The sequence below is a fragment of the Schistocerca americana genome, chromosome X, assembly GCF_021461395.2.
Source record: "Schistocerca americana isolate TAMUIC-IGC-003095 chromosome X, iqSchAmer2.1, whole genome shotgun sequence".
Lineage (NCBI taxonomy): Eukaryota > Metazoa > Arthropoda > Insecta > Orthoptera > Acrididae > Schistocerca > Schistocerca americana.
Window position 1 is genome coordinate 708,946,352 of NC_060130.1, and position 278,769 is coordinate 709,225,120.

Here is a 278,769-nt window from a genome sequence, read left to right on the forward strand (position 1 = left end):
TTTTAGTATCTCCAGGGTTCTTCCATGTACACAACCCTCTTTCATGATTCTTGAACCAAGTGTTAGCTATGATTAATTTATGCTCTATGCAAAATTCTACCAGACGGCTTCCTCTTTCATTTCTTACCCCCAATCCGTATTCACCTACTATGTTTCCTTCTCTCCCTTTTCCTACTCTCTAATTCCAGTCACCCATGACTATTAAATTTTTGTCTCCCTTCACTACCTGAATAATTTCTTTTATCCCATCATACATTTCATCAATTTCTTCATCATCTGCAGAGCTAGTTGGCATATAAACTTGTACTACTGTAGTAGGTGTGGGCTTCGTGTCTATCTTGGCTACAATAATGCATTCACTATGCTGTTTGTAGTAGTTTACCAGCACTCCTATTTTTTTTATTCATTATTAAACCTACTCTGGCATTACCCCTTTTTGATTTTGTATTTATAACCCTGTATTCACCTGACCAAAAGTCTTGTTCTTGCTGCCACCGAACTTCACTAATTCCCCCTATATCTATCTTTAACCTATCCATTTTCCTTTTTAAATTTTCTAATCTACCTGCCTGATTGAGGGATCTGACATTCCACGCTCCGATCCGTAGAACGCCAGTTTTCTTTCTCCTGATAATGTTGTCCTCCTGAGTAGTCCCCACCCAGAGATCCGAATGGGGGACTATTTTACCTCCGGAATATTTTACCCAAGAGGACGCCATCATCATTTAATCATACAGTAAAGCTGCATGCCCTTGGGAAAAATTACGGCTGTAGTTTCCCCTTGCTTTCAGCCGTTCGCAGTACCAGCACAGCAAGGCCGTTTTGGTTAGTGTTACAAGGCCAGATAAGTCAATCATCCAGACTGTTGCCCCTGCAACTACTGAAAAGGCTGCTGCCCCTCTTCAGGAACCACACGTTTGTCTGGCCGCTCAACAGATACTCCTCCGTTGTGGTTGCACCTACGGTACGGCCATCTGTATCGCTGAGGCACCCAAGCCTCCCCACCAACGGCAAGGTCCATGGTTCATGGGGGGAGGCAGCCTCTTGTATCAGAACCTTATTTTTCTCATCACTTTGTCCCAGTTCGTAAGTGTGCTCATTTATCTCTCTGAGCCTATCTGTGAATTTCTCCACCATTTCTCCTTACCTTTTTACCACTGTACTCAACCTCTCCCAAAAGTACCATGTGCTATTCTGTTTCTTATATCTCTGCAATGAACCTTCCTTCAACTTAACAAATTCCTTCACCTTTCTCAAGGCCTCAGAACACTTCACATACATTTTAGCTTCTCCCATTAATCGTAACGTAGCCACATACAACAACTGATTATCAGTCCCACCATTCATCACAGCCAACATCTCTAGATCTCCTACAAAAGAATGCACATCCTCAGGTGCTCTAACCAAAAATGGCACAATCTACCCTATAGCAGCCAAAGCTGCCTCCTGCTGTGTCACTTGAGGCAACAACAGCTCACCTCTGGCTGCTAACTGATTACTTAAATGCGTATTATCCACTGTTAATGGAGATATATTTTCCTATAAAATCCACATTGCCTCAGATTCTAGTATGCCTTGTGTCCCTGACTCTGCCATTGTGCTGCTTTCACTCTGCAATATCCCAAATCACAAACCACACAACCACAAACAGAAAAACTCCTCTGCCTGGTCATGCCAGTACTCCTCACTTTTACTGTAGTAAACCACTTTCACACAACATAGATCAAAACAAGCTTAATTCCTACATCTTACCACTTACAAGGGAACCTCCCCATCGCACCCCCCTCAGATTTAGTTGTAAGTTGGCGCAGTGGATAGGCCTTGAAAAACTGAACACAGATCAATCGAGAAAACAGGAAGAAGTTGTGTGGAACTATGAAAAAAATAAGCAAAATATACAAACTGAGTAGTCCATGCGCAAGATAGGCAAAATCAAGGAGAGCGTGGGTTCAGGAGCGCCGTGGCCCCGTGGTTAGCATGAGCAGTTGCGGATTGAGAGGTCCTTGGTTCAAGTCTTCCTTCGTGTGAAAAGTTTACTTTTTTTATTTTCGCGAAGTCATGATCTGTCCATTCATTCATTGACATCTCTGTTCACTGTAATAAGTTCAGTGTCTCTGTTTTGCGACCGCACCGCAAAACCGTGCGATTCGTAGACGAAAGGACGTGCCTTTCGAATGGGAATCGAAAACATTTGATCGCAAGGTCATAGGTCAACCGATTCCTTCACAGGAAAACACGTCTGATATATTCTATATGACACTGGTGACGGCATGTGCGTCACATGACAGGAATATGTTGTGGACCCACCTAACTTGTACACTTGGCGAATGGGTAAAAAGATTCTTCTACCATGCCCGATTTAGGTTTTCTTGTGGATGTGATAATCACTCCCAAAAAGCAATGAAAACTTAAGAGTTTGTCAGATAATAACCATCTGGAAATAAAAAATTAATATTTTTGGTCGAGGGAAGACTTGAACCAAGGACCTGCAGTTCCACAGTTGCTCACGCAAACCATAAGACCATGTCGTTCCTGAGCTCACATTATCATTGATGTTGCATATCTTGTGCATGGACTACTCAGTTTGTATATTTTCTTATTTTTTTTCATAGTTCCACACAACTTCTTCCTGTTTCCTCGACTGATCTGTGTTCAGTTTTTCAAGGCCTATCCACTGTGCCAACTTGTAACTAAATCTGAGGGGGGTGCAATGGGGAGGTTCCCTTGTTAGACTCAATATGTTGATTCATGTTATTGCCCAAACAATTGCAAATATAACACAAACTCAGTACAAGACACAGAATGGTACACAAATTACACTGTCTGCACCTTACAGATACCAACGAATCATGATTCCTACCCCTGTGAGACAACGAAACAACCAGTTCCTCATACTACAAATCTCACTAAGGTTCACAACAAAACAATACTTAAATGCTTCTTGACACCCTTCCCTAAAAATAATAATAATAATAATAATAATAATAATAATAATTTAACTGTGCACCTCCCATACCTCCTACATATTCTAAGACAAAACTGTTTATCACTCACCACACCTTGCAACTGCTGTATCCAAATGGCTCTTCCAGATTATGTAGGCAGTGGGTCTAAGTGCTGTACTGCAAAAATGACACCTACTACTCCAACATCAGATGAAGTTGCCAGAGGTATAGGGATGCTAGAGTGGAGACTGTGGGTTAGGCACAGGGCACCTCACGGCTGCAGAGAAATGATGAGGTGATCTGTACAAATTCTAATTTTCCTTGCCTCAGACAGTACAGGTGTCCATTGCCCTGCTCACATTGACTTCTGCTCACTTGGCAGCTTGGTCTGTCTGCTTTGCTGAGGTCCAGTTGTGACAGCCATGGCAAGGCACACTACCCCAGCAGTGAACCCTACAATGATGTCCACGCTAGTCTCCAGTGGCAAGTGGCATTCGTTCCATGCTGACATGCTCCCCGTGATGGTGGAAGGCGGATGCTAGTGGGAGGAAGTCTTCTGTAATAGCCGGGATGCAAGCCCCTGCCTATGGGCAGGAGTTGACCGTGCTGCTGGAAGGCCTGTTCTGGCCTGCTGATGACTGACTCCAAGTCCCTTGCAAACTCAAGGCCCCGCCTTAGACTGAGCTGTGACTCTCCATTGGAAGATTCATATGGCACAGTACAGTTCACAGTTGTCCAAAAGAGCTGTGGCATAAAAAGATACTGGTATTACTTGACTGCCCCTGTTTATACTTGGCAGTGCACATATATTTTGCTAATGTGCCTCTTCAAGTCATGTACTAACATGCACTAGCTTAGTGCCAGTGCACTGGTTTCAGTGGCAGCTTGTGGCAAGTTACTTGCAGTCCCACTGAGCCCGCCATTTTGGCAACTCTTGTGCCCATACTGGGCCAACGTATTTTCCTACTTCACATTGCAGAAGGTTATTATCAACAAGCCAGTACCTGACTTACAGTTGCGACTGCAATCCCCTGCTTCAGATTCACACTAAAAGTGACTTATGCAGTGATGCTGCTACAATATATAACTTGTTTGGTTTTCTTATCTGTTTGCACATTGCATGTAGTGAAAATAAAATGTCTTTTTGTTGTTTCATTTTAAATTTAAGAGCAGACTCAACTAAAAAATCCATAATGTCACATAAATACGTAAACCCAGTAAACACACTGCACGCGCGCGCATGTGTGTGTCTTTCACTGACAAAGGCTGTGGCCAAAAGCTGTATGTGAGTGTCTTTTAATTGTGCCTGTCTGCAACTTGACATGTCTTCTTTGCGGTAAGTAGCAACCTGTCTTTTCCTACATTGTTGATATTTCTACCTGGTGTTTACATTGTTTGAAATGTAATATTTGCCAGCCATAAACACCATATTACTTCATTATTGGTGATAACCTACCACCATTATTTTGGTATGAAGTTAGATGATAAAGACAAAATGTGGGCACCTGATGTATGCTACGATTCCTGGTGCAAATTTACATGGATGGATCAATGAATGCCTGTTACGATCTCTATGATTTAATCTGTATGATCTCTATGAGATTCTAACATACCATCTGCAATCCTCTCACATCCCCATGAGAATCATCCCACAGGGATTGTGTCTGGGTGCAGATGCTGATAAAGCCAAAATGGAGGCCACACAATACCCTTTGCTTCAACATCACAGGATACTAATTTTGCCACTGAATCTATTAGTTAGTAACATAAACTCAAGGTGATTCAAGTGACTTAATTCAGGACTTGAAACTGCTACAAAAAAAACTGAGCTTGTGTGTTCTAGACTAAAACAGTGGAATCATCTAGAACCACAATTAACAGGAGACAGATTTCATTTATTATTTTTTAAAAAAGGGTAACCGAAATGCCTGCTGGTGAATGATTTCATGAAAGCTTTGAATGTGGTGCAGGGCCCATGGACTCTGTTCATAAACACATATAAGCTGTGTTGCTACATAATGGGAATTGTATGGCTTCTATTTCTGTGGGCTATACAATTCATATGAAGGAAACATATGTTACTATGAAATTGCTTCTGTAAACAATTAAGTTCAAAGACCACAACTAACAGATCTGTGGCATGCCATTGGGATACACAAAATGCTGCTGTTTTATACATGTGTGGGACAGTGGGGACAGGTGCACATACCGCAACAGAAAACACTGGCCTCCAAGGGAAACTCTGTGGCCCAGGTGTGAGAATGTCCAGCATATTCCTCTGGATGATTGAAATTAAATTATTCTGCTATGTTGGCATGTGAAACTCAGCCTCATAAAGAATTTTTTAAAAGAATGAACAAAGATGGGGATGCCATTATGCTCCTGAGAGACAAATTTCTGAAGCTGACTGAGGCAAAATTGAAGACAGGAATCTTCATTGATCATGAAATCTGTAAGGTTCTTGTGGATCCCGACATTGGCTTATTCCTCCAGGGCAATGAGGAACAAGATTGGGAAACCTTTAAAAGTGTTTTACATTACTTCTTGGGTTCAGAAGAGATTCAAATTATGTTTGTGTGGTGAATGACCTGCTGGACAAGTATCTTCACTTAGACTGTACCATGTTGCTCAAAATGCACTTTCTCCATTTGCATTTAAATTTTTTTCCAGAAAACTGCAGCATAGTGAGTGATAAGCATGGTGAATGGTTCCACTAAGACAATGGAACAAAGATATCAGGGTCAATGGAATTGTTCTGTGCCTACAGACCGCTGTTGGACATTTCTCCGAGATGCCCCAGAACAGGATTACAGTAGACAAGCAAAGAGAAGGCACCTACATCTGTAGGAGCCCATTTGTTTAATGTATTATTCTGCATTGATCTATGTTTTTGTTGTTAACTTAAATGCAGTTTGTCTAAAATCGCAATTTTCATTTGAAAACAAATAGTGCTATCGTATTATGGTTTTGCTAATAGCAGCATAAATATGATTAAATCCTTCCTTGAGAACCGCCAACAAGTTGTATGCATTAACAGGGAGAAGTCAGATCTGATTAATGTTAGGTATGGCGTGCCACAGGGCTCAGTACTTGGACCTCTATTGTTTTTACTTATGATTAATGACCTGCCATCTTTTGTAAACTCTCACACAATAATGTATGCTGATGACACAACTTTTTTAAATAAAAGCTCAGATTTAAACACACTAAAAAATATAGTTAAAGATACCCTTGCTCAGAGTTCATTATGGTTTAGAGCGAACGGTTTTCTACTAAATGAAAATAAGACCCAGGCACTTTCCTTTAGCTTAAGAGAGAATCATGACTTAGAAAGTATAAAATTTTTAGGTGTTATAGTAGACAACAAGTTGACATGGGAACCACACGTCAAACATTTATCTGCCAGACTCTCAAGAGTTATCTATTTAATTAGAAACTTAAAAAGACATGTCCCTAATAGTTATATAAGATCAGCATATTTTGCTTTCTTTCAAAGTATCATATCATATGGAATCTTATTGTGGGGCAATAGCAGTCACATGAAGGGCATTCTACTTTGAAAGAATAATAACTGACTCAGATGAGTTAGAACACTGTAAACCCTTGTTTGTTAAATTGCAATGTCTGACGGTAATAAACTTGTACATCTATAATGTTCTATTGTATGTTAGGAACAATATTTCAAATATATCATTAAGAAGGGATGTACATAGCCATAACACCAGGAACAAATCATGTTTAGATGTACCATATGAAAGACTATCCAAGTCACAGAATTCATATTTAGTTCTTGGACTTAAGTTGTACAATAAGTTAAGTATAGATTTAAAAGAGTTACCTGTCAATATCTTCAAAGCTAAGTTGTACAGAATACTAGTAAATAATCCTTTCTACACAGTAGACGAATTTTTTGAAACTGAAAATACTGTCTTTCAACACTGTATCTAGCGGATGGCCTTATGTAATCCAAACTAAATTGTATTTAGTAATTAATGTTCAAAATGTAAGTTATCTTGATGTTGTCTATTGCTTTATGAGCTGAACGACAATAAAATTTGATTGATTGAGTGTTCAGAGAATTTGTAATGGTTTCATATAACACAGGTAAAATTGCATTTTGCTGGTATTGTATTATTGTATATCTCTGACACTATAGCAAATAAAAAAAGTTAATATCAGATTGTTTTTCTGCAGCCTCAAACTAATAGAATTCCACATCTTTCATTTTGGTCACAAAAATAAAGTTTTCTTTTTCTACCTGTGTATTTATAATGGTCTTAGGCATTGCAACATTCACTTCTACTCCTTTTTTCTACAGCTCATCTGACTCTGATGATGTGTTATAGATTGTATTCAGCAGAGGCAAATATGAAACTGATTATCTGAGTTGATAATACGCCATGTAGTTTACAATAGTCAAGTTTTGCACTTTGTTTTTATATGCTTTTATTACACGGCCAAGGTATACTATGAACTTGCCAGACCTCTTGACTCATAACGAATGCAGTGCATTTATATTTCCCATCAATATGCAGCGCCTGAAATTTTTCTACAGACTTTTAATGGAACACTATGTAACCCACCTGATGTTATCTTCCTGACGGTATTAGTGTTCAGCTTTTGGAACCCTACTGAATGTCTGCTACACATTCAGAAAGGCAGCACAATAGGTATTGTTTCTCTCCAGAAGTTTTTTGTTAGTCATACTGCCCTTTATCTGAATTGTCTCAATTGCGCATTTCTACTCTAGCATCTGTTAATCACTTTTAGTGTTATAGCATAATGCCCTACAGCCTTCCCATTTTAAATACAGAGGCTATTCAGAAAGTAATTTCCACTTAAAAAAAAAAACCCTTTTGAGTTAAGTTACAGAATTTGTTTTAGAATACTTTGAAAGGACACACACTAATTTATTTTTCCATATTATCTCAGCCACATAGAGACATTTGTTGTAGCTTCTGATGAGCTTTGAAACTCTGCAGTCATAGAATTCTGCCTACTGAACCCACCTCGCATTAATTCCAGTAGCCCAAATCTTTGGTAATGAGTGAAGGTGGCATAAGACAATGATGCCATATGTTCAAAAATGGTTGGCCCAGTGTCCATGATGATGAGAAAAATGGTTGACTAAGTATCATGGATGCAGATCTGATTCATTTGGTTAACAAAAGAGTTAGAGAAAACCACAGATTCACTATCTTGGAGCTTCTTATTCATTTTCTACAGATTAGTCGTACTCTTCTGCACAAAGTGATTACTAGGGATATGTGCTGCTGGAAATTTAATGCTAGATGGATGTAGGTGTCATAATTCTGTGATTGCTTATTTTCAAGGTTCATCAAACACAATGACAAATGTCTCAACGTGGCTGGAAACTATGTGGAAAAATAAATTAGAGTGTATACTTTCATAGTATTGTAAAATAATCCTTCATCCACATTTTTCAAATACATAAATGGAGATTACTTTATGAATAGCCCTCGTATTTTTAGTAGCTATCTACATCTACTTGTGTAATCCAAAAACCATTGTGCAATGCATGGTTGAGGGTACTTAGTACAAATATTAGCAACTTTTTACCCCATTACACTAATGCATAGTATGAGTAAAATTATGCCTTGGTACATGCCCTATTCTTTTGTATCTCATTCTTATGGTTCCTGTACAAGGTATACAATGGAAGAAATATAACTATTAAACAGTCTTCTTAAAATACCAGTTCTGTAAAACTTTTCAAGAGAATATCATCACTTTTCTTCCAATGATTCCCATATGTTCACCAGGCATCTCTGTGACTCTTCCACATGGACTGCACCAGCTTTTTGAGATCCTAGAAGCTCTCCTTTGAACTCTTTCAATGTCTACTGTCATACCTGCTCAATAAAGACTACAAACCTAATGCCGTGTATGTAGTTTCTTTTACAGATGTGCAGCGGGTTCCCAGAACTTCTCAACACAGCTAAGTCTTCCACTTGCCTTCCCTACTACTAATTTCATGTGTTTGTCCCATTTCATATAACTTTGTATTATTACTCTAAATATTTAAAATGTGTGAATCTCCATAAAATTACAACTGCTTTTGTAATTAAGTTCTTTCTCTTCATTATGGGCATGGCCTTGCGTTTAAAGAGAATGGTCATTCAGTGCACCAAATGAAGATTCTGTCTAGATCTTCCAGTAATTCTTTACAGTTGCACAGTGACAATACTTTCCTGTATGTAACAGCACCATCAGTGAACAATCTGCGAGTTCTACCAACTCTGTCTGATAGTTTCACTTCTATTGGACATTTGCTATCCATTATAATAGAGATCAATAAGAACATCATCAAGTCAGGTGGGAAACTGTGAATATTCTCCATATGATCATATTTTGGTTATAAGTGAACAGTGCAGTATGGTGTTGACAACCTTTCAAAAATCTAAGAATGCAAAATCTGTTAGTTCAGCTGAATTTACACTATGTGATCAAAAGTATTTGGACACCCCCAAAAACATACGTTTTTCACATTAGGTACATTGTGCTGCCACCTACTGCCAGGTACTCCATATCAATGACCTCAGTAGTCATTAGACATCATGAGAGAGCAGAATGGTGTGCTCCACGGAACTCACGGACTTCGAACATGGTCAGGTGATTGGGTGTCACTTGTGTCATATGTCTGTATGTGAGATTTCCACACTCCTAAACATCCCTAGGTCCATTGCTTCCAATGGGAAAGTGAAGTGGAAATGTGAAGGGACATGTACAGCACAAAAGCGTACAGGCTGACCTCGTCTGTTGACTGACAGGGACTGCCAACAGGTACATTGTGCTGCCACCTACTGCCAGGTACTCCATATCAATGACCTCAGTAGTCATTAGACATCATGAGAGAGCAGAATGGTGTGCTCCACAGAACTCACGGACTTCGAACATGGTCAGGTGATTGGGTGTCACTTGTGTCATATGTCTGTATGTGAGATTTCCACACTCCTAAACATCCCTAGGTCCATTGCTTCCAATGGGATAGTGAAGTGGAAATGTGAAGGGACATGTACAGCACAAAAGCGTACAGGCTGACCTCGTCTGTTGACTGACAGGGACTGCCAACAGGTGAAGAGGGTCATAACGTGTAATAGTCAGACATCTATCCAGACCATGACACAGGAATTCCAAACTGCATCAGGATCCACTGTAAGTACTATGACAGTTAGGCGGGAGGTGAGAAAACTTGGATTTCATGGTGGAGTGGTTGCTCATAAGCCACAAATCATGCCGGTAAATGCCAAACGACACCTCACTTGATGTAAGGAGCATAAACATTGGACGACTGAACAGTGGGAAAACATTGTGTGGAGTGACGAATCATGGTACACAATGTGGCAATCTTCTTGCTTCCCACGGTTGAAGAGCAATTCGGGGAAGGCACATGCATCTTTCAACACAATCGAGCACCTGTTCACAATGCACGGCCTGTGGCAGAGTGGTTACATATCAGTAACATCCCTGTAATGGACTGGCCATCAAAGAGTCCTGACCTGAATCCTATAGAACACCTTTGGGATGTTTTGGAACACCAATTTGGTGCCAGGCCTCACCAATCATCATCGATACCTCTCCTCAAAGCAGCACTCCATGAAGAATGGACTACTATTCCCCAAGAAACCTTCCAGCACTTAATTTAATGCATGCCTGCAAGAGTGGAAGCTGTCATCAAGGCTAAGGGTGGGCCAACACCATACTGAATTCCAGCATTGCCGATGGAGGGTGCCATGAACTTGTAAGTCATTTCCAGTCAGGTTTCCAGATACTTTTGATCACATAGTGTATTTGCAACATATCAGGAGTGAACAAAGAAACAGATGATTCATATTTCTTTTTCTTAAATTATGCTGGTTCTTCAGAAATTTGTTCCCCCATAGGAATGTCAGAATGTGTGGACTTGAGAACATGCTGTAGAATGCTGCAACAAACAGATGTTAGAAACATTGGCCTTTTACCTTTTTATAGACAGGAGTGACCTGTATTCCTTTCCACTCTTGCAGGAGTATTCACTGCACAAGATATTGTCTATAAATATGATCTTCAAAAGGAACTATTGCTACAGCAAATATGCTATAGAACCTAACAGGAATTCTATCAAGACCAGGAGCTTTATTTGCTTTGAGTAGTCTTAATTCTTTTTAAACAATGGGTGTGCTAATTTCAATAACACTCATTTGGAGTGACAGAAATTTCTCTCATTTGAGGAAAATAATTAAGTTCTCAGTAATCTCATTAACCATTTTAAGAGAAAGTGAGTAGTGCTGTATTCTCTTTATAATGTATGCAATTCACAATTGGTGTTGGAAGTGCTCTCTAGGACTGCAGTGACTGGATTGTTTTGGCAGATAGACTATTTTGAATGACCACCTTTTCAACTAATCTACTGTAGTAACATATGCAACATCTACTTTGAGTTAATCTGAGCAAAACTGTGGAATGACATACAATAGACCCCGGTTAATCTTCAGATATAAACACAATGTGTTTTTTTCATTGAATAAAGTTGTGTGCTACTTTCCCTTGAATTATCTTAGGTTTATCTCCTATTATTCTAAATCTTTTGTTCCTAATTATAACTACTCAGTTGATAAAAAGAGAAACAGTATGTAGATTATACTTCAAGCTATGTTCTTAATGAAAATAACATGTCTTCATTACCATCTGGAACTTATTTCTTTTTTCTGTAATAAGGGGAATCAATTATTTTCTGTACAGCCAATGAATGCCTTCTTTTAGCTATCAACATGCACTTAAGGTACAGTATCCATGAAATTAAATAAATGTGTAGCTCCAAGGCTGGTGCTAAGTTTTTGATTTGACACCTCTTTGTGGCAGCCTGCACAATCTTCTGGCAAGTTTTTCATGTAGCTTCTCATTTCGGTTCATGAGGCTGGGTGGACCACATTGTAGACCTTGCCATGGCATAAAAATGTATGGCATTCAGCAGGAATTGAGTTGTAGACTTCCACTACAGCAACCAGTGATATTAACTTATACAATCCAGTTACCCTCCTTTGATTCTATGCTTATCTACTATATTCAGTCCAGTCAAATTATCATTCTCAAATGAAACAACTGTATGGTGATGCAGAGCCAACTGCTTGAGCACTACTATTCACTGCAAATATATGCCAAAACTCCTGTTTGTTGGTTGGTTGGTTGATTTGGGGAAGGGGACCAAACAGTGAGATCATCAGAGGAGGAAAGGATGGGGAAGGAAATCGGATGTGCCCTTTCAAAGGAATCATCCCAGCATTTGCCTGAAGCAGCTTAGGGAAATCACAGGAAACCTATATCAGGATGGCTGACTGTTGAACCATTGTCCTCCCAGATGTGAGTCCTCGCTTTGTATTTCTATTTGTGACTCACCGTTCGGCCACTTTGGACAAGGGGTTGAAGCCTTCCATCATTCTCAGTGTACTACATAACGTTGTCATAAAAAAGCACTCCGTCTTCAGGCCACAAGTGGCCATCAGGACCATCCGACTGCCGTGTCATCCTCAGTGAGGAGGCGAATAGGAGGGGCGTGTGGTCAGCACACCGCTCTCCCGGTCGTTATGATGGTTTTCTTTGACTGGAGCCGCTACTATTTGGTCGAGTAGCTCCTCAAGTGGCATCACGAGACTGAGTGCACCCCAAAAAATGGCAACAGCACATGGCGGCTGAATGGTCACCCATCCAAGTGCCGGCCACGCCCGACAGCGCTTAACTTCGGTGATCTGACAGGAACCGGTGTATCCACCGCGGCGAGGCCGTTGCCTAATGTTGTCATAAGAAAGTTATTTATCTTCTTGAAAGTTGCACAGTATGTGCTTTCTGAGAAAGACATTGAGAATTTCATGAGATGTGTGTTTTCATTTGCCTTCTGTACTCATGTGTGAGAGTCTGCAAAGTGAAACATCAGTACAATAGTAAGATCCTCACGTATGCAAGAATTTTTAAATGTGGAATTTAATGCTTCAACTTTCTATCTCTTGGCTTCAGTCACAAAACTAGAAAACCAAAAGAGACTGGATGGAAGGTTTGAAGTTTCTCGGTGACTTTATATGTTTTCCTACGGTTTTATAATAGAATCCGTCACCACTTTGATTGAAAGATGTTGCAGGCTTTGTGAATGGTCCTCCTTACAGGTGCATGAGTTGCCGTGATGTTATAAGTTTCCCTGTATTTTGTTTTGTAATGAGGTTGTAAAATTCTTGACATCCTTAACATTCTCCAAACAATGCCATTAGCCCAAGGTGAGTCTATGCAGTATTTTGCTAACTTCCTGATATTATATTTATCTACAGTGTAATTTATGATGCATTTAAGTTGTAATAACAACTACATTTGCTATAATTCAAATAAATATTCTCTATATATTTTAAGGATGTTAGTGATACCCTATCAGTCCTGCTAGCAACAAAGATTTTCCTAGTTTTCTTGGCAAACTTTTTGCCTTCAGTGACCTGTCATTATAATACCATCCTGGCTGCCATCCTATCTCTTTGATGATATTCTTGAAAAGATCAAGTTTGTTTGTACCAATGTGGTCTAAAATATTTCTCTTGTTCACAGGCTGCTGGACTAGTTGTTCAAGGCACTTTCTATTGAAATGTTCAGTATTATTTTGCATGAATATAGCTCACTTGTCAAAATTTAACAGCTAATAGAAATATTGAATTATTAATTTAACAGCACCACTGCCAGTTACTCTCACCCATATGAGTTCATGGTTGGATTCGGTTTGGGCCTTGTTAGACCAAATGTTTCAGCTTGTTGCTTTTGGATAGTCTGATCTAGCTTTCCATTGCAGTTCCACACTATATTGAAAATTTCCCTCACATTTCAAGTAGTTCTCACAAGTTACAAGTATTGTATAAGATGGTTCAAATGGTTCAAATGGCTCTGAGCACTATGGGACTTAACATCTGTGGTTATCAGTCCCCTAGAACTTAGAACTACTTAAACCTAACTAACCTAAGGACATCACACACATCCATGCCCGAGGCAGGATTCGAACCTGCGACCGTAGCATATTGTATAAGAGTAATTGCTTTCTTGGGGGGATGAGTTATGGTAATTTATAGCACATATTACAGCAGTTAATAATAACAACAACAACAATAATAATAATAATAATAATAGTAGTAATGTTTTAATATTCTCACCCTCCATAAAAAATATAGCTAATATGTAGTACCCACCTGGTGATGCAATGCTACTTACAATACTACATTACAGGCCGAGGATCTACAGTTGGAACTTAAACTAGCCACAAAATAGATGAAGTATATGGTTTGGATCACCCACTTGGCTCCAGACAAGAATTTGTCATCGTCATATCTAATACTGTAATGCAACATTTGGTTTACAGTTCAGTACAGGCGCACAAGAACACAGAGGATTTTGTATGAAAATTCAGCACTTTAATCCTGCTTTTGAAGGTCTTACGCACTGTCAACACTACAGCCAGTGGTCTCTATATGCTATGAACTTCACTGCACACGAGTGTGTTGTCACTGTTTAGATTCTCCTTTCTTTTTTGCCTCTGCCACACCTTAAACTGTTAGCCTTACTTTCTCAATTTCTGTTACAAATTTAATTTCCTTTACTGATACTGCTCATATCTTCCCTGTTCTATCATCACTCATTCAGGTATATTGGGACACACAATATGCTAGAACAATGAGGCAGATGTCCCCCAGGTTTTTCATGATGGTTCTTCTCCACCTTGCATATAGAGATCCTCCTTGACTACGTTGGGAGTGGTTTGACTCCTCTGCTGAGGCCTGTTGACATAGCCCTTGACTTCTTCAAAGCAGAAATTCAGGTGTTTTTGATAAAATGGATCTTTCAGTTACCATGATCTTCCTAGAGTCTGCAATCCCATCAGTTATGCAGATTACACAAAATTAGCTGCAAAACTTTTCAAAATATCACCCTGCTAGATAGTGAGTTTTCTCATACCTACTGTCAATTTATTGGTCTTCCCCAGTAAGATATTACCAACTACAGTGTAAAATTCTCTATCACATTCAAAAGGTATTATTCTCTTTTTAATTAAATTTCCAACCTCATATGAAGACTTCCATTCATTGGTGTTTAAGTCCAGGATAAGTAAGCAGTATCACATCTGTATTGTTATTTTTTGCCTTTACTGTCTTCATTTGTTCTCTTTATGCTACCAATACTGAGCATATCCACCAGTTTTCCATTACTAATATTTTTTTGTACAATTATCATTTCTTTCTTCACGTGATTGAAATCCTTCAGTCTTGAAGAGATAATAATAATAATAATAATAATATTTATTCAACATTGAATAATCAAATACAATCCCTAGAAATAATACAGTTTCAGGACATCATACAGATTATTCTTCTGAATACGTCAGTTTATAAATTACAAACTAAAGATTTATTTGTATTAATAAAGTTTACATTTTGATGGATTTTACATTTGGTAGTATACAATCACGATATTACAAATACTGTTTTTATCAACATTATATTAGTTGTAGGTTACTTAAAACTATGAGCTTGGCATACTTGTGAAGCACTTTTCATATGGATATAATACTCGTCTAGGGAATAAAAAGGGTTTTCAATTAGAATTCTTTTTAGCTGATCTTTTAATTTGTTAGTAGGAAGGGCTGTGAGACTTTTTGGTAGGGCATTGGCTAGCTTCAGCCCAGCATGAAGTGCATTTTTTTCATATAAATCTGTTCTGTGGCTATTTACATGGTATCTGAACTTTTGCCTAGTATTATACTGGTGCAGGTCACTGTTGAAATTTGGATTTATTGTTTTCACAAGCAATATAACTTTCAATATGTATACACCTATAATGGTAAGCACACCTAATTTTGGGAACAGATTCCGACATGATTCTCGAGGTTTGGCACCACAAATAATTCTGATAACATTTTTCTGTAGTATTAATAATGTACTTAGGTTGGCTTGAGTTGTTGCACCCCATATTTCTACAGCATAGTTTAAGTTTGATGAGAATAGGGCATGATAAGCAGTTTTTACTACACACATGTCCTTACAATATTTGCTAATCATATTTATAACAAACACATTCTTCGACAGCTTACATGCTAAGGAATCAATATGCATGTCCCATTTGAGGCTGTCCTGGATTAGATTGTAATTCCCAAGAACTTTGTCCATTTTTCCTTTTTTACAATGTCATTTCCTATGGATAATTTCATGTCAAATTCTATTTGTCTCCTTGTGTTAAATTCCATCATTGCAGTCTTTGAAGCACTTACATTTAGATGGCTTTCATTAAAATACTTGACTATTTCATTAGTTACACTGTTGCACTGTACCTCCAGACTCTCATAGTCTTTGTGTTTACACACTATTGATGTGTCATCTGCATACAATATTTTTGTACAGTTAGGAGAACAATACTGTATATCATTAACATAAATCAAGAAAAGAAGGGGTCCCAAGACAGAACCTTGAGGCACTCCATATTTGATATCAGTATTTTAGATTTGTAAGACCCACTGTTTGGTTTAAGCAAGACAAATTGTTTTCTATTGCTCATATACAATTTTATTAGCTCATAGCCAGTTCCTCTGGTACCCAGGTTCCACAGCTTGTCAAGTAATATGGTGATGTTGACACAATCAAAAGCTTTTTCTAGATCAAGGAACACTCCAGTTACATACTCCTTGTTCTCTATGGCCATTATTATTTTGTCTATTAATTGTGCTGCTGCTACTGATGTTGACTTGTTTTTCATAAAGCCATTCTGATTTTCAAATATTAAATTGTGTTGACTCAGGAATGTCATTAGTCTAGTATAAATAACTTTCTCAACTACCTTAGAAAATGCAGGTAAGATTGAAATGGGGCGGTAGTTTTCAATTTTAGATTTATCACCTTTCTTGTGAATTGGGGTTACTTGTGCTGTCTTTAGACTATCTGGGAAACAACCTGATGCAATTACATCATTTACTGCTGTGGCCATGGCATCAGATATGTTGTCTATGCATCTTTTCAGTGTTCTGATAGACAATCCATCATAGCCTGCTAATTTTGTATTTTTTAATGACATTACTATGTTTTTGACTTCCTTGTTATTGGTTGGGCCAAGTATATGGTTGGTTTGATTGGAATGCCCCTATACCTATGCTGAAGATTCTTAAAATGGTCATTGACAGATTTTCCAACAGAAGAAAAGTACTCATTAAAAACATTTGCAATCTGACATTGACATTTCATGATATGCCCTTTATGGTTTATAGTAAAATCACTTGTTGATCTATCCTTACAATCCCTAAAGCTATTTATTACTTTCCAAACAGCTAAACCTGTGTTAGTAAAGTTTCTTAACATTGTGGCTACATATTTACTTTTAGTTTCTAGCAGAAGATCTTTATAGTAATCCTGATAGTTCTTAAATTCTACCTTTAGTCTATTATTATTGTTATTATTTATCATTGCATAGTGGAAAAGTCTAAGTTTCTCTCTTGCTGTTTTTACTTCTTGATTTATCCAGTTATTTTTTTGTATCTTTTTGCAGTCATTTACTGTAAAGGTCATTTCTGGACATGAGACATTGAAGCAATAATAAAAATCTGATGAAAACTCATTGAAAGCAATGCTGTTTTTTTCACCCCATTGTAGGCTTTTTAGCAAACTGTTGAAATCTTTAACATTGTCATCATTGGTCATTCTTTTTGTCATATATTGTTTCTCTTTTCTATTGACATGAAGATTTTCAGCTTCTATCAATACCTGTACTGCGTGGTGGTCAGAAATGGCAAGCTTCAGAACTGATGCACTGCATGTAAAGTGGGACATGTTAGTTATAATGTTGTCAATGCATGATTTTACACTATTGACCTCTCTAGTGGGCTCATTTATCAGAAATGCTAAGTTAAATTGAGCTAGTATTAGCATTAGTTTTTTAGACACAGAGTCATTGGACAGCAAGTCAATGTTTATATCTCCAGTTAGTATTATGTTAACCCAGCCATTTTTATTGCAGTGTTTACTGTCAATGTCAACAATCAGGTCATTAAGAACATCAAAGAAACTATCTAGGCTACCAGATGGAGGTCTGTATAGGCCTATAATAATTAAGTTCTCTTTCCCCCACTTATAATTAATTGCTGCTAGTTCTATTACACCCTCAATGCTGAAAGCACTTACATCTATTACACTATAATTACTACCACTGGCACCACCACGTTTCTCTTTTCTACTGAAGGCAGAGCAAAAGATCATGGAAAGTGGCTTACATACACTAATTAGCTCATCTGTGTACCAGTGTTCGCTTATAACTAAAACATCAGGGTTATCAATTGCTGCAATGGTATCCAACTCGTTGTCCTTATTGCCAAGACTTTGAAAGTTCTGCTGAATTAATTTGAAAGTGAGTTTGGTTTGTTGAACGCTTGATGGACGTATCACCCTACCAGAACCACTTATACATTTACCCCTAAAAAAGAAATATCAGTTGACAGAGTGGGTTTGGTATTTTTCACTATCCATTGATTCAAGTTGGTCTGTTTCCATGTACTGGGAGCCTGGGAAGAATCAGCTTTACCTGGTGTTTTCAGCAGCCATTTGTCCAATGTCGTCTGTCTATACCCATTGCTGCAGTCTTCTTGTGTTGTGGAGCACTCATTCTTCGAATGTGTGTGTTTTGAGTATACGTTGTTCCTAGCATTTACGACAATTTCACAAATAATGGACGCTAAGTGACTTTTTCCGTGCCGATTGAGGTGAAGGCCGTGAGTGGTGTAAAGATCTCTACTAAAATGTTGCACGTTAACCATTTGTATGTTTGCGTAATGGTTGCAAATTTCTGCATATTGACTGTTTGTATATGCTACTGCCCTGTTTACACACGAGAATTGAGGCAAGTCATACCTGTGTGGAATATTGAGAACAATGACGTTTGAGTCATTTAGATGGTTTAGAGCAGATTTTAGGGCATTAACAGCATGCAAACCATTGTTGTGTGCGACCACATATTACAATGAAGTCTTCCTTCATTGTCTTTCGAGAGATATAGATGATCAGCAGATGTGGTTAATAGGTCAGCAGTTCAGAGTTCTGAGTAATGCACTCCCACAGGTTGTCTCCAGTACTACCACAGGAGCTTATGTGCAATCGGAGCCTGGCTGTAACAACCAGAAAGGGCAATTATTTGATTGGAATAGAACCCATTAGCAAATCCAGGTGATGTGTAAATAAATCCAAGCTCCTGCCTAGTGTGCTCCCTCCACTTATTTACAATGCAGTCATAGATTGCAATGAGGGAAGAATGAGGTTCTCATTTGGCAAAAGAGAGGGGAAAGACATTCCACAATACTTTGCGTTTTATATGGAGAATCAGATGGACTGATTTTTTAAAAAAATAGGTGGACAATCATCTTATCTACACAATCATTTGAAATGATGTAATAATGGCATCCAGTCAGTGCAGTGAGTAGTTTTGCATTATAGTACCAGAGATGGAGAGAGTGATTCCAGGTCTAGTACTATTTTTTATTTGCTAATTTTTTTCTGCCCAATAATATTTCAGTATTCATTGTTAAACCACATACACACTGATGTGACAAAAGTCATGGGATACCTCCTAATACCATGCTGGACTTCATTTTGCCTGGCGTAGCATAGCAACTCAGTACGGCATGGACTCAACAAGCCATTGGATGTCTGCTTCTGTAGCCATCCATAACATTGAAAGTATTGCCGGTGCAGGATTTTATGCACTAGTTGAGCTCTCGATTATGTCCCATAAATGTTTGATGGGATTCATGTTGGTCAATTTACGAGGCCAAATTATTTGCTCAAATTGTCCAGAATGTTCTTCAAGCCAGTTGTGAACAATTGTGGCCAGGTGACAGGGTGCATTGTCGTCATAAAAATTCCATTATTGTTTGAGAACACAAAGTCCATGAAGGATGCAAATGGTCTCCAAATAGCCAAACATAACCATTTCCAGTCAATGATCAGTTCAGTTGGACCAGAGGACCCTGTCTATTCCATGGAAACAAAGCCCACACCATTATGGAGCCACCACCAGCTGGCACAGTGCCTTGTTGACAACTTGGGTTCATGGCTTTGAGGGGTCTGCACCACACCCAAACCGTACCATCAGCCCTTACCAATTGAAATCAAAATGTATCTAATCAGGGCATGGTTTTCCAGTCATCTACGGTCCAGCCAATATAGCCAGTAGCCCAGGAGAGGTAATGATGTGCTATTACCAAAGGCATTCATGTTGGTTGTCTTCTGCCATAGCCCATTAATGCCAAATTTTGCCACACTGTCTTAATGGATACATTCGTTGTATGTTCCACATTGATTTCTGTGGTTATTTCACACAGTACTGCTTGTCTGTGAGCACAGATAACTCTACACAAATGCTGCTGTTCTTGGTCATTAAATGAAGGCTGTCAGCCACTGAACTGACCATGGTGCAAGGTAATGCCTGAAATTTGGTATTCTTGGCTTATTCTTGACAGTATGGATCCCAGAACATTGAATTCCCTAATGATTTCTGAAATGGGATGTCCCATCTGTATAGCTCCAACTACCATTCTGTGTTCAGTCTGTTAACTCCCATCGTGTGGTCATAATCACGTCAGAAACCTTTTTGACATGAATCACCTGAGTACAAATGATAGCTCTGCTAATACATTGCCCCTTTATACCTCGTATAAGCGATACTGCCATCATCTTTATATGTGCTTATCGCTATCCCATGACTTCGACACCTCAGTGTATCCTACAATGAAAGTAGTTTTTGTGTACAGTGAACTTCACAATCATTGTTCAGAGGTGTGAGAAATATTCATGAAGAGAAACAATCAGTTAAAGAAAACTTTCCTGTCATAGTACAGAAATAACTACAGAACTTATAAATGTGATGCTACAGTTACAAACTACATTCAGTAGAAGTGGCCAGATGACCTTCCTCAAATGAAGGTGACCTTTGAAAATACTCAATAATGCCTGTTTCATTGGGCAGCCAGAAGACAATTTTTACACTGTGCTTTTTCATGATGCATTTGGTTTCTCCCCAACAGCACACCAGTGTATTGTATAGAAGCTCAGTAACTTCAGCCATCTCCACAAATTGTACAGTAGTGGTAAGGAGCAGAGCACTTCTAATCTGTCATTCTGAGTAACCATTTGTGCAGAATACCATTCTGGTGTACCAGTTCTCAGGAGAGACACACTACATCCAGAGATGGTGCATCCCATGCATACTAAAATTCTGAGCATCCCACTACTCTGTGCACAGTGATGGCAGCTGTCTGGTGCTGGTACAGGTCAGGGTACACTTTCTTCTGAGTGTTCTTGCATTTCTGATGAGACAACATGCTGAGGATGTGATGTCAAACTTCACTAAGGTCCCACATAATGGTGATTAGCAGGCACCAAGTGAATCAAGAAGTGGGTGTTGGTATATGAGAGGGTACACTTTACCCACCTAAGCCTGGAGAACAACACTCAGGAACTATTTAAAATACATTTATATCTGGCCAACCATATTGATTCCTGGGTCTGGGAATGAATTGATGGTGTTACCTGGTAGCAGCTGATTCCACATACAGAAAAGCCATGGGAGGTCAAACATCAAAATTTGTATGCCTCTCAAATAAACTAGCAATCACTGAAGGCTCCTTGCAAAACTCATCAATTTGATTCACATGAAGCTGACTGGTGATGCACTCCTAAGTTCACACTAGCCATAGCCATCATCAGAACAGTTGAGCAGGTCCCAATGCGACTCCTGCCTGAAGTAGCTAAAGAAGTACATCACTAAATTTGTTACACTTTGACAAGAGCTGAACCTACATAGTCGAATGCCAGCAGGAGAGAGAGAGAGAGAGAGAGAGAGAGAGAGAGAGAGAGAGAGAGAGAGAGAGTGCCCAGACAACACTGTCTTACCTGCTTACAAAGGCAATGCAGTGGTTGTGCTAGCCCATCAGGAATACACTGAGAAGATGCGAGGCCTGCTAGATGAATCACACAGGAAGGCAAAGCTGATCACACTAAGATGGTAGAAGCATTTCTCAAGGGCTTGAATTCACCTGAAGAGGTTAGCAAGAAAATATTACCACAAGGTCTGGTACTGCGAAGAATTTATGGACTCCACATAGAGATTACATCATTATGTCCTATTTTCAGCAACACTAGAGCTCCTATTTATTTGCTGGCCAAATTCTTAAGATGTACACTGCCAACATGTGAGTAAGCACCTGGATCACATCCATAATTCTGTGGATTTTGTCAAATATATCAACAGCTTCAGGTCGAAGGACTCTGACATCCCAGTGGGTTTTGGTGTTTCTCTGTTCAGTAGGGTGCCTCTAAAAGAGTCACTAGAACTCAGAAATTTGACCCTGAGACTACTGATACTTTCAGACATGTTCTGACTTACACATCTTTTCTCTCTAAAGGAGAATACTGTGGACAGACAGAGGGAGTCACAATTGGCATCCCATTCTCACCTGTGAATGCCAGTCTGTACATGGAGCACTTCGAGGAAGGAGCCCTGAAGTCATTCAAATGAAAACCTATTTGTGCCTTTTCTGTTATCTGGATGATACATTCATTATCAAGCCCCACTGATGAGAGAGAGAGAGTAGGACTTCTTCACGCACACACACATACCAACATCAGATTCACTAGACATCATGATCAGAAGAGTAGGTGGCACCCTGTGCCACTGTGCATATCTGAAAAAACCACATGTTGACCTGTATCTGCACATGGACAGATGCCGTGACCCTGTGCAGTGGAGTAGGATACTCAAAACACTACTACACAAGTGATTCCCCCCCCCAGGAACTGGAATGGTATTCTGGAAAAAAAACTGGTTACTCAGAATGGCACATTAGGCACGGTCTGCGTCCTACCACTATGCTACACGTACTGAGATGAAAGAAGTTACAGCAAAAGAGGCAGCCATGGCCTCTATAGCATACAATGGCACACTTCAGGAAAAGGTCTAACAAGCAGCCAGCAGTGCTTATTAATGAAGCTATACATACAATATCAGTTGTTTCAGTTCAGAATGTTGTGCTCAGTAATGTTTTTACCAATAATCTATTTAGCATTTACACTCCTCTGCCTCCAAGGATGTCACTCACATCCCTTCGATTCTAATTAAGATTAGGTTTGGAATTATCCACAACAATGTAGTACAATATTTTGTCACCTTTCCACATATTAAATTAATCAACAACCACTTTTTTTGAGGGAAATGCCTATTCCAAATCCCAAATAGCATTACTGGGAGGCACCACATCATTCACAGATTGTGCACTTGGCCCTCCACTTGCTGGTGATCTTTGAAAACTGGTGTTTTAGACTTATGCTCAAGATCTGTATAGAGATGATGACCTGGAGCCAAGAATGGAAGTAACTGCTGCAGATTCTGATATTTCTCTATTATAGCAGGTGGTTACAGTACATTCAACTTTATTGTCACTGAACTTCAGTGTCCTAGGTTTCATTGTCTTACATCAATGGAATCATAATTCATGTTGTCATTGAGGGCAGTCTTATAAAACATTCCATACAGGAATCAGGAACTTGGGGTCAGTGGTCTTAAGTGAAATGACCTTTATGAGATAAATCCAAAATGACAATGTTGTTTTTGTTCTTTTTCTGACTCCTGCATTGTCACTGAAGGCAGTGAGGTCTTTATAGACTGAAAGTTTGACATACCTCAGCAAACCATCACTATTAACATTTTCGCTGCGTGCCTATTCATTACCTCATTTCTTCTTAATGTTTTCACCTTCTTCCATTCTTCTATTTTAATGTTTTGAATACAAAAAGAGCCTCTAATCTGACAAATTATAATGCATCAAATCATGTGATTGGAACAGTTTAAAAAATCATTTGGGACCATAGATATGCATCAAAGACAAAACAGTTTTTAAGCAGTTTCCCAAATAACTTCCAGGAAGCTGTTCAAATCGCCCTGTAAACCTATATCCTTCGCCACCACAATATGATGCACATTCCTCCAAATATTTGGTTTTGTCTCTTAAACCCCTTTGCTTCTTACCGCCTCAATTTACCTTGGATGTAGTATGTCACCTCACCACCAGTCTCCTTTTCAGAACCGTTAGGGTGATGGTTTCACCAACTCTTCGGTATAGGTTATATTCACTAAATATGACTGAAGGTGGTGAATGGTGTCCTTTCATTAGAAATATCACTTAATATGCTACAAATTTCTGTTTCCTGAAGCGCAGTCAGAACTGTACTTAGATGATACTACACCACTGGTAGAGCTGCCCCCCTCATGTAAAATTTTTAGCTCTATTTTTGCAACAAATTTCATGAAAAGTAGTTTGTACTGTAATCACACAACAGCAGCATTGAAGTTTTGGTGCTACTGCGACGATCCTTCCCCTCATTACCTTGCTTATAGGACTGACATCAGCATTTTACAGGTTTGAGAAAAATTGTGTGTTATTTTGTGTCAGATTTGAATTCATGTAGGGCTGAAGTGCCTCTGTAGATGAAGTCTAAATTTATTAATTCTCTGAATTATTAAACTGAAGAGATAAACTGTACTATGCACTCAAAGCGATTCTGCTTCGGAATTGAACAAGGCATGAACATGAAGATTACATCAAAATTATTAACTCCAGCCTATTGCACAGGCCTAGACCTGTTTTCCAGAGTACAATGTTTAATCAATTCAATATTTTTTCTATCATAAACAGTACACCAAGTAAACTGCTTAAAAGTCACACCAACTATGATAATGCTTATCACAATATATCCCGCCACAAACCAAAAACAATATGTTGCCTCCTGGAGTAGCGTACAATTGAGAGAGCGAAGCAGTAAGAATACTTTATTTCTCACTTTACAAATATTTGATAAACTTGAACGTGCATTACACAACAATTACACTGACATGAATTCAAACTTCAATTTTTATCAGATTGAAGAACAAATTTACTTTTCTAACATGAGCAATTCAAATATGTTCCTATAGGAATCTGACAGGTAAAAATTATTAACTCGGGTCTAAAATTTTCAATATTTTTATTAACAAAATATATATAAAGTATCTAAATCACAATACTCTGTAACAATGTAAACTGTTAAAAACATTAAAAATTAACAAGAGTATAAAATGCACAAAATTTTTCACAATTTTTTAAAAAGTGCCTTCAGATCTAAGCAACTAGCAAAGCATTAAATAGAGAGCTGTTTTCAGTGTCTCTGGTTTCAATCTACATAAATATGAATTCAGTAGAAAATGAAGACAATGGCATGTTAACCTCAAATACCACTATGTGCATTCTACCACAGTATAAAATTCTGTAAGAGACATTTACAAGCCATCTGTATAAAAAGATAATGTGCTATCACAGATTATTCAGAAATCACATGAGTGCTGAAGTGGCAATTGTGTTTACACATTATTTGCAGAAATCCTGGGCTCTGGTGATAGCATACACTTATATGAGAGAAAAAATGGGCATTGTTATTCAATATAACACACTCCACTCTTGTTACAAAAATAAAATTACACAGACCAATGCAAATGATTTTATTAATGAAGAAACTTTTCTTGAGCTTGGTCGAGAAAAAAGATGAATATTTCATTTATCATAAACCAAATGAAGTATTTACATGACAATAAGAGATTTTTTTAAAATACACACAAAGATTAACAACCGATATAAATAAAATATATTGCATTAATCCAACAAATAATGAAGAACTGGTTAAATAATCTCAGTCCATAAAAAAGGTATTAGAGAGTCACTAATGGAAATTTAACTTAATTTCCTACAAATGTGGCTCACAAAGAACATCTTGAATGCATAAACTCTTATTACTTGAACAAGATGAAAGTCAAAGAAAAATCAGATTTTTAAAAAGGGCCTATAAATAATAGACTTAATGAATATGTCTGAATGAAATTACCACTGTGTAATACCTATTACATTATGAAGATGGGTGCTTTTTTGCAGAAGTCAGTACCAACTCATCTGAAAATAATGGCTACCACCAAACATTTTAATGGAAGTTTAAAAAGATAATGATTCAATGTGTTTATGTTAAAGGTATTTTAAAGTACAAATGGAAGAACATTTTTATTCAAACCATGAAAAAACATGTTAATGCATTAATAAGATGTTAAGGGTTAATAATACACACACAGTGGTCGTTTATGTTATTGACAAATGACATAGGGGCACTAGGAAGTGGCAGCTAAAAATTGTTAAATGATGTGACCTGTCATTGGGCACCTCTAAGAGCAAGTAATAGAGAAACAAAGATAAATTAAGTTCTATGTAAGATGCCATCATTTAACATATTGACTGGCATGAGGCCACAAGTGGCCATAGCACAGCCCCACACTTGACACCATGGTGTAATCTGGTGTGTGGCAGTAACATGTTATAACTGACTGGATATATTATGAAACTAGTAACAAAAGTGGGTGGTGGACAGGATCACCAATTTAAAGGTGTGTAACAAAGCCAGAAATATGGGAGAATAAATGCAGTTTGTAATGATAACCATCTATGCATTATTTCTTTGATAATAATTTTCCCATAATACTAATTTCTCATGTAGCTTTAAGGTTCTATAACTACATAACTTTCCAGCTGGTAGCTAAGGTTTTGTTGTGTCACTTTTACAGAAATAAAACATTATTCACGCTTCAACTATAAGATACTATTAAAAGTAATTTCTTTGCAATTTTCTGCATTTATAAAATGCAAAGAAACCTCCACAAATCACAATTTTAATTAAAAAAATTAATGTTTTATTAGCTAATGCTTCCCAATTTAGAAGTTACAGAGGTAGTTGAGCAAGGCTGTATTTGCTTTTAATTTTATTTGTAACTTAATATTTCTGAGCAAAATGTAATTAGTCCCAATTACGGGTAACCCTTAAAATTCTTGCTTTTAAAATGCTGCACCAGAAATGAGTACAACAAATACATGATTTTGGCACAAGTAGTAGCTTAATTCTTAAAACACTGACACAGCTGCACATTGCTCCCAGAATTGAATAACTGTTGATAACCACCCTTCCTACCATAACAGCAAGCAGCAATACGCTATGCAAAAAATGCTAACCGCCAATGATGACAGGTAGCTATATTTCTCAAAATATACTGTTCACACAACCAAAAATGTTCACATTAACGAAAGCTAATGTTTCAGCTGTGGAAATATTATGTAATGTGGAGTATGGAATTGGATTTCATCGACTGAATGGGCATTTTATGCTCCAAAGCACAAGCATGCGCGTGCCCACACACACAATACAACTGCTGTTCAGCATTTATTAACTAGCTCCTGCTAGATTAAATGCTTTGGGAACAACAGTGGCCATGGTCATGTACACTAAGGTATCATGACTACATGGCCCACCAAAATGCAGAAAGTTCTCAGCTGTTATGAACACCACGACAGTTTGAAGTAGACACCATCAGCTGCATCTGCTTCTTATGAATGGCGATTTTAAAAATTTGTTTTCTTAAATACCTTGACCAAACTGGCCTCCTGTAAAGTAAAATGATATTACACTAATTAAACAGTCAAATATTTGTGTTGTTTAAATAATTTAATTGGATGTTGTTGTAAGCTTTACTTACTTACTAACATGAACAACTTTTTGGTGGTTGTGGTACAGGTCCTGTCAACCGCAAACTTTCTGAAAGCACCGATGCAGCACTACCTGGCATTTCTTCTTGTCTCATAATGACATCAACCAAAAACCTAAAATTTAAAATACTAATAATGATAATAATAATAACAGCAGATTTACTACAGCAATGTTCATAGATACAGTTTTGAATATCAAATGCCCTGTCATTTTAAGTTTATTTAGTACGAGGTCATACACCAACAAACTTTTTCATTTTTTTGGGTGTTGTGTGGGTGGGAGGATGCTGTACAATAATGTGAGACAAATATTGATTTGTGGAATAATTTTGTTTATAAAACATTTTAAAGTATCTGTATTAAGAGAGTTTCATTTAATAATAATAATATACCAATTATACTATCAAACTACAGGAGTCATACCACACAATAATATCCACCAGTACATCAACGCAATACAGCTACATCCAAACATATATATACAACTACAGAAATCCGTAATTATTGATACATGTTCAATTACCCGAAAGTTCCTAAATGCAATATAACACATACCGTACAGTTAAAAGGAAGTGACGCTTGATCAAGGTCCGCGTCACTCCATTTTTAACCGGACTTAACGTCTGAGAAAGTGAAGGAAATAATAATAGGGTCCAGTTTCATAGGGAGTCTACTGTTCTCACTGACTAAAAAATAAGAAGCTAAATTCAAACCTTACTGTACTGAACTTGAAGGTGATTCAAATTTACAAACACGTGTATAATTAACCCCTCAATGCAAGTATGGCTACATTTGAATTCTGCTGCCCATTTCTTAATTGTTGAAATTGCAACCAAAGATGACAACACAAAAATGTGTGAATGTGAGATTGCATAATGGGCAGTTAGAGGTGTATAAAATGGCTGATCCCAAATGCATATCAGCACTTTTTACAAGAAAGTAACTGTAAAAAAACACTGTGATAGTCCGAGTGCCAAACTGGATCAATGCAAACCAAAATCAAACAAAAAATGAATTTCTCAGCATGTTTGGAGCATGTGGATGAAATTCACATCCACCACATAACACCAGAAAGAAAACCACAACCAAAGGAGGGGGTGGGAGGCAGTTGCTCGAATCACAAAGGCGAAGTCAATGTTTTCAGCTGGAACAGCTATGGTCAGATCTTTTTTAAAAAAATTTTTTTACAACCTTCCAGGACTGCATTTCAGTGAAAACCACTCATTATGAAATTATTAGAAAATTTGTGTTGTCCTGAAAGGGACTATACCAAAATGAATGTGCACTTATTTTACCTTAAAACCACTGCTTTTTTGTAATAATTTCCCTCCTTCCTCTTCAGTCAGGATTCCTAACACCACATTCTTTTCAAAAATGATGTAATTAGAAACATCATGTGAATAACTTACGAATCAAATGTGACATACTGAAAGTATCCTATCACAACTACTTCAAACTAACTTGACCACAAACAGGTGAGTGAATCACACCACAGGACAATATTCTGGTACAAGCTGGATTAACTTACCATTGTAAGAGGATTTAAATGAAGACCCACACTGGCTGGTTGGTAAATTTCATTGACTACACCAACCTCTCAATCATTTGCTCAAGAAATGCACCTCAATAGCAAGTGCACAGCATACAGTAGAATAACATCCTGTGCCAAATGGTATGAACAGCAGCAAAGAGAGAGAGCTAGAATTTAACCCAGAGAGAAACCATTATCTTGCTCCTAACAGTATGAAAGTACATCACTTTTAATATTTTAAAATTATCTTGCTCCTAACAGTATGAAAGTACATCACTTTTAATATTTTAAAATTTGCCGTGCAAGGAAAGGCACTACTGAGATATTCCTGGAAACCACACTTGTCGAATTGTACAAGAGAAATATTTTCATCACCACCAATTGGAGGTGTAATAACAAGTCCTCAACAGATTGTTGATTAACACCTTTGAATGAGCTTTTAGTGAATTCAACAAAGAACCTTTCCTCACAAGCTATATCAGTGTGACTATAACTTATGAGTGTACACCCTTCCATCCTCTTCCATCACTAATATCTGGAAATGCCACCTGCAAATAGAACAAGGACAAACTGAACCTATATGTTAAAACTTGAAGGGAGAGCTGACCCCCTTTCCACTATCACAAATGTCAATGTCAACTGTTTCTATTGTTTTCCGAGGTTGGGGTAGTTCCTCCACAGCATTCTCTCTCAATGTTGGGACACTAAGAGTCGCAGAACAATTATGATATGTGAAATTTCTCTCCTGTTTTACCTTTCGGAATGAAACTACTGTGTATGTGCCTCGCATAAAAATTCTTGGCCTCTTCAGGTTTGCCACTGAATTCTAAAATCAACACAACTCAATATTTTGGCACATCACCTGTCCCTAATCATTTATAGGTCCCTCTACCTTACACAAGGCATGTGCTGCCCACCCCAGGTGCCACCCTCAAGACCGAGCTTGTGGTGCGACCCATAGCAGAATACCAGCACCGGAAACCCTTTGTCTCTACTAATTAAGTTGCCTGCCAACCTGATTGTAAATGCTTCCTCAAAAGCACTAGTGAAAAAAAAATATACTGGCGAGTATTAAGGTCTCATCAAATTTCATCCCGTGTCCTTCATTTAAAAAATGTTGTGTTATCACCAGTTTTTCAAGCTGTTGTAGCTTCGTGTGATGGTGACATTCCAGTTGCCTGTCCTGAACTGTGCGAATCACCCAGCTGATGTAAGCCTTTCCATACTGACATGGAATTTTGTATATGCCAGGCTTCCTAAGTCCCAAATCATCCTTGATATAACCAAATAGTGCCTTAATCTTGGCACAAGAATGGAATGCACGCAATGTCAAATCTCCTTAAAATCATCCCAATCTTAGAGAACATGCTCATCAATTTATTATAGAGATTGAAAGTGACAGGGAACATCAATTTTTGGACACAATGGTTAACAAAACACGTAGTAGTACTCTGGGACAGTATTCATCGAAAACCAGCCCAAAGTGACATATCTGCAAGAATTGAGTTGTCAAAGCAGTGACATCCTTAGGACTCTGTTACACAGAGCATATGCTATTTTGATGCAGATAGTCTAAGGCAGGAACTTGCACACTCAGCAACAACGTTTAACGAAAACAGTAACTCAGAGATGCAGATTCGTCAGACTATGAGTAGGACCACCCCTGATGGTTCATAGCTCTGCATCCTTTATTCCTTACAGTGGTAGCATATCCTTTAAGATTGGAAGAATTTGAAGGTGAATTGACATAAAGAGTGTGTTTCATCCACCCGAAAAATTAGAGCACTACTCAGCTCTATCAAGGACTGTTTGGGACTTGGGAAGACTGGCATATACAAATTTCCATGTCAATGTGGAAAGGCTTAGATCGACCAATCAAGAAGCACAGTCCAGGACAGGTGTGTGGAACAGCACTGTCACATGAGGCTACAATGGCCTGAAATATTTGCAGCAGTGGAACATGGTTTTAACAAGGGAGACGGGATGAAATTGACGATATTCTGATAGTTGCTAGTATAGCTGGTATTTTTGAAACACTGTTCATAAGGAGATAGTTTAAATTAAACTGATAGACCATTCAATTAGCAGAGACAATGGTTTCCCTCTTACCTGGACATGCACTATTTTACATTGAAACACAACATCAGTTTCAGTGGACACAGAATCTTTCCTGAAGGTGACAGACAGATAGATTGCTAAAATATTGAGTCGTGATGATTTTAGAATCCTGCAGAAAACCTAGAGGACGCTACTTGCATGTGACTCCTCACTGCATAAGAATGAGATTGAACAACCAACATGCAACACATTGACATGTTGATTAATCGGGTTTCTGCCGGTTATTCGCGTCTTTCCTGCACGACATTTCAACTACATGACACTCAGTCTTCTTCAGGTGCTGATTCCATGACAATGCCTCGCTGGGGAAGCTTGAAGAAATGCAACACATTAATTTTTTCAGTAGTGTAGTAGTAGTAGTAGTAGCAGTCATCATCGTCATCAGTTCAAAACTCGTTCAATTCGGGTTTGCAAACGAACATGCACCTGCGTGCGCTTTTAATCAATTTTGTAACAGTGCTTTGAAGCACGATGGACACACCCAATGCATGAATTGTTCAGAATCAATTCTGTATGGTTGTTTTCTCAGCAATAGAGATGAAGAAATCTATACTATAATTTTTGTTCCATTATTGAGCAAAAGGACAGTTGATAGAGATGGAAAAGCACACTGAATTTATCAATGAAGAGTGGAATGGGAAACTTTCCAAGTGTAATTTTCCCACAAAATGCATTTTCAGTGCTATTTTGTTCTTGGTACTCTATTGCATGTCCCTAGACTTCATCTAGGTGCCAAACATGTAGAAAGTTTTTCAAACATGCATTAGTAGATGGTGCAAGGCCTCTATGCCAAATTCTGCTTCCCTCTGGAGTCCCAAGATCTAACCCTTTGCCTGATGCAGCTGCATGTGCAGATGGCTGTGTCGAACACGCGCTTGAGATTGCCTAATCCGTTTACCTGCGAAAACAACCATCTCCGCGGACTGCTGTCTGTGCCTCAGCTCTTCACTTGGCCAACTTCGCCCTGTGCTGAAGTATTTCTGGAGCCAGGGCGTTCTTTAATGTCTGGCAGTCTGAGTGTGATCACCGATGTTACAAATAAACACAATGTATCTGGATACTTATTCCACAACTTTGAATCTGGAGATGAATGGCTCGACAGACAAAGTTATTGGACATACTGATAACTAACTATCAACTTTTTATACATAACTTATGACGAAATGCTAGAGGATCCGTAATGATCAAATGTTGACATTCATCTGAGCGCAATAATTCGCTTGCAAACAATTGTCGAGGGAAGCATGTGCATGCCGAGATACACTTTCGAAACTAATCACTATATTTTGAGACATTAACCCATTAACCCAATAAATTATTCCCAGGGAAACTTCAAAATCAAAAAGTCAACGTTTCCGAATTCTTTTTATATGGGACGCAACTGTTATTTTACAGTAGAAATAAACAATGATGTACAGCTTTATTTGAAGAATTCGATAAGGGATAATTAAAGTTTCTACACTACCTATTGAAATGTCAGAAACTTTACTAAAAACATGGCTTAACCAATTTGGATGTTTTTTTTTTTTTTTTGCATTCTTAATTGTTAAGGCAAGGTTTTAATGATAGAAAAGATTGGAAAAGTTGCCTAGAAAATTGGAAAATTCTAGAAATACTGAAAGAGCTTTTTTCTATTTGATTTTCATGATTTTTGTTATTCACAATTGAAATGATCAATATGAATAATTCTTTTCTTGTTTTGTTCATTATAGTCTTGTGCTTCAGGCATTAAATCTGTGTTTATCAGCCCATCCTTCTTCGTCATTTGGACAGACAAGGCAAAGTTAAAAATATTCTTTTATTTTTGTACTTAATTTTCATTTTTTTAAAATTTTTAAATAATTTTTCCATCTTCCAGGTATTGCTCCTTGAATAAAATTAGTTCTTTGTTTGGTATGTTTTGAAACATGGTACAACATACAAGGGTATGTTGCATGTTTTGCATTCATATTTCGTTTGTTGATGCACATTCTGTTTCGAGCACCCTGCACATCTATGCCATAGTCCACATTTCTTGGACTGGTCACTTGGAACAACATTTGGAAAGTGTCTTCCAGTAAAGCACAGAGGATCTTCCTTTTACATCTGTTCTCTGTTCTGTAGCAAATTTTTCCACAAGTTCTCATACCAGACTAAATGAAAATCTGCTAATGGTATTTTCCTCCCTGTCACCAATCTGTGAAGAGTGCGAGCATTCAAAACACAAAAGTCCACAAGATGGAGAGAAAAAAAAAAACAACTTTTGCACCGTTTAACAGATTTACACACGGATCAAACTGAGCTTAATAGCATGTCAGAGTGGTCCAATGCACCCATATTTTCATTTTAGCCGACAACACATTGCAGTTTCATTAATTTCTCGCCAGTCTTCCTGCTTGACTTTCCCATGTCATGCATTTCTGTAGTGTTACAGGCAGTCAGCATCAACACTCCTCTCTTGTCGCACCACTTGATGGCAAGCATTGTCTCAGTTGACATAAATTCAACTTTTCCTCATTTCAATTTCTTCTGCAGCTTCACCAAATTGTGGCTGTTGCTAAATACAGTACTGCATGCTGCTGTTCTGTGGCTGTGAAGTCAGAGGAACAAGTCTGGACTTTTATACAAATTGTCAACATACAGGCTATGTCCATATTCACAGTATGCCTTCATTAATGTTGCCACTATATCCCAGATTTCTCTAAACTGTGGACTTAATTTCTGTTGTTTGTGTGTGTATACAATGAAATCCAAGATGTATCCAGTTTTACAGTTGCACAACACAAATGTCTTGATTCCAAATCTACTTCTTTTCAAAGCAAGGAATTGTTTAAAAGATAAGCGACCTTTGAGCAATAATAGGCTTTTATCAAAAATACACTGTCATCTCCACAATTGGCAGAGTTGTCAAAACATGCAACATTCTCAAAAGTAACATAAAACGGTCATGGGACATAATGTTGCCAAAAACTGGAATACTCAAAAGTACACTTCTGTACCAATATCCCCTTATTCTCAACTATTTAACACGGGCCATGAGAAGCCAAGAACCAATGAAGCAGTACAGTTCCTCAAGACCATTATCTTCCCAGGTGGACAGGTGAACTGATTCAGATGTATCTGCCATGCTGAAAGTGTAAAATCAGTTCGTTTCAAGTGCTATAAATTTCCATCAGATTTTCTGATTGAAATAGCACAAAGAAGGATAGAATGCTTGAATCAGGCACTAGTTGGCAACTATGTCCTGAAGATGAGTCATCAAATGCATGCAGTGCTGGACTGAAATCATGGTTTTCCCATTCAAATTTGTTACTAAGGCTTGGACTTTTACAGACTGATTCGTCTTCACTTTAATAATCTGAAGAGCAACTATCTTGGCGAGCTCTATTAGGTGTAGTATGTGGATGCATAGTATTACGAGATTCTTAATAATAATAATAATAATAATAATAATAATAATAATAATAATAATAATATGAATGCAATTATTATTATTATTATTATTATTATTACCACCACCACCACCACCAAAGATGCCTCGCTCACTGCCACTGTCACTGTCACTCCTTGTGAGTATCTCCAGTATCTCTTCATCAGTGGAACTACACCGATGCGCCATTTGTTTGTGGAACTCAAAGGTGATATATAGCACTCTAAAAATCCTGATGAATAGGAAGAAAGCTAAATGACACCACAGAAACAGAATGCAGATAATGACACGAACCATCTAGCATGAATGCCTAACAGCAACTGTTAAGTCTGTCAGAAATACTGCTGACACGCTATAGATGTCCGCAGGAGCATAAGTAGTGGAACCGGCCGATGGTAAAATCCGTAATTAGGACTCAGCTACAGTCCAGGCCGAAACGGTGAATGCTGGCTGCAGCGCCCATGGGAAATACCAGAGCAGCAGCTAACGAGGTCCGCAGCCCCTGAAGAAAGGTGATGCAATTTATTTACACAAACAGTGCCGTTACCAGTTTTCAACCAACAGGTTCACTCTCAGACAGCTATTCATGTTTATGTTAAATTTGCTATTGGTTACATTTGTTGTTAGTTGTTTTTGTCTAACAACTAATGTGGACAACAAATTTATTATAAACATGTACAACAATCCAAAGACAAACCTGTCAGTTTGAAACCAGTAATAGTGCTACTGTGTAAATAAATAGCATTAACAGTGGCTGGTTACTGCTTTCTTCTTTGTAAGCATCAACTTATGAAAATTTCTAACCATCATTACAATCAGTCAGTTTCCAAGTATGGCAACAGATAAAAACAAATACTTAATAAGAAAATTTTCTTTTGTCTCATTTTTTGCAGTGACATGGTGAGTAGCACAATTCTGTGGTATGAGAACACCTTCCCAATTGTTTGGATACAAATGAATTATGTATCAACAGAGAAACATTATCTCTTCCTTCTCCAGACAAGTGTCAGATTTGACACTTTGAACGTTCTCCATTTTCACTCTTCATATGTTCAGTAAGCCATACTAACAGACCTAGAAGTGTGAATCAGATAACTGTGATACTGGAACAGAGTGAAAGTTGTGGAGGGTGAGAAAGGGGAAAACAATAACCACCACATTTACACGGCCTGTACTTTGCCACCTAGTATCCACACAGTCTCTGGCTTTGTCAGAGAATGGGAACAGAATCAACAACACATTACTCCAGTCAACATTTACAGTATCGCAGGGAAAATTCCAAGAGGGACCTAAGCAGGACGCAACCTGGTGCAGTGACTGGACCACACACATCACACAATTCACTAGTATTTCGGAGCCCTTCAGGATCACAACAAAACCTCTGCACGGACGACATGGCATTCACTCCTAAAGCTGCCTGGAAACCACTGAATTTCACAACGGGTAAAGGTCAAATGATAGCACACATATGCAGCACACATAATAGTGTCCTTGGCTGTGACTCAAATACATGGAGAGAGTGTTAAAAAAAAGCTAACTGGATCCTTATAGTTAGTATGCCTAGTTATGCTTACTTCATAGAATCATTCACCATGAGGCCCTCTTTGGCAGAAGTTTCTGTCCAACCAATGAAATTGTGCTCCTTGTAAAATGATTCTATTTCCATTTGCTCAACTTGGCGATGTGGTAAATCACACTGTAAAAAAAGAAAGAAATGTGAAATATATAATATGGTTTTCATAAATGCTAGAGACCAGACCACAAATAGGTCAATAGTTGCATCTACCACACACAGAATCTTGGCAGACATTTGTGGGCAGCAAATTGGACACATTTAAGGACAACAGAACAGAAAAATAAAGTTTCACAATTTTCAAATTACAAGATTAAGATCTTATGATCTGTCTGAAACACTGCTTTTCAAATTTTGTGAAATTTAAACCAATTGTTTGCCTTGTCTGGAAAACAAGGTGAAGGAATGGCTCTACCCCACATGCTAGGCATTAACATCTAACACACTCATTCTACAAGACAGACCCTTGCACAAATTCGAAATTGTCTAATTATTTTGACCTTATTAAAAAGTATTTGATGATGGGAAACAATCTTACAGAAAGCAGTTGCATGAGAAACTACCAAAATCTTCAACATATGTAACAATTTATTCAAGAACTGATGGAACACCACACCAAACAATAATTAACACATCTCTAGCAAGGATAATTTCCTTACTTAACTTATTGTCTTACAGAACTACATGCCATGTGTTCATTAAAATATGTTCAATTTAATGCAGGAAGCTTCATATGTAGGTATGTTTGTGCAGTACTGATGATATGAAAGTAGCAGCAGAATTCACATCTCCTGCATCTGCTCCTCTTAAAGACACCCTTGGCCTTTCAAACAGGAGTTTTGCATCTATCCATGCAATGTTTGCAGTCTGCTGTGTGTGCCTCTTATTTAGTGCTCTCGAGCAAATTCTGGAGTGAATCATTTAGCATTCTGGTCTTTCCAGCAGGTACTCTTGACAAGTTTTAATTTCTTGGCTTGTTAATGCAGTTGCATCTAAAGGACCGCAGTGTTCACTTGCGCTGCAGCTGATGAAGGGACAGCTGTTGTGTCAGTAATAATGTACAAGTCCTGTTACTGCTGGAGGGTGGAATCTATTTCCCACCATGTTTCGAGTGTTCATTGTCCACTAAAAATGTATGCTGGTTTTGAATGTTCGCTGTTTACAGGGTGTCCAGAAAAGGGCTCCCCGATTTCAAAATTAAGTATCTCGAAAACAAAGATCGATACAGGAATGCAGTAAACTGTATGTTTATTGTGAAAGCTGTAAGAGGTTTATACAGCAGTTTGAAATAATAGTTACAAAAGCTGCTAACAGATGGCGCTGTACGCTGTACAGCTCATAACAGCATACAGAAGTAAAATAATCGTACGAAAACAATCGTTGCAAACAATCACATCACAATGTTTTCAAAATGTTCACCATTGGCACTATACAGGTGGCGCAAATGAAAAATGAAATTCGCCATCACATTTCGTAGTGTCTCAACCGAAATGGATTCACATGGCACAGAGATCGCCGATTCAAGCTCGTCCAGCGTGGCGGAATGCTTCGGGTAGACCATGTCTTTCACTGTGCCCCACAAAAAAAAAAGTCACAGGGAGTCAAACCCGGCGAATATGGAGGCCAATCCCTGCCTGCACCAGTAAATTTGGGATATTCCAAAGCGATGACTATTTCCGAAGTATTCCTCATGAAAGCGAAACACTTGTTCGGTCCGATGTGGTCGGGCTCCATCTTGCATAAACCATTCAGTACCTAATCGATCCTCTAACGTTTGCTGTGTGGCAACAAATTGTTCCAAAATTGCAACGTAACTTGCACCAGTGACAGTTTCTCGAATGAAAAAAGGGCCACTAATGCCTCTGCTGCATACTGCAGCCCACACAGTAACTTTAGGAGAATACAGGGGGTTTCGCTTCACACCAATATGGCTTTTCGGAACCCCAAAATCGCCAGTTCTGCTTATTCACGTATCCATTCAGGTGGAAGTGTGTTTCATCTGTAAACCAGATGCAGTCAACATCAAATCCTTCACTATCAATCATTGTGAGCATCTGATTAGCAAAGGCAACCCTTTGTTGCACAGCTCATACGGGTATGGCCTGGTGAGTTTGAATTTTGAATGGAAACACGTGTAGGCTCTTTCTCAGTATTTTCTGCGTGCTGGAACGCTTCAAACCAGTCTCAGATGCAATTCTATGGACGGATGACATTGGATTTCGCTGAATAATTCCAGAAACTGTGGCGATATTTTCAGGCGTAACTGCGGTTTGCTTGCGACCAACATGCCCCACTAGATCATCAGTTATGCTGCCTGTTCGTTAAAATTTTGCGAAGAGCGTACGAATGGTTTTCGCATCGGGTCCTTTTGGAACATTAAATCGTGCTTGAAAACTTCGCCTTGTTGCCGTAGGGCTCTCTTCTAACCTGTGGTACTCTAGCACCAGAAAAATGCGTTGTTCAATGGAGTACATGGTTTTAATCTCTTCCTTCGGAACGCTAACCTCCTTTCACGTTTCAATAGTGAAACTGATCGCTCTGGGCTTCGTATCACTATTTATACTAGGCATTACGTATGGCGATTACAGCGCCATCTGTTAGCAGCTTTTGTAACTATTATTTCAAACTGCTGTATGAACTTCTTACAGCTTTCACAATAAACATACCGTTTACTGCATTCCTCTATCGATCTTTGTTTTCGAGATATTTAATTTTGAAATCAGGGAGTCATTTTCTGGACACCCTGTATGTGCATCCAAAATGGAGTTACAAATTCCTTCAATCACCAAACAAAACACAGATGTTTATAGCACAGTATTGCACTGCCATTAAATGAATGCAACAGGTAGTAGTTATACATAAATCAGAAATCTGACAATTTCATGCGAGTACAGCAGAGTCAAGTTGCAACTTGTGTTCTTGGACTGAGCAAGACAGTATTTCAAGATTTAAGCTGATCAAATTCTGTGAAATTCTCTTGAATGTGATGCTGCACTAAAGATCTTTATAAATCCGCACTTTTTGTTTTGTTTTCATGTTAATGATTAATGCAAAAGAATAGAAATTTAGCAGAATACTCTAAACATAACTGTGACAAACTTATTACATACACACATTTGCTATAGTTCAATTCTTTTATCTTGGCGGCTCGCGCATGCCCGCCCAGACGCGGGAGACTGCTGCGTTGCCAGTTGCACACGACGCACGCGCCAATAGAAGCAGCGCCATAGTGTAGCTAGTTTGCAAGCTTATGTTTAGGGGGGAGCGCGCAGTTCATGAAGTAAAGCTACCACGGCCGCATTAACCCTTTTGCTGTTACAAAGACGTGCTCCCTGCATTCCGCGCTGTGCGCGATTTTGTCACTGCACTGCTCGCCTGTGCAGACACATGGTGTTCCCACTGCTTTGACACACTTATCATTCAATTCCACAAAAACTATTTGGCCCAAAAATTTGATTTTTACATGTCTTCTTGGCTGATACCTTCCCCCCCTAAATGACTTAATTTTGTTTCGATGTTCAACGCAGTTATTATGCAGCATTAAATGTAGTAAACCACTGCACGAAATTTTGAAGAGTTTGCAGAGGTAGAAGTCCATAGCGTATACTTTCCGTATGGTCGATTTTAGTTGCCACAATCTTGAGAATGAAATGTGGACAAGATACCTAAATTTCATATAAAATTTACTGTATAACAATATCTCCATTTAATTTAAGTACCACATAGGTGTCGTATGTAATATTGAGAAATATTCCGTCTTTTGCGACTGTAATAAAAGTTTTATTTACACTGAGAACATTTGGCTTTATTTTAAAGCACTTCAATGAATCAAAAGGAAGTAGACAAAATACATTAAACAAAACTGTGGACTTACAAAAACATTAGGACTTGAATATACCGTCTATCAGTGAAGTGCTCTCAGCTATGTCAAATATAATTTTTGTGTGTGGCACACACAAACATCATTTATTTGCTAAAACACTGATCAGCCAACACAAACATTGAATATGGTGTTACCGCAGCACAAAACTACGAAAGGTGACTTGGCAATGGAGGAGACAAAATACTGTCCACTGAAGATGCTTCAAAAGAGAGAAACGCGTCTGGTCTAAATAAGTCGCTTATTACAGTTGCGGAAGAGGAATATATTTCAATACCATTGGTAAAACTGTGACTGTGGAACAAAAACAAGAAAGAGAACATGAGTATCATTGTGTATGTGGCATACTTTTCATTGATCGAAGTGCTTTAAAATAAAGCCAAACGCATCCGGTGTAAATAAAACTTTTATTACAGTCGCGAAAGACGGAATATTTCTCAATATTACATACGACACCTATGTGGTACTTAAATTAAATGAGATATTGTTATACAGTAAATTTTATATGAAATTTAGGTATCTTGTCCACATTTCATTCTCAACATTTTGGCAACTAAAATCGACCATACGGAAAGTATACGCTATGGACTTCTACCTCTGCAAACTCTTCAAAATTTCGTGCAATGGTTTACTACATTTAATGCTGCATAATAACTGCGTTGAACATCGAAACAAAATTAAGTCATTTAGGGGGGGAAGGTATCAGCCAAGAAGACATGTAAAAATCAAATTTTTGGGCCAAATAGTTTTTGTGAAATCGAATGATAAGTGTGTCAAAGCAGTGGGAACACCATGTGTCTGCACAGGCGAGCAGTGCAGTGATGACAAAATTGCGCACAGTGCGGAATGCGGGGAGCACGTGTCTGCAGCAGCGAAAGGGTTAATGAAGAGACAACGCACTAGAAGTTTCAAAAAATTGCATTCAAACGAATATAATTCAAGAAGTAAGGCATTTCGATATTGTTTTTAAATAATTAAAATATTAAGCACCACACAAGGTTTGAACTCGTAACCTTTCCCGTAGAAGTCCAACACCTTAACCATTACACTAACGCAGATGGTCTGCCTATGAAACACCGTGAGGAGTCTAACACGTCACGCAAAATACTGACAAACTCTTCTGGTATGACTATGAATTACTCACGCTTCGTCGAAGTACAATAGGAGATAAACAATTACCACTCTTCTTTAGCGCGAAAAAGCGGTTCGTGAGATTGATACAAACACCTTTCCTTGCTATCGCCTGAATTAGGAGGCTTATTGCTGGCTTGGTTTAATTAATTAATAGAATATGAAGCAATTGGTATAAAGAACGCTTTTTCAAAACTTTCTATAAAAGAAAGTCTGCTATCAAGACATTGCTTTTGTTCTATTACTTTATTTATGACTGAACGTTTCTAAAACTGAAGACACTCGTCCATGCTATGCACTGCAGCCGAGGTCTGGCAACGTTGTTTACTGTTCATTGGCTGACTGTGTTTTGTGATGTCAGATGCGCAGAACGAACCTAAACTCGGCCGCCAACATAAATGACGCGCACTTTAGTATGTATGCACACTATTGTTCATTAGAACTTTCTATCTGAAGATGACAGGGATTAACTGAAGTGTTCAATACTGCTTAGCCAATTCACAGCCAAACTGTCACCTGCCAACTTAATGTGGACCCCGGGCTATGTTGAAGATCAGTGTCACCACAACCTACATTTCAAAAAGTTAAAGAGACATGAAATTGCATAATCATTCAGTTCTCTTTTTGTTTGCATATGTATGATGTCACACCCCACATTACTGTACAGGGTGTATCAAAAAGAATCATCCAATAAAAATAAAATAAAAATCACTCTAAGATGTGTGCGATGAACATACTGTTGGGAAGAGCAAACTCTCGAGTTTTACGTGGTTCCTGCTAGGTAGGAGCAGTGTGTACCCACTTCACTTCAAGTAAAAATGGTGTTGAGACAATAGAAAGGGTTTTGTGCTCCACATGTTGCGCAGCGCAGATCAGTAATAACTGTTCAGCATGACATTCGTACTAGATATGGTGTGGATCCTCCTACAGCACAGAGCATTAGACGATGGCGTGAAAAATTTCGAGAAACACATTGTTTATGTAAAGGAAAATCACCGGGCCGTCCCCGAGTGGCTGACACAGATGTTGAACCATTCGCCACAGTTTCACAAGGAGTCCATAAAAATCCATTCACCGTGCAGCTCGACAGCTCAACAAGCCCCTGATGTCCCTGTCGCACATGTTGTGTCGACGTTTACATGTGAAACCATACAAAATCCAGTTACTGCAAGCTCCTCGTTAAGGTGACCACAACATGCAGAGTTCTGGAATTTTGTTCTTGGCAAAATGGAGGATGACAGTTTTCTTCCACACTTAGTGTTTAGGGACAGGGCAACAATCCATTGAAATAGAAAGGTGAACTGTCAATGTGAGAATATCGGGTACGGAACAACCACATGGAGTTTTACAACATGAGAGGGACTCTCCAAAATTTAATATGTTTCATGCAGTTTTATGGGAAAAGGTGTATGGTCCATTTTTCTTTGCTGAGAACACTGTTACAGGAAGCACATATCTCGATATGCTTGAGAACTTTCTTTTCCCACAGTTGGGGTGATTCAAACTATTTTGTTTACTAACAGGATGGGGTATCGCACCACTGGCATCTGGAAGAGTGGGAATTTTTAAAGCAAAGGATTATTGAATGATGGATCAGTCGCACTGGACAAAATGATTCAGCCTTACATTACTGGTCTCCAAGGTCACCGGACCTGACTGTATGTGATTACTTCTTGTAGGGATTTATAAAAGACTGTTTATATGCCTCTGTTACCAACAACAATGAAAGACCTGAGACACTGCATAACAGCAGCTGTGGAAGGTGTAACTCAAGACATGCTCGCTGCAGCATGGGAATAATCTGAATACAGCACTGACATATGCCATGCATCTTGAGGGGAGCCTACTGAACACCAATGAAAATGTATGAGAAAAAACTTTTTTAGTTTCCCGTTCATCGTAAAACAAAATTCATTGTATATGTTTATTAGTTTCAGAAATATAGACTTGGGTCAATCCATACCAAGTGGTCCAGCACTGGTTGCTTGACCATCTCAGAAAAATTTTATATTTGCTAGGTGAATTCCCCAATGTTTAGTAGTCCCAAAACTATTTTTTTTAAACATTTATTGTTTATTATTTTGAAATGGTGGCCATATTTGTTCCAGGCCGCATGCGTTTCTTTGTATTTGCAAGCATCTACATTTTTTACGATTATTCAGTAGTGGATTGTCCTAAGCATTTCAGATAAAATGCATTTAGTTCAACACACTCTGGGCTACAAATTAACATCATTATCACTTAGCTGAATGTGTTCTTTATTATATTTTTAATAGTTCAAAGTTATCAGCCATGAATTAAAAATACTCACTTTTTGAACAGTAGTTTTCCAAAGAAAGATTAATTTCTCAGCTTCAATATTTTTTCTGCTGTTACACTGTATAGTACAGTTACTTTTTATAGAGTATCAAAGGTGAGAGCTTACACTTAAAAAAAATACATTTTAAAAAATTGTTTTTTTTTTTAATTTTTCCATTTTGTGGCCTGCAATATCTTTGTTGGGGGACCAAATAAAAATCTGCAAATTTCACAGTTAATAGACCTTTATGATATCAGAAGTCAGTATAAATTTCAACTTTGAGATTCAACTGGAAGTTATGGGAAAAAGATAAACACGAGTCAAAAATACAATTTTTAACACCTGCAATATCTGGTAGGCTAATCAAATGAAGTATACCAATTGCATAATATAACACCACATTACACTAGCTAATGCTTATTTGTCAAAACAATGCTGTGGTAATTGTTTCAGCAGGCTAACAATTGCATCTGCAATCCTATACAAGTCTGGTTCTTGTTGTCCCCCTTACACCAACAATTGTCTACTCACACTTATTTAGCTAGAAGTTCTTGCAAGTGTGCAGTTGAAAAGTGGTGTCTCAGTGTTCTGTTGGTGTTGTTATTAATGAAGCATGTCATAAAAGTGTGTATGAAATGCATCATAAAGACATTACTTGAATCAAAGATTACAGTGAGGAAGAAAAAGTGTTGTTTTACTTACAAATGGCTCTGAGCACTATGGGACTTAACATCTATGGTCATCAGTCCCCTAGAACTTAGAACTACTTAAACCTAACTAACCTAAGGACAACACACAACACCCAGTCATCACGAGGCAGAGAAAATCCCTGACCCCGCCGGGAATCGAACCCGGGAACTTTACTTACAAGTCAGCCCAAATATCAAATCAACATGCAAGTACCATGAAATGAAATACTTAAAAAAATTTCATCACCTTTTTGGTCAGTCTTGCATGGACTCTTTTGAGAAACATAAGAAACCTATAAGAAAAGGTCTGTGAGAAATAACATTTGATCATCATTCTAAAAATAAAAGCCCTCTTGTCAATCTCATACCAGGAAAATCATTGTGTCCAACACGTTATTCTAAGATATTTGTAATTCACAAGAGAAAGAATAGTGAAACCTCAGATACAGAATTTTGTGACTTATCAGCAACCATTAAAAAAGTACATGCTGCTTGTGAAATCCTGGGTATATCGCCTGCAACTAAAATTAGAAAACTAAGTCAAGATAAAAGACCACGTGCCTTGATTACAAAAATTGAGAAAGTGGCAGTTACATTCAAAAAGAATTTGGAAGTTTCATTTCAAAACACAAATTGTACTAAAACAGATGGAAGTTCTGAAACTTCACCAACCGAATATGATGATTAGATAGAAAAACTAAAAACTAAGTGCAGTACTTCAAACAAAGAGGATAAAATTATCAGTTTACCGTTGAATTCTTGGAGTCAAACAAAAGTTAGTGACGAATTTAATGTGTCACAATGTCTTGTTAAGTTGACAAGGCAATTAGTAAAAGAACAGAGAATTTTACCAGCATTACAAAAAGAAAAGTGCATCTACTTTGGTAGATGAAAACACAATCAATAAAGTTATTAAGTATTATGACGGATGACAATAACAGTCATTTGATGTCTGGAAAAAAAAGACTGTGTTTCTGTGAAAGAAAATGGTTCTAAGATTCAAAGACAAAAAAGGTTAATATTGTGTAATTTAAGTGCACTATTCACCGAATTTAAAAAAGAAAATCCTGACATTAAAATTGGAAGATCAAAATTTTGCGAGTTGAGACCAAGATGGTGTATTGTTGCAGGAGCATCTGGCACCCATAATGTTTGTGTTTTTATTATCAGAATGTAAAGTTTATGATAGATGGAGCCAATCTTAGAGTGGACTATAAAGATCTTCTGGAAGTTATGGTATGCAATATTGACAGTTACAATTGTATGATCACGGGAAAATGTGAAGATTGTCCAGGCAAACAAGCCTTACTTCACATGTTTGAAGAATCCAAAGAAGACGATTTGATGCCTGACAATATGAAATACAAACAATGGCTCACACAAGACAGAACTGAAATGGTGACAGTCATTTTTGAATCGTGTTTGTAATTTTTCCCATAACTTCCAATTGAACCTCAAAGTTGAAATTTATACTGAAGTTTGATATCATAAAGGTCTATTAACTGTGAAATTTTCAAATTTTTATCTGGTCCCCCAACAAAGGTAATTGCAGGCCACAAAATGGAAAAATTAAAAATCCATTTTTTAAAATAGTGTATTTTTTAAGTGTAAGCTGCACACCATTGATACTCTATAAAAAGTAACTATACTATACAGTGTAATAGCAGAAAAAAAATATTAAAGCTGAGAAATTAATCTCTCCTTGGAAAACTACTGTTCAAAAATTGAGTTTTTTTAAATTTGTGGCTGATAACTTTGAACTATTAAAAATATACTAAATAATACATTCAGCTAAGTGATAATGATGTTAATTTGTAGCCCAGAGTGTGTTGAACTAAATGCATTTTATCTGAAAGGCTTAGGACAATCCACTACAGAATAATTGTAAAAAATGTAGATGCTTGCAAATACAAAGAAACGCATACGGCCTCGAACAAATATGGCCGCCATTTCAAAATAATAAACAATAAATATTTTTAAAAAAATGTTTTTGTGACTACTAAACATTGGGGAATTTACTCAGAAAATATAAAATTTTTCTGAGATGGTCAAGCAACCAATTATTTTTTTCCTGGACCACTTGGTATGGATTTACCCACATGCCAAATCAGATGATTTTTCTTGATACAACCTGTATTATGGGACAAAGCCAACATCTTATGTCCATAGGTTCAGTTGACCCAATGGCAGCATAGTCTACTACAGCTATTTGATTTGTCACCAACTGTATAGGATGCCTACTCATCATCCAAGATTCCAGAAAATGGTCCATTCTCACAACTATTGAACTGCCATGGAATGTCTTTCTGTTTATCAAGCAATTCTTTTACACTTATGCTTCAATTCTAACACAATGTTGTCATGCCCACTGACCATAACCAGATGGTGCTGCTTCAACATGAACACCATTTGCAATAATTTTTGCGATCTGCATTCTCAAACATCTATGCCTTCCTAGTAATGTATTCTTCACAACTGCACGATACACTGTTGTTTTCAGGAATATGCAAGACCCCAGTGTAGTTTTATTTATTTATATTTAGAATGAGACGCTTTACACTCTAATCTCAGATTCTGGGAGGTATGTATTGTATTGTAAAATTGAAATGTGTGGTGCTAACATTATAAAGGCAAAAGAATACACCAAATGCCTCTTACAATTTGCATAGGTGCCTAAACCGACCTATCTAAGACAAACACCAGAAAGCTACTTCCCACATCCCAACATTCTAGCACATAAGCTATTAAAGTAAATTACAACTGTTGTAGGGTTAAAAGTTTTTCAGCACATGCTCTAAAGTTCTGATCTTGCCACAGGTTACCGATTTCTTATAACAATTGCAGACTTACTGAAAATATGGGAATTTTCTACGAGCAAAAACTTTTAACCGAGTACACTTTATAGAAGTAGTGTGGCAAGTTTCTTTGAAATACAGGATATGATTAATTTAACATTTAAAAATGGCAAAATGAGGCTGAATTTTACATTCTGCCTAGCGTCCTTTGGAATACTTCAAAAGCTGCAGCCACTAGTAGTTGACATGAAGCCTTTTGCCATCAAAGTCATCACTGGTAGAAGCATTATGGACTTCCAGTCTCTCACTAATGCTTAAAACTGTCCCTTGTGTGTCATAATACAAACCAGTGCAACCTATCTCATAGCAGCCATAGGACAATGGGAGAGGGGGGGGGGGGGAAGGGGGGGGGGGGGAAGAGAGAGAGAGAGAGAGAGAGAGAGAGAGGGGGGGGGGGTTAAGAAGGCCTTGTTGGCCGAAAGCTCACTTTCCGACAGCTTTTTGTTGTCCCTCCCTGCGACTCAGCATCTCTGCTATACGATGAGTAGCAACTATCCTTTTCATAATATTGTGATACTCAAGATAGCTATCATGCAGTAGCAACCTAAAGCCAACACATCTTTTGGATTCAACTCTTCGTCTGGTACTTCATTTTATAATCCATAATGAAGACAGTGCACTCACCGCTGCAGAGAGAAAGTTTCATGTTTACAAACAGTGGTTAAAACATGAAGGCAGTTTTACTGCAGTGTGCCAGGGAACTATTCAGGTAATCATGGCAAATGGAAAACTGAGAATTCTCTGGTTCTTCCAACAGATGAAAGATCGTTGTGTAAGAGATGAGGAGGTCTTGTGAATATTGATATTTTTATATTAATTTCTCATTTCTTTACCACAGAACTGACAGCCAGTTTGGATCCAGAATGAAATATTCATTCTGCAGCAAAGTGTGCATTGGTATGACCTTCCTGGCAAATTAAAACTGTGTACCAGACCATGACTTGAACTCAGGACCTTTGTCTTTCACTGGCAAGTGCTCTACTGACTGAGCTACCAAGGCATGACTCAACACGTCCTCACAGCTTTACTTCCACCAGTACCTCATCTCATACCTTCTGGACTTCACACAAATTCACCCGTGAAACTTGCAGGACTCGCACATCTGGAAGAAAGGATATATTGGACACATGGTTTAGCCACAGCCTGGGAGATGTTTCCAGAATAAAATTTTCCCTCTGCAGTGAAGTGTGTGCCGATATGAAACTTACTGGTAAATTAAAACTGTGTGGCAGACCCAGACACGAACTGCGACCTGTGCATTTCACGGGCAAGTGTCTTCGCAATATCCTTTCTTCCAGGACTGCTAGCTCTGAAAGTATTGCAGAATAACTTCTGTGAAGTTTGGAAGGTAGGAAACTAGGTAGTGGCAGAAGTAAAGCTGTGAAGATGGGTTGTGAATCATCCCTTGATAGCTCAGTCAGAAGAGCACTTGCCTGCAAAAGGCGAATGTCCTGAGTTTGAGTCTCAGTCCGACACACAGTTTTAATCGGCCAGGAAGTCTCAGCTAATTTGGATTTCATTATAATGTGACCAATCTATGCAGCAACCTCAAATTAGTGTGTAGCATAATTATGTAGGAAATTTATCAATGATTGCAGCAAAATGAAAAGGGTGTTTCCTGAGGTGACAAATTACAGCTGCAGTGCTGAGTAGACTCCACAGTCCTGTCTCATAGTTGAGCCAAACGAAACTGCCTTCAATCAGCATAGCACAGGAGTCATAATGTTACTGTTCAAACATTTATTAGTCTTTGTATTTTGCTGCCACCCTCAAACAATGATAAAAATATCAAATTACACCAGTATTTTTAATTGTCTTTATAATGAAACAGAGAGGGGTCATATCTACACTTTTATTTTCTGTTTGTCCATATTCCATCGTTGACAGTGCAAGCTGATTATGAAACATAAAATTCACAGAATAAGGAAGATAATGTATTGAGCATGAATAAATACGGTGTCTAAGTTCAGTAGTTAACATTTTAGTAATGGCAATTTCACCACAGACAGGATCAAAATCTTGTTTGAAGAGCTAACAAGGTAGTGCATTGGCTTGTATCCAACTGAACTAAAAATTTCAATGACTGATAAAGAATATTGGTGCAGTTTGTACAAAAGACAACACAGTCCTTTAAACACCTAAGCTGTAATGGTAGCACCAATTTAACATTAAAAACATTTGAACTATTCATCAACAAAATACAGCACTGTAATGTACCTTGTTGGCTAGCAGCATGCACGGAATAGGGCTACCATCTGGAAGACTACACTTTGAGTCAACATCTCTCTTCCATTTGAGTGTATTTACAAAAGAATTTTTGTTTGTTAAATCAAACATTATAACACAGCCATCAGCATCTTTATAGTAAACTCTGGTCATCCATGTAAATCGCTCTTGCCCTGCAAAGCGAAAGAAAACATTCTCAGCTTTGACTGACTGACACACACACACACACACACACACACACACACACACACACACACACACAGGTAATACAATAAAATAAAGTTAATGAAATATAGTCCATGTTTAACTTAAAATGAGACAATGAATTAATTTACTTATACACAGACCAGAATAACAATGTTGTTTGCAGTTTAACTCAGTGAGCATGGAAGGAGCTGAATGGTGGTTGTTCACTGTGCTCTGGTTGTGGCAGCAACAACTGTGCTGTTTCATATTGAATAGGGTTCCAAGCTGCCATTATTACCCAGAAATAAGCTAGCTTTCGAGGATTGTAGTAGGCTTACCTACATTCTGCACACTTTTGCAGAAAGTTTCAGACATTCTGTTTAAAATAATCATGCCACACACAGAAATGAACTACACAATAAAGGTTACATGTTCCTTTGCCATTACTTTGCCAGCCATGAGAATCACTTTTAATTAATTGTGGTAACCTGCACCAGACCCATTGGAATGATATTACAACAGCAATAAGAACAGAAGCTGCAAATAAGATCATTCACTGGCTGGCTGTTGGCATAGTAACTGTCCCGCAAACATGGTATTGATCACTTTGATATTCTGAATCCAGTAATAAGACATGAAATATTGGGTGATTATAATTAAAGTGCAGCTACTAACTTATTATCATATGGAAGCAAAACTTGGTACATATTTTAATGTGTTAATGTATAACTGATTTATGCCAGAAAAAAATTAGTTCCAATTTTGGCCACCTGGAGTAAATCTGTCACTGAATGAAAGAAAGATACACAGGAATATTTCCATACGTCATGTATTAGGAAGGGATGTGCGAAGGAAAGTCAAACAAGTGAGAAATGCATAATGTTGATTTTATTATTAACCTTCACTTAACAGTTTGTTCAGTATGAGTACCAGAGATGACAACGAGATGCTGCACCTGGTGGCCAAAACTGAAGCTATTCCCCCCCCCCCCCCCCCAGCATAAGTTGGTTCTGTATTAATGCATTGCAATAACTATTATGTTTCGCTGCCATGTCATAATCACATTCCACACTAGACCTCCACAAGTACTTGCACTTTAATTACAACCATCTGGGACTATGGAAACATCAGTAGTATTTGGATATCAATTACATCCTGAAATAAGAATCTCTTCAAATGATGGCATAAATTAAACAAGATTTGAATGTGTTTTGGATATCATTCCAGATGGATTCTCAGAGCCCCGATTTTAACTGTATTGGTTATTACACAAGTTTCTCTGAACTGTAACTAGATGATGAAATTTAAGATACGTCGTGAATACTGCTGGTCACAGAGACAATCATTACAAAGCATCACTTGTGTATAAGCATTGCCCTTCTTAATTATAGCCCCAGGAATATAAGTATATGTACCACTTGAAGACTTCACAGCTTCCCTGCTTATCACAGTTTAGTGCAAACTGGTCCTCATGACCAAATGATACCAACCCACTTCCCCTTTTGACAACCCTACAGATGCATTTCTTATATGATGCTGGACTATTCACTATCAACAGTATGATTCAATTACTAGCATCTTCCACACACTGCCATCCCCATGGCTTGCTTACAATATATATTTGCTTCAACTGTTCAAAACATATCTACAGGTCTTTTAGTGATGCTGCACAGCAGTTCCACATTAACAAAATGCTAGACCCCTAAGTAAACTGCTCATCTAATGTCTCAAAGTTTATGAATTTTTATGAAACTTTGCAGTGTAAGAACACATTTAAGGACACAAAGTAGTCTAGACAAATAGTTCCTTAGTAATGTGAGCACTCATTTGTTCCTTCACACAATAAATGCCTGTATACACATGTAAAACCCCACTGGCTCTGCACTGTTCAATGCAGTCTCATGCGCACTCACTGACTAATCATTTTCATGTTATGCTCTCCTTAGAATGTGATGAAAGTAATTTAAACATTTTGTTTTCTTCTAATGCGGTATTGTGATTTCCACAAACCATAGCATGTGATGGCTTCATGGCATTTGTGTTGATTTGTACAATATACTAGTCTTTTCATGTGACTGTATTAGCTGTTAAGATTTGATTACACATATATAGGAAAGAACCAGGGGGAATAACAAAAGTCAAGGCAAATAGTGTGTAAGGTAAAACCAAAGTTATATGATGAAACTCTGATGCAGGTATTTGCAACCGAAAACTCATTTACGACCTGGAAACCATTTGTGAATACTGCAGTGAATTTCCTGATACTACATAGATTCTATCACTTGTTAATACTGATTCTTACCAGCTATATCCCAAAGCTGAAGTTTTATTGTCTGTGTCTCAGACCACTTCAGAATTTTCAAAGCAAAGTCCACACCTACAGTCCCCTTGTAGTCTTTCTTATACGTATTTTGCACATAACGCTGCACAAATGATGTTTTCCCAACAGTTGGATCACCAATGATGATTACTTTGAACAGCTTCTCTGGCATATTAGGTAGTTCTGCAAACAAAAGATGGCCAGCTTTGGTGTTAATTATTACAGATATAGCAGAAAAATACATTTATTGTACTTTTACAAATGGAAAATATTACACTGGAAGGAATCTAAGAAAATACAGAGAAAGTAAAGAGTGACTATCGAGACACCACCAAGCAACTTTAATAAGGAAATATGACGTCACCTTTGAGGGATACTAATAACAAAGTTCTGCTCTGGGCATGCAGATTCCGGCTGTGGAGAAGTTTACATTAAAAACCAACTGAACTATCAACTTACCTTTCTCAGATTCTCATATCATATAATACCATACTTTCACCCCCTTTGTTTCCTTCCTTAAGCATCACTGCTCAATTTGCCTTGCTCTGTTGTTCTTAGTAAAAAATTATCCTTCCACTAGAGCATTATATTTGTCAAACACCAAAAGTAAAAACTTTGGTAGGGCAGGGCATAATTCAGTTCAAATTTCTAAAAGCCACTTTAATTTGTATTGCAATTTTGTCTTAAGAACACCTTTTTCTTTAATACTCTACTACCCTAAGTAACACACCAGCACTGCAACTGACTTTTCCTTCCCACCCTATTCCAGCATGAAACATCATTAGGAATGGATTAACACACTTCACACAGCGAGAGAGAGAGGAGGAGGAGGAGGAGGAGGAGGAGAGAGAGTGAGTGTTTTAACTTGACTTTAAAAAATATAATAAAATAAAAATTGACTGAAAAAAAATATTTCAGATGAAAAGTTAATATTTTTAATGGTGACATCTGTCTGTTCTAAGACTGGTCTCACCCACAGCTGCCACAACCTTTTTATTTTCAAATGGGAACCCCCATTTTTATTGCAGAATCAGGTGCAGCGAGGGAAAAAAAAAAAAAAACCCTATGGTTTACTCAAAATATTTTTCTCCATTCGTAGTAGATTGTGCTGTAATCAACAAAATTCAATTTTTCTGGTTTTTGTAATTAAGAACCAACACATTTAACTCTAAATTACATTTTCAATAAAAAATGTACAGTTTTTCATTCTAAATAGTTGATATCATTGTTAAAAATTTAATTTAGTTTTGCAAATTTGATTGCACAGTAAAGCTTTTATGCTTTGCTCCTCCTCAATGTAACATAGTTTTCTGTTTCGTTCGTGGTTGATTTCGATAAGCCTCCACACCACCAGGATGCTCGCTTTTGTTGACTCTCCTTGAATCTCACCATGGGGGTGATTGGTTTTATTGTGGTTTCCTATCCATCTGCCTTAATTCTCATGTCTATTACAGTGCCATCTGCTACCAATGGAAAAATTGTTTTGGATAAACCCTAGGTATTTTTTGGTGTATAATCTTGAATCTTCCAATTAAAAAGGAAGGGCACCCATTTGAAAATAAAAAGTTGACCCCCATGGGGGGGGGGGGGGGGGGGGCATTTTTAACGTAGACAAATGTCCACTTTGAAAATATTAACTTTTCATCTTGAACTTTTTTTCATATTATGTGTATTTTTTTTTTTTTTTTTTTTTTTTTAGTTGTTCCACATTAAAACAAATGCCCTCTATGCACACCATATTACACACAAAACTGTACTGATTAGCTTTCCATCATTAACACCTCTATGTCCAGTTGGATCAAACCCTTAACATTTATGTATTTCTACCTTTTTAGCACAGTAGAACAAACATTTCACCTTAACACTTGGGAAAGATTACCTCCAATAAAAGATCTGAATTAAGCTGACTATAACCTCTTGTTTTCCATTTCTTGCTAGTGAGTAGTAAGGCTGGAGGCGGGGAGCACTATATTAGAAAAAGTCCATTCTGAGGTTTTCTAAGCACCAGTATTATTTCACTTACATCAGTAACTAGAAGGTAATACTTTTTGTTGTATTAATGGGACAAGGGAATTTTAGCCCATGATTTTTCTTCCATTAACCCTTCTTGCCTATTTCAGTGTCTTCAAGAACAGATACAAACACACCTAACAGAGTGGTGAAATGTTCATGTGTAAAAGCACAACTGCCACATATTTCCTCTACTCATAACAGCAAGTAAAATCAGCATAAGAGATCTGCTCAGAGAGATCTGGCTTATTTTCTCCTGTAACAACATTGTGTAGATCCAGCTCTTTGACAATGTTACCTAGCAGATTACACAGACATGATAATAACAAAATATTGCCCACACTTTGCAGAAACATTTAACTATTCAAAGTGGCCTTACCTGAAAGAGCTGGTTTTATAATACATGATCATATATTTAAGCGAGTAAATATGGTTGCTCAAGCAGCAATCATTAACTATGTATTTAATTACGGCTTCAATTCTATCAAACTCACAGTTGATCAATTCCGTAACTTTTGCTGTATATCCCTAAATACTTACTCTGACCTTACCTTCACCACTGCACTTCATTATATCCAAACAGCTTATACTACCCTTCTTGATTCACATAAAATGTCAGATCTCAAAGAAATCCTTCTTTATGAGAAACTATCATGGAACTAGTGTCCTTGAAGACTTTTTTATAATTTCATGTGAAAATTGTGAATGTAAAACATCAATATCTCAATGACTGGTCTTGATGCAAGCTGTGCATGGAGATTATACTATTTGTTCAAGTGTGTAAAATCATCATGGCAATACACTTTTATATCTTTTTGCCTTTCTGACTGAAGGTTAATGGGAATGCTTCCACTGCTTCCTTATTTCTGCATTCTACATCTATACTCTGCAAATCACTTAAGTGCATGGCAGATAGTTCATACCACTGGCCGGCCGCGGTGGTCTAGCGGTTCTAGGCGCTCAGTCCGGAGCCGCGCGACTGCTACGGTCGCAGGTTCGAATCCTGCCTCGGGCATGGATGTGTGTGATGTCCTTCGGTTAGTTAGGTTTAAGTAGTTCTAAGTTCTAGGGGACTGATGACCGTAGATGTTAAGTCCCATAGTGCTCAGAGCCATTTGAACCATTTTTTCATACCACTGTACCAGTTATGATTTTTTCCCATTCCCTTCACATATGGAGCATGGGAAAAATGAGTGTTTAAATGCCTGTGTGTGCACTTTAATTAATCAATCTTGTCTTCACGATTCCTATGTGAGTAATAAGTAGGGGTTGTAGAATATTCCTAAAGTCATCATTCAAAGCTGGTACTTGAAACTTTGTCAGCAGGCTACTTCGGGAAAATTTATGCCCATCTTCAAGAGTTAGCCAGTTCAGTTTCTTCTCTCTGTGACACTCTCCCACAGATCAAACAAAACTGTTAACATTTGTGCTGCCATTCTTTGGATACATTTAGTATTCCATTAATCCTAATTGGCATGGGCCCCACACACTTGAGCAATATTCCAGTGATTTGTAAGCAATCTCATTTGTAGTCAGATTGCATTTTCATGGTATTCAACCAATAAACTGACGTCTACCACTTGCTTTGCCTCTGAGTCTATGTGACCACTCCATTTCATATCCCTTACGAAGTGTTACACACAAGTATTTACAAGAGTTGGCCAATTCCAACCATGACTCACTGATATAGTCATAGGGTACTATGTTGTTGTTGTTGTTGTTCTTCTTCTTCTTCTTCTTCTTCTTCTTCTTCATGAAATGCAGAGTTTTACAATTCTGAACATTTAAACCAAGTTGCCAAACTTTGCACCACTTTGAAATATTATCTAGATCTGACTGAATATTTATACAGGTTCATTCAGACAGTACTCCACTATAGATAACTGTGTCATCTGCATAAAGTCTGAAGTTACGATTAATATTATCACAAGATCATTGATATAAAATACGAACAAGGGTCCAAATAACTTGTATGGAGCACAGCTGAAGTTACTTCTATCTGATCATCATCCAAGATAATGTGCTGTGTCCTTCCTACCAAAAAATCATAATCCAGTCACAAATGTTGCTTGATACCCCATATTATCATACTTTTGACAATAAGCATAGATGTACTACTTAGTCAAATGCTTTTCGGAAATCAAGAAATACAACATCCACCTTACTGCCTTGATCCAAAGCTTTCAGTATGTCACGTGAGAAAAGTGCAATTTGGGTTTCACATGATTGGTGTTTGTGGAATCCCATCTTGTTGGCATGGAGGAGGTCATTCTGTTCAAGACAAATCATTATGGTTGAGCTCAGAATGTTTTCTAATATTCTAAAACAAAATTGATGTCAAGGATGCTGTATGGCAGTTTTGTGAATCACTTCTACTATCCTTCTTGTAAATGGTGGTGATGTGTGCTTGCTTGCTTCCAACTACTGGACCTGGTTTTTTGTTTGACAGCTCTGCTATAGAATATAGTTACAAGACAGGCTAACTCAGCCACAAATTCAATACAGAATTTGATAAGGATTCTATTGGGACCCAGAACTTTTTTCAATTTTAACACCACTGACATTAAAACTTTTCAATGGTACAATGATTAAATTGAGGCCATCCTCCTGGATTTTCCTTTTTGAAGGAACATTTGAAAATGGAGTTAAGCATTTCAGCTTTTGCTTTTCTACCATCAATTCCAATTTGTCTCATTCGTGAGTGACTGGACACCAACTTTGGTGCCACTAACAGCCTTTACATATGACCAGAATTTCTTTGTTTTGTTAAAGATCATTTGGCAGTATTTTGCTATGGTAATCACTGAAGGCTTTGTGCATTGCTCTCTTGACAGCCAAATGCATTTCATCTCACAATCTATAGCCCTAGGCTTTGTTTTACACCCACTATGCAGTAACATTTGTTTCTTTAGAAGTATCTTTACAGTGACTGTATTCCTTGGAGGTTCCCTCCCATTATGAACTGTTCTACTAGGTATGTATCTATCCAGTGCATGGTCAACTGTTCTTTTAAACTTGAGTCACAGTTCATCTACATGTTCCTGTCCTGTGTCGAGTTTCAAGTTCCTGATCAACATGGGACACTACTGCTTTTTTTTTTTATCTCATTTACTGACCATGTGTATCTTTCCACTAGTTTTCAGTTGTCCTTTGTACTTTGGTAATCATTGTTGCCACAACTGCATTGTGGACCTCTGCAAAGAGGTCAGATCTATTTGTTGCCATTAGATTTCAAATATTGCCACATGAGAGGGCTTCAGAACTGTCTGCTATAGGTACTTTTCTGAGAAGCATTTAGTAATTTTCACAGAATGTCTTGTCAGACCCACAACTGAAAAAACTAATATTCCCCAACGGATTGTTGGATGATTAATGTATCCACTGATTATTACTGTATGACTCCAGAACTTATATACAACTGACCTGTGGTTTTCTCTAAAGTTTTCAATTACATCACGAGGTAAGTCTGGTGGGTGATAGAAGGATCCAGTTACCATTTTATGCCAACCCCTGATAATGAGTTTTCCACAGTTAATCTCACCTGCAGCTTCAATTTCTATCTTGGCAGACCGGTTTTTTGTTTCCCCTTTTCTTTTTTTTCTGTCTACTGCAACAAATAAAACATCTCCATTTCCCATAAGCCTAGCCTTTCAATAAACACTTAAATTTCCTCCCTAAATTTCACAGCTATCCATTTCAGGTTTCAACCACTTCTCTTGCCTAGTATTATGTGAACTACACTGCTTTCCAGGAGCACTGCAAACACTTTACATTAGACCAGAATATCAAATCCAGCAGATTACTTACCAGAAATGTATAGCAATAATGGAAATTCCTGGATGGAAAAATACGTAAAGTGAGGAAAAGGCAACCACTTACCTAGAGATGACTGATACTTGCCGCACAGAAATGTGTAATAGAAAGCACTTCACACTAACTTTTGAGCTCTTGCTCTTTTTCTAGGTACAGTACACAGATCACACAACAAGCAGTATATGCAAATTTGTGTACTCTTCGCTAGGAAAAGGGCAAGAGCTCAAAAGCTAGTGTAACTGCTTTCTATTACCTGTTTCTGTGCACCACACACCAGTCCCGTATAGGTAAATGGTTGCCTTGCCCTCATTTTACACATATTTTCATTTATTGGAACTATATAGTTTAAAACAATTTACTGAATAGCTCTGAGAAACATCTCTCCATTTATTCCTCATAACCTATAAATATACTGAAATATTGTTATACAACCAGTAAATTTCACTTGAGGGAAGAGTGTAAACATTACCAAACAATCATTACATTTGGCTTCATTTCTAAGAAAATTTCAAAGTGGAATATCATTCTTAAACACCCTTATGCAATACTAGCAACTTCTACTGATGGATTCTTTATTAATTGCTTAAGCCATACCAGTACAGAATTGCACAGCTAATGAGGTTACTATTTTTTATTACAACAACATTAGTACTATTCATTAAAATAAATTAAACATATAAATTACAACAGAAGTGAAAATATATAGCCCTGTTGATTACACCATTCATACCCTTAATGGTTACACATTAATACATACAGACAAACAAAAGACATGCATTTCAAACATTATAGATATGTTTCTAGAACTTCTTTACAGTGTAAAACTGATGTCATTCTTTTTTAGCTTTGATTTCATTTTCATTGCCAAGGGATGCTGCAAGGTAATTGTATATTTCGACCCCAATGTACATTACCAACCAAGGCAAAATAGGTTTTTGAATAGGGACACACAAAGAGCTATTAGTCTTTAATTTTGAGTGTGCTAGTGTGCCATCCTCCCTCCCCCTCCTCCCAAATACTGGTGGTAGTGACACACGTATGTAGCGTAGCTCAAGATTAATGTTCATTCCTCATTTACCATGCTATCCACAATAATGCACTGCAACCTAACTTCATAAAAGCTGTAAACCAACAACAGAAACTTTTTAACGATGGGTGGCAGGGCAGACGGATGCGCACTGGCACTATGTATTTCTCAGAAACTTTTTTCTTTTGACCTTATATTTGAAGTCACTCTGAACTGTAAAGCTATGCCCAAAAACAAATATAATGAATTATTTACATTTAGTATCAAATTTAAATCTGTAATGAAATGGTAATTGTGTGTGAAAGAGAGAGAGAGAGAGAGAGAGAGAGAGAGAGAGAGAGAGAGAGAGAGAGAGAGAGAGAGATAGAACACAATGCGATGTCCTTACAGTTGAGAAAGACTGAAAGAGAGATGAAACTACTGTAAATATTAGAAATTGTTAACTATATGGCAGATAAATCTATCTCAGTTCTTTGCATAGAAGTTCCACATGTAAATAAACTTTCCATTTATGAATTTTTAACTTCTGCATTACATACTAGTTTGGTCTGTGTTGTGGCTCAATTATTTGCAGTTGGGACAATCAGTTGTCACCAAACATGCTAAAAACTGATTCACAATTTAAAAGTTGCTGAAGAAATCCATGAAAGTTTCTAGTTTTCAATCATCAGTATGTTTCTGCTTAATATCAACACACAATTTAATGTAACCACAATATCATTTAACATTTGTGTGCAGTAACTGACTTGCACCATTACCTACAACTCTCTAAATCTTTTTGGGTTAAGAATCCATTATAAAAGCTCATTATGCAAGTGTTCAGCCTATGTTCTACTGTATAATGGATTTCAGATAGGCATTGAGACTCTCTCTTCTCTTCATGCAATTTCACCACATATTTTGTTTCAACAGCTTTAATACTTTTACTTTAACCAGACAAGCCTGTCACGTCTTATCTTTATTAAGAGTAATATTCTGCTCCAATATGTTTGCACATTAACACACAGATTTAGAAATAAAAGCTGAACACTGTTTACCATAAGGAACCTTCAATCCCTATGTCTTCGTGATCTCTTACCATTATCAAACACACATGTAAATAATGCAGATTTTCCTCTCAAAAAAGTACAGCGGAAGAAAATCTAACAGGGAACATTACAGTCAGTCAAGTGGGATTAACATCAAATTCTTACCAGCATGAACAATTACACCAAAATATGATACTTCATTTGATTCTGAATACTGCATAAGAGTTGAAAAGGCAAGGGTACAGTATGTTACTAATTACTTTTAACATTTATCGTCAAAATAGAATTTACAATGGTGGGGGGTATTTATCTCTTTACAGAGCATTCACATACAATCAATTTTAGTGGAGATTCTAGAAAACTAATTATCAATAAGGAACACCTGTTCGAAACTTATGGAATTTCCTACATGTGAGGGCATCTTGGCGACATGAAAAACACACAAATAACTCCAAGTTCTGAGAAATGTAACTCGTTATTAGTATGAATAGGGACCAAATCAAAATGCCATCAGTGGTGGTGTTATCAATGTACTACACATATATTAAAAAATAAAAATCAATGTAAGTTCTCATGGTAGGAGAATTTGGGGGTTGAAAGTGCAAGACATGAAGAAGTAGCATTCTGAATACTTTCAAACCACATATGACGCTAAAGTGTAATCTGCAATAAACAATATCGCCTGACAGTCTCTAAAGAAAATTTGAGGCCAGAGGCAAAGTTAGATACAGTTTGCTGTAAGAGAAAATTAACCCTCGAGATTATTGAGCTACTACATGAGCTTTCTAAATGCATATAATATAAGCTTCTTAATATTTTATAGGTAGACAACAAAACTGCAAGATATTATTTACAAGCTCATGGGTCTGACTGCCTCTAGAACCAGCCGGATAATTTGGGGAGTAAACATCACTTCTCTTGTCGGTCCAAAATCATAAGTGTCGCTGCAATTGTTTCCTTTTACGTCAGTTCAAATGACAGCACTAAATAACGTACATAGCGAACCGGACCTACTTTACTTCAAACGCAGTTGAAAAAATGTTAACATTAACGTTAATTGAAAAACGTATATTCTTTTCTGTCACCTTATACAGATTTACTGGATAAAAATTAACTATTCTAAATTCCCTGGTTTTCACCACGGATATCAATTTACAAACTACTACGTTCAAGTTTCTTCAATTTGATTCTTAAGAAGACATTCATTATAAAAATGTACAGCAATTGCTTCACACACGCAACAGACGATTCTAAACTGTTTAGTACCAAACATCTTTTAAATGACAAGCGTCTCACGTAGCTGTCAAATATGCTTCTCCAGGAGGCATTGTGACAAATGAGAAACGAACAGCACAAAGTCTACACATTAACTTCTCACCCATGTATCCCTTCATATTGGAATCCTCGAGTCTGAACCGCAATCACCTAATATTAACTTCGTTTAAAAGAGTATCTCTCATCAATTATCACGTTCGATTCACAGCTCCCACTACATAACTTCCCCGCCATAATTTATATGTGAAGATATTCTCTTTGATCCACAAGTACCAACATAGTGTAGGAAATGTGTAAATAAGGTATATGTGTGTTTTTTTTTGTGATGTGGTAATTCTGTTTCCTTTCACTAGATCTCTTGTGCGTTACTCTGCAGATGTCAGAAAAGTAAAAGTTAGATGGACGTCATTAATACGCAGACATACTTGGTCCGTACAGACCTTACATAAGCTAAAGCAAGAGATGCGAAAACCGTGGAAAATTATGGGTCACATTTACTAGTACTGTTCTCAACAGAAATAGTACAAACCATTATGAAAATCAGATCAAGCGATATCTGGCAATCAACTGCACGCGTGTTTTGGAAAAATGAGATTCAAATTCCCGTCCGGCTATAATGATATAAATTTTGCAAAGTTTCTCAAAACTAGTTTAGGTGAACGCTAGGTTGGTTCCTGTAAAAATGGCATGACAGTAAAATGTATCCTGTTCCACATATTCTTGCATACCTGCTCAAACACCATGATGTCGACATTTAATCTACTTGTCTCAGGTGCCGTATAATTAATTAATGTAGGATGTAGGTAGATAAATACTGATTTCTTCGTAGTGTTCAGATTGATTTCAGGCTTGAAAAAGCATACAATCTGCGATGAAACATTATGTAACAGATATATTTCGCCAGACTGTATTGCAGCAGCTAAAAGTATGGAGATTTTAAAATACCGATACCGTACCGGTAATTATATGATTTCTAAGTAAAGGACACTTAATTCAATTGATGAGCCGCGCGTGGTAGCCGCGAGGTCATGGGGCGCCTTGTCACGGTTCGCGCGGCTCCCCCCCCGTCGGAGGTTCGAGTCCTGCCTTAGGCATGGGTGTGTGTGTTGTCCTTAGCGTAAATTAGTTTAAGTTAGATTAAGTAGTTTGTAAGCCTAGGAACCGATGACCTCAGCAGTTTGGTCCCATAGTACTTACTACAAATTTCCAATTTTTTCAATTGATGTGTGATTCTCGTTACTGTACTTATTAATTCACTCATTTGCGTAACGATTCCCTGCATGTTCCTGAGACTGATAATATTACTGTTTAGGAAGTCTGTCTGGACGATGTCAATGTCAGTAAGCCAGGCCACCACTGCTGGAAGATACTTGGGAATTTGGAGCATTCAGTTAATGGCAACCTAACAGGCCTCTGGAGTTCCCTCACAACTCGCTCGTTAAAATGTCCTAGTGTTTAGTAGGTGCATCCACTTGTGGTGGCAATAAATAGTGCCGTCTACGACTGAACGCTGTTTTCTTCTAGCGACCGAATCTTTAAACAGAACCAGCAGGACCACTCAGTGTCAGCCTGCCATGCTATCCGTGACTAGGCCCTGGTGATCTCACATTGATGCCACAGTGCAGCTCATAGTTGTGCACCTGCTCCACAAACCTACCCCCCTGGCCCCTCCTCCCGCCACATAACCCGTAAGTCCACATTGTGCCCTTAGCTCGGCGAGACGTACCACACACTGTTGCGGCCAGTATTGGCGTACGCCGCTGTAGAGTGGAGAAATGCAGTCACGCACATACAGGCATCCGCTTGGTTCAGAACAGACGAAAGAAGCGTACCCTACACCTGCCCAAGGGGTTCCCTCACAAACGCGCTTCACGAGTGCACTTTCTTTGTCACTTTCGCCACACAATCAGATCATTCTACAATAAGGCCTGACATCCTTACGATCCAAACATTTGTGTCCTACAGACCGTACTGCAAAAGAAGGACACTGACAGCTGTAGTGGGATCGGGGCAGCGCGCCTCAGTGTTGCCACAGTTCTACAGACAACTGATGTTTTCATTAACGTAGCTTCGGTACAGCCAGCAGCTTTTCGCACATCGCATTTGAACATTAGCAACAAAGTTGCCAGCAATCGGAGCCCTTAGGAGGCATAGCTAATAGTATGCAAGGAAATGTGGCCACTAGATGGCCAGTCGTGTAATGTCTAAGTACTCTTAGGTTTCGATTTGCGTTTTTAGTGCAGTGTATGGCTGGACTGGACTTGCCCCAAATTCAACACTCACAGGTTTACGTACACTGAAGAGCCAAAGAAACTGGTACACCTGCCCAATATCGTGTAGGGCCCCGGCGAGCATGCAGAAGTGCAGCAACACGACGGGGCATGGACTCGACTAATGTCTGACGTAGTGCTGGACGGAACTGACATCAAGAATCTTGCAGGGCTGTCCATAAATCCGAAGAGTACGAGGGGCTGGAGATCTCTTCAGAACAGCACATTGCAAGACATCCCAGATATACTCAATAATGTTCATGTCTGGGGAGTCTGGTGGCCATGCGGAAGTGTTTAAACTCAGAAGAGTGTTCCTGGAGCTACTCTGTTGCAATTATGGACGTGTGGGGTGTCGCATTGTCCTGCTGGAATTGCCCAAGTCCGTCGTAAGGCACAGTGGACATGAATGGATGCAGGTGATCAGACAGGATGGTTACGTACGTGTCACCTGTCGCAGTCGTATATGGACGTATCAGGGGTCCCATATGACTCCAAATGGACGCACCCCACACATTTATAGAGTCTCCACCAACTTGAACAATCCCCTGCTGACATGCAGGGTCCATGGATTCATGAGGTTGTCTCCATACCTACACACGCCCATGTGCTCAATACAATTTGAAACGAGACTCGTCCGACCAGGCAACATGTTTCTAGTCATCAACAGTCTAATGTCGGTGTTGACGGGCCGAGGCGAGGCGTGAAGCTCCGTGTCGTGAGGTCATCAAGGGTACATGAGTGGGCCTTCGGGTCAGAAAGCCCATATCGATGATATTTCGTTGAATGGTTCGCACGCTGTCATTTGTTGATAGCCCAGTATTGAAATCTGTAGCAATTTGTGGAAGGGTTGCACTTCTGTCACGTTGAACGATTCTCTTCCGCCGTCGTTGATCCCGTTCTTACAGGATCTTTTTCGGGCCGCAGCGATGTCGGAGATTTGATGTTTTAGCGGACTGCTGATATTTACGGCTCACTCGTGAAATGGTCATACGGGAAAATCCCCACTTCATCGCTACCTCGGAGATGCTGTGTCCCACCGCTCGTGTGTCGACTATTACATTACGTTCAGACTCACTTAAAACTTGATGACCTGCCACTGTAGTGGCAGTAAACGATCTAACAACTACGCCAGACACTTTTGTCTTATATAGACGTATATTATCTCTGTATTTGGGTACACATGCCTATACCAGTTTCTTTGCCGCTTCAGTCAATCATGATTTATACTAGTGTTAAGTGTATAGCTAGATTTGCTCCATGTGGGAGGATACTTAGGTTTGGTTATTGTGTTTTTCTAGCGTGGCATCAGTGAGAACAATTGGAGACTGCCAGGACTGTGAAGAGAGAGGTTTGTTATGTACTTTCTTCACTTCTACTACGACAAAATTCCGTGGCGAGAGCGAAAAGTCTACTCGCCTGCAACATAGGTGAATTTTATGTTTACAGACACAACTGAAAGGTTGATTAAAGTAATTATATTTAATGGTAATTGCATTATGTCTGTATTTTGGAAAAAGAATTTTAATATTTAAGGTCAAAAAGTGAGCTTACAAATTGGGAGAATGCACCACAATCATGAATTTGTAAGAGTACCATTGTCGATGCCCTTACTAATATACACCTACTTCCAGTGGCTATCACATAGCTGGTCTTCTGGAAGATTGCAGTACGTAACGGTTCGCACCAACAGGCGGGGAGTTCATCTGTTAAGATCACGCAGAAGCGGGAGAAGTTCAGTCTGCGATGAGCGACCGCTGATGGCGGTTAGTTAGCGACACCGGCGTCGGAACGGTTCATGCTAATTTGAAGAAATCTACGCATGATTAAAATTTGGAGGAGTTCAGCGAATAGAGGAAGTAATTCCACAACTGAGAAATAAGTTTTGTAACTATGTTTGCAAGGCATGGAAGTTACAAGTGGAAGTGAGGTCTCCGAATATTACGTGTGTTGCCGCCATTAATGCCACGTGGGTGTTTCAACATTAACAAAGTGACCGTTGATATTATCCGATCTTCGGAGAAGTTATATTGTGAGTCAATAAGTCAATTTAATCCTTCAGAACGTACTTTTCAAGTTAAATTTTACGTTGCTGCTAGACAGAGTGAAAGGCGTGAACTTGCATACGAGAGATTAGGGACCATTTTCTTGTTGGGTTGGGTTGTTTGGGGGAAGATACCAAACAGCGAGGTCATCGGTCTCATCGGATTAGGGAAGGACGGGGAAGGAAATCGGCCGTGCCCTTTCAGAGGAACCATCCCGGCATCTGCCTGGAGAGATTTAGGGAAATCACGGAAAACCTAAATCAGGATGGCCAGACGCGGGATTGAACCGTCGTCCTCCCGAATGCGAGTCCAGTGTGCTAGCCACTGCGCCACCTCGCTCGGTTCATTTTCTTGTCTTAAGAGTTAACAGACTTTGTTTCTCAGGTTACCCTCCATTCAGAGGCTGCCGCACGTAGCGACCGTTACTTTGATTTGTAAATAATATATAACCAATAATATATAACCAACCGATGTGTTCTCCACAGAGCCCGCCTTCCTCAAACATTAGTATTGAATCAACTGTGTAAAGAGCCAGACCAACAGGCATTACATGCATTGACCAAAAAAAGGATAGCGGTATGTAATATATAAACCATATGAGTTAAGCCATTAATAGCAAGTTTTTTATGACATCATCTAACTATGTACCTGTTGTTGCCGGAGAATGGCTAGTTTCTAGCTAAAATCTAGATCTGCCAATAAAAATTCCAAAGGACGGCAGATAGCTGAAATCTATTATTTACAAAGACTTTGTGTCCATAGAGTGACTTTTATCATTTCATCAATATCGTTAAATATAGATCCCTATAATCTTAGAAAGCAGTGCATCAGGTATGTTACAGGTACACGATAGAATTCAATAAACGCCTCTGTGTATCTGGATGTAATAGCCACTCGTCTTATCTCTTTTGTCCGGCAGCCAAGAGAACTATTACATGTGTGCACAGACAACACGAGACGTATGTTATGGCTGCTAAAGAAAACTGACAAAAGTGAAACCCAGTGTTGTCGTCACTGCATTTTGTAAACGCCCTCTTTGTTAAGTAATAGTTCTCTTGGCTGCCGGACAAAAGAGAGAAGACGAGTGGCTATTACATCCAGATACATACATGTAAGCATTTACTGAAACCTACAACGGACCACGTGTTGGGCGCCATATTGGAGAAAGTCTTGTACTGAGAATTCACACACTTATAAGAGTAGTGGCAGCCTCTAATATACACTGATAGAAAAAAATCGCAACACCAAAAAATAATTAAGGTAGAGTAATGAAATTTCGAAAACACATTTGTCTAAGTAACATATTTAAGTGATTAACTTTGCAAGATCACAATTTAATGGCCACATGAGCCGCCAGAATGTTGACTGAAAGCATGCAAACGTGCATGCATGGTGTTATACAGGTGCTCTGTGTCAGTTTGAGGGATGGAGTTCCACGCCTGTTGCACTTGGTCGAGCAATACAGGGACGGTTAATACTGTTTGTGGATGACGCTGGACTTGTCATCTGATGATGTCCCGTACGTGCTCGATCGGAGACAGATCTGGTGACCGAGCAGGCTGAGACAAGATGTCGATACTCTGTAGAGTATGTCGGGTTACAACAGCAGTATGTGGGCCAACGTTATCCTGTTCGACAACACTCCCTAGAAAGCAGTTCACGAAAGACGTACAAACGTGCAGTAAGGGTGCATGGGACAACCACGGCAGTGCTCCTGCTGTCATATGAAATCGCACCTCAGACGGTAATTCCAGGTGTGGATCCAGTGTGTCTAGCATGCAGACCGGTTGACTCCAGGCCCTCAACTGGCCACCTCCTAACCAATACACGGCTATTACAGGTACCGAGACAGAATGATCTTTCATCAGAAAACGTAGCAGACCTCCACCCTTCCCCCAGATGAACTCTCGCTTGACACCAACGAAGTCGCAAATGGCGGTGGTTTGGGAAACCACATCTACATGGATACTATGCAAATCACATTTAAGTGCCTGGCAGAGGGTTCATCGAACCACCTCCACAGTTCTCCATTATTCCAATCTCGTATAGCGCGCGGAAAGAACGAACACCTATATCTTTCCGTACGAGCTCTGATTTCCCTTATTTTATCTTAGTGATCGTTCCTCCCTATGTAGGTCGGTGTCAACAAAATATTTTCGCATTCGGAGGAGAAAGTTGGTGATTGGAATTTCGTGAGAAGATTCCGTCGCAACGAAAAACGCCTTTCATTCAATGATGTCCAGCCCAAATCGTGTATCATTTCTGTGACACTCTCTCCCATATTTCGCAATAATACAAACCTTGCTGTCTCTCTTCGAACTTTTTCAATGTACTCCGTCAGTCCTATCTGGTAACGATCCCACACCGCGCAGCAGCATTCTAAAAGAGGACGGACAAGCATAGTGTAGGCAGTCTTCTTAGTACGTCCGTTACATTTTCTAAGTGTCCTGCCAATAAAATGCACTCTTTGATTAGCCTTCCTAACAACATTTTCTGTGTGTTCCTTCCAATTGAAGTTATTCGTAATTGTAATACCTAGGTATTATAATACCTAGGTATTATAACTTATGGCTTTTAGATTAGACTGATTTATCGTTTAACCGAAGTTTAACGCGTTCCTTTTCGCACTCATGTGGAAGACCTCACACTTTTCGTGATTTAGGGTAAACTGCCACTTTTCACACCATTTAGATATTTTTTTCTAAATCGTTTTGCAGTTTGTTTTGATATTCTGATGACTTTATTAGTCGATAAACGACAGCGTCATCTGCAAACAACCGAAGACGGCTGCTGAGATTGTCTCCAAAATCGTTTATATAGATAAGGAACAACAAAGGGCCTATAACACTACCTTGGGGAACGCCAGAAATCACTTCTGTTTTACTCGATGACTTTCCGCCAGTTACTACGAACTGTGACCTCTCTGACAGGAAATCGCAAATCCAGTCACATAACTGAGACGATATTCCATAAGCACGCAATTTCACTACAAGCCGCCTGTGTAGTACAGTGTCAAAAGCCTTCCGTAAATCCAGAAATACGGAATCGATCTGAAATCCCTTGTAATAGCACTCAACACTTCATGTGAATAAAGAGCTAGTTGTGTTTCACAGGAACGATGTTTTCTAAACCCACGTTGACTGTGTGTCAATAGATAGTTTCCTTCGAGGTAATTAATTATGTTCGAACACAATATATGTTCTAAAATCCTGCTGCATATCGACGTTAACGATATGGGTCTGTAATTTAGTGGATTACTCCTACTACGTTTCTTGAATATTGGTGTGACCTGTGCAACTTACCAGTCTTTGGGTACGGATCTTTCGTCGAGCGAACGGTAGTATATGATTGTTAAGTAGGGATCAGTGGAGTACATGTTACAGGGAGTCTTGCTCGGATCTGTCCTCGCAGTAACCAATTTGTAACCCATTCTTTGTGTCACTGTTGTGCCATCTGCTGCACATATTGCTACTGCAGATGCAGTACGTTGCGCCATAGCCATACGCTGTACACGGTGTTCTTTCCTCCCAGTAGGGCCTTGTGACTGTCTAAAGTCCGGTCTTCTTGTGACTGTACATTCACGTGACCAACGCTACCAGCAATCATGAGCAGTGGCTACATTCCTGCCAAGTCTTTCCGCAATATCGCAGAAGGAACATACAGCTTCTTGTAGTTCTATTACACGACCTCGTTCAAACTGAGTGAGGCGTTCTTTACTAACATCAGCTCACTACCTCGGGTCTCAAAGGTAACTAACTAAAGCTCACGGCCGTTATAGCGTGTTTTTAAAGCTAATATGATTTGCATCTTCATAGTGGCGCTACTAGCGCCACTCTTATGCGACTCGCGCCAAATTTGAATGCACATTATCTTTCAAATGTACAAACACGCCTACCAACTTTCGTTTATGTCGCACAACTTCTTCTTGGTGCTGCGATTTTTTTTTCCGTCAGTGTACACCATACTGTTTACCGTTCATGAGATGAAAATTACCTTCCCTATTTATGTGATTGGGTGATGAAACGCCGACTCACGGTTTGCATCTATACGTTGTGGTGCTACCGCCAACAGCCTGAGTATTAACTGTTCACCCTAAGAAGACTCTCGGAGCAGTGGCTGACGGGAATAGCCGCTTCGATAGAAGTCAGAATATGAATTGTAACTTCAGACCGATATTCACTTGTTTCCAGTCGCTACCAACCTTAGCTTTTAGTGCTGTTTGCAAAGAGTACCTTCATCGAACATTTTAACAAATTTGAAGCAAATAAAATTCAATTACACGCTACATTTCTGTTGTCTTTAAATAGGCATGTTACCTATGGTTTCATTCACGAGTTCATAGACGCAAGGCCGGTTTAAATCCCAAGCGACACAAGCCACAGTTTGAGGCCCCAAGCTGAGAGGGGCGGTGAGACGCAGCAATTGTAGGGTTTCTGTAGAGAACGTGTCACAATTAGTAAAGATTCTTGGGGTGCCGAGCTGAGAGCGGCGCTCAAGTGCAAGATTTGTGTGCAGTGTGTATCACAATTAGTAGCGAAAACTGACACAGTTAAAGTGTATAAGGGAAAAGAGGGGTGGGTGGGAAGGGGAGCGCTAAATGTTAAGCCGCTTGTGTGGCAAGAAGTTCTCGAACCGGCTCTTTATATACACTGAATACAGTGTTGTGTGCTAGCTACCGTTGATCACTGTGCCATATAGCAGCGACTCTGACTGTGTACACAGCGACTGTGGATTTGGACTACCTGGTAAACACTACCCCGTTTGATAGGTGCTCTGATGTCATCATTGGCGTGGTCGTTCGTTGACTGGAATGCTATCTTCCGTGCAAAACACGATCGTACAAACATCTGTTGACAGTTTGTACGATTATATCGTGAATTACACAGACGGGGAAATAGTGGTTTCTTGCTTTAATTGTGAACACTAGTGTATGAATTTTGTACCTTGACGCGGTTCATCACAAATATGAAAGAATTGTTATGTCAACTGTTACACCAACAGATGAAAAAATATCTTCATTACTTCTCACTAAAGCTATCGATACCACAGAAAGGTAAACAATATGTAGCTACAAAAGTCCTTCATCATTCACCCAAAACATTTTTTATTATACTGCCTGACAAAGCAAGTGAAGTGCCCAGAAGGGAACGGGAAATCGAAATGAAACTTGGGTGACCTGAAGTTGTGCCCGACGGCTCTCCACGGAGGATATCCATGACATAGCATTGTGCCATGAGAATTCCTTCAATTACTACCATTTGGGGAACTTGGTGGCCTTGGCAGTACCTCAAAATCACACAGACAATTTGTAGAAACATGTGCCATGTGTGGACGAACATTGTCCTGTTGAAAAATGGCACCACAATACCGTTGCGAGAGAGGTGACGGAGGATATGCATGACATACCATTGTGCTGTCAGAGTTCCTTCAATTACTGCCAGGCTGGGAAGGTATGTGATATTGCAGTGATTACAAAATCGAATCAAATTTACAAAGAAATTGGCAGTATGAGTCTACCCTCCTCTGGTCTCGATGCTTGTACTGATCTGGTTGGGAAAAGTATTGTAAAGCTGATGTGTCCTCTCCTGATGCAAGATGACCCACAAGTGTTGCAACTGTTCTTCGATATGCTGGACACCGGCAGTGGGATGAAGTTGATATTCAAGCTGGTATCACTATCACATATATTGTATCAGGGATACATTTGGGGATCTTGGTGGCCTTGGTAGTATCTCAAGATCACACAGACAATTTGTAGAGATGCGTGGCATGTGTGGACGAACATTGCCCTATTGGAAAATGACACCACAATGCCGTTGTATGAGAGGTAACACATGAGAACGGAGGATATCTATGACAGACCATTGTGCCATCAGAGTTCCTTCAATTACTACCAGCCATGTCCTGAAGTTATACCTGATGGCTCTCCATACCATGATGTCAGGAGTAACACTACTGTGCCTCTCCAAAAGATTGGAAGAATGGGATCACATCCCAGGTCGCTGCCATACACACCGACGATGGTCACGGTGAGTAGTGCAGGACTGTGATTAATCGCTGAAAACAATGTGACACCTTTTACACCTTTCATTGGCCCTCCATACATTCCAGTCCCAGCACCACAACCAACACAGCTGTCTCTCTTGCGGTGTTAATGGGAGCCTACGCAGGGGACAGTAATTTCCTTGTCCGGCTGCTGCTATTCGCTGACCAATGGCGTCGGATGACATAGAATGTTGTAGGGAGTCCATTACTTGTTCTGGGATGGAAGGCGCAGATGTGAAGGGGTTACAATGTGCTAGGTGCACCATACAGCGATCCTCCCTTCTGATGATCAGACGTAGTGGATCGGAACTTTGAAAACACATAGCCCAGGCATCTCCTCAGGTCCCCATGCAAACCAACACTGGGCCACTGTCACACCCAAATGTCCTACAAATCTGGATATTGCACGATTCGACCAGCTGGCGAAATGGAGATTCACAACGAGGTCCCTTTCAAACTCTGCCAGGTGCTGATAACACTGTCTCATATACGTACACGGCATCTCCGTGTCCTTCACAGATATCATTCAACATCTGACGCTGTTCACGCCCATTATACACCCTATCAGGCCCAGTTACAGCACTTAACACGAACAACACTAACGGGCTCTGATGGGCATCCTACTTGTCACAGAAAATTGCAAATTTAACCATTTACATGAACGCCGATGGTGTGTATGTGTACGAAATTATATTGACATCTGACCACGTCTTCTGAGTACTTCATTTCTTTGCAAGGCATTGTAAAAATTAGTGACATGTGTAGGACAGAAAACACACATGTTTACTTTTGTTGTTAAGTTTACATCTATGTCTGTATTCCACAAGCCATAAAATTGCGTGTGGAGCAGAGGGTCCAAACTGCTCCCCCTCTGCCCCATTGCTACTGCATTCAGCGATGAAATGCGGTAAGAAATATTGTAGGTGACCGTCTGAGTAAGCTGGAATATCTCAAATTTTATTATCGTGGTGATCATGGAGATGTTATAAAAATAATGTGGAGGTGGAGATGGCGATGGCAAACAGCGCCCTCTGGTGGTGATGTTGTGAACTAAGTCAGTTGGTCTCCATACCTCAAGGTGAACACACAAAATTTGATATTTCCACCAATAAATTAGAATTTCCCGCCAAAATTTCAATTTCTCGCCATTTCGAGGGATGGGGTGGGGAGGGGAGGTGGTTGAGAGTTCCCTGAGGGGGTCTAGTTGCTGGTTGGGAAAACCCATGACATCATCAGGGGATGACGGTAATTAATTGATCAATTAATTAATTTGAACAATTAATTCTATATCATAAGAGATGCAGAAGCCCCCTTATCCCATTTCTCACTGTTTCCAACTTCTGGCTGAGTTTAGGTCCCAAGAGTGAAACATGGTGGGGGTTTAGTGATGAGTTTGGCAGCCACATCGTGGTAGTCCATGGGCCGCAAGGTTACTCTGCAAGATTGCATTACTGCCAGGGATAATGTGACCATTTTGGCCGATCGGATCAATTCCATGGTCCAATGTTTGTTCCCCAATTGTGATGCCCTGTTCCAAGACGACGGAGCACCTGTTTATAGAGCTCACATTGTCCAGGACTGGTTTTGTGAGTATGAAGATGAATTGTCGCAGCCTCCCCAGGCCACCAAAGTCGCCAGATCTCAATATTATTGAGCCTTTGTGATCTACTTTGGAAAGAATGGTGCGTGATTGCTATCCACCTACGCCAGCTTGTCACTATTTTGCAGGAAGAATGGTATGAGATTCCCTCGAAAGCCTTACAGGACCTGTATTTATCCATTCTAAGACGACTGGAGGCTCTTTTGAATGCAAACAGTTTTCCTACTCTGTACCGGATATGATAAAGCGCTGCATTTGTAGTGTCTCCATATTTTTGTCTACCCTAAAAACTTAACACTTTCTTCTTTTTGTATTTCATTGTTTGAGACACTTATTTCTATATCTTGTGGAATTCTGTGAGAAGTCCAGCAGAGTGTGTACTGAGTCTTCTCAAAATTCAGTGATAAATTATTTGTCGTGAACTGTCTATTTTGCAGCGTTTACGAATATTTCATTTGTCACCTTTTCAGTAAGGGAAATAGTACTACTTTTTATTAATATACTTGAGTCATCTGCAAAAAGGGCCAAAATTTGCATCTCCTGAAACTGCAAGTGGAAGATCATTTATCTATATCAGAAACAACAGAGGACCCACAAACAGACCTTGTGGTACATCATGTGTGATTGCTTCAAATTCTGAATATTTATTGTTATGTAGTTGACATGGAACTGATAGACATTGCTTTCTGTCAACGAAGTAGGTTAAAACCATGATCCTGTTCTGCCTACTATTTCAAAATATTTTAACTTTTTCACTAGACTCTGGGTAACAGAGGCAACACCCCTACACGTGCACATTTTTTTCACTTTTCGTCACATGGCACAGAGATAGTCATGGACACAAGAACACTGTCAGTGGACGCATTGGAAGCATGGAAGAAAGTCGCTTGGACTAGTGTGATACCCGGTGGTAAACTCTGATGACAGGATATGAGAACTTCGAACACAGCTTGAAGTGATGCTTCCTGCTTGCGAACAAGACATTGTTGAGGCAGGTAGCGAAGTTAGTATGGCATGACAGATGTTTACCAGGGATAAAATTAAGTCCTTGATGCGTCTACCATCATTACTCATCAGTTAGTGATACAAGTATCTACTTTTCAACAGTGTGCATCCGCTTATTTGCCTACAGTACCCTACGCTAGGTAGACATATCTAATTAATTTGTTTGTGAGTGTATTGGTGAACGGTATTTATGAAAGTTATGAGCGTCCCATCAACAAATCTCATTTATGGAAGTATAGGGAGTACCAGCTTCGAAGAACTGAAACTCCTTGCATGTAGGACAAATTGACACTTATTTAGATGCAGTCTTTTTTACCCGAAACCGTACGTATAGTTCTTGAAACAGCCATCGTTCGTCCAGAAACATCCAACGTACGGGAAGTTATCAATGTAAGTCTCTTTTGCTGGCCATTTTCGCAGCGGCTGTATATAAGTTGCAGAAGGTTACAAAAAGACGCCTTTTGTACGCTGCACATTAATTTTTTATTTTGTTTGTGCACCCAGACCGGTTTCGCCTTTTAAACAAGGTACCTTCAGTGGGTGTCCTAGAATATTATATGATTTTTTTTTCTTTGTCACATATTGGTTACAGATTTAAAACAGTTCACAGAAGATTTTCATAATAAAATGGAAAGGTAGTTGTAGACCAGCGTCTAATTCATTATTTGAAAACCATGCAGCTTTCCCTGGTGTGGAAAACCAGCCTCCAATTTTTCATGTAGGCAACTGAACCCACCAGCCGGCCGCGGTAGCCGAGCGGTTCTAGGCGCTACAGTTTGGAACCGCGCGACCGCTACGGTCGCAGGATCGAATCCTGCCTCGGGCATGGATGTGTGTGATGTCCTTAGGTTTAAGTAGTTTTAAGTTCTAGAGGACTGATGACCTCAGAAGTTAAGTCCCATAGTGCTCAGTGCCATGTGAACCAACTGAACCCACCCCACGGGATTGCCCAGCCAACAATGCCATACGACATTTACATTTCCACATAGTGCAGATAAAGTTCAGCAAATAATGGAATGACATAATACAGCACGTATGAGAGTAGACTTGAAAATTATTTACAGTGAGACAAAAATAACGTATAAGCAACATACCGAAAAGATAATACTACAAATTAAGAATAAAATCTTAGAACCAGTTGATGAGTTTCTGTACTGAGGGCTGTTGGAAACAATAACTAGATAGCCAAAGAAATAAATTATCAAACAAGTGAATTTTAAGATGTGTCTGCCACATGTGTATTACCACATTTGACTTGTGACAGTGAAGCATAAATTTCTACTGTGAAAATCATTCCAAAACTAAGAGTTGCTCACTGAGCAAGAGCTTCCTTGGTCCATCTGCCGTCCATGTTCTGCTCACCTCCGCTTCATTCTGATTAAAACTCGCATCACAGTATGTTTCTTCATCTATTTGCCTGTCTCTGCATATCATGCATCTCGATAATTACTAAGTACGACAGGCACGCAGATGAGGAAATAGACTAGTGTTTCTTTCGTTCTTTCTCGGGCCTTTGTTCTGCTCCACCGCAGGGTCGGCTCTGTTATGACGGATTTGGCAGTGTTAATTACAGAGCGTGGCTGGATGCCCTTCCTGCCACCACCCCGAACCCCCCGGGACAGAAGCAGTGTACCCCAGCTGTCTGCGTCCAGTATAAGTCATGAAATAGTGCGAACGTTTTTCAAATGTCTGTGAGTCGTGTAACTGAGGCGGAACTTGGGGACCAGCCCGGTATTCACCTAGCGGGATGTGCAAAACCGCATAAAATCCACATCCAGGCTGGCCGGCACACCGGCCCTCGTCGTTAATCCGCCGGGCGGATTCGATCCGGGGCCGTCGCGCCTACCCGAGTCCAGGAAGCAGCGCATTAGCGCTCTCGGCTACCCTGGCGGGTAGGAAATAGACTGGTGTATGAGACATAATTATGATGGACCAAGGAAGCTCCTGTTCAAGGAGCAACCCATAGTTTTAGAGCGCAAATTTATGCCTGACTGCCGCCAGTCAAATTTCGCAAAGCACATTGATTGTTAACTACGAGTCCACTGTCTTAATTAGTGCGCCAAAAGCTGCAAGAATGGGAATACTGACACAACTGACCTCCAAATTAACGAATGAGTAGTATTACCTTTGTTATTGTTTTCGTGAGAAATTTCCCATAAATGATACTATTATTTAGTAAGAGTAGCCCGAAAATTGGTATGGAACCCTTCGGGCAAGAGCACTAGCTTGTCCCCTGCGGAGATTTTTGTGTTGACTCGCAGTTCCATATCACAACCAACAGCTATTAAGAAGCCAGTTTCTCAGCCATAGCATTCCACCATCAACAGCCGTTAAGTATTTTGTTTATCAACCATAGTATTTATTTCACCGTGTTGACGCACTTGCCTGATTTTCCTCTTCACTGTGGGCTTTACTTAAAATGCCTCTGAGCACTAAGGGACTTAACAACTGAGGTCATCAGTCTCTAGAACTTAGAACTACTTAAACCTAACTAACCTAAGGACATCACACACATCCATGCCCGAGGCAGGATTCGAACCTGCGACCGTATAGGTCGCGCGGTTCCAGACTGCAGCGCCTAGAACCGCTCGGCCTCCCCGGCCGGCGTGGGCTTTACTCTTGCATTCTTTTGGTACACCCGGGTAAAAATAAGCCAACAAACCTGTAGAGGAAGTTACTAAAGTCAAGAACCCTATTCTTTGGTATCATATCTCCAGCGCCTCTACATGTTGTACTTGAGAACGAAGTAACAGAATAGATGCGTCTGTGGAGGGAAATTGTCCCCTCTGGAATGCTTCGTTAATATAGTGCTGTCGTGTACATTACTACAGTGATTAAGATCCTATTTCTTGTGAATGCGCTGCCTTAATACTTCCCAAAGCCCGAAAAAGATTCAGTTAAAACACAAAGTAACACGAACTAAACAATTTTTTTGTTCAGTTGAGATAAAAATAGCAGTTGAGGTGTCATTAGCCGTACATGATGCAAAGTAAAGCTGTCGTTATAGATCTCTGTAGACCCTACTCATCTGAACGAGCTATTTAAATTAAGCTCTTGGATAAGATGTAGAGAGCCTATCAGTCAAAGAACATAAAACTCAACAGCGTCTCTCTGTGAAAACCACAGTCTCATAAACAAAAGTAATAAGCAGTGACGGTCTGTCCTTAAGATGACCTTACAACTAACAAAAACTGACTAACTGGAAAGCTACGGAGGCGGAATCGGTAAAGGTTCGACGGGCTGTTACATTTCGCTTCTAATTATAAACATCAAAGAGCAAATCATGAGGACAAGTGAATAATGTTTTGTGGTTACTTAGTTAATTAGTTCTTTCCTTAATTCCATGTTCCCTTGGTCATTTGGCCAATTTCTATCGAAATGATATAGGACGAATCAGTTTGTAGTCTACTCGCTGAGAAACCAGGCGTTGCCTGGGTGTTTTTTTATTCCATACTTCAATTATTCCATCTTCTCTTTCCCCTCTCTCTGTCCATCTCCTCCTCATCCTCTCTCTGTCCATCTTCACACCCTCTCTCTCTGTTAACCTCCTGCTCTCCCTTCTGTCTGGCTATTACCCTGTTATCACCTCCACCCCCATCCTAATGTGAGACTGGTGTTTTTTTACCCCTGCAGTAGTTCTTTCCATACAGTAAGTAATATGTGTACCACGTTTCGTTGAGATCGGTCCAGAGGCTTAGGAGGAGATGTTGAACATGTACATATGTGATATATATTCCACACAAATAGGTATGAGTCTCTGCTGTTTTACACCATAAGATTCCAGATAAGGAGTTAATGCCGTATGGCCTGATCACAGATCAAAATATTGATTCGCTGCAGTACTCATTCTCGAAATTGGATTGACACGAAGTATAGCACAAATGAGAGATAAATTGCACTTCATACTTTTTAAAAGTATTTCGGGTCAACTAAATATCAACAGGTCGGTTACGAACATTTTACGTCGCCCCTTCTCTTCCACATCCCCAGGGCAATGGGGATTCTTACTTACGGTATTTTTATGCAAATAATAAATCCTGTACCTAAGAAATTTGGTTGAAATTGCTCCAGGTGTTTCTGAGCTATATTTCAACGCCACCCCCTTTTTTCCCCATCCCCTATGGGATGCAGGTGGTTCTTACCCCACAGTGCTTCTTTCCAAGCCAATAAGTAACGAGTACACTCCTGATTCTTTAAGGAATCGAACTCCCCTGCATAAAACAACTTCAAACTTCTGATTACTTTCCAAATGAATTAATGAGTCAATTGCAGTATGAAAAGTTACAAAATGTTTTATATTATGTTTAAAGATTGTTAGAAGTCGCTAAGTGCTCACATTTTGAAACACTAGATGAGTATAATATGGGTAATTTACGTTCCGTTTTAAGAAAACCTAGTTTTTCGCGCATAGTGCTTATAACGCCATGCCTCCTGACCTGTGTTGTGCAATTATATAATTTTGCAGGTACGTTCAGTGGTATATTTGGATACTGTCTGTGAAATATATCACGAATAGAGTTAGCAGTAAAGAAGTAATAAATTAAAACGTCATGCATGATGCGACAGTTTTTCACGCATATCGTTGTTTATGACGTCATTTTCCCTGAACCGGGGCCTACGAGAAAGACAGGCCGCGGCGCTTACATCACGAAGATAGGCCTAAGCTCGCCCGCTTGCTCCCTCGCTCCACTCAGCAAACTACGTTTCTACACCTGTTAACACGTAGCTAGGTGTGTACGTACAAACGAAAATTGCATCTTCTACTGAAATCTGCTATCATGGAGTCTTACTGTTATTAGTCCTACAATGATTGTAAATCCATAGGCCCACTAATAATTTGTAACGGCTATACTGGGATACAATAAAATTAAAATCATGCCAAAATGATTATCAGTTGCATTAGGCACCACTTCTTGTATTAAATGAGGACTGTTGAGCAGTAGACACTAAATGCAACAAACAAGCCGTTATACCATTTATATCGAGTATTGATCTTAAACTAAATTTTGCTGTGCTACTTTTAATCGGTAAGAGTTCATTATAGCAGATTCCAGTAGAAGATGCAATTCTCGTTAGTACGCACACGCCCAGCTGCGAGTTAACAGGTTTACATAAGCTTTTTGTTTGGTCAGCTGAGCGAGCGAGAGAGTTCAGACATACCTTCGTGACGTACGCGAAGCGGTCTGTCTTTCTCATGGGCCTCGCCCTGAAAGATATGTCGTACAGCGATACAATTTTGCAGGCACATTTAGTGGTATATGTGAATACCAGCTGAAAAGTGTGTTGCGAGTGGAGTTAGTAATAAAGAAGTAATAAATTAAACGTCACTCCTGATGTGGCAGTTTTACCCGGAGTGGCCGAGCGAACCGCTAGGCGCTTCAGTCTGAAGCTGCGTGACCTCGGGCATGGATGTCTGTGATGTCCTTAGGTTAGTTAGGTTTAAGTAGTTCCAAGTTCTAGGGGACTAATGACCTCAGATGTTAAGTCCCATAGTGCTCAGTGCCATTTTTTTTTACTGCATTCTCAGCGAAAATGTAAGCGATAAACTTGTTTCCTTTGATCACTTTGTGTGGGGTGTTCGTGAGAAAAAGTATTTTTTTAAGGGTTTGATATTATTTGTAAAATTTGTTGCAATTCGCTAAGTGTTCTCAGTCCCAAATGTTGGTGGATATAGTCTGGGTAGTTGCGTGCGGGGCGTTATGCTTCTGTCTCACCCCCACCTATTCGCGAAGTAAGTGGTTCTTAACACCACAGTACTTCTTTCCAGACAGTCAGCGATAAGTCTGTCAATTTGGCTAAAATCATCCGGTATTTTATGGGGAGATGTTGATACACAAATACATGTACATACATTTTTATAATACACAGGGCGATTCCGTGGTGATGTTACAAACTTTCAGGGCTGACGGAAAAAGGTAAATGTACCAATATGCGTCAAATGGACCCTGGTCCGGAAACGACCGAGTCGAAAATTATAAGTGAAAATCGTTCAAATAGCTTTGACAGTGGAATACATGTGGCGGTACTGTTATCGCTAAGACTGTACGGTAGGCATCTTTCAGAGGTAGTAATATGGGCCAAAACACGAACAAATGTGAAATAAACATGGGTACTAAAATCTATTCCTTAAGAACCATGTGCAGCTGTTCATCTTCATTACTGTGAAACACATCTATTTTTCTACAATCTCTTGGCTTTCCACATATTTAGAGGATGTAGTGCGGATAAAAACATTAAAAAATGTCTTAAATATGGGTTTTAAAACGCATACATTAAAAGCTATGAGCACTTGTTCATCTCAGCCACTGTGTTGCATATTTCTTCTACTGAACGAGTGCCTATAGCTCTTAAGGTATGCTTATTAGAGCCCATGAAACGAGACATGTTTTTCTTGTTTTGGTCCATACTACCATCTTTGAAAGTTTCCTACCCTACAACTTTAGCAACAACAGTACCGGTACATGCATTCCACTGTCAGTGGTTTCAGAATGATTTTCGCTTATGAGTTTCGGCACGGTCGATTTCGGACCAGGGTCCCTTACCTCAAATTCATACACTACTGGCCATTAAAATTGCTACACCAAGAAGAAATACAGATGATAAACGGGTACTCATTGGATAAATATATTATACTAGAACTGACATATGATTACATTTTCACGTAATTTGGGTGCATAGATCCTGAGAAATCAGTACCCAGAACAACCACCTCTTTCCGTAATAACGGCCTTGATACGCCTGAGCATTGAGTCAAGCAGAGCTTGGATGGAGTGTACAGGTACAGCTGCCCATGCAGCTTCAACACGATACCACAGTTCATCGAGAGTAGTGACTGCCGTATTGTGACGAGCCAGTTGCTCGGCCACCATTGACCAGACGTTTTCAATTGGTGAGAGATCTGGAGAATGTGCTGGCCACGGCAGCAGTCGAACATTTCCTGTATCCAGAAAAGCCCGTACAGGACCTGCAACATGCGGTCGTGCATTATCCTGCTGAAATGTAGGGTTGCGCAAGGATTGAATGAAGGGTAGAGCCACGGGTCGTAACACATCTGAAATGTAACGTCCACTGTTCAAAGTGCCGTCAATGCGAATAAGAGGTGACCGAGACGTGTAACCAATGGTACCCCATACCGTCTAGCCGGGTGATATGCCAGTATGGCGATGACGAATACACGATTCCAATGTTCGTTCACTGCGATGTCGCCAAACACGGATGCGATCATCATGATGCTGTAAACGAACCTGCATTCATCCGAAAAAATGACGTTTTGCCATTCGTGCACCCAAGTTCGTCGTTGAGTACACCATCACAGGCGCTCCTGTCTGTGATGCATCGTCAAGGGCAACCGCAGCCATGGTCTCCGAGCTGATAGCCCATGCTACTGTCGACCTGTTCGTGCAGATGGTTGTTGTCTTGCAAACGTCCCCATCTGTTGACTCAGGGATCGAGACGTGGCTCCACGATCCGTTACAGCCATGCGGATACGATGCCTGTCATCTCGACTGCTAGTGATACGAGTCCGTTGGGATCCAGCACGGCGTTCCGTATTACCCTCCTGAACCCACCGATTCCATATTCTGCTAACAGTCATTGGATCTCGACCAACGCGAGCAGCAATGTCGCGATACGATAAACCGCAATCGCGATTGGCTACAGTCCGACCTTTGTCAAAGTCGGAAACGTGATGGTACGCATTTCTCCTCCTTAAACGAGGTTCAAAAATGGTTCAAATGGCTCTGAGCACTATGGGACTCAACTGCTGAGGTCATCAGTCCCCTAGAACTTAGAACTAGTTAAACCTAACTAACCTAAGGACAGCACAAACATCCATGCCCGAGGCAGGATTCGAACCTGCGACCGTAGAGGTCTTGCGGTTCCAGACTGCAGCGCCTTTAACCGCACGGCCCTTAAACGAGGCATCAGAACAACGTTTCACCAGGCAACGCCGGTCAACTGCTGTTTGTGTTTGAGAAATCGGTTGGAAACGTTCCTAATGTCAGCACGTGTAGGTGTCGCCACCAGCGCCAACCTTGTGTGAATGCTCTGAAAAACTAATCATTTGATCATTTGCATATCACAACATCTTCTTCCTGTCGGTTAAATTTCACGTCTGTAGCACGTTATCTTCGTGGTGTAGCAATTTTAATGGCCAGTAGTGTACATTTACCCTTCTTTCCTTGAAAGTTTGTAACATTTTCACGGGAGCTCCTTATATAGGGACGTATTATGTATACAGGGTAATTCAAGAAGTTGTGCACAAATCGAAGGAACTGATAGGAGAGTCCAAACGTAAGGGCTTTGGAATAGTAACTTATGGTCTTCGATGTAATGGTTAGCCAGTGAGAGCTTTGGGATGACAGGAACAACAAGGGCATCTGATGCACACACGTCGTAATTTCAGCAGATATACTCGATAATCAAGTACACTGCAGAAGGTGTTCATAATGCTGACCACTACATTGAGTACTCTTCGAAGAAAATTCTGGCGTACTCTAGCAAGTACAGCGGGTAGCTCACAAGCCTCTTCAGACGCTTTAAGTATCTGGGCGAGAAATGTTTCATCTTCAGGTACTGGTGCGAGATTGCAATGCAACCTCCCAATTCAACGCCTGGGATATGTGGCACTAAGTAAGCGACGTGCTTGCATAGAAAAGTGTGCAGGCGTACCGTTTAGTTGTGTAGAGCCGTGCGTACACATAAACAGTACATTATCTTTGCTGAAATCAAGGCTCGTACGCACTAATTGTCCTTGTTGTTCTTGACATTCCAAAGCTTTCACTGGTTTGGATTACTACCAAAACCATAAGGTCCAGTTCCAGAATTGTTGCATTTCGACTCCTCTCTCAGCTTCTTCAATCTTTTGAATCATCCTGTACTATATGACTTAATCGTAAGTATGGCTACATGCTGACTATTTGCAGATTACTGAATCGTACAGTGGCTTAGGTTTAATAAAAATCAGGTATATAAATTCGTAACACTACTTCTTTTTACTGATAAAACATACTTAAATTTAACAACAGAAGTAAACGGGTTTGTTGTCGAGACTGAAGATGCAACTAGTTTTTAATTTAATATTCTTCAGTCGAATAGAAGGAAATATTCGGAAGAAGCTAATTTAGGACCAGATTTAATATTTAGTTTGCTGCCTGTTACACATTTTATGTTTTTTGGCAACTGAAAGAAATATTATCGTGTGCATATTGTACATCTTTCTGAACCACTGTCAGTTTTAATAACGACTAAAGGTCATTTCCTCATCTCATATTGAATATATCCACAGTACCATTCTTTTCAAATTACAGTGATTACTTACATTAGTGAAGGTGTTGTTACAACGCCTAAAACCTTGAAGAGACTCCTAGAAGATGACAAGAGGCCTGAGTAAACAAAAAACGTCAGCTCACTCGCAAAACTCTAGTCACGTTGTGTAGAAAATGACAGACAGGAGGTCTGTATGAACAACAAACCTCAGCTCACTCCCTAAACTCTAATCATGTTCCGTTTCACAGAAATAGCATTTGGTCTTGCTGCCAGTATCTTTGATTAATAGCGTACCTGTGTTTTAGCATGTGTGGAATGCGGCGGCGGCGGTGGCGGTGGCGTTTGCGAGGCAGGGTTGCCAACTGACGCACTGCAACTGCGCAACCCAAGCCGAGGCCGACCGCGGTCTGCGTCCCGCCACACGTCTCAGATTTCGGCCATAGTCGACCTCCATCGGTGCCGCTTTCGTTTTGACATCGCACACCTACTGCTTTCGTTTCCTGCCCGTTTCACATCTGACCAAATAGTCCGCATCTTCATTTCAAGAGTTATTTTCTTTCCCATGACGACTGATTGCTCACATCTAAGGAAAGCGCAGATGCAAGGAACAAAAGCTTAACAAACTATTAAATAAAGCGTAAGTTTGGAAATAGCTACTGCAAAATCTTCCTCAAAAATACTTCAGCATAGATTTCATAGCGATGTGTTGACATGAACACTATTCAGGAGCCGCGCGGGGTAGCCGCATGGTCTGGGGCGTCACGTTCCGCGCGGCTCCCCCCGTCGAAGGTTCGAGTCCTCCGTCTGTCATAGGTGTGCGTGTCGTTCTTAGCGTAAGTTTGTCTAAGTTAGATTAAGTAGTGCGTAAGCTTAGGGACCGATGACCTCAGCAGTTTGGTCCCATAAGACCTTACCACAAATTTCCAAAACTATCCAGGAAGGCCGTATGTTTCATTTGATGGAATTACAGTATTACGGTACTCAGGCTGTGCTCACTGGAGAGATTCGTGCTTCATCTGCATGTACATCTAATTACGTACTCCACAAGCTAGTGTACAATGCATGAAGTGGTTAAACACTGGACTCGCATTCGGAAGGACGACGGTTCAATCCCGCGTCCGGCCATCCTGATTTGGGTTTTCCGTGATTTCCCTATATCGCTCCAGGCAAATGCCGAGATGGTTCCTTTGAAAGGGCACGGCCGACTTCCTTCCCCGTCCTTCCCTAATCCGATGAGACCGATGACCTCGCTGTCTGGTCTCCTTCCCCAAACCAACCAACCAACCAACCAATGCATGAAGATAGGTGCTTTGCCCCAACATTAGACACGCCCTGTCCATTCCCTCGTGGAGTGGAGAAGAAGGGTTGTATGTGTATCTCAATATGCGCCACAGTCTCTCTTATCCCACTTTCACGATCCCCAAACGAGGTACACGATACCATACTTTTAATTTACCCAATAGCTTTTCACGATAGAAACGTCACTTTTCCTCCAACAACTCGCACGTGAGGTTCTTGAGCCTCTCAGATACACTTCTGTACGTGCTATACCGACCGATTATCAGCCTAGAAGCACGTCCCTGAATTCCCTCGACATCTGCAGTGATTTCCATTTCATAATGAGCGTTACTCTAGAACTTGTCGCTATGGAGGCTTCTATGCAGTACCTTTAAACAGACGCAGTGCACTTTTTCTAGAATCCTTCCAATATAATTTTTTCAATTGCCTTTGCCACTTAAGATTTCACCGGTTCGTTCCGTTTCGTAATATACTGTTGGCCATTAAAATTGCAGCACCAGAAAGGATAACAAATAATGAAAATTTACTTATTGTGCTTAAACAGCATAGTAGGAAGAATGTATGATTGAATGTATAGATGATATGAGGGATAAAAGATGATAAAATCAGCACACAAGGCTGCCATCTCTGGCAGCAATAATGTTTCCAACGCAACTGGACACCGACTCATGCTGAACTTTGGATGACGGATACGGGTAGATCGTTCCATGTTGCTTCGACACTGTGCCAGAATTTATCAGTCGTTGTGGCTAGTGAGCAAGGGGGTGCCAGTCTTTCAGTCGGTAAGACATCTGGAGAACGTGCTGGCCGTGGCAACGGTCGAACACCATCTGCACCGAGGTAGCTCACGACAACCTGGGCAATATGCGGTCTTGTATTATCTTGTTGAAAGGTAACGTCACAGAGACGTCGAATATAGGGTACAGCCTCAGGTCTGAACAGTCAGAAATGTGACCGCTGCTGTCCAAATTACCGCTTATGCGGTTTTGCATTCAGCGGCACCTCATATCCTCACGACTGATGATGGGCCCGCATGAAGATGACAAATGTAAACTCGCAACATTTGTCGTCATCAAAGCCTCCACAGACTAACACATCCATCGTGAGACTGTATGCAGAATCTAGACTGGAATGAAAGGATTTAATGGTGCCACTCTTGTGTCGAGTGTGCACCTGCCAGTGCCGCGTCGGGGGAAACCGCCACAATGCTCGGCGTGCTGACGGTCCGTGGCGTTACAGACGTCGCCGCACTGTCCATATGTATATGCGTCTTGTTGGAAACAAGCCCACTTCCTTCACGGCTGAGCGAAAAATTTGTTTTTCTTCTCGGGCGCTAGCCGCGTGGATCCGTTGAGATCCTGCGTGGCGTTGCGTATTGCAATCCTGAGCCCAGGAGTGCCATATTCGTATGAAAGTGTTGGGATGGCGACCGATGCGAGCAGCAATATCACGGAACGATAAACAACAGACTCGATAAACAACGATTCTGTTGCTGTCCAGTGCCGACAAGTGCTGGTAGACGTTTCTCCTTCTTCCACAAGGTATAATACTGCTGGCACTTTTTTTCTGAAAGCAGGTTGGTTTTATTCAGGATTACAGTACACTATATTACTCCCCACTCTTTCGACTACAAACCCCAATTTTTCAAAATAATCTCCGCTCAATGCGCTTGCCTTACGCCACCTTACTGGGAGGACTTGTTTGCCCACTCTACTGATCGACCTCGGAGCCAACGCCTTGCTGCATCAATGACCTCCCCATCATCCACGTACTGTTTACCACGGAGTGCATCCTTCATTGGACTAAACAGATGCCTTCATTGGACTAAACAGATGGAAGTCGGATGGTGCGAAATCAGGGCTGTAGGATGGATGAGGAAGAACAGTCCAATGAAGTTTTGTGAGCTCCTCTCGGTTGCACAGGCCTATGTGAAGCCTTGTGTTGTCATGGTGAAGGAGAAGTTCATTTGCATTTTTATGGCAACGAACACGCTGAAGTCGTTTCTTTAATTTCCCGAGGGTAGCGCAATTCACTTGAAAGTCGATCGTTGCACCATGAGGGAAGAAATCAAACAGAATAACCCCTTCAGAGTCCGCCCCCGGTAGCTGAGTGGTCAGCGCGGCAGAATGTAAATCCTCAGGGTCCGGATTCGATTCCCGGCTTTGTCGGAGATTTACTCCTATCAGGGACTGGGTGTTGTGTTGTCCTAATCATCACCATTTCATCCCCATTGACGCGCAAGTCGCCGAAGTGCCGTCAAATCGAAAGACCTGCACCCAGCGAACGGTCTACCCGACGGAAGGCCCTAGTCACATGAGATTTATTTTACCCCTTCAGAGTCCCAGAAGACCGTCACCATGACTTGACCGGCTGAGGGTGTGACTTTTAACTTTTCCTTCAGAGGAGAGGTAATGTGTCGTTACTCCATGGATTGCCATTCCGAGGTGATAAACCAGTGTTTCATTGCGTGTAACGATTCTCGACAAAGAATTTTGACGGTTAGCCCCGTAACACTCAAGCAATTCTGCTCATAGTCCTTCGTCGCTCTTTATGGTCTTCTGTTAGGTGGCGTGGAACGAAGTGGGCACATACACTACCGGCCATTAAAATTGCTACACCACGAAGATAACGTGCTGCAAACGAGAAATTTAACCGACAGGAAGAAGATGCTGTGATATTCAAATGATTAGCTTTTCAGAGCATTCACACAAGGTTGGCGCCGGTGACGACGCCTACACCGTGCTGACATGAGGAAAGTTTCCAGCCGATTTCTCATACACAAACAGCAGTTGACCGGCGTTGCCTGGTGAAACGTTGTTGTGATGCCTCGTGTAAGGAGGAGAAATGCGTACCATCACGTTTCCGACTTTGATAAAGATCGGATTGTAGCCTATCACGATTGTGGTTTATCGTATCGCGACTTTGCTGCTCGTTTTGGTCGATATCCAATGACTGTTAGCAGAATATGGAATCGGTGGTTTCAGGGGGGTAATACGGAACGCCGTGCTGGATCCCAACGGCCTCGTATCACTAGCAGTCGAGATGACAGGCATCTTATCCGCATGGCTGTAACGGATCGTAGAGCCACGTCTCGATCCCTGAGTCAACAGATGGGGACGTTTGCAAGACAACAACCATCTGTACGAACGGGTCGACGACGTTTGCAGCAGCATAGACTATCAGCTCGGTGACCATGGCTGCGGTTACCCTTGACGATGCATTACAGACAGGAGCGCCTGTGATGGTGTACTCAACGACGAACCTGGGTGCACGAATGGCAAAACGTCATTTTTTCGGATGAATGCAGGTTCGTTTACAGCATCATGATGATCGCATCCGTGTTTGGCGACATCGCGGTGAACGCACATTGGTAGCGTGTATTCGTCATCGCCATACTGGCATATCACCCGCCGTGATGGTATGGGGTGCCGTTGGTTACACGCCTCGGTCACGTCTTGTTCCCATTGATGGCATTTTGAACAGTGGACGTTACATTTCAGATGTGTTACGACGCGTGGCTCTACCCTTCATTCGATCCTTGCGCAACCCTACATTTCAGCAGGATAATGCACGACCGCATCTTGCAGGTCCTGTACGGGCCTTTATGGACACAGAGAATGTTGGACTGCTGCCCTGGCCAGCACATTCTCCAGATCTCTCACCAATTAAAAACGTCTTGTCAATGGTGGCCGAGCAACTGGCTCGTCACAATACGGCAGTCACTACTCTCGATGAACTGTGGTATTGTGTTGAAGCTGCATGGGCAGCTGTACCTATACACGCCATCCAAGCTGTGTTTGACTCAATGCCCAGGCGTATCAAGGCCGTTATTACGGAAAGAGGTGGTTGTTCTGGGTACTGATTTCTCAGTATCTATGCACCCAAATTGCATGAAAATGTAATCATATGTCAGTTCTAGTATAATATATTAGTCCAATGAATACCCGCTTATCATCTGCATTTCTTCTTGGTGTAGCAGTTTTAATGGCCAGTAGTGTACCCTTGAGTACAATAACTGGTGGACGAGTGTGTCAGCACTACCAAAAGAGAGGTCCAGTTGAGCAGCGACGTGTTTGATTGTGATCTGTCGATCACCTCGAATGAGTATCCGCACGTTCCAGACGTCACAGCTGTGTGCCTCCGGTCGGCACGCGGGAGGTCGGACAGGTTTCCGCGACCTTGTTGCCTCGCCCAGTGACTGACCGTGCATTTGTTCACTACCGGGTTTCCGTAGACTTCCCGCAAGCGCCTATGGATATCAGCGATGCTCTGGTTTTCCGCCAAAAGAAATTCAATGACAACGCTCTGATAGGAACACACCTGCGTTACGGGAGCTACGTATAGCGTCGCCATATGTCGGAATTTCGTGAAGCTATAATGGCTGAAACGAGAATATTCCGATGTCTCACAACAAATTGCGCATTTTCCAACCGAAACTAGTCGAGGAAAGGAATGTGTAGCATTACTTATTGAACGCCACTCGTAATTAAAGCACAGCTATTCACAGAGATCCAGGATCCAGTGTGGACCCTAATCATCATATAACAACGATTCTTGGTTGATATTCTAATGCGTTAATGAGAAACCTATTTATGATGTAAAAAATCAGTTACAGTTTTGGTCACCAAGAGCAAATTTGGCGATGTGAATGCAAGAAAGACGTATGTAATGGATGAGGAACGGGACGCGGGCAGAAAAGGTCAAACAACTGAGAAAGGCATGATGTTAGTTTTATCATTTTCAGTCACACAATTATCTCAGTATGAGCACTGGAGACGTCAACGGGATGCTGTACAGAGCCGGTTCTGCACCTGGTATCAAAAATTGGAACTATTTTTTCCAGCATAAATCGGTTCCGCATTAACGCAATTGCATATATACCAAGTTTCACTGCCATACTGTAGCTACAGCTCATACTGGACCTCCCGTGAGTAGCTACACTTTAATTATAACCACCCCGTGTCTTCTCAGACATAACCAACATTCAAATGCGGTTTCTAAATGGAAACCCCACCTTATAATATTTCCTTATACAGTATAATGAATGTAAATGGCGGTACTCCTACCTAATTTGTGCGGTTGTGCTGAAATGCTACTCATTTGCGTACCCAAGCGTGAAGTTGCCTTCATGCCAGTTTGATGTTTGTTGCATGCCGCCTCTTTCCTAGATGCGTTAGTGGCCAACAGTGTTTAACTTCTGTAGTAGGCTCCCGAAGTTAATCACTAATATTGTACCAGGGTACTATGGAATTCTTCCTTTTGTTAGGGGCATTAGCTTGCATTTGTAGAGAGTGGCCATTCAGTTCAGTAAGTGAAGATACGGTGCCGTCTAACTCGTTCTGCATTTCCTTACAATCATCCAATGAGGATACTTGCCTCGTCGCAACTATAATGTCAGTGATTAAACTCAAAGTAATGGTGACCGTGCTAGTAAATCGTTTACTTATATTGAGAATGGTAATGGCCCTTTCTTTATGCACGCATAGTGTTACTTTCGTTTCTGTAAAGCGTTCGCGAGTTGTTACAGTTATACCGTACACAGTTCTACCGGTCAAAACTTGTATGAGATTACAACATACGTGAGAAGTTAAGATCATGCCATTGTTTTACATTCTCGAACTCTGTACGATCACTGGCTGCCTAGATGCATAGAATCTACCTATTCGGCTGGGTTTACTATTTACAGGATGTCATAAATGAAACATGCACGCTGTGATTCATGCTAATGATATTTCCTGCACACGTGCTTTGTTACCTTAAAGAATTTAGCTCTGTTCGAGTTTAGAAAATATTCTAGGATTTTGAAACACTTCTCTAATCTTAAGTTTATTGCTCTTTAGTACTGTGCATCTATTATTTTACACTTCTGACCTTCGCTCTTTACCAGCCATACGCAACGGTCCCTTCTTAAGACAGTGTCGATAAACATCAGCAAAGAAAGAAACTAGTCCCGTAGCGCATTCGATGAATAAATCGTAGGAATTCCAGTTGGACCTAGCGCTTTGCTCATTTATTTTTCAGTACCGCGAGTGAATATTTCAGAATAACCCTTTTGTGAGTTCGTGCGGTACTGAAACTGTTATACACTAGTAAGATCTTCACGCGTAAATGCGTTTTTAAATTTGCTTCCTTGAGGTGAGGTTAATTCAGGTGTGTTGTTACGAACGCTTCGGCAGCCTGCTATGGTCTTTTAATATTCTCGTTCTTCAGATTTGCTCACTCATACGTTTTGATAATTCATTTCTAAGATAGCGGATTTTGATATGGAGAACTCAGTGTTTCACGTAAACGAAAGAAATTTTTTTAAAAAAGGCATTGCGAAGACAGTTTGCCGTCCAAGCGATCGCTTCCGGTGTGTACTGCACATTTTCCTTTCCAGGACTCTTCAACTGTTCACTACGCAGCGCACGTTGAGATATCTGCTGGTAATAGGCGTGACGAAGCCTCTTGTCTAGGAGTTGTAATGAATGACGTGTTTTTTTTATTTTCATTGGAACGTGGGCTCTCGGACTGTGTAGATTAGCCACTTTGCGACGTGCAGCGCACTTACATTGGAATTTGTTGAGCATTTATGCGACGTTCTCGTGCTGACTAAGCAAACCGCTCCCGAACATCCCATCTCTTCTTTGAATACGGTATGTTCTGTGGTTTCTGTTAACCCACCTTTGTAAGGGTTCCATACCGACAAACAATACTGCATAACTGGTCGAAAGAAAGTTTTGTAGGTGAAATAGTTCATGGGCTAGCTACACTTCCCTTGGGATTCTTCTGATGGTTTTCATTCCGGCATAAGCTTTCCTATGGCTAGATTTATACGGTCGCCTATTTATTTATCAGGTTACGAGAGACCATGCGAGCTGAAGGTAGTTGCTCATGGAACAAGAAAATATATCGTTTACACAACAACGCAAAGAAAATTTGTAAACGAAACAATAAATAAAACATGAATAAAATCGTGAGAGAGTATACGTCTCACAGAGAAGAGCTCTCAACCACTGTGAGGAATTCCTGTACAGAGCAGAATGACTTAACGAGAAAGAAACTATTGAACTTGGATTTGAAGACACGAGATTTATCTTTCAATTTTTTTAAATTCTGCTGGGATCCTATTGGAAAAGAAACCTACGGAACAGTATACATCTTTCTGCACAACGCATAAGGATGCGTTATTCAAATACAAATAGTATTATCGTCTAGTGTTCTCTGAATGAATGTTACAGTTTCCCCGAATGAGTTCATATTGTCAATAACAAATCCCCTGACGAAGTATGTGTGCAGGGGTGGATACAGTTAGAATTCCGAGACACCTTAACAACGACTTGCACCAAGTTCCCAAATGAGAACACATGTCTGCGAGACCGCACTTTTCTGGTTCTTGGTGGCTGCACGGAATTGTCCCAAAATCTGATAACATAGACGAAAATAGAGGAAAAACAAACAAAGTAAACAAGCCTTTGCGTTTCATGGACAGAGGCAGTGGATTTTTTTCCTATAGTGAAGATATCAACATCCAGTTTCTGCACAAGATCTTGAATGTGATACTTTCAAGAAAGGTTTTCATCTAGCCTTAAGACCTCAGTTTAATACGGTAGGATTCGCTGATTGTTTGACCACATCGGGAGGGCAAAATTTAGCTTTTACGAGAGGTTCTTATAAGAAACTGGCTACATTGCGTTTTGCTGAAGATAATCTGTACACTGGAAGCCACGTGCTGGTGTTCCCGACTACCCTATCAGGTAAATTATTTACATTACATTTCACGTCTTTCACAGTAACACTTTTGTTATCTGCCAAGAGAATTTTTTGGTATCATCTGTCATGTTTGGAGGCATATCATTGTTGTAGGTTCAGGACTCTGAACAGAATCGTATGACGCTCCCACTTTACACGACTCCAGTCAGATTCTAATCCCTTCTCTGTTTGTTGACACTGGAGGGCAACCTTCTGCTTCCTCCTTTTCAGATATGAAGTAAACCATTGTTGACATTTTTCCTAATCACATAAAGCTCCAGCTTCTGAATAAGTATTGGATATATTCACACATTCAATTACTCCGCCTTTACTCTCTCCAGACGGATATTAAGGGATAACGGCTGATTATTACTGATTCCAGTGACTGACCACCAATCGTGTAACCAACTGGTATCTTGTCCTTTCATCTACATTGTACAAAACAATGAAATGATCAGTTTCTCGAAACTCCGTAATTGTCTTTCATTGTGACGCAGGCGCCCAAGGGTGCCTACAGCCTTCCTCTGTAAAGATACAAAAGCGTGGCACTCTGCAAAGACACTCTTGAGTTCGGTGACGCTTCGAACAGCAAGTGTCGACGCTGCGAAGAAAAGGCCAGAGCCCGTGCTGATCACTTTAGAAACGTCCCTGGACGGAGACAGCCTGTCACTGATTACTAGGCGCCGGCCGAGATGGCCGAGCGGCTCTAGGCGCTACAGTCTGGAACCGCGCGACCGCTACGGTCGCAGGTTCAAATCCTGCCTCGGGCATGGATGTGTGTGATGTCCTTAGGTTAGTTAGGTTTAAGTAGTTCTAAGTTCTAGGGGACTGATGACCTCAGAAGTTAAGTTCCATAGTGCTCAGAGCCATTTGAACCATTTGATTACTAGGCGCCTGTGTGACAGGCAACTATTTCGACATACAGTCAGTTCCACAAGAAAGTGTACGCCGTAGTCTGTACGAAATAAAAGACACTATTACAAATATATGTTTGCATGAAAATACATGTTATCACTAAGTGCTAAACTGCCTAATAGTTAATCTAATCGCCGCCGCCTTTCTGGCATGTTTTCTACGAGATTTTCAGCATATTCTCTCGGTAACGATCTCCATGTCGTCCTGGTTTTATATGACAGCTGCTTCAAAGTATATACTGGCTTTTCTTTAAGCTTCGTCTTAATATACGACAAAATATATCGATCGGATTTGCATCCGGAGACATCGCAGGGGAATCCACCGTGGTCACCTCATTGTCTTGTTTCCACGCAGTTACAGAGGCGACTACGATGTTTTCGATCATTATCGTCTTGAAGCATCCAGTTTGCTTCATTCGAATCAAATAGTTTCTTAACGGACCCCAGAAGGCATTTTTGATAAATATTGCACATTTTTGCAGTGATTAAATTGGCTGTAAGTAAGTGCCGCTCGCTCTTTACCTAATTGGATAGTGCCTGACTATCTGAAGGTTACACTATTCCTGCACTTCCTAATGTGTATTTTAATGGTTCAAATGGCTCTGAGCACTATGGGACTTAACATATCAGGTCATCAGTCCCCTAGAACTTAGAACTATTTAAACATAACTAACCTAAGGACATCACACACGTCCATGCCCGAGGCAAGGTGTATTTTAGGTGGTCCTGTTGTTTGTGTTGGTCCCATTGTGTGTTGAGCATTTTAAAGTGGTTAGTATACATCACTGTGGCAGTTTTTCACTGCCTTAGCAGGTCGGGCCATCTCGTTGTGCCCCTTCTGTGTGGTTTCAAATAATGGTTCAAATCACTCTGAGCACTATGGGACTCAACTTTTGAGGTCATTAGTCCCCTAGAACTTGGAACTACTTAAACCTAACTAACCTAAGGACATCACACACATCCATGCCCGAGACAGGATTCGAACCTGCGACCGTAGCGGTCTCGCGGTTCCAGACTTCAGCGCCTAGAACCGCACGGCCACTTCGGCCGGCTCTGTGTGGTTTGTTCCCGAGATTCGAGACAAGCCTATTTTCGGACTGCTGTGACTTTTCGTAGAATAGTCGAGCGGTCTGTCTGATTCTATCCTTAATTGTCTGTACTCCTGTGATATTATGTAGCTCCCTAGTTGGGAAGTCGCGCGGGAGTTTCATGATCATCCTAAGGATTCTACCCTGGAGGCCCTGCAATCTTCGGATGTGGCAATCTGCCGCATTGCCCCACACGACTGCCGCATACTCCATTACCGGCGAGAAACAGCGTAATACCGCAGCGTGTGGGTAGGGTTGTCCTCGGGTTCAAGATCGGGTAAAGTGTTCTCAATCTTCCATAGGCTTTACCCCTAATATCCCTTATGTGTGGCCCCCACGTGAGGCGTCTGTCGAGGGTCACCCCGAGGCGCTTCACAGTGCGTGTCCATGGGATGGGGCCTCCCACGATCCACACCGGCTGTAGGTCGATGGGGATCTTTTTCCTCGTGAAGATGATTGCCTCACTTTCGCCGGCATTGTATTTAAGGCGCCACTTTGTGGCCCATATTCCTAGAGCGTCAGATGCCGTCTGCAGGCGGCGGCGCATGAGGTTCGCATTCGCGCTTATGGTAATACAACGCGGTGTCGTCCGCGTATAATGTGAGCGAGACTCTGTTGGCCTTTGGCGTATCCGAAGTGTACAGGGAGTACAGCAGGGGTCCGAGAACAGAACCCTGTGGTACAGCCGCCTGTATGGGCCTTGCTGTGGATATGCCCGCTCCCGCACGGACATTGAACGGTCGTCCACTGAGGTAGGACTCGATAACACGGGCGTGTGGAGTCGGTACCCCCAGTGTGAACAATTTGTGTAGGAGGCCCTTGTGCCATATACAGTCTAAAACCCTAGAGACATCAAGCAGCACGGCCCCTGCGTACTGTCTGTCGATTCTCCAGGGCACTCATCGCGTCCTCTGCCAGACGTGGCAGCTGTTGCTCGGTGCTGTGTCCGCGTCGGAAGCCGAATTGTTCCGGCGGGATCAGCTCCTCCGCGTTTACATGCAGCATTAGCCTTTTAGAGTACAGGCGTTCGAATATCTTAGAGATTGCCGGTAGAAGGCCTGTAATTCTGTGGGAGCCTGATGTCTTTGCCTCGTTTTGTAAGTGCAGATAGCCAAAACTGCAACCGACAAAACAAAACATTCAGGTCTTACACTATTTATCTGTACGCTGTGCAAAAGCGCATTGAGTGCAGATTCGAGACCACTGCCAGAGATCTCGCTGCGGACGTTACAATTAACATTATGGCGTACACTTTTTTGTGGAACTGACTGTACCTGAGCTGAGAGACACTCTGACGCTGAACTAGCGACTGCTGGTCGCGTGCGAAGTCCAAGAAGTGTTGAAAGGGATCCCTGTCACGCCTGCGCCTAGTAATCAGTGACTGGTTGTCTCTGTATAGGTTCATTTTTAAAGTGCTCAGTATAGGTGCGTGGGTGGTACCGAGGGTGTTGCCAAACTGGGTGGAGGGTGGGGAGTGTCTTCCTGTGATCACGCCACAGAAAGGCGCCAAACAGTAGGGCGCGAAACAGAAGGGCTGACAAAACATAAACACCATTTGCTGTTTTGGCTCACTTTCAGACTTCGTCGAATGATTCTGAACTGTCACTAATGGTTCCCCCCTGTATATCAGAGCAAAAACTACGGTGGTGCTAAGATTTATAGGGGTGCCATCACTCTCAATGGGCTTGCAGGTCGACGATGTCGTTACAGAAGGGCTGAATCGAATGAGGGGTGTCAACAGTGTCAATTGTGAATAACGTAATCCTGTTGCTCATCGAGCTGCGAACTGTCATTTTCGATGGCGAAATGTGCGGGAATCAACGATCCAAGGGAAAGGTGTTTTCGTTGACTCACTTTTCCTGTCGATACTGAGCGGCAGTGTGCCTGGATTGTTTTCCTTGGCCGCACAAGAAAATCATGTGATTTCGACGGTTGGCATCAAGATTGTGACCTCCATCGCAGAGGTCTCAAAAGAAGAGGTGAAATGTGGATGAGAGGTCGTGTGACGACCTCTGCATCGTGCGACACGTCCAAGGTGCCACTTGGCAGGAATGTGGTGAAATTTGGCGCCAATGTGACATAATCAACATACGTTACAAATTGCATGAACTTCTGAGCTCTGGCCTTTTTTTCGCATGTGTCGACACCTTGCTGTTTGAAGTGTCGTCGAGCCCGAGTTTGACGTCGCAGGGCGCCATGCTTTTGCACCATTACAGAAGAAGAATGTAGGCACCTTTGAGCCAAATTTCAATATCCTGCGTCGCAATTAGAGACAATTACGAAGTATCGGAAAACTGAGCCATTAATAACGTTTCGCAGTGTACTTACGCGAATTACATCAAATTTATTTATTTTGTGGCCATCTTCGAGTCCTTGCATCAATCCCCGATTTCCGTAGTCATAGACCCGTAGCGGCGATGTATCTGCATAAAGTTATTGTTACAGCGTGACAAGCGGCCTGTCCTACAGAACCTGTATTTTCCATGTAGGCTCTAGCTCTCTAGTCCATCTTCGTTCCAGGGGTACACAAAGCAGCGCTGCCGGAACTAAATTACGAAGAAAAATCTGTTTTAGCCATTTCGTATTACATCGCACCAGGAGGGCATCGAATACGGGAGCAATCCGTTTTAATGCGATATTATCGCATATAGTAGGTGATGATTCAGACTGGTCAAAGTGCCACCACCGTTGCGATAGAATGGGAGTGACAAAAACTGTGATGTGATGACTGAAGAGATATGACGCTTCAGGCATCCGCCATTCCCCAGTTTCCCAAGAGTCGTTTCTCGATGACTTCACTGAGTTGGTCCCTGTGCTCAGAATTGTGTGAGATATGTCCCACTGATTCCTGCAAACCTCCGTGCTAGGCTGTAGTGCTATATTTAACATCGTGATTGACACCAGACTTCAATGGTGCAAGGTTCTCCAATTACTCTTAGTTCAGTGTAATGTACTATTTTGGACAGTAGGAAGCATGAAAGAACGATGGACGTGTTACAGTGGTCAAAGCATACTCAAAGCTTATTGCAATATGTCAGTTACGTTGGACGTAGCCATGTCGGGGTGTGAATAATAATTCTGTTGATCGAAGAACATTATTAGATATCTTCGCAGCAACATCAGCCAAAGGGCAACAGTACTGTACCGAGACAGAAAAAAAGGGAGAAGTTCGACTTCTCCGTCGTGGAAAATTTCCTGTTGATTTGGAAAAGAGACTAAACATCGTCGCCACACAATCTTTCGTGTTTGATAGCGGTTTGAAGTGTGGGGATATTGCACGTTTAAAATAGCCTGCATGATATGAATACCTGAATTCCACAGAATATCTATGGGCTGCTCTCATAGATGTGCTGTATGTTACCATTTCTGTTCCGTTGGGATCTGAATCGCATTCAGAAAAATATGGAGCAATATACCCACAGAACGTCCGTACAACTTCCCAAATGGATGTTTATCGCGCGTTGCTGTTCACGATGTGCATATACTATTTATTGATATTGCTACCTTTTTGATTCTTTACGTTTTCACTTTTCCTGGAGACGGAGAATGAAGTGTGGTCATTCCTACCTAAAAGTATAAATAAGACGACATACCGTCTAAGTATCCATACGGTCTTTTGATATTTCAGTACAGCTGTTAGCAATTGTCAAGTGATGTGCTTGCTGGTGACATGGCTGTCAGTAACAATAGGAAAAAAATATGTCTCGACGGTGTCGGTAAAACAATTGCATTTCCGTAAGTCAAATTTTCTGAGTTTTATTGTACACGTTAAAAGTTTCAGAACCCGATTTCTGTGGCACCAAAAGTTCTGTTGACTTCACAATACTTGGCCGCAGAACGATACGATAATAAATGTTTTTGTGCAAAAAGTGGGCGAAAGCGTATTGGAATACCAAGAAAATAATATATAGAAACGAATGGGGTCTACAAATTATTGGAAGACACCAAAATTAAAAAAAAAAAACAGAAAACAAATACCATTCACCGATGCTTATACATCACCACTGAAAATATTTCAAATATCGCACACAACATGAGAAACTTGTAGGTCAGTTGGACCTGCCGCTCTGCCTGTAGACGCTTGGAACTGGTACAGCAGAGTTAAACTCGTCCGTGACAACTTTCTCCCGTTTCACTGTATTCCCTAACTGATCACAAGATTCATCCACCACGACATTGTACATCTCCATAAATAAGATGATATAACAAATTGTTTCGATTATTGGCTGTTTAGAATATTGGCCAGTACTGCTCCTCTATCATATTAAAGATTTTTTACTCTTTCTTGAACACCGACTGTAAAATGCGAACTTTTTGCCAGGCAATGCCTATTTGTCACAAGATGAGGGATCACAACTGCAATTTGCGCCGTCCACCATCTAGGGAAGGAAAAGGCTAGTATATTGTTTTCGTACCTCTGACAAAATTATTTTTTGATCTTGTGCTTCAGGGGAGCGATAAACACGTAGTTGACTCTCTGTGACTACGGTGTTCATGTGACAGGACGAGGTTGAAGTGCGTGTTCCGAATATATGGTTTACTTTCTGGAAGTTTTGCTGTACTACCGAACTCCTTTAGCAACAGATAGGGTTGCTACCTTTACAACAATGATATAAGGGACTTAAACGTATAAATAAGGGACATGCACCGAATTGTTATGGAATCGTCAACAGTATGTCAGAAAATATACAGCTTAGATATTTAAGAATTGAGTTAAAAGTTTTACATCATTAATTAGAATAATGGAAGAAAATAATAATGGAAAATTAACATTAAAATGTCTCTTTTGTTCCTTGAATTGACAGCCTTCAGTTTATGAATGTTACCAAGAGTATTTCGTGCCGGACTTAGCTGCACATTGTAGAATTCTCTGAAGGACATAATATTGTTAATGCTAATCACAAGCACACCCTTACTCCCGGAAGTTGAGGATCTGTTTCTTGTGTTTGTACACTTATTCATCATGAGAGAAAATACACGTTCAACAATAGCGTTGGAACCCGGAAAACTCGAAATAAAAGACATTAACTTCTTGAAGTGTTTTAGGTTAGAGGCACCATGTTTCTTTAAAATAACAGTCCATTTTTCTATCTAACTTCGTTCAAACCCACAAACATAATGTAAATCAGCCTTACAGATGTAAAACTCTTCATATCAGTGTTCTATATTGGGGTCATTTGTCAGATGTAGCAGCTCCACTACTTGTGCCATCTCATGGAATTGTATTTTATTCTCTAGGTTGATTATTTGTTAGGTTTTGGCGGCAATATTTTCAGAAAAATCATAAGCATGTGAGAGGTACTGAATGACCTTAGCATAGACCCGCAAGAAACATTTCTCGATTTTATTCCTGGCAGAATCTATGAAGTGTTTCGAATTATTTCTAACTTAGAAACCAAACAAATTGTCTTCTCTTCTCTGTTCTAATTTATTTTTAATACTTATATACCCTTACAGGCTTCAACAACAGAGGTGAAATCTTTTTCCAAGGTCTTGACACAATCTACAAATATTTTTGCAGCATTGCTGAAGAACAAAAAATACACCTGAAGTCTTTTATCTTTTGTATACCTTCAGATAAAAATATATCTGTAACATTACAGGGCAAACCTTCCCGAGTGACTTGAAATAACTTTTAATGGCAGACTAGTTATGAAGTATACGAAAACACGGTTTCGTGGCGATATGTACTGATAACATTCTCTCCAGCTTCGAGCCGGGTCAGTTGGTTTAAAATCCACCAACTTTCAGCTGAGTACTCCTCCGCCATTGTCAAGCGGTAACAATAAATTATCTCGAGCTTTCTGCCTCGTCAAGTGGTTTAAAATCTACGAGATTTCGGCTGAGCGCTCCTCGGCCATTGTCAAATGGTTGTCACCACTTAATAATTGCCGACGAGTGCTCGGCCGAGAGCTCGTGGATTTTAAACCACTTGACGCTGTTGGAAGTGCGAGAGAATTTTTTTCAGTTATGATTTAGTCTTTCAACTGCAGCATCCAAAGAAAGGCAGCGAGTTGCTACATGCTTCCATTCATCCACAAATTTGAAATACCCTTTCAACTCTTCTGTCCTCTTAGGTGATACAGAGAAATTGCCATTAATTTTCATAACAAGAGATTTCACGTTAGAGCGATTCATTGTGTTATGCACAATATGCGCACAAGAGTCAGATGCCAAGGTTTTTCCATTCGTAGATGAAATGAAAAGTGGCCGGAAGTCCCATCTGAGCTGTTCAACCGCCTGGTGCAAGTCTTCTTGGTTGACAACATTTCGGCAAATTGCGCAGCTATGATGAAGGAATGATAGCGAGGACAATACACACATCCAGTCCCGAATGGAGAAAATCCCCAACGCTGCCGGGATCGTACCCGGAACCCCGTGATGCACAGGCAGCAACGTTAACTGCAAGAACACCAGCTGCTGATCTCCATTTGCAGAGTTAAGTAGCTTAAAAACAGATGTATAACTGCCATCATTTACGTTAGTATTTCCGGCAGAATAAGAAGATATCTTAGGTGTATTTAAACCACACTGATAAATTATATTAGCGATACTTTCATGAACAGAATTAGCAGATTCATTTGCACTTTCATAAAAATGAAATAACATTGTTTTCTATTATATTTTCTACTGAAAAATATCTTAAACCTAACAGGAACATTTTACGATTAACTTATTTGCTGGCATCACTTGTAATCGAAAACTACAAATCTTCACTGTTGAGTACTTTCACAATATCTTCAGTACATCTGGGGGCTAGCTGTATTTATAATCAGGCTTTCTGCTTTCTGCTTTGGTTCTGCCACATGAAACTCGTTTGGCAATTTTCTAATCGTCAAACATATCAGCTATTATCTTATTGTTACAATCCGTACTCGAATAGCTCAGACTATGTTTGACAGCGTGAAACGCAAGGGCTAATTCTGCGGCAGTAACAACGCTTCTTTCAGGCGATTCAGTTTGTGGAAAAAATGGCCTATTTCTTTAAACTGAAGCTGTGAACTATGTTGATAGCTGATGGAGAGACAACATCGCTGTTACAGGAAGTCTGCGAAAACCAGTTGTAGATGTTGGCCAGTGATGCATCGTTTATACGAGTGGTGTTTTCCCCCTCAGCAAGGGCGTCACATTGTGTTCAGAGATGAATCGTTGAATGGCCAGGTCGAGTCTCGGTCGGGCACACAGTGTTAATCTGTCAGGAAATTTCATATCAGCGCACACTCAGTTGTGAAAATTTCATTCTGGAAACATTCCCCAGGCTGTGGCTAAGTAATGTCTTCGCAGTATTCTTTCTTCCAGAAGTGCTATACTCAGTTCATCACAAGAATAAACCTGATGTAAACAAACGCAAACGCCATGATTGGTCAGCAGCCGTAACTTTCGTACATTGGTGGTGTTCCACTCTTGGAAGTAGGTCCAACGTATATGTTAGATATATCATTACTGTTCACTCTAAATGAAACTTTAAGACATTCTGATGTATTAAGAGCCATCAACATTTTTCTTAATCATACTTAAGCTACGTAATTTGTATTTCAAAAATCGTGTACAGTCACAGTCTCTGTAAGGACTACTTGTGCCCTGATGGCCCCCCTGTTCATATGTAACGCGCAAATAGATGACACTGTCTTCTGCATCACAGTGAAACACGCGCGTGGAACACCGTTCATGGCTAGAAATAAAGTGTTCTTAATGTTTTTCACAACAGTAAAATAAAAATCAGCTTTGACGTTTTTCGAGAACCAGGATGTAATAAACATGCGATGTAAGAATTGTATTCGTAGCGAAATCGGTAGTGTCGGAGGTTGATAACCAAGTGGCCCCATGCGCGGCGGTTTGAAACTCATTGTCATTGATCATTCATTTTTGTTCGGTTTGGATACCTAAATCATTTAAATATGAAATTTATCAAATATGTGGTAATTAACTAATATTTAACCATCATTGCCGGCCGGTGTGGCCGTGCGGTTCTAAGCGCGTCAGTTTGGAACCGCGTGACCGCTACGGTCGCAGGTTCGAATCCTGCCTCGGGCATGGATGTGTGTGATGTCCTTAGGTTCGTTAGGTTTAAGTAGTTCTAAGTTCTAGGGGACTGATGACCTCAGTAGTTAAGTCCCATAGTGCTCAGAGCCATTTTTGAACCATCATTATTTCAAGAAAAATACACGTTCTCTAGTTTCTAATTACATATCACACGCAGAATTATGGTTTTCGTTGCAAATACACATTCTTAATTATCGATATATTATAAATGATTGTTAAATATTGTGAAGTTAAGCAAACAATACACAATTAAATTTTTTGGAGAAAAATGAGAAATCAAATACTCTTTGCCTCAATATGTCCATTGTTTTATAGGGCAGATGTGGTCTCTCACGAACTAGAGTGATTAGCGTCGTAAAAACATGGAAAACACTTTTCACAAAGTCGAGCACACTGCACAAATGCTGCATTTCGCAGTTGTCGCCTTAACACTGCAATCTGAATCCAATAGAATTTACCTGGAGCCAAGGCGAACGACATGCCATGAGAAGTAACAAGACATTTAAGCTGCCAAACTTTCTGAAACTAATGCACGAAGCTTTGTGACATGTCACTGCCGAGCGACGGCGAAGTGCAGTACAGCCCGTCATTAAAGAGGAGGAGGAAGTGAGGATTTTTCGGTGGCTTGAGATTGTACTGCTGATCGCCTCGTTATCAGCGAGCCCTCGCATTCGGGAGGACAGTGGTTCAATCCCGCGTCCGGCCATCCTGATTCAGGTTTTCCGTGATTTCCCTAAATCGCTCCAGGCAAATGCCGGAATGGTTCCTTTCAAAGGGCACGGCCGACTTCCTTCCCCGTCCTTCCCTAATCCGATGAGACCGATGACCTAGCTGTCTGGTCTCCTTCCCCAAACAACCAACCAACCGTTATCAGCGTAGCAGCACCGAAATGTAACGCATTCCTCGGAGTCCGAGATGGAAGAAGTTCGGAGGTTACCAGACGACTGGCAGTAATACCTTCAGTGGCTTCAATATTCAACTGCATGGTGAAATCCCAGCAGTGCGCTTTTGCGCCGCACATAGCTCATGCAGAAAAATTGCCCTTGTTAAATTCAGAAATGTTCATCATTCTAGTTTTTAATCACAGTACTATGTTAGTTAAGATCGAGAGTATGTTATGTTTTCCAGCAGATCACCTGAGAAGCGTATGGCCTGAGTTTTAGCATTATTTCCTTCTGTTCAAAAATTAAGTGGCATTCAGTGATACATTATTCTCTGCTCGTATCTTTTTGCGTCTTTATTACAGCTGTTCACATCACTGCAGGTTAGGTGGACCAAGTGGCTGGCAGTGCTTTCCAAGTTAAATGCGCCGGTAAAACTGTTGTCTCGTATTATCGCTGAGTCGATGTACACGTAACGCACAGCATAAAACGTATCCTCATTATCGTACTTGACTGTACTCGGGACAGCTTGGCTTCTACTCCACGTGAAACGAAATCCAATGAGGTTCCAGCAAACGCGGAAGAATACATAGTGTGATGTTTACATGAGGTTCATTCTTATGATGAATGGAGCATAGTCTTGCAAGTTTCACAGGAGAGCTTTTGTGAAGTCTGGAAGTTATGAGACGAGTTACTGGCGGAAGCTATGCTGTGAGAACGGCTGTCATCCGTGTTTGGGTAGCTCACTCGGCGACGTGGTCAGCGTGTTCGGTCACAGGATGGGTTGCCCTCTGTAATATAAAAACTGAGTGAAATCTTCAACGATTAACTTGAATGGTTCAAATGGCTCTGAGCACTATGGGACTCAACTGCTGAGGTCATTAGTCCCCTAGAACTTAGAACTAGTTAAACCTAACTAACCTAAGGACATCACAAACATCCATGCCCGAGGCAGGATTCGAACCTGCGACCGTAGCGGTCTTGCGGTTCCAGATTGCAGCGCCTTTAACCGCACGGTCACTTAGGCCGGCGATTAACTTGAACAAGGGTCATATGATGTCCGCCCACGCCAAATGCTATAGAACAATAACGATGAAAATGGGGGGGGGGGGGGGGGGGAAAGTCGGTAGAGCTTTTCTGGAGTTCGAGTCTCGCTCCGTTACACAGTTTTAATCTGTCAGAAGTTTAATATCAGCGCATACTCCACTGCAGAGTGAAAATTTGAGCCAGGTTCTTAAAAGTTTTTCTTTTCTCCTTTCTGTTAAGAGACAAGAACTTCACGTGGAGACTTACAAACGAGAATATTATCGTGGCCACAGAATATTTCTTGTCGGCCTTGAACGTTGTAAACCTGATACGAATGCGATGAGTTACGCCCGCTGCACACAGTGGGCGACAAGGAAGCAGGCTACACGCTAGCCGTTCGCTATAGCCACCTTTCCATTGATGTGGGTGCAATATGCAGGACTAATTAAACATAGCGAGGGACATGGACACGGTTTTTGTTAGTCTTTTCGTTTTACGTTCGACTAGATACGCAGTGTGGCACTTTGCATTTCGCATAATTACGACTTTTTGCTTATAATTGTCTATTATACTGATTATACTGAGCATTTTAGCACAGACTACGGCCAATTAACCTCTAATGTTAATGTGGTTCGGACAGTGCTGACACTTTAAAAACTGACTTCGCATTTGTAAACCATAAACGTCATTACTAGAAGGACGAATGAATTTCTAATTAACTCGTCCTCAGGTCGGTCAAAAGTTACACGTAACGTGGTTGGTCAGGATTTCAGAACCAGCGCCGATGCTTTCTTTTGGCGTGTAGCTTGCCTACCAATGATTATAAAATCATCCACTAATCTTCTTCCAGAAAGGCTGCAAAATCTTGTTCCTTCAGCCACCTTACATTGTCAACAGCTCGAACTGAAATGTCACGAACGATTTTCAGGGGTGTTAATGGCATACAGCTTAGTGTTTTCGAATGTGTCTCTTTATCTTTTGAACAAAAAAGAAGAAAGGAAGATTGGGTTTGACGTCCCGTCGACATCGAGGTCATTAGAGACGGCGCGCAAGCGCGGATTGTGTCAAGGATGGGGAAGGAAATCACCCGTGTCCCTTTTCAAAGGAACCATCCCGCCATTTGCCTGGAGCGATTTAGGGGAATCACAGAAAACCTAAATCTTGATGGCCGGACGAGGGTTTCAACCGTCGTCCTCCCGAATGCTAACCACTGCGCCACCTCGCACGGTCTTTTTTTTTTTTTAACTTTGAGTGGTCATGTAGTGTTGTTATAGACGAGAATGGAATGAAATGAAGGCCTATTGTGAGGGCACGTCCGAGCATTTGACATAACCCTGTGTACAGAACGATCAGCATCGGTTGGACTGGCCGATTGTCAGTTCGCTCCCCATGGGCTCACGTGCATTTAATGAGCAACATACAAGTAGCAAGAGAGGAGACACGGATGCTGTATTTCATAAAAGATAACGAACAGGGCGTCCATCTAATTATGAAATGAGAGGCCCACATTAATCCCTGTTTATTACACATACATTTCAACAACTTATTGCAGGATCAGTTTGATCACAAGCAATACAGGGAATGAGAAAACTATCGATTGTTAATATGGGTCAGTAAAAATCTAACACATGAATACCTTGGCATAGTTTGGATAATGCAGATGGATGGGACAAGACTGTGATCTACACATGATTTTGGAGACGTAAATCCTGCGTTCGACGGAAGAAGGAAAGAACTACACATGCAACTCTCATTTCCGATTGATTCGTAATGAGCCTGCAGGCACTCATAAAAGCACTGGATTCTGAAGTGTGGCTAGTCCTAACAGCATGTAGATAAACGCACTTGAATTCTCGCGCCCTGCTCGCCAACGCTGCGATCTCTCGCCGTATTCAGTACTCAGATGCACGAAGCGAAGTGGGCACCGTGATCTGCTGCATACTGCGAGATATCAGCTGAAGTCTCTAAGTCAAGTGTTGCCTTCCGACTCCCGAATTCAAGTCTCCTTCTCAGTATCTCGCAACGAAGTTTCCTCTACCACGCTTCGAACAGAAGTGTCCTCTGTATCTTGCCCCAAGTGTTCTTTACCATGCCTTGTCCCAAAGCGTCCTCCTCCGCATCTCGTCCCAAGCTGTTCCCTACTGAGCCTCGAACCGAAGTGATCTCTATATACAGAAAATGAGTTCGTTGTGCACTCTGCAAGTCCCCACAATTCTAGTGTGCCTCTGGAAATGGCTCTGCAAAGAGCAGGCCAGTGATATATTTAGTATCAGGCCAACAGTCTCTCCTCCATGTAAAAGTTTTGCAACATTGACCAACCGTTGCAGCTCTTAAACAATTCTGAATTTCTCTCCCACCCTTCGGCGAGTTCGATGTTTCAGCCAATGTGATCACCTCCACATACGCATTTCTCAAAAATCGTCGTCTTGATTTCCCCTATTCTGCTATTTGTTTAGTTCAACCAATGAGAAGGTCTCTTACTACTTTTTAGGCCAGAAGTCATCCACTTCGAGTAAAGTGATGACAGAGAGCCGGCTCTGTACTGTACAAGGAGAATCGCAAAGCAAGGCAATCTCTTCTCAGGAAGCGTCAAGATGTTTATCTGCCACTGACTGCCCGCCGTGTAACATTCCTGGAAGGCGAGTTCTCGGTGCAAAACGAAGTTCCTTAGAAGTTTTGCCCATATGCCTCCACTTGTAAAACTGCGACGGTCTCCTGAGAGCAGGTGTTCGTCACGCCTCTTTAAATATTTCTTTGAATGCAGTCCTGGACCCAAGTGGCACAGACTGCAAAAGCATTATGCGAAAACGGCAGAAAGGTGTCTGATCGTCGCCAGCCCTAGAAATAGGGGGTCGGTGCCCAGTACGTGTTTCTAGCAGGCACTGTAGCTTGCTCAGTCCTCTGAAAAGGTGACATGCAGCTACCAGGAGGATCGTTCCTAACTCTGAGTCACTGGTATGGCCCATCCAGCTTGGCTCATCATGTACTCAATTGAGCTAACAAGAAAATTGCATGCAAAACCTACACCAGTAAAGGGAAGGTATATAGAGGCAAACGGTTTCCTTCACTGACATTATTCTATCCAATTGTTAACTATTTTATTAAGCGATGTGAATTAAGTTCGGATATTAACGATTATAAATTCAATTGTAATTAGTACATGAGACGCGCCAATCCCTCAATAGACTGCCGTGTCAAACTTCTCAGTGACATAGGTTAGTGAACTCGGCTACAGAGACATGTCGTTTTCTGGTTAAATTAATGGATGGAAGAATGTCTTCATACACTGATTAAGTATGGCTGCCTTGGTGAAATACCCCCATCCATAGCCGAGGTCGGCGACTCGGAGGTAGCTATTACGATTTCTGTTGGTGGAACAAATTTTTACGCCAATGTACCGGATTAATTCCAAACCGTTCTGCAGTATTTGATGCGGCGAAGACATGAGACACTGTTGGTTGCGATTCTCTGTCAGATGGGTACATTAAAGCTAGCAGTTCATTTTGTGCTGTTCGAGAATTTTTCGCTAACCTGCCAGATAAAGAGGTTTCGAGACTGGATTAATAAAAATCAAGTCGAGGCGATGGTTTTAACGCTGTGGCCGAGCGGTTCTAGGCGCTTCAGTCTGGATCCGCGCGACCGCTACGGTCGCAGGTTCGAATCCTGCCTCGGGCATGGATGTGTGTGATGTCCTTGAGTTAGTTAGGCTTAAGTAGTTCTAAGTCTAGGGGACTAATGACCTCAGACGTTAAGTCCCATAGTGCTTAGAGTCATTTGAACAATTTTTTGATGGTTGTAATGCTCGTATATGCTCCCCTCACATGAGTACAACTCTCATAATGTTTATATAACCATGTGAAACTGTCAGAAAAGTCCTTGTTTGGGATGTTGGTGAACTCGCGCTTCACTCTGGCTTGATTGTCGGTTATGTCGTCAAGGCCTTCATGTGAAATTTTGCACTTTGTAGTTTTGTGGTAGGTTTATACTGATAACAGCAAGTCTCTTCAGCAAGTCAACATGCCTGGGACAAACTTTTACATACACTTTTCTCTGATTCAAAACATTTTGGAGAATGTCCTGGAGACTTGATTTAGAGCCGTTGCTCCATTGCGATTTGTGACACAACAACGTTGACACAGTACGGCCGCACGTCCACTACTTAACACAGTCCCAACTACTGCTCACAGCTGACTGGTCGAATGCACATATGCTCTTTACAGTTTTTAGTTGAAGCTATCGCTGCAGTTACTGCCCTGACATAGCCAGCCCCGTGTTTCGTCTTCTTCCTTCTCTCATCATAACATCATCGAACATGACGCCACACTGTACACACAATCATCACTGTCACCTACACTTAAGACACAATTCCCGTACACTGAGTGGAAATGGGTCACTATGCGCAGATGAAAAACCCCCTTTCCTATTAGATGTTTGATCGGTGTCCTGTAAACTGCTTCCAGTGAAATATGCACTCACTGAAATTTGCGCCCAGAAACGGTCGAGGAAGGATCCACTAATCCCCCCCATCCCAACACCGCGACTTGCCCGCCAGGTGGAAGAGCCGAGGGCACGCGCCGACCCGCACTTACGTAGTGTACTGGTGGAGATGACAGAAGCTGTTCGAACAAGTGCCATAATGCCTTCATTTTTACCTTTGGAAGTGATTAAAATTATGTTCATTTTCTATTTGACCTAGCAATAATTCTTTTTCTAGCGACTTCATCTTCAAAAAATATAGTGGAAAGCATGAAAATCGAATTACAAGCACAGATTGTTAAAAACATATCTCATCTACTTGACAAGGCTTACTTTAAAATAAAATATAGTCCATACCCGTGGTTCAGCTTATGGCAAATATAATATCCATAAGATGCGTTGTCATTCTAACGAAAAGCCCATTATGCATGTACACAGGGTAAAGTGGAACCACGCCGACAAATCTTCTGAAGTTTTCGAGGACTTTTCCGAGTAGTTTGGTATGAGAGACGCTGCTCTCCTGTGGCTCATTACAGAGTAATTGGATTTGTTTTGATTTCTTACCCCTTGTATCGTTATTGCACTTAAAACATGTACACAGGAGTGAAATTGTCGACGGCATGCGCCGTGTGTCTTGTTTGGAAACAAACTTGTTCCGTTCATTCACAGTACTTGCTGTTCACAACAGTAAGGCCTACTTTACTCTTGCTCATCAAGCTTGGGTTCAATACTGTTCGATCCAGTCTCTGGTTTGTTTTTCCGACAGTGTTAGTGGTTCCTTAAAAGTGATACACAACAGTATAGATTGGTTTACTGATGAATAATCGGCCGATATGGATCTCGTCCGCCGGTCCGTGTGGTCGAGCGGTTCTAGGCGCTTCAGTCCGGAACCGCGCTACTGTTACGGTCGCAGGTTCGAATCCTGCCTCGGGCTTGGATGTGTGTGATGTCCTTAGATTAGTTATGTTTAAGTAGTTCTAAGTTCTAGGGTACTGATGACCTCAGCAGTTAAGTCCCATAGTGCTTAGTGCCATTTGAACCATTTTTTGGATCTCGTCCTTGGGTTCGCTGAATGTAATTAGAAAAACGGCACGACGACGGTATATTCCCCTGTTTCCGCAGCGATGGCAACCACATAACAGTAGTTTTGAATCTCTACATAGGCGCCCATGAATAGCCGGATCCTTTCGTCTTACTACCGTTTAGTGACTGCGTATTACAGGCTTTTTCACTGTTGTGAAAGTGTTTTCACAGAAACAAAGATAATTCTCATAACAAAACCAAATAAATCAAAATTACATTATTGCTCTGGAACTAACCTCCGGAGACTATGGTCCCTTATACCAAAATACTCAGAACATATCCTGAACAACCTTCAAAATTTTGTCGGTGGAGTTCTGGTTCACCCTGTATAGGTGATAAGAGCTGTACATAGCTTCTTCTCACGCTCCTAACGCTACCTGTGCTCGTCCTGTACAGGGTGGGGCAAATAAAAATGGCCCAGAGAATGGAGTTCCAGGGTACAAAGAAACACAGCAGACGAAAGGAAATACAGTACTAACCTGACTATAGCAGATGTTAAAAGTGACCACCTTTCATCTCTAGGCACTTTTGGGCCCTGGTCAGCAAGTTGCTGAAGGCGGATCGAAGCTGGTTTGCTGGAATTTTTCCTATCTCATCCGAAATGTTCTGCTGCAATTCTTGAAGGCTATGAGGGTTATTGCGATATACCTTAGACCTGAGGGTTCCCCACACAACAGACACTCGGTAGGGATGCACGTGCAGGTCCAGGTCCGAGCCACTTTTATTTGCCCTACCATGTATATGTGACTTAAATACACGAAAATAATTTTCTTCATAACAATAATTCTACATCTACATCCATACTACGCAAAGCACTATGAAGTACATGGTACAGTTTACATTGAACCAGTTATTAAGAATTCTTAACGTTCCATTCACGTATGAACTGAAGCGCGCTAAGAATGAGTGCTTAAACACCTCAGTGGGCACTGTAAACATTGTAAACATGTCCTCGCGATCGCCAATGGGCTGATAGGTAGACAGTTATAGTATACTTATAGATTTATCAGTTAAAGCTGGTTCTTGAAACTTAAGTAGGCTTTCTCGGTATATTTTGCCTTCGACCTTCAAGCGTCTGCCAGTTTAGTTTCGGCAGCATCTGCGTGACGCTCCCATGGGTCAAATAAACATGTGACCATTAGTGGTACCTTTATCTATATACGTTGAATATCACCTGGTAGCTGTATTTGGTACGAGTTCCACACACTTGAGTAACTCTCTACCATGGGTCGCACCAGTATTTTGCAAGCGATCTCCTTTGTAACCTGACTGTATTTCCCTAGTATTCTACCAATCAACTGAAGCCTACCGCCTGCTTTACCTACGACTCAGCTCATTTGATTGTTCCACTTTACATCCTACAATTTGTTGCGTCTACGTATTTGTATGAGTTGATCGATTCCAGTTATAAATCGTTGATATTGTAGTTAAACGGTACCACATTGTTTACGTTTTCTGTAGTGCACAGTTCTACATTTCTGAACATTGAAAGCAAGTTGTCAACCTTTTCATCACTTTTAAACCTTGTTAAAACTAAATGAATATTTGTACAGCTTCTTCAGATAGTATCTCATTATAGGTAACTTCATATTCTGCTAAAAGTCTGAGGCTATTAAAATGCTGTTTTCAAGATCAATAATATACAAGATTAACAAAAAGGATCCCAACACACTTCTCTGGGGCGAGCTGGAAGTTACTTCTCTATCTGTTGCTAACTCTCCGCTGTTTACCAGCGGCTTTGGCCGGTTTGATATATGTTACATATATTTCACTTACATTTAACATATTGCAAACATTTTTGGGTAAATGTTTCACCTTTACATCTAGCGAATTTCGCCCTGCAGTTTCGTTTTCATGCTACTCAATCTATATGACATCATGCTTCCTGAACTACTTGTCGTATCATAATATACTTTTGCAACTACATTCAGTGGTATAAGTCGATACTGCTTGCGAACTGTGCTACGAATAAATGTAGTAGTAAAGAACTAATAAATTAAAACGTCATGCATGATACGGCAGATTTTCTCACATCTTAGTGTTTATGACGTCACATCACATGAACTATGCACCGAACAAGGATAAATTTTTGCAGGTACCTTAAGTGATGCTGGTGAATACTTTCTGCAAAATGTTTCATGAATAGAGTTAGTAATGGAGAAACAACAAATTAAAACGTCTTACCTGATGAGACAATTTTACTGAAAGAACAGCGAAAATGTAGTAAAGATAAACTTTTTTATTTCATCATTTTTTGTGGGATTTCAGCAAGAAGAAATCTCGTAGAGGTTTGAAATTATGTGTAAAGTTTGTTGCAAGTAACTAAATGCTCTCGTTCTCAAGTACTGCATGAATATAGTCTGGATATTTGTGCGTCGTGAGTTATGATTGTTTTTCACCCACCACCCCATCCCTTTTGAGAGGTACGTGGTACTTACCAAGTCAGTGGTTCTTTCCACACGGTAAGTGATATATGTACCGAGTTTGGCTGAATTCCATTTAGTGGTTTAGGAGAAGATGTGGAATGTACACACATACATACATACATATCCTTTTAGAGCATGTATGGATATTAAGTAAGATTCATTATTAAAGAACGGAGTGTTCATCATAACTTACATAACATCATAACCTACGTAACAAAAAACAAAATTTTTTTAGGTGACAATCCATATCGATTTTTCATATTAGGATAGAGGATGCATCATAAAATAACGAAAAGCAGGATATAAACTTTGAAACAAGTGGAACCAGTGTCATATACGTATGTTAGTGGAAAGGTCGTAGAAATGTGGACAATTGGTGGTGCTCTTTTTCTTCTTCCGACAGTTGGATATTTCGTTTACGTTGGTCATTTGCATGGCACCGTCGACAGAGCTCGAACAGGGCCACAAAGCACCCCACTGCGGGCGAAGCGAAGGGGTTAGAGAGGGTTCGAGGTGCACGTAGGCTGTGACGTAGTGAGGAAGTAGTTTCCAGGTAGTCTGAAGGCAAATTTTACAGATTTCTGGTTGGTTGCAAATTTCACTGGGTGCAGTTTTCGTATGTGCTGTTTCGTCAACCAACAGTGTCATATAAGTCTTTCTTTCTTTGTTTGGTAAAATGCAAGTTGCTGCCAAGTCGACAATGTGAGATCAAGATGCTGTTCACCGAAGTAAATGTAACGTTAGAGTTTAACCTCTCACTGGCATCGAGGCCATAATGGAATGACGTTAAGAACTAGCTCTGATTGCATGGGGACGAGAGAAAGATTCCGCTGTGATCTTGTTGAAAGCCTGAAGTGATTTAGGCAAATTACGGGAAACGTAGAGTCGTAACACTGCACCGACCCACTCGGATATAAACGTTACATTTGAACTGACAGGCTACAACAAAGCTACTCTCTTGAGATGTGCGAAGTCACTCCTACCAAAAATACATACAGTACTGAATCTGAAAGGCTATACGTAACTGTTATGTTGTTATGACATTAATCGGCCAATGGTCTCGCTGTGTTGTGAGGCACAATGGTGTCCCATTAGCAGCGTACATTGATTCCAGAATGTGACATAGGAAACAAAATCGATGAACTAGTTGGGAGCTGCAACGTGACGCTCTCATCGACGTACAGCGACTAGGGCAGCCCGTCTTTATCGGTGGATGCAACGTCATTTCATAAGACACGACGAACAGCAAGACAGTTGTCGAGATAAACGTAGCGCGTCCTAGAAACATAACACCTTTCTCTGGTGCACGAATTACATGTTTTGTTAAAATGGCTTTACAGCAAACTAAACTTTCTTTTCAACGAGATCAGTATTATCAATGCCGCAGTAGAGAAGTAAAATTGGACCGAGCGGGAAGGCGCTGTCATAAAGGCTTTGAGTCGTAATTATTGAGGAGTTCTTCAATGCTCGGATTTCTTAATTACATTAGGAGAATACCGGTATTAGTTCATTAAAAAAGGCAGCTGCCGTGGCCCTTACGTTTTTGACACAAGCTAGTGTTACAAACCATCTGTGGTTGAAAATGTAAAAAATAAGACGATTATATGAAATGTGAAAAGTTTCTACTGATGCCATTGTTTCTTTCCGCTTCCAAAACAGAAAGTGTAAAAAATAAGACGATTATATGAAATGTGAAAAGTTTCTACTGATGCCATTGTTTCTTTCCGCATCCAAAACAGAATATTTGGTGTTTGGATTCAAAGGGCAGTTACGTTCTGTATTCGTGGAGAAGTGTAGAGGAACTTCATTAATCACGGAGAAGACTATCCGTACTTACAGATCAGAATAAGAAATTTTAATTAGATATTGATAAACTACAAGGGTGTTAATGCTAAGGTCGCAGAATAAATCTGATTCAGTGCGGTAGTAAATGCCATATAGTGCGAGGAGGCTTTAAAAAATTAAGTTACACACATCGTCCCACTCTAGGATCATTGCTCAACAGGCGTGGCGCACTGTCAGAAGCGAGTACGTGCTCTGGGTTTCCTGCAGACGCAATTCTGCTGCGGTATTGATAACAGGTGCATCACAGTATGTAAGTGAAGTGGTGTGGCAACTGGAAACGTACTCCAAAATTGAATTATGCGGGACAGTACGATTTTTGTGGGCAAAACGTGTAAATTGCACATCGGTTCACCGTGAAATTCTGGCGGTATATGGACCAAATGCAACGATCAAGGCCGCGTAGTCGTGGGTGATGTTGATCGGGAAAGATGGGCACCGATATCGACCACAGATGGCAGATGAACTGATTCGCAAAAATCGCAGATTTTCCAACGACTAGGATATTCACACAGCCCTTCTCGAATAGCATCGTGACCAAGGAGCGGATTTCTATCGTCGAGGAGCTGAACGGGTGGTAAAACGTTCCAGCCATTGTTTACGAAGATTTGTTGACTATGTTCAAAAACAGTGTCATGTATCTGTGTCATTGTGAAGTGTAGTGCAGCATTCGATAAATGTTACTTGGCCTGCCATAATGATGTGTAACTTACTTTTTAGACGTCCACGCATATCTAATGAGGTTATTACACACTCCTTGTGCGAAATAATATGAGTGAAGGCAAGCGTCAAAAGAAGAGGAAACACTGTAACCGAATGCTTTTATAGACAGCCTCCTTAAAAGTCTGTAGTGGCAGAAGGCTTTAGAGAAAACAAGGGCAACATCATGCGTGAATTTCCTGCTCATTTTCTGGTAACAGGAGATGTCAACTTACCAGTTATAAACCGGAGACTCCTATGATTAAAACAGATGTCATAGATAAGGACGTGTGTGAGATTTTTTAAAACTTTTTTCTGAAAATTACCTTGGGCAGTTGGGTACGTTGTAAAAAGTCTTAAATAGGAGTGTGCATTGTCTTGTTGGGGACACAGGTCGCCTACACGGTGCACGTGGTTGGACATTAGGCTCCTGTACCGTTCGTTATTGAAAGTAATTTGCACTATCGTGTCATGTTTATCCGATATTATTATCCACAACAGTCGAACACTCCCCACCGTAGCAGAGGTCGCTAATGCACGCCTGTGCGGTTGCGCTCGACTTGGAGGTATGCTGGTTCGAATCGTGGTGGTGGAAAATTTTCCCTTCCTGTATTTGGCCGGCAAGGAGAGGAGAGGCTGTGGTGTAAAGTTCCTGATTACCAGCCTTTGCACCAATGTCCTGGATTAAATTCCAAACCTCTCCACAGTGTCTCATGATGGTACGTTAAGCTCAGCGGTCTCGAGAGGAATAGGCTTTGTTCCGAACCGGCTTTCACCATCACCCTTCCCTTCATACATAACAACAGGAAACCAACCTTATACTGTGCACACACTCATCACTGTCATCCACACGACAAAGATACACACTTGACACTTCGGAACAGAACGGAGGAAGGCAACAGTATTAACCACCCACTAGGACCTTGCCAATAGCGACGGAGCAGGATTTCTGCAATTGCTCCCCTGTGCACATTTCCTGAGTTTGGAAGTTGGTGGTAAGTTCCTATGGTACCAAATTGCTGAGGTCATCGGTGCCTAGGCTTACACCCTACTTAATCTAACTTAAACTAGCCTACGCTCAGGACAACACACACTCACGCCCGAGGGAGGACTCGAACCTCTCACGGGGGTAGCCACGCGAACCGTGGCAAGGTGCCCTAGACCCCACGGCGGGGTTCTCATCAACACGTGTTGTCTACAGTAGTTTACGCTGGCACGGGTAGTTTATCTTGAATCGAGGTGCCCACTGTACACGGTTTGCAGTGTAGCACATGAATGGCCACTTACGTCTGCCCCTGTAGCTGCGCGGTCAGCGCAACAGATTGCTAACCGAAGGGGTCCAGGTTCGATTCCCGACCGGGTCGGGAATCTCCGCTCGGGGACTGGGTGTTGTGCTCTCGTTCGTATAGTCATAACTGACATTTCACTGTTGAGATGGGAACGTCTCGAAAGCCAATGAATTAAAAAACAAAAAATGCCCAATGGCTGCACGACCTCGGTGATGAGGTGGCCTTTATGTGGTCTGACTACGATCAAATGCACTGACTACTCGCGCCTTGCCTATACCGTCGGACAGTCATGCCGATGGCCAGTACAAGCTTTGACGACATCTCATTCACGTGATACGCCGAACTGTTCTATTCACTGTCGTGACAAGAGAGCAGTAACTCCAAGACAGCAACTTTTTGGATTTCAGTGTTTTCTCAGAGCATGTCTTAGCAAAATACAATGACAACGAAAGGGTGTAACAGGTAATACTTAACTAAACGTTCGTGGTAGAGTTGGTCTTGTCGAATCTCTTTCAAAGCAAGTGAATGTAAAGAAGAGATGTCAAAAGTACATGATGGACAAAATGTGGACTACCGCCAAATGGAAACAGGTAGTGTGGTCCGAAAATCTACCTTTAAGCCTGTACCGTGTTCACAATTCTATCCGTACCTTCTTCATTCTTTTGATGTTTTTCCTTTCATATATTTTATAATCGAAAGCTGATTTAGAAAGCCGCTTTTGTCAATCCTTTGTATGTGTTCATAGCAGTTGTTGTGTTAATTGTTTATTTTTTCCTGAACTGCATTCATCTCTAGTTCTTGCAGTATTGTTTCATATCTTATTTGTTATGTTCTAGAGTATCCTCTTGTATGCCTCTGATTTGACGGATTTTTTTTCTTTTTGTGGTATCCAGCTTGCTTCGTATGTGTTTTGGATAGTGTCACATTTACAATCAAATCTGGCCACCTGTGAATGAATAACTTTGTTAGTATCATTTCGAACTTGACAACCCCGAATACCAAAACGATGATAGTTGCTCTAATATCATGCCATCTAAAACAATTTTACTTTTTACTGGGTAGTAGACAGAGCATCATTACCTTTGATTTAAGTTTCGCAAATTTCTCATCATACTCCTTACATAAGTTATTAAAATGATGGAGTGCACGCTGTAAATCGTTTTCCCATTTTTATTTTTCGATGGTATATTTTGCATATAGTCAAATGTTTAGAAATTTATTTTGATATTTCAGTAACTATAAATATAAACTGCATCTAGCTGACGTCATTTATATAAAATTAATGTTGAACAGAATAGGTGAGACTGGGTACCCTTGTCCTACACCTTAAAAAAAAAAAAAAAAAAAAAAAAAAACGCTCCTTCTACAGGCCACAAGTGGCCCATCGGGACCATCCGACCGCCATGTCATCCTCAGGGGAGGATGCAGAGAGGAGGGGCGTGGGGTCAGCACACCGCTCTGCCGGTCGTAATGAGGGTATTCTTGACCGAAGCCGCTACTATTCGGTCGAGTAGCTCCTCAATTGGCATCACGAGGCTGAGTGCATCCCGAAAAATGGCAAGGCGGCCCGGATGGTCACCCATCCAAGTGCCGGCCCCACCCGACAGCGCTTAACTTCGGCGATCTGACGGGAACCGGTGTATCCACTGCGGTAAGGTCGTTGCCGTCCTCCACCTTTACTTATTAAAATTTCGTCTGTCTTGGCCTTATTGTGTTTATAATAAACTTTTAACCTTTGTACAACTTTTTATGACTTATTAATTTATCACGATATCCATTATTCCCATTATTGACACATGGCCGTTTACTAACATCATTATCGAAGTCCATAAATGCTATGTACGCTTCGAAATTAAATTCATTTCTTTTCTCTAATATCTGCTGTAATACATATTGTATGTAGTTGATATTTCTTTTCTAAATCGATTTTGTTTTTTATTAATAACATCTTCCGAAATTGGTTTATCTTCTTCCAAAAATTACAGAACTACTTCAGCGGAAATATCATGATTTTTCAGTGAGACAAAGAGAAAGACATGGCAGGTGATATGTCATAGCAGGTGACAGTTCATTCACTAGGGTATCCAATATCCGTAGCAGGCGATCTCATCCTCCAAGACGATGGTGCCTCCACTCTCACAGCTGGAAGTATCCAAGACTGGATTGGTGAACAGCAAAATGAAACAGCATGTCTTCAATGCTCTATACAATGATCCATTATATTCTGTATCTGAAAAACAACCGTGACCCCAATACCAAATTCTACCCTTTTTCAAGGAACTGAATTAGCTTCATTGCCCGCAAAATAAGTTAGGTTAACATTCACCGTTCAAATGCTTCGATCAGCTGGAGGACTGGGAATGTTTTGGTCTCTACATCACATTCGATGGATGTTTTCGTTTCTTTCAACCTATGTACATCATCAGCACTTCATATAGTGCCGAGCAACATCTCGGTAAAAATGGTGGTGAATGACATGCAAACATAGCAGCCACATCTGTTAAAGGGGCAAGGGAAAGTGGAAAGTTTATGGTATAGGGTATCTATATTTTGAAAATTTCATTCTTTGTACTAATGTGGGAAGAGCATTATATTAAACGTTTTCGTGCGCGCTGCAATAAATCTAGCACTGAAAAAGTCTATGTATCGAATGAAATGTCCCCAAGTTGCAATTCATTCGGGACCAAACTGCATACGTGAATCTAGTCACCATATTTCAGCGGTGATAAATTCCATCTGTGCAAACTGTCTGAGATTATAGATGATGTTGTTTTCGAAGTCCTGTATAGTTATTCTTGAGCGATGAAACATCGTTTACGAGAACTGAGAAGAATAAAGAAAGCTGAGAAATAAATTTGAAGCGAAACTCGAAAAGTGTAAATACACTGAATAGAAGCTGAATATGCACTGGCTATGTGACACAAGACTAAATTACCTATTGGAATTCGAGTGAGTCATGTATCCATATTGTATATTTCGCGCGTTTTACTCACCTGAACGCTCAACGAGGACTGGTAATTTCCAGGCAGGCCTGTCACACGTCTATCAAGCAGGTTTACCGTATGCAAGCTATGCAGTGTCTTTCGTAAGACGTTAGACGTAAAAAGGTGTCTTGACACTAGCTCTAGTTGGAATGGGGTAATCTATATTCTGTTCACGTCTTGTTCGAAGAAGCAGTAAATTTCCACGGCACTTTTCATGACGTCACATTGATTAACGAGACAAAATAATTGCGGTACGATGTGCTCGAAACTACCTGATTATGCGGGAACACTTCCTGTTCCTCGTTTTACTTAATGAGGCAATGTAAGCAATGAATGTTTCGAAAAGTGTCTCTGACGTTCCCTCGAAACTTTGGCCTCTCCCGCTGCTCATTTCGGAACATAATATTTTTTTTAAAACTGGTAACATCAATTGATGATTATCAATATCTTAGCAGTAACACATCTATCGTTATTTCTTGGTTATTTAATTCTAGAAATTCTTGTACAGTGACGAGTGTTATGGGTAGAACAAAACCTCTATTTCTACACTCTACAAGCCATGTTACGGCGAGTGACAGAGGGACTTAATACGTGGCGAGACTATTTGAGGCTGTTTACTTATATAACGCTTTCCACTAACTTGAAGTGTCATTAAACTAAAGAAGACTTTTACAGTTGCACAAGGTTCACTGTGAGTTAATAAATCGTGTGAGGGAACCTTAAAAATCCTACTGGATAGCGTAACGCGAAAACATTCTTTATGATCGCTACGTCTTAAATTACGTGTGACTACAGAAAAGCATGGATATTGTAGCTACTTCCTTATACAGACGTGTAGAACGTATTTCATAGACAAAATATATCGTTCTCAAAGTGTTTCCATAGACTTCTGTGCTATCTCGGTTTCAGGATTTTACTGGTATAACCCAACCGCCGAAACGTATAATGGGTGACGAACTTCAGACGTTGTGTTATTTTCTCGATCATTCATAACGTTAACGCTATTTATTGCGATTTAGCTCTTGTAGTACACCTATGGCAGTATCAGTAAACGCTATACCACCCACTGTGCGTGCTTGTTACAGAAATTAGTATATTGAAATTGCAACCAATAAAATTTGTTGCAAACAATAAGCAGAAATGAATATGTTCAAAAGGATTAAACAAGACAACTTAGAATTTCAAACTAATTTCAGATCTGCTTTGTTCATCAAAATGTAATAAAGAAATTCAATATTCAGTCTACAATTTTTTTGTTTCTCCACTCTTCCTCTTGCGTGTTAGTTCACGTTCTCTTCTCATTTTCCAAACGTAATTACAAAGCATCCGTTCGTCTTATTGTTCTAGGTATATTCTTTCAAATTTACTAAAGTATTGGCGAAAGCGTTCGTCCTGTTCCTCTGAGCTTGCGATCGAGTTCGATTTGAATACATTTAGCCGCAAATAGTGTAGGAACAAATTTGAGTTACATTCTGAATCCAAGCTTCTGATAAGTACAGAAAAGGAGCTTGATCAAAAATGGTTCAAATGGCTCTGAGCACTATGGGACTTAACATCTGAGGTTATCAGTCCGCTAGAACTTAGAACTACCTAAACCTAGCTAACGAACGGACATCACACACGTCCATGCCCGAGGCAGAATTCGAACCTGCGACTGTAGCGGTCGCGCGGTTCCAGACTGAAGCACCTAGAACCGCTCGGCCATTACGGCCGGCGGAGCTTAATCACTTCGTGGTTATCTAAATGACGATTAACCAAAAATCTTTTTACAATATCTATGAAACTCATTCACTTCTTTGAAACGGCAAAAACCCCATCACCAATTCGTCATTATACATTAGCTTCCACATTAGGGGTTCACTTAATTTTCACATTTGGTTTTCATATGCGATAGTTTTGTGAAGAGAGTTTTCAGATACTTGAAACCTTAGGTCATGGATCTAGTGCTTTGATGAATAACTTAATGAGTCCTAGTTTCACATGCAGTGGTGGGAAGAACTTCTTATCCTGAAACACAAGTGGCTGACACTTCACACATTCACGATTAATCGCAAACTCATCTCGTGTTAGCCCCTCAACAGTTTTGTAGTTCCTGTTAGCACTTTTGCATACAAAATATGGATGTTTTCTAGAACAGCTACGCAATCCCTCAGTAAAATGATGATCATGAAATCATCTAGTCATAACATCCCACTGGCGTTCCTCATTACCCATCACCTTAAGAAGATGTCGAACATTTTTATCTCCTTTCTGTTTTGGCTAAATGACTAAAAGAAACAATGAGGTATTTTTCGTCATTATGTAGAAGAACTGCATTCAAGTTACTACAACAGCCGATGATGAAAACTTACTAGTTGTTTGGATTATAGGGAAACACTATTTCAAGTGAGACCCCAACGTGACCACGCAGTTCATTACAAGGAGTGAAGTACTGATAAATATCCTGCTACCACGTCCTTTAAAAATAAGAGTTCATTGCGATACAGATTATGGGAAACGAAGACATTATCTGAAATTTTGGACGGCTTCCATCATTTCTGTAAAAAGGAAGTGATTTAGAAATATTAATAATATAATGATATTGTAGGTCCAATTGATTTGAAATTACTTAAACAAGAAAAATATTTTTGTTATATCGTGTAGTAATTATAATTACTACACAACCTTTTTGAAAAATCAAAAGCAGAATTTCCGCTTGCGCCAAAAAAAAGTACCCCTCGTATTCCAGACTCTGTTAGGAATGTTCAGTCACCTGCTAGTATAGCGTAATGTATAAAGCTCCACCATTCGAAGCGTGCTTCAGGTCTTGTTCTGTGTCACGCGTTTGATTATTGATTGTTAGTACGGTACACAGGCTAACGAAGTACACATAATTCGTAGAGCAACGATTACATTGTGCCAACAGTAAGGGCGCCCTACCACAGAAATAAATTAGTAACAAATAACGAGCAGGTGACCAGCTCCCGAGTACCTCGAAAAATCAGGAATACGGCCAAAGGAATATTATAGTATACTTGTCCTATTCGAAGCCGATCTACATCCGAAAGAGTAGAAAATATTTTTTGGGAGAACTGTAGAATGGTTTCAAAATATTTGAGGGCGTTCAGATTTCTGTAGGCGGCATATGTAACGTGATACTGTTGTGGTCGACGCGACTTTGTAACGAGCTTTGGCCTTTCCCTGTGGTTTTTCTGCGGTTTGTGAAAACAAGAACACGAGAAAGAAGAAAAACAGTCGCTGGAAGGTATTTTGGGTGGACCAGTGTATTGTCTATGTGCCATTACACTGTTCTGTGGTATTGCTTGCCTGTCTGACAAACACTCAGGTTAAGTTGTTCACTAAGCGTGCATTTTTCAGAGATCATAATCATCTGGCTGCGCGTCAAGTGCTTATGTCAAATCACATTCGTCTACGCAGTTTGTCAGTGAATGAAAATAAAGTTGAGACTCATATGCCTCCAGGAAAATGTAATTCCATCACATCAGCATATGACATTGTTAACGGCAACTCGTTCATGGGCTGGGGACGTCAAGATCGGCAGCCCTTTCGGTTTCGAGAGAAATGGGCTATATCCAAGCGTTGTATATATATATATATATATATATATATATATATATATATATATATATATATATATATACCTTTGCTAAGTAAATAATCAACACGAAACTTGGGTGTGATGATCGCGTTGACATCACTAAACTCAGTGCGACATTATTCGCCGTCACTGCGAAATTAGCACTCACGTCCGTACCTCTGATATGTGACAACGTAGTGTCCGTTGCTGGAGATGAAACACCTGTGATTCTGAAAAATAAAAACGAGTGCACGAGTAAACTCCGCTGACTGTGTGGCACCACTGACTTCCCGAAAGAAAGGCGAACCAAGACGCAACGACATTCCTGTAGCTTACTACATCCAGCGTGCTCGTTAAATTGATCTATTGACTGGTGTTACATATAACCGGTTTCTTAAACCGGTCGTGATTCTCATGTACGTTATAAGCAAATTTCTAATCACTTCACAGTCTTGAACAGAAAACAGCATCTCTTCAAAACACAGCATATGACATAGGTTTCCGGGAAATCTATCTTATATCTCTCTAAACGCATTAATTTTCAGTTTATATTCTCTAATATAACAGATAAAGAGCAATTAATTATTATTTTACGAAATAAGACTAATAATACGCTTTTTGTTACGGTTTAAATTAATGTCGAACCTCTTATACCTTAATCGATTGAGAAGGCGCTCTGGCAATAGGCTGGGCTCACATTCGAGCGGACGGCGGTTCAGATCTCCATCTGGCCATTCAGAATTAGATTTTCTGTGGTTTTCCTAAGTCCCTTAAGGCAAATTCCGGAATGGATCCTTGAGAAGAGAACGACTGATTTCCTTCTCCGTCCTTTCTCAATCTGAGGTCGTGCTTCGTCTCTGATGACAATATCGCCGACGGGACGTTGCACCTAATCACCCTTGCATTTTCTTGTACCTTAGTAGTCTGCACTACACTGGGTATTATCTCTAAATTTTCGTTGTTTCTAGTTCATAAATCATTCCTAATTAGTAGAAAGACTGCTTAATGAACCTTAAGGTAGTAGCTGAATATCTATAAATGCAAAGATTATGCACGGGAAACTATTTATGAACGACTGATAACCACTCTGAGAGTTTTAAATAGGTGAATGAGGAACCGCTTACAATTTCACCTCTTTTTTTCCTATTTCCAGAGTCTGCGATGTATATTCCGCGTCGGCTTGGATGCTTGTATCATATTTAAGACCTAATTACAGCACCACCTCCCGTTCCCCTTACGTGTCTCACGTGTGGACTCCAAGTGAGTTACGTAACAGAGCAATTTATCTGCGTATGTGTCAGAGCATACAAATCTCAGCAAGGATGTCTTGGGGTTTTTGAAGTGACAATGAAGGAGTTATGTTTGCGCGGAAATGTATCTGCATATAGTCCACGAAATTTAAATCAGCTTTTACTTATTGTGTAAATTTATTAGCAAGTCGATAAAAGGCAAACATAATCTACTTTCATTAATACCATTGTTGCTGATGATCTGATAATTATCATTAATATTAACATACACTCTAATATAAAAAATGACACACTGCGGAGGAGTTATGCAAACTGATCACAACATCTACATCTACATACATACTCCGCTATCCACCATACGGTGCGTGGCGGAGGGTACCTCGTACCACAACTAGCGTCTTCTCTCCCTGTTCCACTCCCAAACAGAACAAGGGAAAAATGACTGCCTATATGCCTCTGTACGAGCCCTAATCTCTCTTATCTTATCTTTGTGGTCTTTCCGCGAAATATAAGTTGGCGGCAGTAAAACTGTACTGCAGTCAGCCTCAAATGCTGGTTCTCTAAATGTTCTCACTAGCGATTCACGAAAAGAACGCCTCCTTTCCTCTAGAGACTCCCACCCGAGTTCCTGAAGCATTTCCGTAACACCCGCGTGATGATCAAACCTACCAGTAACAAACCTAGCAGCCCGCCTCTGAATTGCTTCTATGTTCTCCCTCAATCCGACCTGATAGGGATCCCAAACGCTCGAGCAGTACTCAAGAATAGGTCGTATTAGTGTTTTATAAGCGGTCTCCTTTACAGACGAACCACATCTTCCCAAAATTCTACCAGTGAACCGAAGACGACTATCCGCCTTCCCGACAACTGCCATTACATGCTTGTCCCACTTCATATCGCTCTGCAATGTTACGCCCAAATATTTAATCGACGTGACTGTGCCAAGCGCTACACTACTAATGGAGTATTCAAATATTACGGGATTCTTTTTCCTATTCATCTGCATTAATTTACATTTATCTATATTTAGAGTTAGCTGCCATTCTTTACACCAATCACAAATCCTGTCCAAGTCATCTTGTATCCTCCTACAGTCACTCAACGACGACACCTTCCCGTACACCACAGCATCATCAAGCTGATATTTATACAAGTTTCGAAGGAAAAAGCAAACTTGTAAACTTAGCGGCTGATGGATGAATGTGTGAAGCTGCAGGGCAGTTTCACCACGCAGCTGGCAAGGGAAGTAAACAGGGGACATGACGATACCAGGGCATAAAGTCTTTTCGAATTTCAATCCGTGTACTCAGTTGGATAGTAACTATGATTCGCAGACAGGCGCGTGAAGAATATACGCAGATGTCAACATTTGAAAGAGGACGTGTAGTTGGGCTCAAAGAAGTCGGCTGGAGTAAACGACGAATCGCTTGAAATTTGAATAGAAGCGATGCCACTGTTCGACAACGAGGAGGAATGGTCTGGGTTGCCATTTCATTTCATAGCAGGACCCCTTTGGTTGTTATCCGCGGCATCCTTACTGCATAGCGGTACTCGGACAATAATGTGCGTCCCGATTTGTTGTCCTCCATGGCAAGCCATCCTGAGCTTAAATTTCAGTAAAGTCGTTTCCGCCTACACACGGCTTCGTGCTTGCCAAACCCTACCTTGGCCAGCAAGGTCGCAGGATCTCTCCCCAACTGAGAACGTTTGGAGCATCATGGGCAGGCCCTCCAACCGGCTCGGGATTTTGACGATCTCACTCGCCAATTGGACAGAATTTGGCACAATGTCGTTCAGTAGGTCATCCAAAAACTCTGTCTATCAATGCCAAGCCGAAACATTGCTTGCATAATGGCCAGAGGTGGAATCGTTGTTGTAGATATAGAAATGATCACCATTTTATAAATTACATACACTTAATAGAAATTTTAAAAACTAGGTTATATTTGGAATTCCTAATTCGATAGAAGACGACGTAAGGAAGGACTTGGAGGCCCAATCTGTTCAATTATTGACTTGCTCAGTTTTTGAAATTCTTTGTCTTGAATTAATCATCCAGTTTTTCTGAAATTCTCAAATCATTTATTTTCTTTACATGTATATCACGTCTACCCTACCGATTCGCGTCTCATTCTGATAATTTTTTCGGGGAACGTCGTTATTTTCTTCCTTAAAATGTATTTTAATATTGTTATTATTATTATTATTATTATTAGTCATTACAATCCCCCGTAATAATGTTGTTTCAGTTATTATATGTAATATTTTTGTTGTTAATGTTGGACACCGTTATTAATATTATCGTTGTTGTAGATATAGAAATGATCACCATTTTATAAATTACATACACTTAATAGAAATTTTAAAAACTATGTATATTTGGAATTCCTAATTCGGTAGAAGACGACGTAAGGAAGGACTTGGAGGCCCAATCTGTTCAATTTAAACACTAAACAGAGCAATACACAAAATGAACGATAAACACAAGAAGGCTGTCCCGCCAGGTTTCATATCGAAATTACCGAGAAAGAGCTCGCCTTCCGCCGGAACTGATGTTACCAAAGAAGCAGTGATACAGACACATGGTTCGCATTCTGAAGAAGCGTATTTCAAATTCCCATCCGACCTTCCATATTTGAGTTTTCTATGATTTCTCCAAATAAGTTAAGGCAAACTCTGGCTGGTTCCCTTGAGAAGGACACTCATCATTTCCTTCCCAGTCCTTCACAGTCCGAGATTATACACAGTCTTTAGTGACCTCGTCGCCGACGGAATCTTAAATCCCAATCTCCTTTCGTTTATTTCCTGTTGGATCAACTAAGACGTAAAACTGAGCTGTGCGATCTATCTCCTTATCGGTCGTCATTTCGGAGACGAATACCTTTCGGCTTCATTCACTTCCCATTTCTATAAGCGGCCGATCAAAAAGTTTCTGTTAGAGGGCGTTGATACAGCGTACATGCAACGAAGCGCGGCTTCGATGCGGGTATATAAACACCGCGTGCGTAAATGCGGGACGTGAACTGTGGCTACGTTATTACCAATTGTGCCCAAATAGGACCAACGTGCTTTCATTCCTTTTTGGCTGCCAAAGGGCAAACACCTGTAGACATCCATCGGGGAATGAAGAGTGTTTATGGGGCAGCTTGTCTGTCGTAAACCACCGTTGCGGAATGGTGCTCCAAGTTCCGTGTTGTTCGCACGTCTCCATATCGCAAATGTCGTAACGTAGAAGTTCCCCCAACTCAAGTGGAAGACACTCGAGCACCCGCACTATAGTCTTCATCTCTCCCCATGTGATTATCACTCCTTTGGTCACCTAAAAAAGATCTTGAAGGGACGACGATTCCTGCCGAGCGAGGACGTGCAGCAGACAGTTACGGACTTTTTCAAGCATCAGGACACGGTGTTTTACAAAATGAGCGTCTTCAACCTCGTGCGTCGGTAGGATGATTGCCACAATGTTCATAGCGATTTTGCCTGATTGGCATATCGAGTATGGTCTGTAGGGCCTTCGAACGTAAGTTCTTTGGCGTCTTTTATGTGAGCCAAATACAGTCGTATCGCGTGATTATCCCGCAGGTAAGGTCAAGAATCTATAAACTCTATTTGTAGAGTGATGCGTAGAGATGGAAGTGGATTGGTGGCTCATTGTGTCAGATATTGAGGAGAGGGCAGCCATTAGCATCTGTCTACATATACATCTACATCCATACTCCGCAAGCCACCTGACGGTGTGTGGCGGAGGGTACCTTGAGTACCTCTATCGGTTCTCCCTTCTATTCCAGTCTCGTATTGTTCGTGGAAAGAAGGATTGTCGGTATGCCTCTGTGTGGGCTCTAATCTCTCTGATTTTATGCTCATGGTCTCTTCGCGAGATATACGTAGGAGGGAGCAAAATATTGCTTGACTCTTCGGTGAAGGTATGTTCTCGAATTTTTGACAAAAGCCCGTACCGAGCTACTGAGCGTCTCTCCTGCAGAGTCTTCCACTGGAGTTTATCTATCATCTCCGTAATGCTTTCGCGATTACTAAATGATCCTGTAACGAAGCGCGCTGCTCTCCGTTGGATCTTCTCTATCTCTGCTATCAACCCTATCTGGTACGGATCCCACACTGCTGAGCAGTATTCAAGCAGTGGGCGAAAAAGCGTACTGTAACCTACTTCCTTTGTTTTCGGATTGCATTTCCTTAGGATTCTTCCAATGAATCTCAGTCTGGCATCTGCTTTACCGACGATCAACATTATATGATCATTCCATTTTAAATCACTCCTAATGCGTACTCCCAGATAATTTATGGTATTAACTTCTTCCAGTTGCTGACCTGCTATTTTGTAGCTAAATGATAAAGGATCTATCTTTCTGTGTATTCGCAGTACATTACACTTGTCTACATTGAGATTCAATTGCCATTCCCTGCACCATGCGTCAATTCGCTGCAGATCCTCCTGCATTTCAGTACAATTCCTATTTCGCCAAAGTTACTAAACACAGCCTTCCGAAATGTCTTCACAAAAGAAGTCGAAGTAAATATTACAGAATTCGAATCGAGAACAGCTGCCAACATGAGTAACGTAGAAGTAAATATCCTCGGAGTTCAAAATGGTTCAGCCGGCCGCGGTGGTCTCGCGGTTCTAGGCGCGCAGTCCGGAACCGCGCGACTGCTACGGTCGCAGGTTCGAATCCTGCCTCGGGCATGGATGTGTGTGATATCCTTAGGTTAGTTAGGTTTAAGTAGTTCTAAGTTCTAGGGCACTGATGACCACAGCTGTTAAGTCCCATAGTGCTCAGAGCCATTTGAACCATTTTTGAACCAAAATGGTTCAAATGGCTCTGAGCACTGTGGGACTTAACATATGAGGTCATCAGTCCCCTAGAACTTAGAACTACTTAAACCTAACTAACCTAAGGACATCACACACATCCATGCCCGAGGCAGGATACGAACCTGCGACCGCAGCAGGATTCGAACCTGCGACCGCAGCAGTCGCGCGGTTCCGGACTGAAGCTCCTAGAACCGCTCGGCCACCGCGGCCGGCTATCCTCGGAGTAGTGAAGCAACTTAAATCACTTAATAAAAGCAAGTCTTCTGTCTACATTGGATACCAATTAGGTTCCTTTCGGAGTATGCTGATGCATTAGGTCCATATTTAACAATCATATGCAACCGTTCGCTCGACGAAAGATCTGTACCCAAAGACTGGAAAGTTGCACAGGTCACACCAATATTCAAGAAAGGTAGTAGGAGTAATCCACTAAATTACAGGCCCATATCGTTAACGTCGATATGCAGCAGGATTTTAGAACATATATTGTGTTCGAACATCATTAACTGCCTCGAAGAAAACGGTCTATTGACACACAGTCAACATGGGTTTAGAAAACATCGTTTCTGTGAAACACAACTAGCTCTTTATTCACGTGAAGTGTTATTAACAAGTGCTATTAACTAGAGATTCAGATCGATTCCGTATTTCTGGATTTCTGGAAGGCTTTTGACACTGTACACACAAGCCGCTTGTAGTGAATTTGAGTGCTTATGGAATATCGTCTCAGTTATGTGACTGGATTTGTGATTTCCTGTCAGAGAGGTCACAGTTCGTAGTAATTGACGGAAAGTCATCGAGTAAAACAGAAGTGATTTCTGGCATTCCCAAGGCAGTGTTATAGGCCCTTTGCTGTTCCTTATCGATATAAACGATTTGGAAGACAATCTGAACAGCCGTCTTCGGTTGTTTGCAGATGACGCTGTTGTTTATCGACTAATAAAATCATCAGAAGATCAAAACAAACTGAAAAACAATTTATAAAAAAATATCTGAATGGTGCGAAAAGTCGCAGTTGACCCTAAATAATGAAAAGTGTGAGGTCATCCACATGAGTGCTAAAAGGTACTCGTTAAACTTCGGTTACACGATAAATCAGTCTAATCTAAAAGCAGTAAATTCAACTAAATACCTAGGTATTACAATTACGAACAACTTAAATTGGAAGGAGCACATAGAAAATGTTGTGGGGAGGGCTAACCAAAGACTAAGTTTCATTGGCCGGAAATGTAACAGACCTACTACGCTTGTCCGTCCTCTTATAGAATATTGCTGCGTGGTGTGGGATCCTTACCAGATAGGACTGACGGAGTACATCGAAAAAGTCCGAATAAAGGCAGCACGTTTTATATTATCGCGAAATATGGGAGAGAGTGTCACAGAAATGATACAGGATTTGGGCTGAACATCATTAAAAGAAAGGCGTTTTTTGTTGCGACGGAATCTTCTCACGAAATTCCAATCACCAGCTTTCTCCTCCGAATGCGAAAATATTTTGTTAACACCGGCCTACATAGGGAGGAACGATCATCACAATAAAATAAGGGAAATCAGAGCTCGTACGGAAAGATATAGGTGTTCATTCTTTCCGCTCGCTATACGAGATTGGAATGCTAGAGAACTGTGAAGGTGGTTCGATGAACCCTCTGCCAGGCACTTAAAGGTGATTTGCAGAGTATCGATGTAGATGTAGATGTAGAATTTTAACGCCAGTGAATTCTTAGAATGAACTGTAGCAATTCTTTAGTCAGGATGTATATGAAATATTCAGCTCAACTCCAATACATGACACCTTCGAATGAGGCACTATCGCGGTCAATCTCAGCTTGTGTTCCATGTCTGATATTCTCACCATCGACGGGAAGTCGATCACTAACTAACTGCATAGCGTCTGCTTGTGATACAGATTTGAATTATGTGAAGTGACGTAACTGTAGTTACATGTTTCTCAACATGACCTGCTGGTCAATAGTAGCGCTTCATTTGCAGTAACCTGCTTGTGGGCACGTATTATTCAAAGAAGAATTTTTATTCAGTGTTAAACGTTCTATCTAGTGTGAACAGTTGCAAGTTAAACAGATGGAAATAGCTGTAGAACCCGGAGAATCGTACTCAAACACGCGCCGTCTAAAGAGAAGACGCTGGAGATTGCTTAACTTCAGTATATTCTACTTGGTCAAGGATGAACCCCCCGAAAAGCTGTTCATATAAGACAATGTCAAAGAATACCATCCAATTTCCTTAGATTAATATTTTCTTGATCCAAGATACGTCGTTCCTTTTTGCCGACAGAGTTTCTTCCATAAATTAACAAACCAGTATTTACGAAAACAAGGGACATAAATGTTTCTGCACACCACTATTAATTATGTTCTTTAGACTTCCCAAAACATACACTCTGTCGACGCTAGTAAGCGTCTTTAGGAGAAATTATTTTCCTCCACATCGTCAAATATAAATATAAACCTTCTTTGATTGGCAAAGTTTACGGGAGGAGCATCCCCGAAAAACATCCTTAGTCGGCTGATGGAGATAATTACTTGTATGGCCGTGCAGGACGGCAATGAGGATTACGTCACGTTACAGGAAGCGGATGTGCGTCATCTCAGGCCTGCTTAATACCCTATTTTAATTGTCGTTCGCCCATAGGCTTACGAAAAGCAGCTTATGCTTAACATGAACTGTGATGAGAAGGCTGCCGTAGTGGCCGTGCGGTTCTAGGCGCTGCAGTCTGGAACCGAGCGACCGCTACGGTCGCAGGTTCGAATCCTGCCTCGGGCATGGGTGTGTGTGATGTCCTTAGGTTAGTTAGGTTTAATTAGTTCTAAGTTCTAGGCTACTGATGACCTCAGAAGTTAAGTCGCATAGTGCTGAGAGCTATTTGTGATGAGAACTTCGACTGTCATTATTACACGCTTCTGTCATCGACGCGGACAAAATAGACTGATAGTTTTGTAGCTACAGAAATATCACGGATATCAGTACTATCACTGTTCCGACTTCTACTGTAGCTACTGTTTTACCCTGGTGTGCAGAACTTAAGGACGAAAGTAACTTTCACGTGATGTGTCTCTGCCAAGTGACATAACTCCATGAAATTTGGACCATTCGTAGAAATAACTGCTACAGTATAGTAAAGAACGAATCTGAAAGATTGAAGTCACCGCGATTTATGATGGTCTCCTGGACATTACAAAAGGTGGGGCATGGTTCTTAACAGGGTGTGTGATCACTACGGATGAGAGTGCATCCTCTGCAACATGTTCGCATGCTGGCCATAATGTTAGTATCCTTGTGGCAGGGAGTTCCAGGCCCCCGCCAGCGCGGGTGACAACTGCCGAATGATCGTTGGGGCATGTGATTCAGTACGTCTCCCCAACCTCTCCAACATGTGCACAATGGGATTTAAGTCGGGGGAATGGGCAGGCCAATCCATTCGCCGGATATCCTCTCGTTCCAAGGGCTCCTTCACATGAGCAGTTCGATGTGGTCGCGCACTGTTATCTATAAAAATGAACTCAAGTTTTGAATTCAGTGTCCAAAAACTTTGAAAGGTTAGTGTACCATGTTCAGAGGTAAGTACGTCCATGCAACATGCACCATGTTCGACAATGTTTGTGGATGCATTAAGTGTTCCCACCTCTCGCCATATGGGCATACGTCCATAACCATTATTATGACTGAATACTCTCTCATCCGAGTAGAGCAAACGACACCTCTCCTCGTTGGTCTAGTCCCTATGCTCTTGGCACCATCGCAAACGATGCCGCAGATCTGCGGGCGTCAGCGGGATACAATATACTGGTCGCTGGGCAAGGAACCACTCCCACGCACTTGCCGTACAACTGCGGAGCGTGAAACTGCGTGCTTTGTAGTCCTGTTAAATGTAGTTGCAATTGCTCCCGCTGTTTCAGTGAATCCCTTCTAACCAGTCGCACAATGTAGCGGTAATTTGCTGTTGTAACAGACTGTGGTCAACCACCTCCGCTAATTCTGGCAGCAATGGCTGTGGTTCGGAACGCTCACAATGCGCGTGAAACAACGCTGTGAGCAATAGCGGAGTCGTGGGCTACACTCGTCATATTTCGTCCTTCTTCCAGTTTCCCGATGATTCTTCCCCGTATGAAGGCATCCAGATGTTGTCTCCGGGCCATATTGTAACGAAGATGACCATCATAGTAACTGATCGCTGATTGACACACACTGTATTTTCCCATTCCTCCAACTCCTTGTGTTGCGCGGCCAGCCTCATTTGGCGCTATACGAGGTGCGACAATAAAGTAATGAGGCTGATGTGAAAAAAATGTTGCTTACCGTTTTAGTCAAGTTTAGTGTTGTCTCCTTCAAAGTAGTTCCCTTCTCATTGCACACACTTTTTCCAGCGCTTCTGCCATTGATCGTAAAATTTCTGGAACTCTTCTTCTGTAATATCCTCCAAGACCCTCGACATAGCTTTTTGGACATCTCGTGTTGTTTGAAAGTCGTGTCCCTTGACTGCCGTTTTGACTTTTGGAAATAGAAAAAAGTGGCACAGAACGATATCTGGTGAATAAGGTGGCTGTGGTAGTACTGAAATTTGTTTTGAGGTTAAAAATTGCTGTACTGACAGAGCAGTATGGAATGGTGCATTATCACTGTGCAGAATCCAATTATCAGCAATGTTGGCACGGACACGAAGAACTCTTTTGCGAAGTCTTTCTAAAATTTCATTGTAGCAATATTGGTTAACTGTTTGTCCAGGAGGCACCCACTCTTTATGAAGAGTACCCTTGGAATCAAAGAAGCACACAAGCATGCATTTCGCTTTTGACTTTAACATGCGAGCTATTTTTGGTCTGGGTGATCCCTTTGAGCACGATTGCGAACTTTGGCGTTTTGTCTCTGAAACATACGGAAAACACCATACTTTCATCACCACTGATACACGGCTCAACAATTCTGGATTGATTTCCGTTTGCTCTAACAGATCAGGTGCCACATTTTTCCGTGTTTCTCGCTGTTGTGGTGTGAGTTTTTTGGGGACCATTTTTGCACAAATCTTTCTCATACCAAGATCTTCAGTTATTATTAGACGAATCGTTTCTCGATTGATGTTCAGTTCTTCTGCAATCATTTTCATGGATAATCTACGATCAGATCGTACGAGTTCAGGCATCCTGGCCAAGTTGACATGGTCGTCCACTGCGGTCTTCATCTTCAACATTTGTTCTGCCTTCACTAAACATTTTATGCCAACGAAAAACTTGAGCTCTTGACATGACCTCCTCTCCAAAAGCCTTCTAAAGCTTACCGTAAGTTGTCGTCGCGTTTTCACCAAATTAAACGCAAAACGCAATGGTATACCATTGCGCAATATTATGCGGTTCCATTTCCGTGACGAGAGACGCAAACATGTGTTAACTTATTACAGCACAACTCACGACTGAGCAGTTGCATCGATGTGCCGCTTGGACTAGAAGCAGGCTATAGACCAAGGTCAAAGACATTGTGCCTACGCAAGTCTGCCGGATTGCCACATCTTGCAAAGAAAATCAGTCTCATTACTTTATTGTCGCACCTCGTAGTCACGCCGGTATCATGCCATGTGACATCCAGGTTTCTGTGCACGACTGGAAGACCGCTGGCAACATACTCCCGCATTTTGATCGATTTCCACCGAGTTATTAGTATGTTATGTTACTGTACCTGGTATTAAGTTTTGCAGAGCACTGTAGTTTTGTAAGAACATTCAGCGTAATTAATATCGATGTCTGCCAAGTCGGCAACAACTGTGGGAGTAAGACACAAAAATAAGGAATATTATGACACTGCACATGCAATAAATATTCGTGACGCATCTTAAATGACAATCGTTTTGAAACATTGTTTAAACAATATTTCCTCTACATAAACATCCAGCAAATGGTGATGGTGCTTATTGCGCGTCTTATGAAGTCATGTGACGTGCTGGCGGTTATTAACTTCTCTTCGAGAGGTTACATAAATCAAACATATCCTCAGAAAATTAGTAATTAGAACACTAGGGATTAAAAACACACTTAAATTCTTGAATTAATATTTTTCTGACAGCTGAAAATGAACTGACGAAAGCAAAAGATATATGCTAGTCTAGTTTCTTTTCATGTCGTTTGAGACTCGTAAAAGATAACTGGCAGTGACAACGACGTCAGTGATGTGAGTAAATGCACACCTGTTCAAACGTAAAAGAAAAAAAGAATAATGGAAGTCTAGTATTTAACAATTCGCCAACATCGGGTTCGAGGTCGATGTGAACAAGCGTAAGAAAGAACATGTGCATTTGTTCAGAAACCTGCTCTGCATTCGGCTTAGGGGGTCCAGAGAAATCTAAGTCTGGATGACCGGAAGAAGAGTTATGTGCCCATTTTTCTGTATATCAGTGCACTGTGTTGTTCACAATACCGTCTCACTCGCTATATGTCTGGAGTAGTCTAGGCAAGGTTGGTTGGTTGATTCGGAGGAGGGAACCAAACAGCGAGGTCATCGGTCCCATCGGATTAGGGAAGAATGGGGAAGGAAAACGGCCGTGTCCTTTCAAAGGAACTATCCCGGCACTTGCCTGAAACTTTTTAGTGAAATCACGGAAAACGTAAATCAGGGTGGCCGGACTCGCAGCAAGGGACCTCAGCACGGTTCACCCTCCATTATTCCTTAGAAATGCACACTCTTTAGGGCAGTGGTCGTCTAACTTTTTCGCTTAAGAGACAATACTGACACTGTAGGGCGACACGTCTGTCCGCGTATGGAGGGGGCGCGGAGTGCGTTAAAGTGGCCACTCGAAGAGAAATTCAGTTTTCACCAAACTATGGTTACTGATAAAATCTTACCACTTATACATTAGAAGCTACATATTATAAGCTTTTACCCCAAATATTTTTGAATGAACAAGGAAATAATATACTAGAACTACATTCAGTTTTCTGAAGACCAATTTTCCATACCTAAGCCGGTACTGTGGCCAGTGCCATTGCAACAGGACCCCATGTTTGTTTTCCTGATTCCCGGGCACATTTTCTAGGCGTCTGCATTCCCTACTATTTTAAAGTGGCTTCAGCACAGCGTTTTCAATCGGATTACCGTAGTAAGCCAAATATAATAGATCAGAGTTCAAAATTTTCCCGAAGTCATAGAATGGTGGATGATAGCTTTATATATGAAAGGATTTAGAAATCGGTTTTATCTGTTGTATTATGCATGTTTTTTTGGAAGCAACTAACTCTTACTGGGGTGAACACCTTGGCCACTTTACCCGACGAGCAGTGTGACCACTTTTCCCGATCTGACACTATGTCGGTATTGGTGATTCACAGAAGAAACTAACATACTGAAATAATAACAAGTAACTATATTTGTAGGGCAAAAGACGTTGTTTAAACACTGATTTTTTTAAAAAATATTACTCTTCATGCATGTGAGGTATCAAGAATTATATAAATCACTTATCTTACATCAGACGACTCAAAAACAAAAAAGTTTTTACTAAACGGACAAATTTCCTTCGTCAATCTCACTGACGCAGCGCGGAGTGGCCGCGTGGTTTGAGGCGTCATGTTACGGATTGCGCGGCTGCTCCCGCCGGAGGTTCGAGTCCTCCCTCGGGCATTGGTGTGTGTGTTGTTCTTAGCATAAGTTAGTTTAATCGTGTATAAGTCTAGGGACCGATGACCTCAGCAGTTTGGTCCCTTAGAAATTCACACACATTCACAAACACATCAATCTCAGTGACAACAATGGCGATAGACAGCGTATTAGAACTAGTCTGACCACTTCTCGGCAGGCTGCGGCACTGGCACTATTCAGGGAAAAAATATCCAGTGGCCACTTTTCCCGTACTGGCCACTTTACCAAAACTTCCCCTACCGATCTCAGTACTAATTGGTAACCTACATAAATAAATATTTTATATTAATTAATAACAAAAATTGCAATATGAGGCACGATCCCAAATGTCTATTAAATGTTTTGAATGTAATTTTTCTTTTACTCATTGCGTTGTTTCACAACAGCCTTAATTTTATTCCATATTATGTGCTACAAATATGTACCACATTTGAAGATGACCGCCTCTATAATGCACATTGACGAATCCATGTTATTTCCGCTTGACATTAGAAAGCAGAAAAGCACTGCCATCCGCCATCATAACCTGAAGACCAAGAAAACCCCAAAACTGACGAAACCACAACGTCCAGCACCCACAGATGCCACACAAAAATAAAGATGATAACATAAACACACACCACCTCAGCAGAAGCAGAAAATCCCGCAAGGTAAACTCTGCACAAAGCAGCTAATTTAAGTTAGCCTTAAGTAAGCGGATGGAGCTTGACATTAATGCCATAGCAGCTGATCGGTGCTAGTTGCACTCGCTCGTGACTTGTCAGCCCTGTAAGTCAAGCAATAAAATATTCCCCCTCTCACTTCTAATAACCATGCAGTGGCCGCCCTTCATACCACTACGCCTCTGACATAAGCAGCAAAGTTTATTTAGCTCACGGCCAAATTCACCAACCTCAGTTAAAATCAGAGTATCTTAAAATGTTACCGTCTCTGTAAGTATTTTTGTTTGTTACTGAGCAAGAAAAATATATTCTTAAGATGTTGTTAACCTTAGTTAACGTGTTTGGATTCGTCGTTAGTTGCTTGATGCATATTATTATAAAACAGGACTGAGAACCGTGGGCCGCACTAATACTTGATTCGGGTCGCATGCGCCCCGCGGCCGCAGTTTGTCACCACTACTTTAGAGCAATGTCGTTTTTGGGGCAGAGAAAGTTATAGGATTAGTTGAGCAATTAATGAAGTTGATGCTTCGTATGTCTTTCATGTCACAAAATATATTACAGCTTTAACGCTTTCTATTTCTAGACACACATTTTTGTCCTGCGTCTCAAATCCGCGAATAGCTCTTTGAAGAACTGGTTTAGACTATGTGACAATATCAATTACTTGAGGGTTGTGGCGTACGTCAAATGCTATTCTCAGAGAAAAAGAGTATAATGTATACTAAAATATATTTTATTAGTCTACGATAATATGCAGGGTGATTCCGTGATGATGTTACAAACTTTCAAGGATGATGGAGAAAGGTGAACGTAACAGTCAGAGGTAAGGGATTCTGGCCCGGAAAGGACGGAGTCGGAAGTTGTATGCAGACATCGTTCTGATACCTCTGACAGTGGGATACATGTTCTAGGTCTGTTGTTACTAAGTCTGTAGGATAGACAACTTTTAGAGGAGTGGACGAGCGATCCTAGGCGCTTCAGTCTGGAACCTCGGGACCTCTACGCTCGCAGGTTCGAATCCTGCCTCGGATATGGATGTGTGTGATGTCCTTAGGTTAGTTAGGTTTAAGTAGTTCTAAGTCTAGGGGACTGCTGACCTCAGATGTTAAGTCCCATAGTGCTCAGAGCCATTTGAACCATTTGAACCAATATGGACCAAAATAAGAAACAAATCTCCAGCAAATATGGACTCTAAAATGCATACCTTAGCTTAAGAGCTATGAGCACTTGTTCATCTTCGATACTGTGCAACAAATTTCTTCTGTTGAAGAAATGCCCATAGCTCTTACGGTATGTTTTATACAGCCCATGTTTACTAGACGTTTTCTCTTGCTTTGGTCCATACTATCACCTGTGAAAGTTGCCTATCCCACAATCTCAGAAACACCAGTCCCGGTAAAGGTATTCCACTGTCGAGGTATCAGAACGATTTTCACTTATAACTTTCGATTCGGTCATTTCCGTGTCAGGATCCCTTACCTCAGGATGATACATTTGCCCGTCTCCATCATTCTGAAAAATCTGTGACAGCATCACGGTATCACCCTGTATAAGACATTGGAGAAAACCCGCGACAACTGAATAATAACAAAGTCTTTTAATGTAGTTCGCCGTCGTATTTAATTTCACAACGATCACCGGTTTCGTTTGTAAGTAGGCTGTTTATGTTTTCTCTATGTAAGTAGGCTGTTTATGTTTTCTTATTGGCAACATTACGTAGCGCTCAATATGAAAATCACTGGCTGTGCTGTGTGCAGTCTGTGGCTAGTTTGCATTGTTGTCTGCCATTGTAGTGTTGGGCAGCGGCAGCTGGATGTGAACAGCGCGTAGCGTTGCGCAGTTGGAGGTGAGCCGCCAGCAGTGGTGGATGTGGGGAGAGAGATGGCGGAGGTTTGTAATTTGTCATGAACTGATATATATATTATGACTTGTGATGATATTAAGGTAAATACATTGTTTGCTCTCTATTAATATCTTTCATTTGCTAACTACCCCTATCAGTAGTTAGTGCCTTCAGTAGTTTGAATCTTTTATTTAGCTGGCAGTAGTGGCGCTCGCTGTATTGCAGTAGCTTGAGCAGCGAAGATTTTTGTGAGGTAAGTGATTTGTGAAAGGTATAGTTTAATGTTAGTCAGGGCTATTCTTTTGTAGGGAATTTTGAAAGTCAGATTGCGTTGCGCTAACAAAATATTGTGTGTCAGGTTAAGCACAGTCATTGTATAATTGTTCAAAGGGGACGTTTCATATGTCGACCCTTAGCCTAGGATACCTCACTGGAATCTTCTGATTTTTTCTTGTAGTTTGTGTATTTAGTGTAGCTTTTGTTTATTGCTAGCGCGTAATTGTAGAGAGAATCTCCTTTGTAGTTGCAGTCTTTCATTGTTGTACTGTAAAACAGTTGTGGCATGCATGTAGATTTGCACCAAGTATTTCGCAGCTGCGCTGGTAATTAACTAGATATTATTTTCAGTGCTATGTTAATGTATTCCCCTATCTTTGCTCTTCAAATTGTGCTTTTCTGTGTTATCGTGTGAAATATTGTGACAATAATGGCGTGTGAAAAACGTAACGCTCGGCTCCAAAGTAAACTGAGAAATGACAGTGAAGACGAAAGCAGTGTGTTGGCCCCACCATGTAATGAATTAACTAATATTCAAAGTAGTAATTTGGTAACTGTGCATAGGGAAATGGAGCGGGCGTCAAACAATGGCGTAGGCAGTGAAACAGGTAGTGAACAGGGAAGCATTATCGATCGATCGGTCGGCAACAGCTCGCCTCAGGAATCCGAAATGATAGGACACAATTTTGCAAACACTGTAGATTCAGGTTTTGCGTCCTCACCGTTTTCTCAAATGAGTCAAGACACATTTTCCGCTTGTCAAAATGTGAATGTTTCCGGTGTACATTCACTGCCGAAAAGCACTGAGGAACATGTTTCAGACACCAATGCATTGTTATTACAATTAATACAACAAATGGGACAAACACAGCAAAAGCTTCAAAAGTTAGACACAATGGAACAAAATCAGAGACAAATGGGACAAAATCTTAAAAAGTTAGACACAGTGGAACAGAATCTCAAAAAGTTAGACACAATGGAACAAAATCTTCAAAAGTTAGACACTACACTTGAACGAACACGTGAAGATTTAACCACTGAGTTACATAACATCGAATCGAAATGTCAAATGGTCTGTAATGACGTAAAAACACAAATTTGTGAGCATTTTCAACCTATTTTTTCGCGTCATGAAAATGTATTACAGAATCACGAAGCAGCCATAAAAGAACTGCAAACTATTGTTCATGAAAATCATGAGACCTTGCAAGCTAAAATTGACTCAGTTGCATCTACCGATTCGGTTATGCAACTTGCAAGAACTCAGGAAAACTTAAAGGACACAGTAGATATCCTGAAAATTGGTTCAGAAAGACACATGGAGGAAATAAGTACACTATCGGAGAAAGTAGCCGAACTTTCGGATCAGGTCACTAACTTATCTACAAAGGTAGATGATGATCTAAATGACACAAGACCCGTAGCCTTCACTGACACAGAAGAGTATGAACAAATAAGAAAATTCAAACAAAATCAAAATCCAATCAATACACAGTACAAAAGAGAAATCCGGGAAGTACAAGATCAGTTGACGCAGGTAATACAAGAATTACGTATTTCAGAGGATACTCGCGCCCCAATACGGGAAGAGGGACACAGAAATACGGAACAGCCACAAAATAATAACACAGGGCATTTCGGAAGTTATGAAATAAATTGGCAATGTGCACCGAATTTTGATATGGAACGGCCGACACGACCTAACAATGACCGATATGCGACTCGCCGACATGATGATTTTGACTATAAGCTGTTCATGACTACACGTAAATTCAAAACATTTAAAAATTCTGGCAACGACATTCATCCACAAGCATGGCTCCATCAATTCTCTCATTGTTTTCCTCCCAACTGGTCGTTAGAACACAGATTAGAATTTATGTGTGGCTACTTGGAGAATGAACCAGCTGTAAGAAGGCGATCGGTAATTCACGATTGCCACAGTGAAGGAGAGTTTTACCATGCCTTCCTCTCAGCATATTGGTCTCAACCCACACAAGACCGAGTAAAACATTGCATCATAATGATGAGACATTTCGAACAATCTGAATTTTCCAGTCTTGTGAAATATTTTGAAGACATGTTGCATAAGAATCAGTATCTTTCAAACCCATACAACCCCTCAGAACTCATCCGCATTTGCTTACTCAAATTGCCTGAACATTTACGACATATTATTTTGGCAGGACGTTGCAAAGACGATATTGAAGCATTTCAGGGACTCTTACAAGAATTAGAAATTGACACTGACAATCGCGGAACGCGAAACCAGGAACACAACAATTACAGGTCACATCCGTCACAATTCCGCGATGACAGAAATAATAACCGGACACGACAAGGCTATTCTCACAACACAAATCGTGACCAAAACAGACACCACCCATATGACAACCACTGGCAGAGTAATACTTGTTACAGAGAAAGATCGCATTTCCGTAGTAATGACCACCACAGAGACAATCAGAGAAACAGACAATATGGTAACCAGAACTATTTTTATCAAGGGAGACAGAATACTTTCAGACGCAACAGTTCAGCGCGCAGTTACGATTCAGGAAGAAATTCTCCACCACATGACCGACAAGAAAGAAATTATGAAATCTACCGACATGACGACAGACGAGATAATCATAACGACAGACCTGAATTTGATCAGAACTGGCGGGATTCAAACAGAGCAGGGCACTTTCGACAAAGTGAATTTGTAGAAGTTAGGTCTCCAAATCCCAATAACGACGCGCGCCAACAAAGGAACAGACAATGACTCGCACAGCAGGCAGCCGCGTGCGCCCGCTGGCTCCGAGAAAAATAACATAAGACGCTAACCTTGAGAAATATTCCAGTATTCTTTACCGACGTATACCGCACGATAACTGGGTTGATGTTGAAACTCTGAGTACTATGAAGAGTAAAAGATTGTACCACATTTCAAATGTAAAACCGTTTATTGAAAGATAATCTGCTTTTTAACTTTGTCTTTGCCATATAACTTTTCACTTCACATTACTAGTATGCTTGTCAGACTTAGAATCTGTTAACATGCAACAATGTTTGAAGTTAAATATCCAGTCTAGAACCTAGGGAACATTTTTAAACAGAAATTACGAATGCATTGTTGTAGTGAACAGACGACACAGTGTTGTATTTGTACATTCTTGCTTGTTAGTTGCACGATTACGTGACGACTATAAGGCTCACATACTTAGAACATTTACCAGTACTGCTAATGAGATTTTAATGCAACATTTTGGTTTACTTGAAAATACATTTTGGGTTTAAAGTACTTTCTGTGAGATACCAGACGACACAGTGGTTAGTTTATGTGACAACTACACGGTTTTATCACGACGCTACTAATGAGTGAAAATTTACAATGTTGCTTTTGCAGTGTTTCTGTTTTATATCTGCACAGTTCTCTGTTTTATTCTGGAAAGTAAAACAGGTTTTAGTAGTAACTTTTGTAGTATAGCTACAATGAGACTGCCTTTTCCGTAGCACAACAATACGTTACTGTACAGTACTTTCTTCATCACGGCAATAAGCGTAATAACTAAGACATTTATATGCAAAGCATTTCACTTTTGTGTATTATGAGGTAAGTACATTGACTTCTGCAGAACTTAGCTTTCGGAGGACGATAACTACACTTCCACAGAGATTATGTTGCAACAAGACGCACATTTAGCGCTACAGTACACGTATTTGAGTGATTAATTTTGTACTTAAAACATTTATTTTTAAAGATTTTTTGAATTACAAAGAAAGTTTTCCGTGATACATTTCATTCCATTGCTGTAATCTGTAACACCTGAGGGTATAATTACATTAATCCTCAGGGGGGTACATGCTTACTTTGTGTACCATGTGTGTGGCAACCACAAGGAACCCTAGCTAATATGGTATTTGCTTATACAACTTTACACATCGGTACCATATTTCTCTAACACACAAATTATACAGCTATCTGATCATTTAACTGAGAGATAAACATTTTTTTACTACATCAGTGACACATGTTTACGCAATACACAGTTGGGTAACTTCACACTTATGAAACTGTATTTTGTCTGTACTTTGTAAACTGTTCATATTTTTTCAGAATCATTGTGATACTATGAGAGCTTTGAATGATGTATTTGGTAAGGGAGCATGATTTTAAAGTACGTTTGAGGTAGATGACACTATTGAAATGAGCAGAGAATTTTTTTTAGGTTTTGAAATTATTGCAGAAAGCTACGACGTTTTTGAGATTTGACTGAGGTGTTATGATGATATTATTATGACGACGATGTGTATTATACTGTTGAGGTATGTTTATGATTAATAAGATGATGATACCGTATATGAGGAGTTTGATTATGCTACGTATTTCTTATGATGAAATACTGAAGAAGTGTCGACGAATAAGGTAAGGAATAATGAGTAGTGATTAGGGACTCTGATTTGTGAAAAAGGTTGTTGGAAACCAAGAATTGTACTTTAAGAGTTATGAAATGTGTGTATATGAGTGAATGTATCACAATGCTGGCGAAAATTTTTTGGACACTGTTATATTTATAGGGTTTTGTTTCTACAGATTTGCAACGCTAATTCTTGACCTGTGAAATATTTTTATGTGAGACTGTCACTGTAGCAGAAACTGCTGTCGTAAATATTTCCGTAAGAAAGTTAAGTGTCCACCTGCACGTAATGCGTCGTGGGCACCCAGCCGTGTCGGACGCCTGGAGAGAGGGCCATTGGCGCGTGCCTTTCAGAGCACAGGAAGGAAAAAAAAAAAGGGAGGCCATTATCCTGGCCATTGTCATTCCTTTAGAGAAAGCATCGCAAATCCGACACGCTAATTACTTGGAAACATATCGTACTTTCTGATATTTACTGAAATGCCTAATGAAATGACAAGAAATAGTTTGTCTACACACCTGACTATGACTACTGTCTTTCTAGATGAGAGATTTTTTTACTACTTATGAAATGCCACATGACTATTGAACGATGTTCTTACGCTTTGCTTTGTACATAGTTGCTTATTTCATTTAATATCTAGTTTCTAGCTGCACTGCAGCATTGGTTAAAATAAAATTTTATAGATGTACTAATATAAATATTTTCTGTCTACAGATCGAGTATATAATAATTTTTTTCAAAAAAATGAGGGAGCACAAAGCGACATTTACCTTCACAGGAACTGCATTCATAATTTTCTTTTCAAGTACTTGGTAATTTCTTTTGTAGAATAAATTGTGATGCATCACTCTAGTGTTAAGATGTGACATAGGTATTAGACATGGCCATTTTTAGTGTAATATTTTTTTCTGCTTGAGCTATGTCATGTTTTGATATAAGTTATTACATTTGCTGCTGCTAGCTTTGCCAATCTGTATTTTTTGTCATTGCTGCTTGTGTTAATTGTTTTGTGCTGCTGCATTGCCTCGTCCCTTAGTTTAGCATCTGAGCTCAGTAGATTTAAGTTAGCTTAAGATGGGGTAGGCTATATGAGAGAACGAGATGTGATGAATTGGAAGAAATGCATTGAGAAGCTATAAGAAAATGGTTTGGCCAAAAAAAGTATTTTGAAAGAGGATATGAGCAAAAAAGTAGGTTTAGGGACAACAGGTTTACATAGGATTTTCTTGGAAATAAATAATGAGGTAAGAAATATGTGAACATATAAATACAGAAAGCATGCTTTGATAGGATTTTTTTGGTGGAAACAAATTTTGAAATAAGACGAAAGATCTATGGAATGAAGTTTTAGGTTGGACTGCAGTACCAAATGTTACACTGAAAACAAACCCTGCTCTTTCCTCTTGTGTTATTCTGCTATGTGTTTGTGTACTCTTGTATATTTGTGTTTTTCCTGTCTTTACGTGTTTAGCGGATATGAGTTACATTGTAGAATTTTTCTGATACTATGTTATTTACTTTGTAAAGATGTTAGACATTATTAATTCTGTTCTGTTTAATGCTCATGTGTGAAGTTGATGTTTCAAAAGTTATTGTGATCTTTTATGTATGTACTCATGTCATAATTCCTGTAACACTGATGTATATGTCTATTTCTATTCTTTTGTAAAGCCTGTACTACAAATGTTATCTGTATTATTATGTTCTTTAATGATGTATTTTGTACCTTTGTAATTGTATTTTCATGTTGTAAATTTATAAAATTGTAATTGACACCAGTTCATCTTATTATTAACTTGTAAGTTACATTTCACTGCACACGTTTCTGTTGGTCATAGTATATGGACAATATGTGAGAAGTAGGGACTGTTAGTGTTTGCATGTGTGTTAATAATTCAGCAAGGGACTGGATAACAGCATTGCTGGTTCTAAGGACAATTCCAAAAACTTTGTGAGTGCACAAGTGGTGGTTTATGGACTTGCTATATTCTCCGCAAGACTCTTCGATGGTGAATGTGCACCTGCACAATCGCAACAGATGGCTGCTGGTCATCTCTACAAGGACTACAGTGGGTCTGCACCTCTGGTGGCCCACCAATACCATTATCTCTACAAGGACTACAGTGGGTCTACATCTTTGATGATCCATCAGTACCATTATTTCTACAAGGACTGCAGTGGGTCTGCGCCTCTGGTGGCCCACCAATATCGTAATCTCTACCAGGACTACAGTGGGTCTGCTCTGTGATGACCTACCAATATTCATCAAAACTTCGACTGACTCTGCAGTGGGTTTGCTCTGTTGTGACCCAATACTTGTATGCATGTCAAGAGTCAGCACTGTCGTTCCGTTGGAAGGACAACACTACTTCTTTAAGATTGCATGGAAAATCCACTACTTCTGTGTGCGTTTTCCTTTACTGCTCAGACTTTGAGAAAAACACTGCAATTTTACTGTGACGAATGATGAGGACTGTCTTTATGGACTGTGAGAAAATTTTAGCTTTTGACCAACATTGTATCAATAAGTGTGTGCATTTGATTTCTTTGTTATTGTAATTATGAAAAATTTTATCAAATCATTATTGGCCACTGCCCAAAAAAAATTTGTAAAATTTTTTGTGGGGAGCATGGGGGCTATGTAAGTAGGCTGTTTATGTTTTCTCTATGTAAGTAGGCTGTTTATGTTTTCTTATTGGCAACATTACGTAGCGCTCAATATGAAAATCACTGGCTGTGCTGTGTGCAGTCTGTGGCTAGTTTGCATTGTTGTCTGCCATTGTAGTGTTGGGCAGCGGCAGCTGGATGTGAACAGCGCGTAGCATTGCGCAGTTGGAGGTGAGCCGCCAGCAGTGGTGGATGTGGGGAGAGAGATGGCGGAGGTTTGTAATTTGTCATGAACTGATATATATATTATGACTTGTGATGATATTAAGGTAAATACATTGTTTGCTCTCTATTAATATCTTTCATTTGCTAACTACCCCTATCAGTAGTTAGTGCCTTCAGTAGTTTGAATCTTTTATTTAGCTGGCAGTAGTGGCGCTCGCTGTATTGCAGTAGCTTGAGCAGCGAAGATTTTTGTGAGGTAAGTGATTTGTGAAAGGTATAGTTTAATGTTAGTCAGGGCTATTCTTTTGTAGGGAATTTTGAAAGTCAGATTGCGTTGCGCTAACAAAATATTGTGTGTCAGGTTAAGCACAGTCATTGTATAATTGTTCAAAGGGGACGTTTCACGTTCTTTACTAAACATTTTCAGATTTCTAGCAACTACAGAGCAAAAAGTCGCTTTCATGTGCAGAGTACAGCGTCCATAAGTCGCTAATAGATAGTCGGCCATCATTGATTTAGAGCTTATTTCCTTTATTTGTGAGTGGATGTCTTCCTCAATTGCCCTAAGACAAATAAAGGAAGATTTCCCATTCAGTGGAAGATGATGTCATTAGGGACACAGCACCTGCTGAGTTTGCACAAGGATTGTAAAGGAAATCAGACGTGTTCTTTTCAAAGAAATGTTCCTGACGTTCACCTTAAGGGAGGTAGGACGTCAAACGGGCCGACTTGGAGCAGGAGAGGCACCACAGAACACTTTAGTTTCCACTGTCTATACTTTTACAAATAAATTCATAAAACTTTGTCAGCATGGCCAGGAAGGATTCAGAATTCACCTCCATAGCAGTGGAAGTTCGAAAACATAACGAAATATTTTTTTTCATGTGAAATTTCGCCGGCCCGAGTGGCCGTGCGGTTCTAGGTGCTACAGTCTGGAACCAAGCGACCGTTACGGTCACAGGTTCGAATCCCGCCTCGGGCATGGATGTGTGTGATGTCCTTAGGTTAGTTAGGTTTAATTAGTTCTAAGTTCTAGGCGACTGATGACCTCAGAAGCTAAGTCGCATAGTGCTCAGAGCCATTTGAACCACTTTTTTTGTGCAATTTCATCATTTTTTTCGCTTACTAATCGCTGCATTTGTTGCTATAGGTACACTTTTCTTCATAAGTAAGAGAGATTCTTCGATGAATTTTGCACAGCATACAAACCATACTTAAGGTGTATGAAACTCTAGAATTTTCCAAATCTATTAAAACCTGTGGTAAAAATTGAGGTAATTAACTAAAAAATTTGCGTTTTTTTCTAAACATGAAGTTTAAAATATAACAGTTCATTCGTTTTTTCATAAATTAAATAAATTCTAGAGTCTCATACACCTGTGAGTATGGTATGTATGCTGTGCAAAATTCATCGAAGAATCTCTCTAACTCATGAAAAAAAGTGCAGCTGTAGCAACAAATGCAGCCATTAGTAAGTGAAAAAAATGATGAAATTTCACACGTAAAAAAATTTATTTTGTTATGTTTTCGAACTTCCACTGCAATGAGTGTGAATCCTGAATCCTTCTTGAAGATGCTGACAAAGTTTTATGAATTTATTTGTAAAAGTATAGACAGTGGAAATTAAAATGTCCTGTGATGCCTCTCCTGCTCCAAGTCGGCTCGTTTGACGTCCTACCCGCCTTAAGCGATTTGGAATCCGAAATCTGGGAGGTCTAATGGGAATTTGAACCCTGTTTCTAAGAGTGTATCCCAAGGCCGCGTCCACACCAGCGCGCCGCGCAAAACCAATAAAAGACGTTCAGCAGAGCGCGGCGCGTCCGGTGTGGACGTCGAACCGCGCCGATCTGCCCCGCTTTGCGCAGCAACGAACTAGTCCCGCGCAAAGGAATTCGTTCTTTCTTGTTTTCCATTGTTATTGAAGTGCGCGCACGAACACCGGAAAATTGCTGCGCCCCTACGAAGATTCTGTTCCATTATGGCTTAGGTGTCTTGTTGGTTGGTTCTGAGAAGAACCGTTGTGAAGTAGTTTCGCGTTCATGTTTGAGCCAGGAGATCTGTAGTAGATAAGTCTGGCTGTCAGGTCCTTCACCACCAAGACTCTCCAAAATATTTAGGAGTCACTCTTGATAGAACCCTCTCTCACAGGAAGCACATAGAAAACACCGCATCAAAGCTGAGATCACGCAATAACATCATACAGAAGCTGAGTGGTACCTCATGGGGCGCAAGAGCTATGACACTGCGATGCGCTGCCTTAGGGCTGGTCTATTCTGTTGCTGAATACTGTGCTCCAGTGTGGCTCAATAGCACACATGTGAGAAAAATTGACGTGGAGCTAAATGCGGCAATGTGGACAATAACAGGCTGCATCAAATCTACTCCTCTATACTGGTTACCACCTCTAAGCAACATTGCGCCACCAGACCTCCGAAGACAGAACGCCCTCCTCACGGAATACCAAAAATTACTTAAAATCCTCGAGTTCCAATGCACTCCGAATGAACCGATTAAAATCTAGGCAGCCATCTGTCCTACTGGCAGAATCGCTACGGGCAGCTACTTTCAGTATCAACAAAAAGTGGACAGAAGTGTGGAACACTATTGCCCATGAGGAAGATCAGACCCTCCATAGACCTTACACAAGACTAGTCGGTATGGAACTAACGTGACGTGCCTGGAAAACAATTGACCGGATCCGCACAGGGCACGGCATCTGTGCTGAAAACCTCTACCGATTGGAAGGGCTTCATCTTCTCAGTGTGATTGTGGAAATGAACACCAGACGACCCATCACATTGCAACAAGCTGTAGCAGAAGAGCTTACCATGTGAACTTGGAAGATTTCATTGAAGTGACAGAGGCAGCCTTTGAATGGATCGACAAATTAGATATTAATTTATTGACTTATATTTAAATTATAAATTATGAAATCAATATATTTTTGTAAAATTTTGTAAACCTATGTAATCCACAGTTGCTAGTCGCTGTTCATATGTAATGCCATACGCTAATTAAATAAATAATGTCCCGTTATGCTCAATTCTGCACTGCTCAGCGCCGATCTGCGCCACGCGACGCTGCACGGTACAGTAATGTACGTATTCAGATGTCTACTGCTGTGCATCGAGTATATCAACTGGACATGAGATACTAGGTCGCCATTTGCCTAGATGAGTATAGGCAACAACCTTAGAACAACGCTGCGGCTGATCCGTTTACCAGACAATCTGTCGTCGTTCCGATGCGCGCCCTTGATATGCTTCAGGTCATCTCCCTACGTCATAAGATAGCACGCTATGCGATAAAAACTATACAAGCAAGTCGTAGGTGCCACTCTTTATATGAGAATAGGAACCAGCAAGAAGTACTGCACCAGCTGAAAGAAGTTCAGAAGGCGTTTCTGAGCCCCACTAGCTCGTTAAAGTGCGGTTCAGATCCCTAGCCGAATAACCTGACGTAGGTTTCTTAGGCCTCAAAGTGACAGTATGTTTAAATTGCTGCTCCGTGTTGTTACAGGCATGATAAATTATGTGCGAGGCTCTGTATCGACTTGGCTTACTATCTTTGCGCCGCTAGGGTCATACCGTCTTTGAAGTTGTCTCCAAGGTATTCATCTGTAGCATTTGTTATTTAACTGTCACGCGGGAACATACGAACGTGAGAAAATGTTACTGCCGTGGTTTTTACCTGTTTTTTTTTTTTAAATTATGTTTTTATCATGTTTTTATTATGTACTCTATGACTTGGACACAGTTCGTACTGGCTTAGAATTTGGACTAACGGCTGTATTTAGGTCTATGTGCATATCTGCATCTGAGATTTGTAAGTACCATTAACCAGAGTTATGTGTATTTTATATGGAACACGTGTTTCTTTCTGGGAAACACTGCACATGCTGATACGCGGTATGCTTCCCGCTGCTTGAGGATGAGTAATACTCGTAATTGCAACAAATAAAAAAAATAATCTTTGACAGTGGAAATGACCATGTTTAACCGTTCAGTAGCGTCACAGCCAAGTTTCTAATGTTCCGTCTTTAACGCCCTTGATATTAACAGAACGTTTTCTATCCTCCCCTAGAAACAACTTCTACTGTTAGCTCCCTCAGAATTTGACACTTTGAAGTAAAGAGTCGCTGATTTTGAGATATAGAACAATAACTTAAAAAAAATACGTGACAGGAAAATCAGGGTTGACCATCAGTGTGTGATTAGTGCCCTTAACTTGAAAAAGAACCCATCGAAGTGGCACTGTGCATAAAACTTATTTATTTTGCAGTGGTTTCACTAAATCGGTTTAGATGTAGGGATGCCTTAAACAAAGTCCTAGCCGATTTCTTAAACTCTTTCTGCTCTTTGTCTAGTTAACTAAACGTCGACAGAATGTAGAACTTTTATTTGTCCTATAAATTATTGATTTTAATTGGTATCAATATATGAAGTATTCGTAGGTCACGGTGCAAAGCTATGGCCAGACTCTCATTTACGTCTGGACCACCGAGCACGGAGATAGATTTCACTTCCTAGGTTGCGTAACATTTACTCTCCACACGGCCCAACACACGTGGAGTGGAATCCACTTTCTATAGCCGCCTCGACATTAAAGCTGCTTTCTGCACCCACTTCTTTCGTTTCAAGCGCTATAACAAGGCTACGAGATACAATTGTGCCACACGATCCCTTAAGACTTGTGTAGCGAGGTAGAACTAAACAGATGCCCGTGAGCTTTAACTATTTTAGTTAAGAGAATGTGGATAGTGAAGAGCAAGTGTGTGTGTGTGTGTGTGTGTGTGTGTGTGTGTGTGTGTGTGTGTTGGGGGTTTATGGGCGCTCAACCGCGAGCTTATCAGCGTCCTTACAATACTGAAGGCCAAGAGGATCTAGTACACGCACTGCCAATTCGATAAACTTCAGTACTTCAGTATTATTAACAATTGGCTGATTCTCAAAAGACGTGTTTTTCATAAACGTACGTTTAATCAGCATCTTATTAAAAAACGGGCAAAATTAAGCGTAAATTCATACATCCGTTGCTAATGCGCACAAGGGCAGAAATGATCTCGTGCTAAGTAAGGAAGATTTGGGATTAACGTCCCTTCGACGACGACGGAGCGCAAGCACGTATTGTGGTAAGGTTAGGGGGGGGGGGGGGGGGGGGAGAGGGAATCGGTCGCGTCACTCCAAATGAAAAATTTCGGAATTTGCCTTCAGGGACGTAGAGAAACCACTGAAAACTTGGAACTGATTGGCCACACTGGAATTTGAACCTCCGTTCTCCTGTGTGCGAGTAACCAGTGCACCACTTCTTTCAGTATTTCGTTCCGGCTTATCAACAAGCCTTTTGCTCCAAGTCAGCTACCCTTAGCGTGTTCGTCAGAAATCTTACGTCATCTCTCCATAAGAACAGGAAAGAAAGTCAAATCTTAGAAGTAACTGAATATGGAGAATTGGAGATAGGACGAAAGTATCACTTGACCAAAATCACTGTTTCTCTGAGAACAGTATACACTAGGGGGTCACGTAATTATGACATCCTGTTAGAATCCATAGTTATCACAGTTTGCTACGAACACCGAGAGGCTGGAAAAGATGGAAGAGGCACAGTGATGTACCGACAGATCCTCATCGCTGACTAGAGCGGTTCCGTCATAAGTGCTTCTCACATGTGTTATAAAGTGCGTGACGGAGGATTCAAAAAACGAACGCGACGATCGACGCAGTCCCACAAATGTCTGCTGGTTTAATAACCGGGGAAATCCTTGCCCAGCAAATCTTAATCGTTTTCCTCCAGCCATTTGAGAATATTTGTAGCCATTTGGCAAGATCATAATCTTGTCGGAAGATAGCATCCTCCGCTTACAAGACGGTCATCACACGTGGGTGAACATGACTGCCTGGCAAAAAGGTTCAAACGGTTCAAATGGCTCTGAGCACTATGGGACTCAACTGCTGAAGTCATTAGTCCCCTAGGACTTAGAACTAGTTAAACCTAACTAACCTAAGGACATCACAAACATCCATGACCGAGGCAGGATTCGAACCTGCGACCGTAGCGGTCTTGCGGTTCCAGACTGCAGCGCCTTTAACCGCACGGCCACTTCGGCCGGCGGCAAAAAGGTGGTTGTGTTGTTGTGGTCTTCAGTCCTGAGACTGGTTTGATGCAGCTCTCCACGCTACTCTATCCTGTGCAAGCTTCTTCATCTCCCAGTACCTACTGCAACCTACATCCTTCTGAATCTGCTTAGTGTATTCATCTCTTGATCTCCCTCTACGATTTTTACTCTCCACGCTGCCCTCCAATACTAAATTTGTGATCCCTTGATGCCTCAGAACGTGTCTTACCAACCGATCCTTTCTTCTAGTCAAGTTGTGCCACAAACTCCTCTTCTCCCCAATCCTATTCAGTACCTCTTCATTCGTTATGTGATCTACCCATCTAATCTTCAGCATTCTTCTGTAGCACCACATTTCGAAAGCTTCTATTCTCTTCTTGTCCAAACTATCTATCGTCCACGTTTCACTTCCATACGTGGCTACACTCCGTACATATACTTTCAGAAACGACTTCCTGACACTTAAATCTATACCCGATGTTAACAAATTTGTCTTCTTCAGAAACGCTTTCCTTGCCATTGCCAGTCTACATTTTATATCCTCTCTACTTCGACCATCATCAGTCATTTTGCTCCCCAAATAGCAAAACTCCTTTACTGCTTTAAGTGTCTCATTTCCTAATCTAATTCCCTCAGCATCACCCGACTTAATTCGACTACATTCCATTACTCTCGTTTTGCTTTTGTTGATGTTCATCTTATATCCTCCTTTCAAGACAATGTCCATTCCATTCAACTGTGGAGTACGCAGAAAACATGCGCAGATGTCAAAGTAACTTTATAAACATACACACCATTGGCGGGTATGTAAATGATTGGAGTTCCAATTCCCTGTGACATGTAGAAGGGCTGCTAGAGTGCATTAGTGCTCTTCGTTTTTAATGTTGTTACCAGGCCTGATAGGGTATACAGGGTAGTCCATTGATAGTGACCGGGCCAAATATCTCACGAAATAAGCACCAAACGAAAAAACTACGAAGAACTAAACTCGTCTAACTTGAAGGGGGAAGCCAGATGGCGCCATGGTTGGCCCGCTAGATGACGCTGCCATAGGTCAAACGGATATCAACCGCATTTTTTTATAAATAGGAACCACCATTTTTTATTACATATTCGTGCAGTACGTAAAGATATATGAGTATTTTAGTTGGACCACTTTTTTCGCTTTGTGATAGAGGACGCTGTAATAGTCACAAACGTATAAGTACGTGGTATCACGTAACATTCCGCTAGTGCGGACGGTATTTGCTTCGTGATACATTACCCGTTTTAAAATGGACCGTTTACCAATTGCGGAAAAGGTCGATATCGTATTGATGTATGGCTATTGTGATCAAAATGCCCAACGGGCGTGTGCTATGTACGCTGCTCGGTATCCTGGACGACGTTGTCCAAGTGTCCGGACCGTTCGCCCGATAGTTACGTTATTTAAGGAAACAGGAAGTGTTCAGCCACATGCGAAACGTCAACCACGACCTGCAACAAATGATGATGCCCAAGTAGGTGTTTTAGCTGCCGTCGCGGATAATCCGCACATCAGTAGCAGGCAAATTGCGCGAGAATCGGGAATCTCAAAAACGTCGATGTTGAGAATGCTGCATCAACATCGATTGCACCCGTACCCTATTTCTATGCACCAGGAATTGCATGACGACGACTTTGAACGTCGTGTACAGTTCTGCCACTGGGTACAAGAGAAATTAAGGGCGATGACAGATTTTTTGCACACATTCTATTTAGCGACGAAGCGTCATTCACCAACAGTGGTAACGTAAACCGGCATAATATGCCCTATTGGGCAACGGAAAATCCACAATGGCTGCGACAAGTGGAATATCAGCCACCTTGGTATGTTAATATATGGTGCGGCATTTTATCGATGGCAATCTAAATGGTGCAATGTATGATGATTTCCTACGTAATGTTCTACCGATGTTACTACAAGATGTTTCACTGCATGACAGAATGGCGATGTACTTCCAACATGATGGATGTCCGGCACATAGCTCTCGTGCGATTGAAGCGGTATTGAATAGCATATTTCATGACAGGTGGATTGGTCGTCGAAGCACCATACCATGGCCCTCACGTTCACCGGATCTGACGTCCCCGGATTTCTTTCTGTGGGAAAAGTTGAAGGATATTTGCTATCGTGATCCACCGACAACGCCTGACAACATGCGTCAGCGCATTGTCAATGCATGTGCGAACATTACGGAAGGCGAACTACTTGCTGTTGAGAGGAATGTCGTTACACGTATTGCCAAATGAATTGAGGTTGACGGACATCATTTTGAGGATTTATTGCATTAATGTGATATTTACAGGTAATCACGCTGTAACAGCATGCGTTCTCAGAAATGATAAGTTCACAAAGGTACATGTATCACATTGGAACAACCGAAATAAAATGTTCAAACGTACCTACGTTCTGTATTTTAATTTTAAAAACCTACCTGTTACCAACTGTTCGTCTAAAACTGTGAGCCATATGTTTGTGACTATTACAGCGCCATCTATCACAAAGATAAAAAAGTGGTCCAACTAAAACATTCATATTTCTTTACGTACTACACGAATATGTAATAAAAAATGGGGGTTCCTATTTTTAAAAAAATGCGGTTGACATCCGTTTGACCTGTGGCAGCGCCATCTAGCGCCATCTTGTTTCCCCCTTCAAGCTAGACAAGTTTCGAACTTTGTAGTTTTTTCGTTCGACGCTTATTTCCTGAGATATTTGGCCCGGTCATGGTCAATGGACCACCCTGTATAAGGGGCTTGAACAGTATCAGATGTTCAGTTATCACTGTGAAGGGTAGGGGCGTGCCATGCATTGTGTGAGGCAGCATTATCAGCACCAGACTGAGTTTTAAAGGGGCCTAACTGTGGATCTCCATTTGGCCAGCTTCTCGTACTGTGCAATATCCAGGTTTATGGGGGACTCCGATGTGACAGAGACACAGTGTTGTACTACATGGGAATGTGAGGACAGGAATACTCGTCGACAAGGTTCCAGTCGCGCCTGTCTTCCGAGAACAAGTCTTCCGAGAACAAGTATGGCACACGTTGTGTGTCATATCATGCCTTAGTTACAAGACTGTATTTTCGCTCCCCCGCGGACTTTGCCACTCGGTTTCTGTCAGTTATTTAATTATATGGATTTCATGTCTCGATTTCTACTCGTCTCCAATGTGAGAGAGAGTCCACTATTACGGTTCTTTATCATGTGCTGTTCCTCCTATGGAATATGTTGTAATAGACGATTGTCTAAGTTAACGATCTCTCACTTCAATATTTATCCTTGTGATCGCTATTAATTTCAACAAGAACCACACCCACTACTCACTTCTCAGTCTAACACCCTGACTCTTTTTCAATCCGTTTCCATTGCACACATTTTATCAAATACATCTGATTCGGAGCGTGGCGATCTGCATATCAAACAGATTAATTCGATTCAGATCAAAGGCATTGTTTATGTTTAAGCGTAACCCAGTGGTGCCTTGCAGAGTCATGAGCTATAAGCGGTGTATCGCATCCAGAATGTGGTTAAAATAACGTGGCTGAATAGTTTGGAGACGTGACATTATAGTGTAGTTACAGAAGAACGCACAATTTTCTGAAATTGGGAAGCTTCGAAGGAGATACTACCGGTTACTCAACTGAAATACCGCCCCACTGTGATATGATACGTAAAATTGAAATTTCATAATTTTCTCCAGCACAGAAACTGAGACTTCTTTGAAGTTTTCATCTGGTACACTGTGACTTTTGGACTGAAATTGTCAATGTTGATGTACGTGCCTCTGGAAAAATAGAGCTTCGTTTGGTTTAAACATTTTAAGCACATTCATTTCCCAGGGGTTGGAAGCGTTTGCAAGGACGTTCTGATCTTGTTCGAGGGCATGCCTGTGCTAATTCAGGGTACTTCCTGGGGTGTGTGAACTTAGGAACGTTATTTTAACAAATAAAGTAGAACTCAGTGTCGTTGTCTACTTACTTGCTATTTTGATGCTGCAACTAGTACAACAGTAATAAAAGAAGTTATAGCTTTCACCGAGGGCGGTGCGGTTCAAGATCTGCAGTATCATAAAACGGGGCAACTTTGTCACTGAGGTATCACTTCGTAACAACAGATTACTCCATGTTATGTTACAAAAAGTGCTAAAAGTGTCACAAATTTGCCCAGTTTTATACTATTTCTAATTCTGTTTCTGGAATTTCATTTACTTCTAAGCAAACATTATTTCATTAGATTAGGTGACGCCCTGCTGTGCCTTGTAAAATAGGGATCGAGGAAAATCGAAGTTAATGAGCAAAACACTGTATGGTGTGTTAGATTATGGCCAGGCAGATTACTAGACGAGAATCTTAGAAACAATTCACATGCTTTAATAGAACAGGTGACAGATTACACCATATGTGTTTCGAATTCAGAATCTATTTTGGCTTGCGATTTGTATTTAATAATGGATTCTGGCAGCATTACTTACTCGTTGCCAGCTTTAATGACATATGTATTTCGGGAGGTTTCTTGAAAATATTTTCAGCGTTAACAATCGACCGTAATTGTGCTGTTTAGGTGGTAACATGTACTACTGCTGAGCCAGTTCTTGTAAGAAGAGAAGCCTTTGAGAACACGGAGCTGACGACAACCAAAGGCTTCTTCGTGGTCCTTGTAGTCACGAAACACTTCCGCTGAGAGCCTTTTTTCCTGAGAGCTCACCTGCGAAAAAGAAGACTGATGTGGGTAACAACGTATAGTTCGTAACCCATAGGGAATTTGTTAATACCTCACACACGTTGTTTTAGTCACGTTTCGAGAATACACGCAAAATTTTGTCTCCAGCATATAAACAGTCGCGAGCCTATGTTGCACCAATTTACTTTAGTGATTATTCAGATATAATAAATCTAATCGATTTATTATAATTTGTTTTGTATTGTAAAGGTGAAAATCTAAACATGTCTCTTTAAGGAGTCACACTATTCATTACATATCTGTCTCGAAGTCCCGTTATACAACTTCGGTCATTACTTCTTTTAGGAGAACACATCCGACATTCAAACACGGCCAGCAACTGTACTGCAGCAACTTCGAAATAAATATGTCGCAACTTTCCTTGGAAATCCCTTGAATCGCTATCGCCTGAGTAAAAATTTGTTTATTTAACTGACAATTTTTAAATTATTATCTTTTATGGTTGAATTAAATTCCAACAATTCGAGCTATTTCTTTAGATAAGAAGCTTATAGCCTGAGGTACAGCATGAAGCAGTTGCAATTGGAGTTAGTGTCGCCGCTTACAATCGCACAGCCAACATACACTAACGATCATAAGTTTTCGATGGCCTATCTGTGGATCTGTGGTTAAAAGAGGTATTTCATTTTGAATATCCTATCAAATCTTCGTTCTGATAATAAAACAAGTATAAATAAATAAAAACTAAGTGTCTCTGTTGTATATTTAACTGGTTGTTCGCATAGAGGGGTGCTGTCGAGTATATACAGCAACACTGACGTGCCTTTACCTAACTCGGTTCCATTTGAATAGGCCCCATATCTTCAGCTGTCTGTGTACCAATCAGTTCGCATTAGCTTACGATACATTGTGTGCATCTAGCAGCGTGTTCATGTACCTAATCATATTCGTACCACATTACCTCGTAATGGGACGAAAGCAGGAGATTTGAATTGAACGTGCCGTAACTGCAGCTCTGCACCAGGAATGCTACTCTAGTAGGACAATAGCAGCAGAAGTTGGCGTAACCCAGTCTGCAGTGGCGTATACGCTGCAGTGGTTCAAGCAAACTGGTGCCAATGCAAATGTTTCGCGATCTGGAAGACCCTGAATAAGATCGTACAGGGACGATCATTTCATATATGTACAGAGTAAACGTCAGAGGATTCGTACCGCACCTGAAATTCGTGAGGAAGTAAGGAGCATGCGAGCTGTTCCAATCTGTCTCAGCACTGCTATGCCGTCTTCGTGAACAGGATTTAAAGAATTGCGTAGTGGCCAAAAAACCTTTACTACACAAACAAAAGATAGCAATGGGTAAAGCAACATAAAGAACTGGAGCTTGCAGCAAATGGTCCAAAGTATTATTTACGCACGAATCTAAGTTAGAAGTATTTTGCATACCATCGTCGACTTCGTGGAGAAAGTACGAAAAGTCACTGGGTGACAACAACAGTAAAGCTTGGTGGAGAGTCGGTCAGCGTGTGACGATGTTTTGCGGGTGATAAAGTCGGTGATCTAGTGAGGATTAATGGAACATTAAACAAGAAAGGTATCACACGATACAGATCAACTGTGCAGCTCCATCTGGCAAGAGACTTATTGGTCGTGAGTTTGTTCTACAGCAGGACAATGATTGCAAACGTGCTTCTGACTTGTGCAGAGGGCATATCAATAGAAAAACTGAAGAATATTATTTGACCAAATCAGTCACCTGAATTTAATAATTCCACTGAACTCTTACGGAATGAACTTGACAGGGAGGTCAGAAAACTGAGGTTTAATACTGAGGATCCATGGAATAATTTACAGACATGTTGGACTGCAACTTCTACTAAAACACTACAAAATCTTATCTCCAGAAACCAAGGGTTTGTACAGCTATTCTAATAGCAAAGAGTGGATACGTCTAGAGGTTAAAATCTAAACCATATTGTATTGCACGTAATGATAGAGAGAGAGGAAACATTTGCTTTGTTGGTCTATTTAGTTTATGCGATGACTTTGTACACTAGTATATAGTTCTTATCATGGGTAATCGGGAACTTTTGACCATAGTGTACTGAATCAGTACCCCGACGAACTAATTCATAAATAGAGTGCCACGGCCATAAAATAATTTTAAGAATTTATTTGGTATTTCCAGCAGTGAAGTCCACTGTGTGTGCAACGTGTATCTGGATCACAGCGGTAAAACACCATCACTCGCACAGACCAGTATCCAAAGCTTCAGAAAGGAATTGCAACCGTTATTTATTGAAAAACATCTTCTTCTTTTTTGTTGCACAAACACACAGAATTTTGCTCACGCCACGATATGCTTTCAGGTTCTGGCGCGCATGTAACCGCACCTTAATTTGTACTAGCGGGGCGAGGAAGCACTCTCAACCGCCACGTGTAGCATGCAAGGACGGCCCAAGGACTTCCTCCTGGTTCGGGTCGCGGCCTGGACCTTTCGTATTTCTGGCAAGTCTGCTGGTTCTCTCGATATTTCATCGTTTGTGGAACACTAACCCGGAAATTTACAAGCATTTATTTTGAAGCTTCGCTATCACTAGTTTAAAATTTAAAACAGGGAATACTTCACCTGAAGACGAAACCTTCCGTGAGTTTATCACCTTTGTGGCAGCAATTAAATAATTCAAACTGAATCACAAAGCACTATGAGAGAGTTAGCGAGCTTAGATTATAACACTGTCGTAGTAATTTGCTGGTTATTTTGCTGGAAGCACTTCAGATAAAATAATTTTCGTCTAAGTTAAAGTCTTTCATAGGCTCCTTCACTGCAGCTAGCCACAGGTGAAGAAAAAATGCCACACTGATCGGCATTCGATTCCTCTTCCAGATTCGAGACAAAAAAAAAAAAAGATGTGTGTGAAATCTTATGGGACTTAACTGCTAAGGTCATCAGTCCCTAAGCTTACACACTACTTAACCTAAATTATCCTAAGGACAAACGCACACACCCATGCCCGAGCGAGGACTCGAACCTCCGCCGGGACCAGCCGCACAGTCCATGACTGCAGCGCCTAAGACCGCTCGGCTAATCCCGCGCGGATCGAGACAAAAGTTTATGTAACAAAATCAGATCTGGTGCATTTTGAAAATAGATGTATGAAAACCGGGAGCTGGCAACACTGTCACATCGTGCAGCGCATCGGAGTGTACAGAGGAACGTGTATCACCAACACCGACTCAAAGGAAGGCCTCGGCGCTTGTTCGTGACGTCACGTCAGCTAGGCACGGCGAACGCCAGGTCTGTTGCAGGCAGGAACGCCTGGGCGTGCTCATCACTATAAATCTCTTATTTTTGGACAAAATGTTTGGTATTGTTTTGGATTCTGCAATTTTATTTAGATGAAAGATTTTTTTACTATCGTAAAGCTACAAATGAAGATCATAGTTCTGTATTACTGAATCCTGTCGAAACAAACGTAGATCAAATTGAGAAGATGCTTTGCCCCATTGCAAGCTTCGGAAATTTTACATTCAAGTAACTATATTTACTTGATCCAATTTTGCTATCGAAACTTACCCCAACCCCCTTATAATGAACTAGTTTCTTTTATTTATTTATTTATTGTCGTTTGACATCGTCACTGGAAATGTGAACCAATTTACATGTGTAAATGTCCAACTGTTGCCAGTCGTTAGATTACAGTCGTTTTCAACGAAAGGAATTCTAAACAGGAAACAAAATAGCTTCATACATCGAAAATACTACTGAGCTTAAACTTTTTTAAACATGCACATTAGAAAAGATAAATATTCCCCTCTTGCAACTGAAAGGAGAAACTTTATAAGATAAAAAAATTTTATTCGATAAAACAAGTATCTCTCTTTTGCCTCTTCTTCTCTCCCCCACCCCCTCCCCCAACGTGTACAATCGCAAGATATTTCATTAACATTCAGTGCTCCTCACCCCATAGTCAACCAAGATACCTAAAGAAGAGCACCAATATGTTCACAGTTTCTTGTAAAAGCAACCCAGTACAAACGTAACTTCCTCAGATTTACAAATAAGGTAAAGAAGCACGAATTCTGTTGCTGCTGGACCATGAAGTTGTTTCTGTATGTCAATCCTTAAAACAGATGGAAATTTAAGTTCAGGAGTACACTATTTGTTAAGAAGTGTAATGAATTGCACAATTAATTGATTGCAGAAATCTCTCAGAACAATGTGTGTTGGTCAACTACCGCCAATAGTTTCACATTTTCCTGTGTCAGAGAGGGCGACACCACCTTTATGAGTATGCCTGCAACAGACCTGGCGTTCGCCGTGCCTAGCTGACGTGACGCCACGAACAAGCGCCGAGGCCTTTCTTTGAGTCGGTGTTGGTATCACCCCACACTACCCTACGAGCCGTCGTAGCTCTCTGCATAAACTACAAAGACCTCAAACCTACACCCACCATGCTGCTGTGGTTCGAATACTCGCCGAGTCTTTTTCTTATTTTTTAGATGTCCGTTTCCTAGTTCTCGTCGTTTATAAGCAGGACATTTTATCATATGACAATAGCCTATCGCATGACACTGGGATCCATTTAAGGCATGCATGTGTCTACTAACTGCGCAGTGCTAAACCGTAACGGATCCTGCCAATTCATGTAGTGTGGCTTCCCCATGCAATACACAAACGATGAATACATCGATATGCTTTTGGTGCTGGGTGCATTCGATAACCAAGCTGCTTCTGCTGCTCGTGCGTATGCTGCACGATGCCCTCAAGGCGCCATCCCGATATGAATGTTTTTCGCCGCCTGGAGCAACGTCTTTGGGAAACCGGCAATCTTCGTCCACAAGTAACGCAAAGAAGTCGTCCAAGGACTACACATATTGCACAGACGGAGGACGCGATTATTGAAACAGTTCACCAGTCACCGAGCGGGGTGGCGCAGTGGTTAGCACAGTGGACTCGCATTCGGGAGGACGACGGTTCAATCCCGCGTCCGGCCATCCTGATTTAGGTTTTCCGTGATTTCCCTCAATCGTTCCAGGCAAATGCCGGGATGGTTCCTTTGAAAGGGCACGGCCGACTTCCTTCCCCGTCCTTCCCTAATCCGATGAGACCGATGGCCTCGCTGTTTGGTCTCTTCCCTCAAACAATCCAATCCAAGTTCACCAGTCACCGCGGCAAAGTACCCGTGATGTTGCAGAGCAGTTCCAAATATCTCAAAGACTGGTTGTTGAAGTGTTCCACGATGGAGAACTGCACTCATATCATTACACGTTGACTCAACACCAGCCGCCAGAAGACCGCATTCGAAGAGTACAGTTTTGTGAGTGGCTTTTGCGCCAAGTGGAAGACTAACACTTTATAAATTTTCAATATTCTGGTCTTCACGTTTTCCGGACCTTAATCCACTACATTTTTATTTATGTTGACACTTAAAGCAACACGTTTATACCTTTAGTACTCTACATCTGGATGTACACGACCTAATAGCTCGTGTGCATGTCGCTTCGGCAATGGTGGATGCAGGTGTGTTGCGTGGTGTCCAGCACGGTATGACCCAGAGAGTGGCTAAGTGTTCGCAATTGCAAGATGGTCACTTCGAACATTTTCTCAAAAGTGAACGTTTCTCGTACTTGTACGTACCGGCTATGCGAAGGTAAGGCTGCATATCAAACGTTCAGAATGGAATTATTATGCGTAACATAATGTACAATCTTGTGTAGCCTACCTGTTGTATTTTGTCGTGCCTCATTGGATACGGACGATGTTAATGAATCCACTATTACTTTCTATTGGCTTCGTACGTATCATGGACGAAACAAAGTGGTCGTTTACATCTGTAAGAAGTTCATGTTATGTCTTAATGTTTAAATAAAGGTAGTAGAAATGCACAAGATACTGCATTTTGGAGGTGTAAACTGGATACAGTTTGATGCTTAAACTGAAAATAAAGTTTGGTGCGAACGTGACTTGAACATCAGCGAGTCAGTATATCCGTTCTCCATGGCATCATCTCAGCTCACTGTGCTAATCGGACAGAGCGCAGAGTTCACGCTACCTGTTCTTAGCCACGCAGTTGCAGCATTCCCAGAGCCTTGATTTCTAAAATCGCATTTCTATTAAACCTACTGGCGGGACTGGGTATTGCTAGATACGGTTTTGTCTTGAACTGGAATGAGGAATCGTAGGCTGACCGTCAAGTGCGCCATTTTCTCTTCATCATATACTATAAGACAAAAAACAATGCACCACAAAGGAGTTGTGGAAACTGGTCGCAAATTAATATTCATATAGGTATCGACGGGAAATACAAAATGATAAACAATGGCGGCCGGTGATGAAGGTGTGACGCTGCAGCGCAATTTCACCGCCCAGCTGGCCAGGGCAGTAAACAGGGGACGTGTCGATACCAGAGCAGAAAGACTTTGCGAATTTCATTCCGTGTACTCAGTTGGACAGTAGCTATTCCTCGCAGACAGGCACGTCAACAATACACGCAGATATAAGCATTTGTGAGATGACGTGTAGTTGTGCTCAAAAAGGCCGGTTGGAGTAATCGGCGAATCGCTTGACATTTGAATAGGAGCGATGTTACTATTCGACTATGTTGGCAGGAAAGGGCGAACCATGGCTGAGCACAGCGTCAAGAAGGAAGGGGTGGACGTAGAGAGATGACAGAACGAGATGACCGAGCAGTCATGAGAGAGGCACTCAGAGCCCCACATTCTACATCTACATCTACATCTACATCTACATCCATACTCCGCAAGCCACCTGACGGTGTGTGGCGGAGGGTACCTTGAGTACCTCTATCGGTTCTCCCTTCTATTCCAGTCTCGTATTGTTCGTGGAAAGAAGGACTGTCGGTATGCTTCTGTGTGGGCCCTAATCTCTCTGATTTTATCCTCATGGTCTCTTCGCGAGATATACGTAGGAGGGACCAATATAATACTTGACTCTTCGGTGAAGGTATGTTCTCGAAACTTCAACAAATGCCCGTACCGAGCTACTGAGCGTCTCTCCTGCAGTCTTCCACTGGAGTTTATCTATCATCTCCGTAACGCTTTCGCGATTACTAAACGATCCTGTAACGAAGCGCGCTGCTCTCCGTTGGATCTTCTCTATCTCTTCTATCAACCCTATCTGGTACGGATCCCAAACTGCTGAGCAGTATTCAAGCAGTGGGCGAATAAGCGTACTGTAACCTACTTCCTTTGTTTACGGATTGCATTTCCTTAGGATTCTTCCAATGAATCTCAGTCTAGCATCTGTTTTACCGACGATTAACTTTATATGATCATTCCATTTTAAATCACTCCCAATGCGTACTCCCAGATAATTTATGGAATTAACTGCTTCCGGTTGCTGACCTGCTATTTTGTAGCTAAATGATAAGGGATCTATCTTTCTATGTATTTGCAGCACATTACACGTGACTACATTGAGATTCAATTGCCATTCCCTGCAGCATGCGTCAATTCGCTGCAGATCCTCCTGCATTTCAGTACAATTTTGCATTGTTACAACCTCTCGACATACCACAGCATCATCCACAAAAAGCCTCAGTGAACTTCCGATGTCATCCACAAGGTCATTTATGTATACTGTGAACAGCAACGGTCCTACGACACTCCCCTGCGGCACACCTGAAATCACGCTTACTTCGGAAGACTTCTCTCCATTGAGAATGACATGCTGCGTTCTGCTATCTAGGAACTCCTCAATCCAATCACACAATTGGTCTGATAGTCCATATGCTCTTACTTTGTTCATTAAACGACTGTGGGGAACTGTATCGAACGCCTTGCGGAAGTCAAGAAACACGGCATCTACCTGGGAACCCGTGTCTATGACCCTCTGAGTCTCGTGGACGAATAGCGCGAGCTGGGTTTCACACGCCGTTCTTTTTCGAAACCCATGCTGATTCCTACAGAGTAGATTTCTAGTCTCCAGAAAAGTCATTATACTCGAACATTCATTATCATCGATCCGACGTGCAACTGGTACTTCAGTAAACCACAATATACGGCTCAAGAAAAGGGGACTGAGCTCACGACAGCCCATGCGCCGACTACCATTGATCTCAGTACACCAACACGTCCGTTTGCAGTGGCGCTGGGCACATTCGGCTTAGAATCACATTGACTGGAGTAGAAATGTCTTCACTGATGAGTCCTTCTTCGAACTGAGCTGCAAGGACCAGCGAATATGAGTCTGGAGACGCCCCAAGCAGCAGTGGGATACAAACCTGACTGTCTTCCACCATACGGCCCGACAGCCGGGCGTGATGGCCTGGGGTCTCATTTCTTTTCATAGCAGCACTCCTTTTGTTGTCGTCCGCGGCACACTTACATCACAGCGGTAAGTCGACGAAATTCTACGCCACGTTTTATTGGCCTTCATGGCAATCCATCCTGGGCTTACATTTCAGCAAGATAATACCCACCCGCACGGGCAACAGCTTCTAACATTTGTCTTGCTGCTTGCCCAGCCGTACCTCGGCGAGCAAAGTCGCCTGACCTCTCCCCAATCGGGAATATTTGGAGCAGTATCGATGGAGCCCCCCAACCAGCTAGGGACTCTGACGATCTAACGCTCCAATTGAACATAATTTGGCACGACGTTTCTCAGGAGGACATCCAAAATCTCTATCAATAAGTGCCAAGCCGATTAACAGCTTCCATAAGGACCAGAGGCGGGCCAACGCATTATTGACTTGCTCAGTTTGTGAATCTCTTTCTCTTGAATAAATCATCCAATTATTCTGACACTATAATCATTTATTTCTCTGTATGTGTACATTACATTTACCGATTTCAGTCCTATTCGGATAATTTCTTCTTGGTATGTCATTTTTTTGCCTTGAGCCAGAACATTGTGGCCACCTACCTAACAATCCGTATCTCCACCTGTGGCACGGCTAACAGCAGCGACATGTGGCAGGAAAGCGATGAGACTTTGGTAGGTCGCTGGAGGGAGTTGACACCACATTCCAGATTGGGTTCAGACATGGCTAGTTGGGGGGGGGGGGGGGGTTGGAGCAGTACATCAACTGTGTTCCTCGAACTACTCCATCACATTCCTGCCCTTGTGACAAGGCGCATTATCTTCTTGAAAAATGCAACTGCCATTGGGAAACATGATCACATGATCGTCATGAATGGATCGACGTGGTCTGCAACCAGTGTACGATACTCCTTCACCGTCATAGTGCTTTGCACTAACTCCACTGGACCTATGGATGCCCACGTGAACGTTCCCTAGAGCATAATGGAGCCGTCGCCAGTTTGTCTCTGTCCCGCATTACAGGTGTCAAGGAGCTGTGCCCTAGAAGACGACGGATTTGCCCCCTCCCATCGGCATGATGAAGAAGGTATTAATGATTCATCAGACCATGCAACTCTTTGCCACTGTTCCAGCTTCTATTGCCGATAATCACGTGCACATTTCAGTCGTAGTCGAGGATGTCATGGTGCTAACATTGGCATATGCATGGGTCGTCGGCTGTGGGAGCCCAACGTTGAGAGTGTTCAGGGCACTGTGTGTTCAGACACACTTACAATCTGCCCAGCATTAAAGTCTGATGTTAGTTCCACCACAGTTCGCCATCATTTTGTAGGACAATGCTCAAGCACGTACAGTGCAAGCTGCTACTGATTTGTTAGACTGGGGCTGCTAAGTGCTATATGACCTAGTGCACTCCCCTGACTTAAGCCCTGGTAAGTTCAACTCGATTTCTGAACTGAAGGAAACACTTCACGGCATTCGCTTCAGAAGTGCTACAAATTCGTGGGGCAATAGACCGCGCCGCTCGAACTGTCAACACAGCTGGCACTGCTGAGAGTATCCTACGACTAACAATCGGCTGTAAGGTATGAACTTATTTTTTAAAATAATTTTATAGCATCTTAAGAGAGGATCATTCTTGCATGTCTATGAGCCATGGAACGTGGGAGGATGGCTCGAGTGCCTCAACGATACAGACAGCCGTATCGTAGATGCAACCACAACGAAGGAGTATTTGTTGAGAGTCAAGACAAACGTATGGTTCCTGAACATGGGCAGCAGCCTTTACAGTAGTTGTAGTCTGGATGATTGACAGATCTGGCTTTGTAACCTCAGCCATCGTGGCCTCGCTGTACTGGTACTGCGAGCGGCTGGAAGCGAGGGGACATGCAGCTCTACTGGATGGTTAAATGATGATGGCATCCTCTTGCGTAAAATATTTTTGAGGTAAAATGGTGCCCCATTCGGATCTCCGCGCGGAGACTATTCAGGAGGATGTCGTCATCAGGAAAAACAAAACTGGCATTGAACAGGACGGAGCGTGGAATGTTAGATCCCTTAATCGGGTAGGTAGTTAGATAATTTAAAAAGCGAAAGGGATAAGCTGAAGTCAGATATAGTGGGAACTACTGAAGTTCGGTGACAGGATGAACAGGACTTCTGGTCAAGTGAATACAGGGTCGTAAATACAAAATCAAATAGAGGTAATGGTCCAATAATGAATAAGAAAATAGGAATTACGGCATGTTACTATGAAGAAATTAGTGAAAGCATTGTCGTAACCAAGATAGACACGAAGCCAACATCCACCACAGTAGTACAAGTTTATATGCCCACTAGGTCCGCAGACGATGAAGAGATTGAAGGAGTGTATGATGAGACAAAAGAAATTGTTTAGAGGAAAATTAAATTGCGACGGTGGACTGGAATTCGATAGTAGGGAAAGAAAAAGAAGGAAAAATAGTAGGAGGGTATGGACTGGGGGAATGGAATGACACAGGAAGCCGCCTAGTAGAAATTTGCACAGAGCATAATTTAAACATCGCTAACACATGCTTTAAGCATCATGAAAAAACGCTGTACACGAAGAAGAGACTTGGAGACGACGGAGGGTCCAGACTGACTGAATAATTTTAAGACAGTCATTTCGGAACCAGATTTTAAGCTATAAGTCTTTTCCAGGTGCATATATAGACTCTGACCACAATTCATGGATTATGAATTATAGAGTAAATGTGAATAAATTGCGGAAAGGTAAGAAATTAAAGAGATAGGATTTGGATAAGTTGGGAGAACCAGAGGTTACTGAAAGGCTCAGAGGGAGCATTGGGTAACGATTGACTGAAACAACGGAAAGGGATACAGTAGAAGACAAATGGGTAGCTTTGAGAGAGGAATAATGAAGGCAGCGCAGAAATTCTTAGATATCACAGAAGATATCGAATTGAATTAATGGAAAGAGAAAATATAAAAATTTGGCAAATGATTAAAGTAAAAAAGATAAGGAATATAAGCGTCCAAAAATAAGTTTGATAGAAAGTGCAAAATGGCTATATAATTAGGGGAAAGACAGATACCGATTATAGGACAATTAAAGAGCCCTTCGGAGAAAAGAGAAGCGGCCGTATGAATATCAAGAGCTGAGATGGGAAACCAGGAAAAGCAAATAAGTGGAAGGAGTATATAGAGCGGCTGTACAACGGAGATGAACTTGAAGGCAATATTATAGGAGGGAAAGAGACCGCAGATGAAAATGAGGTGGGAGATACGATACTGTAAGAAGAATTTGACAGAACATGGAAAGACCTAAATCGAAATAAGGCCCCTGGAGTAGACAACATTCCGTCAAAACTATGGATATACTTTGGAGAGCCAATCGTGACAAATCTATTCCACGTGGTGTGCAGGATATATGAGACAGGTGAAATACCCTCATATCTCAAGAAGAATGTAATAGTTTAAAATCCAATGGCAGCAGGTGCCGACAGGTGCGAAAATTACCTATCAGTTTAAATAAGCCATGGCTGCAAAATACTGACACGAATTATTTAGAGAAGAATGAAAAAACTGGTAGAAGCCGACTTCGGGCAAGATCAGTTTGGATTCAGGAGAAATGTAGGAACACGCCACGCAATACTAACCCTGTGACTTCTCTTAGACAATGTTCATAGTATTTGTAGACTTAGAGAAAGTTTTTGACAATGTTGATTGAAATACACTCTTTGAAATTCTGAAGCTGGCAGGGCTAAAGTACAGGGATCGCAAGATTACTTATAACTTGTACAGAAATCAGACGGCAGTTAAGAGAGTCGAGGGGCATGAAAGGGAAGCAGTGGTTGACAAGGGAGTGAGACAGGCTTGTAGCACATTTAACAAAAAAAAAAAGGTTCAAATTGCTCTGAGCACTATGGGACTTAACTGCTAAGGTTATCAGTCCCCTAGAACTTAGAACTACTTAAACCTAACTAACCTAAGGACATCACACACATCCATGCCCGAGGCAGGATTCGAACCTGCGACCGTAGCGGTCGCGCGCTTCCAGACTGTAGCGCCTAGAACCGCTCGGCCACCCTGGCCGGCTGTAGCATCCACTACGTTATTCAGCCTGTACATTGAGCAAGCAGTAAAGGTAACCAAAGAAAAATTTGAAGAAGAAATTAAAGTTCAGGGAGAAGAAATAAAAACTTTGAGGTTTGTGGGTGACATTATAATTAAGTCAGAGACAGACGGAATGCACAATATCTTGAAAGTGGAATATTAGATGACCACCAACAAAAGTAAAACAAGGATCATGGAATGTAGTCGAATTAAATCAGGGATGCTCCTGGAATTATATTAGGAAATGAGAGGAAGTAAAATGACTGATGATGGCCGAAGAAGAGAAGGAGATAAAATGTAGACTGGAACTGACAAGAAAAGCGTTTCTGAAGAAGAGACATTTGTTGATGCCAAATATAGATTTAAGTGTTAGGAAATATTTTCTGAAGGTATTTGTCTGGAGTCAGGCCTTGTATGGCATGGAACGTGGACGATAAGTGGTTCAGACAAAAAGAGAACAGAAACTTTTCAAACGATTTCTTACAGAAGAAAGCCGATTAGATGGATAGATAAAGTAACTAATGAGAATGTACAAACAGAAATGGCAACAAAAGAAATTTGTGGCCCAGCTTGGCTAAACGGAGGGATCGGTTGATAGGACACATTCTGAGACATCACGGGATTATCAGTTTAGTTCTGAAGGGAAGTGCGGAGGATAAAAACAAGAGAAAGAAACAAAGAGATAAATACACTAAGGGGGCTCAAGTGGATTTTTCAGGAAATATAGACGTAGATGGGTATGAAGACATAGGAGCCTACCACTCAGTATAACTGATCATCAAATGTCGAAGGATCCCCGAGACCAAACCCTTGTGGTAAGAGCTACTGGAAATGAGAGTCCTTGATGACAAACGTGTTGAAGGAAACGTCAGCGCCATTTCCCCAACTGGAAAAGAAAGAAACGTTTTTGTAGAAGTCACAGTGAACTGTGGAAGTAGGTAACCAAGCAAGGTATTTTAAGATCTTTTAAAAATGCTCCGCGTAAATTATACCGGGAAAGAAAAAATACCATCGAATTTCGCGACAGTGCCTTACGGGAAATACGAAATACATTATGGTGATGAGACAGTGCAGGAACTGAGGACGCTCAAAAAGAAAATATTCGAATTCAGGCAGACAGACTGAAAGCGAATATTGTTAGGCCTAAAGACCACGCATGGCCCCCAGATGAAAGGTGGAGTGTCTGCCATTTAGTAAGAGGACAAAGAAGGCTACAGGGAAGAAACGAAGGAAACATAACAGCCGGCGAACACGCAACGACAGGCGAGGCGCCACCAGACATTCCGGCCATAAGAAAACATTTCAAGATGCGCTAGAGTTACTATCATCCTGAAGATACAAAAATCGCGAAAGTGACGCGACGACAGCAGAAATTCGTTGATGGAACCTATGACGGAAGACGAATTGAAATCAGTGATCAAAAACTTGCCGAGAAACGGAAGTCCAGTGATTGATGGGATCCCATACGTATTTTGCACAAAATATTGGCATATCGTAGTTCATGAATTTTTCGAAGTGAAGAAAGATAAGGTAGAAAACAGGAGGCTATACACCGGTACAGGTCCAGGAATAATAGTACTTGTACCGAAGAACCCAACAGTGAGCACAAGATCCGATTACCATCCAATTACATTACTTTGCATAGATTGCAAGATAATAGCAAAAATTCTCGTAGCGAGTATACAGGTAGTACTGTGTTATACTACTGGACCAGGCCAGACATGTAGCGTTCCTGGTAGAAACATCCTCAATGGAATCGGTATACTGCGAGACTGCGTTTTACACACCTACCTACGTCAACAGCAAAGTACTGGCCTAAGTATTGACTTAGACAGGGCGTCCGACAAAGTGAGCTACGAGTTCTTGTGAGACGTGATGGTTCACTTCAGTTTCACGGAATCAGTACTACACATAATCTTACTGCTTATTTTGCAAATATGATTTCAAGGGTCCAAGTGAACGGGTATCTATCAGAAGAACTTCTAGTGCACATATCCTTCAGACACGGAGGCCCATTGTCCATGGTTTTATTTATAACATCGTCAGAGCCATTAATACGTACACTACATAGTCACACTGAAGCAAGCAGATTGGAAACAGCACCTTTATAATCAATGTGTACGCAGATGACCAAACCATAACAGTAAAAAAAAAAAAAAAAAAAAAAAAAAAAAAAAAAAAAAAAAAAAAAAATCTGAAGTAGTACGCACAAAATATATTTTGAAATCCGGCATGTTGAGCAGCTGTTTATATCAGGTAAAGCAAAATCCTCTGGTTAACGAGTCGCATACACCTCGGCACTCATCCCTTTGAGGAATGTGACGAAATAAAAATACTAGACATTCGATTTAGAAAAGGAATAGCTGAATTCTTGAATGAGAACGCAAAAGAAATTGTGCTGAAGATAGGGAGAGCCTTGATACGCTTCCATCAAAAACAACTAAATGTAAAATGACGTGCCGAATGCGTTAATACCTACGTACTGTCAATGGCATGGTAAATTTCACGGGTACTTCCACTGGAAAATGAATTTGGTGCTGGGATAAAAGTATACATAGCGCGGTTCCTATGAAGTCGGATGCTCCTGTGTCTGGCCAGGGAACAGGTAATACTTCCACTGAAGGCTGGGGGGGCTTAACCTGGTAGACTTCGAATGCAGATCAAGAGCGCGCGCCTTGTGAAAAATATGCTTCAATATGTAGGGACCCCAGCACTCCGTCTTCAGGCCACAAGTGGCCCACAGGGACCATCCAACCGTCGTGTCATCCTCAGATGAGCATGCGGATAGGAGGGGCGTGTGGTCAGCACACCACTCTCCCGGTCGTTATGATGGGTTTCTGTGACCGGAGCTGCTACTATTCGGTGGAGTAGCTCCTCGATTGGCATCACGAGGCTGGGTACACTGTAGGGACCCCAGAAAATAAGTTAAACACGTCGTCCCATGCTAAGTCCACTGCGCAAAAAGAGTGGCACATTATCAGAAGAGAGTACATTTTCTGGGGTTCCTGCAGACACAGCTCTGCTCTGGTGAGTATAACAAGGGCCTCACAGTGTGCGATTGAAATGGGGCGGAAACTGGAAACGTACTCCAAACATGAAGTACGTGGGACAGTATTCTTGTAGGTAAAGCGCCCTGATTGTACGCAGATTCGCCGTGAAACTCTGGTGCTATGCAGACCAAATACAATGTCGCGTCCAGCCGTAGTGAAACGGTGCCAATAATTTGACCACGGCCACACAGGCACTGGCGACGCTGACCGGAAAGGAAAGAGGATCCGGCAGTATGGACTTACATCTTTTCGGCAAGCTGAAAGAACGTCTGGGTGTAAAGAGATTTTCCGTTGATGAGGACGTTCACGCAGCGAATTTCGAATGGCTCCGTGTCCAAGGAATGCATTTCTATCTTCGAGAAATTGAATGATTGGTAGAAATTTCCCGCCCTTGTTTATAGAGACTTGTTGTCTATCTTGAAAGATAGAGTCATGTATAGGTGTCTCTATGAGGAGTAGTTCATCATTACACAGAAGTAGCTTGGACTGTCATAAGATGTGTAACTTACATCTGAAGTCCACTCGTATCTGCAAAATACGTTTTGTTTCACCAACCCAGTGTGCTCAGTGAACCTGGATATGCTCAACTGTAGCCATTTTCTCCTTCATTGCTTTGGCAGCAGGAAAACTCCCCAATTCCTCTTTTCATGTCATGTACATGACATTTCGTTACAACTTTAATTTAATATGTTACCTGTACCATGTTCTAGTTGTGCACCAAACAGAGACTCTAATTTTTTTCCACTTGATGCTAAAAATAATAATGTAAAATTCAACATCGCGTTTGATCGAAGATAAACCTAAAATACTTTGGGTTATGTTCACAGTAACTCGTTCTGATAGTGAGTGAACGAGCCCCTCAACCGTCCAACAGTGACAGATCTCCACAGCTGCTAGGAAGGAAAGGAGATAAGGTTTTATTGTCTCGTCGACGACGAGCTCATTAAAGATGGAGCTCATGCTCGAATTCGGGTAGCATGGCGAAGGAAGTCGACTATATCCACTTCGAGAGAATGCCCTCTGCCATTTAGTGAAGTAACAGAAAAGTCTATATGTCTAGACGGACAGTTATTTTTATTTTCTTCCCCATATCTATCCAGTGTCTCCTTTCGTTCATTTTCCCCCTGCCTTTCCTTCCGGCTACAGTCCTTCCCGTTTGCTGTCTTTGCCCAATGATACCGAACAATGGCTAGGGCACTGGACATGTATTCGGATTGAGCAGAGATCAAATACCCATCCGGCAATCCTGATTTAGGTTTGAGTACCTTCCCTAAACCACTTCAGGTGAAGTTCGCAAGTTTTCATCGACGCATAAATAACTAATCCATTTCTGTCCCCTTCACTAATCCGAGCTGATGTTCCAGTTTTACTGATCTGCACTTGGACGAGACGCGAAACTCTAACCTTCTTGTATTTGCTCTCTTCTTTTACTGTTTCCTGAGACGTCAATAATCAGTTATTGCTCTAAAGGCGCGGTTTCTCCAGTTCCTGTTGTAATCAAGTCTTATAACCCACACTTACCGTTGTTATTCTCATTTTGATTAGTTTTCCGCGATGTCATGTGGGGTTGGCAGGTCTCCCGGTTTTTCGGGACAGTCCCGGTTTCAGAGATTGGAGAAATCGGTGTCCTGAAAAATTCTTTCGGGACGCAGTTTGTCCAGCATTTCGAATTTCAGAGAAAACTGTCTGTTTCCCTTAAGGAGTATTCTTGCACAGTAACGCTGCTGAGTGTTCCCTTATTGCTCCTTATATCACTTCAGTTAAAGTCTTGCACCAACGTGGTTATTTGTTTCTCTTTCTCAGTCGTATCGAGGTTAATGTGTTATCAAATGCTTGTTTCAAGTGAACTCAAATCCCAAAGAGTTAGTGCTCGTTCCAAGAAAAATATTGAGAAGAATGGCTCTTCATAAAACGAGGGAGAAGTGACTATGAAGCAGAATGTGTAGTTTGTGTTACGTTTCCATTGTAAACAGAGGAGAAGCAGATAGATATTAAGGGTCATTTAGCTAGCGTAGTGCACTCTGCAAGCACTTTAAAAAAGTTGACAGTTATTTTGTTTCAAATTTATTTGAATAGGGCAAACTAGTAACACCAGCGGAATTACCAATGTGCAATCATAGGTTAAACATCATATGTCTTTGAAATTAGTGGACTGTACGCCTATGCTAAGCGCCAAACTTTTTAAATATTCTGAAGCAGCAAAGAATGTGACGTCGGGCAGAAAAAAATCATCAGCAGTTGTGAAGTTTTTAAGCTTAAGAGAAGAGTCTGTTTATGCATCTACATATATACCCCGCAAGCCACCGTGCGGTGCATGGCGGAGGGTGCCCTGTACTACTACTTGTCATTTCCATTCCTGTTTCACTCGCAAATAGAGCGAGGGAAAAACGACTATCTATATGCCTCCGTATGAACCCTAATTTCTGGTATCTCCTCTTCGTGGCCTTTACGCGCAGTGTATATTCGCGGCAGTAGAACTGTTCGGCAGTCGGCTTAAAATGCCGGATCTCTACATTTTCTCAATAGTGTTTGTCGAAAAGAACGTCACCTTTCCTCCGGGGATTCCCATTTGAGTTCCCGAAACAGCTCCGTAACACTTATGTGTTGTTTGAACCTACCACTAACAAACCTAGCAGCCCACCTCTGAATTGCTTCGATGTCTTCCTTCAATCTGACCTGGTACGGATCCCAAACATTCTAGCAGTACTCAAGAATAGGTCGCACCGGTGTCCTATATGCGGTATTCTGTCCTAAAATTCTCCCAATCAACCGAAGTCGACCACTCCCCTTCCCTACCACTGTTCTCATAGGCTCGTTCCACATCATATCGGTTTGCAACGTTACGCCCAGATATTTAAACGACTTGACTGTGTCAAGCAAGACGCTAGTAGTATTGTATCGAATACTACAGGTTTGATCTTCATACTCATCCTCATTAACTTACATTTTTCCACATGTAGGAGTAGTTGGTATTCATCACACCAACTGGAAATTTTGTTTAAGTCGTCTTGTACCTTTCTACAGTCACTCAACTTCGACACCTTACCGTACACCACGGCATCGTCAGCAAACAACCGTAGATTGCTGCTCACCCTGTCCGCCAAATCATTTATGTATATAGAGAACAACAGCGGGCCTGTCACACTTCCCTGGGGCACTTCTGACGATACCCTTGTCTCTGATGAACACTCACCCCCGAGGACAACATACTGGGTTCTATTATTTAAGAAGTCTTCGAGCCACTCACATATCTGTGAACTTATTCCACATGTTCTTACCTTCGTGAACAGCCTGCAATGGGGCACCGTGTCAAATGCTTTCCGGAAATCTAGAAATACTGGAACCTGTCTGTTGCCCTTCATCCATAGTTCTCATTATATCACGTGAGAAAAGGGCGAGCTGAGTTCCACGCGAGTGATGCTGTCTAAAATCATGTTGATTCGTGGACATAAGCTTCTCGGTCTGAAGAAAGTTTACTATATTCCAACTGAGAATATGTTGAAGGATTCTGCAGAAAACAGTAGTTATGGATATTGGTCTGTAATTTTGCAGGTCCGTTCTTTTACCCTACGTATACACTGGAGTCATTTTTCCAGTCGCTTGGGACTTGGTGTTGGGCGAGAGATTCACGATAAATACAAGCTAGGTAAGGGGCCAGTGCTGTAGAGAACTCTTTGTAAAATCGTACCGGGATCCCATCTGGACCTGGTGATTTATTTGCTTTCAAATCTTTCAGTTGCTTCTCTACGCCAGGTATGCTTATTACTATGTCGTCCATACGGGAGTCTGTTCGATGGTCAAATGACGCTATGTTTGTACGATTCTCCTGAGTGAACGACTTCTTGAATGCGGAATTTAAAACTTCGACTTTCGTTTTGCTACCTTCAACTGCCATACCAGATTGGTCAACAAGGAACTGAACGGAAGCCTTAGACCCACTTAGCGATTTTACTTAAGACCAAAATTTTCTCGTGTTTCTGCCAGATCATGTGCAAGGTGTGACGGTGATAATTGTTGTATGCTGCACGCATAGATCTTTTCACAGACGCACGAATCTCTAACGTTCGCTTGTCGTCATTTGTGCGTTCTCTTTTGAACAGAGAGTGCAACAGCCTGGTGTCTTCCTACAATCACTCAACTTCGGCACCTTACGTTGGCGTCAGTAGAAGCGTTCGGCAGTCCGCTTCAAATGCCGGTTCTCTAAATTACAATTTTTTAGTCAGTTTAAGAGAAATGTCGCTGTTCGTCATACAGAAATAGTGGCAACCGTAATTTCATGTAAACGTTGATTCAAGAACATTCATTTTAACATTAACGCTGTTATTGGATTTACAATTCGCGGCCTTTAAATTTTCGCGCCACCTCAGCCGAACGTTTGATGTTTGTTTTAAACAGTGAACTGTGTGCGAAGTTCCGCTTACAGAGAAGTGAAGTACGCCTGATTAAAATCTAAGAAACGTTCCCGCGGCCCTATAGTTGCAGAAAAAATAGCAAAATAAATAAAAGAACGCGGAAAGCTTTTTTCTGTGGCTTGAATATTTCTTGAGGCTTGTAATAATGTAGATCGGTATAGAGCTAGAAGAAATAACCACACCGGGAAATAAATTAGTCACCCCGGTGCGCACGCACATATGAATCGTTAAGCCTTTACAGACAGTGCAGCGATCGACTCATGTGCTCCACCACGCACGAACTGCCTGTTCGTGGAGGACAAGGCAGCAGTGAGACAGTTAATGTTTCAAGCGGACATTGTACGTAAACAAGGGTAAATGTTCAAATGGTTCAAATGGCTCTGAGCACTATGGGACTCAACTGCTGAGGTCATTAGTCCCCTAAAACTTAGAACTAGTTAAACCTAACTACATCACAAACATCCATGCCCGAGGCAGGATTCGAACCTGCGACCGTAGCGGTCTTGCGGTTCCAGACTGCAGCGCCTTTAACCGCGCGGCCACTTCGGCCGGCAAGGGTAAATGTAAGGACGTGACGGAATGGCGAAAAGAGGCAATCGTGTTTGTCCGTACCCTTGGCCATACGGTTTGTGAATTTGCTGGCTTCGTCGGTGTTTCGCTGCGAACTGTTCAATGTGTCTACAAGTTGTGGTGTAAGACACGTGGCCAGAAAAGAGTAAGTCAAAATTTTGGTCGGAAAAATAGCCTGACTGAGACGGATCGGAGATGTGTTTCATGGCTTGTGAATTAAAATCGCTTCCAGACCCGACAGGAATTGCTGCAGGCAAGTGAATGGAGGTCCATCCTCAACTGTTTGCGAGAGAACATTATGACGGAAACTGCACGAAAAGAACATTTAGAGGGAATCACTTCGCAAGAGGCCGTTACTCACATAGGCACATAAAGCTGAGCGTCCTCGATGGGCTAGATATCATCGAACGTGGACAGTAACCGACTGGCGGAACATAGTGTGGTCTGACGAACCACATTTTGCCTACATTCAAATGACTTACGTCGTCAAGTGGAGCGGAGGACAAATGAAGGATTTCATTCCGAATGCGTGCATGGTCAGGTTCAAGCCGGAGGCGGGCCTGTGATATTTTGGGGGTGTTTGTATTATCATGAATTGGGCCTGCTCACTGAGGTGACCAGTAACACGAACCAACATGTTTATTTGAACACTGTGAATGATCAGTTGTTGTTTTTCTAACAACATTTGCATGATCAGTATGCTGTTGATACTCCTGTTTTTCAAGGCGACAATAGCGACAACAGCGAAGTTCTTCAGCGTGCAAGAATATATGACTGGTTTTCCAAACACTCCCCCAGCCTATTATATCTCGACTGGCCTGCAAAATCACCCGCCTTGAACACCACAGAGAATTTGTGAGACACGTTGGAACAGCGGGTAGAACGTCGACATCAGCATGCCCGTAATTTGATGGATTTGGGCGATCAAGTCTTTAGCCAATGGTTTAACCTGGATGCGACGTTCCTGCACAACCCCGTGGACTCACTTCCTAACCGAATCCATGCGGTTATCAACTCCAGGTGCGGAATTCAACAATATTAAATCATGCGCGTAATGATTTCTGTAGGTGTGACTAATTTTTTGTCCAATGAGCTTAGTTGTTACTTAGACTGGGGCGCACAACAGCGCGGCCATTAGTGTCCAAGATATATTCTTCCAAATGAACAAATGTAATAAGTTGAAATAATAAAAACTGAGATAAATGGTAGTTATTAAGAGTTTGGTCTTTGTGAATAACTGAACTCCGTTTCTCCTCCAACGACAAATCCAGTATGAACAGTGATTGTTACAGGGCAAGGGAATGACGCAAGGCAAATGTTTGTCCAGCAAGCATGTTCCAAGTAGCACCCAACACTGATATATGGCGCGCCTATCTTTGCTTGTCCTCAGTACATGTGACACGAGCCTATCACAAGCTTTTACTCGGCTGTCACTCGTTCGGGACGAAAGTCCTCCCCATCAGGATCGAGAGCATAAGTCTAACGCTTTGTAAAACACTAATATACAATAGATATCATAGAATGCCTTATGCAATAACATGATGCATACCGGATGAAGTTACAGTCTTCAGAGAGTCTTGACGCGAGCCTTTTATCACTGCACGCGTTGAAAGCCCAAACTAACCAGCTGTAGCAGTGAGAAAATCAAATGCAAACTGATGTTGTGAAGATGTGGCTCTCCTCTGATTGTAGCTGAGCACTGTTAAATGTTGTGTTCTAGGAAGCAGTGTGATTTTCAGTCTCTGGACGCTATCGGTCAACTCAATCTCTACATAGCTTTTAGATCGCTTTCTGCTTCGGTTGTGGTGAATGAAGAGTTGATTTCCAGCTTTTGTCTTGCTTCTGTAGACAACTGCAAGAGATACGCTACACATCTGCCTGATCATCCTCACGTCATTGTTGTTGAAAGCTGTACAATTCTGTAATAAGCACGAACGCAGCTACTCCTAGCGCCCCAAGCCATCTCATCAGATTTGAGTACAATATGATAATGCGGAACTCGTCGGAATGAATGAGTTACAACTAAGTGACACACCTGTACTGTAAATGTAAACGTCGCGTGACTAGGGCCTCCCGTCGGGTAGACCGTTCGCCGGGTGCAAGTCTTTCGATTTGGCGCCACTTCTGCGACTTGCGCGTCGATGGGGATGAAATGATGATGATTAGGACAACACAAGAACCAGTCTCTGAGCGGAGAAAATCTCCAACCCAGCCGGGACTCGAACCCGGGCCCTTAGGACTGACGTTCTGTCGCGCTGACCACTCAGCTACCGGGGGCGGACACCTGTGCTGTGAGGTCACACTTTTCACGATACCCGATCTCTCGCTGGATATCTCTTCCTCTTATATTTCCTTCCATTATCATATTACAATATCAATCGAAACTTATCGCTAAAAAAATAAAAATTGCAAAATCGTTTCTGGTGGTAATATTCTCCATCATACCGTTAACATGAGTTTACTAATGCGCACTTCCCGTGACAACATCATGAGACTGTCGCACATTAAGTCCTACTAAGAAGAACTCATCACTCCAAAACTGTTATTACCTGGATAAAACCAAATCTTTTTGCCCGCTTCATTCCATATTGTTCTTCTCTCGCAACGTTCATTTCGAGAACATGTAATGGCTCAGCTGTCTGTGCCCTTGAGGTGCAATGTAAATCATCCAGGTTTTCAATATTACATTACCTTAGGGCAAGAGGAGCAAAATATCGGTTTTATTAGTATCGCCATTCCAGTAAGAACAACTAATGAACTACCTGCGCTTATATGAGGGAGAGTCGTTCAGTACATACACCCACGTACTCGATGCGTATCCTCGTGTGTATCATACATACAATAAAAATAAGCTACTGTAACTGGCAGTTGACCGTAAATTAGTGTTACGCAAATATGGGAGCAACGAAGAGGTAATTAGAAAAATCTCGTCATTTCTCATTCGGCTTGTCGTCAAGCGTCATCTTCGACAAACGCACTTCGTGTACCATGGCCTATGACTTACTGTACCAGATACCTGACGAAGTATTATGACAGCTTCGAGAGAGGATGTTGACGTGATGTACACTAGCATCCAGTGTTTGGTTGAACATTATCTTACTCAAACGTATCCTTAATAACAATCACTCGAAGCGCAACAAACAACTGATTACCGTTGCCATGCTCCCACCCCGTGAGCATTCCTCGTCACTACATATTAGCTTCCCGCAGCAGCATCAGCTGCAGTTGTCTTCCTTAGAAAGGTAAGTGGGATTGGGTTTCACTCATACTAGTCAGATATTGTTACAATAACAAGCTACCTCAGACAATATCTCGAAATTAATTCAAAGGCGGCAGATTAGGTAAAAATAGACGTGGCTGGCTTGTAGTATTTCATTAGCAGACTGCATAGATATGAGTGACAAACTGAACGTTTTACAAAAAGTGCGATATAATTGGCTCCTGGGTCGGTGATGACAAAGCATGTTTGGAATTTGGTAGCATTTAAATCTGCTGTCTGACTTGCATGCCAGTCGTTTTTGAGTGCTTACGCTTCAGGTACATATCATACAGTTTGTTTGGCGTTGCTTGGAGGCCAGTACCCTAATAGAAAGGTTGCGATCGCTGAAAGACGTTCCAGCCATTACTTGGACAGTGTCGCAAGTGGCGCATTAGTTTTAACTTTGAACAAACTAGACGAGTTACCAGCAGTTATTTATGGTAAATAATTGTGCCTCAATAATTTAAAATTACGTTACACGTTACACTCACCGGCATCGGTATTGTTGTCGCAATTTCATTTGGAAAGTCAATAATTACAAATTTTTGCTTTGTAGTTTTGATTCTGTTGGACAAATTCCATATACCATCATTAAAAGTTTGTCTATTTTAGGTGCAAAGTATGGCAGATGACGGAAATACGAGGCGTGCTGAAAACTAATGCCTCCGATTTGTTTATGAGAAAACCCTTAAAGCTTTTTTAAATAAGACAAACGTTATTAGCATTTTACATCTTTATACTTCATATCTAAATATTTAGTTCTCAACATACTCGCCCTTGCGACGAACACATTTCTCCCACGAGCCCAGTTTGTTGATACCGTCACTGTAGAATGTTTGACTTTGTTGACGGAGCTATAACCTCATCTCTGTTTGCACCATTTCGTCACTATGAAAGTGAAGCCCTCGAAGGTATTCTATAAATTTTGGAAACATGTGAAAATCGGATTGAGTCTAGTCGGAACTGTATTGGAGGATTATCGATGAGTGAACCAAGGTGTCGGACTGATGCAGATGTCACAGTGCTCGTGTGTGGTCTGACGTTCTCATGCTGGAAGAGAAGGTGCTCCATGTGTGGATGAACCCTTCGAATCCGGAGGTCGATTACGCATGCTGTTTCTCACGCACCGACTTAGTTACGTTACATATCGCCATGTTACACGCCACAGTTCGGAGCCCTCTAGGAGCAGAAGGCTGCAAATATATAGACAAGAAGAATAAAGATATAGAATGTCAATAACTTTTGTATATTTATTTAAAAAGCTTTGTGATTTTTGACATGAAAATTTGAAGTCATTCCTTTTCAGCGTGCCTTCGTAGCAGATTCAAATAGCTGTCAACAGACTGGTGTGCAGGACAGACCAGTGTATCACAAGTTAGAAAACTTATTTTGTGGCTTTGAAGTAAGACACAGTAGTGGAGATTTTTCTTCTTCCTTGTTGCAAAATATTATGTAATGTCTAATAACAGACACAGCAATTATGATCCTCTTCTGATGTTACGTTTGTCAAACTGTAGAGCCGAGCCAAGTTTTGTAAACACACACTAACACACGCGCAATCGAAGTTGACACTCAGGCGCGGTGGCTGATGCCTGCGACCTTAAAGGCATTTCTCATTTACAGTCGCTCCCATCAGCCACCGCGCCGAGTGTCAACTTCGCATGCGCGAACAATATTCAGTACATTAACATAAAAAACTCTTAACAGTTTCCACATATTTAAAAATTTCGTTTGGTGCATAGAAACTACTATTCTGACAACCATTTTCAGAAAAAGCAATTCAGCATTAATACTTCCCTGCTGTCTTTCTCCTTAGTTTTGTACTATGACTGAAAAAAAAAAAACAACATTGATAGCCCCACTATCAAAGATAAAAAGGTAACATCAATGGCTCTGAGCACTATGGGACTTAACATCTATGGTCACCAGTCCCCTAGAACTTAGAACTACTTAAACCTAACTAACCTAAGGACAGCACACAACACCCAGCCATCACGAGGCAGAGAAAATCCCTGACCCCGCTGGGAATCGAACCAGGGAACCCGGGCGTGGGAAGCGAGAACGCTACCGCACGACCACGAGATGCGGGCAAAGGTAACATCAATTTCGCTATTATGTAGTTGTATACTTCATCTTCATTATGATAATGTGTTGTCTCAGGCGTATCCTTTCCCAAAGCATATACCTTATTAACTCGGTTGCAATTGTTTGCTTAAACTACCATATTTTCCCAGTTTCTCCGTGAATGGTTTACATATTTCTGATTTCAGTCCCCCTCACCCTCCGCCCAACATATCCCCCTTGGTCCCATTAATTATTTATAACAAGCTGTAATTGAACAAATCAGGCCAAAAATTAAATAAAAATATCGTGGTGAGACACACTGAGGTGATGAAAGTCATGGGATAGCGATATGTTCAAATACAGATGGCGTCAGTATCGCGTACACTATATATAAAACGGCAGTGCATTGGCGGAGCTGTCATGTGTACTTAGGTGATGCATGTGAAAAGGTTTCAGACGTGATTATGGCTGCATGATGTGAACTGACAGACTCTGGATGCGGAATGGTAGTTGGAGCTAGACACATGGGATGTTTCAGTTTGGAAATCGTCAGGGAATTCAATATTCCGAGATCCACAGTATCAAGAGTATGCCGAGAATACCAAATTTCAGGCATTACCTCTCACCACATACAACGCAGTGTGGCCGATGGCCTTCACTTGACGACCAAGAGCAGACGTGTTTGAGTAGAGTTACCAGTGCTAACAGACAAACAACAGTACGTGAAATAACAGCAGAAATCAATGTGAGGCGTACGGCCAACTCATCCGTTAGGTCATTGTAGAGAAATTTGGCGTTAATGGGCTACGGCAGCAGAGGATTGATGTGAGTGCGATTGCTAACAGCACGACATCGCCTGCAGTGCCTCTTCTGGGCTTGTGACAATATCAGGTGGACCGTAGATGACTGGAAAAATGTGACTTGATCAGATTAGTCCCAATTTCAGTTAGCAAGAGCCAGTGGTAGCATTTGTGTGTGGCACAGACCCCACGAAGCAATGGACCCAAGTTGTCAACAAGGCACTGTGCAAGCTGGTGGTAGCTCCATAACAGTGTGGGCTGTATTGACATGCAATGGACTCTGTGTTCTCGATGTTCGGCTACTTGGAGCCCATCTGCAGCCATTCATGGACTTCATGTTCCCAAGTAATGATGGAATTTTTATAGCCAACAATCCACTATGTCACTAAATCACAGTTGTTCACGACTGGTTTTAAAAACATTCTGGACAGTCTGCAAATTATTTGGACATCCATATCTCCCAATATGGATCCAATCAAACATTTATGGGACATAATGGAGACGTCAGTTCGTGCACAACATCCCGCACCAGGAGCACTTTTGCAGTTATTGACGGTTATAGACACAGCATGGCTCAATATTTCTGCAGGGGCCTTCCAACAACTTGTGGAATCCACGCTGCACTACACAAAAGGAAATATGACATGATATTAGGAGCTGTACCATGATTTTTGTCACCTCAGTGAATGAAAATGCTAACAGCTTGAAATATTTATTTAAGTATAGATTTATCCTATATTGCAGTGTTTTTCATGTGTGATGCAAGTCCAGAATGTCCAGTGTTGCACAGCAGCTGATACTCCCATAGGCAGACCGGTCTCTGCATTACGCTACAGACAGTTGCTCAGATAATATGGTAGGTAATAAAATTAGACTAGCTGGGAGTTTCCATTGAATGAAATACAAGAAAACGTTTGTAGCATTCAGCATTTCATACTGGTATATCAGTAGCATTTGCTCATAGAGCTGTGTGTAAACTCAGACTGTATAACAATAGTGAATCAGTTGAAGAATTCAGATACTATTGCACTTCAGCTTCCTATTACAGTTTATGGATGATGGAGAGGTTGACACTGAAATGTTCTGCTTTTCTGATAAAGTTTGGCTGCATTAATTACAGCTCGTGAGGAACTGTACAAGGATTTTGAAAACTCCAGTGATGATTGTTCTTAAGTTCACATACCTTGATAAATGCATTCAAACTTCATCAGAAAATGAGCATTTCTGGATAATCCTCTCCATCACACAGCACCTGCAATAGTCAGTTGTAGTGCTGACACTGAGCAACAGTACTGCCACCTTAATTGGTGAACTGATGCAGTGCCGGTACTTGCAATGTTTCATGTTGAATTTGTGCACAGCTCTGTGAGCAGATGCTACTGACACCTGTCTAAAGTGCTAAATGGTGCAAAAATTTTATCGGATTTCCTTCCAAGGGCACTCCTAACTCATCTCGTTTATTAACTAATGCAGTGTCCAAATAACAGGCTGTAGCATAATGCTATGATCACAGCCTATCTATGGGGGTATTAGTTCCAGTGCACTGCCAGAGTGCTTGCATTATACATGAAACCACCTGTAGTATAACTCTGTATTTAAAGAAAAATTTCAAGCTGCTATCAGTTTGGTATCTCACCTCAATAAGTGTCATTTTTCAACCTGCTGTGTTCATTTAGAGCTTGTTAATAGTAAACAATTGGCGGAAGGGGGGTATGTTCATTGGAGGAACAGAAATCAGAACAATGGGAACCAAACATGGAAAAATTGGAGAAGGATGTTAGTTTAATTACCTATAAAAGTAAATTATTTATTAATTTCTCTAACCCAATCTGATTAGGGTCGTTAGGCCCTCTCTTACTCTGGACCAGGTTTTCACACGTACAGTACCTTTTTACACCACAGTTACCTAAGGAATAACAAATTAAATTTGACGGATGATATTAAAAAGATTCGAGTGTCTATACAATGTGAGTAAATTATACTGATTATGAACTAATGAAGTTGATACTGGCAGTACTTCTACTCATCCTGCTGCCACTAATAATAATAGTAGTAGTAGTAGTAGTAGTAGTAGTAGTAGTAACAAACAGTAGTGGTGGTGGTGTTGGTGATGGTAGATATAAAAAGGGTTTAAAGGTGTACAAAATATATGTTTTCTGGTATAGTGAGCTCTGAGGAATGAAAACTTAAGGAGACTAGCTAAGAATACTGGGAAATGAGGGAGAACTGGTTAGAAAATAGGATGTACAGGGGTAACAAGTGCATACAGGGGCAATTGTAGTCATTATTGTTGCTTCAATAGACATGTCATTCAGTGTCTTTTGGAGCTGGAGATGTTAATCAGTTATCTAATTATAATGTGGGAGGTTATTTCAGAGTTGGGCTCCCATTACTGAGAAGGACTTCAGAAAGTGGGTGAATGATGGAGTGGAGAAAACAATTTTGCTCTGATGGGAATGTGTGTTTCTCCCACATTGTTCAGAGAAGAGTGTTAAAGTCAAGGAGAGAGATGAGGGACAGCATACACTGATGACAGTACAGAAGACAGATCTACATTTACATCTACATCCAAATCCATATCTATCTACATAGATACTCCACAAGCCACTGTACAGTGACGAAGAAGAGTGCCCTGTACCACTACTAGACCTTTCCTTTCCTGTTTCACTCACAAATAGAGTGAGGGAAAAAGGACTGTTTATACGCCTCCATATTAGCCCCAATTTCTTTTATCTTGTCTTTGTGGTCCTTACACATAATGTATAGACAGTCGGCTATGTCAGTTCTCTAAATTTTTTCAATAGTTCTTTCCAGTCGCTTGGGACTTTGTGTTGGGCAAGAGATACGGGACCAATGCCTTTGAGTACTTCTTTGTAAAATCAAACTGGGAAACTATGCAAATACACAGAAAGAAGGATCCTTTATTGTATGATTATATGATAGCGGAACAAACACTGGTAGCAGTTACTTCTGTAAAATATCTGGGAGTATGCGTGGAATGATCATATAAAATTAATTGTTGGTAAGGCGGGTGCCAGGTTGAGATTCATTGGGAGAGTTCTTAGAAAATGTAGTCCATCAACAAAGGAGGTGGCTTACAAAACTCTCATTCAACCTATACTTGAGTACTGCTCATCAGTGTGGGATGCGTACCAAGTCGGGTTGACAGAGGAGATAGAGAAGATCCAAAGAAGAACGGTGCATTTCATTAAGGATTATTTGGTAAGCGCGATAGCATTACAGAGATGTTTGGCAAACTCAAGTGGCAGACTCTGCAAGAGTGGCACTCTGCATCGCGGTGTAGCTTTCTGTCCAGGTTTCGAGAGGGTGTGTTTCTGGACAAGGTATTGAATATATTGCTTCCCCTTACTTATACCTCCCGAGGAGATCACGAATGTAAAATTAGAGAGATTCTAGCACGCATGAAGGCTTTCCGGCAGTCGTTCTTCCCGCGAACCATACGTGACTGGAACAGGAAAGGGAGGTAATGACAGTGGCACGTAAGGTGCCCTCCGCCAAAGGTATAAAATGTAGACTGGCAAGGGAAGCATTTCTGAAGGAGAGAAATTTGTTAACATTGAGTGCAGATTTAAGTGTCAGGAAGTCGTTTCTGTAGCCATGTATGGAAGTGAAACATGGACGATAAATAGTTTGGACAAGAAGAGAATAGAAGCTTTCGAAATGTGGTGCTACAGAAGAATGCTGAAGATTAGATGGGTAGATCACATAACTAATGAGAAGGTATTGAATAGGATTGGGGAGAAGAGAAGTTTGTGGCACAACTTGACTAGGAGAAGGGATCGGTTGGTAGGACATGTTCTGAGGCATCAAGGGATCACAAATTTAGCATTGGAGGGCAGCATGGAGGGTAAAAATCGTAGAGGGAGACCAAGAGACGAATACACCAAGCAGATTCAGAAGGATGTAGGTTGCAGTAAGTACTGGGAGATAAAGAAGCTTGCACAGGATAGAGTAGCCTGGAGAGCTGCATCAAACCAGTCTCAGAACTGAAACCATAACAACAACCTTCAACTGCCACACCAGACTGGTCAACAAGGGACTGGATGGAAGCCTTAGACCCACTTAGCGATTTTACACAAGACCAGAGTTTCCTCAGGTTCCCTGCCAGGTCTTTTGCTAAGGTGTGTCAGTAGTAGTAGTTGTAGGCTTTGTGCATATATCTTTTCATAGGCGCACAAGTGTTTAGTAACCTTTCCTTGTCGTCACTTGCGCATTCCCTTTTGAACCAAGAGTGCAACAGCCTCTGCTGCCTCGGCATCCTCCAAATTTCATTATTAAACCATGGCGAGTCATCTCCATCCTTTATTCACTTACTAGGCTCATAACTCTCCAGAACACGATTTATAAACTGCTTTAACTTTACCCATAATTCCTCTATATCCATATTACTGCAACTAAGTGATGCCAATCCACGGTCTAAGTGAGATGCTAATAACTGCTTAACTAGTACACACACTCTCCTAGCCTTCTTGACTGATGGTATGGAAATCTCTGAACTTGTCTGTGCGCAGCTAGGACATCTGTGCATATGATGGTGAAATATGATCAGAGTCAAATAATGGCAAAAAAAAAAGACCATACCATTTGGGAAAGGAATGCACGAAGGAACACATTTTCAGAATGAGAACACAATGAGGTGTGAAGTGCAGAAGAGATAAAAGTGAAATTCTGTATTTCTTTTTATCTTTGTTTCACATGTTGCCACAGGTATCCACAGGAGGCGGGGCACTCCTACCCCCACCCACCCCTCTAATCTGAAGTACAGAGTTTTTTTTGTGATAGAGTGGATAACAACAAAAATTTTCTACAGGCTCCCATACAGTGGGATCTATAAATGTGTGTTTTGGGGTCATTAAATATTGTTCTGTCACTGTATGTGACAAAAACTGAAGAATTAAAGCATCAGTTGTACAGTATTTACCAGCAGTTAAATGTGTGTCATCACAGAGAAAATACTTTTAACTTCTCTCACTAATACAAATCATTTACAGTTCTGGATTAATTAAAAATGTTTTCTGCAATGGTAAAGTCTCTTTAACACTTGTTCTGTAGCAATTCAATCCAAACCTGTTATACAAAAAAAACCAAAACAGTCCCCAACAACTGGCTGGCATCAATGTAATTTGCAACAGAAAGCACCTTCCATAATTTAAGTATTACTCTCACTTAAATGAACTTTCAGTGTGTCAAAAGAAATACAGCATGAAAATTGAGTTTCAAGTCACACCCCCTTATTTACTTTGGCATAGAAAGCAAACTTTGGTTTCATTCTAATAATGCAGTAAAAACAGAACTAAAATGTTCATTTCTACATTACAAGATACAACAGAATGTGCAGAGAATATCCTGTCACTAATATCACATTGTTATTATAGCAAACTGTCACTTCTTGTTTTGGATAACACACATTCAAAAACCTGCATATGGTATTGTTAAAAGGTTAATAACTACTGAAATAAAGACAAGCACTCACTTGGTTCAGATGAATAGAATTGAGCTTCACTTTCTGGTTCACTGCCCTCATCTGCAGGTGACCTATCCCGACTCATATTTTCCTTATCACTCCTACTTTTCTCCTCTTCTGAGTCGATTGAGCCAACTCGTGGCCAAAATACTAGCTGGGTCCTGTTGCTGGACATGCACACCCATGTGACACACAGTGAAACAGGAAACCAACATGAGAAGACCTAGAACGCTGCTGGCAGTTCTCTCCCCCACTCAAACTGCATACTGGTAATTGGGTTCTGTGCTGCTGGCTGGCCACTCCTGGCTGTTATATAAAACCCTCCTCAAGGTTGAATACAAACTGGCTTGTTTCATAACATCTTGCTGTGTAGTGACCAGCTTACAAATATTATGTAATCAGTTTTCATTCATGGTAATACACTTGCTATATTTGCCAGCAAGAAAGCTTTTACCCCACAATTCTCTATTAAAAATTGCAAGTGTGACCTTTTCCAGAAACATATCTTACATAAAAATGCTGCTCTTTCAGTGAGCATTTCTTGAACACGTTTACCTGTCATATTGTCATCAACAAGCAACAAACATTTCCTTAAATTTTCTTTATTAAATACTTTACTTCTTTTTACTTTGTTTCTGATTCAGATATGATACTCACAAAACTGATTAACTGACAAAGCTTTCCTACAGATTATTTCATTGGCTGTGTTTCACATGCTTAACAATAACTTCCTTTGGTCTTTTGTGCAAAGGCAATTAATTTAGATATTTACTCATGAGAGTAATTAATATTTATAGCAGAAATTAATATCTTGAGCAACATGTTATTTCCTCTTTCAGTGGTAATTCCACAATTTTACAAAAAGCTGACATGACTTCTCCTTTCTTGTTTCTTCTGTAGCTTCACCCATTCCACAGAAACTTGTTATAATAATAATAATAATGATAATAGTAATAATCTTGTGTGTATCAGTATTGTCCTAAGAAAGCAAACCAGAAGTAAAAAGTGTCCATTAATGATGGTTAAGATACACAGCAACCTGTCTTCAATCTAAATTTAATGACAGACTATTTATATACTATATTACTGTGAACAAAGGAAGTGATCTCATTACAATGAAAGTAAAGGCAGCATTTTCCCAAGTTTACCTGGTTGAATGCAACTCTGCTTGTTCTTGAGTGTAAAATTCAAAATGTAGAGGGGTACAGTGAAATCATTTGAGACACATTTTCAAACATTCTCTCATTTGCATTATGAGTCAGCAATAAGTACACACAATGTAATAATTTCAGTATTTTGTCTAAAAGCCAATAGATTGTGTATAAACTTGTGCAGCCTGGAGCCTGGAAAAGCATGAGCAAAGACATCTGCCACAGTACTTTTACATGCATGAGGAACTGAAAGAAAGAAAGAGAGAGAGAGAGAGAGAGAGAGAGAGAGAGAGAGAGAGAGAGAGAGATGGGGGGGGGGGGGGCTGCTGTGTTGGATGCAGTGTGCTCTTGTGATGTGTCATATGATTAGAATGTCACTGGACCTTGTACTGGCTGTCAGAGTAACTGTACAGCACTGAATCAGCAAGAAGTGCAATACCAGTGCATCCGACTGCAAATGCCCACCACGTGGGACGCTTGGTTTCTGTGATTATGTAAGTGTGGGGTTTTTCGTCAGGTCAAAATAATTTAGGAAACCTCCAAAGACAACAGGTTCTCCTAAGTCACTCTCACCCTCTGCTTCAAATTGGCTGAGCTCAGTCCTACTGAACACATCAGGGGCACAATAAAGACATGCACGCACAATTGTAATAGCTTTGACTAATCACCATGAGCCATGTGTGGGTGATGAGCAGTCATCAATCAAGATGAAGTATGAAGTATGAAGTTCAACAGATTGTTTAGTTGATTATCTATTGCTTTATGCACATGCTATAAGATTACTGTCTTGTCACATTATTATCATATGTTTGTCTCAGTTCACTTTACAGTGCTCAACTGCAAGTTTTGGAAAGCCAACAAATGATTTCTATTGTATACATATTAATTACTGTTTTACAGTAACTTGTTCCACTTAGCTCTTTTGCATACATTCTTCCCACAACGTCTGCAGTGACATTCTTTCTTTCTTATTGCAGGGGAGGCACATCAGGCTTGTAACTATGACCACAAACTTTATTCTGTGATACAACCACAAGACGTTACTCAATTAGATTTGAGGACAAATTCATAATTAAAGCCAAGAATTGTTGCACTCCAATACCAAATGCATTTGAATCAAAATACTTTGCCCCATTCGCCTTTCACTACATGCTGACCACAATCTGTTCTGTCACCTGACAGCATTTAAGACACTTATTTCAGATTTTCTAGACTGAATACATCAGCAGCCCAATTCATAAACTCTGTTGTAACTTATGAGATTTTCACAATTAAAACACAGATTTAAAGACTGACTGAATACAATGCTTGCCAGATTTTACTACCATCTATGCAGAAATAAGGGCTTGAATGAGTTTGTAAATGTTTAACAGTAGATATCAGCTTATATATATACTACATTATTTTTATTTATTTAACAATAGAAGCTATATGGTATAGCCCTTTACCCTGTAATCCATACACAAAAAGATGAGAATACTGAAGTGGTATCTCATGTCACTTTTGACTTAAAAACTGAATACAATGAATGCATGAAACCTCCCCTGAAACACATGAGGAGCATTTATGAGGAAGTACGAGCACTCTGAAATAAATCTTTGCTTTACTGCTTTCTCAGACCCCTCTTTAAGAAAAGTGACAGGAGAGATGTCAATAACTACTGATCTGTTTCACTGCTGATATCATTTTCCAAAATTTTTGAGATGGTGATGTATTCTAGAATAGTATCTCACCTGAGCATCAATAGTATCCTCAGCAGATCACTGTTTGAATCACAAGAGTTGCTCTACTGAGAATGCCATTTCCATGTTCACTCACCAAATTTTATAAGCATTAAATAATAAAATAATGATGGCTGGTATTTTTTGTCACCTATCTAAGGCATTCAACTGTGTTCATTAAAGATCCTCCTACATAAACTAAAGTTTTATGAGACTGATGGTATAGCCGGCCAATGGATGTCTAACCAAAAGAATGCAGAAAGTAGTCTGCGGAGAAGTCACATATGGGATTCCACAAGGCTCAATTTTAGGCTAATGTTCCTCATATTTGTAAATTATCTTCCACCTAATATAGAAAAAGCAGAATTAGTTCTTTTTGCAGATGACACTAATATTGCAATCAATCCAAGCAAAAATACAGAAACAGAAGAAATGGTAAAGAATGATCTTAAAAGTGTAGACTAGTTTTCTGAAAATGGTCTTATTCTCAATTTTAAAAAGTCACAACCTATTCGGTTCCGTACAGCCTGGGGTACTATACCAATGGTAAGTGTAACTACATTAGAAACTTCAAAACTCTTAGGGGTCCATATTGATGAGAATTTAAACTGGAAGAAGCACATTTTGGAACTCCTTAAACAACTTATTTCATTTGCTCTTAGAATCATTGCAAATGTTGGGAAGAGAGAAATCAGCTGTTTGACATATTTTGCACATTTTCATTCAATAACAACATATGGAATAATGTTCTGGGTTAACTTGTCTTACAGAAAGAAAGTTCTGTTGCTCAAAATGTGTTTTAAGAATAATATGTGGTGCTTACCCACACTCGTCCTGTAGACATCTGTTTAAGGAGTTGAGCATTCTGGCTGCTGCATCATGGTGTATTTATTCCCTCATGGTTTTTTTTTTTTTTTTTTTTTTTTAAAGAATCCATAGCAATTCAAAAGGGAACAACAATGTTCATAATTAAAATACCAGAAGGGACAATTACATTCATTACTTTATTCCACATTAAGAGTGCTTTTAGCACAAAAAGTGGTGCACAATGCTGCAATTAAAATTTGAAAAAGTTTCTCCTTGGTGGATGGGAGGAGGGTGGGGCAGTGTCAATTTACAAATGTTCAGCATGTAGCCATATTTACAAATTAATTTATGATGTGAATGTAAAATAACTTGTTTTACATCATTACCATTTATCATGCACATGATAAATGGAACATTTAACTAACTAACTTACACACTGAGCAGAGGTGCAGTTGTTGGGCACATAATAATCAGTAAGTACAATCAGACAATACAACAGATTGACTGAGCACTCACTGAAGCTATCCTGTCTCAAATCACGTTATGCTATTTCATGACATATCTGGGGAGGTTTCTATCTTTTCTTAAACACACCAATCTAGAGAGACTGCAGTCTCTGACGTTATACCGAATGTATAAAACAAAGGACAGGCAAGTACTATGTATAATATGAAACTGGAACCATTATTGTAAATACCATGAGTATTTTCTCGAACAAATGGTCTCTGAAGGAAGAAGATCAGAGTTTAAAATCTGCCAAACTATAAAATTATGGGGAGACAGAATGTTCTGCCATTACTTACCTTCATGTGGCAAATTTCTGGTACTGTTCAGAAACACTTTTAAAAATGATAAAATTCTTCCTAACTTTCAGAACTGTTAGTTCCTTCCTCAGGGGGAAAATGAGGATAGTGTGCAAAGTTAACAGGCATTTATAAACATGTGGAACAACAAAACATTTAATTACATCATTGCAGAAACACACACTTTACAGTGATATATGAATTTTTAGTTACTTCTTCCACATAATTTTAACTTATGGTAAATTCACTCCTTCAAAAACAAAACAATACACAATGAATAACCTACTGTCAATCCTTTGACAATCTGTGGTGCAATAATATACACAAAAAGAACAGTTTAATTATGATGAAGCAGACAAATAATACTCTTGTAGTTGTTTTCAAGGAACTTCTCATTGAAACATTCCACTTTCACCTGTAAGTGATACAACCAAATTTCACAATTTGTGGCACATACATAAAGATTCCTTGTAAAACAAAACATCATCAAAAACTTCAAATATGCTTGTTTAGATGCAATGGTAATACTTCTATTTTACTAAGAATGATATACAGTCAATAATAAACAATTTAATTTCAGTCCTTGTGCAAAAAATGGAACTGTGATATAGTGGCAAGGAAGAGCAATAATAATACTAATAATATAATAATAATAATAATAAAAAGTCTCAACAAATTTACAGAATATTTAAACAATAAATTACAGCTGCTATGTGCACATCACAGGAACTTATGAACACTGAGTGTACGTGGTAACCATATTGCCAATGCGCTGCGTCACTGTCCTACAGCGACCACCAGAAAACTCTGAATGGCTCCTATGGGAGTGTTGTTGATTGTGACCATAGTGAGTTCCAAAGAATGAGCTCCCTACTTTGTGGTCAAATCCAGTATGACTGAAGAAAGGGGTGTCATCCTGCAACAAAGCATAAAGTTATTGTTTTCTAGATGATTACAATGTTTAAAGTTTTAAATTATGTATATTAAACTAAAGAACTACATTCAAATAAGATGACTGATCTGAAATCAATCACTGAAGATATCCAACCCTAGCTGTTAAATACAATACCTAATAAAATCATTTCTCACGGTTTTCCATTTCAAATGATTTGAAATCCACTAAATTTTTTACTATGCATTCATCTTCTTCATACCTTAATACCCACAGTAAATATTCTCATCATACAATCTCAAATTTTCTTTTGTATTTTCCTCTCTTCTTTTCATATCTGTTACCATAATAATGTGGTATCCTTAAGACAGATTCCATGAAGGTGTGTGTATACCTGGTAAGCTTTCCCTACAGCCATTATATACACATTTTGCAATTGTGACTGTCATCTTAGTTTCTCAGTTTTCCATACAGGAATAATTCAAATATTAACAGCTTGCTTGTTCTTAGTTTCCGAATGTTAATGTTTTATTTTGTACTCTTGTTATGTTTCACTGACATACATTACAAGTTTCTGCTTCAATCCTGCCCGACTTAGAAATGCAGAGATTTCAAAACCTGCAGAAAACAATTTCTTCTTTGCTGTTCCATTTTTATAACAAGTATGTCAAAATTATATTAATGTCAGCAGCTAGGAACTGATTAAATTTGTTGAGGAGTTGAATGGGTTTGGGATTGGCCATGTGCCAAAAGTAGTTGATTCAGACACTATATACTGAAGGGTTCAGTACAATTCATTACAATTACTATTTGCTACAGAACTTAAAATGGTGGAGAGTGGTCATTGTACATAATTATGGTGCGAACAACTTATAAGCATACGATATGTATGCTGAAATTTTAGACGAAATTAATAATGTTTTTAAATTGTTGTTCTTCCTCTTGCAAAAGCCACAATGCATTTCTGTTTGCCGTCTTTTTTTATACAAAATAAACAGTATTTCAATATTGTGTACAGTTTTATTTGTCTGATAGGGAGAATTTGTGAATGTTGTGTGAAAAAAATAAGTTTTATGCAACAAAGAGCTTCATAAAAACCAGGATATGACCTCGAGCCTTGTCTACAACTTCCGAGAATGATACTTTCACCATTAACCCATTACACTTAATTAGCAACTTGTTACAGTCATTATATCCCATATTACAGGAAACTTAATGCATCAAATTTTTTTCCAAAATCTGCAAATTGTTAAAAGCTAAAAGTCAAAGCTGCTGTCTTGCTTCATCTCCAATGATGAACGTCTGGACAAAATTTTGTCCGAACAGTGTCCACAAAAATGCATCACCTGAATAATAAATACATTGTCCTGTCTAGTTTGACCATATTTTTAAGAAATAGCCTTCTATTAAAATGCCATTACCAAAAAATGCAACACCAATATGTCAGTAAAGACACTGTTTAAACACATTAGCAGGACCTATGACAGAACATGAAGAGAGGAAGCTTATCTGCATCCACCAGGGAAGTCTTTCAGTGTATGCATTATACAAGAAACTGAAGGAGGTTAGAAGAAAAGTTCAGGGCTTTTTCTGTTACAAGAATGGGGAGATTTGAGAAGAGTTTGATATTATATAGCTTGTTGTGCACAAAGTATCATTCCAACAGAAAAGCAACAAAATATGAAGTTTCTGCAACAGAAAACAACTGTGTTACCAGTTTATTAGTGTGCACAAAATATACAGTACTGGTAACCATTTATTGAGATGAATGCAATTCAAACATGGAGAACAATGCATGCATACCTGATACACATATTTCCCCAGGAAACTGTGACAGAAGTTGTCACAGGAAAAAAACTATCAGCAAAATCCAGGACTATGAAGCTGTTTACTACACATGTCAGAACCTTCTATACGGATTATGATATTCAATGCTTTGAGGTATGACAACACAATGAGGGAGGTAGATCAGTAACTCTAGACTGCACATTTCTGAAGATACAGCATGATGATGATGCATACAAACAGAAAGTAAAAAATAAAATCATGTTTACTGTCAGGTCTACAACTTTTGACAAAAAGATAAATTCTATGGAAATATCTAAAATAGTACAACAGATACATTTTGCTAACTGGTCAACGCAATAAAAATAAGATGAGCAAGCCACTCCACAGTTTCTTTTTTACAGATTTTACTACACTTGTCTTGTCAGCAGCTGAAACAGAAGGCAAGCCCTCACTTAATTTTGCTTCTCCCCTCACATCCAAATATAAATCGCACTATGGCTCACAGTTATTTGCGTGGCACAAGTATCACAGACTGGGGAATGTCCTCCTTCCAGAGTAGGAAGCCAGCACGAGTATATAAACAGGGGCTGTAAAAGTCATTTACATCAGATTGCATAGTTTGTTAATAAGTTCACAGACTGAGTTCTAGAATAACGTAACACCTCATGTCGTGATAGTCACCCACAGCTTAAAAGTTTAACCCTCGTTGGGTAAGTCTGAGCTCTAAACAGTGCACGTGAGAGCTGGTCCATATATACTACGGTACATGATGTGTACAGAATAAACAAGTAGAGATTCAACCTCAAGGCCCTAGTTGCACACTTTTGTCCCTGTGAACATTCTGCCTCCCCCACCCCCTATCCAGTAACTGAAGATTGTACACAACTCAAATGCAGAAATCATGTAAATATAATTGTGGAAAACAGGTACTGTAATGTAAATAATGTCTCAAAGAGTGTACATAATACACTGATGAGCCAAAACATTACAACTGCTCATCATGAGGTTGTATGCCACCTGGTGGTGATGCGTGTGCATGACTCGGTAAGGGGAGTATATAGGCAGAGCAGACACAAATGGAGAAACATTCTACTGACAATTCGGGTTACAAATGGGAAAATCAATTACATAAGTGATTCTGACACATTGCTTTGGCCAAGCACCTGAGAATTAGTATCTCAGAAATGGCAAAGCTAGTCTGCTGTTCAAACACTGCTGTTGTCAGTATCTATAGTAAGTGGTGGAAAGATGGTGAAACCATAAGTAAGTGACAAGGTGTTGGATGTCCACACCTCCTCACAGAATGCCTGCTCTGTGGCAGATCTGAAAACAGAATACAACGGCATGTTTTGGAGAACACCATAGGCATATATTGTTGAACATGAGGCTTTACAGCTGACAACCCCTGTGCGTTCCCATCGTTGCACAGCAGAATAGTAAGTACAAGAATAAAATTTAGTTACAAAACAACGGAGATGTTGCTAAGTGGGGCATGTCTGCTGGCTACACAATGGTGTCTTAACTAAATGTCAACAAAGTTGTCCAAAGTACAAATAAGCTAGGCACACCAAGACAAGAAGAACAGATTTAGCACTTCAGCAACAGTGCAGAATAGACAGCATGTGTTCCTGTAATGAGGCTAAAGAACACCTTTCAGGATGCAAACTTTGCATAATGGAATGCTCTGAAACCCTGAAGTTCAACAGCAGAGCAACCGAGAGCACTGATAGGCTAAGAAAACAAGAGCACATCTGGTCATCAGTGTGGAGTAGATCACATTATCATTTGCTATAAAACCTCTGCTCTGTTCACAACCCTTCCCCCACTATTCCCCACAAGCTTGTTCTCTGAGTTAGGACATTCCAACAGTCCATCTGTATTACAGATACTGATGGAAGACCCACTCTATTAAGTAACAAGATCCTCTGGCGAACTTAACAGGTGTCTACAAGCTGCTGCCAACTTGGAGTCCACTGCTGCACTTCTGATCTGCAAACCAGATTCCTGCTGGTCACAATGGTGCGTGACTGAGAATGGAGTCAGGTTGATCTTCTGTGGATGAAGAACCATTCTGCCATCTGCAATCTGTTCAACTTAAGTGCTGGGCCACCTATGTTACCACTACTCTGTCAGTAGCTGTACCACCTTACTGGCTGGGTGTTGAGGCTGCCATTTGGGCTGTCCTTTGTGTTGCTGCTGGGTCTTCCCCCTGCACACTGTCTCTCTCAACAACCAGCAGCAAGGGCAACCAGATTACTAGGGTCGATCCTCAGTGCAGCTTCACTCACTCATCAGGAGTGCTGAGGCTCTTACGGAAGTCCACAACCATTCCAGGTTGCGAGGACACACAGCCACTCCATCATCCTGTGACGGGGCCGCAGCACTTACCACAGGCAATGGAGGACCCATGTTCAGCAAGTTCCTCGTGCTTTCAAGCAACGCAGACTCAGCAGTCACTGCTAGGCAATGCTGGGAAGGAGATGGAGTGGCTGGAAAACTCTCACCAATAAATGATTGCTAATTGAATGATGTTTAATGATTTTTCATTAGCATCCTGGCACTTGACAAGATCACTCGTCCACACTCTGTCAACCTCCTGATAACAATGCGATCCTGGCTCAGGTCATGACACTGATGTCAGCAGTGGTTCTGGCATACTAAATTTGAATCAGAAAGTGGTTCTAACATGCCACGTGGTGTCAGGAGAACTTGCTGTCTTACACATTGAATGCCTGAGGCACTGACATTGGCTGTCACCACCGTCAATGAGCCACATCTGTACATTAACAGCCGCCAGCATTTGTCATCACATGGTTTTGAGTGACCAAATTTTTGTTGACCTGTTTTCTTTTTCTTTTGTTTTGGGACCATGTTGATTCAGAAGGATCTGCATAGTAATTTGAAATTGACATTGTATAGGCCACAACAGCCTGAAAACCTATCACAGTCCAGGCGTACCTGTAGGGAAGAACATTTACGCCAGACTAGGTGCCAGTTTTGTAATTTATCATGGCACGAGCTACTGTATATTATGACCATGTCAGTAACATGTGAAACTTTTAGACAATTTGGTCATGAAGCATGGCAGTGCAATGAATCTTGCTGAGCTAAGGAACTTAGGAAAGATTAGTATAGTTATTTTTGCTTATTGATGTGTCAGTATAAAGGGATCCCATGTGTTGTGAGGTGTAGTTCAAAATGGATGTTACACAATGATCAAACACATTCAGTAACTTTGAATGAAACCATTGAAGTTTTGAAAAATCAGATAGTCACTTTACCAGAGATAAAACAGAAAGCAGCCATGCTAATGAAGAAATGCAACGGAATTAGAAACATTACATGCAGCAACTGGGCTGATGCAAGCACATGGAGGAGATAACAACAATGTAGTTAGCATCCTTATTCCATCTATTGATTCAATGGTAGCTAGTCTCGGTACACTTTTTGTGGGAAAACATATGAGGGTGCATCAGATTTTCTGGATGATGTCAAGGAAGCAGCTTGCTTAGGGAACTGGTCCGATGCAACATGTATATCTATGGCTAAGTTACGGTTAGCAGGTGATGCTAAAATGTATGTCACATGCTATGAAACTATTTGTGAGGTCTGAAGGACTAACCCAATGCTATTGTAAGCAAAATATTGCTTGGATTTTTCCGTTCACAGAAAAGCTCATGGGTTTAATGCAGAAACATAATGAATCAGTAAGAGCATTCTCTGATATGATCCTTAAGCTGAACTCACAGACTTACACAATTATGCAAAATGCAGAGGTGGGGAGCAGAGAATAGGGCCTTTGATGTATTTGTGAGAGGTATTTCAGCAGATATGTCATGAAGGGTAGGGATGGAGAATTCTAGTGATTTGTTGTTTGCTCTCAGAATTTCCACACAGAGGAAACAGGTTTTGCAACTTGAAAACCGGTGTGACTGAGGTATTTTCTCCCCTGATGTTAAATGCAACACATGTTGACAAAAGGGCCACACGAAGAGGCAGTGTCACCAACCACAGTGCTCTGAATCTGGTGAGGATGGGCGTAAGTTGTGTGACTGCAAAAATAGTAAGCAGGAGACGCACAAAAAGAAGAAGAAGAAGAAGAAGAAGAAGACGTCGAAGAAGAAGAAGAAGAAGAAGAAGAAGAAGAAGAAGCATTTGTTAAATGCTAACAGGAGTGCCTTGACCATCGGAGGCCATTCCCAATAAAACAGTGCATTGCAAGAATGATTGCAGACTTGCTCAGTTGCTATAGTAGCCAATAAGAGACAAATTCTTGATAGACAAGGTTGCACATGTGTCAGTTGTTAGTCTGGACCTCTTAGGTAGGAAGAGACTTCGTTTCCGCAATATAGGTTGCACAGAGTGGGTAAAAATGAAGTAATATCATTGGGGACAAAACTATTCACTTTTAGCATTAGTGCTGAAAAGTTTAAGGAGCATGTGGAGGTGGTGCCCCATGTTGGTAAGGGGTACTGTGAAATCCTCAGACTTGATTTTATGAATAAACATTGCACAATAACTGAGCTTTTGTGGCGCACAACTGAGCTTTATGGAACTTTGTTTCTGTTAGGGGAGAAAGCTGCCAGTGAAAAAATATTGCAAGGTGCACCTGTCATGAAGGCAGTACCAGCAAAACTGTGCATATATACACTAAAGGTTAATCTGCAGGTTAAAGTACCAGCAGGTACAAGAAAATTGATCTGGTTTAGTGGGGGTACAGACTTATTGAGGGAGCTGTTCTACATGGTAGAACCACTGATCTGCAATGAAGTGTTAGATAAGTCGCATTGTATGGTGTGCAGGAGCATAGTATGTATTTCGATTACAGATAAATAATTTATAGTTACCATGAGTTTAGACAATTTTGGCACGAACTAGGTGAGTTTTCCAATGAGCCTAATAGTCACCAGTTATGATGCTGACAGATTGGATGGCAGCTGCAGCCACAAGCATATCGTTAACAATTCTGCACTACGTGAGAAAGTTTAACACTTGCAACACAAAGATATTGAAGGGATGGAAGCTTTATTGTTTAGGTTCACATATTTGTTCTATACAGAGGGTCCATTACTGGTGGCATCAATTACACAGCACAGGACACCAACAGGGAGCGCCGGCCAGGGTGGCCGAGCGGTTGTAGACGCTACAGTCTGGAACTGCGCTACTTCTTTGGTCGCAGGTTCGAATCCTGCCTCGGGCATGGATGTGTGCGAAATCCTTAGGTTAGTTAGGTTTAAGTAGTTCTAAGTTCTAGGGGACTGATGACCTCAGCAGTTAAGTCCCATAGTGCTCAGAGCCATTTTGAACCAACAGGGAGCTATGCTCCAGCATATATAAGAAACCATACAGGGTCCCAAATCAATTACAACCAGTGATGGGAAATTTATTGATTCATTGACAAGCTGTTGCCTGATGGAATCGTTGAGGATATATAGTCCCTGAAATGTAAATATTGTCATTGTGCCCAAAAAGTCATTGGATGGTACCAAAAAATACAGGTTCTCTTGCGATTATCACTTCTTAAGTGCAGATGCATATCCCATCCCAAGTATCATGGTAACATTCGCTAATCTTGCTCAACATAAATAATTTTCGACTATGGATTTGAAGAGCGACTACAACCAGCTTGTGGTAGTTCTGGAAGACCTGCCAAAGACAGCATTTTTCGCAGGGAAATTATCAGTATCATAGGACACAGTTTGGACTAAAAAAAACACACTAGCTACACTTAAGAAACTCTTAGATGGAGTGCTTCATAGAGTGAAACTTAGAAATGCATGGTGTATCTTTATGACATAATCATATTTGCAAAGGACACGCAAGAACTTGTGAAATCATTGGAAGGAGTCTTTAAATGACTACGAAGAGCCAACTTAACACTCAGTGCTGATAAGTGCCATTTAGCTCAAACGGAAGTAAATTATCTAGAACATGTGATCAGCCAGAAAGAGTAAAGGTTGATCCACATTTATTATCAGCAGTACATGATTTTGTACCATACAAACTACAAAACAGTTACAATGTTTTTAGGCCTGTGTAATTACGAGGCGTGTTCAAAAAATTCCAGAACAATCGTATTTTCACGTCAATAGTGTGTTGATGCAGCATGCTGTTGGCATCCCTGCACATGCTTGCATTTAATGTGTACCAGCTGGAAGTTTCATTGTTGTATGTCTGTTAGTTATTGTTCAGTGCTGTATCGAGTAGAAAATTGTGTCACACAGTTTGCATATTTCGAGGTGGCAGAATTAGAGGAGCATTAAATTTTGTGTGAAACTTGAGAAAACCTTTACAGAGACATACCAAATGATGCAAGAAGCCTATGGTGAAGAGCACTTGAGCCATAATCAGCGTTTAAAAAATGGCGGGATGGAACTTAAAGATGATCCTTGTTCAGGACATCATCTGATGTCTACTGAAAATGATCATGTCTGGAACGTCAATGAAATTGTGCATGCCAGTCGAAGGCTGCCTGTCCAAGAGATTGCAGAAGAATGTAACATTTCAGTTGGATCATGTCATGAAATCCTGCCACAGCATCTTGGAATGCAGTGTTGCTGCCAGGTTTGTCCCACGGCTCAGGAGTCAAGACCAGAAAGAACTTTGCCCTGCAATCTGTGAAGAGCTTTTGGATAATGCAAATGAGAACAAGATGTTCCTTAATAGAATCATAATTGGTGATGAGATGCAGGTCTACAGTTATGGTATTGAAACCAAGGTCCAATCTTCACAAAGCATCAGGAAATGTTCTCCAAGATTTAAGAAGCGTGTCAGGTCAGGTCAAATGTCAAAGCCATGCTGATAGTTTTCTTTGACTTTGAAGGATTAGTCCATGAACTCATGCCACAGGGAAAAACTGTTAATCGATGGTACTATCAGGACGTGTTGCGATGACTACAAGAAAATGTGAGAAGGAAACAGCTTGAAATGTGGTGAGACAATTCATGGCTCCTGCACCACAATAATGCACTCTCACATTCATCCCTGTTACTGCGTGACTATTGCACAAAAAACGAAATCACTATGTTGTCTAATCCTCCGTACTGTCCAAACCCGGCCCCTGCAGACTTTTTCTTTCTTTCTTTCTTTCGTTTCCAAAGTTGAAATCCCCCTTGAAAGGATGAAGATTTGCAATGATGGACGAGATAAAAGAAAAACTGCAGACAGCGCTCCGCACAAACCAGCAAGAGGCGTACAAAGACTGCTTCTGGAAGCAGAAATGGTGTTGGGAATGGTGTATCAATGGTGGAGCAGAGTATTTCAAAGGAGATCATGCACAATAAGTAAAAGGTAGGCATAGATGAACTTTGTCCACAAAGTTCCACAATTTTTTGAGCAGACGTCATATTATAGGAAATTTGCACAAATTGCTAAGCCCTTGAACTGTCTACTAAGGAAAGGAGTAAATTTCAAGTGGTCAGTAGAGTGTCAAGCTCCATTAGAAAAACTGAAGCATGCTTTAGGATCCAATTCTGTGCAGGTATTTCTAACTTCGAACCAGAGTCAATCCTTTCTTGCGATACAACAACTGGTTGTGTTCTGAGCCAAATCATGGATAATAAGAAATATCCAATGGCTTATGCATTGAGACAGTTGAATAAAGCAGAGTGCAATTATTCAACAATAGAAAAAGAGATGTTAGCTGTTATTTACGATGTTACCCACTTTCACTGTTATTTGTATGGCCAGACATTTAAGGTAGTGACTGATCATGTTTCTCCTAAGTGGCTATTGGGATTGAAAAAAAACTTCCAGGAAATTAACATGGAGGGCATTGAAACAGTTTCATTATGAGATAGTGCATACACCTTGGCAAGTGCACATTAACACATATATGCTAAGTAGAAAAATTGGAGTTCTGCAAGCACTAGGCAAAAGCTTGTGGCAGAAAGCAGAAGCAACAGACATACACTGTTGGGCTTTTAGGTCTCATCCACAGTTTGTGATGCATGACAGTTTACTGTTCAGAAGTACGGACCATGCGTAGCGTGTCCTTCATCGTTTGGATGTGAAGTTTTGCAACAGGCTCATGATCGTTTGTTGGCAGGTCATGAAGGACATAGAACGACAAATACACACACAGCGGAAAAATTTTGATGGAGGGCCAGAGAGCAAGATGTTGACCAGTATGTGAAAGACTGTGTGCTCTGTGTGCAAAGAGCAGATTTGAGTCACCGACACATACCACTGCAAAGATTACCACAAGCGACACAACCTTCTGAAACATTTGGTTTAGATATCTTTGACCTTTTAATAGAATTGCAGCTAGTAACTAGTCAATTCAAATGATAGAGGATCATTTTCCCTGGTTCATAGCAATTGCAGCAATTTCACACCAGTGAGCAAGTACAGCCATTAATGCAATCCTTAATAATTGGATAATGACATTTGACATTCTTGATACTATAATTATAGATCAGGATACAAATTTTGTGCCACACCTTCTGAACCAGATGTGTCGCCCGCCTGCTTCATAACTGACATATTAGCCCTTTCCATCCACAAGCAAATGGTTGTACTGTACAGGTCCACCGTACGATTTCAAAGAGGATAAGCCATTATGTGAAAGTGAACACAGTAATTGGGATACATATTTGCAATATTTTGTCTAAGCATATAATTCACAAATACACAGTAGTACAGGACCGTCACCATGAAAGGTCGTATACAGTAAAAAGATGCAATCTCCTTTCGAGGTTCTGAAACCTAAAATAGATGCAAATGTGGAGTCAGTGAAGAACTGTGTGAAACAGATCAGATATGTTTTGCGAAAGGTCAAACAAGAGAATATAAAGGCACTCTAACACCAAGAGAAGATGGGGCAATGTATAGGGAAATTAAAATGGTATGAAGGTGGTCAGTGGGTTTTTGTAACTAATGCACATCAAAAGCAAGAATGAAAAAGTTTTTAACTAAGTACCAGCATCCATTATTAGGTGAGAGATGATATTGCCAGTGACCGTGAAGATACAGTTTCTTTTGAAAACATTGATCATTTCTGTACACTGAGTCAAACTATACAATGGAGTGGTAAACATTTTGCCACATATTCCAATATCACAGGATGTCAAAACTTTAGGAAGGTGAAGAAGCCAGGAATTAAAACTGTTTAGGATTCATGCAGTGTACCACATGTGTTAAGACCACATGTTTAGTTTCCTTTTGTTAACTGTGCACATTTGTTTTTGTTTCAAACAGTGGGATTTGATTTGTTTTCTTCTGTTTTTTCCCCCTTGTTTATGCTGGATAGTTTAATGAGTTCATATTGTGTAGTATTCAGTAGTATTTTGTTATGCACCAAAGCTTTTGGAAGGAGGGAGGGAAAATGATGAGAAATTCCTTTTTCTCAGGTGGTATGCTAGCACAGGTGGCCAAGATTCATCATTCATCATACAGAGATTTTGCTGCTTCTATTATCTCGTACAGTGGATAGAACCAACCTCTTAAATCTGCAGTTGTGTTCCCAAGACCCAACATCCTGTTAACCAGCCATAAGTGAATGCTTGGTTTAACTCTGAATATTTGTAAAATGAGTAATGAGGTGCAAGAGTTAGAAGATACCTTTGGGGAACTGCAGAAAGAAGCTAAGGAAAAGGGAATTCTAGCAGAGATGGAGGAGGAATCTAGCGGGTTGCAACCGAGGCAGGTAACTGACTGGCGCCAAGAACATTGATTTGGAAAAAGAGAGGATGGATAAACACAAGTGGGGAAACTTTTAAAGCAGTGTTTGGAACAGCAGATGATGAGGATATTCAAAATTTAAATAACACCCTAGGCCAGGTACAAGTAGTAGCAAGCATTATGAAGAGTTTGGTGGAATGGCATACCAAGCGACTGAGGAATTGGGAACAAGCTGTACTAAATAACACAAGAGTGGTACAGAAACTGACAATGGATTTGATGCAGTACAGTAGAAGCATTAAGCAGATTATAAATGAATCTTAGAAGGGTACAGAACCAACCACAGGAAATAGATGGGCAAATAGTTGTAGCCAGACTTTTACGGATTTTGGCAGATAGTTACAATGAAACAAGATTGGTGAGAGAAACATTGCAAGAAGCTGTTTTTCGTGCCATAAATGCACAGCTAAGCACAACAATATTGTAACCACAGCAGTTCTTAGCAGCACTACAAGAAGCACAAAAGGATTTTATAACTGAGTTACAGCATATAGCAGAACCAACTGATGGCAACTTAGCAATATTTTACGTGTCAGTAGCTGATGTGAAAACAGATGTAGTGCGACTACACATGTCAATACATTTTCCGGTAACAGGTTTAAACACCCGACATCAAAATTGTATTATACACCATTAAACCGTGAAGTGGAACACAGTAAGAAAATGGGTACAAGTACGCACTGTGAAGTACTGATAATTTTGAAGAACAGAGAAACATTTGTGCTGTTGTCCACAGAAGAGTTACAGATCTTCCAGTGGAAGATATTACAGTCAGTCTGACCAGAGTAGTCACAAGAGACATGCGCATGTAAAGTACAATTGTTCCTTGGGAAGTCTGAAGCAACAATGTGTCGGAGGTAAGTATTCACCCCTCGTGTGCATTTTCAAGGAATAAATGCACACGGGATATATTTGTTATACATTTTGGAGATCATAATAAGAAAAGAAAGCCACTGGGTATGTCCAAAACAGAGTTTAAAAAATGGTACAATCTTAATAAATGGAATGGTTTGCAATATAGCTGGAACAATATTTCGCTTACCAGCAACAATTACAGGTACAGCAGTAATCGAGTTGCCAAACTCTTTGCTGTTTTGGCCAGGGAAGAGGGGAGAAATATTGCCAGGCCAAAACAGAACATTTTTAAATGATACCATAAACCTAGATATTCTTCTCTTAGTAGACCAACTACTAGAATCACAGAAAGTGTATTTCTGCAGAAAAGATGTTACAACACGTCCAACAGTACTACACGAAGCAGCAGAACCAGGTTATAAACTTAAGCACTTCAGCTACTAGTACGTTAACAATTCTGATTGCCATTTGTGTAATTTATGATTCCTACACGAGGAAGACTATACTACACCCAGAATTATCTGTGCATGAGTTACCTATTGCTTGGTTTAGCAATATAACAGGAAACACAATGGAGTAGTTAGAGCGAATCATACGTCTAAGCACTAGAAAGTAGGATTAAGGAACTAAATAGGAATTAGTACAATATTTTAAGGGGATTAAGATTTGTGATGTTGACTTCAATTTTTATAACAGAAATAGTCCAAGACGGAGGGATTAGAAAGACATGTAGACTAGTACAAAAGCGTGAATATACAGGACGAACTTTTTAAGGCTTGGGGAATGTTGCACAGCAGAATAGTTAGTAAGTGCAGGAATAAAATTTTGTTAAGAACCAACCAATATGTTGCCAAGTGAGTTGAGTCTGCTGACTATGCAATGGTGATGAAACCAAATTTCAACACAGGTATGCCCGAAGTAGAAACATAGGGGCAGTTTATTTTATCAGACTTTGCAAGACAGAAGCCAAGAACACACTTCAACACTCCAACAACAGTGAAGAACAGACAGAACAAGTTACCACAATGAGGCTAAAATAAGTAACTTCACTTCAGAGACATCACAAGAACACTTTACAGGATGCAAACTTCACATATAGGAACACTAAAACCCTGAAGTTGAGCACTAGAGAAGCTGAGAGCACTGACAAGCTCAGAAAATGAGAGCACATTCGGTCATCAGTGTGTGTGTGTGTGTGTGTGTGTGTGTGTGTGTGTGTGTGTGTGTGTGTTGGGAGGAGGGAGGGGGAGGGGGAGATCACATCATCACCCATTACAAAATCTCTGCCCTCCTCAACCTCATTCTCAGAGGTAGGCCACTCCATCTGAATTACGGATACTGATGGAAGACCTGATGCTATGGCGAATTCAAAAGGTGTCTATAAGCTGCAGCCACCTCGGAGTCCACTGCTGCACTCCTGACCTAGAAGCCATATTCCTGCCAGTCACAATGGTAACTGACTGATGATGGGTTCCAGGTTGATCTTCCATGGATGAAGAACTGATCTGCCCATCTGCAATCTGTTCAACTTAGGCACTGGACACCTAGCACCTGTGTTGCCACTATTGGGACAATACAAGTACCGCCTTACTGGCTGGTACTCTGCACTGCAGAAGGATAAAAAGTACTTCAACAGTAAAGTAAGGCGAATTGTGTCCCCTCTAAATCTGGACCAAATGCCAGCGATTGTGCATTAGAGCAGCAATGATACTGAAGGGTATGATAATCAAGCAATGCACTAATTTTATTTCGCAACATGAGAAGAACCTGAAATTTAGTTTACTTTTATGGGCAAGTTACTAAACAATATTATGTGGGATACTTTGGTGGTGCTTCAATGCCACGTAGCTGTATTTTCCTTTGACAGTAATGAAGACAAAGTGCTGCAGCAATAACTTAAGTAAACATGAAGCAAATAAGCTGAGATTTTTACAATTATGTCACAAGTGCTATATAAGAAACAAATTTAAATGCTGTAAACAGTGAGCCTGCTAAGAAGCTGGGTGAGAGCTATTAATTATATCTTAGGGAGCAACTAACCAAGATATACTGCAACACCCAATCAAAACATTGTATGCATTATGAAGCTGCATGGATAAACAGTCTCAAATGGAACATGGTAACTATTAACCCGTTGTATCCCAACAATTGAAAAAATTAATTTTTTTTTGCAAAATTAACCTTTTCATAGTAAGAATCCACAAAACCAGAAATAGAAAAAAATAAACAATGAATTCTTTGAAGGAGGTGGTTTCACTTTAGAACACCTAGGACTTACAGTTTTCAATGACCCATCAGTTCATGTGATATGACAAGCAACTTTACATTTGTTATAGACACAATCCCACATTTTGAAACTTCCATGAACTCATAAAGTGTAAAACAAACTATAGTCCTAAATAACAAGCAAAACTGGTCAAAAAATTTAATAAATTTGCATCAAAAGTACGTACTGCTCCAGTGGCTTCATTTCCAAACCACTGATAAAAGCAGTACTAAAAATCAAATTTACTTCACAATAACTTTAGATATACTTACTATCTTTGCCAAGGATCTAATACAATAAAAAAAGGGGAGGTCATCATCTCCAACAATAACATAGCACTATCTCCCCGCTGATTGTTGCTTTGAATGCTATATGTGACTGCTACAATGCACTACATTTGTGAGAGTACCTCAGTGTACCACAGGATGTCTGTCTTGCAATAGCATCAGTGGTTTCACGCAAAAGGTACTGATACTTCAAAACAAAATTAATAAAAATGATGTTTTGAGATGGAAACCTGGTGCTCAAAGGATTAAGGGAAAGCTGAGTACAACATGTAAAGAATAACAGGAACATGATTGGATCAAACTGATTTACTAATTTATTTACTGATTTACTTACTTTAATTTTATTCATATTTTGCAGCTTCAAATATGACTGTATTCGATAAACCAGAAGTATGAAGGTGTTTTTTTAATTCATACTTCCAGAAAATAATTATTTTTTATTGCTTTATTACTAGAACTGCATCATTTACCACTCATGACTGGACAGACTCCATCAAGATTACATACATCATGGTAGCATCTTTGAGGGGATGTGGACGGATTTAACTCTGGTTAATGAAATGATAGGAAAGAGTAAGAGTAGAAAAAACAATCTTGAATAGATATCACATTCCACCACTTATAATAGGGTCATTACCAACAGCGAGAAATCTGCAAAAATAATCACGGACTTCTTTAAATGTTGCACAGTTCAATAGTTGAATCAAAACATAGATGGTTAATAATTTAAATAATAGTATTCAAGAACTGGCGAGTATGAAGTCATTGCAGTGGTGTACCGTAGGTCTCTAGAAGAGCGTAGCGTTCCAAAGGTTTGGAAAAGGGCACAGATCATCCCTGTTTTCAAGAAGGGACGTCAAACAGATGTGCAGAACTACAGACCTATATCTCTAACGTCGATCAGTTGTAGAATTTTGGAACACGTATTATGTTCGAGTATAATGACTTTTCTGGAGACTAGAAATCTACTCTGTAGGAATCAGCATGGGTTTCGAGAAAGACAATCATGTGAAACCCAGCTCGCGCTATTCGTCCACGAGACTCAGAGGGCTACAGACACGGGTTCCCAGGTAGGTACCATGTTTCTTGACTTCCGCAAGGCGTTCGATACAGTTCCCTACAGTCGTTTAATGAACAAAGTAAGAGTATATGGACTATCAGACCAATTGTGTGATTGGATTGAAGAGTTCATAGATAACAGAACACAGCATGTCATTCTCAATGGTCAGAAGTCTTCCGAAGTAAGAGTGATTTCAGGTGTGCCGCCGGGGAGTGTCGTAGGACCGTTGCTATTCACAATATACATAAATGACCTTGTGGATGACATCGGAAGTTCACTTAGGCTTTTCGCGGATGATGCTGTGGTATATCGAGAGGTTGTAACAATGGAAAATTGTACTGAGATGCAGGAGGATCTGCAGCGAACTGACACTAGATGCAGGGAATGGCAATTGAATCTCAATGTAGACAAGTGTAATGTGCTACGAACACACAGAAAGAAAGATCCCTTATCATTTAGCTACAGTATAGCAGGTCAGCAACCGGAAGCAGTTAATTCCATAAATTATCTGGGAGTACGCATTAGGAGTGATTTAAAATGGAATGATCATATAAAGTTAATCGTCGGTAAAGCAGATACCAGACTGAGATTCATTGGAAGAATCCTAAGGAAACGCAATCCGAAAACGAAGGAAGTAGGTTACAGTATGCTTGTTTGCCCACTGCTTGAATACTGCTCAGCAGTGTGGGATCCTTACCAGATAGGGTTGATAGAAGAGATAGAGAAGATCCAACGGAGAGCAGCACGCTTTGTTACAGGAGCATTTAGTAATCGCGAAAGTGTTACGGAGATGATAGATAAACTCCAGAGGAAGACTCTGCAGGAGAGATGCTCAGTAGCTCAGTACGGCCTTTTGTTGAAGTTTCGAGAACATACCTTCACCGAGGAGTCGAGCAGTATATTGCTCCCTCCTACGTATATCTCGCGAAGAGACCATGAGGATAAAATCAGAGAGATTAGAGCCCACACAGAGGCATCCACGAACAATACGAGACTGGAATAGTAGGGAGAACCGATAGAGGTACTCAAGGTACCCTCCACCACACACCGTCAGGCGGCTTGCGGAGTATGGGTGTAGATGTAGATTTGATGTATTAAAAATCACCTACTTTGAATGTGTGTGGTCAAAGCTGCAAGTACAGCAATACAAAATGAACTTGCAAATGACTTTACAGAATGTCTACAGGGGAAGACAATTCTCGACACTGGAACTACTACTACTACTACTACTCCTCCATGCTTTATAGTAGTCAGTGACATGCCCCCACACTTCTCCTGGACGTTTTCTAATGTCATCAGTTTACCCTCTCAGCATCTCTCTGTTGCCCTCTATGCAACCATGAGTTTGCACATAGTTTTCCCATTACAAGTCCATGTGATGATAATATACACCAATTGTAAGCTACCTGTTTCTGGCACATCAAAAGCTTAGGTCTGAAAAACCTATTTAATGTATAAAAAGTACTTCATATTCTTACTCTTCTGTTAATTTCTTTCACTATCTTTCCAGGCATTACCTGTAACTGCCCTAAAAACAAAAACTTATCAACTGGTCCTATTATTTCATTGTCAGTTTGCACTAGTTTCTTTCTGATATGTTGATTATATACTACACTTAAGACAACTTTAAAAATACTAGTCCTGAAAGGGACATAATGCAGCTCTGGAAAATTTTAAAAATAAGACAGGTAAAAATCATTTCTCTCTTCTTTAATAATCAGCATCTAAAGCCTTCCACGATGAAAAAATGGTGGACAGAATTTCATGAGAGAAACCATAAGGAAGTAATAAAGTACAGTGAGGGGGGGGGGGGAGGAGTGCTGGAGACTCCCTGTGGCTAGTCCTGCAGTGGGAAGTCAACTTCTGTACCCAACAGGCAGTCCCCCAGTCTGTGTAGAATACTGGCAGAATGCTTGCACCCTAAAATGGTAAACAGATGTGATAAGACCACAATGACAGATGTGAACTCAGGGTAAATAAACCAATCTCTAACAAAACATAAAAACAGATCAGACATTTAGATATAGTCATCGTCGTTATCAGGAAAAAGAAAACTGGCGTTCTACGGATCGGAGCGTGGAATGTCAGATCCCTTAACCGAGCAGGTAGATTAGAAAATTTAAAAAGGGAAATGGATAGGTTAAATTTAGATATAGTGGGAATTAGTGAAGTTCGGTGGCAGAAGGAACAAGAGTTTTGGTCAGGTGAACACAGGGTTATAAACACAAAATCGGGTAATGCAGGAGTAGGTTTAATACTGAATAAAAAAAAATAGGAGTACGGGTAAGCTACTACAAACAGCATAGTGAACGCATTATTGTGGCCAAGATAGACACGAAGCCCACACCTACTACAGTAGTACAGGTTTATATGCCAACTAGCTCTGCAGATGATGAAAAAATTGAAGAAATGTATGATGAGATAAAAGAAATTATTCAGGTAGTGAAGGGAGACGAAAATTTAATAGTCATGGGTGACTGGAACTCTAGAGTAGGAAAAGGGAGAGAAGGAAACATAGTAGGTGAATACGGATTGGGGCTAAGAAATGAAAGAGGCAGCCGCCTGGTAGAGTTTTGCACAGAGCATAACTTAATCATAGCTAACACTTGGTTCAAGAATCATGAAAGAAGGTTGTATACATAGAAGAATCCTGGAGATACTAGAAGGTATCAGATAGATTATATAATGGTAAGACAGAGATTTAGGAACCAGGTTTTAAATTGTAAGACATTTCCAGGGGCAGATGTGCACTCTGACCACAATCTATTGGTTATGAACTGTAGATTAAAACTGAAGAAACTGCAAAAAGGTGGGAATTTAAGGAGATGGGACCTGGATAAACTGAAAGAACCAGAGGTTGTACAGAGTTTCAGGGAGAGCATAAGGGAACAATTGACAGGAATGGGGGAAAGAAGTACAGCAGAAGAACAATGGGTAGCTCTGAGGGATGAAGTAGTGAAGGCTGCAGAGGATCAAGTAGGTAAAAAAAAGAGGGCTAGTAGAACTCCTTGGGTAACAGAAGAAATATTGAACTTAATTGACGAAAGGAGAAAATGTAAAAATGCAGTAAATGAAGCAGGCAAAAAGGAATACAGACATCTCAAAAATGAGATCGACAGGAAGTGCAAAATGGCTAAGCAGGGATGGCTAGAGGACAAATGTAAGGATGTAGAGGCGTATCTCACTAGGGGGTAAGATAGATATTGCCTACAGGAAAATTAAAGAGACCTTTGGAGAAAAGAGAACCACTTGTATGAATACCAAGAGCTCAGATGGAAACCCAGTTCTAAGCAAAGAAGGGAAATCAGAAAGGTGGAAGGAGTATATAGAGGGCCTATACAAGGGCTATGTACTTGAGAACAATTTTATGGAAATGGAAGAGGATGTAGATGAAGGTGAAATGGGAGATACAATACTGCGTGAAGAGTTTGACAGAGCACTGAAAGACCTGAGTCGAAACAAGGCCCCGGGAGTAGACAACATTCCATTAGAACTACTGATGGCCTTGGGAGAGCCAGTCCTGACAAAACTCTACCATCTGGTGAGCAAGACGTACGAGACAGGTGAAATACCCTCAGACTTCAAGAAGAATATAATAATTCCAATCCCAAAGAAAGCAGGTGTTGACAGATGTGAAAATTACCAAACTATCAGTTTAATAAGTCACAGCTGCAAAATAATAACGCAAATTCTTTACAGACGAATGGAAAAACTAGTAGAAGCCGACCTCGGGGAAGATCAGTTTGGATTCCGCAGAAATATTGGAACATGAGAGGCAATACTGACCTTACGACTTATCTTAGAAGAAAGATTAAGGAAAGACAAACCTACATTTCTAGCATTTGTAGACTTAGAGAAAGCTTTTGACAATGTTGACTGGAATACTCTCTTTCAAATTCTAAAGGTGGCAGGGGTTAAAATGCAGGGAGCGAAAGGCTATTTACAATTTGTACAGAAACCAGATGGCAGTTGTAAGAGTTGAGGGCCATGAAAGGGAAGCAGTGGTTGGGAAGGGATTGAGACACGGTTGTAGCCTCTCCCCGATGTTATTCAGTCTGTATATTGAGCAAGCAGTAAAGGAAACAAAAGAAAAATTCGGAATAGGTATTAAAATCCATGGAGAAGAAATAAAAACTTTGAGGTTCGCCGATGACATTGTAATTCTATCAGAGACAGCAAAGGACTTGGATGAGCAGTTGAACGGAATGGACAGTGTCTTGAAAGGAGGATAGAAGATGAACATCAACAAAAGCAAAAAGAGAATAATGGAATGTAGTCGAATTAAGTCGGGTGATGCTGAGGGAATTAGATTAGGAAATGAGGCACTTAAAGTAGTAAAGGAGTTTTGCTATTTGGGGAGCAAAATAACTGATGATGGTCGAAGTAGAGAAGATATAAATGTAGACTGGCAATGGCAAGGAAAGCGTTTCTGAAGAAGAGAAATTAGTTAACATTGAGTATAGATTTAAGTGTCAGGAAGTCATTTCTGAAAGTATTTGTATGGAGTGTAGCCATGTATGGAAGTGAAACATGGACTATAAATAGTTTGGACAAGAAGAGAATACAAGCTTTCGAAATGTGGTGCTACGGAAGAATGCTGAAGATTAGATGGGTAGATCACATAACTAATGATGAAGTATTGAATAGAAATGGGGAGAAGAGGAGTATCTGGCACAACTTGACAAAAAGAAGGGACCGGTTAGTAGGACATGTTCTGAGGCATCAAGGGATCACAAATTTAGCATTGGAGGGCAGCGTGGAGGGTAAAAATCGTAGAGGGAGACCAAGAGATGAATACACTAAGCACATTCAGAAGGATGTGGGTTGCAGTAAGTAGTGGGAGATGAAGAAGCTTGCACAGGATAGGGTAGCACGGAGAGCTGCATCAAACCAGTCTCAGGACTGAAGACCACCACCACAACAACAACAACAACAACAACAACAACATCTAACATTGAAGGCAATGAGTCCTCTTGCTTCAGCGTTCACCCCAAATTAAGGAAATTTGTTAACTACCAGAATATGGGCCACAGACAAATGTGTTGAAACAACAACTTTGTCCTTGTCTAAGGATGTGACCATGAGTCAGCCAGTTGTGGCTGATACCAAGCTGGTGAAAGGTAGAAGATGGCCAGTAAAAAGTGTTAACTGGAGGCTGCCATGTGGCAATGGACCCTTTTATTGCTCTTACTCTGTCTGTAGTGGCCACACCATGCCATCCCCCTTCAGAGCCTCCACAAGTCAAAGACACAATGACGACCACAAGTCAGCTCCCCGTAACCCCAATGACATGCTTCTTACCTTAGTAGGCTCTGCTACTAACTCATCGGCAAGCGAATTCCTGGGAATCAAAAGCTGCCTTTGCACCCTGTGGAATGTAATAGAGCTCCCAATTCTGTGGAGCTTAGTAAGACAATTGCAATGTTAATACCACCTGGTCCTCAGGACAGCACTGGTTTATGGCTTGCAGGGTGATTAGAGAGTAGCTGTATATTAGGAAATTTTCGTGAGGTTGAGTCCAAGTATTTGGGAATGCCTGAATAATGGCTGCTAATTCAACTGTAAAAACACTGACCCCTTGTAGTACAGAGTGTTGTTTGTGACCCCTACAATGCGTGAACGCACAGCCAATGTGATTGTTAACCTTTGAGCCATCATTCTAGATGACTTAAAAACCAGAAAGTTCACCGAGAACTGAGACGAATAAATGCTGAGACATATTGGGGGGGGGGGGGGGGGGGGGGTCTACTATTTCTTTTAATCGACACAACAGGTTCAGGAGGATCTTCAGATGAGGTGCATACCACAGGGTGGTTTGCAAAGATGATCTGACAAGGAGGTTCAATAATCAAAAAAGAAGGAAGAGGAAAGAGCAGAAATACTCAAAACAAACTGATATGGGGACATAGGGACACCAGTCTTTGATTGCGTTTGTAGGAGATGAATCCCCCTTCTGGGGAAAATGACACTGTGACGCAAGTGTTCTGGGAAACTGTGGGCAATTATTGTGTAATATAATAGTAACTGACAGCATCTGACCTATGGAGGAGGAATCCCAACCTCTGCCAGGAGGCTGTCCATAGGGCTTGTTCAAAAGGTGCCAGTCGCAAGTAGGATCCTGTGATGGTGCTCTGGATCTAGTGGCTATAATGCTGATGAGATCACTAATCCATAAGCCTGTCTTGTGAATCCAGTTGAGTTACAATGAGAGCTTTGTTAAAATGCAAGAGGGTTGACTGGTCTGCGCACCAGGATGTGTGACCAAGGTAACTGAGTGTCTAGTCTCAACAGGCACTTCATTTGAAGCTGGCAAATACATGGTAGCCATGTCAACCAGGCAACAAATAAAAGTTCTAAAAAGCAAGCTGAATCTACCACATCGGGCAGATCATTACAAAGGTAAAACTTCTGGACTTGGACGAACAATTCTGCGACAAAAGAAGTGCATAATATACATTTCAGATCAAAGGAAAATTTAGTCCAAAAAACTAAAATTGTGAAACAGAATTGCTGGCCAGTACTTACTTTCAGCATATGAAATGTCTAGCACTGCTGATAGACACATGTAAAAGTAAAACAGCAACACTCCTAACTTTTGGAGCCAATAGGTCCCACGTCGGGGAGGGGAGAGGACTACCTTAAGGAAGGCTAAAAATGAAGGGCAGGTCACCCAGTCCCCAGGATGAGAGAGTCCTAATCCCACACTTTCACACATGTCTATCGGTAGTACTAGTCATTTCATCTCCTGACGGTATGTACTGGAGAGAAATTCTCTCTTAATAAATAACATGTTTTGGCAGTAGAATACTAGAATTTATGAGTGAGGGTCCAGCATTGCACTTTCCTTGAGGCTCACTGTCGCTGCTGCTCAGTAAGACTCGCAATTTAGCTGTAGCAAGTACAAAAGCCATCAACACACAGGAACAATAAGAGACTACATGTGCTGGGGCCCCTGCAAGGCCGTTAATTAGAGCCAGTCATCTCAGCTTTCAGTCTCGCCTGCAAGCTAGTCGCCACCTTGAGTTATACTCACAGCTACAAGATGCAGTGGGGCAACAGCAAGTGATAAAACATCTGCCACGATAAGTCTGCTAGTTCCCACTGCACTCATAAGACTCAGACATTCGAGTGCCATTGGTTACGGATCTGTGACGATGATAGAGGATGGTCTGTGAATGTCAAAATAAAAAGTAAAACAGAATTGACACCTCGCACATCGTTCACCAAAACGGCCGATAACTCAGAAAGCAAACATAAATTAGAATGTAAGTGGTTAAAAAAAGGGCATTCCATTACGAAATGGCGAACCATCAAAGGTTGAGGACAATGAGGATTACCACTTAACAAATGGAGATGACTAAAAAGACAGTGCCCAATATGCAACCTACCTAAAATAATCTCCTTGTGGCCAGAGGGCTGACAGGATGTCAGCCAAGCCGCTGGGAGAGGTTTAATACCCAGAGCTTGTCCCCATGAAAGGAAGACCAGTGGTGACGCCAAAGTGACACCACCTACTGACAGATCATCGAAGGGAATGGAAGAAGTACGAGGCTGAGGTAGGAGAACTGCAGCCATAACAGCAGCATCAGTGGCCTCATTTCCCATCAAACCAACATGACCAGGGACCCACATAAACATCACAGTGGCTCCATCAAGAGTGAGCAAGTGACAGCTTTCCTAGACCAATTGAACTAAGGGATGGACAGTGTACAGCACACAGAGGCTCTGAAGTGCACTGAGAGAGTTGAGCAAGTGACACAATTGAAAAGCCTGTGTTGCCAGATGTACTGCACTGCCACAAGGGAAACACCTCCTCTGTAAATACTGAGCAGTGTTCTGGAAACTGATACCGAAAACCGTCGGTGCCAATGACGAAAGCACACCTGTCACCACAGTCAGTCTGAGAGCCATCAGCGTACACAAAGGTACTATCGTCAAATTGCGTGTGAAGGTCGAGGAACATATGATGATAGAATGAGTCTGGGATAGTGTCCTTAGAAAGCGAATGACATCCAAGGTGAACACGGGCCACCACACGAAGCCAAGATGGTAAAGGGTTCACACACATCAGGAGAGTAGCAGGTACTGTGAAGTGAAGCTGCCGAAGCAGTACCCGAAAGCAAACTCCAGGAGAACAACACATCGGTATGACAGCAGTAGTTCGGCAGCTTGTGCATACGGACTCTCAATGGGGCCTTGATGGTGGATTGTATTGACACAGCATAAGGGGGATGGACATGCAGATGCATAAACAAAATTCTTATAGTCTAGTTTCGAATAGACAAGAGACTGGTAAAAATGGAGAAGAGTGATCCGATTGGACGCATATGACACTGAGGGACCAGGTACAGCAGACAGCCAGGTAAGACGTGGGAGTACCAAGAAAGTTTCCTATTGAGCATGAGCCCCAGGAATTTTGTAGTTTCAATGAACAAAAGTGTAACAGGCCCAAGATGAAAAGATGGTGGAAGAAACCTAACGCACTGCCAGAAATTCATACAAATAGTTTTGTCAGTGGAAAATTGAAAGCCATTGTCGATGCTCCACGAGTAAAGATGATCGAGATAATGCTGAAGATGCCGCTCAAGAAGACAAAAGTCAGTGGAGAACTACAGTATATGGCAAAATCATCAACACAAAGGAGCCAGAGATGCCCAGTGGGAGACAGGCGATTATATGGTTAATAGTTACAGCAAAGAGGTTCCTGAGGCGCACAGTTTTTCTGGACAAAGATGTCCAGCAAGGCAGAACCCACACATATCTTGAAAACTTTTAAAAATTCCTGAAGGAAACAGGGCAAGTGGCTTCGGAAGCCCCACCTGTAGAGAGTACAGAGGATACTAGTCCTCGAGCAGGTGTTGTATGCTTTTTCCAAATCAAAAAACACAGCCACAGTCTGGTATTTCTGCAAAAAACCATCCATGACATGGTTGGCAAAGTGACAAGATGGTCAACTACAGAATGGCATGCTCGAAATCTACATTGTGCAGTGGTTAGTAAATTGCAAGACTCTAGCCACCATAGTAGCTGGCCATGAATCATACATTCTATCACCTTGCAAGCACAGCTGGAGAGAGAAATGGGGCGATAGCTATAAGGAAGGTTTTTGTCCTTACTGGGCTTAGGTATGGGTATGACACAGTGGCTTCACGCCACCATCTCTGAAACGTGCCCTCTGCCCAGATACAATCATACACCTGAAGGAGAAAGTGCTTACCTGCAAGTCTAAGGTGCTGCAACACCTGATTGTGATTATCATCTGGCCCTGGACTGGAGGATCGGGATGAAGTGACAGCATGATCTAGCTCCCTCATAGTGAAAGTGGCATTGCAGCACTTGCAATTCTGAGAAGAAATATGTATCATCTGAGCCGCCTCCACTTGTTTCTGATGGAGGAAGGCAGGGTGATAATGGATGGAGCTCAACATCTCCGCAAAATACCGGCCCAAGGTGTCGGAGATAGCAATCCAGAAGAATGCGACAATACTGCACATGCAACTGTTTATAACATATACAGTTCACCATCATAGGGTGATGGTTAAAAACATGGAGAGCACATCTCAGTGTGGGAACTGTGTCATGGCACGCTTCTGTCCACCAAAGGACTGAGACATGGTGCAGTGAAGATGAAGTGCGAGGAATGGAACATTCTGTGGTGGTAAGGTTCATAAGGTATTCTACTTGGTCATTGCAACTGGGGACATGTCATTTGTCGAAGGTCACCAGGGAAGAGTAAAGCCTCCAGTTGGTCTTAGAAAGCTGTGATTTGGGTGTGCACGTAGGTGGATAGGAGTCAGCAAATGGATAACACACGGGAAATGGTCGCTGGAGTACATGTCAGAGAGAACGGACCACTCGAGACGATGGGCAAAGTGGGCAGTGCAAAAGGAGAGGTCCAAATGTGAACACGTGTGTGTGGAGTCTGAAAGAAATGTGGGTGCTCCAGTGTTAAGGCTGATGAGGTTGAGTTAATTGAGAAGGTCAGCCAAGCGGGCACCTCTCCTACAGGTTTTTGGGAGAGCCCCAAAAGGGGATGGTGCACATTGAAGTCACGGAGCAGCAAAAAGGGGTGGAGGAGTTGCCCAATAAGCTGGAGGAAGTCTGCTCTGGTGGCACTAAATTATGGAGGGATGTAAACAGTACAAAGGGAAAAGGTGAAGTGAGGAAGGAAAATGTGGAATGCAACAGCTTGAAGCCAGGTGCTCAAGGAAGTGGTTTGAGTAGGAATGTCATCCTGGATGAGCAGCATGACTCCCCCACAAGATGGGATGCCATCCTAGCGCGGAAGGTTAAAGTGGACCAGAAAGAAATTAGAATGGTCAAAGTGGTCACGAGGACGCAATTTCATTTCCTAGAAGCAGAGAACAAGTGGACACTTTGATTCCAAGAGCAGTCATAATTCCTCCTTGTTGGATCTAAGGCCACGAACATTCCGTTGGAGGAAAGTCATGATAGGGAAAGGGGAGGACGGAAAATAATGAAGGGGTGTAGCCTTGGTGGCTGCCAAGTGCCAGCCTTCGAAGACACTCTCCTACAGGATGCAGAGGCTGTAGGATCCTGCTCCACAAGATCTACAGAGGTGTCAGCATTCTCCCCCTGTCGAACTGAAGAGTCAAGGGCAGAAAAACAGTTGGTGGTGTGCACCAGTGACTGGGAGTCCAGTTGGGTGAGGGTATCACGTGGTGACATGGTTGAACAAGGTCCCTGAGTCAGCGAAGGAGTAGGCCATTTGCCTTTTTTGATTTCTTGGAGCCTTTCTGGTTGGTGGAGAAAGGCTCAGATGTTTGTTGCCTGGAGGGATTTAAGAAGTCTTCACGGGAGTATGCCTTTTGTCCTTTCCAGCTTGCCAGCTGTGTAGCAGGTGACTTTACCCTGTGCGGCAAAATTTTGGAGGAGGAGAGACAGATGCTAGTGTGACACTGAGTGATCTTACAACCTATGTGCTGAATTTGAGGTCACATGTCTGCATTGCCATGTCCTCCATGGAGTGAGACGTAGCAGGAACAGTACTGTAAGTTCTGGATGGTAAAACACAGGGTTTCCAACTAACTAACAACTTGTAAGCAACAGGGTAAAGCATTTTTTCCTTCACCCGGGTCTCCTGGATGGCCTGCTCATCGAGTTACATGGGACAATCTCGGGAGGAGGCTGCATGGTCACCATTGCAATTGATACAGCAAGGAGGAGGAGGAGGAGGAGGAGGAAGCAAATAATCACTCTCATGAGCATCCCTACCACAGGTTACACATTTGGTCGGGTGTCAAAAGGACATTTGAGAGTGGTAGCAGTGCATCGGGTTCGGAATGTACGGTCTGACTGTGGTAACTTCATAGCTGGCTGTGACATTCGAGGGAAGCACTACTCTATCAAATATGAGAAAAAGAATGTGTGTGGGCACTAAGGATGCATCTATCTTTTTCATCACCTGATTGCCTGCAATGACACACTGATCAGAGGGGGAAGATTGGGTTTCTGTGTTGGTCAGACCATTGCGCAACCTAGTGTAAATAACACCATGCGAAGAATTCAGTGTTAGATGGGCCTCGACATGAACAGGATAGCCATGGAGGAGCAAAGCTGCAAGTAGTAATTGTGCTTGAGAATCAGAAGTAGCCTCCAAAAGCAAAGTGCCATTGTGTAAACAAGAGCACAATTCCACATGGCCAGTAATTACAACAACAACTTTTTCAACAATAAATGGATTTAACCGTAGCAAAGGACTGACCATCTTCAGTACGTGAAAGCATGAGCAACAGTGGTGCAGCTGGGAGGGTCTTTGAATCGCTAGCCTCATTCCATTTAAGTTTAGTAGATGTAGACTGTAAAGAGGATGATTGTGGTAAAATCCCCCATTATTGCCAACATCACCGACGGCGGGCTCCTTCCAACTGGAGACTCTTTCAGAGGGGGCACACCTCCCTTAGGCGATTGTTCACACCTCAGGTCACACATCCCGAACACTCGACAGAGGAACCAATTAGCAATTTGGGAATGTCACAGTGCAGGCCATCACCCCTCCCTGCGCCTGGCCTGTACCAGGAACACTACCTGTCAACCCAGGGCTGGGAATTAAGTGTTACCCAGTCACCTGTTAGCATCAGATGAGTGGGCCGGTCTTCAGGACTGCACACAGAGGAAACAGAAAAAGAGGAACCTCAAATGCCGAAGTGGAGGAAGGATAGGAGAAGCAGAGTGAAGAAAGTAATAAGAACAAAAAAAGGTGGAGAGATTGTTCCGATGTCAGGCCACTGAAAATGCAGAACACATTCCCAAAAGCATCCCAGGTATGTTCCCAAAGGGAGGGGGGGAAAAAATAGCCAGAGCATGACATGCAGCACAGAAGAGGAAAGATGCTGCAAAGGCTGGGACCCTGTGGTAGCCAAGCATGAACTCGCCAAAGAGTTGTGAGCTTCGGGGGTTTTTCAGTGTTCTAGGCTGTTATATACTATGTTACAGAGCTTCAATCTCTACTACATTAAAATAACTGAGTATTTAATGACTTATTTATCTTGCATTTTTATTTATATTTTTCATTTGAATATGACAAAGAATATTATTTCCACCACTGAACAGTCATAATTTGAGTTTGATTACAGTAGAGAAATGTTTTACTTCTTGGCACATACTATTTTCTGGCACTGCTATGTTTCTAAACAAGACAGCAAGAAAATGCAAACATCAAAACTTTGTGAAGATGAAATAATGAATTCATTAAATGTGTACATATTATGTTTGCAGTTTTCATTGCTGGTCATTCAATGTAACACTTTACTGATTTCCCTTCCCGGATGAGAATGACTGAGTTGCCTCATTCATGAGCACCTGTGCCTGAACCACAAGATTCTCACTGCCCCACTTCCGAGCAGCTGCCAAGATCATGAGTTCTGAATGAGCTTGAGGAATATACTGACCACCTCTACCATTGGTAGTTGTCAGAAGAGTCTCACATTCAGCACAGACCTTTGTAGGACTCCATTCTTGTGTGTGAAGGGTACTGTAGGATGGGACAACTCAAATGCATAACAACTGAAGAGTGAAAAAATTCTGGGTAAAAAACTGGGAAGAAGTCTCTGAAACCTCACTCATATAGTTTCATACAGATGAGGTAATGCCAAGACGTATGATATGGCTTTTTTAAACCAAAGGAGGCTTTGATGAGCTGTTGGTGACACAAAATCCATCATCATCATGGACTCCTGGCAAATCATGTGGTTAGCTGTATACTGGCCCTTCATAAATCCACACTGGGCATTAGATAAAGGACTTCTAATCTCAAGCGATCAAGACAGTCACTGGTTCACTATTTGTTTGGGTGGATTATATAGAGCATTCATAAGTTTGATTGGTCTGTAATTGCCGAACTCATGGGGTTTCACCTTGTTTCAAGAGTGGGACAAATGTGCTTTCAGTTCGGTGGGTTGGGAACGCATCATCATACCAGATACAATTAAAAACCACAAAGACATGGGGTCAATAATCCGTGGATACATATTGTAGCATTTAATAGTGTATATTATCAGGTCCCAGTGCCACATTGTTGCCAAGCTCCCGAGCTCTGAGAAGTTCCTATTCACTGAAAGTAGCATTATGGTTCCAGATATAATGTAGTGAAGGACAGGCTGTAATTCTCTAAATACGAGGGCTATCCACAAAGAACATTACGTTTTGGAATTAAAAATAAATAAAGTATTGGAATTTTTTTTATTATATACAGATGAAAGCCACACTTCAATATTACTTTTCTACATAGTTGCCATTTAAATTAAGGCACTTATCGTAGCGATGGACGAGCTTGGAAATTCTTTCGTCGTAAAATTCGGCCGCCTGCACCTTCAACCACGTGGTTACCTCTTCTTGAAGCTGCGCGTCGTCATCAAAACACTGCATAGCCAACCACTTCTTCATTGCTGGGAATAAGAGGAAGTCTCTCTGTGCCAGGTCGGGACTGTACGGCAGATGAGGAAACAACTCCCACTTAAAAGATTCGAGAACTTCACAAGTGGAATTTGCCGTGTGGGCCCGGGCGTTGTCGTGAATCAGCAAGATCTTTGAGCCCAACTTTCCACTGCACTTGTTTTGTATTGCTCTTCTGAGGTTGTGCAGAGTTTGGCAATACCTTTGAGAGGTTATTGTAGTGCCTCTTTCCAGGAAATCCACAAAAATCCTATTTCCACCGGGTTACTGATTAACCATGTGTTTGAAGGCGCAGGCGGCCGAATTTTATGACTAAGGAATTTCCAAGCTCGTCCATCGCTACGATAAGTGCCTTAATTTAAATGGCAACTATGTAGAAAAGTAGTATTTAAGTGTGGCTTTCATCTGTATATAATAAAAAATAATTCCAATACTTTATTTATTTTTAATTCCAAAACGTAATGTACTTTGTGGATAGCCCTCGTATCTTTTGTACACAGAAGGCTGAGAGGTCACGGTATGGACTCTATAGCAAGGTGTGCGTGGTGTTCAGCAATAATAGTATGGACAGTATGAACATTGTGCTGCAGAAGGTTATCAGGAATGCTGGTTGCTAGCTGGCAGTTGTAGATACACTGTAACTTGGCCCATACCCATGAAGAAGTACGAGTAGTATGGGTCTGAATGGTAGCAACATAACTTTCCCAACATTTTTTCTGATGTTTGATGGGGTAGTGTAGCTGAGCACAGAGCTTTTTAAAGACAATACGGTTTCCCATTGGCAGACAGTGCATATGTCATTGAAGTGCCTGCCTGCAACCTTATATTGTCTTGGGAATTTGATGTGTGACTTGTTTCCAAAGCATTCGAGACAACACTGCTACTATTAATGTTGTGGTAGTTTTATTGTGTAGTACATTGTTAACATTTCCTTGTTGAGTAGCACTGGATAGTATTGTGGTGTTGACAGCATGGCAATTAGCTTTTTTTTTTTTTTTTTTTTTTTTTTTTTTTTTTTTTTTTTTTTTTTTGTGGGCCTATCATTGTGTGCACTTAGCTGGTTAATGCTGTAGAAGGGACATGACAATCTGGAAATGATCAGTATCTTAGATGTCATTGTGTAACATCAGTTGGCTTGACTGGAGGCTGGAGCTACACACTGAGAGAATATGTTCCATGTGCCACACTAGAATGAGTTGGAGTGGCATCGCTCAGTAAACATAAATCAAGATCCATGATTACTTGTTGCATTAGATAGCCTAGTCAGATGTCCTAACACCACCCCACAATGGGTTGTGGGCATTTAAATATCCAAGGAGGAGGAAAGATAGATGTAACTGATGTATAGCGTTAAATATATTAATATGGTTGCGCCCAATCTGGGGGGAAAGGTAAACAATAAAGAGAGTAAAATGAATAGTTGTCCTTATGTTTTGTTTGTTTTGTTTTGTATTAGGATGTAAAAATAACTAGCGTCATACATACCCACGTCAGAACCACAGAACATGAAGAAAAAAAAAGTTAAAGCAACTACATGTTATGCCCAATCGACGGAAGGAAAGACAGATAGAAAAAGGGACTTTGAGAAAGGGCCCTGAACTAAAGATTAAATGTCCTTTGCCATATTGCTATGATGCATAAAAAATAAAATGCGGTCAACAGCTCATGCTTCATTCGCCAAAATGGCTGATAACTCAGATGGCAAACATAAATGAGAATGTAAGTGGTTACAAAAAAGGGCATTCTATCATGAAATGGCAGACCATCAAAGGTTGAGGGCAATGAGCACAAAGTGATGGGGGAGCACCACTTAAACTGAACTGATGATTTTTGGTATCAGCTTCCAGAACACTACTCAGTATTTATAGCATAGCTCTTCACCCTGTATCAGGCCACACATTACATCTGGAGACATGGGCTTTTTAATTGCATCATCTGCTCAGATTCTTTCAGTGCCTCTGGTGATGCCAAAGTGACACCACCTGCTGACAGGCAGCAACACAGAGAGATTCAGAGAAAATGGAAGAACTAGCGGGCCGAGGCACGAAGACTGCAGCCTTGACAGCAGCGCCAGGGGTCTCGTTTCCCGTCAGACCGACATGATCAGGAACCCACATGAACATCACAATGGCTCCATCAAGAGTGAGCAAGTAACAGCTTTCCTGGACCCGTTGCACTAAGAGTGGAATGGTGTACAGCACACGGAGGCTCTGAAGGGCACTGGGGACCAAACTGTGAGGTCATCGGACCCTTGTTCCTTTTAAAATAATTACACAAGGGAGAGAAGGAATGAAAGGAGACATACAGCACAATAATAGGAGAAAGGAAGAACCAGAAGAACAACAGAAGGACAATCAACACTACCACAGACAAAACAGGAAAAGGAAACCACAGAGAGAAGCAAGAATCAGGTAGAAGGGGTAAAAACATGAGAGCAGATGATTGTGGCTGGCCGACCATGAGAATAAAAAGGAAAAGCCAGTCACTCTGTGACCCATTAAAACATCCACCCTAACAGCATTAGAATGGAGAACACACAGGGACAGAGGACATGCGCTAAAACTTATATAAAATGATAAAACTTACTGCCACGTATAAAACGTAAAACTAAATTAGCTGATGAGGTGCTGTCAGCTAAAATTAATGCCAACGAGTCCGCTAACTGAAGCGTCCGTCACAGGGCAGCCAAAAAGGACAGCTCACCAAGATATGGGCCACTGTCAGTTAGGCGCCGCACCGACACTGAGATGGGTTCAAATGGCTCTGAGCACTAAGGGAATTAACATCTGAGGTCATCAGTCCCCTAGAACTTAGAACTACTTAAACCTAACTAACCTAAGGACATCACACACATCCATGCTCAAGGCAGGATTCAAACCTGCAACCGTAGCGGTCTCGCAGTTCCAGACTGAAGCGCCTAGAACTGCACGGCCACACCAGCCAGCTGAGGTGGGTCATCATGGCGCAGGAGGTAGCCGTGTGCCACCTAAGCTGGCCAATGCGGAGCTGGCAGCGAACCACAGAGTCCCTGCGAGAGGCCTGCATGGAGGACTGCCACACATTTGTAGTCTCCTTAATGGCACTCAGTTTGTTGTCCATGCTGAGGTTATGCCATTTTATCTCCCAAAGCCGCAAAACCTTGCAGCATAGTACTGAATGGAGGTCAGTTGCAGAGATGGCGATCTCCATAAGCAGTTTTCGCGTAGCCTGTTTGGCCAGCCTGTCAGCAAGTTTGTTGCCTGCGATTCCGACGTGACCTGGGGTCCAAACACCACTGAATGACTGGACTGTTTTCCAGGGCATAGATGGACTCCTGGATGGTTGCTACCAAAGGATGACAAGGGTAGCCCTGGTCGATAGCCTGTAGGCTGCTCAAGGAGTCAGTACAGAGAAGAAACAACTTGCCAGGGCATGAACGGATGTGCTCAAGAGCACGAGATATAGACATCAGCTTGCAGTGAAAACACTACAGCCATCAGGCTAGGAATGCTGTTCAATATGCCGCCCACTGACATACGTGAACCTGACGTGAGCATCAGCCATCGAGCCATCGGTGTAAACCACTTCGTGGCCTCGGTACATGTGAAGAATCGAGAGGAAGTGGCAGCGAAGAGCCGCAGGGTTAATCAAGTCCTTAGGGCCATGTTTTTTTTTTTTTTTTTTTTTTTTTTTGTGGTTTTAGGGCGCACAACTTCAATGGTCATTAGCGCCCTGACTACTCTAAGAATGCACCGCGAGGCACAAGTTGACCACAACAACTAAAAGGGAAAACACGATAAAAGACAGACTGACAGGCATAGGATTAAAAAACAGCATCATCAAATGTCCTTAGCGAGGTTTGTCAAATTGATAAAACGAAGAACACGAGCAGCTGCTCGTGGGTCATCCGCTAAAATGGCATCGAAAGTATTTGGCAGGTTAAGATCGAGGCGCAGTGTGTTAAGATCTGGACAGGACATTAAAATGTGTAACCGTCAGCAAGTGCCCACATGGTCAGAACGGCGCCGGCGCCGGCGCAGCCGTCAGCAGATGGCGATGGCTGAACCGGCAGTGTCCAATTCTTAACCGGGCTAAAACGACCTCCTCCCGCCGAGAAGGGCGTGAGGAGGACGTCCAAGCCACGGGAAGAGGTTTTAAGGCCCGAAGCTTGTTGTCGGTAAGTGCAGCCCAATCGGCATGCCACAGAGATAAGATGCGCCGACAAATCACCCTGCTAAAATCGGACGAAGGGACGCAACAAGAAGCTGTCCGAGGCTGGAGGACCGCAGCCTTGGCCGCGCCATCTGCAGCTTCGTTCCCAGGGATACCGACATGGCCAGGAACCCACATAAAGCTAACTGGAGAACCGACATCCACCAGCTGCTGAAGAGAGCGTTGGATCCGGTGTACGAAAGGGTGAACCGGGTACGGATCACTGAGGCTCTGGATGGCGCTCAGGGAATCTGAGCAGATGACATAAGCAGAATGTCGGTGGCGGCAGATGTAAAGAACAGCCTGGTAGAGGGCAAAGAGCTCAGCTGTGAAGACAGAACAATGGCCATGGAGCCGGTATTTGAAACTTTGTGCCTCGACAATAAAGGAACACCCGACCCCGTCATTGGTCTTAGAGCCATCTGTATAAATGAAAGTCATGTCGATGAACTTCAAACGAAGTTCCAAAAAACGGGAGTGGTAGACCGAACCGGGGGTGACCTCTTTTGGGAGCGAGCTGAGGTCAAGGTGAACGCGGACCTGAGCCTGGAGCCAAGGTGGCGTGCGGCTCTCGCCCACTCGAAAGGTTGCAGGGAGTGAAAAATCAAGGTGTTGAAGGAGGCGACGAAAGCGAACTCCAGGGGGTAGCAGGGCAGAGACATACAACCCGTATTGACGGTCAAGAGAGTCGTCAAAAAAGGAACGATAAGACGGATGGTCGGGCATTGACAGTAGCCGACAGGCATACCGACAACTTAGGGCCATGTGAAAGGTGCAGGCAAAGCCGTGGTCTAGGCGTACACCATGGAGGTGTACGTGAATGGACCTCAAGTATTGGTGGTAAAGACAAGGACTCCAGTTCGGAAAGAAGGGATCGTACACGGGCTGCAATTGGAAGCCCTGACCTGGGCCGCCGATGCGGGAGATGGACTACCGTGGGTGGGAAAAGGAGACGATCATTTGGACATGCAGGAGAACTACGAACATGTGCAACATAACTGGCCAGCAGTTGTGCATGCCTAACCTGCACTGGAAGGACTCCGGCCTCCCCAAGGGTGCTGGTCACTGGACTCATCCTAAAAGCTCCTGTCGCTAGGTGAACGCCACAGTGGTGCACTGGGTCAAATAAACACAATGCTGATGGCGCCACCGAGCCATAAACCAGACCCCCACAGTCAAGGTGGGATTGAACAAGGGCTCTGCAGAGCTGCAGCAGTGTAGAGCGATCTGCTCTGTCAGTGGAAGGTATTGAGGTGCTGCCAGCACTTCCGCTTAAGCTCATGAAGGTGAGGAAACAAAGCCAATCAGGTATGCATCGAAAACCACTCCAAAGAATCAATATGTCTCCATTACAGTGAGTGGATTGTCATTAAGGTAACATTCTGATTCTGGATGAATGATATGACACCGACAGAAGTGCATCATAACACATGACTTTGCGGCCGAAACCTGGAAACTGTGGGCTAGAGCCCAAGACTGTGCCTTGTGGATGGCTCCCTGTAGACGCCGCTCAGCAACACCAGTACTGGTGGAGTACTACGAAATGCAGAAGTCATCTGCATACAGAGAAGGTGAGATGGATGGCCCTACAGCTGCTGCTAGACCATTAATGGCCACTGAAAATAGAGACACTCAATACAGAGATCTGCAGGACCCTATTCTCCTGGATATGGGGGGGGGGGGGGGGGGGGGGGCGAATATGGGAGGCACCAACTTGGACACAGGAAGTACCAAGCAATAGGAAATTTTGGATAAAAATCGGGAGCGGCCTCGGAGACCCCACTCGTATGATGTGGCAAGGATATGATGTCGCCTGGTGGTTTCATACACTTTTCATAAATAAAAAAAGATGGTAACCAGGTGTTGGCATCTGGAAAAGGCTGTTCGGATGGCAGACTCGAGGGGGACAAGACTATCAGTGGTAGAATGACCCCTGGCGGAAGCCGCCCTGACATGGAGCTAGTAGGCCACGTGACTCCAAGACCCAACCCAACAGCTGACACACCATACATTCTAGCAGCTTACAAAGAATGTCGGCGAGGCTGATGGGGCGATAGCTATCTACATCAAGTGGGTTTTTACCGGGTTGAGCACCGGAACGATGGTGCTTTCCTGCCATTGGGATGGAAAGACGCCATCGCACCAGATCTGGTTGAAGATTATGACTAGATGTCGCTTGTAGTCAGATGAAAAATGTTTGATCATACGACTGTGGATCCAATCTGGCCCAGGAGCTGTGCAAGGGCACTGAGAACTGAGAAGCTCCCACTCTGTAAATGGGGCTTTATAGGATTCACTGTGGCATGTAGTGAATGAGAGGACTTTCCCTTCCAGCCACCGTTTGAGAGTGCGAAAGGCTGGGGGTTAATTCTCTGATGCAGAGGCTCAAGCATAGTGCTTAGGAAAGTGCGCGGCAATCGCGTTCGCATCAGTAGATAACATGCGACTTATGTTAACACCGGCAACACCTGTTGGGGTCTGGTACCCGAAAACACGTTTGATCTTTTCCCAGACTTGGGAAGGTGACATATGGTTGAGACATATATCTCCCAACATTCCTGCTTCCGTTGTTTGATAAGTTGGCGAATGCGGGCATGGAGCTGTTTAAAGGCTATGAGGTGCTCCAGGAAAGGGTGCTGCTTATGTCGCTGGAGAGCTTGCCGACGTTCCTCAATTGCTTCAGCGACTTCCAGAGATCATTAAGGGACTGCCTCTCGCCGGGGGCACCCTAAAGAACAAGGGATTGCGTTTTCTGCCACAGAAATGACTGTTGTAGTCACCTGCTCAACCATCACATCAATGTTACCATCTGGGGGAGATTCAATGGTGACAGCAGAGGTGAAAGTTTCCCAGTCCGCCTTGTTTAAAGTCCATCTTGGCAGGCGTCCATGGGCCTGACGCTAGGGGAGTGACAGGAAGATTGGGAAGTGGTCGCTACCACACAGGTTGTCATGTGCTCTCCGGTGTATAGATGGGAGAAGTCCTGGGCTGCAAATTGATAAATCAATGGCCGAGTAAATACCATGAGCCACACTGATGTGTGTGGTGGCTCCAGTATTTAAGAGGCAGAGATCGAACTGAGACAGTAAAGTTTCGACATCTCTGCCTCGGCCATTAAGCATGGTGCCACCCTACAAGGGGTTTATGAGGGTTAAAATCTCCCAAAGTAGGAAAGGTTTAGGGAGTTGATCAATCAGTGCAGTTAATACATTCGGGGATATTGCACAATCTAGAGGAAGATATACATTGCGTCATCATCATTCTGACAGCGACAGCTTCAAGAGGGGTTTGAAGGAGCACAGGTTCACTACAGACTGAGTTTAGGACATAAACGCAAACTCCACCCGACACTTGATTACAGTCACTACAGTTCCTGTAGTATCCCTTATAGCTGCGGAGGTCAGGGGTCCGCATTGCCGGGAATCAGGTTTCCTGGAGGGCAATGCAGAAAGCAGGTGTAAAGCTTAAAAGTTGCCATAGCTCAGCCAAGCGGTGGGAAAAAACCACCACAATTCCACTAGAGGATGACGTCATCGTGAGACTGGGAAGGCATGGAACATTCTATGAGGCAGTTTCTGCCTCAGGGTCACCAGCTGTCACCAACTTTTTGCCTGAGCACCAACTTTTTGCCTCCATTGTGTGTGAGGGTCTGGCGAGATGTAAGTCCTCAGCGGGTGCCAGAATCTCCAACTCATCTACAGACGCAGAGCTCGTCAGTAGTGGTGGTGTGGGTGCCACCGCAATTCCCTTGGTCTTGGGCACCACCTTTTTGGATTTCTCTTGCTGCTCCTTGGGTTTCTCTGGCTGGGAGGACTTAGCTGATTCAGTCTCTGGAATTGAGGATGAGCGTGAAGCCCTAGAACCAGCTGCTTTTGAGCTCTTCAGCCACTGATGGGTGTCATCTTTCCCACTAGCAGAAACCTGGGAAGGGAGTGACCCAAGGGACCCATTTCTAGCGAGAGGAGCCGAAGAAGACCTATGCTTTTCCGACTCAGAAGTGGTGACTGATATCCCTGATGGTTGGGTGGGGGGGGGGGGGGGGGGGGGGCGGCATGTGTGTTGCTCCAGAAGTAGGTGGTGTGGGAGCAACAGGGAGGGAAGTGCCCCCCCCCCCCCCAACCATCAAGAGGGGCAGGTGTAGTCTCCTGGTTCTGAGAGGCGATAGGAATGTGAGGAACTGACGGGGTGACAACTGTTCTCATAGCAACGGCATAAGAGGAGGTCATAGCCACAGCTCATATTTCCTTTTAGCCTCAGTGTATGTCAGTCAGTCCAGGGGCCTATATTCCATGAATTTCCTCTCTTTCTGTGAAATCCTGCAGTCTGGTGAGCAAGGAAAAAGGTGCTCTCCACAGCTGACAGAGATGGGAGGCGGGGCACATGTAGTAGGAGGATGTGATGGACATCCAGAATCTGAAAATGTGGCGCTGGGAGTACAGTGGGAAGACATATGGCCAACCTTCCAGCACTTAAAGCACCGCATCAGGGGAGGGATGTATGGGTTGACGTCACAACCTTGACCTTCTCGAGCGATGTGTCGCCCTCAAAGGCCAAGATGAAGGCACCGGCGGCAACCAGATTATCCTTCAGACCCTGATGGACGCTCTGCATGAAATGAACACCTCGCCACTCTAAATTGGTATGCAGCTCATCATCAGACTGCAAAAGAAGGTCTTGGTGGAATATAATACCCTGGATCATATTTAAGCTCTTACAGGGCATGATGGTTACAGAAACATCCCCCCCGCTTGTCACAAGCGAATAATGCCCATGGCTGGGCAGAGGATGCTGTTTTTATCAAGACTGACAGAGAGCGCATTTTGGACAAGCCCTCCACCTCCCCAACTTGTCCTCCAAATGACCCACAAAAAACTGAGGCTTCATGGACATGAAAAATTCCCCATCAACTCTCGTACATACGAGGTACTGGGGCGAATAAGCTTCACTGCCATCCTTAACCTGGTATTCCTCCCGCGGTGTGGCCAGGAAGGGGAACAATTTAGGGTCATATTTCTTAGCACTGAAGTTAGACTTTGCCCCCTTAGAGACTGTTGGCGGTGGACCGCCAGCAAGAGATGACGTACTATGCTTCATGGTGTGTCATCCGCCCTGATGTCACCCACTCTGACTAGGTGCCATCCCCACAGGTGCCACCCAGCCTCAGGAAGGGACACCTGGCAGGATGGCCATTGCCAGGAGTCCCAATGCACCAGGGAGATGGGCATCTACTCCATGGCACACATGGGGAGTTAACGGTGCATGCATCAACAGAGCAATCCCTGTGTTGTCAGGGGGCTACAACCAACAGGATACATGGTGGCCCCACCTCAACGGACTGGCTACAGTGCTGGATATGAGGTGCTAATAAGTCCATGGTCATCGTTGGCACAGAAAGCGACACTGCATAGTGCATGGTGGAAAATGCACCCAGGAAGGTGTCCTTGCACAAGAGATGGAGAATGAGCAGGACTGCAATGCGACTATGAGAAAGTGGGCTAAAGATCTCAATGGACGATGACACAATGCACCATTTAAGGCGTCCTTCCCCAACTGGCTTGCTCTTTTTGAAAACTTAGAAAGATAGAGGTCAAACCCGACAGGGGACCATCACATAAAGGCTGAAACGTGTGAGACTCCTTTTAGTCACCTCTTACGACAGGCAGGAATACCTCGGGCCTGTTCTAACCTCCAGACCTGCAGGGAGGGAACTCCAAGAGATAGTTGTCCCTATGTGAACAGCCACAGTATCTAATGCAGTACTGATCAGAAAGAATGTTAGGAAGGCCCAATGTAGAGACACCATCTAATGCTCATTCAGGGCCAACTCTGTTTTTTAAATAGATGTGGCAAATACATAGGGTTGAGGATACATTTCAGAGAACAAAGTTTCCTGAAACGCAACACATATTGCTGCATAAAATGATAGCAGCTTTTCAAGTTACACTAGGTGGTGAAAATAACCGCTACAGTTCTACTGAATGATGGCTGTGTGTATGCCCAGGTGAGGTGGGAAGGATTCAAGATGACAAGTCACATTTTGGCCTCTGCTCACCACCACACATTAAATAGAAACAATATTGACATGTGTAATTTCAATACCATTTGTGGAGGGTGGGGGTCTAGTGCTGCTGGATCCACCAGATCTTCAGACTTCTTTCTTGTATTCTGTCCTCTTTATTTTTATTCTCCTTACAGAGTTTTGTCTCTGATTGGAGATGGGATTTGGGGGGGGGGGGGGGGTGCTGGAGGTATCGGGTTGGAAAGGTCAAGTTGGAATCTCTTCTGATAGGAGTCTGGAGTTGTGGTCAGCAATCTGGTTGCAGTAGAAACAGAGGGGTGGAGAGGATCCTGTCCCCCTCACAGATAGATACCATTTAGACAATGAACAAGGCCCAATGTTCAAGGAGATTTGGATGTCTTTATGCTTGCTATAGACATAGAACTCAGAACTTTAAACGGAAGAGGTGAATCATTAATTTTATGTTTTTGAGTAACATAGATAAGCAAAAATAACAGCTCCATTGCCTGCTTTTTATCTTGTGGACACCTCATTGTTCCAAATTTGCATGCAGTTCTTTATCTGTTTGCAATGTGAGATCATGATGGAAAATTATAGTGTAGACGACCTTGAGACTTTTCAGAGGAGAGATGGTGATAGTAGTACCAAAGATTCTCACAGAATAGTAATGCCCGAGTCTGAGTAGGGGTCACCCTTTTAATCTGGATAGGGTAGTTTTACATTTTGCTAACTGAGGTTAGCTCCCCAGAAGTGTTTGTCAACATGTTCATTAAAAAAAGTCAAGGGATTTGTGATTAAATAAGCACCAGATTTGTGATTAAAAATCAATGGGTGTGTGACAAAAAAAGACTGAGTTGAGGTACAAACTAGGTATTGAATCAGATTTCCTCCCATGGCATAGCCAGGGAAGGAAAAGTCTTGGGTCACACATTTCTCCATTGAAATGATCTGTTCTCTTCGGGAGCCTGCCGAGGTCTTGCAACCATCAGCATGAGAAAGTTAATCATCTTTATTGCAGATAATCCATCACACAGTCACCCACTCCAAGCGTTAGTTCTCCCTATGGGTGCCACCTAACTGCAACAGCAGCTACCTGGAGGACCCGTGCCACAGACTTGACAGGCACACATTCCTTGGCATGCATGGGCAGTTTTCAACTCTGGTACAAACATTTCCGTGTGTTGTCTTGCGTTTTGACTGTGCAGGTACCTGATGACCCTGTCACAAAGACTGGCTACCAATGTACGCTGTGTGTATCTAATTTTACACACACACACACACACACACACACACACACACACACACACACACACACACACACAAGATGCTTCAGATAGAGTCACACACTAGGTGGACTGTGCACCACTTTGGGAAACTTCCCTGCATTACCCCCATCAAAAGACCTTTATTTCTAAGTGGGACTGAAATGGTCAAAAGAGGGGGAGGAGGGTGAAGACTAGAAATAAATAACTTTGATGTTTAATATCTTGCTAGTGTCAAGTAAACTTCAACTGGATTTCTAGTTCAGATAGGCAAGGTGGAGAAGAGATTTGGCTGAAGCAGTTTTGAAGCATCTGTCCCAGCATTCACCTAAAGTGAATTTGGGAAACTACTACAGAAAACATAAAACCGAGATGGTTGGGTTATTCATTAAACCCAGTGACTCCTGGTCCAGGGTCCTAACCACTGCTCTACCTTGTACATTGTGAGGAAAACTTAGCGACCTTTGAATAACAAGTTGATAATTTTGAATTTTGTTGCACATTTTAAAATTTGCATTATACGTACCGGTAAGCAGTTAATGGGACTGTTTCAGTCATAGCTGCCAAAATAAAGGTTTCATTGTCCAGCCAGTACTATTTTCAAACTACTAAATCTAATTGACACTTGCAGCACAGCTACACGATAAATTATACTTTATATCTAATTTAGAATAATTGTAACAGGAAACTATACCTCTTCCCATAAGTCATCGAAGCTAAAGAAGTTGTGTGGCTGCTCATGATGAAACATATGTGAATGAGGATTGAAATTAAAAGTATGTCTCCCAAAGTCACTTTGGAATAAGTCATCAAAATTGAAATGGTGTGCACCACCTCCACCACCACCACCGGCACCAGCACTTGCAAATGCTGCACTTCCAAACTGGTCATACTTTCGTCTCTTATCTGGGTCAGAGAGAACTTCATAAGCTGTAAAAAGGACAATATATATATATCTCTAATTTATTTTAGGCATTCTCTGGCATTTAAATAAATACAGTAACAACATGATATAGCATATTACAGCAACATACATTTTATTGACTGTTATAGCTGAAATTAGTCAAAAAATTTACTTCATTGAAACAAACCTTGTGCAATTTCTTGAAATTTTGCCTCAGCACCCTTCTCTTTGTTTTTATCAGGATGATACTTAATTGCAAGTTTTCGGAATGCTTTTTTTATCTCTCTGTCTGAAGCAGTCCTCTGGACACCAAGGACTTCATAGTAATCTCTCTCTTTTGCTGTAATTGGTGCTATTAAGGCAAAATGTACGAACGAGGCTAGTGTAAAATACAGCAAAATCTTCTCAGACTTCATGTTTAAGAAGCAGAGCACTGTAAATTTCAAACAAAAATTAATAACTGGGCTCAAATTCTAAATTATTCACAAACATCTCTTAAGACTTACAGTAATGCATTTTCTAATTCAGTGTTTAATGATAAGAGTAATAGTTACTTATTTATTTTCAATAACTTTATTTATTTAAATTCATATATTAACTGGCACTCATTATATGAATGGATATAACAACATACCACAAAATTAAAGACATAAGGATGTGCATATATTTCTAAAATCTACTAATGTATCATGCACCATACCAGAGGTTTTTCTCAGTGCCTGTGTTAGCATTTTATAAACTCAGGGATACACAACACAAGAGCCATCTGGTCAACCTGTTATCTGACTGTGTACTGCTAATTACAGAAGTAAGAATCTAAAGAAGTATCTACAGTCTGTGAGCTTTTACCTTACTACAGTTTACAGCAGTTTTTAAGAGGGCTGTTCTCATTATTATTACTTTCCTTTTCATATATAACATATTTACTTTTTCTTTTGAGATGAATGTGCCATTTCTCACTCATGCTTAGGATTTGATTAATAAAATAACAGCAGCACAATGAGATGTTAGGTTTCATAATGTATCAGTACTTCAAGGCAAATATTTTTATCCACCCCCCCCCCCCCCCCAATCAGCATCCAGTTGACTATTTGAGTATCCCCACACTAATTTCATATACTTTTTGTAATTAAGTTTTCAAAAACTTAACACCTCTCTTCAGTCAAGAATATTGCTTATGTAGTTTGTTGCACGTCTCTAGATTAGTTAACAATGTGATACTGCTTCTTTTGACAAACAATGCAATTATCATGGCTGAAATACATGCAATGGATGATATTACTAACATAAAGCATTAACAAAATGGAAATTAATGGGACCTCATAGGAATAGAGGGTTCTGGATGGGTACGGCTTTCCTATTAATGCCTCCAAACATATTAAAAGCTTGAATATATCAGATCACAATGGGAAACATAGCAAATTTCATCAAGGATGTAAATGTAACTTTGGAATGTACAAGGTGTATTAAAAAGAAAGGACTGTCTTAACAAATTCATTGGCTCCAACAACTTGCAACCAGACTGTTGTCTTCCAATCTTGCTCTTTGACTACAACACAGATAAATATTGTTTAACAAAGACAGTTCTTTGTTGTGAAACTTTTGTTGGGTTTGCCAACTCATACTTTGTCACCTTCCAATTTAACCTAGATGCCAGTCTGCCACCTCGACTTCAAAAAGAGTCCATACAGGTCCACTAGACAACATTCCAAGAACTTGTTCCCTTCAATGGATCACTATCTCCTACAAACCTATATAGTGAACAATGTGACATAAGCCACAATCCACAAAAACTAACTGGCATACTACCATATAAACAAAAAACCATGAGCAACATTTACAGATGAAACATACTAACCAAAATATCCCAGATGCCATCTACATGACATGTGACAGTACACTTCAAAGAATATACCTAAGGCTCGCATTGTTCACACAACTCCACACTTCTTAACCCTGTTTTGCATAGTTAATTTCTATTGGCAGAAAATAAATTAACCATTCATGACAATAGTTTCTATGTTGTGTAGACAATTCTCTATAGAAGTACATAACTTAAAAATGGCACTCATCTTCTCCGATGCGTGACAGCAGAAAAGAATAAATAAAAATAAAAATTTAAAGAACTCATGGAAATCAATTTTGCAATATAACAAGTAACATAATTATTACTATGACATTACATTCATTGGCTTTGCCAAATCACAACCCAACTTTCATGTTGCAAATTACATATCAGAGCTGTTCCCCCAACCTACATATCAAAAATGGAAGCACATAAATATTGTCAGTGTTCTGTTCTACTTCAGTTTACACACATATGGTATCACATATCACAACATTATTACAGCAGGTATAAGGCCCGATGTACAGTAACGCTAGGTGGAACTGACCAGTACAAGATTGCAAATTAATCAACAACCTACACACCAGAACCTAACAGCACATCGTGATTGACTTCTTCTATACATAGTCACAGAGAGTTTTAGTTGTTATTATACCATAAAGAGACAGAATAAAAAGTGCAAAAAACAGCTTGTTTGGAGCTTCTCTAACCAACCCCGCCCCCCCCCCCCCCCCACACACACACACAAATTAATACTCTGACGGTAAGGACACATACTGTGTGTTTATCAACATTATGCAAAATAATAAAATCAGAACATTACCAAACTAATTATAGAAAAAGAAAGGTATTACATTCCATTTTCAATGGTAAGAGCAAGCAATGTCTTCTTAAAATCATTGTGTCCTGGTGACAGTTTCACAATAAAAATATTTTGAATGTGGTCTCTCACTTGCTTTTGCAATTAGTAATTTCAGCAGAGAGAAAATAAATTGCTTTTGCTTAATAATCTAATAAATGTGCAGCACTTAAGCATAAAAAACTAAGCTATGGATCTTGCTGAGGCCTCAGAAAAACAATAGTCACTCAGCACAGAGAACAACTGAGTAATTTACAAGCTTAATAGTGTTAAAATAATACTAAACATTAGCTGTCTGTCAACTTCTGATATCCTTCTTCCTGTCTAGAAATATCATTAAAAGTTTCTTGTGTTCTTTCTGTCACATACCAGAAGAAGAAAAATGAGGCCTTTAAACATCAAAGCTCTACTGTTTTACTTATTTCTTTATTTATTCATATGTGATGTGACTTTTTTTCTCAGAATACCTAATGATGTAAATATATTTAACAATAAAAGTACTAGGGCCTATCAGTTTTACAAATACATGACAAGTCAAGGTGAGACTTACAGAACACAAAGTATATCCAGTAAAGGTGAGAAGTTAAGTTTGGTGTTCATTAACCCATCAGTCTATCTCCCACCAGAGCAGCTGCTTCTGCTTCTGCCTCTGCCCCTTTCCCCTCCCCCCCCCCCCCCCCCCACCTATAAAATGAAAATCATGAGTTTTGTGTTGCCACACCTTTTCTCATAATTGTGTGATCTACCACTATTTCCTGCATTGCATCTGTAAACCTACAATTCACATAGTAACAAAAACAATTTATATCTCTTCAATTTTTCAAGTCTACCTTTGACATTCTGAACATGCCTAAGATAAAAAAGGACGAAAACCAAATTAATAATGAAGTGTGACAATCCATTGATGTATAAAGTGACCCACTCTTTAAGATCTTGTGGAATGCAAAACAGTCTAACTGCAAAATTATTCTTTTATTTTATGACTGATTTCAATCTGTCAGATGATCATCTGACACGTCTAGTTAATAGCAAAAGAATGTGGAAACCACACCAACCAGATCATTATGACAGTATAAAACAGTACCGGTACTGGTAGAAGTGTTAACATACATGATCTGTAGAGCAGCTAAAAGCCCACGTACCTGACTTCCTAAACTAGTAAAGCTGCATCTGAGCACTACTGCCATTACTGTTACATCCTACTGTAATGCTTTCATTGATAAGTTTGCACATTCTTTTGCTTTTTGTAGACACATCTGATGATTTAACAGTTCGAAACTGGTCACAAAATAAATGAAAAGTTTGGGTACCAAAGACCGCTTTGGATTCCAAGAACTTCCTAAACCAGATTACCTGAAAAAGTGTGCATTGTAATGAGTAACACTATTCATTTATAAGAAAATTAGTAGGGACCATCTACAAATTGATAGAGTTGAAAAACAATAGCCAAATTACAGAATGTATTAGAAAGATATCACTAACCACATAAATGATGCAACACATGGGAAAAATAACAGCTTCACCTTGCAATAATGAAATAAATACAGTATACAAAGCAGGAGAGTTGTTCAAAATTAAAATGACATCCTGAATACATTTATAACATCAAAAAGTACAAGAGAAGAGCAAATTCGATGAAAGAGGAAAAGTTTGCATACACTTACAGAGCACTTCAGACCACCTATATGCATTTGAGATAACAGGAGCCAATGAGAAACATGAATTTTTCTTAAATTCAGTGGGGACATATATATATATTTGTCCCCACTGAATTATTTTTCTGTTACTCAAAAACTTCTGAGTTGGCATTTTTTTCATAATGATACCCTATCTAAACAATAATGTGAATTAAACCTTCAAACGACATTTGCTGCAACAAGTTATGGAAATTGTTCGGAGATCAAAATGATGTGACTCACTATAAATATAAATTAAAAGAATGTCATACAAACAAATTTTGTGGACTGACAGATGCTTTAGTAACAAACAATGGCATTAAATCAAGGGAGTCATTTATTGAGACTAACAATATGACAGGACAGTGGATATTAGTTATTTATCACACTCTGTTGACAGATAACAAGCTCGGATGGACTACTGAGTAAAACAATGTGTATGTAAGGAACTGTCTCAGTCTTTGTGACATTGTAACCCATCTATCAGAAAGTTGCCCGGAGTTGTTCTCAATTTGAAGGCATTAGAGGAAACAAGGCTGGATGACATCGTGGCTTATGTAAACACACTGAAATGACTGATACTTTGTATTTAACAATGCAGTTTAAAATGTATAACGAAATCAAAATGACACCACACAGGCGGTGGGTGAGGATTGCACCAGTCCAACCAAATGGCTAATGTTATAGAAAAATAACTGAACTATGTTACAAAAAAAAAAAAAAAAAAAAAAAAAAAAAAAAAAAAAAAAAAAAAAAAAATCAATAGATACCATGACATTACCTTTGAAAGGGGATGACGTTAACGTTCACACAAAATGAAGTTAAACAGTTACACAAAATCAATTAAACTGTTCGCTAAACTTCCAGGAGAGTATATCTGATACTAATTTGTCTTTGTATATACAACGGGTGATGAGATTTCATGAAACTCGTGACAATCATTTTTCGTAAGAAACGATGATGTGACACTAGCACTTGCTGTTGGCAGAAAGAAATAACCTGCTTTATATTTCTCGAGGGCACGTTCTTCCTGTCTTAGTACAGCTTATACTACACCTACTAATGCTGCAAGTACAAGCTGTCACTTTGATCAAAACACGCATTGCAGTTTATTTTTTTGACGCACCGTCAGCTGCCTCAGAAGTACGTCTGATACAATTTATTCCTAATTACATGTCATCGAGCGTATTACAAATTTATACACTACTATTATTGTCACCACGCAACAGTACTCACGGAGGTGTTTCCCGTTCTCCTTTATTTGCTGCGAATAATTCCACGTTAAATAAAATCTAGAGACGGATTACGATGTTATTATAGTACAACAAGAATACACTGCTTCACGTAAAACGTTACTTAACTTACCTACTTTCTCCGACTGTCACTTTCACATAGTATATTCGTCGCGACAGCACGTACTGAACTGTGGGACAGCATTCGATTTTAATAACCTTCAGATACGCATATGATGCAATAGTTTAATCCGAGTATACCTCAGGCGACCAATAGCGGCTGGGTGTTGTGGACCAATCAAATCGCTCTTCATCAGCAACAAAGGTCAGCTGAAGATACTTCTGCAGCATGTTGATTGCAATGCGCATGCTCGCCAGGTACGCGGTACTTTTGAAGTGTTATGTTTCACATTAACTTATCGGTAGGCTGAAACTATTTAGCGCACAAGGTTTCCAACACGGATACTTGCACCTGGTAAAGAGCGTTCCTTCACTTGAACTATTCGAGCACGTTTCAAGGTCTCATACACGGTTTTAACCCAGTACCATCTCCCCTTTTCCGTCCCGAGTTTCGGAACAGTATCATTTTTTTGGTGTTTTTCCGTCAGTTACTGGAAATTAGTTTTAAAGAATGTTATCATAATAATTCATATAATTATTTCTCATTTACATGAATGTCGCACTGAGTGGCTGTCGGCTTTTGTAAAGATCAGTTTCCTGCCCACATGACAGAATAGGAATTTCCACACACCATCCGCATATTTGTTGGAACTGTAACATGTTGAGATATTTGTATATTTAGTTTTTCGTATTTACTTTAATGTGACTTAATACTATAGGCACAATACCCTGTAACTACAAGCTTGTATGCTTTTGGTTAGATGTTAGAAATGAGAAGTGTTGTCGTGAGTGATATATGCCGTTTGCATTCAAGTTGAAGAAGGGGAATATCAGACCCATCGAAGGAAACAGTGCAGAAAAACAGAATATTTTATGAATAAACTACACCCAGCCATCTATCTTATCAGTCATTAGGCTTTTCTGAGGTGCAGAATACGCTGAATGAGATGTTCTCGAACAAGTCAGCCAAAATGTCCTTTACCGAAGAACTGATATCTTAAAAAGGCAGAAAAAGAGACTGGAGTGGTAATAATTGTTAGCAATCAGTACGAGCCTTGGTTACAACAACTTTGGACAAGGTAATACGGTCTGCACCTAATACCTAATACTTTAAAAAACAGTAACTAGAACTCTTCAATGAGATTGATGCGCCAAGAGGTTTTTTTTTTTAACATTTAACCAGCGCTACAGTGGCTACTTTGTTAATCATAGTGATCTTGACAGCAGAAAAAAGCATAAAATAAGACTCAAAACAGGTACACATTGACACTAGAGGTAATTAATAAAGGTGAGGTACAGGATGGGATTATGCACAGTTGGCGGAGTCCCATGTACGCGAGAAAGGTATTACTTTCATGATGTCTGCTTCCTGCCAGTCAGAAAGGAGTGAATCGACATCATAGCTTGCCCACTTAACCCATAGAACTGTGCCTTTCATGAAACAATCTGATGATTGACACGGTGTAAGACCTTAGTTAGACCACAAAATTCCAATAAGAGACATCCTTCTGTTCATGGATTCTAATATTTGGTCGGTAAATGAGAAGGGTCTGCAAATTCAACATGTGCATCACAGTGTGTCGGTAACGTAATGCAGCTTCTTGGCATTCTGCTGCATGTCCATTATTTGCAGAACAATATTTTGCCTGCCTGCGGTCTTACACTCCGCCACTATCATGTCCTTCCATTCTCGATGTAAAGAGCTGTGATCACATTTTTGTGCTTGACTTTTTCAACAAACGGCCTGGTCGAATTCCTCCTTGCTCTACACAAGCCTCTCCTCATCCTAACACACGATGTACAGGTGCTGAAATAAACAATTATAATAGTGACAATATATTTGTCACCATATCAATATTTGGCAAATACCAATATTTTTTGCTGACACACACTGGCCGCTTGCTGCCGCTGATGATGCTGCTGGCGCTGCTCAGGCATTTGATAATATGAAATGCTACTCCACACGTAGTCCCCGGTCTCGGGAGCCCATTGGCCGAAAGGTGTCGACACTCAAACGCTATTGGACCGCCCCCCCCCCCCCCCCAAAAAAAAAGACACTAGGAAAGGGGAGTGGGGGAGGGAGCGACACAGAGGGTCCAGAGACAGACAAAGCCCAATTATGCAAGAGAGCAATTAATTAAGTTGATATCTTATCACTGGTCGTGAGTGAAGATCGAAAATTAGATAAAGATGTCCTGGAAACCGCCCTGTCATACTACTTGTGTCAGCACACTAATGTGAGAATGTGAAACCTAATGGGACTGTAGGAATGAGGTTTTAGCTAAATTTTGAACCAAACATACAAATAACTTAAGCTTAGTATTCTGGTTATGGAGACATATGGTGATTCCTGTTATTGAAGTCTCATTCTTTGTTTCAAGCAGATAGTGAAGAAGAATCAGTACTTGCTCACACCTCATGACCCCCCCCCCCCCCCCAATTAGAATATGTCTAAATAAATTTGCAGTCTAATTGCAGAGAGTAACAATCATTGTGAGCAGGAACATGAATGACATAACATCATTTCAATCCTTGTTCCAAGGGTACACATACGCTTATGTTGATCAACGGTGGGGTATAGAAAGAGACTATACTTCTGTATCGTAACGAAGTGCATTCTATTTTCCTTCTCATCAAACTTGCTTGTTAATGCAATCTCGTTTGTCTTTTCACACCCTGGCACGTCACGTATTCAATATAACACTTCTCCTAATTCACTTAACTCCTGGGATTAACCTTGCCTTCTTTTATGCTCGTCATTATTTCCACAGTTCATGTTTATCTCCTTACCCGGCGTTGCCCCCCATGCACTGCTATGATACGTAGTTCGTAATCGCTCTCTGGAATTTAGTTCGGTTTGGTTCTGTTTAAATCTGAGTAATGACTGTACTACTTTGCTCTTACTTGCGAGAGTTCGATTCAAGTCCACCTCAGTCTTAAGCGAGAACTGCTCAACCGTTGCCGTGAGGATCTGTAGTGAATCCACGACCTTGCTCAGTTCCTCGCCTCGCTGTTGCAGGATACGATCATGCCGTGGCTCTTGCAGGCAAACGCTCTGTCTACTCTTTATTTCCTTCCGAGAGAACTTCTCGTACTTTTTCAGGGTCAACTGAAACTATATCAGATCATGATCCTAAATCATTGACATTCGATTTCCAAGTCAGTTGCTTAATTCAAACTGATTTCGTGTCACCTCCGCCACTTTCTCATCGATTTCCTCTCCCTGTTGATTAACCAACTCCAAGCCCGTCTTAATTGCAGTTACTTTTTACCTAATGTCTTCTGTGGTATGTCAACTTTCCTCGATGACAGCTTCTAATCTAGCAGTTTGACTGTCATGGCTTGCTCTCTGTCGTTCTAACTTATTTTTAATTATCGTATTCTGTTCGTGCACACCCACATTCAGAGCCTTGAATTTCTATATTACGAGCGATTAGAAAGCATTGAAGTCGAAAATGGATGCAAGCCCCTTCTTCCCTGCAAAACACTGGATCATATGAATAAAAAAGAGAACAATCTCAGCGCAAAAGAACATTCTCTGAGGAAGTTGTCAACTTCATATGAATAAAAAATTCGAAGCATATTCTCTGACAAGCGCGTTCTTTCTCTGTACCTCCCTTCCTCCTTGAGATAGTTCTCGGTATGTGTTGTGTACTGCGTCCTGCACAGAGCACGCGCATAATCATACATTTCGTTCAACTTGCACAAAGAGGCAATCTCTTTAATGTACAAGTATGGAACTGGCATCAGTGTGTTCTGGAAGAATTGCACTATCTTTCGACTTTAGTTTTATGTGTAGCAACAAATTACTAAAACGATTACGGACTGTTTACGAAAATGAACCTGACTATGTTACCGAATTTTCGATATGCGGGAAACATTTCTGTTACTGAAGTTAGGTGAACACGTTTTCTTAACGAAATCTTAAGATTACTTCACGTCTTAATCCAACCTAACTCTGACAGGGTTTTCTAACACGTGATAATTTTGGTTAAGTGTGACGCATAATGGTCCACTCACGCGTCAAGTACTTAAGCGGTCGCCAGTGCAGTTTTGTTACAAGAGACGGACCGATAGGTTTGTCACAAACCCGTTATTAATTTTTCTGATCTGCCTACTTATTTTAACACAGCAAAATATGAGATTTATGCTGTGAGAAAACATGATGATGAACATCTGAAAACATTAGTAACACTGTTGTCTGGTGTATACCTATGTCTTTTCCTACACCAGTCTCAAAACCTGAGTCTGCTAAATAGCACAAAATTTTTTTCATTTTTGCTTCATTTGAAATGTCGCCCTCTTTTCTTTCAGTATTTATTAGGGCTACGTTTACTTTTTTTTTTTTTGCCTTCCGAGCAAGATCAACACTGCCATTTTTAGTAAAAAAATCGGTAAAACTTAATCCCAGCAGAACTTACTCAGCACGAAATACGCTGCAGAGCTCTCTCCAAAGACAGAGAATGTTCTATCACATTGAGAAACTTCTCTAGTTTTATTCATACAAAATTGGTGAATGTTCTCCGTGTTGAGCAGCTTCCTCCACCCTTTTACATAAGCTGAGAACATTCTCACGTGGAGTATATTCTCTGACTCACTTCATTCATGCAATCCTGGGAATGTTCTCCGAAAGTTCGAGAGTAAAGTACATTCTCTTTTTATTCATACCATCCACAGGGTCGTATGAACAAAAAGGAGAACATTCCCCAGAGGAGATTCGCAAAGTAAGTGGACATTCTCTTAGTAAGTTCTCAATTTTATGTAAATAAAAATGAATAAAAATACGGCAATATAATTTACTTGAGTCTCGCTGTCACTGTGACTGCATGCATTTTATAAAAGTCATTTCCTCCACTGAATTTTCCGAAACAGCTTCTTTCCGCCATGCTGAAGTCTGTTGTAGGTCCTGACATCAGCCGTCTGTAGATTCTGTAATGGCGTCATTAAACTTGGAGCAATGCCACACCCCTCGCCTCCTAAAATTATACCATTACAACGGTTCTCGCTTAGTATCTGGCGTACATCACAGTTCCTTCGCATCCTAGCGTCATGTACAGACCGAGGCCCTGAAGCATTGACGCTACACTACATAGTGAACATTTCACTCTAATCACATGGCACCTGCACATTGATGCTAGATAAATCCTTTCGGTTAATATATTCGTTTCCATGTACAGAAGATTTCATGATTTGGTATGTGCGTACAATTGAGGGCCCCCACCGGACGTGGAAACTGATATCTTGATTGCCATTTAAGTTTCTGTCAAACCAGATCCGCAAGGGTGCTATTTAGATAACACGATGAAGAACATCTGAAATGTGACACAGTTTTCTGATGTATATGTAAGTCTTCTCCCACACCAGTCTCAAAAACTGAGTCTGCTAAACAGCGCAAAAGTGTTTTCATTTTCGATTTGTTTGGAAGGATGTCCCCTCTTCTGTCGTGATTTTCAGGATGTTATTCGGCAGTTAAATAATGTTTTCATTGCTAAACTTGTATGGGCACAAACTACTGCAGTTTGCTCTCTTCAGTATTTGTCTGGAGCAACGTATACCTTTTTTGGCTTCAGAGCAACATAAACTCTGCCATTTTTACTACAAAAAACTCTGTAAAACATAACCCAACAGAACTTACTCAGGTCGAAGTCTGCTACAGAGCTTACTTCAAAAAATGGAGAACGTTCTCCTCTTGTGAGAAACTTCCCTATTTTATTCATATGAAATCGGAGAATGTTCTTCACGTGGAGCACTTCTCTCACCGTTTTACTCAAGCTGAGAACATTCTCAATCGAAAACTCTCTTTATTCGTGCAAGCCCGAGAATATATTCCGAAATTACGAGAATAAAGTACATTCTTCGATTTATTCATACGGCCCATTGTACCAGGTGCCCTGCCTATACCTGCCGCGGCTGGTCGGTTGACGTCAAAGCTGCTCCCTCGATGACTTGCTCCAGATATGAGGTGGGTGACCGACCATCATGACTAAAGTGCGCGTCATTTACGACGACGGCCGAGTTTAGGTTCGTTCTGCGCATCTGACGTCACAAAACACAGTCAGCCAATGAACGACGTTGCCAGAGCTCGACTGCAGTGCAGAGCACGGACAAGTGTCTTCAGTTTTAGAAACGTTCAATCATAAATAAAGTAGTTGAACAAAAGCATTGTATTGATAGCAGACTTTATTTTATAGAAAGTTTGGAAAAATAATTCTTTATACCAGTTGCTTCATATTCTTTTAATTAATTAAACCAAACAAGCAATAAGCCTCCTAATTCAGGCGATAGCAAGGAAAGGTGTATGTATCATTCCCACTAACCGCTATTTCGCATATAAAGAACAGCGGTAATTGTTTATTCCCTATTGTACTTGGACGAAACGTGAGTAATTCATAGTCATACCAACAGTGTTTGTCAGTATTTTGCGTGATATGTTAAACTCCTCCACGAGGTCTGTTAATTGACGAGCTGTGTTAGCGTTATGGTTAAGGTGTAAGGGTGCTAAGTCAAAGGTTCTGAATTCAAACCTTCTCTGGTGCTTAATATTTTGTTTATTTAAAAACAATATCGAACTGTCTTACTTCATGAATTTTATTCATTTGAATGTAATTTTTTGAAATTTATAGTGGCAACTAAAATCGACCATATGGAAAGTTTACGCTATGGACTTTTACCTCTGCAAACTCCAAAATTTCGTGCAATGGTTTACTACATTTAATGCTGCACAATAACTGCGTTGAACATCGAAACAAAATTTAGTTATTTAAGGGGGGAAGGTATCAGTCAAGAAGATGTGTAAAAATCAAATTTTTGGACCAATTAGTTTTTGTGAAATCGAATGATAAGTGTGTCAAAGCAGTCGGAACACCATGTGTCTCCACAGGCGAGCAGTGCAGTGATGACAAAATCGCGCACAGCGCGGAATGCGGGGAGCATGTTTCTGTAGCAGCGAAAGGGTTAATGCGGCGGTGGTGGCTTTACTTCATAAACTGCACACTCCCCCCTAAACGGAAGTTTGCGAACTATACTATACTATGGCACTCCTTCTCTTGGTGCGTGCAACTGTCAACCCAGCAATCTCCCGCGTCTGGGCGGGGATTCGCGAGCCGCCAAGATAAAAGAATGGAACTATAACAGCTCTCTCACTTTCTCTGTTGCGGGCCAAATTGGCATTATCTTCCTGTGTAAATTTTTTTTTTTTTGAGCCATCAGGCTTCTGATTGGTCTGATGCAGCCCGTGACAAATACCTGTTCTGCGTTAACTTTTTCATCTCAGGGTAGCGCTTGCACCCTACATCCTGAATTATTTGTTGGATGTATTCGAATCTCTGTCTTCCCATACAGTTTTTGCTCTTTACAGCTTGCACTAGTACCATAGAGGTTATTCCCCGACGCCTTAACAGTTGTCCTGTCATCCCGTCCCTTCTTCTTGTCAGTGTTTTCCATATATAACTTTCCTCGCCGATTCTACAGAGAACCACCTCATTCTTTTCCTCATCAGTCTAGCCAATTTTCAACATTCGTCCGCAGCACCACATCTCAAATGATTCAGTTCTCTTCTGTTCCGGATTTTCCTCAGTCCATGTTTCACTACCATACAGTGTTGTGCTCCTAATGTAGATTCTCAGAAGCTTCTTCCTCAAATTAAGGCCTTGTTTGATACTAGCAGACTTCTCTTGTCCAGGATGCCCTTTCCACCAGTGTGTTTTTTATGTTCTCCTCGCTCCACTCATCTTCGTATACTTTGATGCCTAGGCAGCAGAATTCTTTAACTTCATATACTCCTTACTTTCGTCTTTCTTCTATTTACTCTCCAACCATATTCTGTACACACTAAACTGTTCATTCCATTCAACAAATCCTGTAATGCTTCTTCACTTTCACTGTGGATAGGAGTGTCATTAGCAAATCTTATCACTGATATCCTTTCACCTTGAATTTTAGTCTCACTCTTGAAACTTTGTTTTGTTTCCATCACTGTTTCGTTGATATACAGATTGACTAGTTAGGGGAGAAAGACTACATCCCTGTCTTACACCCTTTTTAACCAGAACACTTCGTTCTTGGTCTTATTGTTCCTTCTTAGTACTTGTATATTTTGTATATTACTCGTCTTTCCCTATATCTTACCCCTATTTTTTCCACAATGTCGAACATTTTGTACCACATTACACTGTTGAACGCTTTTTCCAGGTCGATGAATCCAATAAACGTGTCTTCATTTTTCTTCAGTCTTGCTTCTATTATCAGCCGCAAAATCAAAACTCCCAATCACCTAATGGGGCAATTACGCCCTGATTCAGCATCTCGGATACACTGACAAGTACATCCTGTTCTGTCATTTCTTCTACATCTACATTTATACTCCGCAAGCCACCCAACGGTGTGTGGCGGAGGGCACTTTACGTGCCACTGTCATTACCTCCCTTTTCTGTTCCAGTCGCGCATGGTTCGCGGGAAGAACGACAGTCTGGAAGCCTCCATGCGCGCTCGAATCTCTCTAATTTTACATTCGTGATCTCCTCGGGAGGTATGAGTAGCGGGAAGCAATATATTCGATACCTCATCCAGAAACGCACCCTCTCGAAACCTGGCGAGCAAGCTACACCGCGATGCAGAGTGCCTCTCTTGCAGAGTCTGCTAAACATCTCCGTAACGCTATCACGCTTACCAAATAACCCTGTGACGAAACGCGCCGCTCTTCTTTGGATCTTCTCAATCTCCTCCGTCAACCCGATCTGGTACGGATCCCACACTGATGAGCAATACTCAAGTATAGGTCGAACGAATGTTTTGTGAGCCACCTCCTTTGTTGATGGACTACATTTTCTAAGGACTCTCCCAATGAATCTCAGCCTGGTACCCGCCTTACCAACAATTAATTTTATATGATCATTCCACTTCAAATCGTTCCGCACGCATACTCCCAGATATTTTACAGAAGTAACTGCTACCAGTGTTCGTTCCGCTATCATATAATCATACAATAAAGGATCCTTCTTTTTATGTATTCGCAATACATTACATTTGTCTATGTTAAGGGTCAGTTGCCACTCCCTGCACCAAGTGCCTATATGCTGCAGATCTTCCTGCATTTCGCTACAATTTTCTAATGCTGCAACTTCTCTGTATACTACAGCCTCATCCGCGAAAAGCCGCATGGAACATCCGACACTATCTACTAGGTCATTTATATATATTGTGAAAAGCAATGCCGGCCGCTGGTGGCCGAGCGGTTCTGGCGCTACAGTCTGGAACCGCGCAACCGCTACGATCGCAGGTTCGAATCCTGCCTCGGGCATGGATGTGTGTGTTGTCCTTAGGTTAGTTAGGTTTAAGTAGTTCTAAGTTCTAGGGGACTTATGACCTCAGCAGTTGAGTCCCATAGTGCTCAGAGCCATTTGAACCATTTGAAAAGCAATGGTCCCATAACACTCTCCTGTGGCACGCCAGAGGTTACTTTAACGTCTGTAGACGTCTCTCCATTGATAACAACATGTTGTGTTCTGTTTGGTAAAAACTTTTCAATCCAGCCACACAGCTGGTCTGATATTCCATAGGATCTTGATTTGTTTATCAGGCGACAGTGCGGAACTGTATCGAACGCCTTCCGGAAGTAAAGAAAAATAGCATCTACCTGGGAGACTGTATCTAATATTTTCTGGGTCTCATGAACAAATAAAGCGAGTTGGGTCTCACACGATCGCTGTTTCCGGAATCCATGTTGATTCCTACATAGTAGATTCTGGGTTTCCAAAAACGACATGATACTCGAGCAAAAAACATGTTCTAAAATTTTACAACAGATCGAAGTCAGAGATATAGGTCTATAGTTTTGCGCATCTGCTCGACGACCCTTCTTGAAGACTGGGACTACCTGTGCTCTTTTCCACTCATTTGGAACCTTTCGTTCCTCTAGAGACTTGCGGTACACGGCGGTTAGAAGGGGGGCAAGTTCTTTCGCGTACTCTGTGTAGAATCGAATTGGTATCCCGTCAGATCCAGTGGACTTTCCTCTGTTGAGTGATTCCAGTTGATTTTCTATTCCTTGGACACTTATTTCGATGTCAGCCATTTTTTCGTTTGTGCGAGGATTTAGAGAAGGAACTGCAGTGCGGTCTTCCTCCGTGAAACAGCTTTGGAAAAAGGTGTTTAGTATTTCAGCTTTACGCGTGTCATCCTCTGTTTCAATGCCATCATCCCGGAGTGTCTGGATATGCTGTTTCGAGCCACTTACTGATTTAACGTAAGACCAGAACTTCCTAGGATTTTCTGTCAAGTCGGTACATAGAATTTTACTTTCGAATTCACTGAACGCTTCACGCATAGCCCTCCTTACGCTAACTTTGACATCGTTTAGCTTCTGTTTGTCTTAGAGGTTTTGGCTGCATTTAAACTTGGAGTGAAGCTCTCTCTGCTTTCGCAGTAGTTTCCTAACTGTAATGTAGTACCACGGTGGGTTTTTCCCTGCCCCTCACAGTTTTACTCGGCACGTACGTGTCTAAAACGCATTTTACGATTGCCTTGAACTTTTTCCATAAACACTCAACATTGTCAGAGTCGGAACAGAAATTTTCGTTTTGATCTGTTAGGTAGTCTAAAATCTGGCTTCTATTACTCTTGCTAAACAGATAAACCTTCCTCCCTTTTTTTATATTCCTATTAACTTCCATATTCAGGGATGCTGCAACGGCCTTATGATCACTGATTCCATGTTCTGCACTTATAGAGTCGGGTCTGTTTGTTATCAGTAGGTCCAATATGTTATCTCCACGAGTCGGTTCTCTGTTTAATTGCTCGAGGTAATTTTCGGATAGTGCACTCAGTATAATGTCACTCGATGCTCTGTCCCTACCACCCGTCCTAAACATCTGAGTGTCCCAGTCTATATCTGGTAAATTGAAATCTCCACCTAAGACTATAACATGCTGAGAAAATTTATGTGAAATGTATTCCAAATTTTCTCTCAGTTGTTCTGCCACTAATGCTGCTGAGTCGGGAGGTCGGTAAAAGGAGCCAATTATTAACCTAGTTCGGTTGTTTAGTGTAACCTCCACCCATAATAATTCACAGGAACTATCCACTTCTACTTCACTACAGGATAAACTACTACTAACAGCGATGAACACTCCACCACCGGTTGCATGCAATCTATCCTTTCTAAACACCGTCTGTACCTTTGCAAAAATTTCGGCAGAATTTATCTCTGGCTTAAGCCAGCTTTCTGTACCTATAACGATTTCAGCTTCGGTGCTTTCTATCAGCGCTTGAAGTTCCGGTACTTTACCAACGCAGCTTCGACAGTTGACAATTAGAATACCGATTGCTGCTTGTTCCCCGCATGTCCTGACTTTGCCCCGCACCCGTTGAGGCTGTTGCCCTTTCTGTACTTGCCCAAGGCCATCTAACCTAAAAAACCGCCCAGCCCACGCCACACAACCCCTGCTACCCGTGTAGCCGCTTGTTGCGTGTAGTGGACTCCTGACCTATCCTGCGGAACCCGAAACCCCACCACCCTATGGCGCAAGTCGAGGAATCTGCAGCCCACACGGTCGCAGAACCGTCTCAGCCTCTGATTCAGACCCTCCACTCGGCTCTGTACCAAAGGTCCGCAGTCAGTCCTGTCGACGACGCTGCAGATGGTGAGCTCTGCTTTCATCCCGGTAGCGAGACTAGCAGTCTTCACCAAATCAGATAGCCGCCGGAAGCCAGAGAGGATTTCCTCCGATCCATAGCGACACACATCATTGGTGCCGACATGAGCGACCACCTGCAGATGGGTGCACCCTGTACCCTTCATGGCATCCGGAAGGACCCTTTCCACATCTGGAATGACTCCCCCCGGTATGCACACTGAGTGCACATTGGTTTTCTTCCCCTCTCTTGCTGCCATATCCCTAAGGGGCCCCATTACGCGCCTGACGTTGGAGCTCCCAACTACCAGTAAGCCCACCCTCTGCGACCACCCGGATCTTGCAGACTGAGGGGCAACCTCTGGAAAAGGACAAGCAGCCATGTCAGGCCGAAGATCAGTATCGGCCTGAGACAGAGCCTGAAACCGGTTCGTCACACAAACTCCAGAGGCCTTCCGTTCAGCCCTCCAGAATGTCTTTCGCCCCCTGCCACACCTTGAGACGACCTCCCACTCTACCACAGGTGAGGGATCAGCCTCAATGCGGGCAGTATCCTGGGCAACCACAGTCGTAGTCCGATCGGGGGATGCGTGGGATGAGCTGGCCATCCCTGACAAACCCCCATCCGGACCCCCACAGTGATGCCCATTGGCAACAGCCTCAAGCTGTGTGACCGAAGCCAACACTGCCTGAAGCTGGGAGCGAAGGGATGCCAACTCAGCCTGCATCCGAACACAGCAGTTGCAGTCCCTATCCACACACATCATCTTGACTAAGGGTGTATAGATACACATAAATTTAATTTAAGATATGCTTCACATAGACTAGGAATGATATTGTGCATTGTGACTTAGAAATTCATATATGGTATAATAACATCCATATAAAAGTAACTGCCTCATTTTCTCTTTAAACCATGGCTCTTTAATTTGTGCTGGGAGAACATTGAAAATCTTTGTGCCATTGTACAGTCCCCCTTCTGCAACATGATCTTATTTTTAGATCATAGTAGATATCAAGATTGCTCTGGGTATTACAATTGTGGTAAGAACAACTGGTTCTGAGTAAGCTACACATCGAGAAAAAATACACCTAAGAGCCAAAGCAACTGGTACATTTGCTTAATATTCTGTAGGGTCCCCACGAGCATGCACAAGTGCACAACGCAACGTGGCATGGACTCGACTAATGCCTGAAGTAGTACTGGCTGTCGATAAATCCGCAAGTGTATGAGGGGGAGGAGATCTCCTCTGAACAGGACGTTGCACAGCACCCCAGATACGCTCAATAATGTTCATGTCTGGGGTGTTTGGTGGCTAGCGGAAGTGTTTAAACTTAGAAAAGTGTTCCTGTAGCCACTCTATAGTAATTCTGGACATGTTGAGTGTCGCATTGTCCTGCTGGAATTGCCCAAGTCCGTCGGAATGGATGCACAAAGAACATGAATGGTGACCAGATATCAGACAGGATGTTTACACACGTGTCACCTGTCAGAGTCATATCTAGAAGTATCATGGGTCACATATCACTCTAACTGCACACGCCCCACACCATTAGAGAGCCTCCACCAGCTTGAACAGTCGCCTGCTGATGTGCAAGGTCCATGGATTCATGAGGTTATCTATATACCCGTACACGTTCATTCGCTTGATACAATTTGAAAAGAGGCTTCTCTCATCAGACAACATGTTTACAGTCATCAATATTCCAAAGTCGGTGTTGACGAGACCAGTGAAGCATAAAGCTTTGTGTCATGCAGTCATCAAAGGTACACGATTGGGCCTTCGGCTCCGAAATCTCTTATCAGTGATGTTTCGTTCAATGATTCGCACAATGACATATGTTGATGACTCAGCATTGAAATCTGCAGCAATTTGCGGAAGGGTTGCACTTCTGTCACGTTGAATAATTCTCTTCAGTCGTCATTCGTCCCGTTCTTGCAGGATCTTTTTCCGGCCGCAGCGATGTCGGAGATTTCATGTTTTATCGGATTCCTGAAATTCACGGCACACGCGTGAAATGGTCGTACCGTAAAATCCCCACTTCATCACTACCTCGGAGATGCTGTGTCCCATCGATTGTGCGTCTACTATAACAGCACGTTCAAACTCACTTAAATCTTGAGAACTTGCCATTGTAGAAGTAGTAACCGATCCACAACTGCACCATACATTTGTTGTCTTATATAGGCGTTGCCGACCGCAACGCCGTATTCTGCCTGTTTACACATCTCTGCATTTCAATACGCATGCCTATGCCACTTTCTTTCACGCTGCAGTGTATAATGTGCAGCTGTTGTATAGATTTGAATATTTCTAAACCGATTTCAGCATGAGTGTCTAGTATTGACTCCACACGTAACTCTTACAGCTTGCTTCTGCACGTCCAAAACTTTTTTGCTAATGGTCGATTTCCCCAGAACATTATACCATAGCCCATTAGTGTATGAAAACAGCCAAACTATGCTGTGTTTATTGTGCTCATCTCCCTACTGCCAGAAGTTGCTGTACTTAGTTTTTTGTACAGGTCTTGAATATAGCACTGTCACTTCGGTTTGCTGTCTATATGTAGACCCGAAAACCCGCAGGACTCAACTTTTAAGATACCACGCTCACTCATTTTTAAATTTATTTCATCTACAATATAATTATTAGAAGAGAAATGAACATAATTTGTCTTTTTTAGATTGACTGAAAAATCATTAATTTCAAACCTGTTTACGAGATCTGCAAATGCCTTAGTTATTACCATATTTAAAAAATTTCCTGAAGGATTTTTAACTAATACAGTGATGCAACCAGCAAACATGGCGACCTTTCCATATCCTGTGCATAGTGGCAAATCATTGTAAATATTAGAGAACGCCTAATACTGAGTCTGGAGGCCTCTAATGGCAATGGAACCCCACTCTGAACATACATGGCCACTATGTATTCCTTCCATGATTCAAGCCTCTTTCCTTTTATTCCACTCATTCCTAGGGTTTCACTTTATTCAGAAGAAGGAGAGTATAGTGACTAACACTTCCAAAAGCTTTCGAACTGTCACAAAATATTACGCCTGTCATCATATTGTTATTGATGGATTCCAACACACTGTCAACAAAAGCACGTATTGCATCTTCTGTTCATACCACTTTCTGAAAACCAAAAGACCTATGGTTGGGAATGTTGTATTTACTAAGATGCTTAGCTATTTTGCTGTGCATCAATCTTACCAATACCTTAGAAAAAAACTGAGGGTAATTAAATTGGTCAGTAGTTTGTAGCACCTGTCTTTCCTCCCTTTTTACAAGTTGCCATGTAAGTCCATATTTTAATCTGTCTCTGACTACTCCCACCTCAAGTGACAAATTAAAAATATGGCAGAGGACTTTACTCATTTCTCTACAGCAATATTTTGATAATTTGTTCCATAAAACCACGGGAGAACTGCCGCATTCAAATATAGGGCAAACAACACGAACTGTGCAGGAACGCATTGTGGAACACCAACGGCATACTCGCCTTCTCCAACCCACCAAGTCCGCAATCGCCGAACATTGTATTTCCACAGACCATTCCATAAATTACAACGACACAAAAATTTTGGCCCATACATCAAATTTTTGGAGCTCGGTTATCAATGAATCTGTGGAAATAAGATATTCTGACAACGAGACTCTCATCAATCGAGATGACGGTTATCAGCTGAACTCTGCTTGGAATCCTGTTATAGAGAAACTTCGTAGTCGACGTAGTTATCTGCATAAAGATGAAAATCGCCCTGATACCGATACGCCAGGCTTTCGCAGTGAAGGGCGCGAGGCGCAGCGCACGGAGCCGTTATGAATGGGCAAGCTGAGCAGCGCATGCGTAATGTCACCTCAGCATGGCTTTAAATAGCGGAGCTCAGCCCGTACTCGCAGGCCGTCTCCTGAAGGAGGGTGCCCTTCTTTTTTACCAACGTTACCAAGTTGACCCTTCCCGTTCCCCTCCTCAATCCCTCCGCTGCCAGAGGTGCTTGCGGTATAATGCACACACGACATCTGAGTGCTGCGAGGCCCCCACCTGCCCGCACTGTAGACAAGCCCGCTTCTTACGGCAGTGCCCCAATCTCCAGTCCCCCCCCCCCCCTCCTGTAATCTGTAATACCTGTAACCTCCCTCATCCTACTTACTCCCAGAAATGTAAGGCCCGACCCCCTCCTACCACTCCTGAACTCACCGTTCCTGTCCGCCCTCTGGACGCCCCCATCCCTCCCGGCAATTCCCTTCGCCCACCCCCTACTGCTGAGGACATCATCAGATTCCTCACCATCGTCCTTCAGAATGCTCATCCTTTTCAGCGCCCCCACACCCTCCAACAGATATCCCTCGCCGCCTGTTCCGTTTTCCACTTAAAAATGTACGCCACCTACTCCAACAACCATGCCCATTTCACCTTCTCCTGTCTTGACACCCTCGTCTAAATCCCTGTCATGGCACGACAGCACCGTATCCTTTTCAATAACATCCGCTCCCTTCCCGCCAACAAAAACCTCTTCCTGCACACTCTTGCCACCCACCACGTGGATGCCTTCCTCCTCAATGAAACCTTCCTCCAACCCCACCACACAGTTCACACTTCGCCCTACCTCCTTCACTGCTCCGATAATCCCCTCCCGATTGCGCGTGGCGGAGTTGCCATTGGTCACCACCGCCAGATCCCCGTTCGGCTCCAACCTCTCCTTCCCGACCCCACCGAGCGTCTGATCTTTAGTCTCTTCTTCCCCGGCCTTACCATCACCTGCGCCACCGTCTATGTCCACCCTAATGCCCCTATTCCCTTCGACTTCCTCTCCCACATTGACCGTATCTTCTCCTCCTATGTGATCGCCGCCGACCTCAACATCCATAGTCGTTCTGCCGCCCAGTTACGGCGGTGGCATCGGTTCCTCTCCTCCCTTCAAGGCGACCTCATCCCCATCCCCCAGCACACCCGTCCTGAATCCAACTCCACTCCCGATGTTATCCTTTCCTCCCCTAACCTCCTTGGCCGCATAACGGTGGATGTCCTGGAGCCTATTGGTAGCGACCATCTCCCTGTCGTCCTCACCATTTCAGACGGTCGTCGCCCCCGCCCTGACTCTCGTACTGACCCTCCCCCAAAGTACGTCCATAACTATTCCCATGCCAACTGGAATGCCTACCGGGATACCCTCTCCACCCAGGTCGATAGCCAACCCTTCACCTACCACCACCCTGACGATGTAACCCATGCCACCTCCTTTCTCCAGCAGACCTTGTCTGAGGCTGTCGAGGCCCACGTCCCTACTGTCGCCATCCACCCCCACCGTCCTACCCTACCCCCACAGGCCGTCTTCCTCCTCCATGAAACCTGTCGTCTCTACCGTGCCTTTCTCCACACACGTGACCCGGACACACTATGACGCCACCAGCAACTACAGCGACACATTCGTAATTTGCTCGCGGCTAAGAAAAGGCGGGACTGGCGACAGACATGCACCCGTTTAAATGCTACCCTACCAATAAACTCGTCCAAGTTCTGGTCAGACTTCCGTCGCCTTACCGGAACTAAACCCTCCCCCTACTATCCTCTTCTCCATGATGATCACCCCTTCCCTGACACCCTTAGTAAGGCCAATCGCTTTGCTTCCTACCTCTCCATTGTGTTTTCCATCACCGATGATCCCCAGTTCGATTACTCCCTCTTCCCTGATCTCCACGATCAAACTGACACCTCTGTCCCACCCCTCGCACCTGGTTTCCAGTACTTGGACAACATTGCACACACAGAGCTCAATGCCCCTGTCACTACACAGGATCTCATTGCTACACTCCGCACAAAATGCAACACTGCTCCTGGTCACGATCGTGTCACCTACCGTCACCTTCGTGAAGCTCCTGTCTCTTTCCTCTCCACCCTGGCCAGGCTCTACAATGTAGTCCTGTCTACCGGTTACTACCCCGACCTGTGGAAAACCTCCCATGTCCTGATGTTCCTTAAACCTGGTAAACCGCCGTCCGCCGTCTCCTCCTACCGTCCCATCAGCCTTACCTCGGTCTTCAGCAAGGTCCTGGAATCTATCCTCACCCGACGCATCCACCAGCATCTCCGCCAGCACCGCCTCCTTCCCGTTACCCAGTGTGGCTTTTGGCCGTCCTTTTCTTCCGACGACCATCTCCTTCACCTCACTCCTATCCTTTCCGAACAGCTTAATTCCCGTCACTCCGCAATCTTCCTCTCCCTGGACCTCGAACGAGCTTATGACCACATATGGCATTCCGGTCTCCTCTTCAAGCTCCAAACCTTCGCCCTTCCCATTAACTACGTCCGTCTGATCAACTCCTTTCTCTCCCACCGTCCTTCCTACGTCACCATCCATAACACAGATTCCTACACCTTTTTCCCCTCCGCCGGTGTGCCCCAAGGCTCCGTTCTCTCCCCCCTTCTGTACCTTTTGTATACGGCGGACATGCCGCCGCCGTCAGCCCCCGTCCACCTTCTCCAGTTTGCCGATGACACTGCCTTCCTTGCCATTGCCCCCACCCTGCAGCGCTCCCAACACCTTCTCCAATCCCATCTTGACCGGTTCAGCGCTTGGTGTAACGAGTGGTTGCTCAAGGTCAATCCCTCCAAAAACCAGGCGATAATTGTAGGCAAAACCACCCCTTCCTTCTGCCTCCTTTCTATCTCACCATGGCCGTCCTATCGCCCTCACTCCCACCCTTAAGTACCTTGGCGTCACCCTCGACCGTCGCCTCTCCTGGACTCCCCATCTCCGGACAATCCAAGCCAAGGCACGCTCCCGACTCCGTCTCCTCAAGCTCCTTTCCGGCCGTACGTGGGGTCTGGACCCCTCCACCATCCTCCACACCTATAAATCCCTCATCCGCCCTATCCTTTGTTACGCCCATCCGGCCTGGGTCTCCGCCCCCTCTACCTTTTACAAATCCTTTCAAATCCTTGAACGCTATGCTCTCCGCCTCGCCTATCGCATCTGTCTCCCCTCCCCCACACGGATCCTGTACGATCTCATTCCGTTCCCCTACCTCCCCCTTTTCCTTGAAAGGATACGGATCCTGTACACCTCCAGCAAACTCGATCCTCTTCACCCGCTTGTCTCACCCATCCTCTCCCACCCCCACCCGCTGCCGCGCCTGTATTCCCACGTCCCACCCGGTCTCCATCTCTCCACCCTCCTTACCCTCTCCCAAGGTGGCTTCCACCAGCTCCCCCTCCCTGATGATGTCCTCCTACCCTCCATCTACCCCTCCTATCAACTTTGATCATCGCCTCCCACTTCCTGTGTCCTTTCCTTTAGGCACCCTCCCTCCCTTCTCTTTCCTTTTCCCCTGTCCCCTTCCTCCTCACCTCTTCCCCCGGGCTTCCCCTCCCCCTTCCTCCCTTCCCCCTCTCTCCCCTGCCCATGGCATCTGCTCTCCCCTTTCCCTCTCCCACCCACCCCCCCTTCCTCCTCTCTTGGCAGGTCCCCGGACTCGTACACAGTTAGTGAACATTCGCGCATCGGAGATCAATGCCTCGTGTTTCTGTGTGTGCCGTCGTTTTGTGCTTAAGTGGTTCAGTGCTATTCGTTTTGTGCACCTACGTTCACACGTGACAATTTTCTTCTATGTATGTGTCCACGTGTCTGAACAAATTTTATCTTGGACTCTACACCTGTGAACGGCTCCCTGTATTTTAAAAAGTGTTTGTCTCCGTTTCTATGTCCACCGTATTTTTTTCTCTCTAATTGTCTTAATTTGTATCCTTTGTGTTTCTCTGCGGCCAAAGAGCGGCGTAGTATGCTGCTGCTGGCCTGCCTGTAAACAGGTTTAAAAATAACAATAAAGGAAAAAAAGCGTACTCGCCAGTACTACTACCGTGGCAGTCACCTGAAGATGGCCAGAAGACTCTGCGCCGAAATATCGTGGCAGGACGTTACTGATATCCGGCAGTTCTCTCGTGTTTTTATGGAACAATCAGTACGGCGGGAAAGCTTTAAACATCACTTTCAATAATTTATTGTAAATGTAATAAATTCCAGCATAATTTTTACTTTTCAAAGACAGAATTTTTTTTTTCTATTTCCTTTGCTGTCGTTTTCTGTACATGTGCCTCATATATGTTACTTAGAGTTTTTTTGTGAGAATTGTGTAGCGTTATTTACAGAGCCCAAGCACCCTGCTAGATTTGTAGCACTTGAGAAATGATTGTTGAAAATATTAAAAAATGGTTCAAATGGCTCTGAGCACTATGGGACTTAACATCTAAGGTCATCAGTCCCCTAGAACTTAGAACTACTTAAACCTAACTAACCTAAGGACATCACACACAGCCATGCCCAAGGCAGGATTCGAACCTGCGACCACAGCGGTCACGCGGTTCCAGACTGAAGCGCCTTTAACCGCTTGGCCACACCGGCCGGCTGAAAATATTAGCCACCATTTCATGATCATCCACTTCGTTGCATGCATTTCTTAAACTAATCATTTCTTTGGAAGCTGAAGTAGTCCTCATTTCATTTTTCACATATTTCTATATGCTCTTCATTCTGTTATTAGGTTTATCAATTTCCTCTTTTAGGTATGTACTTTTGGACTTTCATATCACCTTCATTAATACCTTAGAGTAAACTTTATGTTGCCTCATCATTTCATGATTGTTAGACATTCTAGCTGATGGGTAAAATTGCCTTTTAGTTTTACATGAGATATTTGTGCCCTGAGTAATTCATACCTTAAATGTAGTGTTACATTGGTTTTCCCTAATTCTTTTATTTGGAAACACTTCCTCAAAAAGAGTCGTAGCTTCATTAACAAATCCATTAAATCTTCTAACTTAACATCTGCTGCATTATATACGTCAGACCTTGCAGTTAGCGGTAGTTTCTGTCTGTATGTCTCCATTGTTTCTTTATTTATTAATGTCAGTATTTTCCATGGTCTGACAGCTCATTTAAGATTTAATTGACTGTCAAGCTGCTGTGCTTAGAGTTATCAAGAGCAACATTTTCAAGTAAAGTACTAGAACGGTCAGTCACCCTAGTGAGAAAATCTACTACTTGCACTGAACTGTAAGAGCTCACCAGTTGCTCCAGTTCTACTCTGTTACTTCTTTCAGCAAAGAAATGTATATTAAAGTCACGTAGAAATGTGATTTTTTGTACAAATTTGACAAGACTACTTCACTCAGTTTGAGAAAGATTCCCAGATTTATAAAAGGTGCCCAGTAAACTGAAATGGCAGCTGGTGTAGTATTTGATGTCAGATCTATGCCACACACCAAAATTGTTACTTAAACAAGAATTACTTAAATCTAAATGTTTAAATACTACATTATTTCCAGTGTAAATCACTACTCCATTTTTCTCCATAGTTTATTTACAATAATGAGATGTTAAACTGAATCTGTCAAAGCACAACATGTGAGTTCCTTTAGTGAGTTAGTGTTCAGTGAAACATAATATGTCAAGTTGCTTTTCGCATTCAAATACATTTAGATTCTATTACTAACTGGTTTATTTTATTTTTAGGTTCTCAGATGTAACAGTGCAATGATGCTTCAGAACAAAATTCAACAAAGACCCACCAGTTGTCAACTCCATTCGGCGATGGTATGCGCTGTTTAAAGCTTTGTGATGCCTCCGCATGGGGAAATCAATGGGCGAGCCTGCAGTGAGTGAAGAAACGGTTGACCGTGATGTGGGAGAGTTTCGCACGTAGCCCGCGGTAGTCGATGAGAAGAGCAAGCAGAGAGTGCAAGATGGTGGTCATGGAAGATGTGCAATTCGCAAGCTCCACCTATAATGGCAAAACATAAATGTAAGTGTTCTTTCTGCGAGAAATATAATGCAGTGTATGATAATATGTGCATGTGGTGTCATATTTTAATAAAAACAAGCAAAAGAAAAATACGAGTGAATCTATGTGTAAATGTAAGTGACAGTGATCAGCTCGCAAAATAAAGACAAAATACTTTGTAAAATAGTTAGAAAAGAAAAAATTGTTAACATCCTATGTGGCGATATTAGTAACCTACAAAAGGATTTGAAATATCTACAATCATATAATAGTGGAATTATGTCGAGAATTACGCCAAACAAGAACTATCATGAGTATATTAGGCCTAACAGTTCACTCGTGAGAAACGGACAAAAGTACAGAAGAAACATCTACAAAACGAAATCGCAACGTGCTTCTACAAATATGACGAGAAAGTTAGGAAAGAAATGTTTCAATGTGAACATATATTCGGATAGTCACGGACGTAGACTCGCGAAAATTTTACATGAATAACCTGGGGTAAATTCTTGTAGTTATGTGAAACCAGGCGCACTTATGTTCGAAATCCCAAAAAGCGGAAGAGATATGACTTCTGCAAATGCAAACAAATATGTAGTAATAGTGAGGGGACGCCAACGACGGTTACAGGGATGATTTGTCTTGTGCTGTCCCAAACTTGAATATAGTATTGTACTCCAATAAGGGCAAAACTACAAAACTATGGTCATCATTGGAATGCTATATAGACATGACCATATAAACGACTTGTGTATAAATAAATAAATTATTAATGTCAATAAACAGTTAGAGATGATTTGCAAAATGTATTAAAATACTCAATTTTTAGTTATTAACTACCTGCAGAGAGACAGTTACACAGGGCACCTAAATGGAAAGGACAAGAGACTTCTCCGCTATAAAACTGCGGAAATGTTAACCGCAGCTAGCAGGAGAAGAAATAATGTGCCTAAAACAGCAGAACCAACTATAAGATGCCAACTACAAACAATAGCATAGGAACCATCACCAACTGTATCAGGACAGTTGCCAAAAATTACATAGAAAGTGAAGCTATCAACAGCAGGACCACCACTATCAGCTACTTCATCAGAGTCATCACAAGTTGTAGCAAAACCAGCATCGACTGGAGAAAAACCATAATCATCAGAAGCAGCAACAACAGAAGATGAAGCAACACCAACAGGGGAAAATTCAACGCCAACAATGGCAGAAGCAATAGAATACATTTGTACCCCTAACAAGAGAAGGATTTGACCACCATGCTACCTGAAGGATTTTTTGTAGATACTATTATGAAGAAAACAATGATGTAAGAAATCCATAAAAAAGATTTGTGCTTAGACAGATAAACAAAATTGAAAAAAGCGCTTAATGCATTGCAATACAGATGATGTGAAGGCAGGCAGTACCAAAAGTGAAGAACCACTAACTATCCTCAATGACAGAAAAATATCAAAGCTGTTTGCATAAATCAAAATTGGTTAACTAATGACTCAACAAAAATTTTAAATAAACTGGAACATTTCAATGTAGCAACTACCCCTTGCTGAAGAGAGGATTCCATGGAGGCTTGTGCATATTTCCCAATAATGCTTAACATATGAAATAAAGACAGTTTTTGATTACCGAAATGAGCTGTATTCTTTTGAAAGCTGTCGTGTTGAACTAAAAGAGATGAACACAATAGTCATATCAGTTAGCAGAATTCCAGGAAGTGGAAGGACTGAAACTCGCTTTTCCTAACTCCAATGTCTTCTCGATAAACTTAAGAAATAAAAGAAGAAAATTTTATCTTAACAGCTGATTTTAATGTAAATGAAATTGGTCATGACAATAGCTCAAAACAGTCTGCTGACTTAATTCAGAACTCTGATTTTAAACTAAATTTTTATGACTTGACTAGAGAAAATGCCATTTAGCTTTCTGTCTGGACAATATCTTAACAAATTACATGTTTGAAAGTGAAAACAAGTCATGTTTAGACTTAGGAATTTCTTACCATTTTGCATTGCTTATTCAGCTGCCAGGACTACACTGAGGTGACAAAAGTTATGGGATACCTCCTAATATTGTGTCGTACATCCCTTTTCCCGGCTTAGTGCAGAAACTCGACGTGATGTAGACTCAACAAGTCATTGAAAGTCCCCTGAAGAAATGCTGAGCCACGCTGTCTCTATAGCCGTCCATAAGCAGAAGTGTTGCTCGTGCAGGATTTTGTACACAAACTCACCTCACGATTATATCCCATAAATGTGCAATGGGATTCATTTCGGGTGATCTGAGCGGCCACATCATTCGCTCTAATTGTTCAGAATGTTCTCCAAGTCAATCGTGAACAGTTTTGGCCCAGTGACATGGCCATTATTGTCTTGGAACAAGTAGTCAAAGATAACTATTTCCAGTCAGTTGGAACAGATGACCCTGTCCATTACATGTAAATATAGCCCACACCATTATGGAGCCACGACCAGGTTGCCCAGTGTCTTGCTGACAACTGCAGTCCATGGTTTTGTGGGGTCTTCGCTACACTCGAACCCTACCATCACCTGAAATCAGAACTCATCTGACCATGCCACAGTTTTCCAGTCATCAAGGGACCAACCGATATGGTCTCGAGCACAGAGAGGCGCTGCAGGCGATGTCATGCTGTTAGCGAAGGCATTCGACGCCATAACCCATTAACGCCAAATTTCGCAGCACTGTCCTAACGGATACGTTCACCGTATGTCCCACATGGATTTCAGCGGTTATTTCACGCAGTATTGCTTGTTTGTTAACATTGGCAACTCTACACAAACGCCGCTGCTCTCGGTTGTTAAGTGAAGGCCATCAGCCACTACCATTGTCCATTGTCAGAGGTAATGGCAGAAACCTGGTATTCTTGGCACACTCTTGACACTGTAGATCTCAGAATACTGAATTACGTAACGATTCCCGAAATAGAGCGTCCCATGCTTCTAGCTGCCACTACAGTGCTGCATTCAAAGTCTGTTGATCCCCGTTGTGCACCAATAATCAAGTCAGAAACGTTTTCACTTTAATCACATGAACACAAAACGCGGCTAAGCTAATGCACTGCCCTTTTACACTTAATCTAAACGATACTTCCACCATCTGTATATGTGCATATCGCTATTCCATGATTTTTGTCACCTCAGTGTAAATGGGCTAAATGTTAAGAAATATTTTATGAAAAGAAACTTTTGTAAAAGAAGCTTGAACCTATTCTGTGACAAGATAGGTGCAATAAAATGGCCTATAGATAACAGTGGTGGTAAGTCCTTATGGGACTAAACTGCTGAGGTCATCGGTCCCTAGACTTGTACCCTACTTAATCTAACTTAAAGTAACTGACGCTAAGGATAACACACAGGCCCATGCCCAAGGGAGGACTTGAACCCCTGACAGAGGGAGCTGCACGAACTGTGGCAAGATGCCTCCGACTGCGTAGCTATCGCCATACTGCTATAGATAATAGTCTGTCAAGTATTGAGAACTGTGATAATTTCTAAGCAGTTTTCTAGAGGTATTCAATGCATCATTCCCAACTAAGATCTGGCCCCAGAAAACGAGAGCTACATAATACCATGACTCATTAACTATATGATACTTTACAAAGTTTTATTTAAACTTGTTGTTAAAATTGTGAAAAATATACCAAATGATAAATTCATTTTAGCACATAAGAGTACGTCTAAGACAGTGTAGCATGTTATTAAATGCGAATTAGGTAGAACAGTTAATCACCAGGAAACTTCAAAAATTAAACAAAACAACAACTCTATTTTGAACCCTATTCAAATATCTCAGTGCTTTGATTAATTTCCCATAAATGTAGCAAAATCTAATATATATGTGATTAAGTATGAGAAACATGTAAATTTCTTTGGGTTGGAACTAAATATTGTCCCTTTGTGACATTTAGTGAAGTTTCAGCTGAAGATGTAAACAGTGCTATTTTGTTCTCAAAAACAAAAACCGCTGCAGTGTGGGGTCAAATACCCACTAAAGTAATTGAATTTGTGTATGATAAAATAGCACACCCTCTATCTTTAATAACCAATCAGTCATTTGAGCAAGCTAACTTCGCTGATGTACTTAAGTGTTCAGAGCTAAAATTACTGGACAAAGAAGGACCATGACGGGATATGGGAAATAACTGTCTTATCTCAGTCCTACCACTATCATCTAAAGTATCTGGAAAGTAGCTGCAGTTGAGACAACAAAATTTGTCACAAGACATGATGCTATTTCTAAAAAAATCAATATGGGTTCTATGCAGGGAAAAGCACCAAGAATGCAGTTAGTGAATTTATTTAAAAAATCAGGTCATCACTGAAATGAAATGATCATGTGGCATTGTTGGCTGGGAGGCCCCATCTGGGGAAGTTTGGCCACTGAGTGCAAGTATTATTTCAGTCGAAACCACATTGGGCAACTTGCATGCCAGTGGTGAGGAGAAATGACAATGAGGTCTACACAACATCCAACATACATGAGTGGAGAAAATCTCCAACCTGATGGGGAATAGAACCCGGGTCCACTGCCTTGGAGGCAAACACGTTACCACTCCGCTAAGCAGGCAAGTAGCTCATCACTGGACAAAAGCAGTAAAGTGGCAGGTATCTTCTGTGACCTTCCAAAAGCGCTCAGTTACGTGAACCACTCAATGCTGCATCATAAACTAGACAGATAGGGCATCAGACAAAAAAATAATCTACTGTGGCTCAGGTCTCCTCTCACAAGCTGGAAGCAAAGGGTAATCATAACATCTGATATTGCACGTTATGCATTTGAGTGGTATACAATTTCACAAGGAGTCCCTCAAGGCTCAATTTTAGGGCTAATCTGGTTTCTCTTGTATGTAAATGATTTACCCCTCAATATCAGTGCCCAACTGAAGGAAATTTCAGATAGTATAATAAACACACAACCTACATACATAGTTTCAACAAAATGATCTCTAACTTCACATTTTAAAGACTCTGTTTACATAATTTAAAACCAAACAATCAAAAATCAATGACAGCAGTATCATACATAGAAATTAAGTTCTGGAAGAAACTCAGTCTATCAAATTCTCAGACAAAGAGTCGATACCGGCAAGCAGATATAGATTTGTGGTGCCCAACGACTACTAGAAGACTATCGTCTATCTCTGATGTGGTAATCTTTGACTCTGCTACCTCAATCATTTTGTCTACACCACTTCACAAGATTTTCAGTTATATTTTGCTTCTATGTTTCATTAAAGATTTTGACAACGAATCCTTTGTTGCTGATTTCCATCCTCTACCACATTGTGGTTAGGACTGGAATAACCACAGATTATTTAGTTACCAAATAAACAGCCTTGTGAACTGTGGATTTAATTTCAAAGAATATTCTTAAAATTTTATTTTATTTACTAGCGATTCATCAAGAGCATTAACACTTTTAATCACACTATGTGAGCGTGGAAGTAGTTGCCAGGGAGTAACTGATGAAATCATAAACAACTTCATTTTTAACAAATGGTAATTTATTCACTTTAATGGTGCCTAAAGCATTCTTTAAAGAAACAGATTTAAATTTATAATCAGAAAGCACCCCCTAAATATCAATTTACAATTTATTCAGAGGCAGAAAGAAACCGATTTTTGACTGTATTAGCCGTTGTCGAGAAAATCGACAGTTAAAAGAAACCGTTGCAGTGAAATACTCTCGACGATTAATAATTTTCTACAGCGTTGTGGCGCAGCGGTAAGCGCTCGGGTTTGTAATCCGAAGGTCGCCGGCTCGAATCTCGCGCCATGCAATTTTTTTTAATTAGTTTTTTGTAATTCAAATAATGAATTGCTTATGCATGTTGGTGAAGGCGGATCGCTCTCCAATTATACCGCCTCCATTTTTCCGTTTTTTTTAACAGAGTGTACCAAAGCTCTCCCGTCCGCACTGATTTTCGACAATGTTATAAGTTGCGCTAGGGACCGCATCTACCTCCTTTCAAAGTTAGCAGGCAACTACGCTGTTATGCGGCGGTTCGTTTCCGCCCATTCAACATCTGTCATTCAAGTGTAACGAGCGAGTAACGGAGTTTATATTTCATACCTGCCACAGCAAATTTGTGTTCGTGGGGTCTCTATTCTAATTCGAACGTTTGACTTACGCTATACGTTTCGGAATATCGTTTCTACGTCTTCCGTTAACTATACGTGGTTACCATTATGAAGACAATTAATAACATTTGTGAAATACAACTTTGTTTGCGGAAAACATAATGATGTCGCCAGTTTTTCCATGACAAACGACCTTCAACAACTTATTATATGCATAATTGTTGCAACTGATTGCCGGGAATTATATATATATATATATATATATATATATATATATATATATATATATATATTTGAATTATAAAAAACAAATACTAAAAAAAAAGGTTGCATATATATATATATATTTGAATTATAAAAAACAAATACTAAAAAAAAAAGGTTGCATAGGGCGAGATTCGATCCGGCGACCTTCGGATTACGAACCCGAGCGCTTACCATTGCGCCACGACGCTGTAGAGAATTATTGATCGTAGAGAGTATTTCACCGCAACGGTTTCTTTCAGCTGTCGATTTTCTCGACAACGGCTGAGAAGTGCATCTTGGTGCTTTGCCACATTACACCTCTGGCCATGAGCTTTTATTATGCACAGTATGAATCGAATCTGAATTTCACAATTGGTGGCCTCCCCTTCTTAGTTACAACCGCTCACAACAACCTCTGAAAGACTACACTGGTGAAGATCTGCAACACACCAGATTATTTTAAACTAAAAGTTTTAATAATTCACACCAGCACACAAACTATGCACCCCATAGGGGGGATGGAAACAGTACAAAACACTAAAATTAAAAAATTAACCTTGCCGCCGAAGGTGGAACTTGATTTTAACTTCCAAGAAAAGTCTTACGGTGGATGGGTGGCAACTTCATACACTAAAATGACCATTTAAGTAAAAACCCATGAAATGCAATCTTATATAAAATTATATAAGGTTGGCCAAACAAGTTAACATGCTCTAGAGTACACAGATACCGCCTCTCAAGATGATAGGTAAGATCAAAACATATTTGAGTAATTAGGCCGCTACATTCCAAGTAATAAATTCGTTAACACGCCGAATCCGACAAACATGACAGAGGCAGCTACTAACATATGGCAGATTGATAGGGAAATTACCGAACAACCCGAACCACAGGTTGCTCTAACCTGCCCCTACTCCACAAGGGAAAAAATACGGGCCACCCAATTCATAAATAACCACCTTCCCACGGGTGGGCAAACGGAGAAGAATGGTGGGACGACCCCAAAACAAAGCAGCTGGTGACCTCACCAAGAAACAAGTAGAATTTAACAAGTAAATGAAACAACGTATCACCAATCACTTAACTTCTAATAAACTACGATTTCTGGAGAAGACCTAGCGCAGCACCCCCAAATCGCTCTCCCGAAACATTCGCTGCCAGCCGTTTCAAAGGACGCAGAAAGGCGCGCCGATCTCCCGTCTCACGGCGTCACAGCTCGCACCGGCCTGACCGATGTCGTGGGTTGACTCCTGTTGCTCTCATGTCGACTGCGAAGCCACTGTCCCTCGCTATACGGCGCGTCCCGCTGGACTCACGTGGGGACCTCGCATGCGCCGACGCTCAAGGTGGACAAGTCGTCTTGTGTCTCAGTGCGCGACCGACCAACCGATCGATCCAACCGCCAATGACCATTGCCTGAGCAACTCGAGCAGACTGGCCGCTTAACGCGCAGACTCAGATGCAGGAACTAAGCCCCGACCGGGCGACCACTTGCTGAGTTCTCTTACAGGTGGAGTGGAAAGACTCTCATTGATTCGGCCTTAAAGTTTGATCCGAACGAAAGACGTACTAACACTCCGGACGACAGACAGACACTAACTGCCTCACAAATTCGGACGAGAGACAGACTAGCAAGCTGGGGACGAGAGACTGATCCCAGACTGACTAAAGACTCACCCAGACTGACCAACTGGTGAGCTTATAGCGCCCCTTAAATGCACGTGAACAGGTAACCTTTCCCACCAGAGGGAGACACCAAAGCTGCGATTGCCACAGCGGCGCTACCGCCAGAAACGGAGGGCGACTGCTTCGCACTACGCACTGCGGCGCTATCTTCAAAACAGCAATTTTTACCACAGCTCACCTTGCTTTTGGAATAGACATACCATCTCATGAAATGTACATAAACAGCAGGTGAATGGTGTACCAGAGTTGATTTGCATTGATAAATAGATATGGATTGACATTTGGGGAGCAATTAAAGCCAGATGTCACGAATCCCGCTACTCCAAAACAGAACTGTTAGAAAAATGTGTGCTACCCCTCCAAGAACTTCCTGTGGCCTATTATTCAAGAATCAAAAAATATTACCTATCCCTGCATTGTACATATTGGAGATTACCATCTTTTTATGTGGTAATCCTGAGCTAATAGAACCAGACCATTTCAAACACATGTAAAACACTAGACACAAACTAAATGTCATGCTTCCAAAACATCACTTGAAAATCTACCAACAGACACCCCAGTACATGGGAATGAAAGTCTACAATAAATTCAAAGGGTAGAGATGTACTGAGCATGAAGACAGTTTCACTCGAGAGAATACTACTTAGTCTCCTGGTGGAAAATATTACAACTCAGTTGAGGAATTTTTGAATAATGAGGTGATAATCTGGACAGTGCAACTATTTCATATCTTAGTGTTGTGTATAATATTCTATGTATAAAATAATGTCTCGAAAATTTAGACAATAATTACTGATACATCATAAGGCTAACAATTCAATAATATCGCCATGTTCAGTATAAAGCTGTGCTGCTAAAAAAAATGCTAGAAAATTATGCAACTATGTGTCCATAAGGTAAAAAGTGACAGGTCTCCTGTATAATATGATCTATAAAGTGTGCGTTATGAGACAAATAACAAAAGCTGAACATATCACAAACGAGCACTGGTATGATCTTAAGGAAACAACTGAAGCTGAAGCAATACACCTTGCAATTACTGCAAGCCCTGATCCCAATGACAAAATCAGACGTTTTGAATTTTTGGGATAGTTGCAACAGCTCATGGAAGAGGATGGGTTTTGTGAGAAACTCATCTTCAGTGATAAAGCAACATTTTTTTTTAATGGCTCAATGAAGAGGCATAATGTGCAAATCTGGAGGACAGAGAATACCCATGCTATTGTGCAACACATGCGAAATTCATCAAAAGTTAATATGTTCTGTCCAGTTCCACAGTTTAAAGTTTATGATCCTTCATTTACTTCTGTGAAAAGACCATTACAGGACACATGTGTCAGGACATGTTGGAAAATTGGTTCATGCCACAAGTAGAGTATACTTCATGTACCAATAGGATGGCACTCCACCGCACTTCCAACATGATGTTCACCAATTCTTACCCAGGAAATTGAGAAATGGTGGACTGGTCGTGGTGGGTTCAGAGGCCGATTTACATACAGGCCCACTAGTCATGGGCCTAGGAGAGGCAGCTTTAGAGGACGACATTTTTTACACTGTATTTATTTTAACATTTTACATTTTAAGATAATTGCTCTTACAAATGACAAAAATTATTAATAATGTGAAACAACTTAGTAGTTTAAACAATCTCTAGGAACAACAATCGACAATACTTGCTTTGAAATATTATTAATTTACTAGGTGAATTCAGACACTCAATTTCCGTCTGGAATCGTCTTTATGAAACTGTTCATTAATACAGTACTGGCCATTAAAATTGCTACAGGACGAAGGTGACATGCTACAGACGCAAAATTTAACCGACAGGAAGAAGATGCTGTGATACGCAAATGATTAGCTTTTCAGAGCATTCACACAAGGTTGGCGCCGGTGGCGACACCTACAACGTGCTGACATGAGGAAGGTTTCCAACCGATTTCTCATACACAAACAGTAGTTGACCGACGCTGCCTGGTGAAACGTTGTTGTGATACCTCGTGTAAGGAGGAGAAATGCGTACCATCACGTTTCCAACTTTGATAAAGGTCGGATTGTAGCCTATTGCGATTGCGGTTTATCGTATCGCGACATTGCTGCTCACGTTGGTCGAGATCCAATGACTGTTAGCAGAATATGGAATCGGTGGGTTCAGGAGGGTAATACGGAACGCCGTGCTGGATCCCAACGGCCTCGTATCACTAGCAGTCGATATGACAGGCTTCGTATTTGCATGGCTGTAACGGATCGTGCAGCCACGTCTCGATCCCTGAGTCAACAGATGGGGACGTTTGCAAGACAACAACCATCTCCACGAACAGTTCGACGAGATTTGCGACAGCATGGACTATCAGCTCGGAGACCACGGCTGCGGTTACCCTTGACGCTGCATCACAGACAGGAGCGCCCGCGATGGTGTACTGAACGACGAACCTGGTTGCACGAATGGCAAAACGTCATTTTTTCGGATGAATCCAGGTTCTGTTTACAGTATCATGATGGTCCCATCCGTGTTTGCCGACATCGCGGTGAAAGCACATTGGAAGCGTGTATTCGACATCGTCATACTGGTGTATCACCCGGCGTGACGGTATGGGGTGCCATTGGTTACACGTCTCGGTCACCTCTTGTTCGCATTGACGGCACTTTGAACAGTGGATGTTACAGTTCAGATGTGTTACGTCCCATGGCTCTACCCTTCATTCGATCCCTGCGAAACCGCACAGTTCAGCAGAATAATGCACGACCGCATGTTGCAGGTCCTGTACGGGCCTTTCTGGATACAGAAAATTTTCGACTGCTGCCCTGCCCAGAACATTCTCCAGATCATAGCGTGTAGGCTTTCACGGCCGGCGTCTTCAGTAATTAAAACTTCCGGGCTAAGAGGCCGTGGTCCAATAGTAGAAATACTTCTCCCTGACGTTTCGTTGCCAGCTGCGGGCAACATCATCTGAGGTGAGTCTATGACTGGCTGCTAGGCCGTGGAGGTCCTGTTTATATAGAGCGTGTAGAGGGCGCCACCACTCGTCACGTGTTGTCAACAGTAAAACTCTCTCACCAACTGAAAACGCCTGGTCAATGGTGACCGAGCAACTGGCTGATCACAGTACGCCAGTCACTACTCTTGATAAACTGTGGTATCGTATTGAAGCTGCATGGGCAGCTGTACCTGTACCCACCATCCAAGCTCTGTTTGAGTCAATGCCCAGGCGTATCAAGGCCGTTATTAGGGCCAGAGGTGGTTGTCCTGGGTACTGATTTCTCAGGATCTATGCACCCAAATTGCGTGAAAATCTAATCACATGTCAGTTCTAGTATAATGTATTTGTCCAATGAATACCTGTTTATCATCTGCATTTCTTCTTGGTGTAGCAATTTTAATGACCAGTAGTGTAGTTTAAAGTAACCTATCTGGACGACAATTGACAATAAGAGCTTTGAAATGTTATTTTCCAAGACTGCTGTCAGCTTCTAACTTTTGTTCATTGCGAATAGAGGAAGCAGCGACAGTGAAATTAAATTATTCTGCATTGTTGTTCTTGTCTTATCGATTTTATTTCATAGCACAGTTCGGTCAAGTAATCGAAGTTAGTCACTTGCTCACTGTCATATTTAAAGTGAAAAGCTTTGTGCTTATGTCCCATGTGTTACGATTTTTATTTAAAAACTTATTTTCTTTTGCCTTGTTGCTGGTTCACACTTACAAAGTTGTCTTCAGCATGGATTAGTGACAAAAAATAAATTGAAAAACTAAATGAAGCAGCATTTCGGAAATTAGCGAAGGGAAAGTGAGAATTCCAAAAACTCTTAGCACAGTACACAAATTTTTCACAAAAAATGTTGCTGGTTTAACTTCGAGTTCAAGTACTACTGATGATAGGTCTAGCACTACATCTATAATGAAAGAAGTAAATGCTAGTGAAACAACAGTTGGAAAGGAAGAAAAACAAATTTTTCCTGCATTCGAGTCTCACATAAACCTAAGTGTCAAACCAGATATTACGAACGAAAATAACCTCTTTAGTCATGATCCTGCATAATGGTGTGTTAATGAATCAACAATCAACATTCTTTTACACTGTGACACTCATCAAAACTGGAACAGTAATGTTTCTTATTCATGAAGGTCAATAGGGTAAAACCAATTTTGAACAAAAATTTATTTTATTGTAAAGTTCTAAATTTTGAATCAAAATTCCATGATTGCCTAGTATACTCCTCCAACACCAGTGGTTTTTCTTGTGCACCATGTAACCTGTTCAGAGGTAAGAATGCGGTGGTAACTACTGGTATTTCAGATTGGAGAAACATTTCTAATATTTTATCTCATAGTGAAAATTCACTTGAACACAAAAATTTTGAGTTATCGCTTTTAACAAGCAAAAAATCACTTTGAGTGATACACAACCATTTCAAATCATATGGTGAGACAGAAAAAATGTACTAGCATGATGTGTTGAAAAGGGTGTTTGTACGAGGGTGTGTCAAATGAAAACCTTAAATTTGTAATAACAAATCGAAATTTCGCGCCGTCATCCTGTAAGTTGGTAAGCGTGCTACAAACAGCATGCAGAATGGACTGTAGGTGGCAGCATAGTGCAGATGCACACATACCGTCGCAGTATCAGTATAAAGTAGCACTCCACTTGCGCCTTGCACCAGGGAAGAACAACATTCTGTTATTCGGTTTTTGCATAGTGAAGGTGTGAAACATATTGAAATTCATCGACGAATGAAGGTTCAGTGAGGTGATGCATGTTTGTCACAGCAGTAAGTCTACAAATGGAGTAGGAAGTTCGCAAATGGTGTGACTTCAGTGGAAGATGCTCCTCGTCCAGGTCAGGCACAACGAGTTGTGACTCCACAGAACATTACAGCAGTTCAAGCCATAGTGAAGGAAATCCACCGAGTGACTCTGAATGACAGTGCAGCATGTTTACAGATTAGTCATGGGTCAGCACACCACACTGTTCATGATGTGCTCCTGTTTCACAAAGTGTCTGCAAGATGGGTGCCACGGCAGCTGACTCCTGAAATGAGAGAATGACGTGTTGGTGCTTGTGAAGAACTTCTTCAGCGCTTTGAACGAGAAGGTGATGGCTTCCTTGCAAGAATTGTTACTGGGGACGAAGCCCAGATTCACTTCCACCAACCGGAAACGAAGAGATCGAGTAAGGTATGGTGCCATTCCTCATCACCAAAACCAAAGAAGTTTCGAACAGAACCATTAGCAGGGGAGGTTATGTTGATTCTCTTTTGGGTCGAAAAAGGCATCATTTTGGAGCATTACATACCTATAGGAACCACTGTCACCAGTGTATCATACACAGATCTCCTAATAAATCATCTGGGGCCTGCAATCAAATCAAAGCGACGTGAATTGCTGTCAGCTGGTGTCCTTCAGCAACATGACAATGCAAGGCCCCACACTTCCCGTACAACAGTTGCAACAATCACAGACCTGCATTTTGAGTGTCTTCCTCATCCACCATACTCACCATACCTTGCCCCCAAGTGATTTCCATATGTCTGGAACACTCAAAGACGCAATGGGAGGAAAGAAGTTCCGTTCTGATGAAGAGGTACGCCACGCGGTGCCGGAGTGGTTGCGTGGGCTACCAAAAGAATTTTTTCCATAGGAATTTATGCACTTTGTAAGCGCTGGAGGACTCGCATTGAGCGTGGTGGAGATTATATTGATAAGTGATACAGCTTTGTACCACTTCTGCACAATAAATAATATTTAAAAAATATTTTAAGTTTTTCATTTGACTCAAACTCTTAGTAGTGAAGAAGTTAAACAGTCATGCCCTTACCCTATATGGACATGTTACAGTCAATTTATGGAGGTTATTAACGGCAGTCAATTTATGACATCTCTTTAACACACAGCCAAGTGTGAACCACTTTTCACAGAGCACATTGACCAGTATGGAAATCTGGGGCAGGAAGACAGATTATCTAACTTCAACAATCTGTGATGAAATAATATAGCTTCTTTCTGAACGAATAAAAGGAATTATCATAAATAATATCGAACAGGCCAAACCTTTCTCCATAATAGTAGATTCTACTGAGGACATTTGACATATTGATCAGTTATCCATGGTATTAAGATATTTGAACAAGAATGGTGAGCCTGTTGAATGTGTCCTTATGTTTTTACCAAACCCAGGACACAAATCTGAAAACTTGCTGAGTCCATACTGAAAGTCCTATCTACAAATTCCATTGATACTCTGACTACTGACGCTAGTCATATGGCATGCAAGCAACTTGTCAGGAGCATGCACTGGCCTGCAGGCACACATTAAAGAACAAAATCCGAAATCGAACTATGTGCCTTTGGCAGCACATTCTTTGAATTTAATCTGCACTAGTGCTGCAGGTTGTTGTCATGAAGCACGTTCATTTTTCAGTTTAGTGCAAAACGTTTATAATTTTTTCTCTGGTTCTGCACAACACTGGGATCAACTTTTTTTATGAAACAAGAAGCAAAACAGTTACAAAAGTTTATCAAAAACACATTTATCAGCAAAGGAGGGAGCTTGTGGAAGTCTGAATGAAAACTGGAAGAGCATTATCAGTGCACTCACATATGTTACCAATAATACCCATGAGAAACTACTTGTGCAAAATGTGGCTTCAGTTTTGCTGAGTCAGTTCAGTAGTCCAGAAACAGTATTCATGATGATAGTTTGGAAGGACATACTCCAGTGATTTAATAGTGTAAATGTGAAATTGCATTTATTGATATTGAAATAATGCATGAATTATAATGCATGACCTATAATCACTTGTAGGGTGTTTTAGTTCTATTCATGGTATGTTCGACTATTATGAAAATAAATCC

At 41.2% G+C, this 278,769-nt stretch overlaps 2 protein-coding genes across 10 annotated transcripts; both read right to left on the reverse strand.

Moving 5' to 3' along the window:
• Positions 1-24,995: 24,995 nt before the first annotated feature.
• On the reverse strand, positions 24,996-189,402 carry LOC124555668 (ras-related protein Rab-7L1-like). 9 transcript variants are annotated; one of them, XM_047129662.1, is made up of 7 exons: positions 189,142-189,271; positions 156,905-157,137; positions 51,800-52,000; positions 49,303-49,484; positions 36,233-36,354; positions 27,595-27,714; positions 24,996-27,521 (listed from the first exon to the last, which is right to left on the reverse strand). In XM_047129662.1, the coding sequence occupies exons 2-7, from the start codon at positions 156,924-156,926 to the stop codon at positions 27,473-27,475; spliced, it is 696 nt and encodes a 231-aa protein (XP_046985618.1). In that variant the 5' UTR covers positions 156,927-157,137; positions 189,142-189,271; the 3' UTR covers positions 24,996-27,472. The 9 variants fall into 9 exon arrangements, with proteins under 9 accessions (XP_046985618.1, XP_046985617.1, XP_046985612.1 ...); XM_047129661.1 differs by lacking the exon at positions 156,905-157,137 and having other exon boundaries at positions 24,996-27,498; positions 189,142-189,402; XM_047129656.1 differs by lacking the exon at positions 156,905-157,137 and having other exon boundaries at positions 189,142-189,402.
• Positions 189,403-193,754: 4,352 nt separating this feature from the next.
• LOC124555215 (dnaJ homolog subfamily B member 9-like) lies at positions 193,755-242,637 on the reverse strand. Its single transcript, XM_047129065.1, has 4 exons — positions 242,480-242,637; positions 236,921-237,166; positions 236,524-236,759; positions 193,755-194,530 (listed from the first exon to the last, which is right to left on the reverse strand). The coding sequence occupies exons 2-4, from the start codon at positions 237,147-237,149 to the stop codon at positions 194,345-194,347; spliced, it is 651 nt and encodes a 216-aa protein (XP_046985021.1). The 5' UTR covers positions 237,150-237,166; positions 242,480-242,637; the 3' UTR covers positions 193,755-194,344.
• Positions 242,638-278,769: the final 36,132 nt, after the last annotated feature.

Bases quoted from the DNA above. Each gene is read 5' to 3' on its own strand.
- LOC124555668 (XM_047129656.1), bottom strand. From the start codon at position 189,307: ATGTCCAGCAACAGGACCCAGCTAGTATTTTGGCCACGAGTTGGCTCA. The intron at 52,001-189,141 runs GTGAGTGCTTGT...TTTTGTTTGCAG, and splicing joins ATTCTATTCATCTGAACCAA to AACTACCTAATATGCCAGAG. The intron at 27,522-27,594 runs GTAAGTAAGTAA...CTGTTTAATTAG, and splicing joins CCAAAAAGTTGTTCATGTTA to TGTAATATCATTTTACTTTA.
- LOC124555215 (XM_047129065.1), bottom strand. From the start codon at position 237,149: ATGAAGTCTGAGAAGATTTTGCTGTATTTTACACTAGCCTCGTTCGTA. The intron at 236,760-236,920 runs GTTTGTTTCAAT...TCCTTTTTACAG, and splicing joins ATTTCAAGAAATTGCACAAG to CTTATGAAGTTCTCTCTGAC. The intron at 194,531-236,523 runs GTATAGTTTCCT...GCTTTGTTGCAG, and splicing joins TCGATGACTTATGGGAAGAG to GATGACACCCCTTTCTTCAG.